Consider the following 239,508-nt stretch of genomic DNA (forward strand, 5'->3'; position numbering starts at 1 on the left):
GTGCTGAGTGTGCAGAGGAAAGCAAGGGCGCTTAGGAAATGAGGGCCTAATGAAGCCTCACCACGGTTGTCTCCATCTCAGTTTGCTCACAAGTGGTGACTGGCCCCTTCCAACCTCTCTGTGTCTTGCCCCCACAACGAAGCACCAGTTTAATTTATCCATCACATCTCATGCACAGTGGCCATTCCTAATACAAATCACGCCAGGAAGATGACCTGGGAATGGTAGCTGTCACTTGACTGAACTGAGGAGTTGGGTCAAGAAGTGATGCAACTTAAAGTGGGCACTTGGTTGCAGCACTGAAGACACCACTTCCTACCAGAGTGCCTGTTTTGAGCCTCAGATGCTTCTCTTCCAGTCCAGCTTTCATTTGCTAACACACACTCCAGGAAGAGGCTGGGGATGGTTCAGGGGTTTGGGACCTTGCCATCCCTGTGGCAGACCTAGATTGAGTTTCAGGTTCCTGCCTTCCACCTGGTCCAGCACTGGCTGGTACAAGCTCTGGGGAATAAACAAGCAGACAGAAGACCTCTCCACCATCCCAATAAAATGGAAAAAAAAAAAAAGAAGAAAGAAAAAAGAAATGATAAAAAAAATTTTTTTCAAAGACGTAATGAAAGAATTTCCGCAATCTCCACGTGGCTGAGGATGGCAAAATCAATGCAGTTTCTGAACACTAGTGCTTTTTTCAGGCCTCCAACTCTACAACACACCTGGCTGCGAGAAGGTAAAAGTCAGCTGGTGGATAAGCATCAGGTTGACACTCCAGCATGACTACAGGTGCCACAATTAAGGATGGCCACTTAAAAAATAATCTTGGGCCCAATGCAGAAGCCTAGTGGCTAAATCCTCACCTTCCATCCACCAGGATCCCATACGAGCGCCAGTTTGTGTCCCAGTTGCTTCACTTTCTTCCAACTCCTTGCTTGTGGCCTGGAAAAGCAGTTGAGGATGGCCCTTGTAAGGAATCTGTAAGAATCTCCTGACCCCTGGCTTCAGATCGGAGCTCAGCTCTGGCCATTGTATCCTCTTGGGGAGTGAACCAGTGGCTAGAAGATCTTTCTCTCTGCCTCTCCTTCTCTCTGTAAATCTGACTTTCCAATAAAAACAACAAATCTTTTTTTAAAAAAGCAATCTTGCATTTCCTTTTTTGCAAACCATTCCTTTGTTCTTTTTAGATGTCTGTTCACTTTCTTTGTCCTTGAAAGGTAGAGCAACAGAGAGACAAAGATCTTCATTCACCAAATGCCTGCATCAGGCAGGACTAGGCCATGCCAAAGCCTGGAGCCAGGAACTAGGTCTCCCACATGGGTAGCAGGGACACAACCACTTAAACCATTACCTTCTCCCTCTCAGGGAACATTAGCAGGAAGCTATATTGGAAGTGGAGGAGCTGGGACTAGAACTCATTCTCCAATATAAGATACAGGAATTCCAAGCAGCAGCCTAATCCACCGTGTCACATTGAAGTGCGTATACAATACAAACACAACAGAGATCAGGCTGAGGGATGGAATGCTCACCTGCCCAAATAGTTATGGAGATGCCACGTGGAAAGGAGGTAGCCTACTGGTTTCTGCAGGACTCTTGACACGCCCCCTTCTAGTAGCCCTTGCTGTTCTTTCAGACCATTTTGCTCTGATTCCCCACCAGGTTCACAAAGAGTGAAACTTAGTGATAAGAGAGAGAGAGGAAGAGGCCCTGAGGCACAGGAGAAAGTCACTGGCTAAGTGAAGTTTCGTAATTGTGGTTCCCAAAGGATTGACCACAATTCCTTAAACTAAGGTGTCTGAGTCAAAAATAACAGTGCCTCCAGGGAACTAGTTTGAACCCCAAGGCAATTTACAATGATCCTAGCTTAACTCCTTGGCCCCAACCTCAGGAATGCAGGCAACCTTTAGGCAGCAGGAGTGGAAAGCTCTGAGCTCAGGTCTCTGGGCCAGGGCACTCTAACTGGTGTTTCCATAAGGGACACCAGTACCTGGCGATTTAACCAGCAGCACCACGATGCTGGCTCTAACTAGAAGACTTTCAGGAAAGATCATTGTAGAGGTTTTCTTTTCTTTTTCTATCCATTCATTCTAGATATTGGATACACATAGACCTGCTATTTCCACCTTGCAAGCATGAGGAGCATTACCTAAGAAGGGCCCCAGCACAATAGCCTAACGGCTGAAGTCCTCACCTTGCACACACCGGGGATCCCATATGGGCGCTGGTTCTAATCCCACAGCCCCGCTTCCCATCCAGCTCCCTGCTTGTAGCCTAAGAAAGCATTCAAGGACAGGATGGCCCAAAGCCTTGGGACCCTGTACCCGCGTGGGAGACCGGGAAGAAGCTTGGGACTCTTGACTTCGGCTTGGCTCAGCTTCAGTTATTGCAGCGGCACAGATAGAAGATCTTTCTCTCTGTCTCTCCTCTTCTCTGTGTACTTGATTTTCCAATAAGAAGAAGAAGACTAAAAAAAAAACTAGCCTAAGGAAAGAGAGGGAAAACTGGAACAGAGAAAATCCAACATTTCGATAATGAAGTTGTTGGTCAATGAATCAACTTTCTTGCAGCCATACCCCACTTGCATTCTATGTATCTTCCTTTCCCTTTTGGAATGATTTTTTTTTTTCCCGAAAAACGTCCAGCCATTCATCTTGAACAATCACAGGCAAACAATAGAAAGATAAAGGTCCCAAAAAATCCTCATGAGAAAAGTGTTGTCTTTACCCAGCCCTCTGCAGTTTCTCTCTCCCCAGAATTTATCTAAGGTAAAATTTCTTACTTTTTGAATTTAGTTTCATGTACTTACTGTTCAGGCATTGCAAGTAAATCCAGGGATACGGTGGGAAATAAAGCTAAAAAGAAAATTTTGATCCCATTTAGTAAATCAGGAATCTGACTTTCCAACAAGAACTCTGGAAGCTGACAAAATCATAAAGAAAAGAAATTCTGTTATAGAATTTCCTTCCTGGCCAAATTATCATTCAAGTGAGAAAGTAGAATAGTTGCACACATACAGAAAACCAACCTACACTGAATGCTTTCAAGGAAGTTACTAGAAAATGTACCTCTTAGAGACAGCAGGCCTCAGCCCTGGCTGCTCCAGCTCAAATTCAGCTCCTTGGTAATGGCCTGGGAAGGCGATGGATGATGATGGCCCAAGTGCTTGGGCCCCTGCACGTACAAGAGACCCAGAAGCAGCTCCTGACTCCCAGCTTAGGGCCAGCCAGTTCTGCCTTTTGGTGGTTATTGGGGAATGAGGCAGGGCATGGAAGGGTTTCCTCTCTTATTCTCTGACATTCTCTCTGTTAGATAAATAAATATTTCTTTTAAAAAGAAAAAGAATGAAAGCTGCAGTTTCTGGGGAGAGAGAAACTGCAATGGGCTGGGTCAAGAGAACACTTTTCTCATGAGGATTTTTTGGACCTTTATCTTTCTATTGTTTGCCTGTGATTGTTCAAGATGAATGGCTGGACGTTTTTTGGAAAAAAAAAAAAAATCATTCCAAAAGGGAAAGGAAGATACATAGAATGCTTAGGAAATATGTCATAAGTCACAGAGTAAATGGCCTCTAATGGTCTGTGTTGGCTGTAGCAGATAATATGCAGAAAGTTCTTGAATACCATGTAAGAAGTGTGAAAGTTCATCCTGGGCGAAGGAGTCCAGGAGGCAGTGTGCGGGACACAACTGATTCTTTCACAGAGAAAAGGAGAGAACTCCGTGGAAGTGGGGAGAACACTAGGAGGGGAGAGTACCAGGTAGAAGTTCTATCTGGCTTAGCTGAGATAGAGCCAAAGCCTAGAGCATGGCCTGGGAGGGGCAGCAACGCTGAGGGGTGTGGAAAGAGCAGCTGGAGGGGCGAGTCGTGGTGACTGTGAGCAGTGGTCGGGGAGCCCCGGAACACTAGGATGAGCAACAGTAAGAACACAGTGCCTCATCGCAAAAATGTTCCCATCGCATGAATCACAAAATAAAATCTGCTCGGCATCATTCATCTTGCCGCACCCCCACCCTCTACCCATACTCTTGGGAATATCCAACATGCAGATATGATCTCTCCCTCCCAATTGTACTAATAGGCTTCATTACTGCACATTAATTCCATGTGAGACTTGGAAAGCCCCTGGAATACCACCAAGTCCCAGGCCTTCTGTGCACAAAGATTCTGGAAAGTTTTCACAGAAAGTTTTGGGTTGTGTTTACTTGCCTGATGGAATTGTCCCCCTGGTGGCGTGCTCTGCTTGTGCTCCCAGTGAGAAGTGGACACTCACCTATGTTACAGACATGGCCTTCTGTCCCTATCATAGCTTGGTTTACAAAGGAGGAGTCCAGGCTGAGAAGCTTGAAGAAAGCTGTTGCTGATGAACGGCTTAGCGGGGAGCCAGTCCTCTCCGAATCCTAAGTTCCTGAGTCATGGAAGGCCTTGTATTCTTGCTCTAAACAGTTGTCTTTCTGCTAATGTACCTCGGAGGCAGCAGGTGATGGTCCAATTTCTTAGGTTTCTGCCCCTCACATGGGAAACCCAGATAGAATTACAGCTTTCTGGCTTCTGATTGGTTTCACCCTGACTGTTGCAGGCATTTGAGAAAGGAACCAGCAGGTAGAAGCGCTCTCTCGCTCTCTCTTTCTCTCTCTCTTTTCTGTCACTCCCAAATGCCTGCAACAGCTCAGGATTGGATTTTTTTTTTAAACTGACGTTTTCTTCTGTTAATATCATTTCGTCTTTCATATTTCTGCCCAAGTCATCTGTAGTTAGTCTACCTTTGTCTATAATATGAGAAAACAATTCAGTTTTGTTGTTTTTAAATGGTGACTTGGAGGCTAGTGCTGTGGCATTGAAGGCTAATCATGCACTCACTATGAGCGCCAGTTGCAGTCCCGGCTGCTCCACTTTTGGTCCAGCCTCTGCTAATGTGCTGGGAAACCAACGAAGGATGGCCCAGATGCTTGGGACCCTCCACCTACATGGGAGACACAGATGAAACTCCTTGCTCCTGACCTCGAATCAGCCCAGCTCTAGCCGTTGCAGCCATTTGGGGAATGAACCTGGAGATGGAAGATCTTTCTCTGTGTCTCTCCTTTCTCTCCCTCTCTCTCTCCTCCCACCCTGCAACTGCCTTTCAAATAAATAAATAAATCTTCAAATGGTAACTTGGTTTCCCATTTATTCAGCTAGCTATTCCTTTGGCAATGACATCCAGTATTTATTTTTACATAGTTGTAATATGACCTGATATTTGAGAGAACAAGACTAATTTTTTATTTCACATTTCCAATTTGACTTAGTTGCTTAGGGACTTACACACTCTTCTCTCTGAGAAAATGTATTAAATTCCATCCAATTTTCAGCTGAAATTTTGATTTGGTTTATATGAAATTTTAGATTCATTTTGGAAATTTGGATTATAACATTGTTGTCCCACCACCCAAAAAACACTCAGTTAGACATCTCCTATGGTTTAACATGGTTTTCTCCATAAAAATTTCATTGTATTGGAAATGAGATATTATCTTAAATTACATTTTTTAAAATTTATTATTACCAACATAGAGAGGTGAACTTAATTTGTGTAAGTTGTGCTGGTATTCAAGTATATGGTCAACTCTGATTAGTTCTAATAAATTTATGACTTGCTTTTAATGATGGTGCTTCATGGGTGGTCATATTATCTACAAGAGCATCTCAATTTCATCTTTTTTTAAAAGATTTATTTTTATTGGAAAGACAGAATTACAGAAAGGAGGAAAGACAGAGAAAGATCTTCCATCTGTTGGTTCAATCCCCAAATGACCTCAACAGCCAGAGCTGAGCTGATCAGAACCCAGGAGCTAGGAGCTTCTTCTGGGTCTCTCATGTGAGTGCAGGGTCCCAAGGACTTGGGTTATCCTCTCCTGCCTTTCCAGGCCACAGGAAGGGAACGGGATGAGAAGTGGAATATCTGGGACATGAACCAGCACCCATATGGGATCCTGGTGCTTGCAAGGGGAGGATTAGCCAATTAAGCCATCACACCAGTCCCAAATTTATCTTGTATAGTTCTTCAGCTCTTTTTTCTTTTTTAAAATGTTATCCAGACCTTTAGTTCTTTGTTAAATTGCTATCAGTAATACTGGGAACCCTTTCCTTTATCCTGATCTTTTTTTTTTTTTTTTTTTTAAAGAGTTTATTGTTATTGGAAAGCCGGATATACAGACAGGAGGAGAGACAGAGAGGAAGATCTTCCATCCGATGTTTCACTCCCTAAGTGAGCCGCAACAGGCTGGTACACGCCAATCCGATGTCGGGACCTGGAACCTCTTCCGGGTCTCCCACGCGGGTGCAGGGTCCCAAATCTTTGGGCCGTCCTCGACTGCTTTCCCAGGCCACAAGCAGGGAGCTGGATGGGAAGTGGAGCTGCCGGGATTAGAACCGGCGCCCATATGGGATCCCGGGGCTTTCAAGGCGAGGACTTTAGCCACTAGGCCACACCGCCGGGCCCTATCCTGATCTTAAAGAGAATACATTTAGGGGTGAACACTGGATATCGTGGTTATAACATCCACATCCCAAATCAGCCTGTTTGGGTTCAAGGTCCAGCTCCACTTCTGACTCCGGCTTCACGTTAAGGCACAACTTGGAGACAGGTGCTTGGAGCTCTGCCTTTGACATGGGAGACCAAGTTCAAGTTCCAGGCTCCTGGCTTCAGCTTGGCCCAGCCATAGGAGATCTTTAGCTCCCTTCTCTCTCTTTGTCTTTCAAATAAAACGGAAATAAATATATAAAAGTTAAAAAAAAAAAGAGATGATTCCTCCACTTGTTTTCCTGCTTGCCACCGAGTTTTAGTGTCAGTGGTATTAGTCATCTTTTTGTTACTGTATTAAATAACTGACACTTACAAAAGCAGGAAGTTTAGCTGGGCTTATTGTGTAGTGTTCTAAGAGCAGGAAATGCATTGGTTTGTTTGCCTGTCTGGTGAGGCTAGAGGATGGTGAAGGAAAAATTACAGGATGAACCAGAGAGTAGAGAGACAAGAAGCACACTCATCGAAGACTGTGTAGGTTCTCCTTATAAAGCCACAGGGATAAAGTTATAGCAACCGCAGCCTATTCGCCTAACCCACTCTTATCACTTCCCAAGCCCATACACCGCATTTGGATCAAATTCCTATTCTATTTTCTAAAAAACATCTTGTAATTATTTGAAGGGCAGTCACAGAGAGAAGAAAGAGAGAATGAGAAAGAGAGATCTTTAATCCAGTGATTCGCTCCCAAATCACTACAACTGCTGGGTCAAAGCCATGAACCTGGAGGTCATCCAAGTCTCCCAGGCAGGCCATTTCTCGCAGCTTTCCTAGGTGCATTAGCAGGGAGGCAGATCAGATGTGAAGCACCTGGGACTCAAACTGGGGCATAAATAGGATGACTAACCACAGGGCTTAACCACTGCACCACAATGCCAGATCCTTTTCTCTTTTCATTTCCATCATTCTCATTCTCTCTCTCTCTCTCTCTCTCTCTCTCTCTCTCTCTCTCTTTCTCTCTCTCTCTCTCTCTCTCCCTCTCTGTCTCTCTCTCTCTCTCTCTCTCTCTCACTCTAATTTATTTATTTGAGAGGAAGAGCGAGCGACATGCTCCATCCACTGGTTCTTTCCCCAAATGGCTGCAATGATGGAATCAGGAGCCAGAGCGGCTTCTGAGCCTCCCACGTGGCTGCAGGAATCCAGTGCTGCTTTCCCAGGCACACATTAAGAAGTGGAACAGCTGGGACTTGAACCAATACCCACATAGGATGCCAGTAAGGGTAAGAAGTATACCCCTAAGCTGCAGCAGCAGTCTCCACTCCCACCCCACTGTTTCTTTGTTTGTTTGTTTTGTGTTGTTGAATATGTTGTTGCCAACATATTCAGAATGTTAATCCTCTGTCAGAGAGCTAGCTTGTAAATACCTGTTCCCATTCTGTTTGCTTTTGTTTCTTGGGTCTTGCCCAAGAAGCTGTCTCCTATCCCGGTGTTTCCACGTGTTTTCTTTCTGCTTTCTTCCAGCAGCTTCATAGTCTTGGCCTTGAATGTAGGTCTCTGATTCCTCCTGAGTTGATTTTTGCATATGTGAGAGGCGGGGGTTTAATTTCATTCTTCTCCCTCTTTATACCAACACCATTTGTGGAAGAGATTACTCTTACTTCTTCACGTGTGATCTGAGCACTTTTGTCCACAGTCAGCCAGCTGTATACACAAGGATTAATTTCTGGACTGTCTATTCCGCTCCATTGATCCACATATGGGTTTTCATGCCAGTTTTAATGACTGAAGCTTTGTAGTATGCTCTGAAGTCAGGTATTGTGATGGTTACAGCTTGATCTTCCTTCCTTCCTTCCTTCCTTCTAATTATCCAGCTTGATTTTTCTTAATCAGGATCACTTTGCCTATTCAAGAATTTATCTTATTTCTTAATAAATGTATGTAATTGATTTTCTAAGAACTTTTAGCTATAAGCTGCACATTTTTACAAATAGTATTGTCATTTATTTCTTTTTTAATATATATTTATTCTGTCCCCAATGCAGTAGCCTAGTGGCTAATGTCCTCACCTTGCATGCACCAGGATCCCATATGGGTCCCAGTTCGTGTCCCTGTTACTCCACTTCCCATCCAATTCCCTGCCTGTGACCTAGAAAAGCAGTGAAGGACAGCTCAAAGCCTTGGGACCCTGCAGTCATGTGGAAGACCCAAAAGATACTCCTGACTCCTGGTTCCTAGCTTTGGATCAGCTCAGCTTGGCCTTTGGAGGTGGAGAATTAGCCAGTTGAGCCAATGTGCCTGGCCCAAAAGGCAGTCTTACAGAGAGAAGGAAAGACAGTGAGAGAGAGAGAGAGAGAGAGAGAGAGAGAGAGAGAGAGAAATCTTCTATGTGTTGATAAATGGCCACAATGATCAGAGCTGAGCCAATCCAAAGCCAAGATCCAAGAGTTTCTTTCAGTCCACCACGAACATGCAGGGTCCCAAGCATCTGAGCTATCCTCCATTACTTTCCCAGAACATAAACACAGTGCTGGATCAGAAGTGGAGCAGCCAGGATTAGAACCAGCACCCATATAAGATGCTGACACTGATAAGCAGAGGATTAGCCTGTTGAGCCACAGCACCAGCCTTCATCAATTATTTCTAAGCATCACTATTTTGCATTTTGCTTTTTAGCAGGAAGTTATTTGGTAAAATGTAACTTAATGTATCTATCCTTTTATGATTACTTTTGAATTTCTTTATGAAATGACTAAACAAAGCTCCACTTAGGAATGATACTGACAGGGGTAAAAGAGTCTTCCCAGTAGCAATGGCTACTGTGCTTAAAGCTGCAAAGAGGCAAGGCCCTGCACAGAGTGGTGGGAGATACTTGGCCTGCTGACAGATTTCAGAATTTTAGTCTCCAGAACTGTGAGACAACAACTTTCTGTGGTTCTAAGCTGCTGTGCTTCAAATAATTTGTTATGGCAACCCCAGGAAAGGAGTGTGCCCTGGCATAGTGGATTAAGCCTCTGCCTGTGGCACCAGCATCCCATATGGGTGTTGGTATGAGTCCTGGCTGCACCACTTCCAATCCAGATCCCTGGTAATGACCTAGGAAAGAAGTGGAGGATGACCCAAGCCCTTGAGCCTCCATACCCACCAGAGACTCTTGCTGATAGGTCCAGTTCCACCATTGCAGTCATTTGGGGAGTAAACCAGCAAATAGAAGATCTCTATCCTCTCTCTGTACTTTTGCCTTTCAAATAAAACTAAATAAATCTTGGACCTGGTGTGATGACTCAATTGGTTAATCCTCCCCCTTACAAGCTCTGCTGGGATTCCGTATGGGTGCTGGTTTGTGTCTCAGCTGCTCCACTTCCCCTCCAACTCCCTGCTTGTGGCCTGGGAAAGCAGTCGAGGACAGCCCAAAGCTTTGGAACCCTGCATCCATGTGGCAGACCTGGAGGAAGTTCCTGGCTCCTGCCTTCGGATCACTGTAGCTCCTGCCTTCAGCCTGGCCCAGACCCGGCTACTTCAGGCACTTGGGGAGGGAAGCACAGACAGATCTCTATTTTTCCTCATCTGTCAAACTCTCACTCCCTCACGCAAATAGACTTAAAGAAAATAAATCAAAAAATTTAAAAAGATCATTCAAGCAACTATTTAGGCAATAAGGAATGCGAAAATGAACTTTTAAAAAAAGCTCAGTGGTCTAACTACAGGGAAATAATCAACTGTATACAGTTGGTCACAGTTAAATTTCCATTGCCCTATGCCCCACATCAGGGACCTGGGATGGGTGGGAGACCGGGTGGGGCTTCTCCCTTTATCTCTCCCTTTGCCCCAGATACAGGGAAAAAAAGTGGAGATAACAGTTCTTACCCACTTTCCTGTAGCCCTTGAACCTTTTTGTCCTATTTAACTATGTAAAGATTGTCCAAAAAAATTGCTCTGAGATAAACCTATTTTAATTATTGTTAGCTTTCTACAACATTTAGTGCTGCAAAATGGCCCTAAATTAACAAGAGGGGAAAAAACAAAATGTGTCTGAGGCAGAAAAACCAGTAACCATATCATAGAACATGGATGGGCACTGACAATCAATATAGAATTGAGTGGAAAGATATGTGGGAAAACCTGTACCGGTTATCATTTTATTGCTCCTCCACTTCAAAAATTCTTTTCTTTGTTGGAGTTACTCATCTCTCACCTGGATGGTGTGTCTCTTATTTGCCAGCTGATGCAATGCTGGGCCGTCCCAGCAGAGGGCGCTGGAGGGACACGGCTACCAAGAGCAGCGACGCGCGCTTCCCCTGCCCCCCACCCCATCGCCCTTCCCTTATCAGTGTTGAGACAAGTGCCCAGCAGCTTTCTACCCCACCCTAGTGACCGACCTTCCAGCTCACCATTCCCTGCCTGGGGCTGTCCTCTGTCTCTGGATTGCTGGAATCCAGTAAATTTCCTACCATTTACAGACTGCAGCCTCACCCTCTCCAAGTAGGTCTCTTCTAAGTTTGTTCCTGAATTCAGAGTTGACAGCATTGCTTTAATTTGTTGCCTTTGACCTCTACCTTTCACCTCTATTATTAATAATCATTATTGTTGTTATTATTTATTTGAAATGCACAGTTGGGGCGGGGGGGAAGAAGATACCTTTCATCTGCTGGTTCACTCTCCAAATGGCCAGATGGCCAGGGATGCGCCAGGCTGAAGCCAGGACCCAGAAGTTTAATCCAAGTCTCCAACTTGGCTGGCAAAGACCCAAGCATTTGGGACAACATCCACTATTTTGCCAGGTGCATTAGCAGGGAGTCAGATTGGAAGTGGAGCACCAGGGAGTTGATCTGGGGCCCGGATAGGATATTGGCATGGCACATCATGGCTGAACCTTTATGCCATTACACTGCAATGACCTACCTCTCTCGTATTTTTAATTTTTATTTGAAAGGCAGAGCAAGGGAGAGACAGAGTGAGATCTTCCATATGTTCGTTCACTCCCTAAATAACAGCAATGGTGGGAGCTGAGACAATCAGAAGCCAGGAGCCAGGAGTTTCTTCTGGGTCTCCCACATGGGTGCAAGGTCCCAAGGACTTGAGCCATCGTCTGTAGCTTTCCCAGGTCATAAGCGGGAAGCTGGATGGGAAGTGTAGTAGCCAGGAGGCAAACAGCCACCTGTTTGGATGCCAGCATTGCTGGTGGATGCTTAACCCACTCCTCCACAATGACCTCTCCCTAGCCCCCACAATGACCTCTCTTAATAGTTAACAACATTTTATCAGTTTGTAACCTTTTCATTACATTTTCCCTGAGAAATCATTGGCATGCTGTCTGTCCCCTGACTGACAGAACCATAAACTTATTTTCTCCCTATTTCCTAAACCTGTCCAACTCATGTTATTCTAACAACATAAAGATACTGACATGCTATCGTGTCCTGTTTAATTCTTCCTACAGTGTGCAATACGTTAATATTTTCTAGGGGAGAGACCAGTGTGTCGTTCAATGGGTTAAACCTATTTTAGACGTCCACATTCCATAACAGAGTTCCTGGGATCAAGGCCATCTGTGTTTCCAGCCAAATCCCGGCTAGTCAGTTCCTCCTGGAAGGGCAGCAGAGGATAGCCCAAGGACTTGGGTCCCTGTCAGCACATAGGAGACCCGGACAAGTTCTAGGCTTCTGGGTTTAGCCGAACTAGCTCTGGCTGTTGTGGATATTTGGGAAATAAAGCAGCAAGTGAAGAACTCTGTGTGTTACCGCCTCTCAAATCACTAAACTTACCCAAAAAATTCATGAAAAAATCATTTCTGGGATTTTAGTTCTGAACTATAATGAATCTCATAAATGTGTGTGTGTGTGTGTGTGTGTGTGTGTGTGTGTGTGTGTGTGTGTGTTTCTCTTTTGTCCTAGTTCCTCTTTAAATTTTCCAAAGGCTAAAACAAACTCTACTCGGGTAATTGGTACCCTTAATTCTGGTGTGCCCTTCAAGCACACTTGAATGTTTATTTCTCTTCTCATTTGAGTACTTCCTCAAAATTATTTCCACTGTGGATCCTTGTTTGAGAAATTTTCAGCAAATTTGAGGCTTAATATCAGCCTTGATATACTTTCTTAGTTTAATGGCAACTTAACTACAAATGGGCACATTATTTAGACTGTTTAAATATAACATGGATTGAGCATTTATTTAAATGTAACATTCTAAATTTGGGGTTTGTTTTTCAGCTGCCCAGGGCATCAGGGAGGGGCCCAAAGCCACGACACCCACCCACACAGTGGGTCTAAGATGGTGCCTACGTCCCTGGATAGGAAACCAGAACCCCCCAAGAAGGTTGGGGTTACCTCCCAAGGCCTCAACATCCCAGAGCTGCTGGGGGGCAGAGACACGGATTCCCAACAAGCCATCATTCTGATTGCAACCCATTTATCAACAAAGACTTTTTCCTTACCCTCCCCCTCAAAATTTCCTTTGTCTTGTAGCTGTTGAGAACTATAATCTCATTGCTGTTCCTTCATAGATCCCATGCTCTTCCTAGAATTTTCCAGAATTTCCTTTAAATTTCATTATAAAGTATCTAGGGAGTGATTCTTCCATATATTTTCTCTTTGACACCCAATAAACCCCTTTTAAAATTATTTAATTGTATAAATTTTATTTTTGATAATTTTTACATATTTGACTAGGGCTAGAGGAAAATGGGTGAGACCATTGTTTCCACAGTCTCTTTTTTCTTTCCTGTATCTGTGGGGAGGAGAGAAATAAGAGAAGCCACACTCAGCCTCCCAACCATCCCAGGGTACCCGATGTGGAGTATGCTCAGAGGGTCCTGCTCAAGTGGTTTCGATAATTCAGCACTTCTGAATTACTGCCGATCTTGCCACTCCAAGCATGATGAAATCTCTCCAGAATCCACTGGTTGACATAGTCCATCTTAGAGTCTCCGTTACTCACTGCCAACTCTTGGCTGGGGTAGATGATCAATTTGTTCTGTCTTCTGTCATGGTACCAGGTGTCCTCTGCAGGTTCCTCCATGTGTACCCGGATATGCCATCCACTGCTCTAAGCCACTGAGGAGGCTCAGATCTGACGTATGCATTCCATGGTCAGACCATGGAATCCGCAATTCTCTTCATGGTTGGGATTCTGAGTCCATTGGTTCAGTTGGGGGGATTCCCAAAGAAACCTGGTCTGAGGTGATCCCAGACCTGATTCTTGTGTGTGCTTGCCAATAAAGGGTCCGGCAGAGTCTGTCACCCAAATTGGCCTACGTGCACACTGTTAGTTGTAATTGCTGGGTCACTTGTCTCCAGTCCTGTCTTCTGCACAAACTAGTGGATATTGCAGCCCAGCCTGATTCTGCCTGCTGCACACTCAGCCCCCATGCAAAGCATTGGTAGCTGCAGTCTAATCAGAGCAGCCCCCAGTAATCCCCACCAGGCCTGCCTCCTGCCCTGGTTCCTGTGCTTGCCAGGATATACAGCAGACTAGTCTAGTCTGTCCCACAGCCCATTCAGTTCTTATACATGTCAATGGGCATTAAAGCCTAGTTCAACCCAACTAGCCCCACTATCCAGCCCACACATGTGCTGGCGGGTGGCGCTCTCTGTCTAGTCATACCTGCCTCAGTCCTGGTTGTCATGTTCACAAGTCAGAATGGCAACCCAAGAGGGAGGTACCAACTCTTTCCCTTCTGGGCCCACTCCCACTCCCGGATCTTGCATTCTCCAGGTAGTACTGTAGTTTAGCTCAACAGAGCTTTCCCCCTGTGGCAACATCTGCTCGCTGATGCTGTGGCAAAGCCCAACCAACCCACACCCCTTCTGGCTTATGCATGTACCAGTAGGTACAGTCCACCCAGCCTGGTTTGTCTTCGATCCTGCTTACGTTCAGGCCAACAGGTGTTGTAGCCGTGCCCGGCCTGGTCTGCCCCCAGTCTCCGCTCTCATGGTCACCAGTGGGACTAGTGGCCAGCAGGGAAGCTCCCTGCAGCCCCCCTTCTGGGCAATGAACCCTTTCAATATGAAATTATTTATCTTTAGTTGTCAGAAAGAGAGAGATGAGAGCAAGAGAGAACAAGCAAGACAGAGAGATTTCTCACCAGTTGACCCAGTCCTCAAATGCTCACAACAGCCAGGACTATGTCAGATTGAAGGCAAGGGCCAGGAACTCCATCCAAGCAGTCCAGTCACAGGTGGAAGGGACCCAAGTACCTGAGCCATCATCTCCTCTGCTGCCTCTCAGGGTGTGTATTACCAGGAAGCTGGAATCAAGAGTTACATCAAGACTTCAAGCCATGCATTCCAATATGTGGGAGCTCACCCTTGGATCTCCACCTGCCTAGTCCATATGGAAGGCCATAGGTACATGGTACACTGTGCCCTTGTCTAACTGAGACCCCAACATGGTCCGTTCACTTAGCTTTCAGCAAGAGCAATGGGTTCCACTGCGGTCTCTTCTCTGCTGTTGAATGAACCTCGAATGAACTGTGCTAGGACTTCCTTTGCAAACAACGCTAGGAAGTCAAATGTTACATTCATTCTCTTTCAGCAGGTAACAAGTCTGCCCTGAGACACAGTTTGCTGTGTTTGCTGAACTTTAACTTCACTGGAGGGTCCAGAGAGATAGACATATCTGTTAACCAGTCACAGTGCTGTTGTTGGGTGGAAGTACTGTTGGGACTGCCTTCTGCCTGCCCTGTTTCCCTAACGTATATAAGCTTGTGACTTCTCTAAAACAAGGACCCCAAGTGGCAGCTTAACCGTTATGCTATTGATTCAACCCTACTTTTCTTACTAATTTCATCTTTCTAGGCTCATCTGAAATGAAACCTACATATCTCTTGCTACATCTTATTCCTTATTATTTCCTGTATACTCTCCTATCTGTTTAGCTGTGAGTTCTAGGACAGGGATCAACTACATCAAGCTACCACCTCCTATGAACTCTGCTAGAATGCCTACAATAATTTCTTTCAATTTTTTTATTTTTTTAAGATTTATTTATTCATTTTATTGGAAAGGCAGATGTACAGAGAGGAGGAGAGACAGAGAGGAAGATCTTCCATACAATGATTCATACCCCAAGTGGCCGCAATGACCGGTGCTGTGCCAATACAAAGCCAGGAGCCTCTTTTCGGGTCTCCCGTGCGGGTGCAGGGTCCCAAGGCTTTGGGCCATCCTCGAATTGCTTTCCCAGGCCACAAGCAGGGAGCTGGAAGGGAAGTGGGGCTGCCGGGATTAGAACCAGCACCCAAATGGGATCCAGGCATGTTCAAGGCGAGGACTTTAACCATTATGCTATCGCACCAGGCCTATCTTTCACTTTTTTTAAAGGTTTATTTTTATTTTTATTGGAAAGTCAGATTTACAGAGAGAAGAAGAGACAAAGATCTTCCATCTGCTGGTTTACTCCCCAAGTGGCTGCAGTGGCCAGAGCTGAGCCAGTCCAAAGCCAGGAGCTTCTTCTGGGTCTCCATAGTGGGTGCAGGGTCCCAAGACTTTGGCCTGTTCTCTACTGTTTTTCCAGGCCACAAGCAGGGAGTTGGAATGGAAGTAGAGCAACCAGGACATGAACCAGCACCCATATAGAATCCCAGCGGAGCTTGCAAGGTGAGGACTTTAGCTGCTAGGCCACCGCTCTGGACCCTGTAGTCATTTCTCACATACTGTCTTAGGTACTTACGTTGTTTAATGGCAGTGCTAAGCAGTTCTACACAAACTGTGTGGTCCTCAAAACTTAGAGTATTTATTATCTTCTAGAAAGTTTGACAACAGGTATCCCACAGGAAGGAATGATCCTGCTCTGATTTCTATCCTAAGGGCTTTGAATATCCTTGACCAAGGATTGCTTGTTAATAAATAAATAAGCTTTACAGGAGATATTATGTTAAAAGAGGAAGGAAATAGAGCATTCTAGCTAATAGGAACGGAATAGTATAAGACCTAGAATTTGAAAGTCACAGGTAGCTGTTCATTAGGATAAAATGACTAATAATAACATGAAGATGAAAAGATAGATTTAATAGCCTGGAATGTCTTAAGTCTAGAGTAAGGAGATGACAGTTAATTCTCCTTGCACTTGCCAGATGCCTCATGGGACCTCAGAGACGCTTAGGGAGAACTTACCTGGGAGCCCTGGGGAGGACTGAAGAGAGAAGGGCTATGAGGCCACTGGGATCTGAGAGTTGCATGTAGCAAGCCATATGAGCTTGCACACAATATGAAACTCCTATGGTACTTGTTAGGGAAAGTCAAGTCAGGTCATTAAGAGCGCCTGTTTTCTGCAGATTGTTCATGACAAAATAAAGACAGTTACTTTAATTATAATAATTGTGCACCTGGTATTTTTTACTGCAGGTTCACATTTGCATATCTGCCTCCCAGGTAGAGATGCATAAGGAGGTGTAACAAGGAATTTCTTTATCTTCCCACCATCTATGCCTCCTATGTTTGCTGCCGTAGCCTGAGGGATTATGACTGAACCCTGACCCTGTCTCCAAGTGTATTTTTCACATGGCAGTCATGGCTAGCTTTCTAAAACACAACCTGGGGGCCAGCGTTCTACGCAACCCTACTGGTAAAACATCACTTGGGAAGCTTGCCTCCCCTGTCGGAATGCTTGGGTTCCCTGCTCAGATGCCAAGCCAGCTTCCTGCTGATGCACACCTGGAAAGCAGCAGGTGCACCTGGAAAGCTCAAGGGCTTGGGCCTCTGTCATCCACAGACCCGGGCTGTGGATCTGTGTATTCAGAGGGGCTATAGAATGTCTGGCGGGGCGGGGGGGGGGGGGGGAGGAAACACATGTGATGGAAAACTTGTTCATGGGTTTCAATTATTTTTGTATCCAAGTAAAATAATTAAAACAAAAAAATTCTGTTCATGGGCCCATTGCAGTAGCCTACTGGCTAAAGTCCTTGCCTTACATAAGCCGGGATCCCATATGGGTATCTGTTCTAATCCCGGCTGCTCCACTTCCCATCCAGCTCCCTGCTTGTGGCCTGGGAAAGCAGTCAAGGACAGCCCAAAGCCTTGGGACCCTGCACCTGTGTGGGAGACCTGTAAGAAGCTCCTAGTTCCTGGCTTCGGATCGGCTCAACTCCGACCATTGTGGCTTCTTGGGGAGTGAACCAGTGGACGGCAGAGCTTTGTCTCTACATCCCCTTCTCTATCTCTGCTTTTCCAATAAAAATAAATCTTTTTTAAAAATTCTATTCATTTTCATTTTAGTGATGACATATTTCAATTGCAGCTTGCCACGAGCTTGGTTGAAGTCCTCGCGTAGAGGAGTCATTTTAGAGCAACATAATTTAAATTGCTTGGAACTGCAGAGTTTCAGTCGACTTCAGGTGGACCCAGCCAGCGGTCAGCTAGCTGCAATGGCAGGCACATTCCCAGCCTGTCTCTGTTTCAGCGTTGTCTCCTCCCGTAGGACTGTTCAGCTGTTCAGGTACTCTGAGAACACAGCTGAGAAGCATCTATGAATCCCAGGAGTCTCCCTTGTTTGTTTCTAAATTTTGAGAAGACTCAGCAGTGAAACTTACCGGGTAACATCCCAGGAGCCCTTGTCTGAGGAAGTTGTTAAAAAGTGTCATCCTCAACCCTGGCCACAGAGGAAAAAAAAAAAAAGTCACAGGATATGCTGTCTGACCTTGGAGTGTCTGTGTCAGGACTGGGCGACCTATGTCGCTGATGCCCCAGTAGTGGACAGCATGCCCAGGCGCACCCGGGGGACATGACAGCCAACTCATCTAGGCCAGCAGAGCAGAGAACATGCCTCTTTAGAGCATGGAAATTCTTCTATTTTCCATGTTAGACCACTCTGCTGGCCAAGCCTTGCAACATGTTCCTGGGTCTGTGGATGCACTAAGGTGGACTATCACAACTATCAAGACTACTCAAGTAATATCCTGGGAATACTCTTCCCCATGTCAGAGTCTCTAAGGCATCATCAAAATATTGCCCCCATCCTTGGGTGCCGACGTAGTTTCAAAGCAAGGAGTGCCCCCCTGCCCATGTAAACGCAGGAGGAAAAAATCCTGAAACATTTGTCCTACCCACCTCCTTTATACCCTGACCGTCCTCATTCTAATCAGAGACTCAACTATGTAAACAATTTATAAATAAAAATTTTAAAAGTGTCATCCTTTTATTAAAAAGAGATTCCCCCCAGTTCTCTTTAGCAAATATCACTGCTCAGATGTGCTTCACCATGGCAGAATCATAATTATAAATGTATGTGAGCAGGTGGCTAAGATTAAGAAGCTGCCAGAATACCACTGAGTGGGATTGAAGGGATTGAGGCATTCCTGTAACAAAGACAATGGAGCAAACTGTAGCGAATGAAGCTAAATATGTGTAGCTCTAGGTCATGATTTCTTTTTGTTCATGTCATAAAACATTTAGATACGTTGTAACCACTTTAAATGTTTTATTCACTTATTTGAAAGGCAGAGTGACAGATCTTAAAGAGTTCACAAAAAATGGATTTGAAGATAGCATGCATTTTTATGAATGTGAAGACCACTGGTGTATTACAATCAAATGTATCATCTATGTAAATGTATTACCTATGTATCAATACCAACGGTAATATACTTGTCACTGATTAAAGTGTCAGTCTAGGAGCACCACAGGCACCCATCTTAAGGGGAGAGGGGAACTCAGCCCGGGCAAGGCCAACCTTCTAAGTTTTGACGGAGAGCCATTCAGACGGCATCTGGATCTCACCAGTACTTCTTCAGCTGTGAAGGTAAACCAAGGCAGTCAGTCTGGGGACGCAGGGAGCTGGGAGAGTTCTAGAAACCCATCCAAGGGAGTTTAGATCAGGTAGTCAAGGGCTTCCTTTGGAAATGGAAGCATTAGATTTTCAGTTCTGTGGTCAAAGTAGTCATTAGTAAAGAGAAAACTGTAGTCACCCTCCTCCTCCTAAAAAAAAAAAAAAAAAAGAGGAAAAAACACAGAGATGAAGAAGGGAGTTATTTTCTGACATGCATGGACTTTATGCACTGCACTGAAATGAGGTGGGTCTTTTTTTTCCTGCAAAGGATGTGACCCATTTTGAATCATGGGGACATTGGGCACACACACACACACCATGCAGGCGATCTGAGATCTCTGTATTCCTCTGCTGGAGAGGCCGGGGACTGGGCAGGGAGCACAGCTTGCGTGTGCACGGGAGGAGCCAGGCAGCGAGGGAAGTGGACATTTCCCTTTTCCTCAGCCTGCCTGCCCAAGCCCCCACGGCCGTCAGACACTGCGAGGGTCGAGGGGAGCAGGTGGACAGCAGAATTCGGCAGGCCGCGACCAGGGAGCATGATCCAGGCCACTGGGGTAGCTCCTTCGCCCTCAGCGTCCAGTCTTTGGGCGTAGGGAACAATGTGCGGTGACAGCGAAACCCGCCTGCGTGTGAAAGTCCTTTATAAACCGTAATCCGAGGCCCCAGATGTTAGTTATTATCTCCTTTAAAGGGCACAAAACCTTGTTTCAGTCGTGGATGAGATCTCCCTCCACCTCCGCCCCGTAATCCCTTTACCCCACCCCACCTCCCCACAAAAGCTCTCCTTGACACCTGGAGTCGGAACTTGACCCTGAGCTTCATCTGACCGCATGGCCAAATTGTTTTCTCTGGCGCCCCACAGCAGCCTGGGGCAGGGTCACCCAGGCGGCCGGTGCCGTCACCGCCTCCTCCTTCCGGAGCCGCCGTAGCCCCCACCGGTATCTCGGCCGGGCGCAGCGGGCCGGGCGAGCCGGGGCGGGGCCTCCGGCGGGGGGCGTGGTCCGGGTCGTGTCCTCCCGCGGGGGCAAGGCTCGGAGCCGAGGTCTTCCCCCGGCCTGAGTGTGTCCCGAGGGCGTGCCCGCTCGCGGCGGGGCGTGGCGAGGCGGCGGGAGGGCGTGTCCTCACGCGGGGGCGTGGCCAGGGCGGTCCCTCCTGCGGGGGCGGGGCTTGGAGGCGAGGTCTCCCCGGGCCTGGGTGCGACCCGAGGGCGTGCCAGCTCGCGGGGGGCGTGGCGAGGCGGCGGGAGGGCGTGTCCTCCCGTGGGGGCGTGGCCGACGCCCGGCGTTCCGGGGCTGCCGGCGCGCCGAGCCTGCGGCCGAGCGAGCGGCGCGGTCCTTGCGCACTGGGCGGCCGCCGCCTGTGCGCGCGTAGCGGCCGGAGCTGCGTCCTCGCCTCAGCCGCTGCGGGAGCCCCGCTCCCCTCGCTCCTGCTGCCCACCGTGCGAGCCGCTGCTGAGTCCCCGTGTAGACTCGCCCCCGCAGGCGTGCCACTTGCCCGCCGCAACAGGTCAAGGCGGCTGTGTGCGTGAGGGAGGGCCGAGCTGACGAGGGCGACGCGGCCCGGGACTCGACGGTCTGGAAGGTAAACGACGCTTTGCGCGCCCTCGGCAGTGGACGGTCGGTCGGGCTGCCTCTTCTCGGAAGGCCGGGCAGTGCCTCCGGCTCGCCGACTTCCCGCACCGCTGATTCAAATCTCCTGGCGCGGCCGCTATTTTTTTTTTTCGCGGTGGGAACCTGAGGAGGACCGGGCCCGGGAGGCGCGGGAGTGCCCCCCAACCTTCCTGGAGGAGGAGCGCCTTCCTTGGCAGGTAGCGCCTCGGGCACCTTGGAGCCCCTCTCCTCACCCCGCAGCCCGGGCGCCCCGCGGCTTGGCGGAGGAGCGCGGTCCCTGAGTGGAAGCTGGTCCTCAGGACCAGGAGTTGCGTAAACGGAGAGTCCCAGAAGTTTCTGGAGGGCTCCAAGCGGGGTGCTGTCTCCTCGTCGCCGCCTCGCTCGGGGCGAGGGAGCTGAGCCAAGGCGATCGGCAGCCTCCAGAGCCCGGGAAAGGGCCAAGTTTGAAAGTGGGGGTCCCGGCGGGGAATGGCCGCCCTCCCCCTTTGGGATCCTGGCGCCCGATAGACGGCGCGGTCCCCATCTTTTTTCACTGGGTGCTGGTGTTTCGGTGGACCCCGGGTGTCCCCCTGCGACCTGGCGCAGGGCGAGCGCCCCGATGGTGCGGGCGTGGGGTCGGCGAGTTCGAAGGGAGGAATCGGGCCTCCCGGCCTTGACCTTGACAGGGTGTTTAGCTGTGGAAAGTGCGAGGAATCTTTGTGAATTTCAATGCCACCCCCCACCTCTCGTTGTTATGCAAATCATCCCGGGAAGCCCCCCTCCTGTTCGGCCCCTCCCCCAGCTGTGGAGGTGGAGACGTGTGGATGGCTGGGGAGGAGGGGGTGACGACTTGCAGCCCTGTGACTGGATGTGATTTGGTTTAAGGGTTGGGTGGGGTCAGTTTAATCCTGTCGGTGCACGTTGGATGGGATCTACCTTTGAGGCACTTGGTCGGTTTAAAACCTTCAGTGCTAGGGCGAAGACTCAGGGCTCCTTGGACGTTTGCTGAGTGAAGGCGCGGCAGACAGGAGGAGGAGGCTGAGAAGGGTGTAGGGCTTGGCTGGTGCAGGATTCTTTGAGAGCACCCAAAAGCACTGTGGAGATAGGTGGGGTCCGGGTGCTGGGGCCCCTTTCACACCTGCGTGGTGTCCCACCTGGAGGGAATAGAAGGTGTGAGAAAAGAGTGAGAGCTTTGGACTCTCCAGTCGGTCTGCTTGTCTGAGTATACCTAGGCATGGCCCTGTTTCAATGTTTACTTCCTCTGTCTAATGTATTTCCTCAGCTTGCCTTTCATCTTTAGTGGTAAGGATTCCTTGAGTGGATATTCTGGAAAGAGAGTCACAGGAGACTTGAACATTCTAGAGGGTTCGCCTGCTTTATTGTAAAGGGGTTGTCTCCTTGCCAGTGGTTAAAGAACTAGGCAGAAAAGAAATGGAGAGAACTGGAGGGGCAGGGTGGTGGTGATGGGGTAATGACTGTAGGACCCTAGGAGAGAAAGCTGAGACAAGTTCTTATTTGAATTCAGCTATTTTATAGTCGTTGGATTTTTGTTTTCCAGATGATGGTCAGGGAAAGTGGGATGGGGAGAGGAAATCAAGAGATCTCCTGGCTGTTGATTCTCTCCCCCAAATATAGGCTTTGCCAGGGACCCACATGGGTGGCACTTACCCAATTCCTTGAGCCATTGTCTCTGCTTCCCAGGTCTGCATTAGCAGGAACAGGGGTCAGGAGCTTGTTGGAGGCTGGGTGAGGAATGCCCCGCTATGTCCCGGAGGCAGACACTTTACCAGGGTTTTTGGTCCACTGAGATGGGGAGGGTTGGAGAGGGGGCACTGTGGAGGACAAGTGAGTTTGGAGACTTCACTTTTCCTCTATAATGGGAAGGGATGTTGAGGCTGGGGCTGTGGGTTTAGCAGCTTTGTTGTGGTAAGTTGTGCTTTTAATCTGTAGCAATTGAATTTCTGGTGATTTGTCATTTGTCATATATTTAACTCTTCAACCTAAGAAGAATGCAATTTTGAAGAATCGTGAAGTGTTCACTTAGAGTATAAAGGTCACCCAAAGACAGAATTTATAGTAAAATAAAGTCCAGGTTAATTTAAACATTGCTTTTTCCTCAAGATGCATGTATTGTTTTTGCCACCAGAAGTCACTGTTTCACTATGGGGTAGAAAGAGTATTTCAGAGCTGTCTCCTCTGTCCTATCTGGTTTAACTGAATTTTGCAAAAGGCCTGTTGAACTAAAGGTTATTCTTTTACTCACTAAGATACTTGTTAATTGGATTTTTAAAATTAAATTTGGAAGAGAATATTCAATTATAATAATCTTGGATTGTATCATTAAAAGGCGCCTCTGCAGATCCACTTTATCCCTGTAATTGCTCAGTTGAAGTTACACGTTGCACATTGTCTTGAAAAATGACAAGGTAGATGAAAATAATTAAGCTAAAAAAAAGCACACTTTATTATTTTTGAAAGTCAAGTAGAAGGAGTTTCAGGTGTAACTCTTGTAATTTGTACTCTTTCATCAAATATTTGCATAACCCCATATGAAATTGGCTAAATTTTAAAATCCAAGATTTTGAAATTGCTTTATCCTTTCACATTTAAAAGGTAAAGCAAATTTACATGTAAATATTTGCATCAGTCTAAAACACACACAAAGGACAGTATATTTGAAGATACCTTTTTTTTTTTAAAGTTTTGTTTTATTTTTATTTGAAAGGCAGATATACAGAGAGAGATTATCCATCCTCTGGTTCATTCGCTCCATGGCTGCAACGGGCTGCAGCTAGTCCAAGCCTAGCCAGGAGCCTGGAGCTTCTTCCAGGTTTCCCACATGGGTGCAGGGGCCCAAGGACTTGCTCCATAGTCTGCTGCTAACCCAACCTATCAGCAGGGAGCTGGATGAAAAGTGGAGCAGCTGGAACTCAACGAGCATCATATGGGATGTGGATGCCACATGTGGAGCCTTAGGCTGCTATGCCATGATGTAGTCCCCACAGGTATCTTGTTTTAAAGGAAGATGATGACAGCCAGAATTTTTGCCATTGAGAACCTACATTGAAAGTTGTTCTTTTTTTTTAAGATTTATTTATTTTTTATTACAAAGTCAGATATACAGAGAGGAGGAGAGACAGAGAGGAAGATCTTCCATCCGATGATTCACTCCCCAAGTGAGCCGCAACGGATGGTGCTGAGCCAATCCGAAGCCGGGAACCAGGAACCTCCTCTGGGTCTCCCACACGGGTGCAGGGTCCCAAAGCTTTGGGCCGTCCTTGACTGCTTTCCCAGGCCACAAACAGGGAGCTGGATGGGAAGTGGAGCTGCCAGGATTAGAATCGGTGCTGCCCACGTGGGATCCCGGGGCATTCAAGGCGAGGATTTTAGCGCTAGGCTAGGCTAGGGCGCTAGGCCCTGAAAGTTGTTCTTGAACTTGAATTCATTTGCTAATTAGGTGGGTCTATTGAAGCTAGAAGCCCAAAGTGCACCTGTTTGAAGGCCCAGACACAATTTTGGGGAGAGTACAATGTGTGGGACTGCATTTATCATGAATATGCAAAGTTTTGTAATTAAATTATATTTTCCTCATTAAATTCAGTGATTTCTGTTCTCAAATGACATTTGAATGACAATGGCCTTCTTTTTTGTTATTTTAAAAAGATTATCTTTTTATTTGAGATGCAGTTACAGAGAGAAAGAGAGTGGATCTGTTGGTTGGTTCACTGCTTAAATGACTGCAGTGGCCAGGGCTTGACCAGGCTAAAGCCAAATTCTTCATCCCAGTCTGTCTTGTGAGTGGCAGGTGCCCAACTGCTCTTCCTGTCTCCAGCTGCTTTCCCAAGCTCGTTAATAGAAAGCTGGACCAGAAATGGAGTAGCGAAGATTCACTGGTGCCCACAAGGGATACACGTGTTAGGCGGCAACTTAATCCACTAAACTACAAGGCTGATCTCATTGTGGCTTTGCTAAATTTTTTTACTTATATCTGAAAAATGAAGAGAGGAAAAAAGAAAGGATGAAAGGAAAGAGAGAGAAGGCTCTTCCATCTGAAGGTTTAAGTCCCAAATGCCTGCAACAGTATGAGCTGGGTTAGGCCAAAGCCAGTAGCCTGGAACTCCATCTGAGTTTCCCATGTGGGTGGCAGGGACCCAAGTACTTGAACAACCACCTGCTGCCTCCCAGAGTACAACATTAGCAAGAAATTGGAATTGGAAGCAGATCCGAGACTTGAACTCTCTCTGTTATAGGTTGTGGCCATCTCAAGTGGGAGTCTTGTCTGCACCCAAAACCTGCCCCAAAAGGCCACGTTCTAAACATTTGGTAGGAGCTTGTTTCATATTAATGCCTTGAATTCTAGATTTACTAAAGTAGATTAGATAACACTGTAATCTGATAAGTAAAATTATAAACATAATTCTTTGTAGGTACAGACCTTTTGCTCCTTGTTAACTGTTTACATGTGTAACAGTTTGTATGTTCTATGACAGTCTGAAGCCCTGAGGCCAGGGGCTTGCCAGTCAGAGTTCCTGTCTTGTGCTGAGAATAAAACTCCTTCAGCAGTACTCTCAAGAGGAAAAAAAAATCAGCTGATTTTCTTAAATTATCTGGCCCACTTTACACATGACTCAGGATTTCTTGTTAGGGTGACTTTTCCCTGGAAAAGCCTGAGATTTTTGCCTCAGGTGGCGGCTGAAGGAAACAAAATGTTACTACCGCACTTTGGTTCCTGTTACCTCCTCAGTGTGAGCCTCTTCTGTGTACCAGACAGTGGTGCACTTTGGAGAAATCATGGTAACATTGTGATTGGGAAAGAGAACGGGCTTGTGCAGGTGGAGCTTCCACTCACAAAACACTTTACTGTTTACCACTGACTTCCCTGTGACATATCATTTGAGCTTAATTGCGACCCTGGAGCTGAATGGTGTTTTTCATTTTAAAATCAGGAAATTGAGCTGAAGTGACTGGACTGTAACTCAAAGCCTGGTACTCTTTCTACTATTGGTACGCTGTGTTGGCTCTGTTGATATGTGGTTTCCTGTTTTTCAAGAATTACAGCTTGACTTTAAAATATTAATAGTGTTTCTGTTTGGCTAAGTAATTCTTGTCATTTTAGAGATACAGTTTTCATTTAACATTCTGGATGTATATGTGTGTCTCCAAAGGAAGATATTATACAGAGCTATTTAAAGACACCTGGTATTTGCACTGAACATCTTTACCTTCCTAAAAATGGATAAAAGGCCTTGAAAAGTGATTATGTCTATAGTGCTTGAAAACTATTATTCAACTTACAAAAGCTAAGTTTATAGACTTTTGAGAGCATATCATGGTCTGCTCATACTATTTCTTCATTATAGTCGCAGTTCTTAGACTTATATGTCAGAATCCCCTGGAAGGCAGATTTGTTAAAACACAGATGTGCCCTCTGCCCCCAGTAGATCTGGGGTAGTTATCAAGAATTTGCATTTGTAGCATGTTTGCAGGTGCTATTGATGCTGCTATTTTTGGAACCACACTTTGAGCACTACTGCAGTGTAGCAGAGTTTAAAAGCAGTGTTTCTGAGCTGGACAGTGTGGGCTTGAGTCTTGTTGGATATGCCACCTACTACCTGTCAGACCTTAGGCAGATTACTTAACTTCTTGTCAAGAACTGTGAAAGCTAAGATTTTACCCTACTTTAAAGTTAGCAAAGTTGTCTGTCACAGTTTCACGTACTTTGGGATGAGAAAGGAATGATTATCATTCATCATAATAGCTGGAACCTACATAGTAGCATTTTCACACTAGTGTCCTAAGCCTCAATGCCCGAGTGATGTAGAGAGAGCCAGTTGACACCTGCAGGTTCTAAAAGTTGCATAATAAGAAAGGCATCTTGAGTTTAGGGAATCTTTTGTAATTGACTGCATGTCTGACCTTAACTCCAGAAGGAGCCATTATTTTGGTTATGTGTTGGCCTTTGCTCCAGGAGACAGCTCTGTGTTCCAGAATCATTCACTATACAAATATTCTTAAAGATAATTGAGACCACAAGCAGTTAGTTCCTCTGCTTCTAAGACCTGCAGAAATGCTACAGATCTATGGGAAAACTGTCTCCCAGCACTTTTTTTATTCTGTTGTCTGCCTTATGCAGTGAGATAGACTATATAGTAGTATCTCTTACTGAGTAAGCAGTTGACCATGTTAAAGGTACCAAGATTTGTCAGATATTAGAGCAGAATAAAATGTTTCGTAAATATTTGCTTGTGTTATTTTTGAAAGAGATTGTGTTCTGTTCTCTCTCATTTTCCAGTGGTAAATAATGCCCTGTAAGAAGAAATATTTGAGTGTATTTCAGAATTTGAGTTTGTTCCAAGAAGCTACTTTAATGGGCCCAAATTCTAGAATGGGACTATTGCATTGTGTGATATTTTGCCAGTCGCCGGGGATTGAGACAGAGACATCTCTTAACAATATTTGTGTGCTCGCCTATGTTTCTCTGTCATTTTATGATTAAACAAAATCATGCAACCGGTTCTGACCTGGGGAGCTGACGTGTCACTGTACTTAAAGTATTTATGTGGCTCAACTTGAATTTCTCCATGTCGTGATGGGAGACTTAAGGTTTCTCATGACTTTGGATATGTGACTCCCATCCCAATAAGACACATTATTATTTTATTTATCATTAAGAAATACTACTAATGACTCTGATTGTGAGACCTGCAGTTTCTCAAGACCCATTGTAGGTGGATGGCTTGGCTTGGAGTTCGGGGAGGTTATGATCTGCCGGGATGTGGCTCTGAAGAAGCAGGTTACAGTAGTGTGTGTGACCCATGACTCAGACCTGACACGTTGCCTGTCACCAGAAGACTGTTATTCCCGGAAGGTTCATATGGGTAAAGGGGAAGTAGATGGGACCAGGAAGTGACCACTCCAAGAGTCCACAGGCCTCTGGGCAAGAGTAATTTTCCTCATTCTGCTTTGGAAACTAGGTCATGGTCACAGAACTCTGAGACCTCCTGAGCTCTGTGCAGTTGACAGCTCCCCTTCAGCGTGGAGCCTCCCATGTATTATTACTTTTTAAATTATTATTATTATTTTTGATGACTTTTACATAGTTGATTAGGGTGATAAGGGTTGAGGGCTACAGGAAGGTGGGTGAGATCACCATATTCGCATTCTCTTTTTGTCCTTGCTGTATCTGGGGGAAGGGGAGAAGCCACACCCAGCCTCCCAAACGCCTCTGCACCCTGGGATGGAGGACACCTTAGGGTCCCTGATGTGGGGCATGCTCTGAGGATCCTGCTCAAGTGATTTTGGTAATTCAACACTTCTGAATTACTGCCGATCTTGCCACTCCAATCAATGAAATCTCTCCAGAATCCACTGGTTGACATAGTCCATCTTAGAGTCTCCGTTTGACTAGCTACTCACTGCCAACTCTTGGCTGGGGTAGTTGATCAATTTGTTCTGTCTTCTGTCTTCTGTAGTGGTATGAGCTGTCCTCTGCAGACTCCAATGTACTGTCATATCATCCATGTGCACCTGGATATACTGTCCACTGCTCTGTTGGAACCACTGAGGAGGCTCAGCTTTGACACATGCACTTCACAGTCAGACCATGGTACCTGCAATTCTCTCCATGGTTGAGGTTCTGAGTCCAGCGGTTCAGTTGGGGGGATTCCCAAAGAAATTTCTTATCAGGTGATCCCAGATCTGAGTTTTGTGTGTGCTTGCCAATACAAGGTTTGGCACAGTTTGTCACCATAATCAGCTTATGTACATGCTGGTAGTTGCAGTTGCTGGGTCAGTTCTGTTTTCAGCCCTGTCTTCTACACAAACCAATGGGTGTTGCAGTCCAGCCTAATCCTACATGTCACATACTTTGCCCTCACACAAACCATTGGGAGCTGCAGCCTGGTCAGAGCAATCCCCAATAACCGCCACCGGGCTCACCCCCTGCCCTGGTTCCCATGCTTGCCCGTATGTACAGCAGACTGGTCCAGTGTGTCCCACATCCCATTCTGCTCTCATACATGTCAATGGGCATTGAAGCTTAGTTCAACCCAACCAGCCCCACTATCCAGACCTCACATGTGCCAGTGGGTGCTACTCTCTGTCTAGTCATGCCTGCCCTGGTCCTGTTTCTTATACTTACCAGTCAGAGTGGCAACCCAAGAGGGAGATGCCTGCCCGGTGTTTCCTTACTGGGCCCACTCACACTCCCGGATCTTGCACTCTCCAGGTGGTTCTGCAGTTTAATTTGACAGAGTTAGTCCCTAGTGCCAGCATCTGTCAGCTGATGCTGAGGCAAAGCCCAACCAACCCCCACTCACTCTGACTTAGGAATGCCCTGTAGGAATCCCTTGTATTACTGACTGGACAAAAAATGAACCAAAACAACAACTGCAGCCCTTTATGGAGTGCTTTCTATAAGCCAAACATTGTGCCAAAAAATTTGCAAATATTTTGTGTAATCCTACAGCAGCCCTGTGAAGTCCCATTAATAACTAATGAGAAAGTTAAGGCCCTAGAGAAGGATGGTAGTGTCCTTGAGCTCTTGCGCTGGTTGCAGGTAAACCTTTATTAAGTATGTTGTGTCCTAAAACTCCTGAGAGAAGATTCCCCAGGATGTGCTGCATTTGTAAAGTACTTAATAATCCAGAACAGAACATTAAAAAATATCAGGAGAGTATTAACAATGGGCAGAATAGGGTAAGTTTATTTTGGTGCAGAAAGTTTTGAAATCCTTGTGAAATTCTGTCCCCACATATTCCTTTTCCATTAACTTTTTGAAGACCTCTTTTTATGACTCCCTAAGCAGACCTGATGCATTCCCAGATGAACAATCTGCATCACTGAGGTAGAATTGAATGTGGATATTGCTGACTTAATAATGTCAGCTGTTATGTATTGGGTGCCTGTAGATTATTGGTATGCTAGGCATGGTAGCCAAGTGATTCTACTTCTTCTCAGTGTTTGTAATATAGGGGCTATTGTCTCACTTTTGGAAATGGGGACACTGAGACTGATAAAGAGATTATTTTTCAGGTGAACGTGCTGTGCTGCTCACTTGAGCCAACCATCTTTCTGCTATATAGCACTACTCTGTAACAAAGGCCTGGTTGCTACTGGGAGAATTTTTTTTAACTGTCCTCTCCCGTTATTCTACTTTTATGTATAGTTTGGTGAAATCGATGTAAAAATATGTTACAGCTTGAAAAAAACCCTTCTGATTTCAGTTTTTGTAGGCCAATATATTTTTCTTCTCCTTAGTTCTGTATCTAAAGAAATAGTTTTAATATATATAATGTTTTTAAAGCTGGTTTATTTGAAAGAGAGGTGAACAGAGGGAAAGACAGAGAAAAGGTTCTTCAGTCTGCTGGTTTACTTCCCAGGTGGCTGCAACAGCCAAGTCAAGGCCAACCTAAAGGCAGGAACCAGGGGAATCCATTTGGCTCTCCCTTATGGCTCCAGCCCATCTTTTGTTGCTTTCCTAGGCGCATTACCAGGGAGTTGGATTGGAAGTGGAATAGCCAGGATTTATACAAGCACTATAATACATTGCATGCTACCATCACACAGCTTTCCTTGCTGTACCACAGTGTCAATCCTAGTAATTTTTTTGTGAATGCTTGTTTTATTTTTTATCTTAAAGTCAGAGTTACACAGAGAAGGGGAGAGAGAGTGGCTGGAGCTGAGCTGATCCAAAGCCAGGATCCTCTTCCAGGTTTCCCATGTGGATGCAGGGGCATAAGTACCTGAGCCATTCTCCACTTCTCTCTCAGGCCATAGTCAGGAAGCTGGATAGGAATTGGAACAGCCAGCATGTGAACAGCCACCAGTATGGGATGCCAATACCGTAGGAGGAGGCTTAGCGGGCTATGCCACTATGTTGGCGCCAATATTTTTTTCATTTTAATTTTATAAGTTAGCAGATAGAGCCATGGAAGATTATTCAAAAGACCCACAACTTAAGAATAAAATATGGGGTCCAGCAAGATGGCTCAATGGCTAGGTCTTCACCTTGGACGTGGCCTGCCAAATGGCTGTCAGTTCATATCCTGGCTGCTCCACTTCCCATCCAACTCACTGCTTATGACATGGGAAATCATTGAAGGATGACCCAAAGCCTTGAGACCCTGTACCTGTGTGGGAGACCCAGAAAAAGCTGCTGGCTCCTGGTTTCAGATCAGCTCAACGCTGGCCATTGTGGCCACTTGGAGAATGAATTAGCAGATGGAAGATCTTTCTTTCTCTTCTGTCTCTAAATCTGCCTTTCCAATAAAAACAAATAATTCTTAAAAAAAAAAAAAAAACAAGAATAGAATATAGATCTGTCCCTTTGGCTCTCGCTACTCTTTTCATCCAGTTCTCTTCCCATTCCAGAAAAGCTACTGTTAGGCATTTGGTGTGTGTTTTTCCAAACACTCTGTATGTTATTCATTACCTTGAAAACAAAGCATTTTCTTTTTAAACTAATTGGCTCATGTTGTACACTTTATTTGGATGTTGTTTGGATAAACCTATCTCATTATTTTTGATGCTACATTTACATCTCATTATGGTAGGCCATAATTGATTTAGCTATTAATGTGTTGGTATGTGTGATGTTGTTGCCACTTTATTAAAAAATACGATAAACAGTATTTGTTGCAGAATTTCCTTGTACACTGTAACTATATATATATATATTTTTAAAGATTTATTTTTATTACAAAGTCAGATATACAGAGAGGAGGAGAGACAGAGAGGAAGATCTTCCATCCGATGATTCACTCCCCAAGTGAGCTGCAACGGGCCGATGCGTGCCGATCCGCGCCATCCGAAACCGGGAACCAGGAACCTCTTCCAGGTCTCCCACGCGGGTGCAGGGTCCCAAATCCTTGGGTCGTCCTCGACTGTTTTCCCAGGCCACAAGCAGGGAGCTGAATGGGAAGTGGAGCTGCCGGGATTAGAACCGGCGTCCATATGGGATCCCGGGGCTTTCAAGGCGAGGACTTTAGCTGCCAGGCCACGCCGCCGGGCCCTGTAACTATATTTTTAAGAATGATTTCTTGGAGGAGAATTGCTAAACTGAAGCATATGCTAAATTCTTTTCCTGGCCATGGCTTAGCACAATGATTTCCTGCCTGCAGTCGGCCAGCCAGCCAGCCCTTAGGTCTGAGTTGCGTGCGCGGCTGTAGCAGTTGCGCAGCTCATACGTCAGCACTCTAAACTGCCTTTTGCAGGCTGAATCTGGTGCTTCTTTTGAAACATGACTAAGACACGCGTCATTCTAGTGATGTAGTCTGCCTGCCCTTGCCACTGTGGGGAGAATCCTGCCTTGCAGCCAAATTAGGGATTTTGTGCAGGCAGAACCCCTGCTGTGCCATTGGTATGGGTCTCCCTCACTTTGTATCCCGCCCACCCACACACTCAGAATGTTGAGGCGCTCTGAGTGGCCACACCCCCGGGGTCCACTCATCTCTGTCTTTCCATCTGTCTCCAGGATTATTTTTTGTTCAAGACATGCATAGCTGTGATCACTTCCTTTAAATCTTTGTGCAAGTGTTAGATTCTCTAAAAGAATACCCTGTATAAAACTGCAGCACCGGTTATTTCTTCTCTGGCAGTCTATAGTACTGATTGCTCTATAATACTTTTGAATGTCTAAGATAGCATATATATTTTTTGACAATTTTTTAAAAGATTTATTTATTTTTAGTGCAAAGTCAGATATACAGAAAGGAGAGACAGAGAGGAAGATCTTCCGTCTGATGATTCACTCCCCAAGTGATCACAACGGCTGGTGCTGAGCTGATCCAAAACCAAGAGCCAGGAACCTCTTCCGGGTCTCCCACGTGGGTGCAGGGTCTCAAGGTGTTGGGCTGTCCTTGACTGCTTTCCCAGGCCGCAAGCGGGGAGCTGGATGGGAAGCAAGGCTGCTGGGATTACAACAGGTGTCCATATAGGATCCTGGCGTGCTCAAGGCGAGGACTTTAGCCACAAGGCTACGGCGGCAGGCCCTAGTATCTGTATATTTTTTATTAATGCATCTTTGTTTATTTTCTGCAGTATGTAAGCTCAGTAGTGGCAATAGTCTATTTTTTCCCCCTCATTTTTCTCAGAACCCATGCTCAGAGCTGATGCTCAAAAAGTGTTTTCTAGTTCATTGAGTAGATGAACAGACACATCTACGGATTGGTGGCTAGCAAGAGCCTAGCCTTTCCCCTGCCTAGCTGCTGTTCTTTGCTAAGGCTCTATGAGTGGGTGCTGTTGAGTTGCAGGAGCGTTGATCATATTCATTGATAGTGGGAGGATTAGAGGGGGACTTTGACTTTCCCCATTCTGTTATGGAAATATGAAGAATGATGCTAATTTACAAACAACACTGTTTCATTGATCACTTACTCTGTGCCAGAAAATGAGATCCCCCAGCAAAGAATAGGAGACAATATACTAAAAGGATTGGGGCAAAGAGGGAAGGGAAAAAAGCTAAAGAGAAAGTAGTGGGGGAGGGGAGGGAAGGAAAGGGGAGAGAGAGCAAGATTTAGGAAACTTTCTAGGACCACTGTGGCTGGTTGGAGTTAGTGACTCCAAAACGTGTTTGACACTGCAAAATTTAAGCCCTGCTAGTGCGAGTTTAACTAGAATATTTGCAACAGCATGTTGCAATTTTTTGAAAAAGGAAATAAAGTGATCATATCTGCTAGGGTGGAAACATTGTAGTTAGCAAGTCAACAATCTAAATTTCTTGGAGAGGGAGATAACAGACCTTATCAGGAGTCAGAATAGAGCTGTGAGGGACTTTATTTAGTGTTCCAGCTTTAGCTCACATTGTAACGTTTTTGCCTCTTCATCCTACTAGGCCTGTTAAAATGATTACATATTTAATGTAGTGTTTCCTTTTGCATCAAGTAGTTTGTTATATCTGTACTATGATAATTTAGTAACATACCTTTGCCTTAAGGATGTTTGAAAAAAAAAATAGGTGCTATTTAAAGCAAGTCAGGATAGTACACTTTACGAATATATACAAGAGTGGGAAAAGGAAACAGCTGTTGATAGTGTTAACCTGAGAGGGCTTGTTTCTAGACATACACAAGATATCCAAGGCTGCTGCTCAGATTGGATACGTTTCCTACACTGCATTGTTGCTTCAAGAAATTTGTCTAAAGGATTAAGTACCGTTTATGAGTAAAAATAAAATCTTAATATTGGCTTTTCCTGGGGCCCATTTCTCGTTACATTCAAACATTGAAGATCACTTGTTGATTTCCTTTCCCTTTCCTACTGGATAGTGTTTTTTTTTTTTTCTTTTGAGTATGCTGATAGAGCTTGTAATCTCTGGCAAATTATTTACATCTGAGTCTGTCTTACCTATAAAATTGGATATTCACATCTTTTATTTACTTTGCAAGTTTATTGTAATATTTATGTGAAGAGCTTAACATAGCACTAAAAAAACAATTTAAAAGGAGATTGAGATTTCATTTTCCCCATGATAAAGTATGTGTATGTTTGCTGAGATGTGTAGTAATATGCAAATTAAGGGTGCATTTGGTCTTTGATGTATGTTCACCCATTCAAACTGGGAGTTGGTGAAAAACCATCCCATCATCTAATTCAAATGAGAACTTTCTCTTCAAATAAGTAGTGAGTTCACTCTTTTTTTCCCCAGATGAACGGACTTGCCGCTTGGCACTGACTGCAGCCATGGCATTCACTGATAGAGTCACCGGCAGCAGCAGCAACAGGTAAGCATGCGATGTCCCCGGACCAGCTGAGGCTTAGTTTTAGAATTAGCTTTTCAAAAAGTAAGTTTGTTTTTTGTATGTGTGTGTGTGAATTCTGGAGTAGGAAATGTTGGAAATTTGGAATTTTTTCTCCCTGAAGTGAAACCTGCTAGACTGGCTACATATTTTCTATAAATCTAGCAATCTCTGAATCTCTTTACTCGTGCCTTTAAAGTGTGGACATTAGATTAGATCAGCATCTTAATTCTGCATTTCAAACGCAAGTCCATATTGTAGTTCTTTTGGGGGAAATGTGTTTGTATTCAGTGCATACTGAAGCAAATATGGTCAATCCATTCCTTTAAGAGAGTTTGGATGGAGGGGATTCTGTCAAAGTTACATTTTATTACCTTCATATGTCTTCCCTGGACTGTGCACACACTCTTCAATGCCTTATTACATACACAAACTAAGGGTCCAGGGGTGATGGCAGGGAGTGTATTCCAAAATCAGTTTCATGAAGATTCCTTGAATATCCAGAATATCAGTGATGAAATGCTGTTCAAAGTTTTATTAAAGTATAAGAAAATGTTAATTGAAACGTGTAGTATTTACTAAGTAACAATGAATGATGGCACCTCTAAAGACAGTCCTTGAGGCTTTACTGCTTCCTTGGTCCTCTCCAATTCTTTTAGAAAATTCCTCCATTCTACATCGTCCTGGGGGACCCTCTCCTCCCCCACCACAGGAAGACGGGTGCACCAGGTTGCAGCTCTCCATGTGGGGCTAGAGACCAGAGATAGCAGCAAGGAGTTCTCATTTGTCTTAAGGTTTCTTTACGATACACATAAGTTTTTTTTTTTTTTTTTAAAGATTTATTTTATTTTTATTACAAAGTCAGATATACAGAGAGGAGGAGAGACAGAGAGGAAGATCTTCCGTCCACTGATTCACTCCCCAAGTGAGCGCAACGGCCGGTGCTGCGCCGATCCGAAGCCGGGAACCAGGAACCTCCTCCGGGTCTCCCACGTGGGTGCAGGGTCCCAAGGCCTTGGGCCGTCCTCGACTGCCTTCCCAGGCCACAAGCAGGGAGCTGGATGGGAAGTGGAGCTGCCGGGACTAGAACCGGCGCCCATATGGGATCCCGGGGTGTTCAAGGTGAGGACTTTAGCCGCTAGGCCATGCCGCCGGGCCCGATACACATAAGTTTTAAATTTTTGTGTATTAAATGTCTTATCCTTTATAGGTTCTGGTTCTTGATTTACTTATACAGTTCTTTCCTGTGCCAATATTGTGAAAATGGTGGCACGTGCTTTTTGCTAGCACTTTTCTGCATTTAAATCAGAGCTTGTAAGCTGGTGGCCCATGGGACAGGTCTGGTCAACATATGGGGTTTGGTTGGCTGCCTCACATCTTTCTGAAAGAGAGGTTATTTGCCAACATTTGTTACATAACAAAGCTCTTGGAATTTTTAAGATTAGCGACTGGGCTTGCATTGCCATGTAGCAGTGTTCAGATAGCTTTGAATAATCACGGCTATTTTTTGGATGTAAACTACCTAATGTGGAACTTGCTAGTGGTATGCTTTTCAGGTGTGCCACAATGTCAGGTCCTCTCGGCATAAAGGTCAACCAGAACTCCCACTTGATGTTCTGCTGCAGACATCTGTTTTATGCATTTGCTTCACAGAGATTTGATTTTTTTTTTTTAAGCTGACCGAAAAAGCAGGGACTAATGTTTTCCAGTTCATTGCAATTCCTACACAGCCAGATTCACATATTTAGTTGCTGCTTGGCCCTCTTTGCTTGCAGCTCATTTTATATCATTGACTTCTTAGTATTTAGATCCAATTGTAATTAAAGTATATGTTGTAAATCTTCATGCTAATGAGAAAAATAAAATATGGGGTGTTAGGGAGCTTCCCCTCCCCCAAAGAAAGCTAGATGATTGGTCGCAATTTATTAAGTTATCTATCTTTTTGCCACTGATTTGAATGCTGTGTCTGAATTCCAGCACATTCTTGGGTGTATTGTTGAACTCTCTTTTGTCTGTTGGTCGTATTTTCTTGCAAGAGTGGCTTACCATTTTACTGTATGTTGCCTGTCAGCGTTAAGACAGATTATTTATCATTGCTTTTTGTTTCTGGTATTTTTATAGCTATCCATGTCTGATTATATTTCCATGTGTACTCTGCAGTCAGTCGTTAATCATTTGCTAGAAAAATTATTGTTGGTATTTTGATTGAGGTCCCCTTGAGTTCATCAGTTAGGAGAGTTGACTTCTATAGAAGGCTGAGTCTTCATACAAGAGTCTAATGACCAGACTGATGAAAATTTAGGTAGATGAAGAAATTTCCAAACCAGTTATGTCCAAATCAATTGGATGTCTGGTTTTTCAAATATTTGCAGTTTCTGACTTTACATAGAGTCTAATTTCTTGCAGAAGAATTAGTTATAGTAAATCATTGGTCAGAGTCATTGGTGCAAAAATCTAAAGACAGCATGCTTTCTATTGCAAGTGTTTTCTGTTTTTGCTCATTATTTAGTGTGACTGGGTTAGCTGTCCTTTGTAGTGGCATTGCAGCAGCAAGGCATGTTTTTGTTGTTGAATTTGTTTTTACAGCCTCTCATCTCCCTGATTTGCTCCTTTCAGTTTTGATGCTTACTACCAGTGGTACATTCAGGGAAATCCTAAGCAGTTCTATTTTTAATATGCACCAATAGCTCCCTTACGTAAATGTTTAATCATGATAGATATTGAATCTTGTAGTAGTCCTGAAAAAACATCAGATTCATGTGAAAGTGGTATTTGCAAGGGAAACAGATGTGTGTTGAATATGCAGCTCTACTTGCTCAAACTAAATAGATGTCTGAATGTGTACCCTTACTTTGCTCAGGGCTGTCAAAAGTCATACATGTGAGCAGAATATTAATACAGTGTGCAGTTTTCTGTCTTATAAATCATAGTCGTATTTACTGATTTGCAAATTTATTAGCATGAGATACCATTGATTCTGAGCTCACTTGTATTTCCTTTACCATCTATCCTCTCCTCTTTTGTTCTTGCTAAAAACTGTTAATGGAGTATAACAGACAGAAAAGGTCAGACGTTGTTTGTGCAGTTCAGTGCTTTTTCACAAAGTAACACACTAGTGTGATAGATCAAGAGACATCAATACCAGTCCTCAGACGCTCCTTCCCATCCCCTTCCTACTGTCCCTCAAAGATAGTGAGTGTCCTAACACCACACATTTATCTTGTCCGCTTCTGAAATTTACTCAAAAATAATGCTATCATATATATATTTTGTGCTTCTTGTTTTGAAGTTTGATATTCTTCCCTTATATAATAAACTTAAGTATTCTTATATTAATGTGTTTCTTATCCACTGTATAACCAATGTTATATATTTTTAATGTTCTTTTCCCATCAACTTGTCATAGTCTGACGTGATACTATTACCTTTACTCTTCCACCTGTCCACTGTTTTCTACCTTCAACTGTGGAAAATTGTCTGGATTGGTAGCATCTTTTATTTTATAGTAGCTTGTGCAAGGCTTGCCTTTTAACTGATGATAAATTATTTTAAAAATTAATAAGCATTATTTACATTTTTTTAGCAAGAAACAATATTGTCTTCACTGTGAGATCAAAGCCAACCCATGCATCACTTGAAAGAGGAGGTTCATGTTGTTAAGGACAAATGAGTTTTCATCTTTAGCTCAGTGAGCAGTTCAGATTCATACCCTACTTTAAATTGCTTCATCTTTGAATAATGCTTTTGTTTTTCCTGGCATTGCTAATTACTTTTTTGTTGTTGTTGTTGAAAGAGAATTCGTCTAAAGTATTTCCCTAAATGTTATCCTGTTTACATTCCATATTAATTGCTTGAAATCTCTCATTTTCTTCTGGAAGTGAAGTCCTAAAATTAAAATTAGCTTTTTATAAAGTGTGTTCCAAGGCTGCAATAATTGTGAAATTGGGCCCAGGTAATTGAAGCAAGACAGTAAAGCTGGCATACATCGTAATTGGAAGCAAACATGCTAAAATAAATGTGAAAATGATAGGAATTTTAAATTCAGGCTCTCCCCGATTGGTGGGACTTAATGTTATTGATTGCCTTCTGCCATTAAGGCTTGAGTACTTCCTGGGAATATTTTAGAAGGTCTGCTGATTATCCTTACAACGGAGAAGGCTTGAGGTATTTAACCTTTATTACTAGAATCTATTATTACATTGCAGCCTAGGAAGCATTCCTCCCTCTGGAGAGTCTGGAAGAATGTTTCACTTTCTTAATTGAGAAAAGAGTCTTGAATTAGTGAGGAAGCTACAAGGTGTTGAGCAGATTAGCACCTATTATATGGACAGAGTTTCCCTTCCCTTAGTAAATCAGGGGCCAAACTTCCAGATGCTTACCAGAGAGATTAATGGCTCTAGGCCACGTTTTCCTGAAATAGTGATTGACTTGGGCGTTGTAAATAATCCGCACCTGGAATTGTGAAATGGGGAATTAAGGTTTCCTGTATTTTCCAAGTGAAGTAGTTTTAGGCGTGATTTACAAGCACAATAATGTTTCTTATACAGAACACCTAGTTATCCTTTAGTTGAAAAACGGTTGCTGACTGGTGTGTGTGTGGTAGTTCTGTGTAACTAAGGATGACTCACTCAGTTCGTTGAGCTTACTAAGTGAGTTTACTTTCAGACTTGTTCCAGGTGTAAGGGCTAGTTCGGGTTTTTTTTTTGGGGGGGGGTGTAGTTGTGTGGAAAAATAACTATAAAATGTTGAGTAAATTTCCTGTGACATCCATTTGACTGGGATGGCATGTTATGATAGAGCCTGGTCAAGTGTGGGACACTGGAGCCAGATAGCTTATGTTGATATCTTGTTCTTTGACCCTGGCTGTTTGGGCAGATTGATTAACTTTAGAAGCTTTTTTTTTTTTTTTAAAGATTTGTTTATTTTTATTGGAAAGTCAGATTTACAGAGAGAAAGATCTTCCATCCAATGGTTTGTTTCCTAAGTGGCCACAGTGGCCAGAGGTGAGCCAATCTGAAGCCAGGAGCCAGGAGTGTCATCCTGTCTCTCACATGGGTATAGGGTCCCAGGGCTTTGGGCCGTCCTCGACTGCTTTCCCAGGCCACAAGCAGGGTGCTGGATGGGAAGTGGAGCAGCCGGGGTATGAACCGGCGCCCATATGGGATCCAGTATGTGCAAGGCGAGGACTTTAGCCATTAGGCTACTACTGGGTTTTCCAAAAATATTTATTTCAAAATAAAACTGTGATGCAAAGTGTCTGTAAAGTGTAGAGGTTTTACTGTGATTTGTTTTACACTTAATTATATTTGCTGTGGAATTATCTTAACTCACATGAAAAAAAGGAAAAAGGGAAAAAACCACTGCTGTATGATGCTTATTCTTCAAGTGAATTATTTTCTTCTTCTCCTAATTCTTAAAGATTTATTTCCAAGGCACAGTTACAGAGAGAGAGAGGTGGAGATAGATCTTTCATCCACTGGTTCAGTTCTCAATTGGCTACAATGGCCAGGGATGAACTAGACTGAAGCCAGGAGCTTCTTTTAAGCCTCCCACGTAGGTACAGGCGCCCAAGCACTTGGGACATTCTTTGCCACTTTGCCAGTGTATTATCAGGGAGCTGGATCCTAAATGGAGCAATGAGAATTCCGACTGACGCCCATATGGGATGCTGGCATTCATTGCAGGTGGCACCCGTACATGATACACCACAACACTGGCCTGACATTGTCAACTTTTAAAACAACAGCAGCTTTATTGTATAATTTACATAATTTCTCAAGTATGCAATTTAGTTGTTTTACAAAATTTATTAAATTTTGCACGATCACTGCAATCCAATTTCAGAGTGGTTTGGTTCTCTAGTAGATTAAACTGTATTCAGTTATTCCCACTTTCATTCCTGAGCCTCAAGTGACAGTCTCCTTAATACTCTTGTCAATTTTTTGGACATTTTATGTAAATGCGATTACCTAATGTGTGGTTGGTTTGTGACTGGTTTCATTCACTTAAGGTTTATTTATGTTGTTACATGTATGGGTGGTTTGTTCATGCTTATCAGCAAATATTGCCCTTACCATTTAGCAGTGAATGGACATTTAGGTTATGTACACTTTTCACATTATGAATAATGTTGCATGTATGCATTTTCTTTTAGGTAGATGATTAGGAGAAGGTTGCTCGCTCATAGGCCATATTTTTACTTAAGTCATCTTTAGAATATTTTTTTTTTCTGAAAGCTTTATTTGAGGGGCAGAGTGATCAAGAGGGAGAGACAGAGAAATTTCTCTCCAAATGCCCACAATTGCTAGGGTAGGGCCAGTCGGAGCTGGACTCCAGGAGCTGCATTTGAGTCTTCCATGTAGATGACAGGAAACAAAGTGTGTGTGTCGTCTCCTGCAGCTTCCCAGGTGTATTAATAGGAAGCTGAATCAGAAGCCTCTAATCGCCTGGACTTCAACCAGATGCTCCAGTATGGGATACAGGCAGCCTCGGTAGTAACTAAGCTCACAAGTTGGCTCCCGATTCGTTTCTGTGTGGTTTTTCTCTTTGCCTCCAGCCCCAAATTGTTTTAATGCTGAGAATTGGATGAGAATGAAATCATACTTATTCCGTGTCTTTTGTATACTGGATTCTAGTCCAGAGAGTTGACATTTTTTGTTTTAGGTAATTGTTAGTCCAAGTTAAGATTGGTAATAACTAAAATTGCTTGGGGTTACATCAGCCCTAAAGGGCTACTGAATTTTTTATAAAGATTTATTTATTATAATTGCAAAGTTATATTTACAGAGAAAAGGAGACACAGAGGAGAAAGATCTTCTGTCCACTGGTTCAGTCCCCAAGTGGCCATAATGGCTGGAGCTGAGCTGATCTGAAGCTGGGAGCCCAGAACTTCTTGCAAGCTTCCCCTATGTGTGCAGGGTCCTAAGGCTTTTGACCATTCTCTACTGCTTTTCAAGGCCACAAGCAGGTAGCTGGGTGGGAAGTGGAACAGTCAGGACTTGAACAGGTGCTCGTATGGCATCCTGGCACATGCAAGGTGAGGATTTAGTCACTGGGTCATTGTGCCAGGAATCCACTTTTTTTTTTAAAACTCCACATGAGGAACAACTGTTTTCATTTGCAAAGCATCCTCATTTTAGTGGAGGAAATGGGGCTGGAGAGAAATTTGTCTCAATATGTTATCAGAAGATAGGTTTTGCTGAGGTAGGTAGCTTGATTTTGGTCAGTTTTCTACACAGAAGGCACTGAGCAGCTTCATTTCTGCTTTTTTTTTTTTTTTGAAGATTCATTTATTTTTATTGGGAAGGCAGATATGCAGAGAGGAGGAGAGACAGAGAGAAAGATCCTTCATCTGATGGTTCACTCCCCAAGTGACCGCAACGGCTGGAGCTGAGCCAATCCAAAGCCAGGAGACAGGAGCTTCTTCCAGGTCTCCCACATGGGTGCAGGGTTCCAAGGCTTAGGGCCATCCTTGACTGCTTTCCCAGGCCACAGGCAGGGAGCTGGATGGGAAGCAGGGCAGCCGGGACACTAACCAGCGCCCCTTTGGGATTCCGGCACGTGCAAGGCGAGGACTTTAACCACTGCGCTATTGCGCCGCGCCCCCATTTCTGCTTTTGACCAACAAGTCCTGATGCCTTTGTCAGGTGATACCTTTTTCCAGCCTGCAGTGCAGTGACACTGTTTCTGGTACCTTGAAGATTTGAAAACATGAGTGGATAATATACATTTACCTATTTGAGATGTTAATAGACACAGTTGGGCCTGGCATGGTTGCTTGGAGGCTAAGGTCCTCACCTTGTGTGTGCCGGGATCCCATATGAGTGCTGGTTCTAGTCCCAGTGGCCCCTCTTCCCATCCAGCTCCTTGCTTGTGGCCTGGGAAAGTAGTCAAGGACAGGTCAAAGCCTTTGGATCCTGCACCCATGTGGGAAACCCCAAGGAGGCTGCTGGCTCCTGGCTTCGGATCAGTGTAATTCTGACTGTTGTGGTCACTTGGGGAGTGAATCATCAGGTGGAAGATCTTTCTGTCTCTCCTCCTCTCTGTATAAAACAAGTAAATCTTTAAAAAAAAATGTAATAGATACAGTTAAATGAAGAAATCTTCCTAATGGTATTGAAAGCATGAAATGGTTCAAGATTTTCTTTTAAAAAAATATTATTGGGGGCAGGAATTGGAGAGAAAGATCTTCCTCTGGTTCACTCTGCCCCAGAAACCCACAGCTACAGGGCTAGGTCAGCCTTAAGATTTAGGATGTAATCCAGGTTTCCCTGTGTTTGTAAAGGAACTTAACTGCTTGAGCCATCATCACTGTGTCTCCAGGTCTGCTTACACAGGAACCTGGAATCAGCAGTGGAGCCGTAGGTTGAAGCCAAATCATCTGAGGTGTCTTAATCACTTGGCCAAATGCCTTTTCCTCAAGTAGCTCTTTTTGAGAAGGAACAGTGAGTCTAAATGTAAGAAAGAGAAATACTCGTACATTGCAGCAGTAAAGAATTAATCTTGCTACTGATTTGCTCTAATAATGTAAATTTTAGTGTAGAACTGACATAAGTTATCTTTACTCCTTCCTTCTTTACTGTAAAAAATTTTACCATGGAAATATTCAGACTAATAGAAGTAGAAAAGATGTTTAACTTATTTTTTAAATTCTCTTTTCTCAGACACAGCATCTTTCAAGATACTATTTCAATTTAAAAATCTGTCCTCCTGTTTTGTGGAATTATTTTAAAGCAAATTATAGAAACTGTTTTGTCACTCCTGGGTACTTTATGTGCATCTTTTAGAAAATGAGTATTTTCTTATTTAACCTCTAACAAAATTAACATTTTGGACCCATATGAAACCTAACCATTATCCACACTTGCCAGATTGTTTTAAGACACCTTATAAAGTTACTTTTGAACTGCTATGGGCTAACCGAAGTTCATCCCGTCTATGAAGCTTTGTGTTTTGAGTCTCAGATCTGCAGCATTCAACCTACTTATTTGTGAGGTGAGGGTAATGACAGGGTGCGAAGCACACTGGAATGTGTACTCTGCCTTGTGTAGTTGTCATTAGTCTGTTTAATTTGTTCTTATGTACCAGTGGTTCTCATCTGGGTATGGTTTCCTTCCTGCCACTTCGGGGACATTTGTCAATGCTGGAGAGATTTCTAGTTCTCACAGTGTAGTGGCAAGAGGCCAGGGACACTGTGCTACACATCTTCAGTGCCCAGGACATCCTTCTGTAAGTCAGGATTTTTTGCCTTCAAGTTCAAATTCAAATGCGTTGAGGTTGAAAGACTATGGTTTCATTGCACGTGTTCTGAGGAATGAAATTTAACTCTGAAACTTGGTTAGAGTCAACATAAATGTTTTTGCTTAAATTAGCTTCATAGTTCTGGTTTGCATTGACTTTGTGGAAAGTCATTATGTGAGCTGTGCATTTAAAAAATATGTATATGTAAATTCTAATTTAAATTCTTATTTAAATAAAAAATCCCTTCAATTGTGCTGCATGCTTCCTCCTTTTGACCACTACCTCAGAAAAATCTTAGTTTCTGGAATATTGAGTTCTTTTTCATGTGAGATACTGAAAGAGGGAGGAGGGGGAGGGGTTCCTTCTGACCTCATTGTTGCGATGAGGGGGTGTGTTGTAGGCAAGTCAGGATGCTGGGGTGTTTCTAGCTCTGAAGGAAACTGTAGAGCTGTCTTAGGATAGGAAAATGTAAGCAATCAATAGTGTTAGGTCCCTTGGGAGAAACTGATTCCACACAGGATGGTTTCAAAGAAGACGTTTTTCTTGCATACACGGTGAGGTTTGGGAAAGGGCTGTCTGATTAGAAAAGGTAGGGATGCTGTTTAGGGGTGTGCTGGGAAAGTTTTCTCTGCCAACTTCTCCAGCCTGCTCCTACTGTCTCCGATAAATGATTGGAAGAAAAGGCAATGAATTTTTTTTTCTGACAGCTGTTTCATACTGGGAGTCACAGCTTCGTTTGCAAATAAAAGGGCTGCTGTTGGAGTGGTTGAAATCACAATGGGCCCTGACTCTTTTCACATCAAAGTGTAAAAGGATCTCCAGGGGTGATAAATGGGGGCTGCTGGACTCATTACTTGTAAACAAAGCTGAGGGATGACCTCTACATTTTTTTTTTTAATTAAAAGAAAACAGGGTTTACTAGTGGTGAGCAGGGAGGGGGATGCAGTGTGTTTGAATTTTGACTGCTCACACTGGAGCAGATCTTTGTTAAGGCTACAGGATAGCAGCAGATACCCTTGCTTACCCAGGATGAGCCCCAATTCTTGAATACTGAGAAAAATCTGCTATCCTAGAGTGGTCCCACTGTATTGAGAATTTAAGTGCAGTGGGTTCACCTAAACTAAAAAAAAAATCTGCTAAAGAAAAAAAATTCTTAGCATTGAATTGTCAACTTAAATAATTGTATTTACTTTAAGAAACCTGACAGAAATAGGTAGAGAGATCTGCTGTCTATTAGTTCACTCCCCCACCCCCTAGGACACAGCCAGGCACGCACTCCTGGTTGCCCATGTGGGTGGCAGGAACACTGCCCCTTGTGTCATCACCACGCCTCCTAGGGTGCAGGTTAGCCGAAAGCTGGAGTGGGGCTTGGAGCCAGGGAATTCAAGCCCAGGCACTCTACTGTGGAATGCAGGCATCCTGAGCCTTGTCTTAAGCACTGTGCCAAATGTCTGCCTCCTAGTTATGTTTTAATTATCAAAGGCAGAAATATGCCCTCTTTCACAGGACTCGAGCCCTTCTTCTCCTTTTCCCATTCCATGTTGTAAGAAAAACTCCTTCTTTGTGCAGTGTAGAGAGGGATGAGTTTTTAAATGTTTATTGTTATTATTTGAAGAGAGAGGTAGAGATAGAAAGATCTTCCATCTGTTGGTTCACCACCCAAATGCCAGCGATTGCTAAAACTGGGCCAATAACTTCATCTGGGCAGGCACTCACGTACTTGAGCCGTTCTCTGCTGCCTCTCAAGGTATTTATTAGGAGAAAGCTGCATTGAAAGCAGAGCAGCTAGGACTCCATTATGATATGATGGACAATACCTCACTGTGCTGAAAACACCTTGACAGATCAGTTTTAAGGCAGAATCTTAGCGCTCTATAAAACTAAGAAATCCGGTTAGATAACACATGATTGCCTTAATTTAAGATGAAATGATGTCAATCCTAAAAATAGTACCTGTAAATTGTAATATTATTACACCCTCAAACAGCCTGTGTCACACGCAGAAAGATATTGTGATGTAACCAATGAACCAATAATCAATGAGAGACAGACTGGTTATGTTTGGACTGTCTTAAAATTCATGAAGTTCAGTAAAAATCACGATTGAATACTAAAAGCTGTTAAATATAAAAATGAAAATAGACACGAGACAGCTGAATAGTACCCTGTAACCATTTTAGGGTTTATAGCATCCGGTTGGGTATAAACTGAAATTGAGATGTCAATGAAGTAGTTACAGGATGTGGCTAAGAACTTGCATTTTCTAACATGTTGGTCACTCAGTACCATGTCAATTAACTTCATGATGTTGTAAATTTCCATGTTTCTTCCTGTTGTTGAAGTTGTGTAGTGGCTTTTCATTGGAGGGGATGATATTCTGCCAGCTCTACTTTCAGACCAAGGATGGTCTCCCAATGAAACTGTTGAATTTATTTGGAAAATAAGATGCTAGACTCTCTGCATGGTCCACGCCTGCAATGAAGGAATCATGATTGGTTATGAACTGTACTACTATAACAATATGGAGGAATTCAGTATGGGGGGAGGACTTGGGGGGAATCCCAGTGCCTACGAAACTGTGTCATAAAATGAAACAACAAAAAAAACCACTAAGAAATCCAAAGACAGTTGTTAGTAGTGGACTTTATTTTTTGTAGTTAAAGGCTTTGCAGCTCAACAAAACTGGGACCAAAACTAGAGTATTCAAGTATGGTATTAACATAAAGATCATTTACTGTTTTGTGGAACCGAGACTTGGAAACTGCCACCTAAATTGTACCCTGCAGTTGAAGGTCCACCTTGAGTAAACTCCTCTCTCTTGTGTACTCAACTTATCTCTTGCTGTTTTTTCATTTGGCTCCTCCTTACAGCTGGTCCAAGCCCAACCAGATTTTAAAAAACTAGAGGTCAGAGACTGCCCTTTGAAACCTGAGTGCAGTTTGCAAGGTGCTGGGCACCCAAGAATTCTAATGTGTTTACTGACTTTCCCAATGTTTGGTAATCGCTGTCTGAGTCTATCTCCCACAGAAGTTTTAAGATTAAGATTTAAGTTCTAAGAGGTGGGAGCAGAGGTCACAGCTGGCGAAGAGCTTCAAGTCCCTGGATAGTGGATGGGGAGAAGACATCCTCTGGCTGAGATGTTTTGTACTGTAGATAAGAGAATATTCCAGGCTCTCTCCTTTGGTATCCGAATGATGAGGCTGTGGGAGATACTGGCTGGCAGCTTTTTTGAGTTCAGGTGCCTCAGAAATAAAGTTACTGATATTTCTAGAGCACTGTAGCCAGCCTTGGTTTGTAGTGTTTGGGAACCTCACTTTCTTGGCTTTTTTCACAACTCCTGATGAATTGACATTTCACAGATAGAAAAAGGAAAATGAAAGTTCATGAAGGAATTGGGCAAGATAAATTAATTTTTTTTTCGCATCCTCAAACCCCAGGTCGTTAGCTTGGAGGCTGGATGTGGGGGAACTCTCTGGGTGTCTCTAGTTTGAAACTGAAACCTGAGCCAGATGTCTGTGGTTAAGTGGTCTTCTCTGCTGTGAGTCCTACCAGAAGATTTCAACAGAGGATCAAGTCAGATAAGACTGACCAGTAAGCCATATGGCAGGAAAAAGATAAGATGAATTCATTTAAAACTTAAGCAATGCCCGTCTGCAGCTGCCCATGTTGGCTCTATCCTGCAGTGGTTTTTACGCTGGTGGAGAGATGATGTGTGCAGTCTTAGGAGCACTTTGTGGTCTGCACAGCACTGCACAGATGTCAGGTGGTGACTCTGTTAGTAAATCAGCCTCTCAACGGTTAGGAGTTGTAGCAGTTCTCATTTTGGATTATCTTTCAACATCCAGCAGAGACTGACTTTCCCCTAGTGAGCACTTGATGACTGAGATATGAAATTGCCGTTCATTTGAAAGTGGAAGTGCTGACTTTCAAGTAAGAGGGAGTATTTCCGAGATAAGAGTGGTGAATATACAAGTATCATACTTATCTAAACAATGTACTTAAAAGGATGTGTTCCTCAATAGCTTTTGAGGGACACTGCCCAAGAGGGAGTATGTGAAGATGGGAGGATCTTTGAAAGAGTTTTTTTTTTTTTTTAAGATTTATTTTTATTACAAAGTCAGATATACAGAGAGAGGAGGAGAGACAGAGAGGAAGATCTTTCGTCCGATGATTCACTCCCTAAGTGAGCCGCAATGGCTGGAGCTGAGCCAATCCGAAGCCAGGATCCAGGAATATCCTTCAAGTTTCCCATGCAGGTGCATGGTCCCAAGGATTTGGGCCGTCCTCAACTGCTTTCCCAGGCCACAAGCAGGGAGCTGGATGGGAAGTGGAGCTGCCGGGATTAGAACCGGCGGCCCATATGGGATCCCGGGGCGTTCAAGGCGAGGACTTTAGCCGCTAGACCACGCTGCCGGGCCCAACTTTGTGATGTTCTTAAAACACCCGAGCAACGTACAAGTCTGGACTCCATTTGCCAGTACTGGAGAGGGAGAGTCTTTGTCCATGGAGATCCTTCTCTGATGCATCCAGGATCTGGCAATGCCTGTGAATTGCTCAAGCGCATGACCTCTGCCAACTGTTGGCTCAGGTGACTATGAGAGGGTTTTTTTTTTTTTTTTTTTAAGATATTTATTTGCAAGGTAGGGAATGATGGGGGAGGTGCACACAGACAAGAAAGTTTCTAAACACTGATTCACTTCTTACCTCCTTGTCCAAGATTGGCTTTTGCTATTGCTGTGCATCGTACATTATTAATAAGTAACACTGTAAAATGTTAGGTAACTGGGGTCAGTGTTGTGCTATAGCAGATTAAGCTTCTGCTTAGGACAGTTGCATCCCGTATCAAAACTGGCCTGGTTTGAGTTTCACTTCTGCTTCTGATCCGGCTTAATTGGAGAGTAACAGATGGTGGCTCAAGTACTAGGGTCCCTGCTGTCCACACGGGATTTCCTGGATTCTAGCTTCAATTTAGCTGAGCCCCTGTTGTTGTAGATATTTGGGAAATGAACCAGAAGATGAAAGATATTCTATCTCATCCCCATTATTTTGCCTTTCAAATAAATGAAAATAAATGAAGTTAGAAAAAAGTAGGTGATTATTTGAAATAATTTCTCAACAAAATGTTAGACTTATTTATTTTAAAGTATGAGTTACAGAAAAGAGAGAGACAGAAATCATCTTCCATGTACTAGTTCACTCCGTACATGACAGCAACAGCCAGATCTGACTGAGCCAAGCCAAAGCCTGGAACCAGAAGCTTTTCCAGGTCTCCCTGATTGGTAGCTGGATCCTAATCATGGGGACCGTCTTCTGTTGTTTTTCCTAGGCCATTAGCAGAGAGCTGGAACAGATGTGGAGCAGCTGGGCTTGAATCTGAGCCCATATGAGATGCCTGTATCGCAAGTGGCAGCTTTCCTGATCCCTTTGACCGTACTGGCCTCTATTTAGCAATATTTTTTGCCCTTGTACTTGAATAGGAATTGTTTCTTTCCCTCAGGTTTGGTTGATTTTACATGAAAGTTATGTATTTGTGGAATTACCCAGAATTGACTCATTCATTCAGCATGCATGAGGGAGAGCCTCTTTTAAAGTGTCTGGTAAGATGTGAGGGGAGGAACTTAAGATGTGCGGAGGGGAGAGACTGGAGGGCAGCTCCAACTGGAGCTTCCCTTCTAGTTTCTGCTGCTGGCAACTGTGTTTCATTTAATACATCAAACACTTTTTTTTTCAAGATTTCATTTTTATTTGAAAGGCAGAGTTATGTATAGAGAAAAGGAAAGAGAGATGTTTCATCTAATGGTTCACTTTCCAAATTGTTGCATTAGCCAGAGCTGAACTGATCTGAAGCCAGTAGCCAGGAGCATCTTTCGGGTCTATCACGTGGTTGCAGGGCTAAGGACTGGACCATCTTCTGCTGTTTTCCAAGGCACCATGCAGGGAGCTGATTGAAAGTGGAGCAGGGGGGCCCGGCGGCGTGGCCTAACAGCTAGAGTCCTCGCCTTGAATGCCCCAGGATCCCATATGGGCACTGGTTCTAATCCTGGCACTCTGCTTCCCATCCAATTCCCTGCTTGTGGCAAGGGAGGGCAGTTGAGGAAAACCCAAAGCCTTGGGACCCTGCACCCGTGTGGGAGACTTGGAAGAAGTTCCTGGGTGCTGGCTTCGGATCGGCTTAGCACTGATTGTTGCGCTCACTTGGGGAGTGAATCATGGTACGGAAGATCTCTCTGTCTCTCCTCCTCTCTGTATATCTGACTTTCAAATAAAAATAAATAATAAATCTTAAAAAAAAAAAGTGGGATGTCAGAGTCATAGGTGGAGGCAAATCCTTCTACAGTGTGGTACCAGTTGCAAATGTTGCATTAAAAATTTTTCTTTAGGGCCCGGCGCAATGGCCTAGTGGCTAAAGTCCTCACCTTGGATGCACCGGGATCCCATATGGGCCCCGGTTCTGATCCCGGCAGCTCCACTTCCCATCCAGCTCCCTGCTTGTGGCCTGGGAAAGCAGTCGAGGATGGCCCTAAGCCTTGAGACCCTGCACCCGTGTGGGAGACCCGGAAGAGGTTCCTGGCTCCTGGCTTCGGATTGGCTCAGCTCCAACAGTTGCGCCCACTTGAGGAGTGAATCTTCGGATGGAAGATCTTCCTCTCTGTCTCTCCTCTCTGTCTGTCCTCCTCTCTATATATCTGACTGTCCAATAAAAATAAAAAAAAAAAACCTTAAAAAATTTTTTTTCTTTATTTGAAATGCAGATTTTCAGAGAGAGAGTGTGAGAGAGAGATGGAGAGACAGATGTTCCATGCACTGGTTCCCTCCCCACAATGGCTGAGTCTGGATCAGGCCAGGGTCAGGAGCCTGGATCTCCATCTGGGCCTTCCACCTGTGAGCAGGTATCCAAGGACTTGGGTGTTTTGCTGCCAATGTTGCATTTTAACTTCACAGTGATCTTATCTGGTAGGCCAGGCAGATATTTCAACCTGAGGCTTAAAATTGTTTAGTGGTTTGCCCAGGATCCCAGGGTTAATTAAGAAGCTTGTTTTCTTCCCTTAAGTCCCACCATCTATGGAAACCTTTTCTGCTGAAATCAAACATGTCTTTTAAAACCTGATTACCCAAAAACTTCATTACTCTTTTTGTGTACTGTTGTGTCTTTCCCTCTGTACCAGTTTTCACTTTAATGCCTCTACTCTGAATTCGCACTTTGGAGCATGCTTCGGGAGGCTGTTGTCCTGTCCGGTTGGGTGCCCTTAAAATATGCAGTTCCCTTGTGACCCTGGGGCCCAGGCTAGGCCCAGTGACTATCTCGCCTGGGGATTCTCCACATCTCCTGCTGACAGTGGCTTCCAGCTCTTTCTTTACCAAGCCTCTGCCCCTAGTAGTTTCTAGTATTAAACTTTTTCTCACTTTATTGTGTATTTTCTTTATTCTGATTCAACCAGTACTAATTGTAACCTATAGTGGTTATGCTAGGTCTTCAAGAAGCTCATTGAAAGTTCATATTATGAAAAAATATCCTTGACTCTCAGACTTTTGCACCAAAATAAACCAAATTCCATTTTTTCTGTAAGCATTTGAAGTCACTGTATTCCGAGGTAATGTAACTTGGGGTTGGTGCTGTAGCCTAGTAGGCTAAACCTCTGCCTGTGGCCTGCCATCCCTTATTGGAACAGTTTTGAGTCCTGGCTGTTCCACTTCCAGTCTAGCTCCCTGTTGATATATCTGGGAAAGAAGTGGACGATGGCCCAAATGTTTGAGCCTCTGCTTCTGCTTGGGAGACCAGGAAGAAATTCCTGGCTTCAGACCAGGTGAGCTCTGCCCTTTGAGACCATCTGGGGAGTGCACTCGTAGATGAAAGATCTCTCTCCCTGCCTTTCCCCTCTCTGTGACTCTGCCTTTCAAACAAAAATAAAGAAAATCTTAAAAAAAAATTTTATAGTTCTTATGTACCAGGGCCCTGTTTAAATTTTTTAATTATCTCTGCGCTTTGTATATAGCCAACCCATAGTGAATGACTGAGTTTGCTGCTGCTGGAGTTGTTGCTGCCATACTGAGGGGCAGCACAATTGAGGGGGAGGATGCTTATCATGGATGTTTATTTAACCTTTCTCAGGAAACAACACCAACTTCTTGCTGTTTTATTAATGGATGGATTAAGTTGATATTTTTGGGAAAACATGTAACTGTGGAGACAGTTACTTATTGTTGATCCAAATGTTGAAAAAATTACATTTTCAGGCCTGTGTGTATGCGTGTGCATATATATATATATATATATATATGTATATATATATATATATATATGCAGACCTCAGAATTGTATGAAGTGATTTACTGCTGTTTGTCTTAATTGACTTTTAAAAAAATTTTATTTATTTTAATTGGAAAATCTGATGTACAGAGAGGAGGAGAGAGAGGAAGATCTGTCTGCTGATTTATCCCCCAAGTGGCTGCAATGGCTGGAGCTGCACTGATCTGAAGCCAGGAGCCTCCTCTGGATTTCCCACATGGGCACAGGGCTCTAAGGCTTTGGGCCATCCTTGACTGCTTTCCTAGGCCACAAGCAGGGAGCTGGATGGGAAGCAGGGCCGCTGGGATTAGAACTGACGCCCATATGGGATCCTGGTGCATGCAAGGAGAGGACTTTAGCTGCTAGGTATTGTGCCAGATCCCTTAATTGAATTTAAAAAATCAAATTGCTTTACTGTTTGGGCAGGACTGCTAGCTAGCCAGTGGAGACTACACATTATTTTAGCCAAAAGGCCAAGATGTGATTTACCAGTGAAGCCTAAACACTACCTGCATTTTACTCTTCAGGGTATTCATCAATGTCATCTGACTGAGTCATATTTATCTGCTTTAACCAGAGTGTTTGGCCTAGAGTAGGGTACAGTTTATACACATACTTGCTAAATTTTTTCTCTTACTAATCCAGAAGCAAAGAAGAGGAAAGCCCATGGGGACAATTTTCCCCCTTGTTTGACATTTGAAGCCTGTAAAGAAGCAGTATAACTTAAAAAATGGGAATAATGTCTGCGCTTTGAAGACAATTGCTCCATGATGGTGCACATAAAAGGAAATATGTATTGTTACAATTTTATTTACTTGAGCAACAGAGAGACGGGAGTATTTATGTGTTGGTTTACTCCCCAGATGCCCACAAAGTGTGGTCTTGTGCCAGGGGCTAAAGTGGGCACTGAAAATGCAATCCTGATCTTCTCTGTGGGTTGTGGGAACCCAACTCTTGGGGCAGGCATTTCGGCATTGCAGCCAAGATGCCGGCCCGCATCTGACATCACTTGGGTTTGGTGACTGCCTTTGTTCACTGATCGCAACTTCCTGCTAATGCAGTTCCTGAGAGGCAGCAGTGATGGCTCATATGCTTGAGTCTTTGCCAGCCATGTAGGAGTGCTGGATTGAGTTCAGGTTCCTGGCTTTGGCCTATCTCATCCCTGGCTATTGCATGCATTTGTGAAGTGAAGTAGCAGATGGGAACTCTGTCGCTCTGTGTTATACCTGTCAAATCAATATTTAAAATAAAAAGAGAAGCTCAAGTACATGCACTATCACCACTGCATCCTAGGTCCTGTATTAGCAGGAGGCTAGAGATTTGAACCAGAGCTAAGGATTGCACCCAGGTGCTTAGAAATGTGACATGAGATACTTAACTGCCAGGCTAACTGCCTCTTTAGAAAGGAGATGTTGGTAATTATCGTTAGCTAACGGGCTTTAAACATGTTCATGTTCACTTGGCATAGCAGTTAGAAGTGCTTGGGATGCTCCCATCCCATATCAAATCCTTGGATTTGAGTCACAAATCTGTTTCAGATTCTAGCTTTCTGCTGATGTACAGTCTGGGAGGCAGCAGGTTGTGGATCAAGCCCTTGGGTACCTATAATTGCCTGGGGACATATTGAACTCTAGGCTCCTGACTTCAGCTTTTCCCAGCTTTGGCTGTTGAAGGCATCTGGGGAATAAGCCTAAATTAGTTAGTCTCTGTCTCTTTGCCTTTTAAATATAATGAAAATCGGGCCCGGTGGCGTGGTCTAGCGGCTAAAGTCCTTGCCTTGAAAGCCCCGGGATCCCATATGGGCGCCGGTTCTAATCCCGGCAGCTCCACTTCCCATCCAGCTCCCTGCTTGTGGCCTGGGAAAGCAGGAGAGGACGGCCCAAAGCTTTGGGACCCTGCACCCGCGTGGGAGACCTGGAAGAGGTTCCTGGTCCCGGCATCGGTTTGGCGCGTACCGGCCCGTTGCGGCTCACTTGGGGAGTGAAACATCGGACGAAAGATCTTCCTCTCTGTCTCTCCTCCTCTCTGTATATCTGGCTTTTCAGTAATAATAAAATCTTTAAAAAAAAAAATAAATAAATATAATGAAAATCAAGAATACATTTTAAATAATGTACATTTTACGTAATAATATAAATACAAGAAGTTTCACAAGTTCATAGAAAATAACTATCTTTTAATTTTGTTTTTCCATAAACTTTTTCTTTTTTGGAAAGGAGGGGAAAATTATCTTTGTTTCTTCCATTTCTGGTTCACTCTGCAGATCCACAAAATCCAGGGCTGAGTCAGACTGAAGCCAGGAGCACAGAACTCAATCCCGGTTTCCTTGTAGGTTGTAGGGATCCATCATCTGTTGCCATCTGAATTGCACCTTTACAGGAGGCTGGATTTGAAAGTGAAGCCCTGGCTTGAACTGGGTTGTGAGATGTCCCATTTGGTGTCAACTACTGTGCCAAACGTCTGTTCCACAAAGTCTGTGCAACTTCTTGTATTAATGATATATATATACATATAAATAATTTGATACAACTGTATGCAATAATGTAAACAACATGTAATGGTTAAATCAAGGTAATTAGTACTAATATCTCCTTGACTGTTTCCTGTACTCTTTTATTTTTCTTTAATAAATTGCTTATGACAGTTAGGTACTGTGTGCACTATAGTACAGAACACTATGAATAATTCATCTGTTTTATTTTTTCTAATCTCTCTCTATCCTCTCTCCCTGTTCATGTACTGGTCTCCAGTGACCATTGGCCTTTTTTTTTGTGAGATCAACTTTTTAGCTGCCACAAACATTTGATATTTATCTTTCTGAGCCCAGGTTATTCTACTTAACATCCTATCCAGTTCATGTGCTTTGCTATAAATGATAGCACTTCTCTTTTTTCGTGGCTGAATAAAATTCTGATGTGTGTATTTCATTTCTTTAAGTCTGTTACATTCATTGTAGACACCTTAATTCTGTACCATGCCTGCAGTGGAATGCACTGCAGTAAACATGAGAATGCAGGTATCTGATTTCATTTCCTTAAATATATATCCAGTAATGGGATTACAGAATCCTATGGTAGTGCTGTCTTTAGTTTTGGAGGAACTTTCAATAATGGCTATGTGTTAGGGTTTCCGTTTTATTCTATCCTTGGCAGACTTGTTATTTTTTTGTCTTGCTGACATTACCTGTTTTAATTGGATTGAGATGATATCCCATTGTGGTTTTGGTGTACATTTCCCTATTGACTAGTGATATTGGGCATTTTTAATGTGTGTGTCAGTCATTTGTGTCCTTTTTGGGAAAATGTCTATCAGATTGTTGTCCCCATTAAGATTGTAGAAATTTGTTTTGTTTTTGGCTCTTGAGTTGCATAATCATTTGTCAAATAAGTAGCTTGAAAATATTTTCTCAAGTAATGCACAGAGACTATTGGAGGAAGAGGTGTCTAGGTAGAAAATTGATACATGTTCAGGAATGGGATGGGAGAAAGAGATGTGTTCCAGAAAAAAGCAACCATACTGGTGAAAACTTGGACCCAAACAACAAAACCCCCAAACACAGAGCTCTTCTGAGGAACTGAATGAAATTCAGTGTAGTACAGAATTAGGAAGTAGTCTGGTGGTCCGCAGTAAGAAAATGGGCTTCGTATTCAGGAAAAATGGGAAGCCATCAATGAGTTGAGTCAGTTTAGTGGCTTGATATGATTTGATTTTTTAAACGTCTGTTTTTTGCTCTTTGAAAGGTAGAGAGAAACAGACATTTTTCATCAGCTGGTGCAATCCCGAGTTGCCTGCAACAGACAGGGTTTGGCCAGGTGGAATCTAGGAGGTGGGAACTCTGGGTCTCTTGTGTGGGTGGCAGAGGCTCAAGTGGCTGGGCCCTCATCCACTGCTCCCAGGATGCATTAGCAGGAAGCTGTATTGAAAGCATAGGATCTGTGACTTGAGCCAGATGCCCTGTTATGAGATATGGATATCCAGATAGCAGCTTAAGCCACTGTGCTACAATGGTTGCCCCCTGATGATTTTAAATAGTCACTTGTCGAACAGAGAATGATGTGTAGTGGTATAAGGTGGAAACAGAGCAGCCAGGGACATATTAACTAATCTATGGGAAGTAGGAGAGAACTGAATGCAATGTAGATCATGTGAGACAAATAAGAAAAAGAAGAATTTGATGAAGGGTCTTATATATAAAAGAACAGTGAAGAACGGTTCATAATCATTTGTATTTGTCGCTGAGAATTCTTTTTTGGGGTCCTGAGGTTTGAGATGCCCATGGAAGTCCTGGCACATGGTAACATCAAGGGCACAACTAGTCATGTAAGCTGGAGTTTATGGGGGACAGCTCTTTTTTTAAAAAAAAAATACATATATATATTTATTTTTTAAAGATTTATTCATTTTATTACAGCCAGATATACACAGAGGAGGAGAGACAGAGAGGAAGATCTTCCATCTGATGATTCACTCCCCAAGTGAGCCGCAACGGGCCGGTGGCGCCGATCTATAGCTAGGAACCAGGAACCTCTTCCAGGTCTCCCACGCGGGTGCAGGGTCCCAAAACTTTGGGCCATCCTCGACTGCTTTCCCAGGCCACAAGCAGGGAGCTGGATGGGAAGTGGAGCTGCCGGGATTAGAACCGGCGCCCATATGGGATCCCGGGGCTTTCAAGGCGAGGACTTTAGCCGCTAGGCCACGCCGCCGGGCCCATGGGGGACAGCTCTTGGTGTGAGATACACATTGATTCAGCATGAAAGCACACTGGGCATAAAACATGCAACCTTTTATTACAAAATCTACTAATTTACTTTTTTGTCTGTCTGCCTTGGAAGATTCTACTATGTTTGTGTCTCCAAGTGCTGGCATTCTACCTAGATATAATGGATAATCAATAAATAATATAAAATTTTTTAAAAGATTTATTTACTTATTTATTTATTTATTTTAAAGATTTTATTATTATTGGAAAGCCGGATATACACAGAGGAGGAGAGACAGAGAGGAAGATCTTCCATCCAATGTTTCACTCCCCAAGTGCGCCGCAACGGGCCGGTACGCGCCAATCCGAAGCCGGGACCAGGAACCTCTTCCAGGTCTCCCACGCGGGTGCAGGGTCCCAAAGCCTTGGGCCGTCCTCTCCTGCTTTCCCAGGCCACAAGCAGGGAGCTGGATGGGAAGTGGAGCTGCTGGGATTAGAACTGGCGCCCATATGGGATCCCGGGGCTTTCAAGGCGAGGACTTTAGCCGCTAGGCCATGCCGCCGGGCCCTAAAGATTTATTTTTATTGTAAAGTCAGATATACAGAGAGGAGGAGAGACAGAGAGGAAGATCTTCCATCCGATGGTTCACTCCCCAAGTGACCGCAACGGCTGGAGCTGAGCCAATCCAAAGCCAGGAGCCAGGGATCTCCTCCAGGTCTCCAACGCGGGTGCAGGGTCTCAAGGCTTAGGGCCATCCTCGACTGCTTTCCCAGGCCACAAGCTGGGAGCTGGATGGGAAGTAGAGCTACTGCGATTAGAACCGGTGCTGCTATGGGATCCTGGTGCATTCAAGGTGAGGACTTTAGCCACTAGGTCATTGTGCTGGGCCCAGAATAAATAATATAAATTTTACAAAGAATGAAAATTGGCCTCTGCCATCTAGGAATGGCAGTGTTATCCTAGTGGTTTGCTTAATCCTGGTTTCTGTAGATTTCAGATGTCTTTTTTTTAGGGTGGTGATACACCCTCTGTAAAAAGATGGCAGAAGTCAGACTTCTTGCCCATGTTTAGTGCTTAGGATGGTTGGAGATCTCAGGCAGAAAACCCTTCTGACCTTACAGATGTGGCTACACCAAGGGAGTTTGGGAAATAGCAGCTGTTGTAAAAATAAGCCAGTCAGTAGGTGGTAGGAACCCGAAGGAGATTTATGAGCCACATCCTGTTCTGGAATCACTGCTGAGGACGGAAGAGGGGGAGAAACTGCTACATAAATTTCCAAGGCAGTTCAGGAAATAAAGTCTGAGGTAAGGGGGTCTTGCAAGGGGACCCCTTACAGCATATCCTTTTCATAATACACGGGAGGAAAATCAATAGGGGTTCATTTTTTTTCTTTTATCTCTCATTATGTTCCTTTTGTAGTTTCATCATTTCTTTTCTTCTGCTCCTCAATAGGAAGAGCTTTATTATACTAGGAAGCTTCCTGTGTTTCCTGTCCAATTTATTCCTCTTAGAAAACTTAAGCCTTGTGTCTAGAGTTGTGGCACAGCAAGTTAAGCCATTGCCTGCAGGTGCCAGCGTTTCATACGGTCACCAGTTCCAGTCCTGGCTGTTCCACTTTCAATCCAACTCCCTGTTAATGGGCCTGGTAAGCAGCAGAAGATGCCCCCCAAGTGCTTGGGCCCCTACCACCCATGTGGGAATCATAGGTGAAGCTCCTGGCTTCTTTCTGACCTGGCCCCAGTTGTGGTCATTTGGGGAGTGAACCAATAGATGGGAAATGTGTGCTTCTTCTTGTTTCTCAGTGACTCTGCCTTTCAAATACATTTAAAGAAATTAAATCTTAAAAATAAAAGTAAAAACAAAAACCAACTTGAGCCTTTTGCTGCCTCCTAGGGTCTGAATTAGCAGGAAGCTGGCATTGGGAACAGAGCCAGGGCTTGAATCCAGAGACTCCCAGAAAGGGTGTGGGTGTCCCAAGCAGCATTTTAACCGCTCTGCCAAGTGCCCCACTATTCCTGTTGGGATAAGCCATTTTTCAAGGGGGAAACAAGGCCAGAGAAAGTGATGACACAGCAGGCCCAAGAGAAGACATCCTAAAATGAAAAAGTGAAGGGTTGAGTCCCCTTCAACTACTTCCTTGAGAATACAAAACTAATACTCACCCACTTACTTGGTCAGTAAATATTTAAGTATCTTTGATATTTCACACATTGTTCTATGCAGTGAGGATGCAACAGCAAACAAAACAGAACAGATCCTGCTTTGCTGGCCTGTGTCCCTGATAGTTAAGATGAATTCTCTGTGATGCTGGTAAGTTCAGGTTCATGTCCTAGTTGCTCCATTTCCCCTGTCAAGTTCCCTGCTTATTGCCTGGGAAGGCAGCAGAGGGTGGCTGAAGTCCTAGGCCGCTGCATGCACATAGGAGGCCGGAGGAAACTCCTGGCTCCTAATTTTGAATTGGCCCGACTCTGGTCATTGCAGCCATTGTGTGATCTGGATCCTTCTTTCTGTACTGCTAAGAATGAAGATGAGTCCTTGCAGGGTCAGTAGAGTGTCTTCTGTGTGAAGGAAGGTGTGCAAAGTTATGTCTACTTCACAGGCTGGTAATTAAGCAGATTAAACAGCTTAAGCAGACCAGGGAGGGCTGGATGGGATGGGGAGGGGAATTTACCAGGCATAGGGAGCACATACAAAGGCCCTGAGGCAGTCTGTGCTTTTTACTTGTTTCAGAAAAAGCGATGTACCCAGTAATGAGGGCAGAGGGGTTGCGATGAGTCCTGGAGGTAGCAGGAGGTCGGATTGTGTAGGGTTTTCTAGGCCGTAGGGAAGTTGTGGGTGGCAGATGCCATTAGTGACTTCCCCCAGAGAAGTAGCATAAGCCAAATGCCCTTTTAAAGGATCACTCACAGAGCTTTGTAGAGGGTATGCTATGGCAAGTATGGGAAAGGCAGACAGCACAGGAAAAAGTATTCCTGTAGTAAATATATATTATCTTCGCTCTCATTTTACAAATAGGCACGGTCAGATGTTTGGTACAGGAGCATAAGACATGACAAGACAGGACCGTGAGTTTCCTAGTTTATACTTAAGTGTTTTCTTATTCTGAGAAAGGCATTTCATCTGGGAATTTCCATTTCCAGCATGTCATCAGAACAGGTTACTTTTAATAGTTAAACTGCACATTGTTTATTAGGAATATTGCTCATGGAACTGCTTAGAATGCCCAGGGGTCCAAGCCTCAGTCTTCCTGCATAAAAATTATGTTTCTGATCTGTGGTGTTTTCTAGAATTCTGGACAGAGTGTGAGCTAGTGTCACTGCATGACAGGGTGGGGATTCTCCCACATGTTCTATTCTTGTGTTGCTGGTAGGTATTAATTAAGCAGTAGTTTTGCTTACCTTGGAACCAGATGCTCCCTAGGTATGCCCTCCTGTTAAGTGTACACTTGCCTATTGTAGTAAGGCTGGTAATTTAAAACTCATTTTTTTTCAGAGGCTTATCAAAGGCCTGCTGGTTACTAAACACTGTGCTGTATTTCTTGAGAGCCAATTCCGTGTCTTGTAAACTTTGCAATCTGTGGGCACAAGATAAAAAAAAAAAGATATAGTTATAGAGTTGCAGGATGATGGGAAAGTACAGAGAAGGGAGTATGGTTTGTTGAGTGGGGTTGCACTTCAGCTGGATATTAAGTTTGGAGAGAAGGGGCATTTCATGCTGGAGGGAGAGCTGCAGCAAGGATGTGGGAGGTAATCGGTGTTTCCTTTTGTGACAAGGACAGAGTAAAGCTAGGATTAAACTGTTTCAAGAAAGGAGGCGGAGGATGCAGTGGGAGAGGGAAGGAGTGGGTTTCATGCCCCTTCCTTTTAAACCTGAACTGTCTAGCATGGCTGCCCCTGACCACATGTGGGAATTGGCACTCGAAATGTGGCTGCTCAGATGAGTTGTCCTGCGGGTATGGCATACACGTATTTTAAAGATGTGGTCTGGGAACCATATAAAATTTTCCTGCAGTAACTTTTAGTTAATTACAAGTTAAAGACACAGCTGGGGTAGCTGGATTATGACTATGACTAAACACACATTTTGCTGGTTTCTTTTTTACCTGTTTTTTTTTTTTTTAAGATTTACTTTTTTTTTTTTTAATTGGAAAGTCAGATATACAGAGACGAGGAGAGACAGAGAAGAATATTTTTGGTCTATTGATTCACTCCCGAAGTGACTGCAATGGCCAGAGCTGAGCCGATCCATAGCTAGGAACCAGGAACTTCTTCTGGGTCTCCCACACGGGTGCAGGGTCCCAAGGTTTTGGGCCGTCCTCGACTGCTTTCCCATGCCACAAGCAGGGAGCTGGATGGGAAGTGGGGCTGCCAGGATTAGAACTGGCACCCTTATGGGATAATGGTGCATTCAAAGCGGTGCATTCAAGGCAAGGACTTTAGCAGCTAGGCCACCTCACTGGGCACATTTTTTTACCTTTTTAATTCAGCTACCTGCAGATTTCAACCTAAATAGTCCCCATATACTTTTATTGGTCCTGGCTGATAATAGAAGGGAATATGGCCCCGAGGGAGTGAAGCCAAGGTGAGGGGCAGGGAGGGGAAGAAACCTGGGAGGGTAGAAGCACTGGTATTTTTCACAGATTGCTGTGGGAGGGGCCAGAAACACCTGAGGCTTCCGATCTGGTTGCTGCAATCAACAGGAGGGAGCACAGTGTTGCAGGTAGGTGTTAAAGGGTGGAGGACAAGGATGATTTCATTTGGGGCCTGATGATCACAGGCTCTATTATGAGTAGATTAATTTGGCAGTAAACAGTGGAGTGGATTAGCTCTGACAGAGGCTGGAGGTGGGGAGACCTGTTGGGTTGGGCCCCATGCCCATCACAGCTGGTGCAGTCTCTGGCAGGGGAACATGGTGAGATTAGAGCTTCAGGTGGTGCACTATGAAATGACTTGCAGATTTGCTTTTACATTGGGCCTCCCAATTTTGGCTCATTCAGTCTGCAATTCTCCTTCCTTACTCCCACACTCTTTATTTTAGGGAGAAAAGAAAGTATTCAAATTATAATGTGTTGAAAAGTATTTAATATGTTAGGCTGGTATAGCAGTGTATCTTTTTGTTGTTGTTGTTATTTTGGGAAGCAGATAGATTCGGTAAAGGAAAAAGAAGTGTTTCTGTCAGACTTATCTCCTAGAATCACAATGGCTACCTTTTGGAGGGTCCTAGTTAATAGTTTTACTTTTTTAAATTTAGCACATACTCTAAAAAAATGTATTTGAAAGGCAGACTTACAGAGAAAGAAAGAGAGAGAGAGAGAGCTTCTGTCTGCTGATTCACTCCCCGAATGTCTGCAACAGCTAGGGCTGGACCAGGTTGAAGCCAAGAGCCCAGAGCCAGCAGCTTCAGCTGGGTCTCCCAGATGGGTATAGAGGCTTAAGTCTTGGGGTCACCTTTTGCTTTTTCAGGCACATTAACAGGGAGCTAGATTGGAAGTAGAGCTGCTGGGACTCAAACCAGCCACCCATATGGTCTCACAGGCAGTGACATAACCTGCAAATCCACCGAGCCAGCCCCAGTAGATACTTTTTTTTTTTTTTTTAAATCAGGCTTTTTAATTGTTTCCACTCTACAGTTTTGTAGGTATAGGGATTCATCATCCTCCCCTCCTTTCTCCCTCCACTCTTTCCCCTCTAGTCATTTTTGCTTTGTACAGTCCCTTAGTAAAAGTTGTAAGTTTAATTTTCTGCTGTTTAAATGTATCATAGCTTGGTAGATATAGGCAAGGGTAGAAAGTTTATTGTCATACTGTTAAGGCATATTTAAACGTTTCATTGGGAGTTCTACTTTTATTCGGGGGTAGACACACTCTATAGTTTCTTCCCAGTATGCTACCCTCTGTGGTCCCGTTCACCCAGCAGATGTTTTTTAAAAACTTAATTCTTTTCATTTTTTATCTGAAAAGCAGATAGTGATGAAGGCAGTTCTTCCATCTTCTGATTTCCCCCTACACTCAAATTCCTGTAATAAACAGGGCTGGGCCAAGACAAAGACAAGAACCAAGGTCTCCTGCTGCTGGGTCTTCCAGATGGCTGTCAGGGGGCCAAGTATTTAAACCAGCTATATTGGAAGTGTAGGAGCTAGAACTGCAATACTGCGTTCTGATACTGGATGACAGACTGCTAAGTAGCAACTTAACCTCTGAGCCACATGCTCACCTGTAACAAATAATGATTGAACAGCTATGTCAAATAATGCGTTAAAATCGAAAGTATCAGATATGATCAAGATGTGAGTCCCTGATCTGTTTAATAAGAAAGACAGGCACACAGTTTATGAAACTGTGATGAGTATTGTAACCAAAGAGTAAATAATGTGTCGTGGGATCCTCGAAGGCTGTGAAGGCTCACGCATAAGAGCTTTCTGGGTCAGGTGTGTGGCATGTGGTAAAACCACAGCTCAGGGCACCTGCATCTCATATCAGAATATCTGGGTTTGAGTCATGTGTCTGCTTCTAATTCCAGTTTCCTGCTGGTGTAAACCTGAGAGGCCCCAGGTGATGGTAACTTAAGTAGTTGTGTCTCTGCTACCCACTTTGGCTTCATGGGAGCTCTGGGTTCTTGGCCTTGGTTAAGTTCAGTCCAGGCTGTTGCAAGCTCTTTGGAAATCGACCCATAAAGATCTTTGTCTCTTGTTTCTGCCTTTCAAATAGAATGCAAATGGTTTTACTTTTTTTTTTTTTTAAGATGTATTTACTTTTATTGCAGAGTCATATACAGAGAGGAGGAGAGACAGAGGAAGATCCTCTGTCCAAAGATTCACTCCTCAAGTGACCGCAACGGCTGGTACTGTGCCGATCCAAAGCCGGGAGCCAGGAACTTCCTCCAGGTCTCCCACGCGGGTGCAGGGTCTCAAGGCTTTGGGCCGTCCTCGACTGCCTTCCCAGGGCTGCCCAGATCCTGTTCTCTCTGTCACTTGTTTGCTGCCTCTAACATCTCTGTCTGCCCGAATGATCTTTATAAAACCATCACTGCTTAAAAATCTTTCCGATCATTGCAGTCTCAATAAAAACTAGTGTAAGTTTCTTTGCAACCTGGTATGCACTTCCTTCTTTATGTTTTCCTTGTCTTGTGCAACATGCAGTACAGTTGTGGTTTTTGTTGTTTTCTTGCAAAGGTCATCTCTTACTCATGCTTCCATGATTCTGAGCACATCGGTCCTTTCTAACACTAACTTCGGTTTCTGTTGGAAATCATATTAAAATCATCTTGTATTTTTTCTTTTCAGTGAATGTTGATTGAAGTTTTACCACATACAAGCACATAGCTGAAAGTTCACATGCTGGTTGTCCCCTTGATTTGGCCTGCCTGCTTATGCACACCTTGGGAGGCATCGCCTTTGGCTCAAGGATTTGAGTCCCCGCCAGCCTCCCACCTAGGAGACCCAGGCTGATTTGCTGGCTTTGCCCAACCGAGCAGGACTTTTGTGGGCAATTAAGGGGTGAATAGTGGATGACAGATCTCTGTCTATCTCTGCTTTTGCCTTTCAAATTGAGTAAAATGGAAGATCTTTTTGTCCCTCCTTCTCTCTGTAAATATGATCTGTCTTTCCAATAAAAAGAAATAAATCTTTTTTTAAAAAAACTAGAAATTCATGCATGTAAACACCTTATGTTGATAGTATTCATTAAGATAGATTCCTCCCCTCCTGTTCCCCCTTTACAGGAGTAGCTAGTATAAGGAAACAGGTTTATGAATATTTATTAGGATCAAGTGTTGAAAATTCTGTGTCAGCATTAGGTGTTGAGAATGCAATGACAAACAGTTACACTTCCTACCCTCATGCAGTATATATTCTTGTGGGAGAGATAGAAATCAGATTTTTTAAATGCACCTGTGATAGTATTGAGAGGAAAAGGCAAACTCTTTGTGGAAACAAATTGAGTTGGGTGGGTAGGAAAGTGGATTTTAGATTACAAGAGGAATTAGGATTGAGGTCTCTGAGGTAATTTTTTTTCAAAGATTTATTTATTTTTATTGGAAAAAATAGATTTACAGAGAGAGATAGAAAGATTTTCCATCCCCCGATTCACTTCTCAAATGACTTCACTTCTGTGTCTTGGCCCAGCCAAAACCAGGAGCCGAGGTCTCCAGTATGGGTGGCAGATGCCGTATTGTGCTGCTCTCCAAGTGCATTAGCCAGGAGCTGGATCGGAAGGTTACATCTAGGATTTGAACTGGCATTCTGTTATAACATGCTTGACATCACACAGGCAGCAGCTTAACCCACCATGCTGCCATGCTGGCCTCTAAGGTGATACGAAATTTTTTTTTTTTCCCCAAAGTGAATTGCTCTACCTGCAGCACTGGCATTCCATATGGGCACTGGTTCAAATCCCTACTGCTTTACTTCCAGTTCAGCTCCCTGCTGACACTCCTGGGTACATAGCAGAGGATGGCCCAAGTGTTTGGGCCCCAGTACCCAAAAGGGAAACCCATAAAAAGCTCCTTCTCCTAGCTTTAGCCTGGCCTTTTCCTGGCTTATTTGGCCTTTTGGGGAGTGACGCTGCCGATGGAAGACTGCTCTCTGTCTCTGTTACTCACATTGTGATTCTGCCTTTGAAATAAAGAAGTAAATCTTAAAAGAGAAAAGGTTTTCACAAGCAGTTAGAATAAGGTATAATGAGGTTTAGTTATCATATGGCAAAAATAGGACTGCTGAGAAGCAATGTGAAAACAGTTATGGTGCAATATGCCAGAGTCCCTGCTGGTGGGGTGTGACCAAGGAGGGACTGTTATTGGTGGGAGGAAGTACAAGGAAAGCTTTTGTTGCCATGTGAAGGGGAAGGCTTGGAGGGACTGCCTGCAGGGCTTTTGGTGCAGAAACTCAGAGGCTGAGGTTCTCTGAACTTAGGGGTGTTCGGTTTTGTTGGTGTTTTCTGCTGCAAGGAGCCCAGTGGTAGGAAATGAGGCCCAGAGCTGAGTGATTCAGAAGAGAACGCTGCAGCTAGAACTGGGCAAATATCTCAGCCTCTGACAAGCCCATGCTTGATATCTAGAACAAAATTTGAAAACATTTAAAAAAAAACTAATATCTTGATGTACCTAAGTTTGCTTACCAGAAACCGGTGAGGTAATGCTATCATGAGACTGTAAAGGCATGAATGAGATGAGAGATGGCACAAGGGATTAACAGGCTAATCTCCCACCTGTCAGTGTCAGCATCCCATATGGGTTCCAGTTCATGTCCTGGCTGCTCCACTTCCTATACAGCTTCCTGCTTGTAACCTGAGAAAGCAGTGGAGGATGGTCTACAGCCTTGGGCCCCTGCCTGGGAGACCCTGAAGAAGGTCCTGGTTCCTGGATTTGGATTGATTCAGCTGTGGCCATTACAGCCATTTTTTGGGAACTGAACCAGTGATTGAAAGATCTTTCTTTCTCTTTGTCTCTTCTTTCTATTATATATTTATTTATTAAAAATGACGTAAATGGGTTAATGCTTATAAAATCCTTGCAACAATGTTTTGGCCTACAGGAAGGGCCCAGTAAATGCAGGTGATGTGGGCTTGAGGGTCTTGTCTTTCTTGGAAATCAGCTTTGACTGATTTTGTACCTATGGAGGCTTGTTTGTGGCAGACTAATTTGCTCCTTCTGCCTTTCTAGTTTTTTTGTTTTAGTATCATTTTATGATACAGTTCCATAGGCCCTGAGATTTCCCTTTCCCCCTCCACAAGCCCTCATCTTCCCCCACTGAGTTCCCCTATATTATTACTATAGTATAGTTCTTTGTAAACAGTCACATGTCTGTCATTGCGAGCATGGACAGTGGCACAGAGTCCGATCCTTCTGCCTTTCAAACTTACGTTTACAGGAAATGCCCTTCCTGTGAAGATGAAATGGGCTGGAACTGCTTTTCTGTTAATTTCTGACCTCACTTTACCCTACCCCTGCATAATTGCTTGTTCTTTACCTGCGTTCCCACAGCTCTTTATCTCCACATTGCATTTCTTCGTCTGTCCCAGAGGAGCTCCCTGGGGCCATTCGGGATTGTGTTACTCACCTTTACTCCCCAGTGGCAAGCAAAGTGCCAATCACCGGCCTGCTCTGGGCACCCCAGACATGTTGGTTGAGTTTGATGAGTTTACAAGGGAGTTGCCTTAACAGAATTCAGGAGAAAAGTCTTTCCATAGATGTGTCTTGGCATGTTGCTACAGGTGGGTGTTTTCATTCTTTCATGCAGCACGTATTTATTGAGTGCCTACTGTACATGGACCTGTGGGCAAGAAAGTTGAGTCAGGTGTGTACTCTGCCCTGGTTGTGTTGACGCAGGTAGTCTGAATTGTAGGTGGAAGGGCAAGTGTAAATGGTTGTTGATAGGTTTAATGAAATAGGCTGTGAAGTGGTTTAGGTGTATTGGATTTTTTTTGTGTGTGTGATGTGTAATTACTTTGATCAAAGAACCTCATAATTAAAGTAAAACAATATCCCTTTGGCTGGCAGCTGGATTTTCGTTATTCTATTCACTGAATTGGCTAGTCGTTTACACAGTGTACAGTTGCATAACAAGCCTGATTGTCTCAGGTTTTAATCCCTGGCAGAAACGATTCCACCTTTGTGAGAAAGGGACATGCACCTGTCCCTGGCCGAAATGCCTTTTTGGACTCTGATTGCTTTCTGTTGGATTACCTCCATAGGCAGTGTTTGGTATTATGTTTGATGAGGGGTGCCTGGTCACAGGTTTTATTACAGCTACCTTCTCAAGCTTTTCGTCAATCTGCCTCTGCTTTTCTCATCGTAATTCTCTGGCACCTATAGCGTACTCCATATAACACCTCCTCCTTCAATAGTTAATTAATTTGCTCATTCATTTGAAAGGTAGCAGATTTGTTCTGCTGTAACCACTTATATATAACTCTTTACTCAGACAATTTCGAAACACTGGAACCCTTTTTTACCTAATGGAATGTTCTCTGCTTGGAGCTTGACTAAGGCCCTGTGAACTCCAGGGGTCTTTGCACTCCAGAGACTACCGAATACTTGTCTGGGACTCTGACATACTTTGGTGCCTGTGCCTCTGTTAGTACATGGAAACTGGGCCTGGTACACCAAAGCTCCTCACACAAATACAGGTTAATTAAATCAACTCTAACACTGAGGAGTGAAGTCTGTAGGGTTGGAGGATTTTTTAATTACTCTGATTTTAAGAATATGTTTAAAGTTCTTTTTACCTGTGGACATTTTTTTTAAAAAACTCTGATTCTAAAATATCAAATCTGTCAGAACAGTTACATGGTATTGAAGTGCACCTTTAATATGCAAACATACACTTACACAGACTGCATTTAACTTATTCCATCTTGTCTATCAGAGTGGCGAAAATCAAAAGGCTGATGGCGTGGTTCATTGATAAGACTGCAGGGGACAAGTCCTGTCCTCCTGAACATAAGCTGGTGTGAACAGAGTGGTGCAGCCTCATGAGAGGAGGCCACAGTGCATAGCAAGCTCACTTGGCACTTAACTTGTTACCTCGCAGACTCACTTGTAGGAATTAATCTCCCAGATACATTGGCAGAAATAAGGAAAAGCTGTCCACAAGACTATATGTTATAGGCCATACGTAATTGCAGAAGAGTAGAGAAAGTTCAAGCATCAATACACAGAATAGAGAGTGGAGTTTTTGGGTTTTGTGTGTGTGTTAATCTAGATGTTGGCATTTGGCACAGTGGTTAGGAAACTACTTGAGATGTCCTCATCCCATATCAGAGTGCATGGCTGAAGTTCCAGCTCCTCCATATTCTGATCTTCATGCTAATGTGCACCCTGTGAGGCAGTAAGCCATGGCTCAAGTACTAGGCTCTCTGCTGCCCACATAAGAGACCTGACCCCTGGTTTCTGCCTAGCACAACCCCTACTATTGCAGGTATTTTGGGAAGCGAACCAGCAGATGAACAGTACCTTTCTCACTTCCTTCCTCTGCTTTTTAAGTGAAATACATAATTTCAAAACAAGTTTGGGGGCCCGGCGGTGTGACCTAGTGGCTAAAGTCCTCGCCTTGAACGTGCTGGGATCCCATATGGGCCGCCGGTTCTAATCCCGGCAGCTCCACTTCTCATCCAGCTCCCTGCTTGTGGCCTGGGAAAGCAGTCGCGGATGGCCCAATGCATTGGGACACTGCACCCGCGTGGGAGAACTGGAGGAAGCTCCTGGCTTCTGGCTTCGGATCGGCTCAGTTCCAGCTGTTGTGGTCACTTGGGGAGTGAATCATCGGACGGAAGATCTTCCTCTCTGTGTCTCTCCTCCTCTGTATATCTGACTTTGTAATAAAAATAAATAAATCTTAAAAAAAAAAAAAACAAGTTTGTGGCCCGGCGTGATACCGTAGTGGTTAAAGTTCTTGCCTTGCATGTGCCGGGATTCCATATAGTCCCCTGGGGCCCTCCTTCCTATCCAGCTCCCTGCTTGTGGCCTGGGACAGCACTTGAGGACTGCCCTAAGCCTTGGGACCCTGCACCTGCATGAGAGACCTGGAGGAGGTTCCTGGCTCCTGGCTTCAGATTGGCTCAGGTCTAGCCGTTGTGGTCACTTGGGGAGTGACCCATCCGAGGGAAGATCTTCCTCTCTGTCTCTCATCCTCTCTGTATATCTGACTTTCCAATAAAAATAAATAAATCTTCAAAAAAAAAAAAAACAAGTTTGGTATTTCAACACAGTGTAATGTTACATACTTGCAAGAGACGATCAACCTTTTTGTTTCTAATATTTATGGCCCTATCATCTGTAGTTTATTAAAGAAAATATGAAAACAGCATGCTTAAATTTTGTTTTAAAATATTTATTTTTATTGAGAAGTCAGATTTAGAGAGAGAACGATCTTCCATCCGCTGGTTCACTCTCCAAGCGGCTACAACGGTTGGAGCCGAGCTGATCTGAAGCCAGGAGCCTCCTCCAGGTCTCCCACATGGGCGCAGGGTCCTAAGGCTTTGGGTCATCCTCTGTGGCTTTCACAGACCACAAACAGGGAGCGGGATAGGAAGTGGAGCAGCTGGGATATGAGCTGGTGCCCAGATGTGATCCTAGCGTGTGTAAGGGGAAGACTTTAGCCACTAGGCTACCATGACGGACCTAGTATGCCTATATATAAAAAAATTGTTTGCACCCAAATAAGCTTGTCTTTTAATTTCATTTTGTCATAGCTTACTTTGAAATACCCTCATATATGTATATGTATTGAAAGAAAAGTAGTTAATAAGAGGATGAACCAAAACTAGACTATCATGAACATCTCTTGTTTTAGGTCTGGCTTTGGAACTATTAAGCATGATGCAACATTATAAAATTATAACTGACGGTAGGAATACCTTGAAATTTGAAAGTCCCAATGAACAAATGAACTCAGTGTTTAAATTTGGTGACTTATCTTTCCCAAGAGAAATTATAAGTAAAACTTGTTTTGTACAATTAGGACATACATACATTTCTTTCTTTCTTTTTTTTTTAAAGATTTATTTTTATTACAAAGTCAGATATACAGAGAGGAGGAGAGATAAAGAGAGGCAGATCTTCCGTCCGATGATTCACTCCCCAAGTGAGCCGCAACGGGCCGGTGCGCGCCGATCCGAAGCCGGGAACCAGGAACCTCTTCCAGGTCTCCCACGCGGGTGCAGGATCCCAATGCATTGGGCCGTCCTCGACTGCTTTCCCAGGCCACAAGCAGGGAGCTGGATGGGAAGTGGAGCTGCCGGGATTAGAACCGGCGCCCATATGGGATCCCGGGGCTTTCAAGGCAAGGACTTTAGCCACTAGGCCACGCCGCCGGGCCCCAACATACATGCATTTCTGTTTTATGGTTTGAATAGCATCATCTCCCAACACAGTGTCTCACATTTCAGTTAGCACAGTGTTTTTTATTTATATATATATATATATATATATATATATATATATAAAGGTGTTTTTATTTTTATTGGAAAGGCAGATTTGCAGAGAGGAGAGACAGACACTCCCCAAGTAGCCACACCAATCTGAAGCCAGGAGCCCCTTCTGAGTCTCCCATGCATGTGCAGAGTTCCAAGGCTTTGGGCCGTCCTCGACTGCTTTCCCAGGCCACAAGCAGGGAGGTGAATAGGAAGTGGAGCAGCTAGGATGCAAACTGGCACTCATATGAGATCTCACTGTGTGCCATGCTAGGACTTTAACCATTAGGCTATCATTGGTGGGCCCATCACAATGTTTTCAATGTGACAAATTTGATAAAACGTAAACTCAATGTTCATAGTTACACCACAGTACTGTATAAATAGCACGTGTACTTCATGATTAGTGGCCAATCATAAAACCTCTTTGAGAACCTATTGGTGACTGGTTACTGAGTATTTGCTGTTCAGTTTATGCAAAGCAGCGGCTTGTGTTGTTTCTTTGTGGAATATAATATCATGTGACCCTTTACATAAAAATGAGTCAGCAGGGAGGAAATAGCAGGAAAAAAGATGAAAAGGAACAACAGTGGAAATGAAATTCTAACAGCATCAATGAAGTCACAGAAAATAAAAAGGATTTTGGGAATCTGGAGCAGAAGGAATTTAATCAAGATGAGCTTAATGATTTGTAGGACCGGAGCGGTTGTGAGAAAAGGATTAAGATATCCCAGTTAAGTAGTGCCTAAAAGACATTTATATGAAAGAAACTGTCAGAGATATTTCATCACAATGAAAGAGCAAAGTTAACCCTGTATTCACAAAGATCCCTTGCTAAGATACAGAAAAATTATTCACTTTGTCAATTGAAATTGTTACTGGAAACTAGTCCTATACTGTATTGTCTTTCTCAAAATGGTATTTTCTTCTCTTGCTCTTAAGGTGGCCAGCCCATCTTGGGTATACTCCTAGATGCCATCATAAGGGTTTTATGTATCATTTCCCCCTAAAGGAACCATAGCTCTTTGTGGAGTAGTGGCTGCTTCATGGTCTGGAAGTGCATGAGATAAATTAAAAATTTCTCATGTTTAGGATGGCAGGACCTCTGAAGAAGAGCATTGAAATGATACCACAAGGACAGAACAACTTTGAAGGTTTTCATTAAGTCGGAGTTCAGTGAGGACATAATAACTGATAACTGCAGTGGATTAAACCACATCAAATATATTTAGGCCATGAACTTAAAACGGTAGTAAAACCACAACAAAACCCAGTGATACCTTTGGTGAATGGCAGGGAATCAACTCATATTTTAAAAAATAAAATAATAAAGGATAGAATCAAGCATTTATGCTAGTTTTCTGAACATACTGTAACTTAGGATACCAAACAGTTGACAAGGACAAGATTTTTAAAGAAAAATTAGTATCAAGTAATAACATTGGAATATTCTAATTTTGCATTTTCTATCTGAATAATGACTATCAATAGCTGCTTCACAAAGAGCATCTCTAATTCAAAAATCTAAAGTGCTCCAAGATCTGAAACATTCAGAACATGAACATGATACACCAAGTGGAAAATTCCACACCTGACTCATGTGACAAGTCCCAGTCAAAACACTGGTGCCTGAAATATCTGATATCAAATTACCTTCAGGCTATGTGCATAAAGTGTGTAGGAAACATCAATGAATTCTGTGTTTAGCCTTGGTTTCCAATCCCCAAGACATCTCATTGTATATATGCAAATATCCTGAAATTTCACTTATGGCTCAAACATTTTGGAAAAGGTGTACTTAACCTGTTAAGTACCATTAGCTGAAAAACTAGTGAGAGACTGTATAATATAATGGTAGAAAGATTGCTAGCACCTGAGTCCATTCTTTTATAAGATTTGTTTTTAAAAGAGACATAACTATGTTGATTCATTGGACTGTAGATTGTCTAATATACTAAGATTCTGGGGGGAAAAAATAAGTAAAAAAAAATGTGAAGGTTTGGCTATTACATAACAGAATGAAGAGCGAGCAGGAAAGACATTTAATCCTCTCAGGCAAGAAAAGAAAGGATCTGGGTTTTCCAGTTTTAAAGAATTGGAGAATTAAAAAAAAAAAGTCACAATACTGCTAGCCTTAGTGTTAAACCAGTGTTTCTGCACCACTGCAGTAGTGTTGCTTATGGATAAGGCTTCATTTGATATCTATATCTGTAGAGACAGAAACTGCAAGGGCTTAGGCTAAAGACTTCCCTGAACCTAGGAAACTGCTCTGTGTGCTTTTCCTGGCCATTTGCCACCTTCTGTTCAGAATCTGAACACAATGGTTATGAGCCTTGAATCGGGTCAACCTTGGGCTGACCACTTTGTGTGGAAGTTAACATTCTTTAAGAGGTGAAAACTGATTAACACTCACTTGGCCTCCAGAGGCAGTAACCCCATCGCCATCGAGTAGTAATGATCTAGCCAGTCCTTTCTGTATAACTTGTGAGAGACAGCAAGACCCTCTGGGGAACCACTGGTACCTCTCCTTTGGCCATATCCAAAAAGCTTTAGTTAGCTGCTTGACATCAAAGAAAATAGGAAGAAGACTCAAGGCAATGGGATTCATCTGGGAGAGCTATAGAACCAGGGGGAACATGACTTCCTCAACCCCAAGGATTCCCTAGAGACAATTTAGAGTGTCCACCAGAAAGAGTGCTACACATGAGCAACACTGCCAACCACCAGCAATGAGTGAAAAGGAGAAAGGAATCTCTTGGCAGTAAATGCTGAGTGACTAGTTACTATATCGTCAAACTTTAATGAAGAAAGTCTAGGACTTCCATATTGTATGTAGGCAGTGTGAGGCTGTCCAAATCGCCTATTTCCCAGGAATGTGATAGAACTCTGAAAATAAATGCGTGAGTGTTGAGAAAACTGGATAGAAAATAAAAATACTTTGGTCTCTGTATTACTTTATCTTGTGATTCAGTTATTTGATACGACCTGAAATAGATAAACTGGGGACCCATCTATAGTTCTTCAAAAGAGTTTATGGAAAAAATGTGTATTATGACAAAAACTATGTGTTGATTTCAAAAGGTTGTTTTCCACCTTAAAATTTGTTTAGTTCTGCTTTCCATGATTTTTTGAAAAAGTTGTTTATTTGAGAGGCAAATTTAGAGAGAGGGAGAGAAGGAGAGAGAGAGAGATCCCCTATCCCCTGGTCTCCACTGGATTTTTTTTTTTTTAAAGATTTATTTATTTTATTACAAAGTCAGATATACAGAGAGGAGAGACAGAGAGGAAGATCTTCCGTCCGATGATTCACTCCACAAGTGAGCCGCAATGGGCCGGTGCGCGCCGATCCATAGCTAGGAACCAGGAACCTGTTCCGGGTCTCCCACACGGGTGCAGGGTCCCAATGCATTGGGCCATCCTCGACTGCTTTCCCAGGCCACAAGCAGGGAGCTGGATGGGAAGTGGAGCTGCCGGGATTAGAACCGGCGCCCATATGGGATCCCGGGGCTTTCAAGGCGATGACTTTAGCCGCTAGGCCATGCCGCCGGGCCCATCCATTGGATCTTTTCTCCTCATCTTCTGTATCTTGGCCCAGCTGAAGTCAGGAGGCAGGTCCTCCATCTAGGGTAGCAGGTGCCATCTTGTGCAGGGAGCTACGTCAGAAGCGGAACATGTGGCACTTGAACTGGCATCAATATGAAATGCTGGCTCTATAGGTTAGGGTTTAACACATTATACCTTAGTGCTGGCACTTCTGTAAATTTTTAAAATTAAGGTTTTTGAAAAGGTTTATTTATGTATACGAAAGGCAGATTTCAGGGAGAGAGGGAGTGATATGTTGGGGCTATATAATTACTCTCTGAAATGGCAGCAATGGCCAGGGTTAGGTCAGGACAAAGCCAGGAGTCAGTAACTCCATTTGAGTCTCCCACATGGGTGACAGGGTTCCAAGTACTTGGGCTGCCTTCTGCCATCTTCCAAGATGCACTAGCAGGGAGCCAGATCAGAAATGGAACAGACAGCATTTAAATAGACACTCATTACAGAGGCTCGCTTCAAGGGAAATGGTTTAACTTGTGCTACAATGCAGGCCACAACATCCTTATCTCTAGTTACTAGAATATTGTGCCTGCTCTCATCCTAGGTGTTAACTTTCTTTCAAATCTCAAATATCTCTAGAGAAAACCAAAACAGCTAACTATACCAATATATCACTACTTGCGTTTGCCAAAAACTTGCTACCTAAGCTTATGAGTGATGTTAAATTTGCAAGTGCAAAAGTGAGACCTATCAAGATATCAGAAAAAAAAATATTTTCCAGAAAGACAGTAAAGCCAGGATTCCAAAACTGCTTCTGTTAGAGAATACCAGTAGCTTCTCCAGACATGGTGCATAGCAGAGTGAATAACATGATGGACTCTGGGGCCAGAGTGCCAGGATCATATCTCAGTTCTACCACTTACCAGCTGCATGACTTTGAGAAAATTATCCATCTTCTCAGGGCCTCATTTTTCTTATCTGTAATGCAAGGATGGTAATACTGTTCTTGGCTTCAGGCTTGTGGTGGGGGTTAATTTAATATGGGTGAAGCACTTTGAAACGGGCTCAGGTATATTGTGAGTGTTCAGTAAATTCATATTGCTCACAAAATTACACTCCTTTTCTGTCATTGTGCTTAAGTTTTGGTATCTAAGACTGTTACTAAATGTCTTAAGCATAAATGTCTCAAGTGTACTTAGTGAACAAATAATATGTGGGAGACAGTCGTCTTTGTGTGAATTTCCAAGTGAAAGTGAAGGGACACATTAAATTGTTAGGCATTTGAAAGCCTGAAGCTAGACAGCTTTGCCAGGTGCTGGTGCCTACATCTGGCAGCTGAGAACTCTGCTTCCAGCTGTCAGTTCTTGCTTAAGAAAATTCTAATTGATTTAGCAAGGAAAACTCCCTCCTTTCTGAAAACTTAAGAAATATCATGAACCTCAAAAACTGTATTACAGAGATGGCATTGTGGCACCTCAGAATAACCTGCAATGTTGGCATCCCTTGTGGGCACTGGTTTGAGTCCCAGCTGCTCCACTTTTGGTGTAACTCCCTGCTAATTTTACTGGGAAACCAGTGGAAGATGGCTTGGTAGGACCTCTGCCACCCATATTGGAGACCTGAATGTTGTTCTGGGCTTGGGCCTGGGCCAGCATTGGCTGTTGCAGCATATAAATCTTTAAAACAAACAAGCAAAAAAGTAATCAAGTAAAAAAAAATAGGCCACTGTTGTCATAACATCTGTATGTATTTTCCTTAAATTAATCCTTAACCGTAATGCCTGGTAGGGGTTTTATCAGTTCAGTAATGTATAGATCTTGATCACGGCAGTGTGTAACCGGTTATTAATCAGATTTTAAAAAGAGGTCTTATTTATTTTTAAAGTCAGAGTTAGAGAAAGGAGACAGAAAGAGATCGTCCATCTGTTGATTCTCTCCCCAGATGTCTACCACAGCCATCGCTGGGCCATGGTGAAGTTGTCACAAAGAGCTTCATCTAGGTCTCCCACTAGAGTAACAGAGGCCTTTCAGCATCTTTTGCTGCTTTTCTCAGGCCATTAGCAGGAAGCTGGGTTAGAAGCCCAGCAGCTGGGACTCAAACCAGCACCGAACTGGATGCTAGTGTCACAGACAGTGGATTTGTCAACTATGTTACAATGCCAGCCTCAACATTTTGTGTTTAGAGATTGCTTGTCTATTTGCGAGAGTTACAGAGAAAGGGACAAAGATAGAAATCTTCTACCTACTGGTTCATTCCCTAGATGACTACAATGGTCAAGGCTGAGCCAGGATGAAACCAGGAGCTTCATCAGGGTCTCCCATGTCAGGGGACCAACCACTTTGGCCATCTTCTGTCTGCTTTCCCAGTCCATTAGCAGAAGCTGGAGCAAATGTAGAGCAGTCAGGACTAACTCCGTGCCCATATGGGATTCAGACATTATACAGGCAGTGGCTTTACTCAGTGTGACGCAGTGCTGGCCCCATATCTGTTCTATTTTCAGGATATTTACAATTTAAAAATACAGTAGCCCTTTCTCTAATTAAGTAAGTTCTTAGAAAATAAAAAAAAAAATTTAAAACATCAGTTTTCTCTCCAAAGTATTTTAGACATAATCTATGTTGAGTGTATGTTAGCTTTACTTAGTTCTTTTCTGGAATCACACATTAAGAACTTCAATTTGCTGGTTCATTCCTTAAATGTCTGCAAGTAGCCCAGGGCCAGAAGCAAGAACTGGTAACTCAATGTAGGTGTTCTATGAGATAGAAAAGCAATTACTTGAGCCATTACCACTCCCTGTTAAGGTCTGCGTTGACCAGAAGATGAAGTTGAGAATGGGAATCAAACCTAAGTACTACCATGTGCAACAAGGGCACCTTAACTTCTAGGCACAATACCTGCTTCTGATTTAGATTTAATCTTCCTGTTTTGCATTTGATTTAGGTAGGAAGCAAAGCCCATCACAAATAATCTGAAGCGAAACTTAAGGGACTTTTTGGAAGACAGCCTCTGTACTCAAATGGAATTTAACATTATACCCTACATTCATTTTTTAATTGTTTGGGTCCGAAATTTGAGAGGAGAAGCAACAGCACACTTAGGACAGGCCAGACATCACGGAAAATGCTAACAGTTGACATAACGTCTTTTATGTGTGGGGAGACCAGGTCCTAGTGTAAGTAAGAACTGTAATTTACTGATCATTATGGCTTATTTGCATATGTAGTTTTTTTTCCACAAAAAGGAAAAAAATTCTTGCAGAGAATGAGAATTATTTCCCCGTTCCTTATGTGTATTTAGGAAAATTTGGAGATGATTTGAAAGAATGGGAAAATTCCATACTTATTAGAAGACCACACCAAAATATTGGTGAAGAGATCAATGTTTTAGACAAATATAGAGAATAATGTTGTTCACTTATCTTGGAGTGTTTGTGGAATTCCAAAATGTCATGTATTTGTAATGCAGTGCTTCTCAGCCTGTAGTGAAACCATGAGTCACCAAGGAATTCTTAGATTCAATAGCTCTGGGTGGCGCAGCCAAGTGCATTCTACAATGCAGCTTGGTTCAGGGCAGCTGCTGCTCTGGAACCCTTAGTGTGAGCATCAAAGTGCTGAAGCAGAGGTCTCAAACTTGGCTGTGACTAAGCCACCTGGGGTGTGACTTGGAAGCGTAGGGAGTTTATAATCTCCCCAGTTCATTCTGTGTAGCTCAGGCTTTGCAGGAGTTTACCGTTGGCTCAGTCTAAGGGAGCACCCGGGAAGTCCTTGATTTCAGTGCGAGGTTGCCTCTGTGTGTGTCTTAGATTATTATTTTGTTTTCCTCTTCTCTTTTGGACTCTGCTTTTGAAACAGTTCCTGTTCTAAACAAACCACAGTTAAACAAGAACTTGTTTTCTTATTCTTAAACTAATCAAACATTGCTAGTTAGACTTCCTGATCAGCATGTGCTGACTAGTGTTAGCACTGTGAATTGGCATAAGCTCCAGAAAGGCCAAAAGCAGAGTCCTTCACGCACTTTCCATGAGCAAATATGTGGTTTCCTTTGGACTTTTTGAAATGTTAACTAGCGAACCTATCTTTGTGGACTCAGTAAAAGTCCATTCATCAACAGTAAGGAGAGAACCCCTCAGATGGTGCAAAGTTTGGGGATAGCTCTCACTGGCAGACTTGTGTGTAAGAGGAAATCTTGCCAGCTGCAACCATAGCGGTGTTCTTCATAGTTCTCTGTTTCAGTAATTATCTTTTGGCTGCCTTTCTGCTCAAAAAAGCAAACATTCCTCTTAATCCTGTCCAACCTCATGACTTGATAGGCACGAATGCTAGGAGTTTGTGGTAGGTAAAGAGTGAAGGTTAAGATATCAGCAAAGACTTCTGAGAAGAGCTGCATTTGTTGGGATTTGAATAATGGTATAAGGGGTCTTGAGCCACAGAGGAGGGCAAAGGACAGTCAACAAGGAAAAAATATTCTCTGCCAAGGTTCACAGCAGGAGAGAAGTGTTGGGCTGCAGGGCGTTGCTGTTTATGTGTCAGGGAGGGGCTGGAGGGAGGGTAGAGGATGATAAGGTTGCAGAAATTGGGCCAATTTTGGAAGGAAGGGGGTTGGGTGATCCTGTAAGTTTTCCTCTGTCCTGTAGACAGCAGAGAATGCATCATTTTCTTTTTTTCCCTTTCTTTTTGATAAGGAAGTAACATCTGATGATATTTTAGGTAATATACCGTGTATATTCTGGCAGGAATGTTGAAGATTGAGTGGGGAGAAGTTGGCACAAGAAGCAGGCTAGGCCTCAATAAACTGCTAAAAAGCATGGTGATATATGAAGAAGATTCTGATGAGTTTTAGGGGGTCTGGAGCTATTGGGAGATTTTCTGGCTGTTTTCAATTTCAAAAGGAGCTGGAAGTGCCAGCTCTGAAGGGGAATAATGCTGACTGGAAAGCGAATTCAGTAAGAATGCAGATGGTGAACCCTCAGTGGTTTCTAGGCTTCAGTGGATGTCCAAATCACCTGGAGCGTTTAGTGAAGCTCATCTTTAGACTCACCTACGGAGTTTCTGATTCTGCAGGCTTGGGTGGAGCCTTGAAATTTGCCAAAGAATGCTGGAAAGGAGCTTTAAAAATACAAATGCATGAAAGCGAATGAACAAAGGCAGACACATAGGCAGTTGGTAGAACTAAAGCTAAACTTCAGCCATAATTAAAGCATTCCATTGACTAGGCAGAGACCAACAGATTTTTATCCAGCAATCTGCTTATGATAGCTCTTTTAAAGTGTATATATATATTTGTATGTATCACACACATATGCACACATATATACATATATATGGGGAGAATAATAGCAGAAGATACACTCTGAAACAGTAAGCATGAGAACATGGAGTGGACAGCTATATTAGTATGGCAAACACAAAACTGAAGTAGTGGAACAGGGTTCCTGGGAAGCCAACTTTAGCCTTTTCGAGGACTGGGGGCCCCACCTTCTAATGACAACAGATGTCTCTGGGGATATGCAAACAAGGTAGTCTCATTGAAAAAGAGCATTCTTGCATGGAGAAGTGGATTAGATGGCCCTTGTCTCCTTCCTGAATTTTAAAAATTTGATTGTAGTTGTTTTGTTTTTACAATAGTTGTGGTTTTCTTTTTACGATTACAAAAGCAGTCATATATTCATTTGAAAATATTTAGAAAATTTTAAAGTACCAGAAGAAAAAGTCATCTGATTCCCCATACAGAGTCTATGATAACATTTTGCTGCAGTGGCCCAGGCAACTCTTTTTAGTTTTAAAGGATTTATATATTTGAAAAGCAGAATTACAGAAAGAGGGGGAGAGACAGAAGGGCCTTGCATCTGTTGGTTCACTCTTCTGTTGTACACAATGCCTGAGTCTGAGCCAGGCCAAAGCCAGCAGCCGGAAACTTCTTCCAGATCTCCCACGGGATTCAGGGCCCAATCACTTGGGCTATCTTCTGTCACTTTCCTAGATTTGTTAGTAGGGACCTGAATCATAAGTGAAGCAGCTACACCTTGGGATGCCTGGATCGTAAGCATCAGTTTAAGTCAGCCTTAGCCAAATTTTTATATATAAAATTTTACATGTATTTTGTTGCAGATGGGAGGGGAGAGATTTCCTCTAGATGCACTACTGCTGGAAACAGGAAGCCGGAACCAGAGTGGGCCCCTGCACTGTTATGTGGGCCTATCCTCTACTCAACTTTTTAATTCAATTTTGGTAAAGCGGGGTCCTAACAGATACTATGTTATCTAATTTCTTAAAAGCCTTTCAATTATGATTTTTTTTACTTGTCAATAAGGTTTTTAAAAAAAGATTTATTATTATTTTTTTAATTGGGAAGTCAGATTTAGAGAGAGAAAGTGATGCAGAGAGAAAGTTCTTCCATCTGCTGGTTCACTCTTCAAATAGCCACAAGGACCAGAGCTGAGTCGATCCAAAGCCAAGAGCTTATTCTGGGTCTTTCATGCAGGTGCGAGGATTTGAGCCATCTGCCACTGCTTTTCCAGGCCACAAGCAGGGAGCTGGAAGGGGGAGAGGAGTAGCCTTGACACACACTGGTGCCCCTATGGAGTCCTGGTGCATGCAAGGTGAGGATTGGCCAGTTGAGCCATTCATTGCACTGGACTTAGAGGGAAACATTCTTCAGAATATCTAGGCAGAATTCTTTTGACCTGTCAATGGCATGATAAATAGAGACTGAGGAACTCTCACAGGCACAGTGCAATGTGTGGCACCCTGGGTTGGCTCTTGGAACAGAAAAAGCCCATTAATGGACAAGTGGTGAAATCAAAATGCACTTTGTTGCAGTTCTGACAACTGGTGATGTAAAAAGTAAGCAAGGAAGAAACCAGCCCAGGTGTTCAGTTGGGAATCCTTTGCAACTTTTCTGAAAGTAAAGTATCCTAAAATGAAAAACTTTTGGGAAGGAATGGGAGAAAATTGAACTACTTTGTAGGCTGAAAATAAGGTATTTGTCTCAGTGAGCAGAATTATCGGGGCAGCTGAGTGTTGCTGTCATCAACATGTGAATAGAAGGGCACAGGAAAAGATAAGGAACATGTATGAGAAAGCTGACATTTTGCTTTGACATTCCCACAAGAATGCTGAAAACCTGCAACAAGTCCTCAAAGCAGTAGTGATATGAGATTTACTTACAAGTAAGTAGGGTGGGGAGGCCTTAATATTTGGAGGTGTTCAATGAGGATACACCAGTTAGGTTTTTTTTTTTTAAAGATTTATTCATTTTTATTGGAAAGGCAGATATACAGAGAGGAGGAGAGACAGAGAGGAAGATCTTCCATCCGCTGCAATGGCCAGAGGTGAACTGATCTGAAGCCAGGAGCCAGGAGCTTTTTTTGTGCTTCCCATGCGGGTGCAGGGTCCCAAGGCTTTGGGCCATCTTCTACTGCTTTCTCAGGCCACAGTCAGGGAGCTGGATGGGAAGTGGGACCACCAGGTTTAGAATCGATGTCCATATTGGATCCCAGCACGTTCAATGTGAGGACTTCAGCCACTAGGCTACTGTGTCGGGCCCTAGCCTTTGTTTTGTTTTGCTTGAATCCAGGGGCTCTCACTATGTAGAGGACTGTTCGCTTGGGGCTTTGAAAAGTACTTAGCTGTCTGGCATTGTACCATTTAAGATGGGCCTGGGATGAGTGAAATGACTGCTTTTCTGTCTCATAGGGAAAAGGCAAGTGAGTACCGAGAGGTTTAATCCTGGTTGTTGGGAAAGAGGGAATGTGATAAGGATCTGGATATAGAGTCACCACCTTCTTTGCCACTGAACATTTTAGCAATCTCCAGGTCACTCTAGTTTGGAGACCAAGGTGGAGGGAGGCCTAAGAGGTGTGGAGTAATGCTTCAGTGGGGGCGGGGGCTAAGGAAAGGTTGGCTGCTTTTGTAGAGACCTCAGCTGAAGGGAGAGCCTATTCATGTCAAGTGGTGCTGATAAGGTGTTTTCCCTGCTGTCTCTGCCCCCTGGGGATGGCCTTTTTCCTCTGTTTTTGTCTCTCCTTCCCTTTCTTGCATCTGGTGATTTGAGACCTTCCAGTGGCAATCTTGAGCATCCTTTCTTTTGGCAAAGTGATTTTAGCGGTGTCCTCAAAAAAAGGACATTCCACTGAAATGAAATAGCAGTTCTCCAGACATGGGACTTGTCTGTGTAACTTTCAGACCAAAAATAGCATAAACAAGTGGCATCTTTGAATGACAGCTATCCTACAAATGTATCACGGAGCTCTTTGAGTTCTCAGTACACAGACACATTTAAATGAAAATATGTTAGATTTTGCTAATTTTAAAGTTGTTTTTTTTTTTTTTAAGATTTGTGCATTTGAAAGGCAGACTTACAGTGAGACATGGGAGACAGAGAGATTGCTCTGAGGGCTAAGTCCTCAAACTTCCACTACAGCCAGGGCTTGTTTAAGTGAAAACCATTAGCCTGGAGCTTCCTCGGAGTCTCCCTTGTGGATACAAGGGCCTCAAGCATTTGAACCATATTCTGCTACTTTCCTAGGTTCATTAATAGGACCTGGATAGGAAGTGGAGCTGCCAGGACTTGAATCAGTGTCCCCTAAAGTAAATTTTGAGACTATGCTCATGTATTGGGTGTGTATGTGTATTCCCAAATAAATGAATAATTGATTATTTTATTTTTTTCTTGGATAAGCATGGTTTGGTGCATGTTTGTGATTATATTTAAGATGTGTTACATATAGCTTGTTGCTTTTACGTGTGTGCAAGTTTCATTTATAAAGGTCATTAAGATGGTAATAAAAAGGCACTCGTGTGATTCAAGAACCCACTTCAAATAGTAATCTCACCCACTCACTTTATAAAGTCACTGTTTGCCAAGTTGCCATTTTTTTTTTTTAGCACACTTGGCCATTGTTGGATTAATAAGTTTAGGAATTGTAGAACCTATTGTAATATTCTCCCTACACTAGGAAACCTGTTTTTTTCTCCCTCCAGTGTCATTACTGAACAAAACTGTGGGTCAAGTACTAGGGTGTTTCCACAAACACTTGGAAAACAGTACTCTTCATTTACATACAGTATCCTGCTCATGAATTATTTTTTTTGTGCTTCCCCATAGTATTTTTAGATCTATTATAAAGCTGGTGTAACTTCACATCTGTTTCAAATAACCCTCCTTAATTAACATTGCAATCCACATTTGAGAGCCCTGGGAATTTAGTAATTCTAATCTGGTGTCTATTCCCAGTCTCTCTTTGGGTAAATATTTACTGTATTTTTTTCATTTCCTCATGTTTAAATGATGTCAGAAGAATTTGCACAGTTCTAGGGCAATGTTTAAGTTTTAGTATCACATGTTACAGTATTACATATTATCAACCTGTGGTGAAGAAGATATTTTATGAGCAAATGATTTGAGAGTACATAATAGTGAGAAAAATTCAAATTATGAAAACATGTCTAGATTTCAAAAGCTTTTTTTTTTTAATAATCAAAACGAACTGTTAAACTCTGAGAAACTTTTTGGAGTGTTTCTGTATTACAAAATCTTTTCAGTTGTTTTACAGCATAAAAGATTACAAGTGTGATAGATAAAATGGGAGCAATGTAGTAAAAAGCTTTTAAAGCATGGATAATGACCGCTTTGATAGTTCCAGATTTTGGGGGGTGGGAGGTGGGGAGCAGAGTTACAGGGAGAGAGAGAGAGATGTTCCGCCCACTGGTTCACACCCAGATGGCTGAGGCAGTTGAGACTGGGCCTTGTGGAAGCCAGGAACTGGAACTTTATCCAGTTCTCAAATGTGGTTAGCAGGCATTCAGGTACTTGGTACATCTTCCGAGTCTTTCCTTGGCATGTAATCAGGGAGTTGGATCTGAAGTGGAGCAGTTGGGACTCCAACCAGCACTGTTGGGATACTGGTGTCAAAGGTAGCAGGTTAACGCACCTGGCCACAATGCTGGCCTCTGAAGGTGTGATTTCTTGGAAGGTCTAGCACTATACTATATTAGAATATATGTATACAATGATATTTTATTATCTGATACATGAAAGAAAATAAAAGCTACCCAATTATAGTCTTTAAAATGATTCAGGGATCACAAACCAAGGTGAGATCGAAAAGCTCTTGACATTATTTTCTAAATGTGCATGCTTTAGATAAGTGGTTCTCCAATACAAGTAGACCGCAAGTATTACCTGGAGAATCAGTTGAGAGGCACTTCCCTGGAACCTTACTATGCAAAGATTCTGACTTAGTGCTGCTGGAATCTGTTTTGACACCTGTCCCCAGTGATCTGCCCATTTCTTGCTAGAATGATACAGGTGTTCCATGGTTATATGGCATTATCTAGAATAATCCTTTATAGGGAACTGCTGTAAGGCCCCCCAACAGGGAAAAACCTTACCAAATGTCTCGAGGGAGTGAGTTTCCCAATGACCACCGAAGAAGAGACTTGATGCAAAAACAAGAGGCTTTATTCGATCACCAGCGCGCTGGGGCCAAGGCCAGTTCCTCACGCTGGAGGCTAGGCATCGACCCCGAATCATTAGACAGAGAGGTTTTTAAAAGGCTAAGCGAAGGCTAAAATCATTAACATAAGCAGGATGGGGGAACCATTAACATAAGCAGGGAGGGGGAATCATTAACATAAGCAGGGAGGGGGCCATGCAGTTAGGGGTGGATGCTAGTTGCAGGTGCCCCTTATCTCTCAGGCCCCCAGGCTCTATCATGAAATATTTTACCGCCTTTCACTGTCCTTCCAATCCCAAATGTTCCCTTTCACTGCTATGTGGTGCATGGGGTTAAAGCTGCCTTCTGCAGTGCCCATATCCTATATGAATCCAGATGTTCCACTTCTATCCAACTCCCTGCTAATGTGCCTTCTAAGAAAGCATCACAAGATGGGCCACGTGCCTGGGCCTCTGTCACCCTGAATAAGCCCATGGGTTTTGTTGTCACAGGCCTGCTTATTGTGGGACAGTTGGTCCAGTGAGCCAGCCATCCTAGGAAATCATCTCTTAGACTTGTAATTGGAAATTAATATGTAAATTGTTTCATTGTTCAGAGAGCAATGACAAGAGAAGTCTGTTAAGTATAGATAAAACATTTTTTTTTCAGTCCTTTGATTCTTAGTGTGGTTGAAGCCAGTGATTAACTATGGTTTTGGAGAGCTGATTGTATTTGTAACATATGTATGTGTGCATATATATGTATATATGATTATTATTATTATTTTAAAGATTTATTTATTTTTATTGGAAAGTCAGATATTCAGAGAGGAGGAGAGATAGAGAGGAAGATCTTCCCTCTGATGATTCACTACCCAAGCGGCCACAACGGCAGGAGCTGAGCCAGTCCAAAGCCAGGAGTCAGGAACTTCCTCCACGTCTCCCAAGTGGGTGCAGGCTCCCAAGGCTTTGGGCCATCCTCGACTGCTTTCCCAGGCCACAAGCAGGAGCTGGATGGGAAGCAGGGCCGCTGGGATTAGAACTGGTGCCCACATGGGATTCCAGCGCGTGCAAGGCGAGGACTTTAACCACTATGCTATCGCCCAGGCCCTGTATATATGATTATTTTAAAGAGTTCAATGTATGGGGGTATTTCTCTCTTTCCGCCTCCTGGTCACTAGGACGGGAGCTCCTTTTCTCAGCTTTTCTAATAAATCTTGCTTTAAAACTAAAAAAAAAAAAGTTCAATGTATGTTAACATCAATAGCATCTATTTTAAAGACAACTTTCAAATTTAAGACTAGTGATATGAGTGACGTTATTTTACATTTTGGTAAATGTATGGTTAGCTTCCTGCTCCCCATGGACAAACACTTTTATTTGAAAAAAAGAATTCACACAGAACTTGGGGGGGCATTTTGGGTTTTTAAAAAGTATGATTAGATAGAGTCAGCAAATTCCAATTTTCTAGCGCATTCCCTAAATGCTCACTACAGCCAGGGCGGGACCAAACTGAATCCAGGATCTGAAACTTCAATCCAGAGCTGCCACTGGTGGGAGGAGCCAGCCCTGTGTTTCTCAGGTCTGCATTATGGGGAGGCTAGTGTCAAAGCCAGATACAGTAATGGGGGGCGGAGCGGGGAGGGTCTCAACCACTGTGGTAAAGCATCTGCTCTATTCAGAGTGTTTAATGTCTGTAATATTAAATACCCAAACTCCACAAATTGTAATTTTACGAAGGTTACTTGCACTGTAGACTCTGAAGTAAATTACCCTAGTTTTATGATGTTGATGCATTAAAATCCACCCATCTGTACTTTCAATGTATCTTTTTTTCCCTCCTGTGCACAATTTTGTGCCATCCTACACTGGTCCTCTGGACACTGTAGGTTAGGAAATCACACTCCTCATTTTCAGCTCCAAGCACTGGGGAGCTCTTAGCTTCACAGTGATGAGGGTGGATTTTCCGAGATGCTTGAAAGCCCAGATTTGGTTGGTCATTGGCAACAAATGCTGTCATTTGTTTTCTTGAAGAATCATTCACTTTCTTCGTTTTTGGAAAAATGACTGCCAAAAACGCAAGGCAGAAAAAGTTTGTGAATTATTCTTTGAAGTAAAAATGGTTGTCCATGGGAGGAAAAAAACAAAACTGTGAAACCCAGGCAGTTCAGCTTGCAACAGTTACACCAGTGATGTTCCTCCCGACAGTCCTTGTACTCTGGGATTCAGCAGGGTGCTTCATGTGGACTGCCCCTTTCCTAGCATAAATATTGAAAAGAGCAGGGCTAAAGTCTCAGAATGTAAAGAAAGTCGCAGTTGTGACTTGTTGCTTCATTAAGGAGACACGGTACAGGAAGCTGCCTTTCCCGGCTTGTAAGTTGCTCTTGTGTGGTAGTGCCCACTGCTTTCATTTGCTGCCACTGCTTTGATGAACTCGGAGGCGCCAGCAGTTTACCCATACTTGCTTTTGTACCAAAAGTGCTCCTATCATGCTAAAAATAGTTGGAACCTCGAAGAAGGAGTTGGGAACTCCCTGAGTGCAGCATTTGGTGAACCCATGGTAGACCTGTCCCTGGTCACCTTCGCGGCACTGTGGCTGTTAAGAGCAGAAGTTAGCGTTTCTGTATTCCCTGACTTTTGGTCCTTTGGAGTGAGATGAGCAGGGGCCTCGTTAGCAGAAGTAGTCCTCTAGGTAGGCCCCCTTCTAGCATTCTTGTGGAGACTGCAGCTCCTACAGCCTATCTCCGTGTCTGTTCCGCTTTGGGCATGCCTCAAGTGCCTTCTCTAGTCCTCGGACTTTTCACAATGCTTACTACTGCATTGCTGAATTGCGTTCTCCCTCTCTCTGATGTCAATCCCATAATTACTTAAAGACCTCAAAATGGGTTATTGCTTTCTTTGGAATCTGTGTGTTTAAAAAGGGGAGGTGGAGTGGAGGGGGCGTTTTGTAAATAATTGTCTTAACGTAGTGAAGTCAAAACTGAAAGCAAAGTATAAGAAATGTGCGTTGGTTGCCCGTTTCCTGAGTGCAAGCCTCGGAAGGATCCTAAGTAGCGAACGTGGTTTTCTGTTTACTTGAGCGGTTTTGTTGCCTGCGGCCTCTTGGGCTCCCAACGTCAACAGATATTCACATCGGGGCTGGAGTTCCGAGCTGGGCCAGGACGGTCTGTTCTGGCGGTGTGTGAACGTGCTGAAAAGCTGGCAGAGCGTCCGGCCGGAGCCTGCAGGCGGGGCTGCGCCCGGGACGCGCGGGGCTGCGTGTGCGCTCCAGCCCGGCGCCCCGCCCGGCCCTCTCAGCGCCTCCGGCTCGGCCCAGCGCTCTGCCCTTTTAAGGAGGCGGGCCGTACCACTAGAACTTTCTTGACAGGGGGTATCGCGCAAACCTTGGACAACTTGGAGAGAGCCGAGAGGCGATTTCCTGGTTCTCCCGACGCCTGCCGGAGTCGAGCCACCGCTCCACGGGCGGCGAGTGTCCGCGGCCGCCGGGCGTGGGAGCGTCCGTCCTCCCTTCTTGGAAATCGCCCCCGGGGCTCCTGGCGCTCCGCACTCCGGACCCCGCGTTCCCCGGGCTCGTCTGGAGTGGAGTTCGCCTGCGGAGGCCCTAGTGCCCGGATGTCCATCAGGATTAGCGCGAGCCAATGCGGTCAGCGCCCGAGGGAGGCTGAGCAGGACGCCCCGGGCTTGGGGAGCAGGTAGTCCCGCCACCTCGGGGCGCCGCGCCGGGGGCCCGGCCCCGCCCGGCCAATGGTGAGCGCGGCGCTGGCAGCTCGGCCCGCGGGGTGAAGGCGCTCATGGGCAGCGGACCCTGGGCTCTGCGGACTGAATGATGGCAGCCCGGTCCAGGTAAGGCAGGCACCGAGGGAAACTTTGTGCGCGTCCCGGTGGCTAGGGGATTTGAAGGTTGCGGGGGAGGGCAGGAAGCAGCTTTGTCATCGCGCTCTCTGCGTTCCCGATGCTGTGGCTCGTGACCGAGTGTCAGATGGAAAACCGGAGGACACACTAGAAGGTTGCTGCGCGGAGGAGAGAGGAGGGATCGGGCTCCCGTTAGGACGAAAGTGAAGTAGCCTCCCTCTGGCAAAAGTAACTGATTTTATGGGAAATGAAGTTGATTTCACTTGTCCGCCTTCGTTTGCATTTTTCCTTTGGGCTGTTCGTGCATCCACTCTCGGGGTTCCTGGGATCCACGGGGTGCCTGGCTAGTAGTGTCTTGAGGGGAGAGTTTTCGGAATTGGTCCCTGATGTGAAAAGACACAGTTGGCCACCCGAGAGGGTGGGTCAGGAGGTGCCTGCTTCCACAGACAACGGCAGGGCTGGTGTCAATTTGCTGAGTAGGCGAAGCCCGGGAATGCGCGGAGTCGAGGGCGAGCGGGCTGCAGTGGCTGTCGGAGGAGCGTTGCGGGGAGAGGCTCGCTGCCCCGCTCGCCCTCCTGCTCCTGCAGCGGGCTGTGAGGCCGCAACGCGGCGGCCCCGAGCACCAGCCGCCCAGTGCCATTGTACGGGAGTTAGGACTGCAGTTGGTAGGCTCATTCTTTGGAAACTTTCGGTTGTGCTAGAGAGTAGTTGGCCCTCCGTTATTTAAAATGATAGGATTCCTTGAACTGATAACTGCATGTAGGCAGGTGATTTAGGGATGTCAGATGGGAGAGCAGTTTCAGCTGACTGAAATCATGGAGAGCCGATAAATGCCATCAGTGTTGAAGCTGGACCCGTAAGATGTTGAGAAATGTCTCCAAGAAAGAACTTTGTAGCAAGAACTTACTGCTGTGTGATACCTGGCTTTTTAACGTAATCCTCTGGGCTAGGAGGATTGTGATGCGCATAGATTTTATTGCCCTAGGGAAGGGGCTCTTAAACCCGGGATAAGTAGGACTCATCAAGAAGCAGCCTAATTTTTGCTGTCCACTGAAATTTAGCTTTTGTTCCAGTACAAATGTAGACAAAAACTAAAGTACCAGTGTACGTGGTGTTGCCAGAAACACAAGCCACAGATTTCCCTCATGTTATTACAATGCTTGTACATCCCTTGAACATGTCTTTCACACTTACCACTTCTGAAATGAAGGGCTATTGTATCTAATTTGATAACAAAAAATACTGTCTCATCAGTCTTTCAGATGTATGTTACTCTGTAGTTTTTCCTTTGTATTCTTGTGTATTTTACCTTTATGTGTTTTACACTGTTTTTCTGGCAATATTACAAACATTCTGCATTTAAAACATTATTCAGCAAATTGTCATCTGGGTTTATGGCCAAAGCCTTAGATTAAGATAGCTTGAACTAAAAACTAAACAGTTGCTCTCGGATGGTTCAGTAATCCAGATGCAGTGCTGAAATTTGAACTGAGATGTAACTGATTCCAAAGTCAGGGCCCTTAAGCAATTGTTAAAATTACAGTGAGATAAAAGCTAATTGGACTGCTGATGCCAGGCACAGTGCTAGGCAGGTTTTGTGCTGTGTATCATCCACAAAGGTAGACTGGGTCATTCACATTCGGTAGTGAAGGAAACTGACGCCGGCCTCAGAGTTCACACAGGTGGAGCAGGGCCTGACTTCAGAAGGCTGTTTTGCAACACTTCTTTGCATGCATGTGGCCTCTTTAATGCTGAGCTGAGAAGTGAAAAGGGAGAACTGCATAGCAATTTGTGCTGAATTGCTTTGCACCAAGATGTGCTGGTCTGAGTTAATCATTGTGATGGTCCAGCTTGCCAACAGTTTACAATTTTTGTAAATTTAAAAATATTATGAAATGCAATGATTTAAAAAAAAATGGGAGGGCTCTACTGTATATATTCCTGATCCCCTGCCTTGCCTCAAGACATCCCCCAACCTAGGTACAGAGAGCCATCAGGTTGTTGTGTCTTGTTTCTTAGGCTGCATATTGGGAGGGAGTATTTCTCACATGTAGTAAATGTCGATGTGTTCATGCTTCTCCAAAATTTGTGCTTTACCCACGAGTTGATGATCTCTGAGGTTGTATGTGGAGAGGTGTCAAGAAAATTTGGATTTCAGGGATACCCTAAACTTGGGCCACATTGTTCTGAGAAGCGCTTAGAGAAACAGAAGTACTGGCTTGTGTTGTATGTAACAGCTTGACTATTTTCCACACACAGTATTTACTCCTCAGACAGTTAATTTAGATTGTTGGACTCATTGGACATACAGTTTCATAGCTTAGTGTTTAATCACTGTAGATTCTGACTTATGAAATTGAGTCACGGAGCAGTGATGGTGGGAGGACAACCAGCGGCACTTTGTTTCATCACTCGGCACTGTGATGGCAGGTCATTCTTGATTGGTATATAAGTGCTTTTCCATGTGAACACACAGGAATAGACTCTGCCATTCTCTCATCAGCTCCATGAGGCTGTAATTCTGTCCCTCTTTTTAAGTATCTCCTACATAAGTCAGAAGCAGTTTGAATGACAGAGGAATTAGCTAAGCATTTCTTTTGTAAATTGAGATTATTTGTTCCTGTACTTAATTTCAGGACTTCCAAGTAGGAAATTAGTTTTGTTTTAATAGTTGATTTCAGAAATGTGAATTGTCCCATCTATTCAAAGAGGGCCAGTATTTTGAGAACAATGTTAATTTTTATGGCTGTCAGAGAAGACAGAGTCACTTAGAAATGCAGCATTGGTTACTGCACGACTGTACCATGGCTTGGCTTTGAGAGGGATAAGTGTGTGCTATTTTTTTTTTTCAAACCTGTGAATATAGTTGATACATTGACTCTACTTCCTTGTCAGAATTGTAACAGACTTGCTTCCTTTAATGTGAAATGGATGACTTTCCAGGATTCTGGACTGATGTGCACCAAGGCTATGGTTTGTTTTTTTTTAAACAAATAAAAACAGACAATCCTATTCCTGCAAAACTGTATAAAATAAGTAAATAAATCCAACGCAGGCATTCCTGGGGTATGGTGTTGTGGCTCAGTAGGTTAAGCTTAGCCTGTCACTCTGGCATCCCATAAGGGTGAGATTTCTCCCCCACTCCGTGTTTCTTTAGGGCATTTTTTTTTTTTTTTTGAGAATTAGCCAGCTGTCCTTTTATTCAGACCAGCTTGCTCTATGCCAAGGAGTGATGCTGATGGATAGATTAAAAAGGAGTGCTTTGTTTGAGTCCCCCTCTCCATTAGCCTCCTCACTGAAGTCCTAGAAATAAATACATGCATACCTTCAGCTACCACCAGGGATTAACCAGTTTTTAGAAAGCACCTTGTGCTACCAAGAAGATATGGCTGATCCCACCCAGCCTCAGTGGAGGCAGGGTGTTGGAAGGACTGTGGGAAGTTGAACTTGCTTTCTGGTAGAGTGTTATCTGGTGACAGAGCTATGGTCTCCACCCACTACCCCACAAAAAGCACAAACTGAAAAGGGAAATTAGCCTTAGTTTACTCTCCTACAGTTTTGACTTTGCATTTTCATTAATTGCAATGTCAGTGAAGCTTAAAAAAAATCAATAGAGAAGCAGAGTCAGATTGTTCCCAAGATTGATATGGAACTGGTTTGTGGTGGCTCTGTGGCCCTGCAATGCAAAGTTTTCCATTACAGAAGGTGGTGCTCTTAAACTGATACAGAACCAACTTTACCCCACCCTGTGCCCCCACCTCTGATTTATGAGCTACTGATTGACCTTGGAAGAAAATTCTTGAATACTAAGCAGTGCAGATTAAATATGAGCCAACATGAAAGAAGAAAGCTGCAGCTTGTAAAGTGCAGCTCAAGGAAGAGATTTGGAGAGGAAAATAATTTAATGCAGTGTTTTGACCCAATGACTGTCCTCATTTTTTCCTTTATGACACCTCTGTAAGCAGTGTCCTTGACAGAAGAGGAACACAAACAGATCTCCTAAGCGATTTCTTCCTCCTCTTTCCTGAGAGCCCAGCTGAGCCTCCTGACTCACAGTCTGCAGCTCCTTCCATGATAGAGACAGAGGAGCCATGAGTCATAGTTTTCTTTTTGAGTCATCTGGTTTATGGGGAATGTTGTTGTTTGGCAAAATTCATGCGAATTATCTCTCCAGAGATTCTATACCATTACCCTAAAAAGGTATTCAACAGTTAGACCGATACTTTATGGAAAAAGGAATTTAATTAAGATTGTATTTAAAAATGTTGAATTTCAATATATTCAGCAATGAAAAAAATGTTGTCTTAATCGTACATGGTAGAGAAAAAAATGCTATCATTTTGATCCTGTCATTTACTTGTTTTAAGCAACCAGGTCTATGTGCATATTACCTAATAGCTATAAAACAGGAATTATAAGGCAGATTACCTTCACTAGACCTTTCAGGTGTAACATAAAACTGGATTGCTTCTAATTATGTAAATGTACCTTTCTGTTGGGAAACTCCCACATGCTTTTTTCTCTAATTTAGACAAACATTCTACTTTTGTATGCCAGACACAGTGGAAATGTAGTTTGCATCTATAGGGAAGTGGTCTTGACCATTGTCTCTGTTCTGGTTCAAGTTACATTCTGCTGACACAGTGAGTGCGTAAGTTTTTCCCAGGTTAAGTGCTTATCTGTGTTGTTCTCTTCTACATGTATACTGAAATGAGAAACATTTGGAGGAGAGCAGAATGGTGTTCTACTTTCCTTGAGTCATTAATTCATTTTATTGTGAATCTAACATATTCATTTGCCCAGAATATAACGAGTAGAATGTACAGTGAGGTCTTCATATGCCACATGAAGTTTAGAGTTACAGTTTAGGAGAAAAAGATACATAGACTTGGAGGTTACTGCCCTAGGGAACCAAAAGTAAAGATTAACTTGCAAAGCATTCAGGTGCTGCCTTTCCTGTGTAGGGTTGGGAGTTCTTCCCCTATGCAAGCCCCTCCCTTTTCCTGTCTGTCCACTAGTGAGTTAATGCCTAACCTGATGGCCACCAAAGTGGCTGCATTGCTCTGCTCAAGCTTTCTTGTTTTCTAGCTTTGGTTTATTGGATCTTTTAAATTTTTCTTACTACTTGTTTATTTTATTTGAAAGGCAGAAAGACAAAGAAATCAAAATCTGCTGTCTTCTGTTTTTGTTTGTTTTTTCCCCCCCTCAAATGGCCACCACACACAGGGATGAGTCAGGCTGAAACCAGAAGCCCGGTCCCTAATCTGGGTCTCCCACATGGGAAGCAGAAACCTAGGCACTTAATCTGTTGCTTGCTGCCTTTCAGGGTGCCCTTTAGCAAAACGCTGGAGTTGGGTGCTAAATCAAGATTCCAACCCAGGAGCTCCAATATGGGATCCAGGAGTTCCAAGTGTCCACCCCTGTTCACGCTCTAAATTTTTTTTTTAAAGATTTATTCATTTTATTACAGTCAGATATACAGAGGAGGAGGAGAGACAGAGAGGAAGATCTTCCGTCCGATGTTTCACTCCCCAAGTGAGCCGCAATGGGCCGATGCGCGCCAATCCGATGCCAGGAACCAGGAACCTCTTCCAGGTCTCCCACGTGGGTGCAGGATCCCAATGCATTGGGCTGTCCTCGACTGCTTTCCCAGGCCACAAGCAGGGAGCTGGATGGGAAGTGGAGCTGCCGGGATTAGAACCGGCGCCCATATGGGATCCCGGGGCTTTCAAGGCGAGGACTTTAGCCGCTAGGCCATGCCGCCGGGCCCCACGCTCTAAATTTAACCAGATTAAACTCATCAGTTTATACTCATTTTAATTTTATAATTAGTTTCTTTTTAAAGAGATTCAATGCAATTTATAGATACAATTATAAAAACACATATAAAAACATTTCCCTCCTTATTAAATTTTTAGCAAATATTTATTTATTTATATTGGAAAGGCAGATTTCTAGAAAGAGGGAGAGATAAAAATTTTCAAGTCCTCTGGTTCACTTCCCAAGTATCTACAATGGCCAGAGTTGAGCTGATCCTGAGCTAGGATCCAGGAGCTTCTTCCGTGTCTCCTATGTGAGTGCAGGGTCCCAATATTTTGGGCCATCCTTCAGTGCTTTCCTAGGCTACAAGCAGGGAGTTGGATGAGAAGTGAAGCAGCCTTGATACAAGTCAGTGCCTATCAATGGGATTCTGGCATGTGTAAGGCAAGGATTTAGCCACTGAGCCATCATGCGGGGCACTTATTAAATATTTAAGGGAGTCACTTGGTGTCCAGTTGAATGAATTAAAAGGGAATTCCAGTGTTGTCATTATTTTGTTTCTTTATTTAAAAAATTTATTTATTTTTATTGCAAGGTCAGATATACAGAGAGAAGGATCTGTCTGAATCACTCCCCAAGTGGCCGCAATGGCTAGAACTGCGCGGATCCAAAGCCAGGAGCCAGGTGCTTCTCCCTGGTCTCCCACACAGTTGCAGGGTCCCAAGGCTTTGGGCTGTCCTCCACTGCTTTCCCAGGCCACAGGCAGGAGCTGGATGGGAAACAGGGCCGCTGGGATTGGAACTGGTGCCTATATGGGTTCCCGGTGCATACAAGGCGAGGACTTCAGCTACTAGGCCCCCGTACTGGGCCTGATTTCTTTTTTCCTAACAAAAGCAGTAAGAGTTAGGTGTACTGTTGTTGAACAAATAATGTTCAACAAGAAATTTTAAATGTGACTCCTGCTAGGAAGTCAATGTTAAAACTATAGCAGATGTCACTTCCTGTAACAAAATTCAGGAAACACTCTGGTATGTGGGTGTTGTAACTTTTTTCAATTCTTGTAACTTTCCTTCAGGAAACTGCCCTGTCAAAAGCAAAGCAGTCAGATACGGAGCATAACTGAAGTTGTATAGTTCAGTGTAATTAAATTTTGATTTCCTACATATGTTTTTGTGGTCAAGACATACCTGAGATTCCCACATGACTCACTCTGGGTGATGTGTGTCTGGATAACTTGTTAAGATGTTTCTCTCCGCTCACACGACCCCTCACCCCTGCCCTTTCTCCTGGCTTTAAAACAAAACAAAACAAATACAGGTGTAACTAATTGACCCTGGAGGGGAATTTATGGAAAAAGCTATAAAAACTAAGAAACCTGTTGATACCCAAATTGGTAGAGATTGTATATTTGTGTTTCTCTGTCAGTTTATTTTTGTATTGACTGTTTACCTTAGGTCAAATGCCTATCTAGCCAGTTAGTAGTTTTGAGCTACCAAAGTACTGATAAGAAATTGAGGTCAGTGTTGTCATTTTGAAGATTTTCTGTTAAACAGTTCATGTCACTATGTTAATATATTCTGAGTTTTAAATAGCTTTCTTGAAATTAATTTTAAAAATATATACACTAGGAACTGGTGTGATAGCGTAGTGGTTAAAGTACTCACCTTGAATGCGCCGGGATCCCATATGGGCGCCAGTTCGTATCCCAGCAGCCCTGCTTCCCATCCAGCTCCCTGCCTGTGACCTGGAAAAGCAGTAGAGCATGGCCCAAAGCCCTGGGCCCTGCACCTGTGTGGGAGACCTGGAAAAAGCTCCTGGCTCCTGGCTTTGGATTAGCTCAGCTCCTGCCATTGCAGTTGCTTGGGGAGTGAAATATCGGAGGGAAGATCTTCCTCTGTGTCTCTCCTCCTCTCTGTCGCCTTTCCAATAAAAATAAATAAATATTTTTTAAAAATATAAATATGTGTACTAAAAAGTTCACTGAAGCTCTGTTATTTTATGTTTTTAATACAACTGTACTTGCAGAAATTAAGTTTTCCTGTTACTTCCTGTATGGCTATCCTTCCACTTTAAGTGCTTATAAATTTAGACCGCACAAACTCCATTTTTATAAAAACTGCATAAATACAAACTTTGTGCCACCTAGGTTGCAATGACTAATATTAGAATAGTAAATGATAAAACAAAACATTCTGTATGTGTGAATATAAAGTTAAAATTCTGGGGTGGGGGTAATTGTAGTGAGGCATGTTAAGCCTCTACTTAGAACACCTGCATCATACTTCTAGTACCTGGGTTCAAGTCTCTGCTCTGATTAGGATTCAGGCTTCCTGCTAATGCGCACCCTGGGAAGCAGGAGGTAATGTTGGGTCCAAATACTTGGATCCTAGCCTCTCACTTGTCATATCCGGATTGGGTCCCTGGCTTCTGTCTTCCACCTGCCCCAGACCTGGCTATTGTTGTGGATCGACCATGGAATGGAAGATCTTTCTCTCTGTGCCTTTTAAATTAAAAAAAAAAGTTTGTGTTAAGAGTGAAATAGAAGCAAGCTAAATGCCTGTTGGAAGGGGAGGAAAAGAGTGTGTCTCACCAAGGCACAGCCAGTGTTACCCGGAGCTTTGAGCTCTCATGTTACTGCCTACTCTGCAAATGATTGTTGATTTTTTTTTTAAAAGAAAATGTTAATTAAGAAATCTTTTCATGCAAATACCACAAATTTCGAGAGTACAACTCAGTGGTTTTTAGTTACTTGACTGAGTGTTGCAACCTAAAATGTAAATCAGGTTCAGAACATTGCATCTCCTCCAATGAGATCCCATATACAGCTAATCCCTATTCCCCGCCCCATGAAATCATCACTCTACTTTGTACACTTGCCTTTTCTGGGTATTTCACATATGTGGAATCATAGATGGAGTCTGACTTTCTTCACTCAAATAATTTCTTTTAAATATTCTTTGGTGTAGTGTACGTCAGAGGTTCTGTCCTTTTAATTGTTGAGTAGTGTTCTATTTTGTAGATGTAATGGACAAATTACTTTCCCTTTGGGATTGGGGTGATTGTGTGTTATGAACAATCTTGCTGTGAATGTCTTGCATGCAAGTCTTGCTTGAACATGCCCTTTTTTGTTAGATAAATATAGTTGAAATTTCTGGATCTTGTGATCAGTGCTTTAACTTTTTGTCAAATTGTATGCCCACTTGGCCCACATTTGAATTGATACAATTTAGCCTGTTTCTTGCTTGCTGTGTCTACAGCTTCTGGAAGTGTAAGGTTTAGAGGTCTGATTAGTTTTGCATTTGATTATTGGAAGATAGTATATTAAATTTATTTGTGAATTAAAAACAATGGTGAAAAACTTTTTTTTTTTAAATTTTTTGGAAAGTCAGATGTATAGAGAAGAGACAGGGAGGAAGATCTTCCGTCTGTTGTTTCACTCGCCAAATGGCCACAACAGCTGGAGTTGAATCAGTCTGAAGCCAGGAACCTGGAGCCTCTTCCAGGTCTCCCATGTGGGTGCAGGATCCCTAGGCTTTGGGCCATCCTCGATTGCTTTCCCAGGCCACAAGCAGGGAGCTGGATGGGAAGTGGGATCGCCGGGATTAGAAACGGCACCCATATGGGCTTCTGGTGTGTGCAAAGCAAGGACTTTGGTGCTAGGCTACCGCGGCGGGCCCAAAAATTCTTTATAGTAATTCTTAAGTTGACTTGGCCCTAATTTTAATTTATTTGAAATGCAAAGGGACGAAGGTGGATCTTTTAAGCAAAATGCCCACATAGCTGTGACTAGACCAGTGCCAAACCAGGAAGCCAGACTCAATCCTGTTCTCCCATATGGATGGCAAGGACCCAAGTATATGAGGCATCATCTGCTATCTTCTAGGGTATGCATTAGTAGGAAACTGGAATCAGATTGAGTTAGGCGCTGCGTTGTGTGAATCAAGTAGTATGTTCTTTTTTTTAAGGTTTATTTATTTTTATTACAAAGTCAGATATACGGAGACGAGGAGAGACAGAGAGGAAGATCTTCTACCCGATGATTCACTCCCCAAGTGAGAGCAACCAAAGCCAGGAACCAGGAACCTCTTCTGGGTCTCCCATGCGACTGCAGTGTCCCAAAGCATTGGACCGTCCTCGACTGCTTTCCCAGGCCACAAGCAGGAAGTTGGATGGGAAGTGGAGCAGCCAGGATTAGAACTGGCGCCCATATGGGATCCTGGTGCGTTCAAGGCAAGGACTTTAGCTACTAGGCCACGCTGCCGGGCCCAAGTAGTGTGTTCTTGACGAAGTACCCACCCTGAACTAGGAACTGTAGGTCTGCCTAGTGGGTGGCAGTCTTCATTACTGCCTCCTGGGTAGGCTTTAGCAGGTGCTGCAGTTGGGAGCCAGAGGCAGTAATGTACCCAGTCACTACTATTTGGTGTGGGTTTCTTAACTGCTAGGCTAAACCCCATTCAGGTTGGACTTTTTAATGCAGAAACACAAATCAAGGAATGCTAAAGCAAACAAAATAATTATTAACAATGCATGCTAGCTGGTTTCAAAATAATAAAGGATACTTTTAGTTCACAACTCAAGCATCTTAAATAAACTTTTAATGTAATATTAAATATAAATCTTTTATAATTGCAAGGTGAGTTTAGACACTTTTATTTGAAAAATGAGCAGTTCTCATTCACTAGAGAGTTACAAGCAAGATATGTTATCTAGGTGAAGCTTCTGGAAATTATTGCTATAACTTGGGTCTTGCCTCAGGACCTTCAGAAAGAGATCTGGTTCACAAACAGAAGTATTTCATCCAGTGTTCTGAAAGCATCTTCTCAGTGCTTGTGTGGTGATAGTGAAAGCAAACCATCTTGCTCGTGCATCTCAGTCATTGTGTGAAAAGCAAACAAGAAATACTGTGATGCTGTGTGGTTTGGGTCTCTCTTTGTGAAACTGTTCCTGTGTTATGACTTTTAAGTGCCTCAGTGCACTATGATATGTTATTGAAGCTTACTGCTTCCGAATACTAATGTACCTGCTTTCAGGATATTAGCTTTAACAGCTTTCGTGAGGCCAGTTTGAATACATTATCAGTACTTTAATATTATCTTGATTGTAAGTCTTAGGATCCACTAAGAGCTAGCCGTTGTGTGTACACTGTGTAGGCCTCAAAGCTGGGTAAGAGACATAGAGTTTAGTCAGAAAGAGCAACAAAAAACAGGCAAGCAAACTGACAAAACAAAATATAAACTGGGCTAAGTTCTGTGGCAAAGAACATCAGAGTTGGGGATTGACCATGGTACCAAGCCAGGAGAATCTCTGAGGAGGGTGAGTTGAGGAGGAGGAGGAGGAGGAGGAGGAGGAGGAGGAGGAAAGGAAGATGGGGCACATTCCTATTGTCTAGGCTGGCTTTATGACATAGCTGATAAAGCTGCGTCCCTGGACATCAGCATTCCATACGTGGCTCTGATTTGTGTCCTGGCTGCTCCGTTTCCAGCCCAGCTCCTTGCTAACTGCCTCAGGAAAGCAGCAGAAGATGGCCTAAGTGCTTGGGCCCCTAATGGCTGTGTTGAACACTTGAAAGAAGGTTCTGGCTTGTATCTTTGACCTGACCCAGTGCTGGCCCATTGTAGTCATCTAGAAGTGGACCAGTAAATGAAAGATCTCTCTTTCTCTTTCCTCCCCTGTTTAATGCTAATTAAAAAAATCTTAAAATAATTTTTCCCTTAAAACCTTTGCTTCTTAAAAAATAAGTAAAAAAAAGATTATTGCCCTTTCAGAAAGTACCTGGAAATGCATGAATATAGTGGGTAGGGTGGCATGGCATTTAAACGGGCGTGTAGGGTCAGGAAATAAGTGGCAGTTCCTTTTTTTTTGTTTGTTTGTTTTTACCAAAGGCCAAATGTGCACCATAACAACAGAGCATGAATTTTAGAAACAGAGACTTTAGATTTCAAAAGTCAGGTTGAATTTGTCCCTAAATATAAACATAGAAATGAGCGGGGACATTGTAAGTTTGTGAACCATCAGGGATGTGGTCGAATAGAAGTTTCAACTCTGTAATCTTAAGGAAGTGAAAATGTAGACGGTGCAGAAGGACACTTAGTCAAGCTATTAAAGATAAAGGGTAATTTACAAAATAACCTTTTGTGTTTGTAAAGGACTGTTATGGGACTCCTGTATTTCTGCCAAGAACAGATCTTAAAGAGATAACATGTGTAAGATAAGTTAAGACAAAGCCGAGGACTGAAATTTTCTTTAATATAAAAATGTGAAAGTGTTCTTTGAAGACTTGTGTGTTTAGAAATAGAAAAGAGAGACCTTTCTACATTGGATATTTCAGGAAGGAGCAGATGGTTAAAGCACCTTTTTCTCAAGGGATTTTGTGGCTTCTTGAAAAACATGTGATCGTTAACAAAATTCTGTCAGAACTGCCAGTCCTCATCCTGTGGGAGCGTCACAGTCCTCATTATCTTTGCTCCTTTGATCCTCTGCTTCGCAGTTATTTTCAAGTAAATGAATTAATTGTGGTTTTTCTTTTTTGATATAACATGACCATTTTTATGAATGCTGCATGAAATGAAAATAAGATGTTTTCTTTATTTTCGTGGTCCTGAGTTCAGGGTGGATTTAGACCTGTGTCTCATTTCTTTCTGTTCATTTGAACTCTGGATGAGAGGTAAATGAAAGTCAGTAGGTTCTGTTTCCTGTAATTCTTTTTCAGCTTTGCAGATGTTGGTGCTGTACTTTTGGTGAACAAATATTCATAATTGTTATGTTTTTAGTTTTTAATTTAATTTTATTGTGAAAGGCAAACTCCATCTGTTGATTCACTTCCCCAAATGCCTGCTTCCCCTGACGCCAGGAGAGTTTGGAACTTAGTTCTGATCTTACACATGAGGGTCAGTGACTGAAGTACTTGAGTCATCATTTGCTACCTTCCAGGATGTGCGTAATAAGTAAGCTGGAATCTGGAACCAGAGCCTGAACTCAAAACCCTAACTGGCTGATACTGCCATTGGCATTCCAATTGGCTGCTGACCAAAGGCCTGCCCCTGGGTGTTAGTTTTAACATTATGCTTTCATATAGGGTGCTTTTTGTTTTTGTAGAAATATGTGCCATTAAAATTTTTCATCTGTATGACTATTATTTTATTTAAAACTTTTTAAAGGATTTTTTTTTATTGTTTTTTATTGGAAAGGCAGATATACAGAGAGGAGGAGAGACAGATAGGAAGATCTTACATCCATTGGTTCACTCCCCAAGGGGCTGCAACACCTGGAGCTGAGCCATTCCGAAGCCAGGTTTCAAGAACTTTTTCCATGTATTCCATGTGAGTACAGGGTCCCAAGTCTTTGGGCCATCCTCAACTGTTCTTCCAGGCCACAGGCAGGGAGCTGGATGGAAAGCAGAGCCACTGGGATTAGAACCGGTGCCCATATGGAACCCTGGCACGATCAAGGCGAGGACTTTAGCCACTAGGCTACGTTATTGCTCCGAGCCCTGTATAACTATTTTAAGGAGAGAAAATTTTAGAACACTTATTTTAATTGCCGCGCTCCTCCCGTCCCCCAAACTAGCCATTCTGTTCTCTCAAGAGCCACCATTAAATACTCTTATTTTTATGTGCATTTAATATATGGTAAATCCGATCTTATTCTTCTGAACTAAAATTTTGGACCATTCATGGATTAAAAAAAAAGATTTATTTTTATTGAAAAGGCACACTCACAGGGAGAAGAGAGAAAGATGTTCCATTTACTAATTGGCTCCTCAAATGGCTGCAAAGACGATGGCTAAGATGATCTGAAGTCAGGAGCCAGGAACCTCTTCTGGATTTTTCACATGGATGGAGGGTCCCAAGGCTTTGGACCACCCTCGACTGCTTTCCCAGGCCACAAGCAGGGAGCTGGATGGGAAGTGGAGCAGCCAGGACATGAATTGGTCCCTATGTGGGATCCTGGTGCCTGCAAGGAAAAGACCAGCCAGGTGACCCGTCCTGCCAGGTCCGGATTTTTGTTAATGTATATTTTTCTAGGTGAACTTTAGTGTTTTCTCAGAAACATTTTACTAGGTTGTCTTGCTAGCAAAGTTATAAAACCTCGTCCTGTTTTTCAAAATATTGAAGTTTTAAACAGGATTACTATGTTCTTTGTAGATTGTTGTGGAATGGAAAAGACTAAGTTAGAGTGCCAGGGATTCCTGAATCACTAGCCAGACACCACTCATCTGTCTTGGAGACATTTCGGAAATCCTGTTTGCCGGTTTCTCCAGAAAGAAGTAAAAATTGTCATTAGCTCTTGTCACAAGTGAACATATTATTATAACAGCTCTCTAAAAGTGGAATTGTTTTTTTGTGAGTGATTTTACACTTGGGGTTTGCCAGAGAGGATTTTCTCAGTCACATTGTTGTTGAAGATGTTTCCTTTCCTAGCTGACTTTGTTATTCCATCATTCTGCCCTGACAGCAATAGATGTAGTTTAGGTGCTTTGGACTCTTGGTGTACAGTAAAACAATCAAGAAATGGAACCGAAGCATCTTAAGCTGTTAAACTCATTCAGACAATTTTGTTTCACGTTTAGCTTTTTGTTTGAATATTCAGCCCTTTCACGTCGGTGAATCATTCTTTATGCATGTTTGATAAGTAAGTTACACACTCTGACACACACAGTTATAGAGAGAGAGAGAGGAAGAGAGAAGTTGGAATTATTTCAGACTGTTGCAATTTAGGGGATTGTCATTTTGTCTTTGAAGAGGAACAGATAAATCAGATCTGTAATTGTTAGGAGTGTCATGATAAAAATACTATTTTAAGAGACAAAGTAACCCAGTTAACAGTGACTGAAAAAAGATGTGATTTTACACACTGTGTTGAGAGCTCAGGTGGTTCAGAGGTGTCTACACCCTGGTGCTTGTTAAGCTGGTGCAGAAAGCTGCACTGGACAGTGTTTATGAGCTTGATTCATTCAGAGTTATTAATAAGGCTTATAGTTGAAGAACTACAGATCAAGCCCACCAAAACCCCACAAGTGCGGATCCTCTTATTTTCCTAGTCATACATGCAGGTGTGTGTACATCCATATGCTAATGTGAAACCTGAATACTGCCTTGATGGAATGAGTGAGGATCATACTAAATAGAATGTCATCATTTTTAATTATACTTTTGTTTTAACAAAAAGATTTTCTTTCACTGTGTTTTTATAGGTAAAATAGTCAAAGGTCAGTTAGTTCTGTAAGTGTTGGGAAATGTAAAAAGAAGAAAAAATGTGGATGGTTCCCAGTGCACTGCTAACTGCTTTTTCTTCCAAGAAAAAAAAAAAAAAAACCCTTTCTGGGGCACAGAAAATATTTTGCAGAAGCAGCAGTGAAAAGCATGTGATGAAGGTTAGGCCCTGGGCTGGAGCAGAATGTTTCTTAACTTGTGCCAAAATGTCCAGCATTTGGAACAAAATGGAACATGGTGCAGTTGATGAAACAAAGCACACAAAATCTTGCTTCAGCAAGAAGGTTCATTCTACACTTGTTAGTGGTTTTCTGGTTAATGGGGGAGGGAGGGTGGCTTGAGTGGTCTTTTAAGTTTAATTGGAGGATAATGTGGATTCTTTGGGAGGATTGTTTCTGTTTGTGAACTTGTACACTTTGTGAAGTTTTTAATGTAATTGTGAAAGACGGCAACACTAGTCTTTTATTGGGCGTTGTGTTTTGCTCTCAGCAGTGAGCTTGGAGCTTTGCATACACAGACTGAACTTCATTTCATCTACAAGACAGAGATTATGCAAGTTAAGAAGCTGAGATTTGGGATAATTCCTTGACTTGGCCAACGTCACACAGCTGATGCACAGCCATTACTACTCCACAGACTTCCATGTAAACATCTGGTTCCTTCCATGGCCAGTGTCCTGTGGCTTACTAGTGCCGCAGAGAAAAGCCAGGGAATGAAATATTGATTTGAACAGGAATTTGTATTACTGGGAACTCAATTGTGAATGTGGAATAGGAAAGAGAGATGTGATTGGGGTAGCAGGGTGTGTGTTCAGTTCTTTTGGGGAAAAGATGTGTGAAGTGAGTGATTTCTGATACTGTCCACTGGTGTCTTCTCCATTTCATAGGAACTGCTGGGGAAATTGGGAGAGAAGTGATGCACGTATTCTTAGTTGTAGGCCGTGAGTAACTCAGGGAACTTCAGTTATATTCTGAAAGGAGTGTATATAGTGTATGGAACATGTGGAATTCTTGCCTCATTTTCCCTCATATCCTTCTGTTCCTTCACCTGTAGTGTTTGTATCCCTTTTCTCTGATGTGAGACCCCACGGTTCACATATCCTTGGCTGCTTTTTTTCTCGCATTTCCCTTATTCTCCATAAGTTGTCTGCCCTAGGAGTGTTGTGTTCACTGTGGAGTTGTCCTTACTTTCTCTGTAAAGATGAAGTACTTGAGAGAAGCAGAGAAAGAAAGGAGCAAGGGAGACCCAAGCTGTGCCTCGGCCTAGCACTTGCAGGTCAGCTGTGCATGTTTAGTAACAACTCAGGCTTATCACTGTGTTTGTATTGGTGACTGCAATTCTTTTTTTTTTTTTTTTTTTATTGCAAAGTCAGATATACAGAGAGGAGGAGAGACAGAGAGGAAGATCTTCTGTACCATGATTCACTCCACAAGTGTCCACAACAGCTGGAGCTGAGCTATTCTGAAGCCAGGAGCCAGGAACCTCTTCCAGGTCTCCCATGCGGGTGCAGGGTCCCAAGGCTTCAAGCTGTCCTTGACTGCTTTCTCACGCCATAGGCAGGGAGCTGGATGGGAAATGGAGCTGCTGGGATGAGAACCGATGCTCATATGGGATCCTGGTGCATGCAAGGCGAGGACTTTAACCACTACGCTATCTTGCCGGGCCCAGTGAAGTTAATTCTTAATATTGGCCCCAAACCTTTAATCATGATTATCACCTTCCTTTTAAAGAAGAGGAAACTAAGGCTTAGTATGGTTTGCTTTGTTTGTTTTTCTCTGTTAGTGAGAGACTCACCGAAGTGCCTTTTGCACTTCCCATGTCCGCTCTGTTCTTCCTGCACAGTTGTGGAGCCATTGTCCCAGTGAGAAAGTAGCACAGTGACTTTGGGACTATTTCTTATTCTGTTCAGTAGTGAGTCTCAGTAGAGAAAGAAATTTTATCACCACCCCCTGCTTTAAAGATATTTGGCTACGTCTTGAAACATTTTTGGCTGTTACACAACTGGAAAGGAAGAGAGAGAGAGAGAGAGAGTCCTGAGCTACTTCCAGCACTCCACAATGCCCAGCTCGGCCCTACCGCAGAAAGGTCATCTGGCCACAGATGTCAGCAGTGCTGTGGTTGAAACACTTGCCTCCCTTCCTGCATGTGTGTGGGGACATTTGTGCTTCAGAGACTACCATGTATCAGCATTAAACCCTCTGTCATGCAGGTGCAGGTGACACGGAGACTGCCTTTATTTAGCACACGGTGTTTGCGAGATGCTGCTGGGTGCCGTGGGGGTTACAGCCCTACGGAAAGGGAAGAAGTGGTCAGACTCCTCAACAGATGTTCAGAAAAATGCAAGCAGGAAAGGACTCTTTTAAGCAAGAGATGTGGGGTGGCTATGCCTTGCCTGGAGGTTGAGGGGAGTAGATGGAGCTACATACTCTAATTTGGGAATAGTGACACCCTCCTGGGATCAGCGTGCTTCACAGCGCATAGTTTTCAGTGTTTTTTTTTTTTTTTTTTTTTTTTTTTTTAGGACAGTGTGTGTGTGTGTGCGTGTGTGGAACTCCTTCTGTGGTCATCAGCCACATAGTGTTTTTTTTTTTTTTAATTTTATTTTGAATTCATTAATTACATTGTATTATGTGACACAGTTTCATAGGTACTGGGATTCTCCCCACATAGTGTTTTGTTTGTTTGTTTTGTCAGTGTACAAAGAAACATTTATTAAATATATTAAAGATGAAACATCCTGCCTCAGCACAGGGTGGGAGAGGGTTTCAAGAAAGACTCCAGGCTGCTTAGTTCTAACGTCCAGCTGATGGAGTGGCTACTGTTGCTGTGCCTGCCCCCTCCCTATTCATGGCTGGTGTAAATGATTTGCACAGAGAACCACAGCCAGACAGTGGCAGAGCCCAAAGGCTGTTTCTTGTGCTGTGCTGTACTGCCGTACCTCCTCTGTTGATTCCCCCTGGTAAATGGCATCTCCTTCTGGGAACATGGAGTGGGCATTAAGTTGCTGAGGAGCCAAGTGATGCAGAAGCAGGGTTTGAGCTGAGAACCAAGGTCAGCTGCGGGGTCAGATGCCTCAGTAAGTCCACAGTGAATACGCTGGCGGCAGCCACATTCTGAATGGGCTCAAGGGAGAAGTGATACTCCAGGAAAGTTTATTTTATGTAAGTTCACCACATAGCCTATGCTTGTGTAAATGCTTGTTGAAAATTGGAATGTTTGTGTCCTATATATCAGATGTAACTCCCACCAGATAAAATGGAAGCATGGAATATATCCCACTTTAAAGTAAAGGGCTTTCAGGTGTGGTCATTTTGTGGCAAGTACTTGATAGGGGAAGTACATTGAAACAAAGAAAGAAATGGGGTTCTAGTGATTCCTTTTTAGGAACTGTATCATTGCAGTAAGAAATACATGAGACAAAAACTAGACCAGATTAATCTTCTGAAAACTCACAAACAACCTAATTCCCAAGTAGGGAAAAATAATGATTCTTCAGAGAACAGACGGGGAAATTGGGAAGATGAATTAAGTCTTCACAGTGCCTGTTGAGGTTGCCAGGAGAGCTTTCCTGGTGGAATTTGAGATACTTCCGCAAGTGTGTTTACTGGATCATTACACAGTTTCCCAGTACAGCCCAAAGCTGAAGCTTCGTGTGCTTGTGAAGGTGCCAGGTTAGGGCTCTGAGTTCACCTGTCTTGCGCATCAGACTGTTTCAAGTGGACTGGCAGGTGGTGACACTGTGTGTCCACAAGCTCAAACCCTGGCTGTTATTTCTTTTTCTTTCAAAGATGGTCTATTCTGTTTCATAAATTAATTTGTACTTCAAGATAACTTCTCGAAATGTAACCAAGGCTCCCCCTCTGTATCACAGAGGAATGTCTGATGGAAATACACAGTACACCAAGTTGGGTAGCCTCATGGATCCTGCAGCGGAACCCTGACTAAATATAATACTTCATCCTGGTGGTTATTTTCCTGGCATTATATCATGAACATTTTCAAACATGTAATAAAAGTTGAATAAATTTCAGAAGGAAAAGTCATATTCCCAAATTATCATGGATTGCTGTGCTGGAGCCATCACCTACTGTTTTCCCATGTGCTTTACTGGGGAGTTGGTTAGGAAGTGCCACAGCTGAGGCTCAAACCAGCACTTCAAAGGGTTGCCTGCTTTGCAAGCCACAGCTTAAGTTGTTGTGCCATGACAAAGGCCCAAGGGCATTTTTAAATATAAATGTAGGAGACCAATTTTTAAAAATATGTGTTTTTAAAAAATATATAGGGATGATTACAGGATGAGTAAGCATATATACATCTGTTCTAGTTTTCTTTCAAGTTTTCTTTCTTTCTTCTGGGGCCCGGAGGCGTAGCCTAGCGGCTAAAGTCCTCGCCTTGAATGCCCCAGGATCCCATATGGGCGCCGGTTCTAATCCCGGCAGCTCCACTTCCCATCCAGCTCCCTGCTTGTGGCCTGGGAAAGCAGTCGAGGATGGCCCAAAGTTTTGGGACCCGCGTGGGAGACCTGGAAGAGGTTCCTGGTTCCTGGCTTCGGATCGGCGCAGCACCAGCCCGTTGCGGCTCACTTAGGGAGTGGATCATCGGATGAAAGATCTTCCTCTCTGTCTCTCCTCCTCTCTGTATATCTGGCTTTTCAATACTAATGGATAATCTTTAAAAAAAAAAAAAAGATGTCACTTCTGTTTTTTAAAAACTGGCAGGTTAATCTTGTGTTTGATAACATTTTATCAATAATTTTTAGTTGATTAAGATGTGTTTTTCTTTATCTAGGTTGTCGCTGAGACTTACTGACTATTTTGAGTTTGTATGATTCTTGACTTTTCAAAGATAGGTTAAAACAGTCTTGAAACATGATGGTATCCCTTGATTTTATAACCTAAAACTTCTTAAGTTTCTATGATTTGGGGGTTGACGTTATGACTATTTTCTATAAAACAAGCATTGTCTGCATCAGACTTATTAATTGCTAACTAAGAAATTTTTAGAAGTTAGCATCCCATCTTGAAGAAGATACTTTGGGAGGATAGGGACCTCTGTCTATTCTTTCTGATCTTTTCATAATTAAGTCACAGGGATATGCATGTGACAGAATGTAATGAAACTACCTTCTGCCACTTGCAGAGTGCATTGGAGAAAAGCCAAGGTGATTGGATTGTTTGGTTCCCAGTGCTGTTGAAGTTGTTTCTCCTCAAGGAGGTGGCCTTGGTTGGCATTACTCACCCCACATATTCTGGCCAGTGTTCTGGGCCAGAATGAGTGCAATGTGGGGCTACTGAATGTCTTCCCAGGCAACCTGGTAACAGAGCCATTGACCACTGGCCTCTGCCTGCATTCTCAGGTGTTCAGCAAGTTGAAGTTTGTTCTGTGTTACTTGTTTCTGTTGTGTTATCATCCAGATTTTGATAAAATCTAGTATGAGGGCCTGGTGCGATAGCCTTGTGGCTAAAGTCCGTGCCTTGTGTACCACCGGGATCCCATATGGGCACCAGTTCGTATCCTGGCTGACGTGTTTCCCATCCAGCTTCCTGCTTGTGGCCTGGGAGAGCAGTAGAGTACAGCCCAAAGCCTTGGGATTCTGCTCCTGTGTGGGAGACCTGGAAGATGCTCCTTGGTTCCTGACCTGGGATTGTCTCAGCTCTGACCATTGCAGCTATTTGGGGAGTGAATCAGCAGATGAAGATCTTCCTCTCTGTCTCCCCTCTTCTCTGTATATCTGACTTTCTAATAAAAATAAATAAATCTTAAAAAAAATTAAAACAGGGAGTTGCTCAAAGAAAGTTTGTGTTTTTTTAATCTAATATGAATAGTTGACTAAGTTAGCTACTGTAGTGAAAGGGGATATTTGAGAGTCTGAGGTTGGGCTCCCGGAGGAGAAGCAGGGTCCCTGTAAGGTAGGGGTCAACATCTTTTTGTGAATGAGAGATCCCAAGGAGGTTTTAAATCTAAAGGAATTGGCAATGAAGATATTGAGGGTCTGGCAGAGGTTAAGACACCTGTTTCTCCAGTTGAGTGTTCCTGGTTAAGGTTCCTGACTCCAGCTCCAAACCAGAGCAGACCTTGATGGAGTGATGATGGTTCAAGTAAAAGGCTCCCTCCCTGCACCCCACACAGGCTTGGGACTCTGGGATCGCATTCAGGCTCCTTCCTCTACTCTAATGCGGCCTGATCATAACTGTTGTGCACATTTGAAGTGTACACCTTGAGATGGGGAGTGTTTTCTGTGTCTCACAAGCTAATAAAATAAAATAAGAAGAAAAAAGGATTGGGGGAATGTGTGAGAGGGTTCATTTCCATTTGAAGGCTGTCAGCCTTTTTCTTCCTTAGACCATCAACATTCAAATCTGCGGTGTGGTCTCTCATCAGACTTAAAAATCAGCACATTTGAAGAACAGTGAGTTCTGAATTTAAATAGTAGTGACTGGTTTAATTTTGCCCATTTTCTGAAGACCCCACCCATGTGCTAGAGGAAGTTGGATGGATTTACTGTGGCTTGGGAGATTTTTTTTTAATCCCAGAGCTGCTTATAGTGCTTTCTTCTGTTGTGCCATATCCTGTCTCTTCCATTTGTTTCATCCAAAAATTCCAATGATTTTTAGTGTAAAGTACATTATTCCATTTAAGGTGCAGCCAGAATCAGCAACTGGAATACTTTGCATATGTCCCCCGCTTCTGTTGCCACACTCCTCACCCCTGAATGGAACCTGGGCTTATCAGGCCAGGTGAAGTTGTGCAGGAGGAAGTGGAGCAGTAAATGGCCACCAGCTTGACATTCTTGGCATCACACTGTGCTCATCTTTTGTGATAAGGAGGTATGCCATTTAATTGGGGTAATTAGAGATAAGAAAGGAGAGCTTTGTCTTTCTCAGGTCAGGAAAGCGTGATAAGGGGAAATTGGTGTTGCTGAAGGACTGTATATTCCCAGAGAAATTACCTGCAGAGCAGTCTGTCTCCTCAATATGAACCTGTGAAAAAAACCACTCCCCCCCCTTTTTTTTGTTAATAGCTTAGGGCCAAGAACAGGAGTCAGGCAGTCTTTATTAATTCCCAAAGTAGTGATTATTTTCTACCTTGCACCCTGTGGAGTCTGTGTGTGGTTACTCAGCTCTCCTATGGCAGGACCAAAGCAGCATAAGCAAAATGTAAGCAGTCGGGCAGGTCTGCATTTCAATGAATCTTTATTAAAAAAAAACAGAAACAAAAACAGAAACCTGGGTTATATTTGCCAAACACTGGTCTAGTCTTCATTTCTTCTTGACTTTTTAAAAAAATTTTTTTTTCTTTTATTCTTCTTGACTTTTTGTAATGTACATTTTGGAATTTAAGTGTTGATAAATATTAAATACAAATGTTTGTAAAAATTTTCATCCCTTTACCACTGGTAGTCTTTTCCCCAGTAACTAATTTTACTCAAAAATCAGAAGGTTCTAGTCTGAACCAGTCAGAATACTAAGGTACTGTTTGGGGATGGAAATATTTAGTTAAATGTTCGTGCAGAGTGCTCTGGGAATGGCTCTCTGCCCTACCAGTTAAGATATTTGCATCTATCCCACACTGGAAAGCTTGAATTCTGTACCTGCTCCTGATTCCTGTTTCCCACTAATGCAGACCCTGGGAAGGCAGAGGTGTTGACTTAGTGTTTAGGTAACCTATACCTTGTAGGAGACTAGGGTTATGGAATTGTAAATGCTAGTTGAGCAAATAAAATAGTACATGGAGATCATGAAATCATTTGAATTAGGATATCAGGTCAGACTTTGTAGCCAGCGTAGGTAAGAGATGTTCCATTTCTCTCTGACGCTCACTGGTGACATAGTCTCTTTGGAACATGTGTCAAAGAGCCAGGGAATAGTGATCAGTTTTAGGTGTTTGTTAGGGACCTCCGTCAAATCCATTGCATTTCAGTTCTGAAATCCACACTCCCATTTCATACAGTCCATGGTTTTGCAAATGCACAGTAATTAAAGAAAAAAATCAGTTTTAAGAGATTTATTGGGGCCAGCATTGTGACTGCTCCACTTCTAATTCAGCTCACTGCTAATTGCCTGGGAAAGCAGTGGAAAACGGTCCAATTGCTTGGGGCCCTGCCTCTCTGTGAGAGACCTTGGAGAAGCTTCTGGCATCAGCCCAGCCCAGCTGTGGCCATTGTGGTGATTAGGAGAACGAACCAGCAAATGGAAAACCTATCTGTCCCTCTCTGTCTTTCAAATAAATAAATCTTTAAAAAAAAATTTTGGATGAAAGGACAGGACAGCAGAGATCAGTTTTCGATTTGCTAGTTCAAATATGCGTAACATCTGGGGCTGGGCCAGGATGAAGCCTGGAGCCATTAACTCTATTATTTTGGTTTACTGTGTGCATGGCAAGCACCCAGATGCTTGGTGGTGGGGGGCATCATCTACTGTCTCCCAGGTGCAGTAGCAGGAACCTGCATGGGAAGGAAATAGCAAGGACATGGACAGTGTTCTGTTGCAGGATGTGCACCACTCAGGCGAAGGTTTATCCTGCACATCAATTTGAGATCATTATTTCAGGGTAAAAAAGCCCACAGGCAGTTGCAGGGGTTCTGGGGGTATTGCTGCTCTGTAAGATCCTGAGCCCCTGGAGCACGTCTGTAGGAAGCTGTCATCTCTGCAGATGACCAGGGCTTGCCTTGCACCCATTTCACCCATTCTCTGAGAAATTTGGATGCGGGATTGGTGAAGTGGGTGTAAACATGCCGTGGCGGGTTATCACTGCTGCTCAACTTAAGTGCTTTCTCCAGGGAAGACATGGAGGCCGCCTCCCCTCTTAGAAAGTTCTGCTCACCCTCAAGACGGCCCAGATGTCATGCAAGTAATTAAGTCACCCAGGACTTTTACATTTAGAGTTCCTGTTTTTCTCTTTATTGCTTGAACACTGTAACCAACCTCTACCATCACACATAGTGCTGTTTTGTTTGTGTGTTTCCTGTCTGGATTGTGGAATCTCTTACCCCAACATCTAGCGTAAGGAAGCAATATTTACTGAAAAGAATTGGATCATCTTTCCTCATTTGTGAAGCTTAATTTTTTTGAGTTAGGCTACAGGAAACCATAGAAAAGTGCATTTGGGCTATTAATTTAATTGACACATTCAAAATATGATTCAGATTGAAGAAATCATTTTGTAATGACTGTCTTACAAATTTAGCACAGTGGATTTGGCAAGTTTGAATATTTGCTTGCTTACAACAGATTTATTAGCCTTTGATTTTCATAAAGAATGAAACATTTAGACGCAAGCTCTAAAAAAGATCTTTACTTATACCCCTTTTATAGTTAATTGAAGTCTCAAATTATAATTTTCTAACATTGAAGAAGGTAGGGGAAGGGTGTGTTAAGTGTGATAAATACCCTTGGTTTTGTGCAGTTGAATTGCCTGTTGGTAGTCATGAGGAAAAGATGATACATTCTGCATATAAATGTTGATGCCTGGGCTGAAATCCAGCCCAAAGAATCCTGACAAGCATTGTAAGACTCAACAACACCGCTTAGCAGAGGTCAAATGAAGGGAGACTTCTTCAGAAAAACAGTAACTTACTGTTTAGCTTTAAGGAGATGCCAATTATAGCAGAGAGTAGGAGGTAAGCCTGGGTTATGATGAAAATGAGAATACTTAAAAACATGTAATTGTTGCTTGTTGCCATATAAAATACCAATACATGTTTGCAGCTTTTTTTTCTCTTATAATAATCTCCCTGTTCTTCCTACTTGAAATGTTTGTGGAATGAAATGGAATAGAAACTGCTTTTCATTTTTATGGCATTAAGCTTTCTCTCTGTGGAAACAAGTGTGGCATGTGTAATTAAATAACCAAAGGCAAGATAAATATAAGTCACAATGTAAAGAAAAGAAATGCTGATGTTTCTTTAAAGACATTTATGTGAACAATTTATTCTTCCATCTTTGTCATCTGTTTTGTGTACTATGCAAATAAGGTTAAGTATCCGCTTTGTGTTACAGCTGTGTGTTTGCTAGGAGCCTGGAAAAAACTCCTGGAAAGTTTCTTTGTATGAGTGTATCCCCAGCTGTCTGTTTAACTAGTTTGAAAATACAGTCCTAAGTGGCTTCTGCTGTGAAGCCCTGTGTGTTGGTTGGTGGCTGGAGGAGCCTTGAATTTAGTCTCGGGCTCTCCCATGATGCAGGATTGACCATTAAATGGAGACAGTAACAACTCTGCTAGTCTGTTGGATTATTCCATAATTGAAAATTATGTTGATGAGTTTGTGTGAATTCATTTAAAGAATGAATGGTACAGTTTTTTTTTCTTTTTTTCTTTTATTTTTATTACAAAGTCAGATATACTGAGAGGAGGAGAGAGAGAGAGGAAGTGGAGCTGCCGGGATTAGAATCAGCGGCCATATGGGATCAAGGGCAGGCCCTTAGCCACCAGGCCACGCTGCCGAGCCCTACAGTTTTATCCTTTAGGGAAATACATTGCATCTCACCAGTTTCTTTATTATCCCATTGTTCCCTCACTGCTCTTATCAATACACAGACATTGCTTTTCCTTCCATTTTCTAAGTGTAGGCCTTTTCCTGTTGCTTTTGCCGTTGGTTAGCTAGTCTAAATACTGAGCATTTGTTCTGGCGGAAACTGTACAGGGTGCATTGGTACAGTTTCAAACGGTTCTCCTCATTGTATGTAGTGCAGTTGGCTCTCTGGAATGTGTGTGTTAGAAGTTCAGTCACTGGGAGGGACTTTTCCTTTTGGAATGATCATTCCTGAGCCATTTCTAAGCTGTTTTTCTGTAGACTGCACCCTATTGACTTAAGTGCTGCAACTGTTAGAAAAATATCTCATGGATATGGAGTCAGTTATTTTTCCTTAAAAGCAAAACCTTGCTCTGGAATAATTATTTGAATGAAGGTTTACTTTTTGTTTCATTTTGTTTTAATCACATGTAGTGGGTTTTTTGTTTGTTTGTTTTCTTTTGTTTATTTTTCTTGGAAATGCAGATTTACAGAGAGAAGGAGACCAAGAGAAAGATCTCCCATCTGCTCATTCACTCCCCAAGTTTCCACAGTGGCTTGAGCTGAGTCTATCTAAAGCCAGGAGCCCAGGAGCTTCTTCCAAGTCTCCCATGTAGGTGCAGGGTCCCAGGGCTTTGGACTGTCCTCAGCTGCTTTCCCCAGGCCACAAGCAGGGAGCTGGATGGGAACTGGAGCAGCTGGGATTAGAACTGGCGCCCATATGGGACCCCGGGGCAGAAGCAGTGTGAGAATTTAGCCACTAGGCTATGATGCCAGGCCCTTTTTGTGGGACATTGCAGTAATCTTAAGAGGTACTAGATGAATCTGGGAATATGTTTTTTTCTTGCTTTCTATGTGATAGTTTAAATTCCGTTGATGTGTTAATTGGTCACTTAGTGCTGTTCATAACCATGTAGCATAAAAATGATTATCTTAAGAAAATACTGAACTTCAGAAACTGTTTTCGTGGCTTTAAAAAAAAATTAAACTATCACTGAGAGTTCATCATCTACATGCAAAATTCCATGCATTCAGCCAGCGTAGTGGAACCTAATAGGCCTGTGCTGGGTAAATAGCGAGGGGGCACTGAGCCTGACCTTTAACAGCTTGGGTTTTTCCTGTGGATTTGGGTGGGAGAGCCAGACGGTAATTAAACAGGTAATGAGCAGACAGCTAACTTTAGATAGTGACAGAGAGGAATGCTGAAGAGCACCTGCTGCCAGGGTAAACTTCCCACAGAGACAGATCTGGGCTCAGGCTCTGAGATATTCGTGGTCAGAGGGCACCTATTGTCCTCTGCTCTCCAGGCACAGAGTATCCAGGCAGAGGCTAGCAGTGCGTTGCTTGACCATTCAAGATGAGAGAAAGTAGGGGGAGGATGAGGCATCTGGGAGGTGGCAGTTAAGCTGGCAGATTTCCCCTTGGGCCTTGTAAGATAACCTTCTAGAGTTTACTTCTGAATGCTGTGGGAAGCCTTTGGATGACTTGCACCATTGGAAAGACCCAGTTATCTTCATGTGCATTTTAAAGTAATTTCCCTGAATCTGAATTTTCTCCTTTTCTTCCTCGTGATGCATTTAAAACAAGATAGAGGAGGATGTTCTCTTCGTGAGATTCTTGTCAAATTTTTTTTTCTGGATAGATTGATTTAAAATTAGATGTGTATTTGCTATAAATCTTACAACATTGTTTCTTGTTCATGTGTGTGATGCAGTGCACTTCATATTTTATTACCAGTAAGTATAGTAAACTACAGAATAAAGCCTTCAACATCAACCAGTAAACGTGTAGAATTATCTGAGGCTACTTTCCCGGCTGCCCTAGGAAAGGGTGGTAACAGTTAGGTTTTAGGTTTGAGTCATTTGATTTGTAAAACAATCTGGCTGCATTAGTTTTGGGTATCAGTGAATCACATTTGGCCATCAAGTAGTAAGTTAACTGCTAGAATCTGGCAGCAAACCCGATCCGTTAGAATCCAGTGGTGCTTGTTCAATATAATCATTTCAGTGAAAAATGTGTTTTAAGTATCACTTTTTGTTAAGGGCTGAGCTATAGCAAAACAACATGGGGGGGGCACATAGAAAGTCACGTGGTTTTTGGTCATTCTGTGAACAGTCCATGAATCCTGCAGACAGAGGCCATGATTTGAGGGAGACCTTCACAAGACAAGCAAGGAGTTGGCAAGGGGGCTGATGTCAAGAATCTCTGTGCTTTTCAGAGACTCCCATTTCCTGGCACTCAGATGATCAGTAGGTGAGGCAGAGAGTGATCCTAACAGGCAGCCTGAGAGGCTAGCAGAAGCCAGATGCGAACGGTGACGCTCAGGGTACCCACTGCAGAGCCATTATAATAAATATATATCTCTGGGCTCAAGAGTTTTTAGAAGGGGAGTAATAAAATCAGATTCCTGATTTTTAGAAAGGCCATGGAGGTAGCTGTGGGCAGATAGATAACCCTGGAGGATGGGTCTGTTGGTGTTCTGCTCCAAGTGATGCACAGAGAAGTCCACGCAAGTGTTTAATAGATGGAATGCTCAGATCATCTTTTTGAATTTAGGGTGTTGTGATGAACATTCAACACAGTGGTTGAGTTACTGCTTGGGATGCTGGCATCCCATATCAGCGTGTAGTTCAAATCCTAGCTCTTCTACTTCCCGTCCAGGTTTCTGTTACTGCATATCCTGGGAAACAGTACGTGATGGCTCAGTACCTAAAATCCATCTGGGAGATGCAGATGGGGTTTCTGGTTGCTAGCTTGGGCCTGGCCCAGCCCCAGCCCCAGCTGTTAAGATCATTTGAGGAGTGAACCAGCAGATGAAAGAGTGCTCTCTTTCTTTAATAAAAATGAATAAATAACAAAAAGTTTTAATGGGTGAATTAAAAGAAGTAAACTTTTTTTTTAATTTTTCAAAGATTTTTTTTTAAAGATTTATTCATTTTATTACAGGCAGATATACAGAGAGGAGGAGAGACAGAGAGGAAGATCTTCCGTCCGATGTTTCACTCCCCAAGTGAGCCGCAACGGGCCGATGCGCGCCAATCCGATGCCGGGAACCTGGAACCTGGAACCTCTTCCGGGTCTCCCACGCGGGTACAGGGTCCCAATGCATTGGGCCGCCCTCAACTGCTTTCCCAGGCCACAAGCAGGGAGCTGGATGGGAAGTGGAGCTGCCGGGATTAGAACCGGCGCCCTTATGGGATCCCGGGGCTTTCAAGGCGAGGACTTTAGCCGCTAGGCCACCACGCCGCCGGGCCCTGTTTATTTTTTTGAAAAGGCAGATATACAGAAAGAAAAGGAGAGATGCAGAAAAAGATTTTTGTAAAGTAGCCCACAGTGGCCAAAGCTGGAGCTTCTTCCTCTGGGTCTCCCACATGGGTGCAGGTTCCCAAGGCCATGTTCCACTAGTTTCCCAGTCCATAAGCAGGGAGCTGTATGAGAGGGAAGTGGAGTAGCTACGACACGCACTGGGCTCGTAAACCATTTTTTTTTAAAACATCAGCTTGTTTGTCTGTTTTATTATTATTTTTTTAATCTAGAAGTTTTAAATTTGTTACTGTAATCAAACAATGTCTAGACTTGCTATTTTATAGGTATATGATATGGCACTTTGTAGTTGTACGTGTGGTGTGTTAAGTGAATGAGAGGCATGGCATGACAGTGAGGCCAGTGCACAGCCCAGACTTTGAGAAAAGGTGCTGCAGTTTCTGCCCACCATGCTGAGTGGTGTCAACAGAGCAGCCTTTGACTAAGGCAGGAAGGTCGGCAGAGGTGACTCTCACCACCAGGGATCTTGCACTTAGGTGGTGGAGCATAAATGGTCAGGTGACAGGTTTTATCTCAAGTGAGTCTGTTGCCGTCATAGGGGGTGATTTGTGTTAATTTGCAGTTGGCTGTAGATTGAATTTTTTGAAACTTGGTGTTGGTGTTAGTGTATTCACAAGGCATGTAACATCAGATGTGCATTTTACTAACCACCAGCAGTAGTTTGTTGAAGTATCAAGTTTAAAACTTTTTTCACTAGCGTATGTTGTGTAAGTGTTCTGTTTGCATGATGACCTTGATTTCAGAAGTAGTTTTTATTTTTAAAATGTGCAGAAGGAAAAAACTTGATGCATTGTGTGTGATACTGCATTATCTCATCTGGCTTCTTGCTCTTTATCCTGCTTTTCTGCTGGAGTTGTCTGTTTCACCCTGTTTCCTCGATACCCTCTTTAAAACAGATCAGTGAGGAAGACAAGTGTTTGTACCATTTCAGCCATAGGATTTTTTTTTTTTAAATGCATTTTAAAAGTGAATTAGTGGACCTGGCACTATGGCCTAGTGGCTAAATCTTTGCCTTGCATATGCCGGGATCCCACATGAGCTCTGGTTCTAATCCCGGCAGCCCCACTTCCCATCCAGCTCCCTGCTTGTGGCCTGGGAAAGCAGTAGAGGATGACCCAAAGCCTTGGGACCCTGCACCTGCATGGGAGACTCAGTTGCTCGTTCCTAGCTTCCATTGTGGCCACTTCAGGAGTGGACTAGCGGACGGAGGATCTTAGTTTCTGTCTCTTCTTCTCTCTGTAAATCTGTCTTTCCAATAAAAATAAATACATCTTAAAAAATTAAACTGATTAGTTACATTGATGCCCAATTTAAAGATGCCCACTGGTGTTGTAGTGCGGTAGATGAAGCTGTAGCTTTTTTCACTGGCCTCCCTTCCTGGTTTATGTGTTTGAATCCTGCCTAATGCATGCTGCTGCTGCTGCTGCTGCTTTGTAAGACTTATTTATTTTCATTAGAAAGTCAGATATGCAGAGAGGAGGAGAGACAGAGAGGAAGATCTTCCGTTCTCTGATTCACTCCCCAATGGCTGCAATGGCCAGAGCTAAGTGGATCTGAAGCCGGGAGCCTGGAGCTTCCTCCAGCTCTCCCACGCGGGTGCAGGGTCCCAGGGTTTTGGGCTGTCCTCAGCTGCTTTCCCTCGCCACAAGCAGGGAGCTGGATGAGAAGTAGGGCCACTGGTACACAAACTGGCACCTATATGGGATCCCAGTAGTATGCAAGGCAAGGACTTCAGCCGCTAGGCTACTGTGCCTGGCCCCTGATGCATGCTTCTACTCCAGTTCTCTAGTAATGCATCCTGGGAGGCGGTAAGCAGTATGTGTTCTTTCAGACCTTTGCTGCCTTTAATGTGTGTGCAGAAGTAGCTCACAGATTCACCTCGATACATAAGTGAGTATGGTTTCGTATAACAGTCTGTTTTAGTTTTATTCAAGTTAGTTCAAGTAGAGTCATCTAGATTGAAAACTTAGAGGATACTTTCAAGATATGTGAAGTATCTTAAGGGTTTCATGAGAGTGTATGATAGGTAAGAAGAATGAATTTCACTATTGTGAATTACCGTCTCAGAGAATGTGTTGATGAGAATTGATCTTGACCAAAAGCTATGTTATCAAGATTGTTGAAATTTTACAGAATGGTGCCACATGTAGCTAGTTACTGAATTATTGCGATAAAATGAGGATGATCCTTCTGTGGTAAGCAGGGGTGAGTAGCAGAGAGCCCAATACATTGAGCTTATCCTTTGGGAGCCCCTCCAGGAAAGCAAGTGATGTAATGGTCTTTTATTACTGTAATTGCTGATGTTTTTGATAAAAAGAAAAACTGGGTTGGAAGAATTGGATTCTTGATTTTGTGTTTATTGTGCCTGTTAGATTAAGAGCTGTGGGGAGGGAGATATTGATAATGAAACCTTAGATTTAGTTGAGTGATTTCTTTTTGTTTTTTTTTCAATTTTGAAAAGTCTATTCTTTTTCTCTCCCCCTTCACATTCAGAAGAAATTCTCTTCTCTGAAACAGCATTTATTCTGCTTTCAGATTGGAAGTTGCATTGCTTTCTTATGTTCCAGTTATACTTGGGAGTTGTACAGTTTTGAAGCAGAGTAGTTTTTAATGTTTTGCTTTGATAAAGGCAAGTTGTGAAAAGCATTTCCTGCATGTCACATGGTAGAAGTAGAGAGACGGGGAAGCAAAGAGCCAGACGGCAGACTTAAATAGCAAGCAGGCTTCCAAAATCCAGAAACTCGTCGTGCAGCCAGTAAGCACCCAGACAGCCTGCCTTGTTCGCCTCTGCTTCTTAGGGATACACATCATTATTCTCTAAGCCTGAGTTGTCCAACTTTTGTAAATATCATGTAAATGTTATAATATTATATTGCTCTACCTTTTGTGCATCCAAGTCACAATGGAATACTGATTCCAAAAATATGAGAAGACCTGCCTCCTCATCTACACAGCCCCCACCACTGGGACAAAGGTGTGCTACTGAGTCTAGGATTTTTCCCTTTCTTCTTACTAGCTGTCTCTGCCCTGTGGTGATGGACATAGCAGAGAAACTACACTATCTCCTACGCTGTATCCCTCCAAGGATAAGTACATTTCACATGTGAATTCTGAAGAGTTGGTGACATCTCCGAGGGAAGGCCCAGTGAAATGACTAGTCAAGGGTGATAAATGGGCAGTCAGCTGTGTTCATCCAGCCCTGTGGGCCAGGAGTTGCCATGGAAACACTGAATGACACTTGGGGCCTCTGCATGGACTAACCTAGTTTAGCAGCAGCAGGGCCAGTGGGCTCCAGCCTAGAAGAAGGTGCTTAGGCCAGATGATCCCAGAGCCAGCTGGCTGCCCCTAATCTTTAGCCCAGCTTAGATCTGTCTGCTACTCTCTTTCCGTCATTCACATGTGCTATTTAATTTTTCAGTGCTAGCAAGAGAGGAAAAGGAGTCACTGTTACTAATCTTTATTTTAACACATCCAGGACATGTTCCATACCTGTAAGAAGAAACGTTTGAGTAAATGTGCCCTGACGGGCACCACCATGGGGTAGACTAAATGGCTATTCTAGTGAAGAGCAAGTAGCTCTGAACTCCTCAGGTTTTTTTTCCACCAGCTATGTGAAAGTGGGAGTATCCTTATCCTTGCACAGGACAGAGTTCCAGAGCTTCACTCAGGGAACTCTGTCCTTTGAAACATCTGCTGCTCAGCCCAGCTCTGTTGGCTTGTGTGTCTCTGTGCTGCATGGTGAGATTTCACATGTGACTGCTCTCTCACCAGGAAGTGGAAGCATGTGACTTCTTCCTTTGGTCTTTCTAGTTGTTCAGTTAATTGAAAACAACAAACAAAAAACCCACGTGTTGAGCCTGGAAGGTGTCACGTAGTAGTATTTGAAAGTGAGAGCATGACTACTGGAAATTTTTTCCCCAGAAAATATTTTTTCAGATTTTTAGATTTTCTGTAGGGCGGTAAGATTTTATGTTTTGTTTTTCAAAGGTATTTCAGCATGTAAACTTGTTTTCTGTTGTCAGCCGCTTCCACATAGGGACTTGATGCTATTGCCCCCCAAGTAGTGACTCCTGGGCTGAGCAGAGACAGGCTGTAGGAACATCAGCCACTATAAGTGTGTGGGAGTGGAACCTGAGTTTGCGGGTATTATGGGTGCTTTGATGAAAGTTTGCTTATAGCTTGTGCTTGAAAGACATTCACATGAAAGAGTTCCTTAGCAGTTTAGAAGTGGTTTTTGAATCCAGATGTTATTGTGGGACCAATGGCCTTGGCTGAATAAATTTTTTTTTTTTTTTTTTTTTTTTTTTTTTTGCAATTTGACCAGTTAATTGATTCCTAGGATGTTTAATTTCACCATTATCATTTTTGTTTGAAAATTACCTTCACAATGTGTACATGTCAGCAGTACATAAAATGGCAGTATGTTGCTTATTTTAAGAGAATGTATTTCAAGGTAGTAGGTAAATCTTTGTTTTTTTTTTTTTGTTTTTTTTGTTTTTTTTTTTTAGGTTTTTCTTTTTTTTTTTTTTTTTTTAATATATAATCCATTTTATTGTATTGTTGTTGACAATCTTTACATAGTTAACTATAGTTGAAGGAAAATCAAGAAAGAGAAGGAAAAGGAAAAGAAAAAAAAAAAAAAAAAGGTTCAGGGGGATAGGGAGGTGGGCAATGCTATTATGTCCATATTGTTTCCATCATGTATCTGAGGTAAAAGGGGGTATTGAGGGAGAAGCCCCACCCGGTTTCCCGCCCACCCCAAGTCCCATATGTGGGGCATGCTCTGAGATATGTGCTCAAGTGGAGTTAATAGTTCTCCAGTTATGAGTCACTGCCAGTTTCGCTCGATGAGGTGGTCCACTGATTGATATGGTCTATCATGAAGTCTCCATTTGTCCCATATTTCGCTGCCAACATGTAGCTGAGATGAATGATTGTCCTATTCTGTCTTCTGTCTTTTCTTGGTTAGAATTCTGAGTCCAGCAGTTCAAGTGGGGAGATCTCCAAAGATACTTTGAGGTATTCCCAGACCAGATTCTTGTATGTTCTAGCAAGCACAGGGCCCGGCACAGTCCATCACCCTGATCAGCTGGTGGTTGCAATTGCTGTGTTGGTTCTGTTTTCAGTCCCGAGTTGCACTGGAACCAATGGGTGTTGCAGTCCAGTCTGGTTCGGCCCTTACATCAACCAGTGGGAGCTGCAGCCTAGTCGGGGCGACCCACAATAACCCCCACCAAGCCTGCCCCCTACCCTGGTTTGCCAATTTGTGTAGCAGAAGACCAGTCTGTCCCCCATCCCATTTGGCTCTGGTACTTGTCAATGGGTATTAAAGCTTAGTTCTATCTAATCGACTCAACCATCCAGCCCTCACAGATGTTGTTGAGTGCCTCTGTCTAGCCATCCCAGCCCCCGTCCTAGTTTTCATGCCCTCCCACGGGAATAGTGACCCAAGAAGGGGGAACCCACTTTTTCCCTCCCAGGTCTCTCTGTCCCGGTTTATGCACTCTTTAGGTGGTCCTGTGATTTGACTCGACAGAATTAGTCCCCAGTGCCAGCTTCTGCCAGCTGATGCTGTGGCCCTGATCTTGTCCACATGCAGCGCACAGGTGTTGTAGCCTTGCTTAGTCGTGTCTGTCTCTATCCCAGCCAACACTCTCCAGTGGGAGTGGTTGTCCAGCGAGGGGACCAGCCCCTTAAACCCCCCGCCAGCTCTGCCCCTCCCTTCCTGGATCTCACGTGTGCTGGATGGGTGTTGCATTCATATCCAGTACAGGCAACCACGCCCTGGCGTTCCAGAATGTGTACTGGTTTTGTCGCAACCAAACCCGGCCCATTCCACACTCTGTTCTGGTGATCGGATTTGCCAGAGGATGACATGAACTGATTCAGCCTGGCCTGCTCCTGACCCATGCCGAATGCATGCCAGTGGGAAACTTTCCATGGCCTATCTGGGCTGTTTCCAATCATGCTTCTCGCGCTTACCTGCAGGGACTGTGTCCTGCCAGAGGAGTTGCCCAGGCTCCTCCATCAGAACCCCTCCCAATGCCAGATTTTGCGCTTGCGAGGGGGTTCTTGAGCCAACCCTACTCAGTTCACCTCCTGTCCTAGCAGGAACAGTGGCTTTTCCTGGCTGGCTTTCACCCCATTCTGACTCTTGTTGTTGGATGTTTCAGCCCAGCCATGGCTCGTCCATACCCACATACAGCTCACACATGGCTCAGAAGGGGATTGAGACCCAGCCTAGTCAGTCCCACATCTACCCTGTTTCTCCATAACACCAGATGGTGCTGGGATCTGAACCGGCCTGGTGCATCCAATCCCAGCCCACACTAGTGCCTCGGGTGACTGCAACTGTTTCCTAGATAGAACGCAGCCCCCATTCCAGCACATACACCCCTTGGTGGGAACCTCATCTCAGCTGTGGCTTCCCAGATTGGGACCGTTCCTAGCTGTAAATCACGCACCTGCACGCGGTTGCTCTGAGGACCATTAGGTGCCAGCCTGCTACACAAGCCGGAGCTTATCTTTTACTTGATAGGTGTTCAAAGCTCAGCATTGTTAAGGGATTGGAAGTTCTTCAAAGGAAGAGTTACTGGCATTGGGAATCTTTAGGATTGACTCAGATCCCAGAAACAGTGGGGTCACTCTAGAGCTATCTCAGCAGCGATTCAGATGTCCAATACCCCAGAGCTCCCCAGCCGGGCGGCCAGTAGGCACAGCCTGTCGCCAAATGGCGCACTGGCCGCCCTGGCCCAGCCCGCCATGAGCCATGGGCACATGGCGGACTGGGTTCGGGATCCGAGCTAGACGTCCTCTCCCGCAGCCCTCGGCTCACCTCTGGCAGCCGGAAGTTAAATCCTGCAGGCCCGAGGTTGCGCCCCTCCCCAATCCCGTTCACCCACCACCCAATGAGGGTGTTGGGTGGGTCCCGGACATGCCCAGTCACGGAGGCCTCCCCCCTCGGCGTACTCACCCCAGAAGGAAGCAGGCCGCACCCAGGCATGTCCGGGCCCAGCCCGCCATGAGCCATGGGCACATGGCGGACTGGGTTCGGGATCCGAGCTAGACGTCCTCTCCCGCAGCCCTCGGCTCGCCTCTGGCAGCCGGAAGTTAAATCCTGCAGGCCCGAGGTTGCGCCCCTCCCCAATCCCGTTCACCCACCACCCAATGAGGGTGTTGGGTGGGTCCCGGACATGCCCAGTCACGGAGGCCTCCCCCCTCGGCGTACTCACCCCAGAAGGAAGCAGGCCGCACCCAGGCATGTCCGGGCCCAGCCCGCCATGAGCCATGGGCACATGGCGGACTGGGTTCGGGATCCGAGCTAGACGTCCTCTCCCGCAGCCCTCGGCTCACCTCTGGCAGCCGGAAGTTAAATCCTGCAGGCCCGAGGTTGCGCCCCTCCCCAATCCTGTTCACCCACCACCCAATGAGGGTGTTGGGTGGGTCCCGGACATGCCCAGTCACGGAGGCCTCCCCCCTCGGCGTACTCACCCCAGAAGGAAGCAGGCCGCACCCAGGCATGTCCGGGCCCAGCCCGCCATGAGCCATGGGCACATGGCGGACTGGGTTCGGGATCCGAGCTAGACGTCCTCTCCCGCAGCCCTCGGCTCGCCTCTGGCAGCCGGAAGTTAAATCCTGCAGGCCCGAGGTTGCGCCCCTCCCCAATCCCGTTCACCCACCACCCAATGAGGGTGTTGGGTGGGTCCCGGACATGCCCAGTCACGGAGGCCTCCCCCCTCGGCGTACTCACCCCAGAAGGAAGCAGGCCGCACCCAGGCATGTCCGGGCCCAGCCCGCCATGAGCCATGGGCACATGGCGGACTGGGTTCGGGATCCGAGCTAGACGTCCTCTCCCGCAGCCCTCGGCTCGCCTCTGGCAGCCGGAAGTTAAATCCTGCAGGCCCGAGGTTGCGCCCCTCCCCAATCCCGTTCACCCACCACCCAATGAGGGTGTTGGGTGGGTCCCGGACATGCCCAGTCACGGAGGCCTCCCCCCTCGGCGTACTCACCCCAGAAGGAAGCAGGCCGCACCCAGGCATGTCCGGGCCCAGCCCGCCATGAGCCATGGGCACATGGCGGACTGGGTTCGGGATCCGAGCTAGACGTCCTCTCCCGCAGCCCTCGGCTCGCCTCTGGCAGCCGGAAGTTAAATCCTGCAGGCCCGAGGTTGCGCCCCTCCCCAATCCCGTTCACCCACCACCCAATGAGGGTGTTGGGTGGGTCCCGGACATGCCCAGTCACGGAGGCCTCCCCCCTCGGCGTACTCACCCCAGAAGGAAGCAGGCCGCACCCAGGCATGTCCGGGCCCAGCCCGCCATGAGCCATGGGCACATGGCGGACTGGGTTCGGGATCCGAGCTAGACGTCCTCTCCCGCAGCCCTCGGCTCGCCTCTGGCTGAATAAATTTTAAAAGACTCTAAGATAGAAATTGTAGCATAGTTTTTATTCCTTAAAGAGTAACTTTGTACTCTTTGCCATCCCTTTTTCAGAGGGTTCTTAAAGGACAAGTGTGTGATAGTAGATTTAACCCAACATATTTTGTGATTTGGAGATTGCTCTTGTAGCAGGAATAAACTATCTGAAGTGATGACATGAACCTTTTTTTGAGACTGAGAAATTATGAGTGACCAGACAAAAAAAAAGTGTTGGTACACTTTAGTTAGTACATTGTATTTGTCAACATATTCCTGTTTAACACAGGATTGAAAACAAGCAGTGTTTCTAGACATTTGAATTTTTACATCTATCACTGAATAGCAAGTCCTTCTCAGAGGCTTACTGTTATTACTAGAAAAATGGGGCTGATAATCCCACTCTCACAGGTAGTTGAGAAAATTAGCAGGGGCTGGCATTGTACAGCTAGTTAAGTTGCTGCCATCTTCTGTTCGAGTCTTTGCTGTTCTATTGTCAATCCAGCTCCCAACAACGTGCCTGAGAAACTGGAGAAAGATGGCCCAAGTGCTTAGGCCCCTGTCACCAAGTGGGGCACCTGGAAAAAGCTCCTGGCTCCTGGCTTTGGCCTGCCCCAGTTGTGGTCATTTGAGGAGCAAATCAGTGAATGGAGGATATTTTTCTCTGTGGGTAAATCTTTCAAATAAATACATAAAATAACGTTTCAGAAAAATTAGAGGCAGGAGACAAATCTGATCATGTGCCTAAATGTGTGCTGATGAATCAGTACCAAGTGGGGCCTCTCCATGGCTGGTAAGCCTTTCGAGCTGCTTTGAAAATCAGGCTCTCTAATCTGACTGTGGTGTGTTTTACGTTGTTGGCCAGGAGGTTTTGAGGCCTACTCACGTTAGGCAGCGTCTGGCCTAGTGCAGAGTGTTATGTAAGAATGAACTTAGGAGTGCTTCTAGGAGGGAAGTGCAAAGAGTCTGTGGAAGAATAGAGTTAAAACACGTGTAACCAAAAAAATTGAAATATTTGCATAGCTTTTTCCACTATGCACATTTATCAGGAATTTTTTTAATGAGCTGCACCTCACTGCCTGAAAAAAAAAAATTCTGCATGGATCAATAAGAACATCTGACTATGTTTATATTTTGAGATGGAGTTTTCTTACATATTTGTGAGTGCAAAGATGAGTTTTTCATTTATACAGAGGGAAAAAAATGGGTACCGTTACGTGATAGTTAACTTGTAATTATTCAAAGATAATTACAAAGTCTGTAAATCAGAGAGGACATTTACCATTTCCTAAAATCCCTTCATTTAAAAGTTCTTCCACCTAGACTCCTTGCTCATACCTTGGTTTGAAAACAGTGACATGCATAGTCTAAACAAACGATCACTCATGTTATGAATTGTACTTTCAATTTTTATTATTTTTTCTTTATTTTTTTGTTGTGTTTTGTACTTTCAATTTTTAAATGTTCTTTTCTTCTGCATTCAAAATGGACTAAGAAAAATTTCTGACAGATTTTTGGAACCTTTACCAAACCATTCTCTAAGCCATTGCTAAGTGGAAATAAATAAAGGCTAAGTCAAGCTGTTAGGTGCAAGGACAAAGAGTGATAAGTTGAAGCTAAAGTTCATGGCCCACCCTGTGCATTTCTGTGAACTTTCTGCCCCTTTCACCTTCTTCTGCCTGCTTAGAGCCTTGGTCCTGGATGTCCAAGAGAGTTGGTCCCATACCAAGTGTGGGGGACTGAGTCTCTCAACAACTCTTCCAGTAATCTTTGTGATTTCTCATGGAAGCTCACTACTTTCATTTTGCTGGCAAAGTGGTGATGAAGAGTAAACGTTCATGGTTTGTCTTCAACTTGGGACAGTATTAGTTATACCTGAAGTTAATTTTTTTAAGCTGGTACAGCAAAACCTTAGTTAACCGAAGTCCTTAATGGAGTTTTCTCTTCTCTGAGAGACACCATGATTTTAGATTGGGTGTGTAAGAAGTTAGTGCTGAGAATTTAGGAAAGAATGACATAACTGACTAACGGTTAGTTCTATAGCAGTTTTCACTGCTTTTGAATGATATTAAACTGATGCTCAGGTTAGTTTGATAAATACTGAGCTGATTGATTCAGTAATATTGTCGTAATTTTAGACCAGTGTGAAGTGAAGGATAATTAGTTGTGTGGATTTGTTGGGAAATTGAAGAGTGGCCATGAGTAGTCTGATGCTGAGGGGAAGCCCCCTTTTTCTGTCCTGGACTGAAAAACTTGGCTTTTGGGGTTCTCTTTTCCTGAGTCATGGGTAGCAGTTTATTCACAACTGGGAGAATTCTGCCTTGTCAAGTGGAGCCAGAGGTGAGCAGTGAAGGTGCAGAACTTAGTGTTGTTAACTGATAGCATCATAAAGCAGGGGTCCCCAGATAAACTACCACCTTGGGCAAACTCCACCTACTCCTGAAGGTAGGCAAAGAAAGTTTGAAGCTTACCTTAGGGAGTGGATAGCTCTATGCCCATCCTTCCGTGCAAACCTGTTGCAAAGTGTATGTAAAATAAGTTGGAGGGCAACAAAAAGTTGCTTCTTGATGAATCCTCTTACTTGCCCTCTAATGGTATTTTTTGGTACTGACAAGAGTGGATGGACTAAACCATAAAAGAACTGGAAGGATTTCCTGAGTGGCCATAGAACCTATGTTCCTACCATGCCTAGAAGAACGGTTGATGCAGAGTCATACTGTATCACAGAAGGCACCACAGCAGTTTCTGATTTAGTGTCTCTTCCTTTTCACCATGTTCATGAGCATGCATTTTGATTTGATTTTTATAAGTGTTCTCTTAAAATCAGTTACTGCCGTATCCACCATTTGTGAACAGTTACTGACCCCATGATCTAAATGGTGAATGTTACAACAAGAGGGCTTCCCTTCCCATAGTTGCTTGAGGAAACATGCAGAACTGAGTAGAATGCATGTGGAAGTTCTACAGATGGCCAGAACCATGATTTCTAGTTCAGATCTGTACAAGATAATGGGAACTTTCAATGCTAAAACAAGGAATTTGATTTTATTCTGCAATAGTAAAATGCCGTGAAATGCTTGTTATTTTAAAATATGGATAGTGACCTAAAGCCCAGGGCATTAAATCAAGTTAGTAAATTAGAGAGTTCAGAGATGGAAAGGCTGGGACAGCAGTAGGCTCTTGTCAGAGGAAGTGAAAAGCTATGAGAAAAAATAGAGTCAGGAAAAAGGGTTGGGGAAGATGCCTTCTTTGAGACTTTGCTAGACAGAACCCGTTCTTGTTTGTTCAGAGGGCATTGGGAAAGTAGAATTGGTAGTTGCCTAGGAGCATGTTTGTTGTTTGCTGTACATTGTCCGTGAGGGTCACTAGGTGTGGCCTGTCTCTGGCTGATAATGAAGTCAGCTCTCTTGTGGTTTGAGTCCAGCTTTAACTGTACCTCTTTCTGGCTTCATGTCTAATGAGTTGTTTCTCAATGTATGCATTTTAACCCATTTGGTGCCAAGGCTGGTAATTTGGGGTAAATTTTTATAAGGTTTTGTTAGCAGGGCAATCAGACATTTTCAGTAAGTAGAACTGACATTGAAAATTGGATTTATCCAATACTGAGATGTGAAATGACGAAATCATCTTTTCGGGTTTACATGCCAAGACACTCTCATAGTGTAGGCACAGAATAAAGTAAATACTGTTTTGGGTGCCTGGTAATCTTTTAATTATGAAATAAACCTTTTGATTTCAATCTTTAAAAATGTACAGTGCTGATCCAGGAAAACAGCCTCTTTAAAGCTCACATCCTGCTGAGTCCTCCAGATGAAAAGCTTCTACCTGTACCCCGTAGTTTTCAAGCTGAATGTAAAAATATGATTAGCTCTGTCTCTGTTCCACTACTGCCTGTGAAAGACTGTTCCATTTGCAGTCAGTCCTGAACCAAGATGGAAATTGTAGCCCAGAGTGAGTGATTTTAGTGCCAGAACTTGGACTTGGGAAGTCTTAGCCCATGAACCACAGCCTCAGGCCAGGGCAGTTCAGGGACTTCGGCTTCCTTTGCCATCTCTTCTCTCCAGACCCACTCTTGCCTCCATATGTTGTGGAATGTGGATTCTGATAAGGTTTATCATTTTTGTTCTTTTGTGGCATCTGAAACAGCTTGTACAATGAAGACAGAAACCTGCTTCGAATTAGAGAAAAGGAGAGGCGCAATCAGGAAGTTCACCAAGATAAAGAGGCACTTCCGGAAAAGATTCCCCTTTTTGGAGAGCCCTATAAGGTATTTACTGTAGGCTAGAAGGTGAAAGTCCGATTTATCACAGAAGTGAACCCTGTGTATGATGCAACTGTCTATTTTAACTTTGTTGGAATGAGGGTCCTAGTTGTGAAAATAACTTAGAGTGTTTTTGAAAGCAAGATATGAAAATTCTTCATTCTTGTAGAATTGTCAAACGTTGTGGCTTTCTTTTGCAACGTTTTCCTTGTCTAATCAGTAATATGTGTCCACCAAAGGCTTCTCAGGAGGGGAACTCAGTTAAAACAAAAGGGTTTTTTCTTTTCTTTCTTTTTTTTTTCTTTTTCAGATTTACTTACTTGAAAAAGAGAGATACAAGGGGAGAGGCAGGGTTGTTCCATCCCCAGACAGCCACAACGGCCGTAATTGGGCCAATCCAACGCCAGCAGCTTTGTTGGGTCTTCCCATGGGTGCAGGAGCCCAAGTTCTAGGGCTTTGCTCACCTGCTTTTCTAGACACATTAGCAGGGAAATGGATTGGAAGCGGAGCTGCCAGAACTTTAGATGGCACTCATATTGAATGCTCGCACCAAAGGCAGTGGCTTAACCTGCTACCCTACAGTGTTGACCCCTAGAGCTTTTTCTTTAATGGTTCATGTAAAATAGTTTTTAAAATGATTGCTGTCCTTAGATTCTTTTTTCCAGTGTCTAACTCTGCTGTCCTTTCTTTTCTTTCCAGACAGCAAAAGGTGATGAGCTTTCTAGTCGAATACAGAACATGTTAGGAGACTATGAAGAAATGCAGGAATTCCTTAGTAGTAAGTCCCATTCTCAGCACTTGGATGCTTCTCAGAATAGGTTTGAAAAGTTGAAACATCCTTTATTTCCTGACAAGGGGAGCAGCGTTCCATCTAACTCCTTCCACAGTATTGTTCACCACCAGCCCAGTCACACTTCCGCCTCTGGACCACTTCCTGTTGGTAACAGCAGTCACAACCCAAAGATGGCACAGCCAAGAATGGAACCAATGTCAAGCATCCATGACAGAAGTTTTTGCCTGCTGGAAAATCAGCACCTGATCCGGGATCACCCTGGTCAGGAAGGGTATAGCTCCAGTCATCACAGAAAAGGGGACCATAGGGTTGCTGGAGAACATTGTGCTTTGATGATGGCCTCGGCTGCAGGGAGGGAGCTTTCTCCTTTAATCTCTTTGCCTTCCCCGGTAGCCCCTTTGTCACCTCTACATTCCAACCAGCAGAGTCTTCTCAGGACACAAGGAAGTAGCAAGGTTCATAGTAGTAACAACAGTAAAGGCTACTGCCTGGCCAAATCTCCCAAGGACCCAGTGGTGAAAGTCCATGAAAAAGAGACCCCTCAAGACAGCTTGGTGGCAGTTGCCAGCATTGGGGCAGCCCCTCCCCAACCACCTTCTCAGACATTTCCACCCACTTCCCTCCCCTCAAAAACCTTTGCCATGCAACAGAAGCCCACAGCTTATGTCCGGCCCATGGATGGTCAAGATCAGGCTCCTAGTGAGTCTCCTGAACTGAAACCACCATCGGAAGACTACCGACAGCAGACCTTTGAAAAAACGGACTTAAAAGTGCCTGCCAAAGTCAAACTCACAAAGCTGAAGATGCCTCCTCAATCAGCTGAGGTGAGTGGAATTTCTCACCTGGGCAAAGACAATTTGAGATCCAATTAGAGATGGAAGTTTCTGGAGGGTGGAAATGCATATGTCAGTCCCTGACCTCTGGGCATAGAGATTTCTTTTTGGTTTTAGGATCTTGCTAACCCATGCAAAACCTAGCTTTGAGTGTGAGTATGATGATACTGAAATGTATTTTGTGGAGATGTTGATAATACCGTTTTAATTGAACTATGACTTACAATACCATAAGAATCAGAGATTATAAGAATATAGTTTATGGTTTCTTATTTATAATATTTATTTTAATTTTTTAAAATATTTATTTGTTGCACCCAGTGTGGTAGCCTAACAGCTAAAACCCTAGCCTTGCGCACACCAGGATTCCATATGGGCATTGGTTCATGTCCCAGTGGACCCGCTTCCCATCTGGCTCCCAGCTTGTGGCCTGGGAAAGCAAAGGATGGCCCAAAGCTTTGGGACCCTGCACCCATGTAGGAGACCTGGAGGAAGTTCCTGGCTCCTGGCTTCAGATTGACTCAGCTCCAGCCATTGTGGCCACTTGGGGAGTGAATCAGCAGATAGAAAATCTTCCTCTCTGTCTCTCCTCCTCTCTGTATATCTGGCTTTCCATTGAAGGGCAGAGATACAGTGAGAAAGAGAGATAGAGGTCTTCCATCTGCTAGATCAAGCCAAAGCCAGGAACCAGGTCTCTCCCGTGGTGCAGGGTTCCAAGGACTTGAGCCATCTTCTGCTGCTTTCCCAAGCATGTTAGGAGGGAGCTGGATTGGAAGTAGAGCACTTGGGTCTCAAACTAACATTGATGTTGGATGCTGTCACTGCAGAGAGTGGCTTAACAGCTACACCACAGCACCCATCCATATGTGTTTTATTTTGTTCCCTTTCTTTGAAAGAGACGGAGAACTCCCATCTGTTAAGGCCAAAGCCAGGAGGCTTTGTGGATTCCAGCTATCTCAGTCATTACTTGCTATCTCCCATGGTGAATGTTAATACAAAATGTGAATCCTTAGTGGCACTGGCATTCTCATATGGAGCATAGATGTCTTGACCACTGTACCAAAGGCTCACACCTCGATTTTTGGCTTAAAAAAATGTGTTTACCTGCATGTCATACACCTGGTCAAGGTAGAGAGCATTTCTGTTACCGGAAAGTGTCAGGCATGTTTTGAGCTGTCTTGTTTGTTAACAAAGTGAAGCATTTTTTTTTTTTTTAAACTAATATGCTGTCAGACCCAGTCAGAACTTTCCTGAAATGTAAATCATAAAAAAGTAGACACAAAACAAAACAAATTTTAAAGTAAAGCCTTTTATTTTTGTTATTTTAAAGGATCTGTTCAATGTAAATTATAAGGAATTTTGAAACCAAAAGTCTGTTCCAATGGTTTTTATTTACCACCCAAAAAAGAAGTGTGGATGTATGGTGACATCTCATTTGAGAATGAGTTACAGCTATCATACAGAATGTTATTTAACTATGAGACTTTAAAAGTAACAAATATTTTTTTTTTTTTTTTTTAAAGATTTATTCATTTTATTACAGCCAGATATACACAGAGGAGGAGAGACAGAGAGGAAGATCTTCCGTCCGATGATTCACTCCCCAAGTGAGCCGCAACGGGCCGATGCGCGCCGATCCGATGCCGGGAACCAGGAACCTCTTCCGGGTCTCCCACGCGGGTGCAGTGTCCCAAAGCATTGGGCCGTCCTCAACTGCTTTCCCAGGCCACAAGCAGGGAGCTGGATGGGAAGTGGAGCTGCCGGGATTAGAACCGGCGCCCATATGGGATCCCGGGGCTTTCAAGGCGAGGACTTTAGCCGCTAGACCACGCCGCCGGGCCCAACAAACATTTTTTACGTCTAGAAATTCCCTTTTCTGCTCCTTTGAAAAATGGCAGCATTTTGTTGAAACATAGAGAATCAGAGCTCATACTGTGGCACTAGAATTAATAATGCCAGCAATTCCAAATTAAGACTAATCACACAGGGTGAAATGTTTGAAGTTAATTTTAAAGCTTATCTATTAATATAAAGTCTGTGGTTTCCTCACTTCTATTATATAATGACTCTAATTTACATATCCATCGCTCAGACATTTGAGCAATCTCTACTTTCTCACATAAAGGCAGAAAGTAAAATTCCTTCAGGTTTAAAAAGAAGATGATTGGGGGACACCCATATCTAGAGAGGGAGCAAAGCTTCCAGGGTGATAATCTACTTATTTGTGCTAGGAATCCCCTTTTAGATTGCAAACCATAGATTCTGTTGACTGTCATATCACTGTGATTTCATAATGTGACTGATTTGGGAGCTGAGAAAGGGAAAGTAAAGCGGATGGCTAGAAATGACCAAGGTGGCCAGAATGTATCTCTGCTTTTGAAGTTCAACACAATGAGACATTCCTTTTTTGCTTTCCCGGAGGCGTAAAAGGCAGAATAAAGCAAGATTCTCCCTCAAATGGTTACTCGGCCTACTTTATAATTTAGACGGTAAATAACTTAATTTTATTTTCATCTTTGCTTTATTTACCATAGTATTGTCTGTTTAGAAAGACCATCATGGGACTACTATTTTATTCTTAAAAATAGTAAACAACTGAACAATTGCCATAAAACTATTTAAAGACAAACTAACCAGTCTTTGTCTTGACTATCAAATACTCTCCTATATCCTTAAGTGCAGGGGTAGAGGATGCCACAGCAGTATTGGTTTCTGCCCCACGAGAAACCTCAGTCTACTAGGGAACAAAGAACTGAGTGCAAATATCTCATGTGAGCTGCTTGAGAAAGTTTCAGCTTTCAGCTCTTACAGTAGAAAATCACCTTCATACACTCTGAATTCACCCCCAGATGAATTTAGCCAGTGAGTTTACCAGTAGGTGCTTCATTAAGAACTTGATTTACTGCTTTCTAAAGAGTGAAGGAAGAAAACGTTGAATGGAGATATCTTCCAGGCCTAAAGTTCGTAGAGAGTTTCAGAGTTCATGGAAAATGCATGTATTGTGAAGAACAGGGCATGGATTTTGAATGTTTTTTGCATCAATATAAACATTTTCCACGTATTTTTAAGTGCCCTCCTGAGACTCTTAGGTGGCCTGTGCATGTTTTTTTTTTCAAAGGAGTCAAAGCATTTGAAATGAATAAAATCTTCCGTAACTTTGGTTTTCGGGGAATGATGTTTGCTTGGCACAGATGTGTGTGCTGTCATCAGTGGAGTAGCTGTCCACTTTTCATCTGTGGCCTCTTTCTGCAGTCAGCATTCCTTCTAATATGATGCATCCCTCCAGTCTCTGCCAGAGTCCTCATGTCAGTGGCATGTGTGGTTCCAGTTGCCAGGGCACTCTGAAGCTGCAGGGCTGGGACAGATGGAGGGTTCTGGGTGGCACATGAGTGGAAATTAGAAGTCAAAAACTTGCAGGGATGGGGTTGTATGTCTGAGAAGCTGGAGTATTAGTGCTGTGCATCTAAGTTTGGGGTTTGAGACAGTTCCTTTAATGTGACCACTTTTTCTGAAGCTTTACACTCAACAAGACTGGTGTTGTTTATTTATTTGTTGTTATTATTTTTTAAAGAAATCTAGATTGAATTGAAAACCTTCAATTTTACTATTCTGGTGAATTGAATGACAGTATAGATGAGGAACCAGAAAAGCTAGGGAATCATCCTCTGATTGTTAGTTCAGTTGCAGAACTAGAATCTAAGCCATATCCTGGGTTATTTTTGGCCTTGGGGAAGAAGAGGAAGTTGGCTGTTGGTGGAGCTGAGAGAAGGGGGATGGAGGTAGTTAGTGGTTTTCCTTTATTTGCTTAATTGGTCCTAGGCAAGTTAGAGATTTCCTCTTCCTGGCTACCAAGTTGATGATGGTTGGGTTTCATGGTTTGTTTCATTAACTCCCTACGACCTCCACCACCTGCTGCTTCCATGCAACGGCATGTTTTTAAAAAATCAACCCCGGTAGGACGATCTTCTTGTCTTGTTGGAATTTTTTTATTCTTAAGTTGGATAAATGAGAATTTGTCAAAGCGCTGTCTGTCAATTCTCATGGGAAATACTCGTTTTTATATTTGTTGTTCCTAAAAACTTATCTTTTTTTTTTGAAGAGATAAGACATTCTCAGCTAAAATTTAGTGCTTCCTATGAGCCTTAAGGAAAAAGAATTACCAAAAGGTCAGTGTACTTGTTTTTCAAATACTTATTTTAATATGTATTTATTTTAGTATGTATTTATACAAGAGGTAGGATTAGAGGGAGAAGCAGAAAGATTTTGTCCATTCCCTGGTTCACACCCAAATGGCTTAACAGTTGCAGATGGGCCAGGCTGAAACCAGGATCCAGAAACTTCTCTCAGGTCTCACTTTTGAGTGCAGGGTCCCAAGCTATTGGCCACTGTCATTGCTTTCCCAGACGCATTAGCAGAGCAGGAAGCTGGATCAGAAATACAGCAGCCAAATCACTACCTGGTAACCCATGTGAGTTGCCAGGTGGCTGCTGGGGTGGCTGCCCATCCACCTTAAAGTGCTGAGACCTGTTTTCCCTGGAAGTATCAGATTTTTATTTTTATTTTATTAATTTATTTGTTCAAATGAGAGATGGCTAGCGATGTGGAAGGATTGAAAGGGGAGGGCCTGGTCTTGGTGACCTCACTTAGAGATTAGATAGTCCAGTCAGGGTTGCCACATCAGAGACTTAGCAGTTAGAAAGTTGAGACTTCTTTCTATTCTTCTGTTTTGCCTAGAGATGATGACAGCAATAAGCCTTGTAGTGGAATGTGGAAAATGTATCAAATTATGTACTAAAGGTAGACAACCAGAATTTTAAAGTAAACACACCTCCTTAATTTTGCAAGCCAATTCTGAGAGTTCTAAGGGACTAAAGTTTCATTTAAGCAAAAGCTTGTGTCAGAGCTGCTTGAGCCTGAACTCCTGATTTTCTGCCCCCAGCGTGTGTGTGTGTGTGTGTGTGTGTGTGTGTGACAGCAGTGGTGGCAACATGAAGTTTGTGCCATAACTTTGAAATGAAGACTGTTCCTGGGCTGGGTGTTGTGATGCTGTATGTGGGTTAGGCATGCTGCCTGAACACCCATATCCCATATCAGAGTGCGAATTTGAGTCCCAGCTACATTGCTTCCCATTTAATTCTTTGGTAATATGCCTTGGAAAGTCTGGTAGATGATGACCTAAATGCTTGGCTTCCATTCTCCTATTTGGGAGGTCAGGATGGAATTTCTGGCTCTTGGTGTTGGCCTGTCCTTGTCCTGGCTTGCGGAGCCATTTTGGGGTGTAAACTAAAGGGATGGAACATCCTCCCCTCTCATACTTTCTCCCTTCCAGTGGCTTGGATTGGGCCCTGGCAGACACTAGGAGCCAGGAAATAAATCCAGGTCCCATGTGATTACAAGGAAACCCGGTCATGTAGCCCAGCAAGTCTAGAGCAGAGCTGGGAGTCAAATCTAGGCACTTTTTTTTTTTTTCTTCTTTCTTCTTTTTTCGCTTCCTTTTAAAAAAGATGCGCTTATTTTTTGAAAGGCAGATTTTCAGAGAGAGAGGCTGGCTCACTGCCCAACTGACTGCAACAGCAGATGCTGAGGCAGTCTAAAACCAGGAGCTTCTTCCCGTGTCTCCTGCACTTGAGCCGTCCTCTGCTGTTTTCTCAGGCACGTTAGCAGGCAGTCGGACTTGTGCCACAGTGCCGACCTCCAGATTACAGGCGTTCTTTTTTTTTTTTTTTTTAAAGATTTATTTATTTTATTACAAAGTCAGATATACAGAGAGGAGGAGAGACAGAGAGAAAGATTTTCCGTCCGATGGTTCACTCCCCAAGTGAGCTGCAACGGGCCGGTGCTGCGCCGATCTATAGCTAGGAACCAGGAACCTCTTCCAGGTCTCCCACGCGGGTGCAGGGTCCCAATGCATTGGGCCGTCCTCAACTGCCCTCCCAGGCCACAAGCAGGGAGCTGGATGGGAAGTGGAGCTGCCGGGATTAGAACCGGCGCCCATATGGGATCCCGGGGCTTTCAAGGCGAGGAGCCAGACATTTTACCCAGTAGATAAACCAGTTAGTGTGCTGACATCATAAACTGAAGTACATGGGTTTGATGCCTGTCTTCTGTGTGCACCCTGGGAGGCAGTAATGATGGCTGTGGTCATTGGACTTACCCCTGGTACCCACATGGGACTCCTAGATTGAATTCCTGGCTCTTGGCTTTATTCCCAGTAATTGTGGACATCTGGAGAGTAAACCAGCAGACTTGACTTCTCTCTCTACCTCTTAAATAATACTTTAAAATTACCTTCAAGGTATGTTTATAGTGTTTACTCTGAAGTTCCAGCCATAAGATATTTCATTACATAATATGTGCAAATATCCCAAATTCCAAAGCACCGCTGGCCCTAAGCACTTTGGGCAAGGCATAGCCAACTCGGATAGCAAATGTAGATTTGATTTGATGAGCTTGAGCTTAGTTAATGTGGACAGACCTATATGCCCTCAACTCTTTGTGTTAGGAAACTGATGAATAGCAAAGCAAAAGGGTTATCATGCAGAATTCCATGATTCTGCTGCTTGCCAAAGCTTGTGCAGGAGAGAATGAAGTGTAAGTAACCTGTATTTGTTTAGAGAGTGACTTTTAGACCTGAAAATAGCTAAATATAGAACGTTAAAAATAGTAGCCAGTGACTGACAGATCTTTTAGGACAGAAGCCAGTAGCAGCTCAAAGGCTGGATTGGACCTGCAGGATATTTTGTTTCATATGCTTTTTTTTGGACACAGTATTTATCAACTGTAAATTCAGGTTAAAAAAAATAAGATTTTCAGTTTTATCTGAAGCTACTACCACCTTTTATTTCTAGAACCTAGAAATTCCTCTCAAAAAATACCTCAAGCTCTTGAGGAAACAATTAAACTAATGTAGACAGAACATTTTTTGAAAGCTCTAAAATTTTTAGAAATGAGTTAATGCAAAGAAGATAATTTCTGGTAGTAGCCTGAGAGGGAAACAAAATTGAAAGTGCAAAATCATTGTGAGTGGTATTAGTTGGAATTCTTTTTGTTGTGCGTCGTCTTTTCTTTTCCTTCTTACAGTGCCAGGAGTACATTTGGTACCAGTGTAAGAAATCCCTGTTCCTGATTGTTGTTTTCACACTTGAGATGTTTGTGGATGGTTACTGGATCCCCCCTGGAGTCTGTGCAGTTGGGATTATGCCAAGCTATAGACATTGCATTCTTCTTGAGTCTTCTCAGACTTTATATTCTCCCAGGCTTTCAAAGAGCCACCCTGAATCATTTTAAACTCTAGATTAGTTTTGTTTTTATTTCACGCTCTATGATAGTCGTCAGGTACAAAAAAAAAAAAAAAAGATTTGTAAGAGGAGCCCCGTTGATGAGTGAGCTAGTGGTTTCAGTTTTTGCTGTGTTGCTGGGATAACCAATACTCATGGGATGCTTGTGCAAAATTCCTCCCACAAGAGGATACTGGGTCATGTTATCATAACAGACTTAGTTTTTGACCTTAGTATTCCTCGTTGCCGAAAGCTATTTGAAAGTTACTAATTTCTGGGACCAGCAGAGTGGCTTAGCAAGATAATCCTCTGTCTGCAGTGCCAGCATTTCACATGAGCACCAGTTCTAGTCCTGGCTGCTTCACTTCAGATCCAGGACCCTGCACCCACCTGGAAGAGCTAGAAGAAACTCCTGGTTCATGGCTTTGGATTGGCTCAGCTCTCACTGCTTTGGCCATTTGAGGAGTAAATCAGTGGGCTCTCTGTCTTGCCTTCTGTCTGTGAATCTGCCTTTCAAATAAAACCAAATAAATCTTTAAAAAGTGTCATTAATTTCCAAGGTTAACATTGTTGCATGTTCACATATTCCAGGAACTCTGTATGTAGCTATTTAGGTTTTTTATTTATTAAAATGTCTAGATTGACAATGTTCCTCTCGCTTCTTTGCATTTTGACTAAGATTAAGCATGGACTGACATATTCCTGCACAGAGTTTCAGAGGCCATACTATTAGTTTTCTCTTGCACTTCATTTCATTTTCTGTTGAAGCTTACCCTAGTTTGTGTTTGTATTTTCGCCCCTAACCCTGTGGTAATTTGTCAAGTCCATTCTAAGCTCCTTAATCCTGTGGTTGAAGGATTGTGTAGTTTAATGTTTTAATCTAGGGGCTTCAATATTAAGTAATTAGAGATCCTATTTCTATATCCTGCCTTTAAATAAATCATCTTTGGCTTTTCATTCCATTCTACAAATTCATATTAGATAAGAATTTGGAGCTTTAAGTGAACTTACATGAATTAGGAATGGATTCTGTGTCATATTTTTTCCAGCCATTCTTACAACCTTTCACTTTTTATGGAGCCTCTTTTTCTTCTGGCTTAGTTTTTTAAATACCCCAAAGCAAATTATTTGCTGTTACAGCTTATAGAATCCTGTAGTATTTACTTTCTCATTCTTCAGAACATGTGAATTGTGTAAGATTTTTTTTTTTCTATTAGCAAATATTTTAGCAATTCTTACCAAATCTTTAATATATGTGGTCTGACAAAGTACATGTATTGGGACTGGGCCTTCTCAGCACTGCACAGGCACCAGCAGCTGAGAAGGCCCAGTCCCGAAACATGTACTTTGTCAGACCACATATATTATGATTTTCCCTGTGGCTGAGGTTTCAGTCCAGCGATCTAGTAGAGGAGTCCACGGAGAAACCTCATCTGGTGTGACCTCAGATTTGACTCTTGTGTGCACCAATTAGTGTAGGGTCAGGTTCGGTCCTACACCTGCACTGGTCAGTGCCCATACTGATGGATGCAGCTACCTGGTCAGTTTAGCCCCTCTCCCCATTTCTCATGTGAACTGATGGGTGCTGAGGCCTAGACCAGCCTAAGCTGCCACAGGCCCAGTCTTCGTGCATGCCAGTGGGTACCACAGCCCGGTTGGGGTAACTCCCAACAACCTTTGCTAAGTCCACCCCCAGGCCTGGTTTTGGCATGTGCTGTGGCCTAGCTTGATGTGCCCTGCATTCCATCTGGTTCTTGTGCACACCCATGGGTCCCTACATCCCAACCCCCCGATGTGGCTCACATATAGGCTGATGTGTGCTGTTGCCTTGACCAGCCCTGGCTCTCATGATCATCAGCAGGCAGCCTAGCAGGGACTGTCAATTTTTGAAGTTCTTTACTAATTGACTAACTTAGAAGATGATGTTGGCTTCATGGCAGACAGTACGGCATTGTAGCGCTGGAAAACCTTAGGAAGGATTTTATACCTTGGCATGTTGCCAGTTTATTCCTCAGTCAGATGGGTCTGTTAGACCAAGTTATCCCTGTGAGGTGCTAAGAGCTGTAACTTGTAATGGCAGTAGTGGGAGTAGAGTTGAAATTTAAAGTGGATTATAGAAGAGAGACAGAATGTGGGCAGTGTTCCTGATGAGTATATTGCTAACCCGTATGTTGGTTTATCTGGTAGAAATGTAAGGTACATCTAGATGAGGGAGACCCCAGAATTGCAGTGATGATGCTCTAGGCTCATACAAAGCAGGGATGTGTGTTTGTGGTTATAGATTGTGGTTATTGAAATGCCAGAACAAAAATAAGCAATCGAGACCCTAGGCAAGGAAGGATAACATGTGCTTAGGGATTATCAAAATATTAATAAGTGGTGTGCCAAGGTCCTTCCCACCTAGCCTGGTGGCTTGGGAGCTAGACAGGCTTGCTTGCAAACAGCAGCCTTCTTGTGGTGGCTTTGCCTGCCTGTCCTTGGTGTTTCAGCATATAAAAAGGTAAATGATTTGAAATATTTTAGTGCTGTGCCCCTTTAATTTTTAGCATACTTGCTTATTCATTTCACTTATAATTGTCACAGAAACATCGCGAATTAGATTAGGCAATTACCATGAATCCCCACTGAATGTGCCATGTGAATAAGTCTTACAGCAGTTGCTGTGTTAAAGTGTAAGTAACCAATATATGGTTGTGAAGCACCCTGCTCTGAGTGCCAGTGCTCTGTGCTACAGAACATGGTTTATGTGGAATTAAGGATAATTGTCTTACGCTTTTATTTAATGTATTGATTCTCTGACTTTCTCTATAGTGTGGCGTTCATGTTGGCACCTGGAGGGAGGGTAGATCAGTTTTGATCTGGATGCGAAGGTAGCTTGCTCTGAGCCCATACATTTTTGCTTCTCTTCAGAGAGAAAGCCAGCATATGAGAATTCTTCAGTTCTTGTCATCTATAACGGTTCCCTCTGGCACTCAATTGACTGCCATCATTGCCCTCTTTACCTTCTATCTCAGAGGTCTGTTTCTTTGCTCCGTACGTTGAATGCCCACCCCTACTTTTTTGATTACATTTGCTCTCATTATTCACTTATTTCCTAATAATTTAGACTTAAAATTTTGGCATTTCCCAGCCTAACCACCAAAATACCATTTTTTTATTAGAGTAGTCTTAACTCTCGTGACTACTTTCTTTTTCCCTTCCTAGTCATGTCTTTGGAAACAGAAGTAGGTAGATTACTCCCTGCCTTTCTCCTCCCCAAACCATTGCCTCCTCTGTCACCAAGAGACACACAACAGTCCTAACACCTAATGGGTGATTTCAAGGAATGCTCTTGAGACCTCAGACTGCCTCTTATCTGTGATAACGACTATTTATGTTGTTCACTTTCACCTTCAACAATCTCCTCTTTGATTACCTGGAATTTCTCCTCTTTGGGCCTGTCTTAGCCTCCTGTGGAAGCTACCTTTCCTGCCTCTTTATTGGGCTCTGTCCTCAGCTGCCTTATTATTATTATTTTTACTTGATTTATTTATTCTTCATTAGAAAGATTTACAGAGAGAAGGAGAGACAGAGAGAAAGATTTTCTTTGCTTTACCCAGTGAGAATGTGATCAAATCATTATCCATTAAGAACTTTCAGGATACAAACCAGCATATCTGACTGCTGCTTTGCAGCCATCCTGCCGACAATACCCTCTTTCCCCACCGGCCTTTTTTAGATCATTTTTTCCCTTGGTACTCCTGTGACTCTGGACTGTAGTCTTCACACTTCTCCAGGTATCACAGTGTCTTTCTTCCTCCAGGCAGTAAACGTTTTGAGGGTATAAACCACTTGTGTCTCATTTGTTTGTTTGTTCTTTGTGCTTAGCACAAGTAGAGAATGAGACTCGGGCAGAATTGTCATGCTGTGCTAAGATTGAGTCTGTGTTTTTTGATTTGGAGTCTGAAAGATAATCTGAGTGTCTGGCTAAGCAAAAGAAAAATATGATATGGAATTGAATTTCCTATTTAGGACACTTGGCTGGCAAACACACTGCATATTCAACATTTTTTAAGGGAAATTGTTTTACCAGTTTGAACCACCCAGTGTTTCGTAATTCATTTTAGGCTTTCTTACATGTGGATTAAAAAATAAGCAGCTTTATTTATTCACAAGGAATTCTTAGTTGAATTCCATCTTTGTAATTGCTAGATTTTTCAGTGTTGAGTTTAGAGATTAATCAAATGATTTCATGCACCATAAAACTTGGAAAGGAATGATTTTTATGTATCTGTTTCTAAATTTTGCTTCTCTGCATTAAATAAAATACCAGGTTCCCTTTCGTGTATTTTTTAAGCATGATACATGGGTTAGAATTTCTGGTCATCTTAAAAATGGTTCCTAGGTATTTTGCCGTTGAATTAATCCTTTTTTGGGTGTGAGCCAACCAAGTTGAATGGGTCATTTACTCTTTTGGACTACAAGCGTATCGTTAACTGGTATCCTGGTAACTTAAGAATTACTGACCCTGAAAATTCCTGCCTAGCAAACTGAGCTTAATTTTCTCATAAAATTAACGATCTTGCAGTGGAAGTTAAAACAAAGCGTTGGGTCCTTTATCTCTGCTATAGATTCTAGTGAGCTAGATTCTAGAGTAAGGGAAAACACTGGTGTGATGTTGTAGACAGAGTTGAGTCTTTTATTACATATAAATCACCTGTGTTCATAGATTTGTTTCACGCAAGTCATATAAAATAGCTAGATTGTGGATTGTGTTGCCTGTTTGGTTCATGTTTGTTGTGTTCCATCAGGCTGAATGTGCCAATCTAGTGACGCAGGCTGTGGCAAAAATTTGTGCAGCAGAAAGGAGACTTTGACAATGAAGTGACAAAGTCACTTAATAAACTGTGTCTCCCCTCCAAACCTCTCCAGCAACCACACGTGTCAGAGGGCGTGTTGGGAATCTCTGTGAAAGAACTGAAGCTGTCTCTAATGTGTGTGTTACGTAAAGCTGCTGCTATGTTTAGAATACAAAGAGATTATTTTAAAAATGAGTGCATTTCCCAATCTGTTGTTTTTCCATTCTGCCTTTTGTGAGGGCAAGAAGTTTTTTTTTTTTTTTAATTCATTGATTACATTGTATTATGTGATACAGTTTCGTTGGAACTGGGAATCACCCCATCCCTCCCCCCGCCCTCCCCCCATGTGGAATGTTCCACCTTGTTGCATATCCACTGACCAAGTACAGTTGAGAGTGAGGGCAAGAAGTTTTAACAGCAGTCTTAGAATGGTGTCACCCACAGAGGGCAGCATCCTGAGCGATGTACGGAGTTACCAAGCTCTAAAAATTAGTACTAGGGAACTAGTACAGTTCATGGGGAAAGGGAATACAAGGTTATTTTGATATAAGTGACATTGTTAGATTATTTATCTGATTGAATGCGGAATAACAGAGAGAAGAAAAAGAATATGCATTTTCCATGAACTTTTTTGGAAACCTCTTTGCAGACTTGACATTAAAATCTGTTTTGTTTCTCTTCTCTCATTAATAAAAAAGAGGCATAACAGTCTTGTAAAACAACAGTTGGCTTGGGCCAGGTCACACTTACTAAGGCCCTGGTTCTCAACTGGCCCTCTTACTGCTTGGTTGTTCCTTAGAAATAATGGTAGTTTCAACAGTGAATAAAAATAGTTCATGTGATTGGTTCTCCCCTTGGATAGACCCAAGGTATGAGAACTGACATTAAATAAACACATTTTCCCAAAGACTAGTAATGAAATGTTATCTAAAAAAGCATGATTAATTTTTTTTTAAAGATTTATTCATTTTATTACAGCCAGATATACACAGAGGAGGAGAGACAGAGAGGAAGATCTTCCGTCCAATGATTCACTCCCCAAGTGAGCCACAACGGGCCGATGCGCGCCGATGCGATGCCGGGAACCTGGAACCTCTTCCGGGTCTCCCACGTGGGTGCAGTGTCCCAATGCATTGAGCCATCCTCGACTGCTTTCCCAGGCCACAAGCAGGGAGCTGGATGGGAAGTGGAGCTGCCAGGATTAGAACTGGCGCCCATATGGGATCCCAGGGCTTTCAAGGCGAGGACTTTAGCTGCTAGGCCACACCGCCGGGCCCAAAAAGTATGATCAATTTTAAAATTTTTGCAATTATGTGACACCAACCTACTTTGCTGCTTTTGACCCTGTGTCAAACTGCAAAAATTATTTTCTTAAAAGCTATCATGTATATGATTCAGGTGGTTATTCATATTTTAATTAAAGAAAAAAAAGTAGTAACAATGTCAGCCTGTTTTACAAATGAAAACTGTATAACATGGAGTCTTATCACAAAGTGGAATTCTGCTTCTTGCATGTGTAATGGGAAAATGGGTGCTATATCATCACCTTGGGGTTTACGTTACAGTGTGTGAGGTACAGAAAGTACATAATGCAGGTGCTGGCTTGGTATTGTAGCAAGCTGATCATCCACCTGTGGCACCGACATCCCACATTGGCTCTGGTTCATGTCCAAGCTGCTCCACTTTGGAGCCATGCTAATGACCTGGGAAAGCAGCAGAGGATGGCTCAAATCCTTAGGCCTCTGCTCCCACATGAGAGACTTGAAAAAGCTTCCGGCTTGTGATTTTGGACTGGCTCAGCTTTGGCCATGGCAGCCATTTGGGAAATTAACCTGCGGGTGACAGATCTTTGTCTCTTTTTTCTCTGTAATTCTGACTTTGAAATAAAAATCAATGAATCTTATAAAAGTATTTAAAAAGTGCATAGTGTAAAAGAATATCAATTCCAGAATTCTTTTGTGTCAAAACAATCTTCTAATTTCATTTTTCCTTGAATGTTTTCAAGTATCTTTTTAAAATTTTATTTATTTTTTATTGCAAAATCAGATATACAAAGAGGAAGATCTTCTGTTTGATGATTTACTCCCCAAGCGGCCACAACAGCTGGAGCTGAGCCAATCTGGAACCAGGAGCCAGGAGCTTCTTCTGAGTCTCCCATGCATGTGCTGGGTCCCAAGGATTTGGGACATCCTCAACTGCTTTCCCAGGCCATAACCAGGGAGCTGGATGGGAAGCAGGGTGTCGGGATTAGAAACGGCACCCGTATGGGATCCTGGGGTGTTCAACGCGAGGACTTTAGTCACCAAACTTCCATACCGGGGCCTCAAGTATCTTTTATGGGAAAATTACTTAACCTGTTAATCTGTTTTGTGTCTGTAAAATAGGAACAGTAGAATCTTATTTAAGAAAATGTACGTGGAAAGTTTAGATAATGTATGGATGGCATATAGCCACTGGATCTGCATCAGACTTGTCAGAATTATTTTGAATTGTCTAAATGTGTAAGTGTAAACAATTGACTTCTTTCCCTTAGACTCTGAAATTTTGGTATTGATTGATATTATTGGATAGAGCATGCTATTCATCCTGAAGAACAGGTATTGTGTCAAAAGCCTTAGAATGGAATAGATTTCAATGCCCCAGTGCATTGGTTAGGAAACCATAGTGTTTGGTTTTCCAGTGGAGTATCATTGTTCTTTGCACCTGCCACTAGTACTGATAAGTTTCATAGAAGAAGCTTTTGTCCTCTTGTTTTGCTTTGTGAAGTAAATTGTTTGACTTGTGAGTTGTCTTGCAAGTGTTCTGAACCCAGTTCTCGGGGGTTGTCAGCACTTTTCTAGTGGACAGCGCCATGACTCTTCCCTATTCCTTTTATACCCCTTTCCCTATAGCCCAGGATCCTAGTTTCTATTGTGTGTCCATATTCGTTAATCCAGAATTTCTTGTAGACATAATGTAGACACAGCTGTCATGTAGCTGATGACTTTTTCCATAGCCCAAGAGAATGGAGCTGTTTAAATTTGCCATGGGAGGTTTGTGTTAAAAAGTGGGACCAGTAGAATGGATTAAAGAAAAGGCAAACTGAGGATTTTGTGGCATGGTAAGATATTATAGTGATACAAGTCATGTGTTTTGTATTTAAATGTGCTGTGTTTATAGACACTGTTAAACTGTTTCCATGCAGTGAGCCTACTGATTGACACATGACAGAGCCGTAGATTGAACCTTGTATGTCTGATACAGATTTTGCTCAAGAACACTGTCCTATATGTTCAGAACCACTTTGGCTGAGCTCAGAGAATATCTTTTGAGATTTTCCCAGTTTCCAAAATCTACCTAAGTTTCTCCCTTCTACCATAAGAAAACATAATTGCGTAAGAATCACTGTATATGGCAAGTATTAAGTGGTGAATTTGAATGAAAAGTGGATTCTGGCATGTTGAGTTTTCCAGGTAGCTGAGTAAGTCCAGAAATTCGCACATGTTGCCGAGTTTCCTGGGCATTATTAAGCACAGAATCTGAGACTTACTGGATGTATTTGTAGTGGCAGTAAATAGATGATACTGCCTTTTCTACTGAGGCAGAGACTTGATGGGAGGAAAAAGGTCAGCCTACCCGTTGTAGCTGGAACTGAGTTCCTGTTACAATTTGTTTAAAAACATATGTTTCTGATATGTTAAAACTGGTTTGACTTACACTAAAAAGATTATAGCCTGATTTGTTTAAAGGAACAAAAAGTTTGTGTGACAGAATTTGAATGCATAAAACATGGTTCAGTTCTTAATACACTTTTAACTTCTTTATTACTCTGATTTTTGTTTCTCTGTCAATGTACAGATAAAAAGAAATATGATTTGCAGAACTAGAAAGCTGCCCATAGTTTTATTCTTTCATATTTTTCATTATGTGTAATATTATAGTATTATCAGCCACTTAAATGCTAATAAGTAACCTCAATATGATACTGTGATGACATATGAGGATATATATAGGCAGTAATTTTAGGAAACTTAGGATTATCTATTTCCATCCATACTCGAAATTCTTACCTGATTGTTCTTTTTTAGATTCTAAAATTCTTTTTTTCCACTGGTGTGTGTGTGTGTGTGTGTGTGTGTGTGTGTGTGTGTGTGTTTGTTCCCGAGGCTGGGCTGTATAATAAGAATATGAAAATTACTGCATTTCTCCATGAGTTATCTGTCATGCATATTGCTAATGATATATATGTGTGTTTATATTTCATGTACATCATTCTACTGATGTACACATTTATATCAGTATGATAAGAATAGTTTTTATGTATGTATTAAACATGCTCTGCGATGGAATTCCTTCTGAAGGACATAGGTAGCTGAATCAGAGTTTTATTTCAAGGTTATCGTGAAGTATAATTGTATAGACACACTACTTAACAGTTAAAGTGTAACAAGAGGTACTGCTGGTGACTTAGATATTTTCTTGTATGCAATTAGTTGCCTTATATCCTATAGATTTTTCTTCTTGCCTGGAAAGCTAAGATAAAGCCATTTTGAGATCTTTACACCCCTGGTTTTGTGAGGAGGTGGGAGGAGTGGACGGATTGCCCATTTTATATTGCCGTATGTTTTTAAACCTTGCATACGGTACTTTGCACAAGTCAAAACTGCCAAAGGGACAGATGTTGCCAATTTGAAATGTACAGGGGGAAGGGAAATATTGCTAAGCAACGGTGTACTTGAGAGAGCCTTTTTAGGAGCAAAGCCAGGGGAGTTGTTCCTGTGAGCACTCCTGCTTTAGGCTCGGAGTGAGGGAAGAGAATCAAAGTTCTTTCCTGTCGGGGCCGCACAAAACACAGTTACCTAGTGCCACGGTGAGGGCTGGCAGAGGGATGTGTGAACACAGGAGAACTTTTTTGCCATGCGGAAAAGTAGTAAGCCATGTTCATGGAACTAAGTGCCCCACAGTGCACAGCCATCCCGCAGTAAGTACTGAGCCTGAGGTTCAGGTTGGGATGATGCAGGGAAGGGAAACAAGGCAAGAGTGCAAGGTCTCCTTTTCCCTCCCCTCCCCTCCTTTAGGGTTCAGCATTACAGAGGAGAGGTTTAGTGTTGCTGTGTGCATGACCTTATAAACAAATAAGCCTTGCAGCCACAGGTATTCAGCTCCTCCCTTGTCCCCTCCCCTTGTATACACTGGGTAGGCAACAGACAGGTGATGTGTAGTGTGGCTTTTTTTCTTGAGCTACCACTAGAGACTTGGAATGCCTCTTGAGATTTTTCTGATTGGTTGGATCCTGAATGCTTTCTTCTTTCCTTCCTCCCTCTTTTCTTGAAATAGTGGGAGTAACAGTAACAAAATTATTATGTTACCATTTTGTACATATAGGAGATGATGATGTATTTTCCAAAATATATATTTGACAAAATATTTTGAAGACATTAACAACATAAACGTTAAATAAACGACTCGTTACAACTCAAGACCTGTGCTTCCATCTTTCAGTCTTGGTCATAAATTTCTTAATCACTCTGAAAATGTTGATGGCTGCTTTTATTTTCCTGCCTTGAAGTTGCAAATGAAACATTTGCATTTTAAAAGCCAGAGAGAAACAGAGATGGAGTGTTGTATGTACATGCGTACTCCAGCATATGCAACATGTATCTGTGTACATGTACTTGTATCAAAGTAATTTTGTCTTGATTTACGGCAGTGCTACATAATTTTAGTCTAATTTTTAGAAATAGGGGCGCTGCTACCCATGTTTTCACATACAAATATTGATGATTTTTGCTAGCTTAGGAAAATTTTAAAGTAATCTTACTTTCAGTACAGGCAGCTTGTAATAGAGAATGTCAGTGAACATCTAACTTTATGATTTCATTAATTTATTCAACATAGTTTGTGATCACCTAGCTTATACAAGTCTAGAGTGTAAATTTATGTGATGAAAACTCAGTAAGAGAAGATGGTATTTTTTCCCCTCTAAGGATATAATTTCCTTACTTTTCAACTGAAGTTATAGTGAACCCTCTTGTGTCAACCACAACACAGCTTAGAAATTGGCCAAAAGCAATGAGAGAGAACACCTCCAAGTTGTTATATAGTTCAAATGCTTCCCTAATTTACTTGCCTATAGGTAGTAACTTTTTGGCTTCTTTTCCCAGGAATTATGTCAGAAAATGAGTAAGAGGATCTGTGTATCCCTAGACTTTGAATGCAACAAGTACTTTTTTTTCCTGAAGATCAGATCCTACTTAAGTCCAGAAAAACACTAATGTTGATGTTGTTCTACTCTACAAAGAGATTTTCAGAGCTTTTTGCTAAGAACACTGTTTAACATTAAGATGCCTCTCTTTACAGGTTCATTTAGTGTGTTATTCATACCAGTGCACATGGTAGGCAGCATTATTGTGACTTTATAATAATATTGCCTTTTTATTGGAGGATGTTGTTATATACCAGTCAAGTTGAAGGGACCGTAACAGTTTTTGTTTGTTTGTTTTTTGTTTTTTACCGGCACCTGTTCGCTACCTGTATCCCAAGCTGGCAATGTGATTGTGATATTAAGAAGGAGCACGAATGGGCTCTAGGAGCCTTTTCCCACGGGCTGTTTGCCAGGTGTACGTAATAGTCAGGAGGGCCGCAGTTGGATTATTATACAACTGAGACATCTTATGCTTTTGCTTTTGCCCCTCCTGTATCATAAGGAGAATTTTCCAAGGATTTGCCTTTGTTGTTAGAATGGTGGCCTTGTTCTTGTATTACCCCTTCTCTGGCACATAAAGTCAGTATTTGGAAAAGTGTAGGAAGAAAGAAAACAGAAAAGGCTGAGAGAAGATTGAGTTTTGTGATGAATGTGGTTGGGTTATGTTGTACCTTAAACACTTGGAAGGTTGAAAGGCTGGGAATAGGCCAGGCTAAAGCCAGGAGCCCAAAACTCTGTCTGGCTCTTTTAAATGGGAGCAGGGCCCAAGGACTTGGAACTGTCTTTCACTGCTTTACTCAGCACATTCTAGTAAGCTGGATTTGAAGCAAAGCAGCCAGGACTCGAACTGATGCTCCAATACGGGATTCTGGCATTGTAGGCAGTAGCTTAGATTGTTACACTGCAAAGCCTGCCCCAGTAAGTCAGTTTATTGAATGAAATTTGCTGAAGTTTAATGTGATTTGGCTATATTTTCAGGCCAAAGTTATATAGAAAAATAATGCAGTACAAGATGATTAAGATTACCTGAGATTTGATGGGATTGCTAGTCTTATTTTTTCCCCACATATTATGACTCAATCTGCATTTTGATGAGTTTTTTTTTTAAAGATTTATTTATTTTTTTATTACAAAGTCAGATATACAGACAGGAGGAGAGACAGAGAGGAAGATCTTCCATCTGATGATTTACTCCCCAAGTGACCACAACGGCCAATGCTGCGCCGATCCGAAGCCAGGTACTTGGAACTTCCTCCAGATCTCCCACGTGGGTGCAGTGTCCTAAAGTCTTGGGCCATCCTCGACTGCTTTCCCAGGCCACAAGCAGGGAGCTGGATGGGAAGTGGAGCTGCAGGGATTAGAACCGGCAGCCCATATGGGATCCCGGGGCTTTCAAGGCGAGGACTTTAGCCGCTAGGCTATTGTGCTGGGCCCCATTTTGATAAGTTTTGAGAAAGCAAAATAGTGTCTTAAATTTTAGTGTTACGTGATAGTATTAAATATTTACAATCATTCATAGTGTTCTGATGATAGATGAATTGTACATTTCCAGGTTGGTTTATTTCTGTCTGGCTGTTACTTAGCAATAATGTGACTGGGAGAGAAAAAAAAGGGACTTGTTTTTCAGAATAAGAATGTGAAGGGCAGGCTCATTTGTTTGCTGTCTCTGTTTAGTGTTTTTTCCAGTATCATAAATCCCTGGGGTAGCTTCCTCAGAGTATAAGTGACTAGCCTACCATCACTTCAGTCCTTTTATTCTTTTCCATGCCCTTCTCCTCCCTTCCTTGCCCCCAGTTTGTGTTTTTTCATAATCAATACCAGGAGACAGTCAACTAAGACCTAGACCTGAGGACGCTGTTGAGATTACTGCTGGAATAAATCCAGGAAAGAAAAATCTTTATTACTTTTCAGACAAAGCATGGATTAAATGATTTACCTTATTTCTATGATTATAGTTTCTTTCAACTTCATCCAATAACTGGTGGAAAGATTGTTATTGATTGATTGATTGATTGATTTTTGGTCCTAATGCCTCTGTTATCTTAGCCTTTGCTCAACCATTAAAATGTGTAGGCATTCTGAGAAACGTAGAAGGAGACTGCATAGTTCTTGAGCGTTTTAGTACCAGTGATGTCTGATAGATGTGTTTTCTTAGGGAGCAGTAAGGCAGGTGTAAAATCCTGTCCTGGTAGACAAGGCAGTTTAAAGGTTGTTTAGTTTCTTAATCATTCCTTCGTATGATATTTGAGATTGTGTGTGGGTGTGTGTGTGTGTGTGAGAGAGAGAGAGAGAGATGGGGAGCGGGAAGGTGATTGAAATGTCTAGTGACAGCATTGTCACACTGCAGTTTCGCACCTCTCCTGCGTTGAAATATTCTAGTTGAAAGGCTACTCCTGCTATGCAAATTGAGGTGCCTGCTGAGAAAAGAAAAATTTGATTTCTTCAAAAAATGTGTTTTGATAACTAGTATTAGTTATGGAAGACTTGAGACTTGAAAGAACTTGTTGGTTTATTACTGTAATGGAACCGGCATCTAGATATCCTTTTTTTTTTAATGGTGCAGTTTTTTAAGTAGTACCTTTGAAGCCATTCCCTTTTTTGTGTGTTATTTTTTCATTTTTTATTATATTTTTGACAATCTTTACATAGTTAATTAGGGTAAGAAGGTTCAAGGGCTATAGGAAAGTGGGTAAGACTGTTATTTCCATATTGTTTCCTTCATGTATTTGAGGTAAAGGGGGATATTGAGGGAGAAACCCCACCTAGTTTCCCACCCACCCCAAGTCCCGGATGTGGGGCATGCTCTGAGATACTTGCTCAAGTGGTTTTGATAGTTTACCAGTTATGAATCGCTGCCAATCTCGCCACTCCAAGCACGATGAGGTCGTTGAAGAATCCACTGATTGACATAGTCCATATAGCTGAGGTGGTTACTTGGCTTGTTCTGTCTTCTGTTGCTTTTGCATGAACTGGTGTTCAGTGCTGTGTTATATTTTTATTTTGAATTTTTGAAAGGCCATTCCTACTAAAGCATTCATAACCGCTCTGCCCACAGTGAGCTTAATGAGGTCTCATGCAGTCTTCTTAAAGGCACAGTTTTTAGAATTTTTTAAAACTTGAGGCCATTGAGGACTTTCTGTTGAATGGTAATGGATCACAGCCAGCGGTTAGGAAGGTGGTGAATAACAGATTAGATATACTTACTGTCAAATATTAAGTTTTTAGCATTTAGCTAGATACTTTGTTTTTAAGTGAGTTTTAAGCCCATACCAGTTGGGCTTAACACATTTACCCTGCCCGGTGCAATAGGCTAGTGGCTAAAGACCTCAGCTTGCACACACCGTGATCCCATATGGGTGCCAATTTGAATCCTGGCAGCCCCACTTACCATCCAACTCCCTGCTTGTGGCCTGGGAAAGCAGTCACGGACAGCCCAAAGCCTTGGGACCCTGCACCCATGAAGGAGACCCAGCAGAAGCTCCTGGCTCCTGGCTTCTGGCTTCAGATCAGCTCAACTCTGGCCATTGTAGCCACTTGGGGAGGGAACTATCTGACGAAAGATCTTCCTCTCTGTCTCTCCTCCTCTCTGTGTATCTAACTTTCCAATAAAAATAAAATCTTTTTTTAAAACCCAAATAATTTAGACTGAAAACGTTACTGCACATAGTGTGCTAAGTTTGTTTTAATAGGTATTGCTTCATATATGGAAACCTTGAAAACATACTAAAAATTACAAGCCGTATATGATCTCAAGATATTTAGTAGTAGTAAAATCAGTGAAGCAACATTTTCGTTATTGGCTTGCATATTTGTATCACGTGTTTATAATTACCACTTTGCCTCTCCTTTTGTCTTCCCCTCTGTAATTTTAACTTTAAAAATAGATAATTTTTTTTAAATACAAGAAGTAAGAAGAGAATTTTAAAGATAAAAATCTTGCCTCTTCTTTATTCCTTCGCCGCTTAGTTTTCCTCCCTGGAATTGATGTTATTTTTTGACCATTTACCCAATGATATTTTAGGCACAATATAAGTAATTCTACATACATGTGCTTTTCTCACTGGGACTTCCCTATACAAACACTGACATATAAATACTTTTTTTTTCCTACCTAATAACATTTCACTCCCCAAATGGTAGCAAAGGAGCTGGGCTGATCTGGAGCTTGAAAGCTAGGAGGCTGTTCAAGGTTTCCCACATGGTTGCAGGGGCCCAAAACCTTGGGCCATCCTCTGCTACTTCTCAGGCCATTAACAGGTAGATGTATTGAAGTGGAATACTTGGAACTAGAACTAGTGCCCATGGGATTCCAGCACTGCAACTGGGCGATTGGATTGCTACACCACTGTGCCAGCCCCAGAAGTTTAAAAAAAGTTCGTTTTTTTTTTTTTTTAATTTGAAAGGTAGAATCATAAGAAATAGAAAAATCTTGCATCCTTTGGTTCATTCCCTAAAAGCCACGGTAGCCAAGGCTGGGCCAAGCCAAAGCCAGGAGCTTCTTCTGGATCTCCCTTGAAGGTTTAGGAGTCCAAGCACTTGGGCCACTTGTACTGCTTTCTTCGCAAGTTAGTAGGTAAATGCTGTACCACCACACTGGCCCCTGTTGGCTAAATAGCTGATGTCCTACCACAGGTTTGAGAGGGAAAAGGGTTCCAGGGAGTGTCAAGAAAAGTGTGATTGCTCTCACTAGCAGAAGTAAATGAATAGTGAGTATGCACTGAAGACTGTAGCAGTGCCACAAAGTAATGTGTTTGAGAAAGCATACTGTGGTAATTGTTGTAATAATGCAGCTTTAAATGGAGAACCTACTGGAATGTTTTCGAATGCTATCCCACTATTAAAGAATATCTTGGTAATGTTACCATTGTGTGTGTCTTTATCACTCTCTTTTGACAGTTTTTAAAATCCCATGTTTTCACATTTGACCTTCGTACCACCCCAGTGAAAAGGATAGCTTTGTTAATATTATCTCCTGTTACAATAAGGTTGACTCTTATCCAAGATTGTGGAAGTGGTCTTAAGCAGACCCAGCCCTAAGATCCTCTTTAAGCTGTATTTGTGCTCCTGGATTTCCTGGCTAGTGATAACTAAGCATTTTAGAAGCCAAGCATTGTTATAAAAATGCTGCTCTGTTGAAACATGAGAGACAAAAAACATAATTTCAACAGCCTCCCTGTCTCGGGGGAGGGGAGGTTGTATTTCCTTCATCCAACTCTTCTTAGCTTATTAAAACAAACTGTTTCATGCCTAGAAGACATTTACTAGCATTTTATTTCGATTTCAGTGCATTTCCTTAGGATTATGCAACGTCATTCTAGACAAGTGAGAAATCAGTCGGAGGCCCGTGTTGCTTGCTGCCTTTTCTGGTCTGAACCACATGCAGTAGAAAAAGGCATTTAAATCTGAATCCCAAAATGTTTCTCTATAAAAACAAAAAGGAAATACTGTTCTTTAGAACATGACTTTGGTCATATCCATAGCAACTGGAATCACATTATTTCCTGAAATATATTTGTCCTTGTATAAATTTTGAAGTTTTTGGAATGTCAGTATGACAGTTTTGCTAAGGTGTCTCAGCCACTGATAATGTTTATTGTGACCTTGAGCATGGAGCTTAATTTCTGTAGGCTTCTTTTTTTGTAATTGAGGATGATACCTACCAACCTTAATATGAGAATTAAGTCTATCGTACTGCATAATTCCTTTAGACAGCCAGCTTGATTTCAGTTTTGTGTTTGTTTTAATAGGGATGTATCTTATAGCTGATGCATATACTTAGTGTAACTTCCACCTCAACCCTCAAGCTGATGATTGATATTGCAAGCAGTGAAATCAAATTTAGGGAACAATAATAGGTAAAGAATTTAATGCAATGTCAAGTATGGCATGCATTCAGTTAGTAGCTGCTCTCATTTATTTTAATTCAGTTGAATTAGATTCTTCTGTTAAGGGCATACCCCTGTGGGCAAGTGAGATCTTTGCTGGGGTATTTCTCTAAATATAGAAAACCAAGTGTCTGACGTGTCTGCATATAGGTGGGAGGGGAGTACTGATCTCTAGGAACCCAGCTGATCAAGTTGGGAGACCAAGTTGAGATCTGTGGTCCTGAGTGTCTGCCTGACTGAAGGAGAACTGGACTGGGAAGGACTTGGAGAGTAGGTATCAATTTTTGCAACTGTAATAGATGATTTTTTAAATTATCTCTTTTTAAAATTTCAATATTTATTACAAAAGTGAGCAGGTTGCAGACCAGTGTGAGCCTCAGGTTACAATGGAGAGGTTTCTCATGGGGTGGGGGAGGGAACAAGTTGAGGGGTGAGTTCAGTGTTTCAGTTTTCCTTTTTATGTCTGCAGGTGGGGGCAGTGGGGAGAAAGGGAGGTGCACCACTCCATGCTCTGTGTCATCTCCTAGGTACAGAGATGGTCATTTGATGTCACTTTAGAGAACCCAATGAGAAGAAGGAATGTTCCGAAGGTGTCACTGAGTGGCCTTAATTGTTCCGAGAAGTCTTAGGCTTGGTTCCACCAGAGTTGCAAGATTCTTTTCAGGACCAGTTGGATGCCCTGTGTGTCCACAGACCCAGGTATATGGTGTAAAACCTCCCCTGGTGTGTTGTTCAACCCATCCTTCTTTCCATCCGTGAGAAAGTACTTGAGGCCCTCTGTGGGCTTAGCTGAGCTGACTGTCTTGTATTTTGTGTGCCTCTGGGTATGTTCTCCATTGCACACACATCAGTAATTGGGGTGGCCCAGCCCTGCAACATGTGCTGCAGGATCAGACCTATGTATCTGATTCCCTGATCAGGGATTGACCACAGCAGTATAGTTGTTGGGGAGCCCCCTAAGAACCCTCACCTGGGAAATTCTCAGATCTGGCTCTCAAATGTGCCAGCTGGTGCAGGGTCAAGCTCAGCCTACTCCTGTGCCAGTCAATGCACATATCCAGTGGGTGCAGCTGGGTGGCCAGTCCCACCTCACAGCTCCGACTCTCATGGAAACTGGCAGGTGCACATCTGTCAACAGGTGCTGTAGCCTAGCTCGGCTCACCCCCAGTGTTGGGTCTGTCATGTGCCAGCAGGTACTGCAGCCTAGCATGGGTCTCCCCAAAGTCCCCCTACCTAGTCTACCCCCATTTGTGGTTCTCCCACCTGGTTGGCAGGAACAGCAACCTAACCCAGATCAGACTGCCTCCAACCTCGGCTTTCCTCTGAGCCAGTGGGTACTGTAGCCGGGCATAGCCCTGCCCACCCCCATGCCCAGTTCTCATGTGCACTGGTGGATGCTACAGCCTAGCCCAGTGTGGGTTGTCCTCTGTCCCAGTTATAGCTGACAGACGTTGCAGCCTAGGCCATCCCATCCCTCAGTTCTCCAGCAGACCAGTTGATGCTGTGGCCTAGTATGGACAATTCCAAATAACCCCTACCAGGCCCACCCTCAATCCCAGTTCTTGAACATTGTGGCAGGTGCTATGGTTCAGCCTGGCACAGCCTACCTCCAGCCCCCCAGTTTTGTGTGTGCTGGTGGGTCTGTGACCTAGTTCAACCTGACTCACCTTCAGTCTAGCTCTTGCCAGTGGGTCCTGCAGCCTATCCCAATCTGGCCTGACCTGCGTGCCCGTCTCCTTGCTTTTATGTGTGCACTAATGAATGTCTGCTCTCAGCCATGGCTTCTGTGTGCCTTGGTCTGACCCAGAGAAGCCTCCTGATTTGCCCCATCCAATCAATCTACCTGATGCCATGCCCTCCAGATTGTTTGCCAGTGCAGTAGCTTGGGTCCATGGAAACTCCGAGTAAAAACCCCCAGTAAATACATGTCAAACAAGTCCCTGGGGTCCCCATTCCCATATATGCACAGACTCCCCGCCCTGGGCCATGCGCAACCCCACCATGAGCCCTGTGCTTGCTGGGGTTGAAGGCAGCCCCATTCAGTATGACTTAATCCCTTGTTCTTTAAGAGAGATCTTATTTATCTCAGCTGGTTTCAGAGGCTTGGCCAGGACTGTTTGTTCTAGAAGGACCCTGCCTGTATTCAGTAGCAGTAGCTGTACTCAGCAGGATCCCTGTGGGGAGTGGTAAAGGAAGGGATTAGGACTGGGATGGTTTCCTCAGCTACCACTCCCCTTTTGGAAAGTTTCCTTCCAGGGACAGACTTGAAGGTGCCAAGTTACGCTTTACAAAACAAGTCAGCTTGTCCTTACAGATCTTTCTTTGTAAAGACCTCTAGGCTGTCCAACTTGTCTAACAGTGGAGACAGGATTCTCAGTGAAGTAGAACATAAAATAAGATCACACTATCTTGCACTATGCTCCTCTTTTGAAAATGTAGATATGTGATTGTGACTTGGTATACACAGTGGCACTTAAACATAAAGAGGTGTTAACTCTTTCTTGCTTATGCTCAAAGAGTTCAAAGTGTGTGTGGTAGATATGTGTGTGGAAAAGGAACATAGAAAGCAAATATGGGAAATGCTGACATTTGGGAAGTGTGGGTGAAAGGTTTATGAGCATTGTTTTTACTATGTTTACAGGGTTTGGGTTTTCTTTTTTGGGGGGTATGTGTGAGTAAAGTTCTTTCTGAAGAAAGGGTTAAATCTGCATGCAAGCACAAGAATATAAAAATAGAATGAGAAGTTTAATTTGTCACATATCCCTATGAAAGATCTTCAAAACTGACAAAATGTATATTATAAAATAAATATTCATGAACTTAACATTTTTGTGCACAAGCAAACCTTTTTTTTTTTTTTAAAGATTTATTTGCTTCTATTACAAAGCCAGATATACAGAGAGGAGGAGAGACAGAGAGGAAGATCTTCCGTCTGATGATTCACTCCCCAAGTGAACCGCAACGGCTGGCGCTGTGCCGATCCGAAGCCGGGTACCTGGAACCTCTTCCGGGTCTCCCATGTGGGTGCAGGATCCCAAAGCTTTGGGCCGTCCTCGACTGCTTTCCCAGGCCACAAGCAGAGAGCTGGATGGGAAGTGGAGCTGCTGGGATTAGAACCGGCGCCCATATGGGATCCTGGTGCGTTCAAGGCGGGGACTTTAGCCACTAGGCCACGCCGTCGGGCCCCACAAGCAAACCTTTTAATTACGTTTTCCCGCAGATTGTTTGAAAATCTATATCATATTTATTAATTCTGAATAGCATACTGCTGCATAGATAAACTGTAAAGGTATTTAACTATACTTCCATTGCTGGGTATCTGATAATTCCAACCATATCTTCATGATATGGAAATGGAATTCTTGTTCCCTGTTGAAACCACCACATTTCCATAATGGACTTGTAGGAAAAAAATCTCAATAAACTAAAGAACTAAGACCTTATTGAAGTGGCCTAAATATGGCTGTTTAGTAGTTACTAATCGATAATAAGCCTTCAAAAAATGTCTTCAGTTAGTCTTGGTTCATCCCGTGTAATAAAACTGTTTTAAAGCAGTGAATGTTTTGGTAGCATGAAACATCTGCTGCAGTGTCGGCTGCTTGATTGAGGATCTGAAAGTGTCTTGAAGGCAGAGCTCTCTGACCTCATTCTGTTGGAAATAGCAAGCGGATCCTTTTTGCCTTAGTTCCGATATGTTTCACTATTCATTTTGCATATTTTCACTGGATTCTCATTTGTTTTCTAACAGATAGGACAAAAGGAACATTTGGGTAGTTTCATCTCCAAATTTAATTTTTTTCCTAATGAAGTGTGTAAAAAATAAAATTTTTCTCTTACATAAAAATGGCAAGTCATTTCTGGGTCTGATGTTAGTAATAAAATAGGGTATTAATCTTTGGTCTGGATTTTAAACATTCTTTAACAATGTGAACAAGTTAAAATTAGGTCTGATTGTTTACATGCATAATTTAAGTTTGGACTCCAATGGGCCCAGCAGATATAAGGGATACCCTTGATTTTCTTCAGTTATACTTCCAAAAATGCTGGTCGCAGCTCAGCAGAAACAAACTGCAAATATTCCAATGAAACCATTTCCAGGACATTTACCTGTTTTACAGATAGGTCTAGGAAGATAAAATCACATTTGAATTTTGCCACATCCTTTAGATTGAGTTACAGGGTGGGTGGTGTGACTGTCATATGCTTATTACTTTCCTTCTTCCTGAAAGTGCACTGGAATGAGAGACAGGCTAGGTTTATTAACCCCAGCCATGAAACAGCAGTCAATGCTGTATCAAATGTTGCTCTTAAGTTAGCTGGGCAAAGACTCCTATTTCATCTATTCTAGCTGTGAGGTAGACTCTATTCAAGTGCAAGGAAGAGGAGTGCTTTACCTAGCTGTGGCAACAATGTGCAAGGTTGTACAGTGCTTGCTATGCTATTTCCAGGCCCCTGGCTCATGCTTTGACACAAGAGCAAGCATTACTTTTCCATTGAAAACCACAAAGTCATGCATATAGTCCAGGAAAGGTACTTTAGTGTGTTTAACTTTACTGTTTTTGTTTGTTTGTTTGTTTATTGGTTTGAGCTCCAAGGTACATAGTCTGTGAAATGACAGTCACTAGGCCTTGTTTCTAGTGGTATAACCAACAGCAGATTTCACTTGCTTGCTAGGATAAAAAAGATATAGTGTTTTTTCTGTTTTTCCTCCAAGACATGAAATAATTAGACTGCTGTCTCTTAGAATCTTGCTCATGGAAAATTTTGCATACATGTGTAATATAGTTGACTGAAGATAGACTTATAGACATCTGTAGAATGAATTTGGAGAGGTTAGACTATTTGAAAATCAGGAAGTTATCCTTGATTGAACTTTGACCTGATGGTGGACCCTTTGAAGTGCTTGATGATGACTTTGACTCAGCGTTCGTTTCACTTGGCTCATTATTCAGACATCGTGACTTTGAGGTAGCTGACTGTAACACATATTTTAATCTCTGCTTTGTTCTGTTGTTGCTACATATTGTTTCCTTATATTTACTGATTTTCTTATTTTTTAAAAAAATTATTTAAATTTTTTTGGAAAGGCTGAGTTACAGAGAGATTGATCTTCTATTCACTGGCTCATTACCCCAAAGGGCTGCAACAGCCAGAGCTGGGCTGATCCAAAGCCAGGGATCATAAAGAGCTGCTGGGTCTCCCTTGTGAGTGCAGGGACCCAAGCACTTGGGTTATTCTCCACTACTTTCCTCGGCTATTAACAGGGAGCTGAATCAGAAGTGGAACAGCCAAGACGAAAACCAGTGCCCATATAGGATGTTGGTGCTGCAGGTGAAGGATTAGCCTATTAATAGGGATCCCTAACTTTTATTTATTTGAAAGATAAAAAGTGACAGAGAAATGGGGCTAGCTTTGTGTTCACAGTGAGTTAAGCTGCCACCTGCAGTGCTCGCCTCCTATATGGATGCCAGTTCTTGCCCCAGCCACCCCACTTCTAATCCAGTTTCCTGATAATGGCCTGAGAAAGCAGCAAAAAAATGGCCCAAGTGGTTAGGCTCTTGCCACCCACTTGGAGACTGAAGAAACTCCTGTCTTCAGCTTTTCCCAACCGTGGCTGTTGAGGTGATTTGTGGAATGAACTGACAGATGAAAGAACTCTTTCTTCCCTCTCTATAATTCTACCTTTCAAATAAATAGATAAATAAATCTTACAGAGAGAAATGTCCCAGTTGCTGGATCACTCCTCAGAGAGCCTACAGTTGCTGGAGCTGGATGGAATGAAGACAATGGCTAGGAACTCAGTACTGGTCTCCCGCATGGGTGGCAGGGACCCAAGTACATGAGCCATCACTGCTGTCTTCCAGTTTGTATGTTAACAGGAAGCTGAAACTGTAAGCAGAGCTGGGACTTACATCTAGCACTCCAATATGGGATGCAGGCCTTCTGAGTGGCATCTTAGCCACTGTACCAAGCATCCACACCCATTATTCTGTAACATATGTACTTTCTTTGAAAATTTTCTGTTTGAAGGGCACAGTCTGCCACTGTTGGCAGCATTACTATTTCCTTCCAATATGGTCAGGCTGATCCCCTGCTCCTTTTTATATATAATGGAAAGTTCTAACACTTAGCTGGTAAAGTTAGACACAAAGGTGAGCCCACCTATGAGAATGTTGTGCCATCTTTGACCTGTTCTGTACTAATATTTTCCTGCTTTTCATTTTCAGCAGACTTATTCCAATGAAGTCCATTGTGTTGAAGAAATTCTGAAGGTAAGTTCATTGTTAACTATTTTTCATTTGAAGTAGTTTTTAGTGAGAGGCATTTACACTCATTCTGCCATTTCTACCCACCTTTAAATAGCCCCCCCCCCCCCCCCCCCCGCCTCACTCCCCATCCACACATATAAACTTCTAGGAGCAAAATAAAACAAAATAACAAATGGAGACTTGAAGCATTATTCAGTTTTCTAGCAGATTGTATTGATTAAAGTGGAGTGTATAGACTGTCAGCCTCTTGGATCAGAATTTTATGACATCTCAACTTTGGCTGTCCACAGTCGCTGGAAAGTTGCTTGCTTCCCAGAGAGGCAACCCCTGCATTGATGTGGCAGGGGAAACACAAGCTATTAAATCACACTTGATTGATATATCATGCTGTTTTATAGATGATGCCTTGTATGGCAGCCAATGAAGTCATGAAACTTAAAGGTATAAATATAGTGGGAAGTAAATGGACATCTTTAGAGGGTTTGTTTGTTTCTGTGTATTAACACTGTGTCATGAGCATTTGTGCTCCTTCAGATATATCAGTGAGTATGTTACCAATTTGTTCAGTGTTTCTTGCACAAGGGTGACAGATTCCTTCTATTCAGCTTGGGACTTGGGGCAGTGTATAAACTCTCTTGATTTGGCTTTTCTTTTTATCAGAAAAGGATTAGATAAACTATTGTGTTTATTATTTTGGCTTTAATTCCTAGATCAAACTTCCTTTCAGTGTGCTCACATGCAATCATTGTAATAACTGAGGATTTGGCGTATTTGTTTTGTATCCTTTCTGTATGATTTTAATTTGCTTCCATGTCAACTTGGTTTATTTACTAATTGAAAGAGTTAGACTCTTCCCGTTTCTTGTTTTGCTCTCCAGATGGCTGCAATGGCCAGTGCTGTACCAGACTAAAGCCAGGAGCAGGGAGCTTCTACCAGGTCTCCCATGTGGACCATCAGGGAGCTGGATTAGAAATGGAGCAATGGGGACACAACCCATTGCTCATACGGGATATTATTTATTGCATGTGGCAGTTTAATTCATTGTGCCACAACTCTGGTCTTATTGTGTTTTTTATAAGGCTTCTAATCTGTTTTCATTTTTTTCCCCTTGAATGAAGTAAGAGAGAGATGACACGTGTGTATCAACTGGAATCTTTTCTGTTGTTTTTTTTTCCTTCAAAATGTACATAGATTCATCTTTCAGTTTTTATTTGAAGTATCAGTTGATGGTAGTGCTGAGTTATCTTGTCCATTATATTGGTTATCGTCTCACAAGTGATATTTTTTATAGTTAGAATTTTCTGAAAGAGCCCTCTAAGGAATCATGGCTTGAAGTATTAAAAAAGAATTTTACTCCAAAGTGGGGCATGTATATCAACCAGGGCCTTAACAGCTAGGCTAACTGTCTGTTCCAGATGAACATTGTTTTAATTCAGTGAACCCATCTCTCTAGTCCTGCTCTCCATATATAATGCCTCGTTAATTAATTTTTGCTTACTTGGAAACACTTGAGAATAAGTAAGCAGGGAATGTGTTTTCACTTGAAAGTCACACATTAGGAAAATAAACAGAAGAATATTTGGGACTGAAGGGTCTATTACTTTTCTTCATAGAAATTGAATGTCCATCTCCTCCTTTCCTCTGTGACCACTGCTAGGGCATCTGTTCTACTTCGACCTTGGTTTTCTCATGATTAGTTGAAGGTTCTGGACTGCAGCTGATATTAAGAGCCCATGCCAGGTTGTTCCGTCTGGTGCTTGTCGTGATGTTTCCTCCTGTATTGTGGGTCCCATTCTTGTCATCTACCAGCAATTCGGAAGGTTGCCAGGAATCGAAACAGGATTCTTTCTGATGGTAATAGAGGCAATGCATAGCAGATATTGATCATAGCAGATGTTGGTTCTCAAGGGGCAGTATTTAGGCTGGAAGCATTTCAAGAAAGGAGGTGGTAGCTTGTAACTCCTACTGTCTGATGGGGAATGATGATAGCAGACAGGCACTGCTAGTAACCTGGAAAGGGTCATGCATGAGGAGCCAAAGAAGACAGTGCACCTCAAAGGGCATGTGGAAATTGTTCGATTTTCTGCTTATTATTGCTGTAGCCTTGATAGCTACCTGAGGAACCAAAATGATTCTAGGAGGCATTGCCTTTGCAGCATCCCAGAGATGCTGGTACAGTGGGTGGAAATATTCAGCTTTATTTTTTTTTTTTTCCCTTTCAATCAGTGATCCAGAAAATATTTGTTAAGCTTCCAGATACTTTTCTAAGACCTAGGATGCTATGGTGAAGAATATAAGTTAGATTCCTTGTCACAAAGATTAGGGTGGGAAGAATAAGTACACATTATTATGTTTGGATATTGGTGTGGCGCTATGAATCATGGAGCATGGCAATGAACAATGCTTCAAGGATGGAATAAATTGGTCTTATAGAAGAACCATCTAGAATTTGGTATTGTGAGCAAAGAGAAGACAGTTGCAGTGGGACCTAGAATGGCTTTGCTGAGGCAGATGTCAAATGCTTTGTCTCCAACCACATGGGAAGTCATTGTTAAGGTAGAGAACAAAACCATAGCTTGAGGACTCTGGGCTGCCTTTTCTCAATAGTAATGACCCCAATTTCCCAAAGCCTAAGTTTCTCAGGCAAATTAGGCATTTAAGGAAGTGTATAAATTCTTTCAGCCTATTAGTGAGCCACTTAGGAACTGAAAGACTTTATGCACTTTAAAACTGCCCGATTTAATAACTGGGACAGCCTTAAACACTGAGAATACAATGGATATTGCTTGAGAATAATTAGTGACTAAAACGTCCATTGACAGCATTGGAAATCTAAAAAATTCTTGAAAACCATAGGTGATGCTTTCAAGTGCCTTCTCAGTGAGTTGTTAGATATTTTTATGTTGTTGCATTATGATGGTTCCATACCTTAAAGCATTGACAAACAGCAAGAAGCTTTCTTTTGTGTGATTTTGAATTTTTTTTTTAAAGATTTATTTTTATTTTTATTACAAAGTCAGATATACTGAGAGGAGGAGAGATAGAGAGGAAGTGGAGCTGCCGGGATCGGAACCAGCAGCCATATGGGATCAAGGCGAGGACCTTAGCCACTAGGCCACGCTGCCAAGCCCATTGAAATGTTTTTAAAATTAGAATTTTAACTAAGAGATATAGCGCTTTTATTAAACAGATTTCCTGTGTACCATGTGTACCATGTGTCTGAGTCCCTTACATAAAATACCATTATAGTCACTTGAAATATAAGTGGTCCCAGTCTCCTCTTTAAAAAAAAAAAAGTGACTTATTTGGGATTTAGAGAGACAGACAGATGAAGGAAGGAGGCTCTCATGCTGCTTCACTTTCCAAATGACCATGATGACTGGGACTCAACTGACCAAGGCCAGTGCAGAAAGCTGAAGTTGGAAGCCAGAGCCAGAGTTGAACCCAGCCTTTCTGACATGGCACACAAGCATCTTAACCCCATTGTCCACTTCTCAGAATCGAAACTCAAAGTTCAGCCAATTTATTAGCTGAAACTGCTACTTAAGGCCAGAGTTAGCATTCTAGTCAGTGTCTCTGACTTTAGGATTATTACTCTTTCTAGTACATCTTAGTGCGCAATTCCCATTATATCTCAAACAAATAGGTGACTTGTTAATGGATGAGGCAATGATTTCACTTTTTTAAAAAGTCTGTAATTGTGACCAGCATTGGGGCAGTTAAACTACCATGTGGGATACAACATCCATATTATAGTTCAAGTTCTAGCTGCTCCACCCCAAAGCCAGCAACCTGATAATGAGCCTTGGGAAAGCAGTGGAAAACGACCCAAGCACTTGAGCCGCTGCCACCCCTGTAGAAGACTTAGCTAAAGTTTTTTTCTTTTTTAAGATTTATTTTATTTTTATTGCAAACTCAGGTATACAGAGAGGAGGAGAGATAGAGAGGAAGATCTTCTGTCCAATGATTCACTGCCCTAGTGACCACAATGGCCAGAGCTGTGCCAATCTGAAGCCAGGAACCAGGAACTTCTAGGTCTCCCATGAGGGTGCAGGATCCCAAGGCTTTGGGCTGTCCTCGATTGCTTTCCCAGGACATAAGCAAGGAGCTGAATGGGAAGTGGGGCTGTGGGATTAGAACCCGTGACCACATGGGATCCCAGCACATGGGAGGTGAGAACTTTAGTGGCTAGGCCACCGTGCTGGACCCTTAGCTAAAGTTTTAAATTGGTGACTGGCCTGAATCAACCCCAGCCATTGTGGCCTCTTGGGGGTGAACTGCCACATGGTAGATGTCTTTGTCTGTGCTGTCCTTCCCCGTCACTCTGCCATTCAAACTAAGTGTCACAACTCTATGGCACTTTTTAAGACAAATCTTAAAACGTAAAAATGAATAAGGTCAGTTATTTTCATTAGTTTCACTTGATTTCAAAGAGAAAGAGGAGAGAGAATGCACATGTGTGAAAGACTGATTTTTTATCTGCTAGTTTCCCAAATGCCTGTAGCATTTAGGGCTGTGCTGGCTGTAGCTATGAGCCCAGAACTCACTCTACGTCTCTAATGGGCATCAGGGACCCAAGCTTTCAAGCCATCATCTGCTGTCTGCCTGGCTGTGCACCGGCGGTATACTGAATCAGAAACAGAGGATCTGGGACTCAAACCAGGCATTCCAATATGGGATGAAGGTATCTTAGCCATTCATTCAAATACCTGCCCCTAATTTTACTCTTAAACAGCATCAGGTCGCATGTCACTGTACAGGATCACTTTTGCCTGTGCCAGGATTCCAACCTGTAGAATAGCTGTGGAGAAGGCAAAGGAAGTGGTACACCTAAGTCAGAAGTAACTCCATCTCCAGCTATTATAAGGACTGATGATATTCTTATGGAAATATGCTAGCCAGAACCTTGCCAAGTGAGATGATACCACATGCTCTGGAGTCACTCACTCACTGGGAGAAGTTGCGTATTAGTCATTATGCTGCCTTGCCAGCAAGGACTGACATGTGTGGGAAGCAACTTTTTTCTTAGATCCACAGGCTCGAGGAGCTTCTAAACTGTGCTCTTATCAAGCTTTGACTTCCTGGGGGCCTTAGCACCATTATTTGGGATTTCACTTTTTTTACTGTAAAATATTGCATTTGGAGCAAATGATCTCAATGCCATTTTAGCCCCTTTAAAAAGGGAGTATACACCATGCATGTATTTATGATTATTAGCTGACAATGTATTTTAAAAATTTATTTAAGGGGAACAATTTCTTGCATTTAACAGATACAGGTTTAGAAGCATGATAAAACTCCCCACCCTACCCTCATTCCCTCAGATATAATCCATTTTTTTAAAAAAAGATTTTATTATCATTGGAAAGCCGGATATACAGAGAGGAGGAGAGACAGAGAGGAAGATCTTCTGTCCGATGTTTCACTCCCCAAGTGAGCCACAACGGGCCGGTGCGTGCCAATCCGATGCCGGGAACCTGGAACCTCTTCTGGGTCTCCCACGCGGGTGCAGTGTCCCAAAGCTTTGGGCCGTCCTCGACTGCTTTCCCAGGCCACAAGCAGGGAGCTGGATGGGAAGTGGAGCTGCCAGAATTAGAACCGGTGCCCACATGGGATCCCGGGGCTTTCAAGGCGAGGACTTTAGCCGCTAGGCCATGCCGCCGGGCCCAATATAATCCATTTTCTACAACTATTCTGCAAGGCAAAATAAATTTCATGAATGAGTTTGAGAGAACTCAGTTAACATAAATACTTGTATATTAAAATGTAAGTTTTAGAAGTAGTACCCTCAATCAAAAAAAAAAAAAAGAAAAGAAAAAACAGCAAAAAGTAAACTTTTCTCGATGAATAGAAAAGTAATTTTTAAAGGCCATTTTCCTGTGCCAATAGTGTATATCAGAGAAGGGTCAAATCCATTAAAACTCTTCCAAGTGCAACAAGTGACCTGAATTACTTGTTAGCTTAAGTCAAACAGGAAAGGTCTTCTTCCTTTGAACTTAAATAATTCCAGGAAATGCAATAAAGAAGCTGAGGGAGAAAGACTTCATTGAGTTGAGATTGCTTTTCCAGGACAACATGTCGTTTAAAAGCCTTCATGGTTACATAAGCTCTAGTAATTCTGACTACGGTTTATGTCCTCTGTTATGTTCACAGTGTGAAATCCATACATGCATTGTTTGTTCAACCTCATCCTTTCCCGTTTTGAATGTTGGAAATCTTCAGTTTTTGAACAGAGCCCATTAAAGCAGGCATTCAACTTCTAAAGCAGGCTACATTTTTCGTTTACCGTCTATCCATTCTATATTAAGTTTAAAAAGTTAAATTAAGTAGCTGTTAATGTTGTTTTATATAATTTATTTTTTTCTTCCCTTTCCAAATTTCTTTCCAGGAAATGACCCATTCATGGCCTCCTCCTTTGACAGCAATACATACGCCTAGTACAGCTGAGCCTTCCAAATTTCCTTTCCCCACAAAGGTAATTCCTTAAAAGACTTGCAGGCACTGCATCCCCCACAGTCTAAGATATTGCTGTGAACCAGATGGATGAAGTATTACTTGTTAAAATCTTTGGAGAATAGGTTAAAATTATGATTAATTTAGTCCCTGCTGTACTTCATGGTGCTTTAAACTCTTTACTGTTCTTTTGTGAGTAAGACTATCTTAAATTAGATTTGTTGAGGGCTTCGTAACTGGTAAAAGCATTCAAAATAAAAACTTTCCGTACATTGTTCATTTGATAATTCCTACTTTAGAGACAGAAAATGAAAGTACGCGAAGTAGGTTGAGTCAGACACATACACTCACTTCTTATGTGTCACAGTTCCTTAATGTTTGTAGAGTTTAATATTACCAGCTGCATCAGAGCTGAGTTTTATAACAACCCAAGAGACTGCCAACTCTTGTGTTTCTTTTAAAATATTGTGAACAGTGTATTAGAACTCTGCCATTTTCCCTGTTGTTGGGTTTTGCTTTTATTTAGCCTTGAGAATGTAGAAATAACCCCTTCAAATCTTGTGCTCTGTCCAGGCTGGTATGCATGTACATGGTTTTATATACAGAAATACATATATGTAGGTATGTACTATGTGCATATTTATAAATATTCCTATCCCTGTTACTGCTTTAGAAAATAATTTTATCCACATAAAGCCCAAATTTGATATAAGGTAGATATTTTACCTATTTCCCAATGAAAGCTGTTGTGCTTTTTTAGGATGATTCATTGCTATTGGTTTCTAATTAAAGCATCAAACTCTGTTAAATTATTTTTGCTTACCCCCAAGGGAAAAAATAAAGTCTGGGTAAGAACAGTAGTAATAAAACCATTCATGTAAAGTTGAACTGAATCAGTGTTGCAGCCTGTGCATCAAAAAGTGAGAATGAAGACTCAACAGAGGGAAAGATATAAGGAGTACATAGGAAAGTGTGAATTGTAAAATCTGTGTGGCAGGGAATATAAAATGAGTAGTCTCTGCATTGTTCAATATACATGTGAAAGGTTCATAAAATTTACCTTTCAACATTGAAGGATCTACGGTTTTTCCTTACATTTATGTATTGTAATGTGTTTATGACATTTTTTTTCCTTTCATTTTTCTCTCTAGGATTCTCAACACATCACTTCTGCAACCCAAAACCAAAGTAAGTAATTATCATGGAAAACCAGGCATATGTTTTCCTATTTAAAGGTATTGTAGAAAATCAGTTTGTCATTACCTGACTGATACTGTTGTAACTCTAGAATTATATACAATATTGGTTTGAAGTGTTTTATGTGGTTCTTGTATTTTTTTTCCTTAAAATTTCTTAAAATTACAGATTTCTGTAAGAAACACAGCACACATCTTGTGTAGCTATATTTTTATGTACGTTTGCCTAGTGATTGTTTCTTACTTCTCTTTATGAATTGTGTATAACTGAGAATTCAAGGGGAGATAGAGTTAACAGAATCCAGCTTTTGTTTGCAATAAAATAACCATTTAAATCAATAAATTGTATGTGACCTCACCATGAGATAATGTGTCAAGCCTTAGAAAATGCCTAGGATGTTTATATTCATTCAGTTCATCAAAATACAGCAGCAGGAATAAGCCACTTGCATAGACGAAGCTAGCTGTGCTGAGGGCCAGCTGGCTAAGTGAAGAAGTGTGTGGCATGAATGTGCCTGTAGTAAAGGACGTGCAGATATTCACCCAGAGGTGATTTTCTTTGCATCTCCCCCATCTCACTCCTTTTCCTCTCTCACTTTTCCCCCTTTGATTACTTCATTGTTTGAATTGAAGGATGTGAGGGAAAAAAAAAGATTAGGAGGGGGAAAAAAGCAAGCACCTTTTCTCTAGAACAAGGACTGGAGATGAGTGAGAGCCTGAGGCTGGCATCTGCCCTGCAGCTCAGGTTTTGTAAATAACATTGTATTGGGATCTCAGCTTGCCCATTTTCTGAACAAAGTGTAGCACACAGAACATGAGATGTTTGCTCTCTGGCCTCTGTAGGAAAGATTAGCGGGTTTGCTGCTGTTGAGATCCTGAGTAAGGTCTTGCAGAGCACTCCTAGCTAAATTTTCCCCAACGGAGAGAAATAACCCAGGCTACATTGCTTCAGTATTATGTAAATAGCAAGGTGAAATGAACTGAAATTGATGGCAGTTTAGAGATTGGGAAATCGTTTTACTCAACATCTTGGCAGCCAACCCAAGGACAGATGGCCGGTTAAGTGGTACAGGTTGGAAGGAGACGTTAACTGGCCTGAGAACAGAGTTGCTGTGTGTGTGTCCCTTTGCCTCATGCTTTCCCTCTTCCTGTCTCTGGTAGGACTGCCAGTCATACAGATTATATGCCTTCTGTCAGGTTCTTGATGCCTTGTGTGATTGCAAGCTCTTAAAAACAACCTAAAGCATTTGATTTACACACACACACATATACAAACATGCAAAATATAACCTAAGGTGAACTCTGAGTCTTTCTTGGCCTGGGAGCCTGAGATGTGCACACTTTCGGCCTGTACAGCATTGTGAGCTGAGTCCTCATTTTTGTGATGAGAATTCTGATGGTGGCGGGTCCCCTGTTTGTGTTGGCTCAACAGCATCCCATCCTGGGATCTTTTATGCTTGCTGCCATTTTGTTGGTTTTCTGGTTTGTGTTATTTGTTTATCTTTGTGAGACTATGATCTTTGGGATCTGAGTACAAGAGGTATAACTGTGTTACAGGAAGAAAGCTGTGGGGTTTGGATTGATAGAGCTCTGGTCCTATGGTGCACATATTTTGAAAATTTGAGAGGGAAGTTGTAGGGATTTTACTTGTATGCCTCTCTGTTTATGCCCACATTTGCAAAACATGTGTTCCTAGACTTGCCCAGAACCTGTGGGCCTTAGAACCTAGCAAGATGACCATGTGGGAGGCCTGAGGATGGTCAGAAAAGTGACTTTACTCCTCTAATTTGTATCTCTGTTCCCCACTTTTTAGTGTGAGGGAAATGGAATTTGAGGTTATCTGTAAGAACTGCTGCCACCATGAGGATCAAACAATTCATTGCAAATATGTAACAATCTCCATGTGCTGTTCATGAGCCAAAGCAGTCATCCTTGGCTAAAAGGCACCCCATATTTTCCTTCTCATTTCCAGTTCTGTTTTGGTCCTCATTACCTCATGTCTAGACAAATAGAGCCGCCTTCAGACTGGATTGTCAACTATTGCCTCCATAATTACCATTGCCTACTCTAAGTAGATCAGGAAGTACCCCTGGGTGAATTTTTCTGAGGAATCACTGTATCGTGTCTTATTAGATCATTGGGAATTCCGGAGCCCAACAAGAAGCCCCAGCTTCCTGTCCTGGCATTCAGAGCTCTCTGCAGTCCGCTGTCTGCCTGTCTTACAGTCCTCTCCACCACGATTTTGCTCTGAGCATTACCCTTCCCACATCTACGGTTGAATTATTCCAACTTTACTTTTGGTCCTGCTTTATCTCCTTCCTAATGTGGGCCTTACCCCACTTTCCTGCTGACACCTGTCAGAATTTTATCCATCTGTAGTGACAGCGACAGCTTTATTCTTTTTCTAATTTGTCATCTTTGGTCATTACTAACTCATTGAGGGACCTTATGACTGCCCCCAGTAGAATGAGTTTATGCAATTGACTTGTGTACTTAAATCACACTACCCAAAGCAGTAGACACTTGGTACAGATCTTTCATGTTCGTCATTCGGCTGTCACTTCACTGAGGACAGAGCCAAAGGACTTTCACTTATTGGCATATACTAAGAGAGCCTGTTAAAAGGTATGATGTGAATGAGTTGAGGGTGCATGCAAAGGATTGTCTAATGAAACTGACAGTAGAAAGGAAAGCATGCTCAGCCAGGGACAAAGAGTGACATCAAACTGTTCCTAGATGGTAGCAGTCCCTCCAGCTTGGAGCTGTGAGCCCAAATCAGTTGTCACTGACAGTCAAGTCTCTCAGGCATGCTGCAAGCACTGTTTTTCAAAGTGTTTTTGAAACCTTTATTAAGAGGTTTTTGTTTGTTTGTTTAATTCTGCAAAAGCCTTCATAGAAGGAGTGAAAGTTTTGTTTACAGTGGAAAGACTGCCCCAGGGGTAATATTCTGGCCTAATTGATAGCACTGTGGTCAACAAACTTCACACTAAGTGTTTATGTTAAGTGGAAAAGTAAAAAGAGAACTTAAATGCCAGTTTCATAGATAGCTGTCATTGTGCAGCTCTGATCATGTTTCTCTCCTCCACAGAGCAGTATGAGACATCTTCAAAAACCCACCTTACTTCTCAGCAGGGGACATCGTAAGTAAAACGATTTTGTTTGTTCCAAGTTTCTAATATGACATTGGAGATGCAATTTCTGTATGTAAATGTGTTGTTCAGTTATGTTTTCTGCTTTCAAGCTGACATTCTTCAACTGCTGCTGCAGTATAAACGGAGGAATCGACCTACATTTATACATATCCAGACCAAGTTCTCTGATTGAAGGCTTATGCACTCCAATTTGTTAAATGTTTGTTGAAAAGAAAGGTTTTTGAGCCATTGTTTCCATAATAATTGTGGGAAACAGAAGGCTTTCTTTGCCTTTTAAATGTTCAGTCCTAAATAGCCTTAGTGTTAGGCAAGTTTGGGGGAATGTACACAAATTTTTTTTCCTTGTTCTATGAAAAAAAAGGCAAGGCCTATTGTTCTAGATATTCCTTATTAAAGTCAAGGAAGTCTAGATGCATTTCAGGTTATTGGAACACTTTAGACTGCATGTTAAAGGCCTTTAAAACAGCACTTTGACCCAGTTTTTCGTTTCTTGATGGTATTGAATGATTGTTTCTACCCTTTTCTACAAATGGATATGGTGGTTGAAGGGCGGAGTTGGGAGGCTGTGCTCTCCAGCAGCATCTCGTCCTGGCCAGCGCTGCCAGGTGAGGTTCTCAGGCTTTCTTGAGGCTCCAGAGTCCACGTTCTAGCCTGCCTCTCCTTTCAGGCACAGTGTTTGTTCCGTGGACCGCATGGCTTGTATAAAAACTGTATAGCTGGTCTGAAGAAGTTAGTTACCTTCTTACAGTGGCTGAAGAGCTGGTTGGGTTAAAGAAATGGAAGTGTCAATTAGGTAGTCACAAGACGTGGTTAAGAACTTGCATTTTCTGACATATCGGTCACTCAGTACCATGTTGTAAACTGTTGTTGATATTGTGTTGTGGCTTTTACTTGGTCAGGACGGTATTCTGCCAGCTCTGCTTTCAGACCAGAGATGGTCTCCCCAAAAAACTGTTGAATTGATCTGGACAATAAGATGCTGGACTCTATGCATGGTACATGCTTGCAATGAAAGAATCATGACTGGATTTGAACTGTAATACTGCAATAAGGTGGAGTAATCCACCATGGGGGGAGGGTACGGGGAGGGATTGGGAGAATCCCAGAGCCCATGAAAGGGTGTCATAAAATGAAACATTAAAAAAAAAAAAGGCATTGTTCTCTGAGGCTAGCTCCTGATGCAGTTTGCTGTCATCACCGCACCCCCCGAATAGCAAAATGAGGGAAAGAATAATATAGTGAATTTTTTTTTTAAAAGATTTATTCATTTTATTACAGCCAGATATATACAGAGGAGAGACAGAGAGGAAGATCTTCCGTCCGATGATTCACTCCCCAAGTGAGCCGCAACGGGCCGGTGCGCGCCGATCCATAGCTAGGAACCAGGAACCTCTTCCAGGTCTCCCACACGGGTGCAGTGTCCCAATGCATTGGGCCGTCCTCAACTGCTTTCCCAGGCCACAAGCAGGGAGCTGGATGGGAAGTGGAGCTGCCGGGATTAGAACCGGCGCCCATATGGGATCCCGGGGCTTTCAAGGCGAGGACTTTAGCCGCTAGGCCACACCGCCGGGCCCGTGAATTTTTTTTTTTAAAGATGAGTTTAAGAATAACTTTTTTGAGATACTAATGTATTTTATTTGTGATACTGGTAGATGAGGAGTTTCAGTTTTTAACATTTTTTTTTAACTAGAAAAAAGCATGTAAACTTATATCAGTTTTCCTTTCTTTTTTTACCCATCTCTTTCTCTTTAAAGACTTACTTTATTCATTTGAAAATCACAGCTGATAGGGGCTCTCTCTGCCCAGAGAGAAATCAGTCTTCCATCTGCAGGTTGATTCTCCAAAAGACCACAACAGCCGGCAGGAGCTTCATCTGAATCTCTCACCCGAGTGGCAGAGACAAAAACGTGTGAACTTCTTTTCCCAGATCGTTGACAGGGAGCTGAATCTTATGTGGAGCAGCTACTGGGACTCAGATTGTCCCTCATGTGGGATGCTGGCGTCACAGATAGTGGCTTTACCTACTATGCCACAATGTCAGCCCTTTGCAGTTTCTCCTTTCACTGGTCCTTAAATTCCAAGAGCCCAGGATATAGCGGCTTAGATTACATTGAAGTACCAGAAGTTTTCTATGGATCCCTGGGTCATGCCTTTAGGAATTCTGCGTAACGTCTAAGACTTCCCCAAGATTTTTTTTTTTAAAAAGATTGATTGAGCCCAGCGGAGTGGCCTAGCGGCTAAAGTCCTCACCTTGAACGCCCCAGGATCCCATATGGGCGCCGGTTCTAATCCCAGCAGCTCCACTTCCCATCCAGCTCCCTGCTTGTGGCCTGGGAAAGCAGTCGAGGACGGCCCAAAGCCTTGGGACCCTGCACCTGCGTGGGAGACCTGAAGGAAGTTCCTTGCTCCTGGCTCCGGATTGGCTCAGCACTGGTCATTGGGCTCACTTGAGGAGTAAATCATCGGAAGGATGATCTTCCTCTCTGTCTCTCCTCCTCTCTGTATATCTGACTTTGTAATAAAAATAAATTATAGAATTATAGAATTAAATTATAATGTAATTAAATTGTAGAATTATAAATTACAGAATTATAGACAGAAGAAGAGAGCAGCTGGTTCACTTCTCAGATGCCTGCCACAGCCAGAGCTCAACTGATCCAGAGCCAGAAGCCTCTTCTGGGTCTCCCACATGCATGCCGGGGCCCAAGCCCTTGAACCATCCTCTACTGCTTTCCCAGGCCACAGGCAGGGAGCTAGATCAGAGATGGAGCAGGTGGCCAGCACCACAAGTGGAGGATTAGCACACTGTGCCATGATATTAGCCACTGAAATTCTGCCTTTCAAATAAACCAAATAAATCTTTAAAAGGAAAATATAAAAAAGACACACAGCTCTCGTTCAGGTTTTCTCTTTGGGAAAAAAAAGTTCATGAAAAATGCCAAATCCATGTTTTCATGAACTTTTCGAGGCCCTCTTTTATTTTGTAGTGTTTTCTTTATGAAAGGTTTTAATGCAGTACGTATAAATTTATCTGGAAAAGAGTATTTGCACTGATAAAACATTTAACCAATGGGTGAGGGTGGGGTGGAGGTCATGAGGAGAAGAGTGGCAGGATGGAAAATAATACTGGAGCTGGTGGATGGGTTTAGCAGTTGTGTGAGGATGGAACTAGTGTAAGTGCCAAAATGAAATGGACGTCTGGGAAAAGGAAATCACTCTCATGAACTTACCTTTAATGGAGATTGGAAGAAAGTGATGTCCCAATTAATTTGTGAAGTGCAATCTTTATTTCAGATTTAGTATGACAGAGTTCTTAGTGTTCATAGGCTAATTTAATCTAATGTCAGCCTTGGCGTTCTTTGACATGCAGTTAAGCTATTTGAGCGGTGCGTGCAGTGCCAGCGAGATAGTCTAATGCACTTTGAATGTCAGAGCAAATTGTTAATTACAGGGTCATTTGTACTTTGGTTTGAAAAAAATCAATCTAGGTTTTAATACTGTTTCAGAGTTGCTAGTGCTTCGGATTCTTGGATAAGTGAAATAGAACATGTGAAAGATTAAGAGAAGGGTCCGGCAGTAAGGAGTCTGTTTATGAGCAGTCTGTGTTGTTTCTTATGTCTGTCAGGCACAGGTTGAGGAGCCAGCTAAGGTAGAAGAATGTAGGAGTGAAATAAAAGGATGTAGTACTCACTGCTTTTTATCTTTGCCATTTAAACTCTGGTTATATCTCAAATGAGTTCCTTCTTCTGGCAGGCAACTAATTAACCAGGACATTATTGCTGTACCCTTAATTTTAGGGAGGATGTATTATTTCAGGACTTCTGCTTTGGAATTCTCTTTTCTAAGGTCTTGGTCTGTGGTGTTCTTAGGGCAAAGTACAGAGGATTTTCATTGCTATGCAATTATTGTGTCCTTTATATAGTTTTGGGGAATTCTTTCTGTGCTGATTCTGTTTATTGGTATCAGTGCATTTTTTTTAACCTGTCAAAAGGGAAGATGTGTTAGTATTTTGTACTCAATTGTGCAGTTTAGTTTTACTAGCATGCCAACTTCTTCGTTCCCCATCCCAAAATTAAGTCGTTAGATAAACGTCCCTTCCATATTTATTTTTTGTCTCTGGAATCATTAGCACATGCTTAGAATAAAAGATATAAATTATTATATAGCAAATTTGAAATTGTTATTAGTTATGATTAAGGGCTCTCTTTTTTTAGTTTTTGTTAAGGTTTCTTTATTTACTTATTTGAAAGGCAGGAGAGAGACAGATCTTCCATTCATTGGTTCACTCCCCAGATGGCAGCAGTGGCTGGATTGGGCCAGGTTAAGGTTGGAATCCAGGGATTCAGTCCTGGCTTCCCACACATTGGGGATAGGAGCCTAAGCAGTTGGACCATCTTCTGCTTTCCCAGGCACATTAACAGGGAACTGGATTGGCAATTGAACAACAGGCCTCAAACCAGTGCCCACTTGGGGTGCTATTACTCGTAGGGGCCTCACCCACTGCGTCAGAGTACCAGCCTTTGTCTGGTTTGTTTTGAAATGTGGGGAGTTTCTGGTTGTGAAGACTGGAATAGGAATTGTCTGGAGTTGGATGATAAGCAATGGTGCAATGTTAATAAAGGTTGAAGTAGGGGATATCTCATATGTTTGAATCTAGGTTTTCAACTTTGTCTTGAATCATTATTAATTTTTAAATACTTTGGTGAAGAACCAAAGAGGACTATTTTTGTCATCACATCAGGCCATATGTATTGGTTAAATTGTCCTACAATTATGACTGAAGAAATGATTTACTCATGAGAATTGATCATATTTTGCCTAAGGAAAGTTGCCCCTTAGGCAGGATGTGTTTTATCTGGATTTTTTTCAATGCAGTATTAACTTGAGGTACTATTTGTTGATAAATCTTGTGGAGGAAATCTCCTGCATATGGAACACAAATTGTCATTAACATCTTATGCCATCCTTGTTCACAGTTACCTTGAAAACAAGACACACTTATATGCAGATCTACATCATAGAACATTCTCAGTGCTAAAAGCCTGGCACTGTTGGAAAAGGAGATATTTTTCCTCCTGTCAGTGTATTCAATTTCAGTGTTAGGAATCCAGGGTTATAGTTGTGTATCATTATTTTAATAATGTAGATATTGGAAAAACTATTTTCATGAAGCAATGCAGAGATAAAATGAAGGAATAAGAACTTGTTTTCTTTTTTTAAAAATTAGTTTATGTTAGCTATGCTAAGGAGAAATGTGAATTTTTAAGTAGAATTATAATCTTTTTGATTAGACACTTTAACTATAGTGTTAGTACCTACTCTACCTTTAGTAGATAATATCCAACAATCTCTTGCAGGGCAGTCTTTCTCTTTGCATTTTATATAAGTTCATGCTGGAGCCTCTTTGAAGGGAAATACGTTTCAGCTCATGTTTTGCCAAAGAAAAATTATCCTCAATGCTCTTTAACACACATACAACCCAAATTATAGACATAATCTCTGGTTTTGGCTCTAGGAGTTTGGTACAATCACAGAGAGTTGCCTCCATGCCTTCTTTTCAAGTCTAACTATGGAAGGTGCACTGGGGACTTGGTGGTGTTTTAGGTACTTAGGGAAGCAGTTATCAACAAGGATATGTGCTTGTCTTCCACATTTTGGACCTAAGTGCAGGTTGCCTGTGGTATAGAATAAGTTGTTGTGATAGTGATAGGCTTGGAGTTGGAGTTTTGGGGTATGCAGTTAGGAAAGGTCTCTCAGAGTAGACAGCATTTGACCTGGAACCTGAATGCTGGGAAGGCATGGGTTCCTTATTACCTTTACAGCTTCTAGAAGTGTGCAGCAGACTCTTGAGTTCAGGCATTTGAAAACCTCCAGCAGTCATTGCTGTGAGGCAGCTACCTTGAAGGAGTTCATTTGCTTATGTAAAACGTGGTGTTAGTGGTTCTCCTAAGAATCCTTTTAAACCTCATTTTAAAGCTTGGCACTGCTAATTTACTACAGTTAAGTGATTCTAGATTAATTTAATGATTGAATACGATGGTTTAATTCACCAAGAATCTGTTTGCCCTAAGGGCAGGTTGTACATTTTGTCCATCCTGGGATGTTGGATTATTAAACTAGCAAGGTATGGTCTGCTTTCAGCATTCATACTCCTGTACCACCCCTGCCTGCCCCCACCCCATTAGGGCCCTCAGGACCTTCCGTAACTGTTAACTTTTTTTTTTTCCCACAAACCCAAGACACTGGACGCAGCAGGTGTCCACACAAGAGGCCTTTATTTCAGCGATGGTGGTAGCGTTGGGTAGGAAGAAGGTGAGAGCAGAGCAGAGAGAGACAGAGCAAAGCAGAGGACGAGGAGAAGAGCAAAGACAGTACAAGGAGAGAATAAAAGGGAAAGGCATCTTTTATGGCCTCGGGGTAGGGATATAGGGAATGTGGGGATCAGGGATTGTCAGATGCGGCTGTAGGCTGTAGGTGGACACGGGAATACATGCCTCAAGGGACTGGTGGAGTGCACAGTTTAAACCTGAAAGTCACAAAGCTTGATTAGGCAAGTGGGCTTTAAGGGGGTTGAGAGCTTGGAAGTTACTAGTGCTGGGTAGCCAGATATTCAAGAGGTCGGAGACCTATTTGAGGCAACACTGGGTTAGCAGGCATCCTAGGTGGTATTGAGTCCAAGACTGTGGGATCAGTCTCCTTATAATAACTCTTTTTCCCTACCATTGCTTTCCATCCCAGTTGAAGGTTCACCTTCCTTTGTGGCCACTTTGGTCTCCCTCCTGTTCTCCATACCCTGATCACTTCCCATAACATTTGCGTAACACATAGCCCTCCTCTCTCCATCCTTTTACCTGAGCCTGGGCTTGTGCATCATTGAGGAAGCTATTGGAGTTTATTCCCTGCCTTTGTAATAGAAAGCGTCACAGGCTGGGATTTTCAGTTTTCTGCTTGAGCTTGATTCCCAGGCAGTCTGCAGCAGTGCATAGTAAGTTCACAAAATAAATGTGGAAGACTGGATTGAACACCTACAGGCTCTATTTATAGATGTATTTTATGTAATAAGTTTTCTGGATTTTATTTCTGTTTCAATAAGTGTCACCTTTGCACTATATCTTACTTGCCATCCTGGTCAATTTTAATTTTATTAATTTAACTTTGGGTTGTCCCTCATGTACACCTGTATGGTTGTTCTCATTTCTTTATCTACCTCAAAAATTCTTCTCTTCATCCATGGAGTTTTAATGCTTTTTTTGTATCCATAGCAGCAGTTTTTACCCTATCACCCATTAACTTATTTTACTAAGGTAAATCATGTTAGTGAGTCAGTTTCCTCTGTGTTGTTAGCTATATCTCCCATAGACAATCTCTCCATTAATTTGATGACAGAGGATTTGAGGAATTGCCTTTATGTTATGCTATAGCTACTTTACAGATATGTATTCACTTTTCTTTATTGTATAGAGAGCCTCATTCATGATCTGGAAGCTCCTATTATCTCTTATGTAGCATTTTGCTCCTTATTGTGCCATGTGTCAAAAAAAGACTCAACACTTGAATGGCTAATCTCTGGTGCCCACCCCCCTGCACCTTATTAGCCATCCCATTTCTAAGTTAGTTTCTAAGTTGGTAACATTGTGTTTTACAGGTTTGTTAAAGATTTTTGAAATGGATTGCCTTTCTTAACATTTTAAACACACCTAATTCCATGGTAGTGGTTATTAATTGCAAATAACTACTGTGGTCTCGCCTTTGCTTGCTTGTTCTCAAAATGATTACATTAAAATATTGTGCAAAAAGCACGTTTTTTTGTTTGTTTGTTTGTTTGTTTTTAATTATTTGAGGGTCCTGGATTGAGGTGTTGCAGAACATTGACACTGAAAGCTTTGGTCAAATCCCGTGCTTAGATGTGAAAAGAAGTGAAGACTTGCCTTGGTTTCTTCACACAGTAACGGTTGCACTGACTCACTGAGAAATACCTGCTGGAACCTGTGCTTAGCTCTCTGAGCTGTACTACCACAGCTGCTTAAAGAATGCACTGGTACAAAGGATTGGGAGATTGTTTAACCTTTAGGTAAAAAGTTTACCTAACCAATAATGTAACATGTGGTTAAACCTACATCATAGTTCAAAGAAGCAATTTGGCTTCCTTTGAACAGTGCCAAAGGTGGTCATATGCTTTGAAATAATTATTTTGCTTTGGAGTTTTGAAATAAAATTAGTTGCCTGGCCACTTAAAGTAAGATTTAAAGTAGGTGTATTTTCATAAGGTTAAAAAAAAAAGGACAAAGCAAAAAAACAAATGAACAAAAAAAAAATCCCAGTATATTTGTGGTTTTTTTGTTTGTTTATTTCCAAAAGTATGGTTATTGTTTTATTTTAAATCCAGGTCTTGCTCTTGCTGAGTTCTGGGACTTGGATGTAATTCTATCAGTTAAATATTCTCACTGTTGTGACTCATATTGGCTAGAGCAAAGGCATCTTCTATAACATGGAACAAATTTTGCATTCTGGCTGCTTGATGATGTTAAACATCTGCACCCTGAACAAACACACCAGAAGGCTTCAGTTTCAGGCAGAGAATCTGGCATTCCCCATGATAATCTCATCAGCAACCCAAAGGAAGATGGATATTGGGAAATGTACTGGTTGATTCCTTTTGTTCTGGTTGCTGGCTGGCTTTGGCCCCATTTAAGGACTCTGGGATCTCCACATCTCTGTTCCATCATCAAAACTCAACAAAATGGAGGGTGAAGATGGGGCTTTGGCTTTTTGCTTGTTTGCTTGTTTTGGAATTCTCATCCATTTGCAGATTTACTTTGGATCTCTCCACCAAATGTTTTGTTTCCTGGGCAAAGATAATAGGATTTGTGGTCTATGTGACACTGAGTGGTTGTCTAAATTCAAAATGTAGTGCTCTTTAATGCCTAGCTGGTTGATATGCTCAAGCAGAATGGCACTGTCAGAATAAAGCTGGTCTTTCTAACCTTTACCACACAGGTCTCTCATACCCTCACCCTGAAGGCCTACTAGCAGTTTTCCCCTTCTCCTGGCAAATTTGCAGAAGTAACCACTGCCTTTTTTCCTGGAACCTAATCACAGTAATTACTTTCTCAAGTCAGTATCCCATAATTCTCTTGATTCTGTCGTACATACTCATTGGCCTCAAATTATTGTGTCATGTAAAACATGTACAGACAAAGAAGGAAGACATGCTTTTCAGCAGAACCAGAGGGATAAGGGCAGTGTCCAGAGAAGGAAGTGGGGACGTGAATCAACCAGGCCCCTACCAGAACATGAAGACACCTTCAGAAGTTCCCAACCACCAGAATTTGTCCCTGAAGAGGCTTGAAACTTGAACAAACTGCCTCACCAAACCAGACAAAGAAATCTCTAAGCCTAAGAGCTTGAAAATTAGAGGCATAGCCTTTTCTCTGTTCTCGTGAAAGTAATTCATCTGGCATGGTAAATACATTACTGCTATTTTTATTTTTTTAAAAAAGTTTATTTTCATGATTTTTTCTCCTTTTTTGTTTTTTCTTCATGGATCAGAAATTTCTGTCAGTTCCGCTGGCTAAATGTGGATACTATTGATATTTGCAGAGATGAATCTGACATTTACAAACTTCATTTTGAGAGCAGAATGGGGGTTACTTTACTTGTTCTTGTTTTTGTTTGCTTGTATTTTGCTACATTTTTCTCTCTGTCAGTGTGCCTTCACTCCTTAAAATGCATAATACTGGGCCCAGCACAGTAGCCTAGTGGCTAAAGTCCTCACTTTGCACATGCCATGATATCATATAGGCACAGGTTCATATCCCAGTGGCCCTTCCTCCTATCCAGCTCCCTGCTTGTGGCCTGGGAAAGTGATGGAGGATAGCCCCAAGCCTTGGGACCCTGCACCCATGTGGGAGACCTGGAGGAGGCTTCTGGCTCCTGGCTTTGGATTGGCTTAGCTGTGGCCATGGCGACCACTTGGGAAGTGAAGCAGCAGACAGAGGCTCTTTCTCCCTGTCTCTCATTCTCTCTGTGTATGACTTTCCAATAAAAATAAATAAATGCTAAAAAAAAATGCACAGTACTAACTAGAAATTTCTGGAGCTTCCCCTGTCCCCACTTGAATCAGATAATTTTATTAGAAAAAGATCTCCATCACTATTTTCTTGCTTAACAGCTACTGCAATTTTGTGGACTGGACTGGTTTTTATTTGGGCACTTAAGAAGATAGAACTTGCTTTATGTATCAGTCTCCCCCACCTTTTTTTTTTCTTTAAAGATTTATTTCTTATGGTTTTAAGTGAGATTTGCAGAAAGGAGAGACAGAAAGATCCTCTATGTGCCGATTTACCTCCCCAAAGGCCACAACGGCTGGAGCTGAGCCAGTCCCACGCCAGGATCCTGGAGCTTCCTTCTGGGTCTCCCACGTGGGTGCAGGGGCCCAAGGATTTGAGTTATCCTCCGCTGCTTCCCCAGGAAGACTAGCTTGTTCCACCGCGCTGGCCCAGTCACTTCTCCTCTTACTCCAGTTCTGGTGTAGCTCCATATTGTGTGTGTGCGCACAGGACCAGCTGGAAGGCTTATGCTTTTGGTAACATTTTCTTTATTATGGAACAGAATTCAAGGATTAGCAATATCATTGAAAATACACCTGGTTGTTTCTCATTAGTCGCTAACACCTACACCTGATGTATCAGAACAGTTCCGAGTGAGTTGTCAGCAGGCTTCGGGGCCATGAAGTGCAGAGGGCCAGAAGCTGAGTCCCTGTGCTCACCAGTACTGATTTCTTGAATGCATTTTCATAGCTCTCACAATCCCTCAGATGTCATCAAGCTACATTTTCCTCAATCATAGGTAGAATTTTTAAAAAGTTAATCACATTCATGACTAATTTTCTGTATTCGCGAAACTGGATTATGGTTTTTAAATAACTTTTATCAAGCATTGTAGATGTAATACTTTTTATCAAAAAACGTAAGAAAAATACCTCCTCTTGCACCAGTATCATGTTACTTTATATTAAGTCATACCTGGTAATGTCAAAAACCCAGATTTCTGGAAGGTTCTTTTATCCTTCCCTTAGTCAGAAAACACTGGTGACTGTGTTAAATTCCAGTATATATATTTTTTAAGATTTATTTTATTTTTATTGCAAAGTCAGATATGGAGAGAGGAGGAGAGACAGAGAGGAAGATCATTCCGTCTGATGATTCACTCCCCTAGTGGCCACAAAGGCTGGTGCTGTGCTGATCAGCAGCCAGGAGCCAGGAGCTTCTTCTGGGCCTCCCCCACACACAATTGTCAGCTAGAGTCCTGGGGCCTTTGCCACCATGTAGGGACGCAGATGGAGTTTCAGGTTCCCAGCTTTGGCCTGGGTGTTCAGGAAGGAAACCAGTGCAATGAAATGCTCTCTTACTCTGTAACTTTGCCCTTCAATGAGATAACTCTGGGAGACCCTGAAGAAGCTCCTGGCTCTCAGCTTCAGATCACCTCAGCTCTGGTATTGCAGCCATTTGGGAAGTAAACCAGTGGATGGAAGACATTCTCTATCCTTCTCTCTCTCTGTAAATTTGCCAAGGAACTACTTTTACCAACAAACATATTAAAACAATCCTTTGATAAGTTTCTAAATAAATTGAAAAGTCTTAGCTGCTCTGTGAATATAGCTACTTAAAAACAGCTATGTTTTGGGCATAGCACGGTGCCTAGTGTGTGTATATGTGTGTATGATGCTGCCTTCACTGGTTACTAGATGTTCCATGCTAATCCTCCCTTGCTTCATCTAGTCTTGTGTAGAATCAGGTGTCTGTTCAGTGATAGTTTTGCTTTGTTATTCATACCATGTGAAAGATTGAGTTTTGAACTGGTAAGGGATTTGGACTGAAATAGTTCTTGTATTATAACTGTAAAACTTGTATTTGCAGAAAAGTAAAACACTTGATGGAAATCTGAAGCTTTGACATACCCTGTACTTCTTTTTGCATCGTTGGACATACTCTATTTTAATGCTTTTAAAAGCTAATAGAGGGCCCGGTGGCATGGCCTAGCGGCTAAAGTCCTCGCCTTGAACGCCCCGGGATCCCATATGGGCGCCGGTTCTAATCCCGGCAGCTCCACTTCCCATCCAGCTCCCTGCTTGTGGCCTGGGAAGGCAGTGGAGGACGGCCCAAGGCTTTGGGACCCTGCACCCGCATGGGAGACCTGGAAGAGGTTCCAGGTTCCCGGCTTCGGATCGACGCGCATCGGCCCGTTGCGGCTCACTTGGGGAGTGAATCATCGGATGGAAGATCTTCCTCTCTGTCTCTCCTCCTCTGTGTATTTCTGACTGTAATAAAATGGATAAATCTTTAAAAAAAAGAAAGCTAATAGAAATTATTCCAGGCCTTACATTGTATCTGTCCCTGTCCATTTCAGCATGCTTGAGGACGACCTTCAGCTCAGTGACAGTGAGGACAGTGACAGTGATGAACAAGTAAGCTTTGTGTACCACATCTTTCCCAGCAATCTGTTTAAATCCATCTGGTATTTGAGAGCTGTTTATCTGAATGCATTCTTTGTTCTTTCCTTTGTCCTCCTCCCACTTACTGTGAACATCTAGACCCCAGAGAAGCCGCCTTCTTCAGCTGCACCTCCAAGGTACTGTGGGCTGTTTTCCTTTGATCTGTGTACAACATTTGCATTGTTTCAACAACCAGATGTAAAAAATGCCTTGGCACTCTCATAGTTTCTTCATGGGGCAGGACCTAGAGGATCACAGTTAAAGGAAAGTACCAGTTCGATAAGTCAACTGGAGAGAACTTGTTATAACTCTGTAAAACTGTCATTGTCCATACACCTGCTTTGCCAGTTTGGGTGTTACATTGTGAAAGTTAAAAAGTGAGTTTATAACTTTGTTTTGTTATCAGTGCTATGTGACCAGTATTTGAACAGTTTTAATCAAGTTGACAGAGTTATTCTGTGTGTATGTTGTGTTTTAAGATTTATTTACTTGAAAAGGCAGAGTAACCAAGATATAAAGAGAGATCTTCCATTCTCTGGTTCACTTCCCAGATTCTGCTATCAGATCTGGGCAATTTGCTGTTTTACAACTTATTTATTTGAAAGACAGAGTTAGGGAGGAAGAGAGAAATCTTCCTTCTGCTGGTTCATTCCCCAAATAGCCACAAAGCCAGGGCTCACCAACCTGATTTTAAAAATGGAATAGCTAAATTGTTTCTAAAACTTGTTTTTATGTTACAGTTTGGTTTTTTTTTTAAGAATTTCAGAAATTTTTAAATTATTTCAGCTGCTTTTTGACCCAGCAGCCTGTGATGGAAAATGGCAGGTTTCACTTTGTAAGCAAGCCAGCCGTCTTTTAGGAAATATGATGTTGCAGTGTTGAGAAGTCAGAAAGGTTTGAGCTATTATTTTCCTGCTGAATTTAATTGTTTAGTGTCCTAATTACCTGCCTGTCATAAGTACGGCTAAACTATCTTGTTCGCTTAATGCGTGCTTATTCCTTCAGAGACAGTATCAACAGTAAAAACGTGGAGATTCTGTATCAGAAGTGTTCTGGTTAACTTGGAGGGATCCTCTGACATAATGAAAACCTTATGGACTCAGAAGATTGGCTTGTAAATTTCAATTCCTTCTCTTTAGGAATATCTGGTGGGTCATGTTGACAAAATATTAAAAAACAAAGGAAAACGCCAAGGTCAAGATAAATAAAGGCAGGAGTAGCATTGAAAGCATGTTCCATGCTGATCCTCTCTGGCTTCATCTCAGCCATCAGTAGGAACAAGCTCACAAACTTGAACAGGCATTTTTTCTGAGGAAATTATGCAGTGGTTTTAGTGTGCTTGTTTTAAAATTACTTCAACTTCTGATTACTATTTAATTTTATTCTAATATTACACTAATGTGTTATTGAATCTATTTTGGCAATATTGGTGGTAGATTTGAGTGCTTTCAGTGCTATGGTTGATGATTTATTGCTTTAGTTAATATTATTTGGGGCGAGATTTTAATAATGTATGCTTTGAAATTCCGTGTATGTCAAGAGTGTTAACAATGTGTATTTTGTTTATTTATTTTTATTGGAAAGTCAGATATACAGAGAGAGAAATATCTTCCATCTGCTGATTCACTCTCTTAAGTGGCTGCAACGGCCAGAGCTGAGCCGATCCAAAGCTAGGAGCCAGGCGTGTTCTTCTGGGTTTCCCATGCGGGTGCAGGGTCCTAAGGCTTTGGACCATCCTCGGCTACTTTCCCAGGCTACCAGCAGGGAACTGGATGGGGAGCAGGGCCATCGGGACGTGAACCAGCACCCGTTTGAGATCCTGGTACATGCCAGATGAGGACTGTAGCCACTAGGCCACTATGCTGGACCCTTGGCCTATGCTTAAAGCTTGGAGTGGTTATCTCTATTTTGGTTGGTATTGTAGGACGATCCTTAAGCCACTCATAAAGAATGACCTATTTTGTAATTCTGCCCAAAAGATGTGGATGAGTCACTTTGGAGTTCACAAAAGGAGTGCTATTTATATTTAGTGGTCTTTGGTTATTGTACAACTAAATCTAATGTAGAGACTCTAGGGAGGTTTATTTTGTTGGTTTTCCTTTTATAAATTAATTTTTATAGGTTATGAATAGTAAGGATCAACAAACATAAAAACACTAAGTTGTAAATATCTTGCACCTTTTGAGCCATCCAAGTTGCAACTTCCCTATTCTGCTTTACAGTTTATAAAAGCAGACATAGTGTGTGTGAGAATAGATGTGTTCTAATGAAGCTATTTAGAAAAACAGTTCAGCCCCCAAGCCCTGCTTTACCAGCCTAGGACATAAAGCTCAGCATCTACTTACATTTATACTTTGCACAAAACTTGGATTGTCCTTCACAGTGAGATTCCACAGCTTCTCTTATGCAATTACCTGTTTTAAAAAGTGTTGTTCGTTTTATACATATTGTTTTCTTAAAATACTCTAAGCCTCTCTTTCATGTGGCTGATATGATAATTTATATTAGATAATACTGGCCCTGTCCTTCCAAGGGGCAATAAAACAGGCAGGGACTGAAGAGGGCAGAGGTCCGCCTTGCACAGTGTCTGATTTGATCTCTTGGTTGCTTTGCAGTGCACCCCAGTCGCTTCCACAACCAGTGGCATCAGCACATTCCAGCAGTGCCGAGTCAGAGAGCACCAGTGACTCAGACAGCTCCTCAGACTCGGAGAGTGAGAGCAGTTCAAGTGACAGCGATGATAACGAGACCCTAGAAACCCAGGCTCCAGAGGTACTGTGTCTCCCTTGGGAAGGCTGTCCAAGGGCAGCAGCATTCTGTCTTCGGGGCTAGCGTCTCTGCTGTGGGCCAGGGTCCACAGCATCCTGACCTGAGTCTGACCACGCAGCAGGGCTCCCTGCTCCTTTGTTGGGCAGAGGCACATGTCTCTACTTACTTACCAGATCCTTGGCCTTGGCCGTGGAGGTTCAGGGGAAGTAACTCCACCATTTGAAATGGTAGATTCTTCTCTCTTTGGAAGAGCAACATCTTGAGACTGTCTGCACATCATTTTTTCTTCCTGTCTTTTGAGGAAAAAAAAAACTGTGTTCAGCAGTCTAGTGTTTGAATATTACTGCAATTTGGGGGTGGGGTTGAAATTCAGGAGTGCATGAATCAAAAGGGGAGCACACCTGATTTAGCAAAGGGCAGGAACACGAACTCAAAATCAGTCATCAGAGTTCTATTTTTGAGTCACTAAAAGCCATGCTTTATATTGAAGGGAAAGTGATTTTTTGCCAGGGTTCTGAATCTTCTTGCCCTATATGGAACAGGGATACCTGTGTTTCCATTCTGTGAATAGGAACAAACCCATGAGACTGAACATCTCATGCCCTAAATTTTATGTACAGGATTTAACACTATTTAATGGATTATTAAGAACAAGGCATTGTTAGTAATAACCAACAGGGATACCAAATAGACTCAAAACTTGTGATATCAGTGTAAAAATTATACAGGGTAAGAAAATGACTAAACGGGAAAATGCTTTTTCTTTCTTTCTTTCTTTCTTTTTTTTTTTTTTTTTTAAAGATTTAGCTATTTTACTTCTAAGTCAGAGTTGGGGTGGGGGATGGAGAGGAGAAAGTGTCTACCATCTTCTGGTTCACTCCCAGATGTCACAGACCCCAAGGGTGGGCCAGCTTAAAGCCAGGCTCCAGGAGCTTCTTCAGGGTCTCCTGCATTGGAACAGAGGCTCAGGGTCTTGGGCCATCTTCCACTGCTTTCCCAGGACATCAGCAGGGAGCTGGATCAGAAGTGGAGCTGCCAGGACTTCAACCAGTGCCTATATGGCATGCTGGCACCATGGGCAGAGAATTAGCCTGATATACTGGCCACAAGAAAAGGCATTCTTTTGTTGTTGTTGTTGTTGTTAAATGAGATCAGGTTGCATGGAGGACATTATCCTGCATGTTTTGGAATGCCAGGAAATTGAGACTTTCTGATTTTAAAACCCTCAGAGTTTCCTCTGTCTCTGCTGCTGAGAAAACAAGGCAGTTCTAATAGAGCCTTAACTGACTCTATCAGGAGAGTCATGTGGGGAGTTACAAGGGCCTCGAGTGCATGACAGACTGAGAAAACAAGTGGGTGTCATTTCCCATTAGATGTGTGTCTATATATGGCACAGTATAAGTGCCTCATAGTTTTTGGAATGAATGAGAATGGCTGCATGTGAAGTGCAAAGTGCCTTCTGCGTTTTAGAAATCACTCTGTTCCCTGGGCTCCATGCTGCATCGTACTAACTGCAAGTGAAAACATTTTGCCATGCCTTGGGAAGATGGTGGGGAGATATGCTGTGTGCACAAATAGTGTGATGTTCCCTGTTACCAAGACCTCTGCTTTACATTTCACGTTAGTCGATAAGAAACCAGTTGCCATGAATTCCACTTCATTGTTTATTTTAAGGTATGAATCAAAGTGTAAGTTTCAGCTTTTCAGAATATGTAGGATACACAGCCTTTTTGCTGCTTAAGTAAAACTTGAAAAGCATTATTCTGCTCTTGGTTATTTAAAAATCTGCTTAGTTTTCTAATCTTTTTATTGTCTAATCCTTTGACTGACTGCATAACTGGTTCATAGAACTCTTATAAATTATTTTATTCATATCCCACCAACTGTACACAATTGATAACTTTGTTTTTCTGCTAAAGAAGTAGCAGTACCACTTAAAATTTATTTATTTATTTGTTTATTTGAAAGGCAGAGTTAGAAAGAGAAGGATAGACAGACAGAGCTCTATCTAGTTCACTCCCTACATGGTTGCAAGGACTGGGACCGAACCAGACTAAAGCCAGGAAGCAGGAGTTTCTTCTGGGTCTGCCAGAAGGGTGCAAGAACCAGGGATTTCGGCATCTTCTGCTGCTTTTCCAGCAGCATGGAACAGCCAGGACTTGAGCTGGTGCCCATTTGGGATGCTAGTGCCACAGGTTTGCAGCTCAACTTGCTCCACAATGCCAGACCCTTAAATCGAAACTTTTAACTGTTTTTATCTGGCAGTTGTATTATGTTGTAATTGTTCTCTAACTACACTCTTCCCAACTACTGGTTGTCCCTACATTAATAAGCAAATCAACAAATAAGATTTAAAAAATTTTTATTTGAAAGGCAGATTTACAGAGAGAGAGAAGGATAGAGAATGTCTTCCATCCACTGGTTTACTTTCCAAATGGCTGCAATACCAGAGCTGAGGTGATCTGAAGCTGAGAGCCAGGAGCTTCTTCAGGGTCTCCCAGAGTTATCTCATTGAAGGGCAAAGTTACAGAGTAAGAGAACATCTCACTGCACTGATTTCCTGAACACCCAGGCCAAATCTGGGAACCTGGAACTCCATCTGCGTCTCCTACATGGTGGCAAAGGACCCGGGACTCTAGCTGACAGTTGTGTGTGTTGTCAGAGTTGAGAACAATGGCTTTGCCCACTGAGTCCCACCACCACCCCTGCTTTGTTTAAAAAAAATGGGGGGCCTGGCACGCTAGGCTAATGGCTAAGGTCCTCTCCTCGCATGTGCCCATATACTGGGATCCCATACAGGTGCCAGTTCTAATCCTGGCGACCCTGCTTCCCATTCAGCTTGTGGTCTGGGAAAGCATCCGAGGATGGCCCCCCAAGCCTTGGGACCCTGCATCCATGCAGGAGGCCCAGAAGAAGCTCCTGGCTCCTGGCTTTGTATTGGCTCAGCTCCGTCCGTTGCGGCCACTAGGGGAGTGAATCATCGGACGGAATGATCTTCCTCTCTGTCTCTCCTCCTCCTATCTGCCTTGCAATTAAAATAATAAATAAATCTTTTTAAAAAGTTTTTCACAGTCACTCCCTACAACTAAGCATAAAGCTTTTTTTTTTTTTTTTTTTTTTAAACACAGCTGTATGTGGCCTATAACTCACAGGTTCTAATGGCCGTACTTCATTCTGAAATACACTAACTTCTGCTGGTCTTATAGAACTGGAGAAACAGAGGGACATAAGGATAAAATGTGTTAAAGTAATTATGAATTTCTTCCTACTTTAAATTTCCAATAAAGCTTGAGAATCCCTCATCCCAAAGCTTGCAGTGTTCATATGTCAAACTTTTTTGAGCACCTACATGATGCCTGCTGTGATGGATCACACTCAAAACATAGGTATTGTCACTCCTTGGCCTTTTGGCGGAGATGATTATAGTACCTGTTCTTATCAGTTTAATATCTGATACGTCCTCTATTCCAAGGACAATATATTAAATGGGTTTTTGGAGCTTTGAGTTGGAGTAGCAGCTTGTTCTGTCCACTCTGTGCATCAACCTGGTATTGCAGTCCCTCTACGAATGGTGCACTCTCCCTATTTAAAAAAAAAATATATATATATATATAGGCACCGTATAATTATTTCATAAAGTTACTTTTCATTTTGTGTGTGAGGTTCATGTGCAACATGAAGCATAAATGAACTTAGTGTTCATTAGAGTCCAGCCTTCAAATACCACATTATGTATATATGACTATTCAAAAAAAAATTTTTTTTTAATATGAGATACAGCTGTCCTAAGCACTTTGGATAAGGATTACATCAAGCTTCCCCTATGGCAATATAGGGGAAATGAAAAAAGTCAGAAAGATCCCATGCCTAAATTTCATATGGTACATATCTACTTAAAGTAATTTTAAAATTTAGTGAATACTAGGACCGATGTGATGGTTCAATGGCTAAATCCTTGCCTTACATATACTGGGATCCTATATATATGCTGGTTCATGTCCCGGCTAACCCACTTCCCATCCATCCCCTGCTTGTGGCCTGAGAAAGCAACGGAGGTTGGCCCTCGACCTTGGGATGCTGTACTCATGCTGGAGACCTGAAAGAGGTTCCTGGCTCCTGGCTTCAGATCAGCTCAGCTCCAGCCATTGTGGCCACTTACGGAGTGAACCAGTGGACTGAAGATCTTTCTCCCTGTATCTCCTCCTCTCTGTAAATCTGTCTTACTAATAAAAATAAATAAATCTACTTTAAAAATCTGTTTAACCCGGGCCCGGCGGCGTGGCCTAGCAGCTAAAGTCATCGCCTTGAGCGCCCCGGGATCCCATATGGGTGCCGGTTCTAATCCCGGCAGCTCCACTTCCCATCCAGCTCCCTGCTTGTGGCCTGGGAAAGCAGTTGAGTACGGCCCAAAGCTTTGGGATCCTGCACCCGTGTGGGAGACCTGGAAGAGGTTCCAGGTTCCTGGCTTCGGATCGGCGCGCACCGGCCCGTTGCGGTTCACTTGGGGAGTGACTCATCGGATGGAAGATCTTCCTCTCTGTCTCTCCTCCTCTCTGTATATCTGGTTTTCCAATAATAATAGATCTTAAAAAAAAATCTGTTTAACCCAAGTGTACATAATCTATTTAACTCGTTTTACAAGCAATACCTGAATTGTATCTGACCTTCAAGGAATCTTGACCATTTTACAACCTCAATTGGATTCACAAAAAATACTGCATGCCTTTTCCACCTCATTGAGCTCACTATCTCAGTTTTATCCTGAAATTGGGCCATGGACCTCTGTTCTGGACATTATTAAGACCATAGAAGTAAATGTTTTATTTCTGTAACCAGGACATTCCTTTAGGGATTACTAAATGTATCTCTCAATAGTGCCCTGTTTGTGTGGGTTACTTATACCAGGAATGACTTCCCATTTTGGTTCACCCAGAAATACATTTTTAAAGAACATTATAGAGATTGGGCGCAGCCTAACCTTTCCTGTAGATAGACTGTGAGATTGAGTCCCTAACACAGTTGGCTGGTAATCCATCTTACTGCCTTGTTCCATCATCGTATCACTAGTACATCACAGTTTTGTGTCTTGGCAGGAAATCCTGTTTGGCAAGTATATATTATTTGCTCATCGTTTCTCTGCCCTTATCCTGTTTGGAGTATTGAATACAGATTTCAGAGTACATATGACAAAATGCCTGGCGTACAATAGTGGTTTTCTTCCCTCTCTTTCATTTCTGAAATTGTGTAAGAGCTTGGATGTACAGTTGGGAAATTTTAGGAAACTAGCATAGATACATTGTCATAAGATAAAAGGAAGAGAAAAAAGGAATCCTGTAGCTACCTTTTTGCCCAAAGTTATGGTTCTACCCAGCTTCTTTTTATTTTCTTTTTAAGATTTATTTATTCTTCATTACAAAGTCAGATATACAGAGAGAAGGAGAGACAGAGAGGAAGATCTTCCGTCCGATGTTTCACTCCCCAAGTGGCCGCAACGGCCAGTGCTGTGCTGATCCGAAGCCAGCATCCAGGAACTTCCTCCAGGTCTCCCACGTGGGTGCAGGGTCCCAAAGCTTCGGGCTGTCCTCGACTGCTTTCCCAGGCACAAGCAGGGAGCTGGATGGGAAGTGGGGCTGTCGGGATTAGAACCGGCGCCCATATGGGATCCCGGGGCTTTCAAGGCGATGACTTTAGCCTCTAGGCCATTGCGCCAGGCCCTCTGCCTAGTTTCTTAAAGTTCTTCCTAACTTCATTGTATGACTGTCACATTATGCCCATACAACCTATTTTATCATTTTATTACCCATTGTTTTTCTGACCAAAAAAAACCTGTACATAATATTCACTTATTTTACATTATTAGCATTGCATGTGCTGATAAAGTTGCTGGGATATATTACTTGGAAAACTTCTTAGCCATTCTCCCCTTGAAGGTCCGTACTTACTTAAGTGATTTCTTTGCCTGTAATCAGTTATATCCCATATGGAGTTTCTTTCAGTAAACTTCCTAGTGCAGTGTATATATGTTTAGTCATTCATATAAACCACCTGTCAGAATGAAACTTAAGCAGTAAGCAACCAGTGATATGTAGCACTTAAAAACAGTTACCATTTACAATATTGGACACTAATATTTTTCTCTGAGATTGCATTCATAGAGGTAGCAGTATACCCACAGGAATGCTCAGATGTCTTGTATGCCACTGTGAGGATCCACTGTGTGGATCTTAAATAACAGTTAAGAGGAGAAGTTAGGAACTTCTGTTTATGTGTGGAACTCTTTGTACAGGTAATCAGTGTAATCTCATTGTGGTCATCATCTGCTCTGGAAGGGCTCTTTGTGTCATAGAAACACAAGTGCAGTTTCAGGCCAGGTTGTCCAAAACAAGACACTTAATGTCTGACTTTTAAAGATTCAAAGTGTGATTGATTAATGTGTCCTCACTTGACACCTCTCTCTTTTTTTTTAATTAAGTGGTAAAATTTGAAAGTCAGTATATATACATAACAAAGAGGAATATATTCATAGTTAATTGTTACAAAATAGAGAGCATGTGCTCATACCCTCTGGTTCACTTGCCATTTGGGCAAGAGATGGAGACTAGACCATCTGGAAGGCCAGGAACCCCATTCCAGTCTTCCTTGTGGGTGGCATGAACCCAAGTACTTGGGTGATGTTCTGGTTTCCCTGGTGCATTAGCAGAGAGTTGAATGAATTGAGGAACAGCCAGGACTTGAATCAGTGCTGAAAGGGATATCCCTGCCTTTGGTTCAGGCAGTTAGCTTACCAGCTGGCCACAAAGTGGCCCTGGAAGCTGAATTACTGAGTTTGAAATGATTATTTTCTATTTAAGACAATCCTGTATAACTGAATCACTAACCAAAATAATTTCTCATTACTGTTGAGTTCATGTTTCCATTTTTGTTTTTTTAGCCAGAGCCTCCGACAACCAACAAATGGCAGCTGGACAACTGGCTAACCAAAGTCAGCCAGCCAGCGGTGCTCCCCGAAGGCCTGGGGAGCTCGCAGCCTGCTCCACGGCGACAGGAAGGCAAGGGCAGCAATGACAGTGACACCACAGGGCAGGAGCATGCTGACCCCAAAGAGCCTACCCCCAAGAACTCCAGCAAATCCCCCCGAATCCCTCCTGAAGTCCCCCACCCTGGAAAGAGAAGCTGCCAGAAGTCACCTGCTCCCCAGGAACCCCCGCCCCGGCAAACCGTGGGAACCAAACAACCCAAAAAGCCTGCCAAGGTCGCTGCCCAGGCCCCCTCACAGACTGGCCTGCAGGTGGAAAGTGAGCCAGGACTGGCCAAGGGCTCAGGAGACCAGACTTCCAAAGACAAGCCTAAGGTGAAGACGAAAGGAAGGCCTCGTGCTGGGGCAGGGATGGGCCGAGAGCCGAAGCCCACAGTGCCTGCACCCGGTGAACGGAAAAAACACAAGAGCCCCCCACGGGCCCCCTGCAAGGTGCCCACCAGCCGGGAGCCCACGAAAGAGCCTGTGGAGACCCAGAGCTCCGAACCCTTGGCGCTTGTTCCCCTGGCACAGAGCCAGGGTGCACCCTCCAGTGGTGGCGTCAGGACTAGTGGCTGCCGGCAGGCTGTGCTCGTCCAGGAAGACGGCCGCAGAGACCGACTCCCGGTGCCTGTGAAAGACACCAAGTTGCTCTCGCCACTCAGGGACCCTCCAGCCCCTCAAAGCTTGATGGTAAAGATCACCCTTGACCTCCTCACTCGTATACCCCACCCACCAGGTAAAAGCAGCTGCCAGAAAAAACCCAAGGACAAACAGCTGTCCTCTGGGAGGAAGCAGGATTCCGAAAAGAGAAGCTCAGACCCCTCCTCCAAGTTGGCCAAAAAGAGGAAGGTGAGTGTGGGGAGACTGGCCTCCTGCTGCCAGGCCAGAGGGCCGCCGTTTGGGCTTCACACTCTGTGCTTGGCTCAAAGGCCCCTCAGAGGTTGGGAATCTGTGCTTGGCTGGGATGTGGTGGTTGCTCCTCCTCCTCTAGTGACTGTGTAGACCTGAATGCTGCCCATTCGGCAGATGGAGGTTTGCAGAGCTCCAGGTCCCTCTTCTGTCTGCCAGTTGGGCAACTTGACACAGTTTTTGGAAAGAGGGACTCCTCCAGGGACAGTGCCACTGATAGAGTAGTTTTTCTTTAGTTTTTTATTGTTGTTTTATTGTTTGGGTTTTTTAAGTAACAATTCATTTTGTTTTTGATGATGTTTACATAGTTGAGAGGGATGTATGCCCATGTGCAGTTATGGTGGGGAGGGTCGAGAAACGGGGGAAAGTGGATGAGACAGCTGCATCCATCCAATCTCCTTTTTCCTTCCTGTATCTAAGAAGAGTGGGCAGAGGTGAGAGAACCCCTCCTAGTAGCTCAACCACATCAGTACCCAGGAATAGGGGTGGCTACCTAATGTCATCCCTGGTGTGGCAATCCCATAGGGGTGAGCCCATGATCCCCCATAGAATCTGCTGTCAGACCCAGTTCGCTTGGGAGCTGCTTAGTGTCATGGTCCAGCCTAACATACCCACTCTACCCTGACACTCACTGGTGGGTACTATGATTGAGCCCTACCAGGCAGGCGCCCTCTGCTCCCGCCATGGTTTTTATGTGTGCTGGTAGGCAGTGGTTGATAGCTAACCAGCCCAGTTCAGGTCTCCCATGTGGATGGGTATATTGGTTTGGCCTCAAAGTGTCCTCTGGTTTTCCTCCTCTAAACTATCCAGCCTCAGCCCCCTTGTTTACTTACAAGTGCAATAACCCAATTGGTGGAAGTGCCCAGAAGTCACTCCTCACCTGTCACGTTCTCCCCTCCCACACATATCCATACCTGCTTCCCTGAGCAGTCCAGAGTCCCCCATGCCCACGAGCACACAGATCCCCCAGACTGGTTCTCCAGTGGTGTGCTGTGCCAGCCTGGGGCCCTGCATGCCTACCCAGGGCCCACATATGCTTGTGCGCAGGTCCTCAGACCCTGGCTGCTGGCATGCAGTCACCCCTACATATCTTTAAAAAAAAACAGGCAACTATGCTGACACACTTGTATAGTTAACACAGATTTGACATTAACTGTGCCCAGGATGCCTATCAAGTATTAGCTGCTTTTCTCCCAGCAATGTGTTCTTGCTTAGGTATAATGCAACCTAGACAGTTGCCTACAACTAGGGTTATTGTTTTTGTTTTTAAGATTTATTTTACTTATTTTAGTTTGAAAGAGTTGCAGAGAGAGAGGGTGGTGGTAAGACAGAGGATCTTTCCTCTGCGGGCTCACTCCCCCAAGTGGTCTAAAGAGCTGGAGCTGAGCAGACCTGAACTGGGAGCCAGGAGCTTCTTCCAGGTCGCTTAGGCCATCTCTTGCTTTTCCAGACCATTAACGGTAGGCTAGATGGAAAGTAGAGCAGGCAAGACCTAAACCTGATACCTATATGGGGTGCTGGTGCTGCAGGTGGAAGATTGGCTTATTATACCACCATGATTGCCCCTTGGGTATGGTTTTATGGACACTGGTAACATTGATATTTACTACTTAGCCTGTAGGATTTTTCCCTAGAAATCTTGCATTAATTGAAGTGTTAATCTGATTTACTGAATAAACTGCTCTATGCAAGTTTCATTCTTGTAGTATCATCTTTCCAATACTACTACTGTTTGATCCATATTTTATCTTATTGGCATGTAGCACATTATTAGAGCTACAAAAAGTATGCTGGCATAGCTTGTAAATGATACAGAGTGGGATAATCCATGTGTTGGACTTCTGTCATTACGATTTTTTTTTGGAAGCTTCGCTACAGTAAGGAAGAAAAAAATGTCTTGTATTATTGAGACTGTCAACCACTTGGATGTCTTTGAACAGTTTTTCCTCCCTTTATTCTGAAACATGGAGCTGTTTCTTGATCTGTTTTTTGCTTCTTCATGAAGATGGAGAATTAGTGAGTTTTTCCTCAATGGCATTTCCAATCCAGCATGCCTGTGATTCAAAGACAACACACATAGCCAATTCTCTGCTACTAAGAAGGAATACATTTTCTAACACTCTTATGAGTGTATGAAAAGCTTCTTATGCAGCTATGAAACTTAAACTCAAAATACCAAAGGAAAAACAATCCTGAATTCTGTCAAGTCTGAGGTTTCATTGACTAATCCCTCTAGGGCTTAAAGTATAATGTAACTTTACTGAAGACTGAAGGTGACCACTCTCTCCAGAGCCTTGTTGCAGGAAGGTGCATATTGGCACACTTCTGCAACAGGCAAGCTGAGGGATGGTGTTACTGAGAAAGGAGAAAGTGTATTTTCATCCCAGAAAATTCTTAGAATATATATGAGTGAGTGTGTGTGTGTGTAGAGAGAACAAAACTATGGATAAAACTGATCTGATTAAGAAACAGTCGCCTGCATCTAACATCTGAGGAAATGTCGGGCTGACACACACACTCACTGCCACATTCTGGAAATGCTCTGTCTCCTAGCTGCCAGTCTTAGGTGACCTCCAGGGCCAGCCTCCTGCAGGCACTGGGAAGGGCTTGCTTCTGACATACTAACTCACCCTATAGAATCTTTCAGAATCAGAAGCTCTCTGGAGAGTTCGAAACCCCATCCCTACCCCTGTACAAGCATCCAAATGTTGGTTGTGGCTCTAGAGTGGTAAGACTTTTTGTTCTCTCTCTGTTGGCTCTCAGAACTGAATCCTCTAAAAGCCATTCTCAAGTTTTGGCTGAGCTCTGCCAGGGCAGCTGTTTCTGTTTATAGCAGTGAGAAATAGCGCTCCCCTCGCCTTGCCTTAGTGGAGTGTGTGATTTTGTCAAAGCTCTAGTAAACAGCTGGGCTATCTGGCCCAGGTGACAGTCTGCTGAAGTGGTGCTAATGGGATTGGGCTTTAGGTTCCAAATCTTTATTGCGTTATGGTTACCTGGGGAGCTTTAACACTAATGGCAGGATATACTTGTACCACACCCAGTCACCGCACAGTGGTAGTTGCAAAATTCCTTAGGTGATCCTAAAGCCTAGCAGGGCTGGGGACCACTGAAGAACTTCACCACAGGGTGGGATTGTGCAAGGCTAGTTCTGGGGTGGGGATAATCCAGAAATTCCTCCTGTGTGCTGTATTCAGACACCGTGCATCTAGGTGTCTGATAGGCAGCTAGCAATTCCTCCTCTGAATCACACCTTTAGTTAAAACCTTTTCTTAGAAACTTCCAAATAAATACAAAGACCCATCAATTACATGCTAGTTTCAAGAGCAGAGGTTCAAGTATTCCTGCCGTGCCCCACCCCCACTCCCTGCTGGATTCCAAGTAAGAAGCAAGGAACCTTGATTGCAATCCCTTCCCTGTGTGGGGAACAGGTTGTGTGCCTTGTTGCTTATTCAGGGCTTCGCGCTCCAGCCCCCTGACAGGTGTGATGGATCTAGTGGGCAGCCTGGCATGGCACAGGCAGGACTGTGATCTTCTCAAACCTTCAGTGCTTTCCCCAAAATGTTAATAGTGAAGATTCTTTCCCCTCATTTTGAGTATGGACAGAGTTCTCTCAGTTGGAGACCTTGAAGGATGTGCTTGTTCCTTTATATTAATAGTATTTTCATTTAGGCCTTTTAGCCTCGTCCCTCTTGTGGTACAAAACTTAGCAAGTATTTACAGATGATTTACAAGTCCTTGGAGTCATTTTTTACTTAAAAAGTGTACACTAAAAACTGCTGGGATGAGTAGTCTTGAGCTCATATAGTGTTCCAGTCACCGGATTGCATTAATCTGATTGGAATTTAAAACTCCCACTTTATGTATATTTTCTTTAAATAATCCTTACTGTTACTATTTCCAAATTTGAAACATTGAAGTTGAGGATCACAGTGTAGTACTCAGACTGGTACCACTTGAGAGCATTGTAAAAACACCCCTGATATGCCCCAAACGGCATACAGGAGCGCTGTAGCCTTCTAGGCACCATTGAACTTAATACTTCATTTAATCATCCTTCTTATACATTACATTTCAAATAAATGAAATCCATTTGGATGAATAACTGAACAAGAAGGTGCATTCCAATCTTTTAGTTTTCCAGGTTACTGACTGAGACACTTGATTTTTTTTTTTTTAAGATTTATTCATTTTATTACAGCCAGATATACACAGAGGAGGAGAGACAGAGAGGAAGATCTTCCATCCGATGATTCACTCCCCAAGTGAGCCGCAACGGGCCGGTGCGCGCCGATCCGAAGCCAGGAACCTGGAACCTCTTCCAGGTCTCCCACACGGGTGCAGGATCCCAAAGCTTTGGGCCGTACTCAACTGCTTTCCCAGGCCACAAGCAGGGAGCTGGATGGGAAGTGGAGCTGCCGGGATTAGAACCGGCGCCCATATGGGATCCCGGGGCGTTCAAGGTGAGGACTTTAGCCGCTAGGCCACGCCGCCGGGCCCGACACTTGAATGTTTTTGAAGAATTTCAGTGCCCTTGCTTCTATTTGTGTGAGGAGTGAGAAGGAAAGTCCGTGGGACAGCCTCGAAAAATATTCTTTCCTGCCGGGGTGTGCTGGCTTCCATCTTTCCCTTACATCCATGACCCCACAAACTTTTTATTCTTCTGGGATGGTCTCAGCAGAGCAAAAGCCCCCAGTTATTATCCTCTCACGAGTTCCTTATGATTTACTAGGCCTGTTGGTTCTGGAGGAAGGGCGTCATAGCTGTGTACTCGCTGTGTCAATGTTGATTCCTGAGCATCCCCTCACCCAGGAGGATTAACACAGACTCACTGTCCCTTTGTGTGAACACATCCTGTCTTAGGAGTGCCTGTCCCAATGTGAGCTTGGACTGGGCATCCCGCATGTCTGGTTCTCATTAAGCTTCTTACCTGGCACAGCGCAGGGATGTACTTGACTTTCTCAGAAGGCTGCTTCCTTAGTTTTCCTGTGCTGCAGGTGTGACCGAACTCATTGCTTTCTCTTTATGAAAAACAGTTGCGGAGACGGCAGGGGAATAAGGGGTGGTTCCCTTGCTGGACAGCTCCTCCCATGGAGAGCGTGATCTGGGATGGGGCAGACCAGACTAGGCAGGGCTACAACACCTGTGGACTTCATGTGGCCTAGATCAGGAAAAAGCCAGGCTGGGCTGATTGATCCTACTGGTGCAATCTATGATTAGAGTGGGTGAGGGTTGTTTGGGCTTAGCCACAGCATCAGCTGGCAGAAGCTGGCACTGGGGGCTAATTCTGTGAAGTTAAACCACAGAACCACCTGGAGAATGCATAATCCGGGAGTGGGAGTGGTCTGGGAGGGAAATAGTGGGCTCCTCCCTCTTGGGTTACCATCCCCACAGAAGGGCACAGAAACTAGGACAGGGGCAGGGGTGGCTAGATAGACACCCAGCAACATCCGTGAAGGCTGGATAGTTGAGCTGGTTAGATAGAACTAAGCTTTAATACCCATTGACATGTATGAGAGCTAAATGGGATGTTGGACAGACTGGACTAGTCTGCCACACGTACTGGCAAACCAGGGTAGGGGGCAGGCCTGTGGGGGGTTATTGTGGGTCCCTCCGACTAGCCTGCAGCTCCCACTGGTTTGTGTGAGGGCCGAGTATATGCTGGGCAGAACCAGGCTGGCCTGCAGCACCCATTGGTTCCAGTGGAAGACAGGGATGGAAACAGAACCAACCCAGCAATTGCAACCACCAGCTGATTGGGGTGATGGACTGTGCCGGCCCTGTGCTTGCTAGTACATATAAAAATCTGGTCTGAGAACACCTCAGACAGAGTCTCTCTGGAATCGAACTGCCAGCCTCAGAACCCTAACCATGATAAGACAGAGAGCAGAACTAGTCAATCAACCACCTCAGCTATATGTTGGCAGTGAAAAACTGGGCAAGTGGAGACCCTAAGATGAACTATGTCAATCAGTGGATTCTTCAACGACCTCATCGTGCTTGGAGTGGTGAGACTGGCAGCGATTCCTAACTGTTGAACTATTAAGACCACTTGAGCAAGACCCTCAGAGCAAGCCCCACATCCAGGACCTGGGGTGGGAGACTGGGTGGGGTTTCTCCCTTAAAATCCCCTTTTACCTCAGGTATATGAAGGAAACAATAAAAAAAATGCTAAATTAAAAAAAAAGAAAAAATAATGAAGACACCCATTGTAAAACTGAAGGGGAGAACAGAGGGGAGCGGAGGAAACTTGGGGGAGGGGGAAGGGAGGCCCCAGCGCCAACTAAACTGTATTAATAAAAACAATTAAAAAAAGGAGCCTCAGACTATGTTAAAAGAGTCTCAGGCATTGGAGGTTCAGCCACTGCCTTTTATATATTTGTAAGTTTTTTTTTTTTTTTTTAATTAGAAAGATTTAAAGAGAGAAGGGATACAAAGAGAAAGATCTTACATCTGATCGTTCATTTTCCAAGTGGTTGCAATGGCTGGAGCTGAACCAATGCAAAGCCAGGAGCCAGGAGCTTCTTCTGTGACTCCCAAATGGGTGCAGCGTCCCAAGGCTTTGGACTGTACTTAACTGCTTTCTCAGGCCACAAGCAAGGAGCTGAATGGAAAGTAGAGCAGCCAGGATTAGAATCGGTGCCAATGTGAGATCCCAGCACATGCAATGTGAGGATTTTAGCCTCTAGGCTATCACACCAGGCCCAGAGCACTGCCTTTTAGAGATGAGATCCAGAAAGGCACTGATATCACCTGGCTTCTGAATATTTGCACATACTCTTCTCATGCAAGCACCTGCTGGGTACCCAAGCAAGACAGAAGATTGGAGTTCAAGATCAGTGTTTTGACTGGCAGTTACAGTGTCCTTCCTGGTCAGTCCCCACACCTCCCCCCCACCTCCAACAGTGCTATCCTGCTGCTATACAATCCTCTTGCATTTTTATTTCCCTTTCAGTTGCTTCTGTATCTCTACTAACCCCCTCCGCCCTCAACCACCCTCCTGCCTGCATCATGGAAATCCTGGGAGAGGATACCTTTCCGTCAGTTAGAAACTGTCCCAAAATAAATTTCAGTTGTGGAAGAAACCACCTTCATTTTCCCCTACGGTCCACAAGCAGCTCCGGGGTGAGCTGGGGCCGGTCCCAGTCTGCGCCTGCAAGAGCAACTAGGCCTTGTATAGGCTCCTCTCTTCCTTTTATGGTCTTTGTTCTTGCCATCTGGGCTGTGTAGGTGAAGCAGCATTTGGCAGATGGTCTGTAGCTGCTTGACCCAACAGGTTAAGAAGTGCAAACAAGTTGGTTACACCCAGATCCTCAGCCAGCAGCCTCATTTGTGGTTGATGCAGGTACCACTGAAGTTTATCCTTATGGAAAAAGGATTGCTAACGCCCAGGCTTCAGGCTCGATTCCTGGAGATGGGAGTGATCTGGGGCTAACCACAAAACCTCACAAGGAAAAGGTGTATGGCTCTCACAGGGTTTTCCCATGGCTTTCCAATCACTGTTCCTCTGTGTTTTCAGGGGCCGGGTTCCTGGAGTTCAAATCTGCCTTTCCCGTCTCTCAATACTATGTGACTTTCGCTTTCATAGCTGTGTCCTAAGGCCATCTTGGGCCCTCAACTGCTAAGATTAATTTCTGTGCCAATGGACAGAGCCAGAGGGCCCACCCCGGGGAAGCCTTGGTGATTGTTCCAGATGATGACGGGGTTCCAGATGCACAGTGTGCAAAAAACATCCTGCCTTCCAGCCCTCAAGGCTTGATCCCACAGTGATGCATCGTCAGCAGAAGGGCATGTTTGCTGTATTGAGTTTCATCGTTTCCTTTTTACTAGCTTATAGAATATCATCTGCCCTAAGTGGTTAAGTGTCAGCATAAAGCACGTTCCTTCTGCCAAGTGCCAATCCCGTTGTTAAAAGCTGGGGTAGAAGTTAGTGTCTGGTGGTTTCTCTTTGTTGACTGTTCCCTCGCTGATTGGCACAAGCCAGTCATAACCAGTTTGTGAGGACTGACTCACTGGGAATCCTGTTTGCATGTGCAGTCTACAAGGTCTGCCGCTTGGATTTATGGTCATAATGAGCATATGCTAAGCAACATGAGCCGCAGAAACAGAAATGAACTCTCATTCTGCCTGTGAACTCTGCTGCTTTCCTGACAAAGTGAACACATAGATGATCTGTCCTTAGTGTTGCCTTGGGACCCACTTGATCTCATGAACTACCTGCAAACATCTTCCTTTGGAAATCTTATTTTGCTAACTACCTTGTGTACAAGTTCATATTTATATGGCAAATTGTGATTTTCCTGAAAGATGAATGTTCCATCCTCTAGCATTGTTTGCCAGGCTAGCTATTCAGCCTTTTACCAAAAACTTCAGAGAAGTCACTGAGCCCTTGAGTGACGAGCTATCCTAGGCACAGTTAGGTACTTAATTTGCAAGGGGTTTAACATGGCAGAACCAGGATTCTTGTTGAACCCCATCATTTTCAATTGATGTGTTTTCTGTCCCTCACCATTGACTTCTCCAGTATCAGACCAGCGAGTTGGGCAGCAGAGGGTTGTGTGCAGGGCAGAGCGCCTGCTGCAGGCAACTCCCAGCATGTCCCCACACCTTTCGCTTCTGGATTAGGCTCTCATAGAAACTGCTTTTTGTAATTTCCTGTTAAATTTTAGTTGTGGGTTTAGTACATGTTACCTCCTTATTAGATTCTTCAAGATACATTTTGCCTTGTTTCCTGTAATGAGTGACTGACTACATTTGTGAATAGTTGGAATTTTTTTTCTGATCCACTTACGTATTCCATTTTTGCATTGGGTAAGTGGAATTTCAGAGTTCAATTGGTAGATCATTCTAAAGTGTGGAGGACAGAGTTCTTTAATAGAAATACAATGTGAGCCGCTAAGGTAATTGTGAATGTTATAGGGAAAGCATAACTTAGTGATAATTATTTTTAGAAGCAATTTTATTTAATATCTAAAATATCTTTTCAATCAGAGTGTTTGGTTTCAATTGACAGATTCCAGCTTCCTGCTGATATACCTCCTAAGAGGCAGTTCAAGTACTTGGGTCCTTGCCATTCATGTGGGGGCCAAGATTGAGTTCCTGGTTTCTACCATCTACATGGTCCAGAGACAACTAGAGTGGGCATTGGAGAATGGTGGAAGATCTATATTTGTCTCAGTCTGTCTCTTCTTATATCTGTTTCACTTCATCATTTAGTCAGAATATTAAGTTTGGCCATTTAGCCTAAGTGATTAAGAATTCAGCTTCCTGGGCCTAATGCGGTAGCCTAGCAGCTAAAGTTCTTGCCTTGAACACGCCAGGATCCCATATGGGCACTGGAATCCCGACAGCCCAGCTTCCCATCCATCTCCCTGCTTGTGGCCTGGGAAAGCAGTCCAGGACGGCCCAAAGCATTGGGACTCTGCACCCGTTTGGGAGACCTGGAAGAGGCTGCTGGCTTCAGATTGGCTCAGCTCCAGCCATTGCGGCCGCTTGGGAAGTAAATCAGCAGATTGAAGATCTTCCTCTCTGTCTCTCCTCCTCTCTGTGTATATCTGACTTTGCAATAAAAATGTTTTTTTAAAAAAATGAATTCAGTTTCGTGCTTTCCAGACCCTAGAAAGCAGCAGGTAGTGGCTCAAGTAATTAGGTTCCTGTCATCCACTTGGGAGACTAAGTTTCTGGCTACTAATTCTGACCCAATCCCAACTACGGTGAGGGTGAGCCAGTAGCTGAGTGCTATGTTTTAGTTATTTTTATAAAAGAGTGAGAGGAGGAGGGATAATCAGCTGTGTCAATCTTCAAAAGCCTGCAGCAGCCAGGGTGGTAGCAGGACTAAGCTAGAGGGAAGGTGCTCTACCCAGCCCTGCCACCTGGGGAGCAGAGGCCCAAGCACTTGAGCTGTGTGTTCAAGCAGCAGAGGCTGGAATGCAGGCAGGCTGCTATCCAGGCACACTGGTTTGGGAGGCAGTTGCTGCACTGGAGCCCAGGCCCAAACTTTACACCATCATTCAGTTTGTTTCCTTGCAGAAATGCAGGGGGAGAGGAGGACACAGTGGAATCTGGGACTTTCCACCATCTGTAATTTTTGAAGACTGAGCTTTGCCTTTACAGATTACGTGAGGCTTTCAGATTTGTTAGGGATTGTCCTGCATTTCTTGGCAGTGTCCCGGATTTCTGACGTGGTGAACTCTCAGACTGCATTCCTCTTCTAAATGTGTGTGAAAGCTAATTGAAGGCCTGCCCCCCACCCTTCTGCTCTCTGCCTGAGAGAATGGGGGCTCCTTCTTCCAGGACTAAGACCTTAGAAACAGGTCACTGTGGAGTCTGTTTCTTATAGTGTTGCAATGTGGTAAACATGAAAAAGACTTTTGCCTGGAAGAATTCTTTGTTCTTTTAATTATTAAATGCATTTATTTAGGACTGGAATTGAAATAACTAGGTGCTTTTGAGGTGCTAAGTCCTGTTATTGCAGATTTCCTACTAAAATCACATTTACAGTCTTTTCATTTGTTATGCAGTAGTTTGAAAAGTAAAGTTAAATGATTCTGTATGTGTGGAGAGACACATGAAGACAGTAATTGGGAGGAAAGGGGAAACCCCAGAGCATCCACTTTCATCTTGTGTGGTTTTGCAGGCCTTTCTCTAAGATGCTCAAAGGATTTGGGGGCCTTTCTCTTTGCCGGGAATATTCTTCTAATAAAAATACGCCCTAAGTTGTGACCGAATGTGATTCAAACAATAAATTAGTAGGTGGAATTGCATGGCTCTGTTTGAAAGAAGCAGGGCAGAGGGTGACCTCATGCTGTCACCATCCAGTTTCTTGAGAAGAATCTCAGTGTTATTGGTTGCTTTACATGCAGAAGGCCGTCAGTGCTGTCAGAGCCTACTTCCTCTTGTTGGCTGTAACTTTAGATGGCTCCTGTGCTTTGCACAGGCAAGTCTTCCCATGCAGACCATCTGTCCCCCCGCTCAGCGCACCCGGGGGGGTGGTGTGGCACTAGGAATAAGGCTGCTGCGTGTGCACGGACACCTCCAGAAATTGAATCACTCTCTTTACCTTTTCAGTTATTTTCTGTTACGTTTTTAACACTCTTTTCTTGCAATTTGACAATAATAGGGTGAAGCAGAAAAAGACTATGATAACAAGAGAATCAGACTGGAGAAAGAAGTCAAATCCCAGTCCTCTTCATCCTCATCCTCCCAGAAAGAATCTTCTAAAACAAAGTGAGTAACACAATCCAAAGTCATCCCAAAAGGCCCTGGTCATCTCAGGTCTCAACACGGGAATGTTCTCCTGCAGCGAAGTCTGTAGCTTGGGAAATTAGTGCTGGCCCGTCTTGTGAGGGGTTAAGTGTGTTTCATGTTGTTTTCATTCATGAGGACCTCATGGAAATTCATTCATTCAGCATAGCATTTAGATTTCTTAGAAGCATTTTCATTATGAAACATTTGCTAGCGTCTGGGATTGTTTTCTCCTAAAAGAAATTAAAGGCAGTGTTTGGCCTGCTTTGAAGACTTGGAAGAAATAGAGGTACAGAGAGAAAATGTCTTGTCCAAGGTCACGGGGCCTTCCTGAGTGCATCAGCCCCCAGGAGCCTGGATCAGCACTTGCTGCTTCAGAGACCAATGAGGCTTGACAAGTACTTGGTGCTGCCGGGCCGAGGGGTGGCTGTCACTTACTGGCCATGTTTGTTTGGAAAATTATTTCACAAGATGATTTGGCAAAAACAAAAGCATAATGTTACCATGTGGGAGCCAACAGCAATGAGGGAAAGAGAGAGAGAGAGATGAACCGTCAGGTATGGAGCTGTCGGCTCAGCCTGCATGCTGGTTAGAGGGCAATGTGGTTGGGGGCGGCTGAGGCAGGAGTTGAGGACGCTAATGGCAAGTGGTGGGCCCTGTAAGCTCAGTGAGGGATCAGGCAGCGTTGTTGGTTGCTGACAAGTAGGGCTACATTTGTGTAAGATATTAGACGTCCCTGGAATTGGGGCTTGTAGCAGCACAGTTTTGTGCTGTGTGGCCTCACAGCTTTTTGTGCCAGCAGTCGTATTGTCCTTTTATAACTAGACCGACCCCACCCCCCAGCTGTGGGATTTGTCTTCTGCCTCAACTTAGCTTTATGTAACGTTTTACTCCAGGTTACCCCGGCCCTCACCCTCTTCAGAATCTTCAAGAAAGGAGATGCCTCCCCCTCCACCTGTGTCCTCCTCCACCTCCTCCTCCTCCTCCCAGAAGCCAACGAAGCCTGCACACAAGAGGTCCCGTCAGGAAACAGACGTCTGTGGCCTGGACCCTCCCAAAAGTGCCAGTAGTAGCAAGAGCAACCATAGAGACTCTTCCGTCCTCAAGCACAGAAAAGTCCCGGGGAAGGGTTGTGGAAGCTCTGCTGAGCACAGAGTAAGCAGTGACTGCCCTGCACAGGCATCCCTTAGCCTGTCTGCTTAGGTCTGGCTGTGTGTTGGTTGTTGTTAACTGTTTAAGTGCTCAAATAAGATGGGCTCCTAATGATGATACCAGCAGCAGGACTGTTCATCCCTTTGAATGAGGCAGGAATGACTTGTTTGTGTTCAAAAGTTATAATTTTTTGGAGGGAAAAGTTAGAGATAGAGTTCCTATTGCTTAAAAAATTGAGATCATTTCTTAAAATGATTTAGAGGTAATAAGTTGTGATAGATTGCTGTGCTCATCTCTCGTATGTTGTGCAGTAAGAAATGGTTACCCTGGTACTTGGTTTTTCTCAACATTTTTCATATCAATTATAATGGAAACAAACCACTTTCTCAAATAGAAGAAATTCCTCTCTCTGTTAATTGGGGCTGAGAGATGAGGGTACCACCTGAGAGAATGGTCCATGTCTGTGGGCATTCCCTTCTCTCTGGGACATTCTTGACGTCCTGTCTTTCTGAGTCCCAGTACAATGAGAATGGAGCTGCAGCTGGTTTGGCTGGGGAAGTGTTTGGCTGAGCTACTCTGCAATGCCTGGTCCACTTCTTATTGGACTCCTGTGTTGGGCTCCCAGGGATGGTATTTTCAGAACGGTGATCTCATAGGTCAGAGTGTAATCTGAGGAATGGTTTTTCACAGGGAACTTCTGGGGATGCTGCAAATCCTTTCCCCGTGCCTTCTTTGCCAAATGGTAACTCTAAACCAGGGAAACTTCAAGTGAAGCGTAGCAGGTATGGCTGCAGCCACTTCATTTTCTCCTAGCTCTGCATGACCTCGTCTCTCTCCTGCCACTGCCCCTCCCCGCACAGCTTCTTTCGCTTCCTTTTTCATTGACCCTCTCTACCCTCCCACCCCTTAAGTCTTCTTTGCATAACTTGCCTGAGTCTAGTAATTTCAGTCCCACCCTTCATTTTTCCTTCTTTTTCAGGCAAGCAGCTGATTTTCACTTGAAGGAGGCCAAAAAGTTGAAGGACAAAGCAGAGACAATGGTCAGTCTTGGCTCCTTCTCCGGCTGGTAGAATGCTTTCTGATTGAAATTTGGGGGCTACAGTTTAATTAACTGGACAGTCAGGATCTTAATGATTGTACAGCAAGCATGAGGTCTTTTTGGAGTTACTTTTTTTTTTTTTTTTTTTTTAAGATTTATTTTCACTGGAAAGGCAGAAATACAGAGAGAAAGATCTTCCATCTGCTGGTTCACTCCCCTAATGCCTACAACAGCCGTAGATGAGCTGATCTGAAGCCAGGAGCTTCTTCTGGGTCTCCCACTCAGGTGCAGGGTCCCAAGACTTTGGGTCCATCCTCGACTGCTTTCCCAGGCCACAAGCCAGAGAGCTGGATGGGAAGTGGAGCAGCCAGGATTAGAACTGGCATCCATATGGGATCCCAACATGTGGGCACATGCAAGGTGAGGATTTAGCTGCTAGGCTATCATGCCAGGCCCAGTGGGGTTACTTTCTTAGGTTCCATTGATTTTCTGGCCATGGGTAAATCTGTCAAGAGCCTGGACATAACTTTTGTATCTACACATGTGAAAGGTAATCCACATGGTGGTGATTTTATATATGAGTACCTTTTATGTCATTGCATTTTTTGGATGTGGCAGTGAGTCCTTCTCATTGAGTCAATTTGTCTTTGACCTGAAACATTTCACAAATGAAGGAAACATGTTTACATTCCAAAATTATCAAAGACTTTGAGAGACTTACCTGTGAAGGCTTTTGTTCTTTGAAGCTGATTCTTGTACTTGTTGGTAAATACGCTTTTAGAACATAGCGTCTGTACCTGCCAGCTTTTGGACTTTCTGGAAGATGATGGGATTTTTCTTGCTGATTGTAGACATAAATAATGCATTTCCATCTCTCCTGTAGTGTGAGATAATGTTCACCCTTTGTCATAGTCAGGCATTCAAGATGCTGGGACTGTTATTTACTGAGTGCATTCCCCACATCATACCCCTGCAGATGCACCATACTCCCTGGAAAGCTGTGTTGAACTTTGGTCCCACAGGAGAAAGGTCGCAGTTGCCTTTATCCTTCCAGAGGTGCTGTGTGGAGATCCTGGCCACTCTGCAGTGATTGCATCTGTTTTCACACAGGCTAGGGAGGGGACAACTGAGATTCTTCAGGTTCCCATTCATTGCACAACAGGCTTATTGGAGCTTACCAGGCTGGACACTAAAAGGAATTCAAAGATCAGCTGCTCTAGGCTGCCCCCTAAAGCCACCCTGGACCACAAGCGAGGGCACACTAACTACCACCTACCTCTGTGGTGAGTGTGCAGGATTGTTGCTGTACCTCTGAGTCTTTGCTCTTTGGGAAAGAGTACATATGTAGCGCCATCAGTTGTCAAAGATTTTGACATTGGACTTTAAGCACTAGAGACCCTCATTATTCAAAAAAAAAAAAAAGATTAGATTCCAGGGAACTTTGTTTTATTTTCATAATATTCCCCTTCATTGTTTAATGTTTCCAGAGGCTGTCCACTTTGGGTTTCAGATGTACACTACCAAGAATAGAAGAATGCCTTTCTAGGTTATGTTTATTGTGGAGTTAGAGACATTAAAACTCTACTGTTTTTAACACTATTTCATTAGATGTCCAGTGAACTACAGGATTATTATCACTGGTGGCTTCACAAAATCCATATTGTAGCTCTTGTTAGGAAGTGTATATTGATGTATTGCTCTGTCACATTGTAGTTTCTTTTGTTTTCTGCCTGACAGCCAGTGTTCATTTTGAAAAATTTTGATAAATAAGATGGTTATAGGTAAGCAGATTTCTACAATTAGATTCTCATTAGTGAAGCAGTCCAGTTGTGCACTGTACCACTTACTGAGGCATGTTAATTTCATTTTTATTCTTTCTGTCACTAGTTTTTTGAGCCTCAGTTCTCTAGGGGAAAAAATTAAGTTACTTAAGGGCAAGAGTTTGGCACTGTAGGTAGGATACTACTTGGTCCAGCCGTATCCTGTATCAGAATGCCTGGGTTTGAATCTGGCTCCATTTCCGTCTGCCTCCTAATGTGCACTCTGGATTCACTTCCAAGTTCGCTCATTTGAGGAGTGAACCAGCCAATGGGAGGTCTGTCTCTGTCTCTTGGCCTCTGAAGTAAAGCAAACACTTTTTGTAATGGTTATTAAAAGCTTAAAAATTTAGAGTAATAAGATTAATTGTATTAAAAGATCCATTTATTTCATTGTGAAGTACTTTATATTCATGGGCCGTTTGTAATAAAACATTTCTGTGAACTTTTGGAAAGTTTTTTTAATACATGTGCATGGATATGTGTTTGTACATCAGCCCAGTTTATCCCCTTCCTTGAAACCTAGGAGCACAGTGAACGGCGGTGATTGTTGTCCACTTGCCTGAGGGAAGAGATTTTTTTTTGCCTCTGTATTCCAGACAGATGGCAACCTCAGCGTGTCTTACTGACCTGTCACTATTTGCTTATATTCGACTTAACTTCTTAACCGTTTTCCTTCTTTTTGAACACATCAAATGAAGGTATCAGCAGGAAAAGCAAGCTTGTGTGTTTCTGTGTCAATCAGTTGCTCTATTTGGTGTGGTACAAGTATCACATGTCAAAACTGAGTTGCACATTACCGTCTGTCTCTGCACTGGCTGTGTGCCTTCAGAGAGGGAGCAGTCAGTGGTGAAATGTGTATTCAGGTTTAGGGTGACAAGCTAGTGTCTGATTGCACTGGAATTCTATCCCTGTTGACCCAGGGAGATAGCCTTAACTAAACCTGGGCACCACAGGAGATGAAGCTGTGGGCTCTAAAATGCATTCAGAAGAATGTTGTTGGATCTTGTATCTAAGATGCTCACACAGAGTAACTGCTCTAGATGTGTAGAACAACCTCTTTCTCAAGAAAGTTACATTCTGAGTGAATACATGGAACTAGGAGAGACTATTTATAATCACTGCCTTATCTTCATAAAATTCTGAGAGAGTAGTCTTAGTACACAAGTTTTTCTTTTTTGCAACTGAGTTCTTGCTGAAAGAAATGTTTGATTAGGACAGAGCTGCCAGCTTTGGGTATTTCTCATTTTCCATTGGTTAATTCTCACACTTCTCTCTCAATATAATTGAAATAAGTACATTTAGGGAGGTGACAGTGAGCAATATGGGAGAAAAAAATGTGAAAGAGCCTGAGACTGGCGTGTTCTTCTCCTGCAGACTGACAAGGTTGGCAAGGCTTTTAAGTACTTGGAAGCCGTCTTGTCCTTTATTGAAGGTGGAATTGCCATGGAGTCCGAGAGCCCAGCGTCCAAGTCTGCCTACTCCATATACTTGGAGGCAGTCGATCTTGTTAAGTAAGTATCGAATCCGTTTCTCTCCCCTGGCTCAGGTGCCTGCCTCCTCACCTTTCTGGCAATATTCTGTTTTCCTACGAGGACAGTTCAGTAACTCATAGTTGTTGTTCCCTAAAATTATGTTGCCGAAGAGGTGCCAACTCAAAATAACTAGGTCCAGTTATGTCCTTCTGCCAAGTGTCTGAGCAAAGCCGGGATTCCCAAGGTGGCTTTCTCCTCAGATGCCCTCACAGCTCAGTTTCAGCCACCTTGTTATTTGCCTACATTTCCCCAGGGAACTCGGGAGGGCCCGTGCTCTGTATAACTCAGGAGGTGAACACAGGCCACAGAGGGGACCGCCCTCGCCTCCTTGCTGAGCAGCCCGGGCTGTTGTCTGTATTAATCTCACATCTTCACATGTGCAGTTTCACTGTGGAACTAAGACAAACATAGTAAGGTGCATTGGTGCCTGGGATTTTCTAACTATGTGTGTGTAAGCAAATGTTACTTTTATGTTTTCCTGTAGGTTCATAATGTCATTAAAATCCTTTTCAAGTGCCACATCCCAAGAGAAAATATTTGCTGTTTTATGGTGCGTAATTTTCCTTTACCTAAATAGTGTTCCATTTGTCTTTGTATTTTTGTGTCTTCTGATGAAATGTGTTTCTGTGATGTGGAAATTATGAAAGGCAGGTCACCCCCTTGGTCAGGGGTTAATGGCGCTGAGAGTTAATGATTATGAGGTCATCTCTCCTGCCATTTCACCGATGATTTGATTAGTAAGTACCTAGGTCCATATTTAAAAAAAAAAAGTACCTGGGTCTTGTGGTTTAAATGAAACCTTTATATACTTGGGTTTTTCCTCTAGCATTTATGTGTCTGAATAGTGCAGCAAGATTCTTGCAATATACTTCCTTGTGTAAATGAGGAAAATTCAGTGTATTCAGTAGGCTGTGAAGGGTTAGAGGACGATGGCTAATAAGGACTTTGTTTTAACTTCTGTTTTTGCTCATAGCCTACGGTGCCAGTCTGTTTTGAATATGGCCATGTTTCGATGTAAGAAAGATATAGCAATAAAGTATTCTCGTACTCTTAATGAACACTTTGGCGTCAGTTCTTCCAAAGTTGCCCAGGCACCTTCTCCATGCATCACAAGGTAAATAAATCTAGAGAATTTCCCAAATTGAGTGTGTTTTTGATTTCTTGCTTTTGCAGTCACTTCTATAAATGAAGGATATATGAGGGCTCTCAAAAAGTTCATAGAAAATTGGATTAGAAGACAAATGTAGGTTAGGCATTGTGGCACAGCTATTGCTTCAGATGCCCACATCACATATAAGAGTGTCGGGTTCAAGTCTGGATACACCATGCTTTTTAGCCAGTTTCCTCTGAATATGCCTGGGAGATAGCTACCAAAGGCCCCATGACTTGGGCTCCAGATGGAGATACTGGCTCCTGATGTCAGACTGGCCTAGCCCTGGTTCTTGCAGGCATCAGGAAATGAAGTGAATCTTCCAATGGATGGAAGATTAGTATCTCTAGTTTTACCTTTCAGAAAAATAAAAAATATTAAAGGTTCGTTGCTGCGAAAGACATTTAGAAGTCCATGCATTGGATCTGTAATATGTCATGTAATATGCGTTTTCCATGAGCTTGCTGAAGATCCCTTGTGTATATGACTTCAACTTTCAAAAATTACATGCTATATTTATGTATGTACTTATTTGTTGTTTGAACTTCAATCCTTAGTATATGTTTTTCTTTTTGAGAAATGGCTATAAATCGAAGATTTTGCTCATTGGATTATATTAAGCAAAGAATAAGAATCTATGTTTGAGAGCTTTGGAGATCTTTAGTTAATGCTTAAGGGCCCCAAAACAGCTAGATGCCTAGCCGACAGCACCAGAGCCAGTCTTTGTCTCTCAGTATGACATGTCTTCTTGGCATTTCTGTAAACAAGCACTTTCTGTAACTTCCCACCCCCTACCTCCAGAATCCATACCAGCCACACTTCAATGAATACAATTGTCTCCAGCAAAAATGTTTTCTACACTTTGTGAACCAAAGTTGCTCACTCATTATTATGGAAGATGTTGTAAAACATAATCCACATCCAAGCATATTTAAAAATGAAGCTGGAATTTTCTTCCATATAGTGCTTGCCTTGTGTTTTAATTTGGCCATACTCCCTCTGAGGTTACCAGTTCAGATAGATTTTGCTGTTTTGAGAATATCACTTACAAGACTGTCCCATTTCTTGCACATTCAAAAGAGGAGACTCCCATATTGCCTCTCAAAAATGGAAAACCCCAGTGGAGAAGCAACTTCTCCCTCTGAGCATTTTGCCTGCTCCTACTTCTCAGACCATATGCAAAGCCAAGTGAGAGGCTATTAGTCACATTTTTAGATGGATCCTTTGACCATCGTCCAGCCAGTACATACACACATCAGGCACCTCTCTGTGCCGTCAGCACTGTTATAGGTACCAGGGCTGTGGCAGGAAGCAGTGCAGACAGGACTCACTGCCCTTGTGACACTTTCTCTCTAGGTCTTGACAGTGTATTCTCCTGGGCGTGTGGCCTGGAGCGGGTAGCACATCAGTTGACTGCTGCCAGCTCACCCCTCCATCTCCAGTCCACTTTTTTTTCTATCCATTTTTTTTAAACACTTAGGCGACTACTTGTCTTTCTTAATCAGTCCACATTGAGACACACATTATTTTTGCATGTTGTGATATACTGAGCTTAGAGTACAGATGATGTTGAATTTCTAAGGTGCTGAGTACCAGGGATGCCAGGATTAATATGACATGGTCTCTGCCTTCAATGGCTATGACCCAGAAGGAGGACTAGAAGATAAATAAAAGAACTAAGTTCTTGTAGTGATAGGAAAGAAGCTGTAATAAATACACAGTGCCCACAAGAGTGCCAGGGTCTGAGTCAGTATCCAGCCAATCAACAGTGAGTGGATGAAGGCTTGAACTTCAGTATGGAGTAAACTTTTACTGGAGTAAGTTGGAATGGGGTGTGGGTAGGGGGAGGTGTCCAGCAGAGGTAGTTGGCAGCAGATGACATCGCAAAGTATGTCTGGGTATGAATTAACCTGTTAGGATATCTCGTGAGCTTGTAGGAATGACTTCAGCATTGTCTGCCATTTGGGGGATTATACTGGGATTTTTCTAACTTGGACTGTGGTTCTAGAGACCCAGAATATGTGGTCTGTGTGTCTAGGCAATTAACCAGTTCTCTTCCACCTTCCAGAAGCACAGGCACACCATCCCCTCTCTCCCCAATGCCTTCTCCTGCCACCTGTCTTGGGTCCCAGTCAAGTGCTGGCAGTGTGGGGAGCAGCGGGATGCCTGCCACCATCAGTACTCCTGTCACCATCCAGAACATGACATCTTCTTATGTCAGTATCACTTCCCATGTTCTTACGGCCTTTGACCTTTGGGAACAGGCCGATGCCCTCGCAAGAAGGAATAAAGGTAAATGGGGTATATGGTGGTGGTCACTGGGATATGAAGACTGGGAGGGAATAATACCATTGGTTTGTATTTTATGTTCTATTTCTTAAAGGAAAAGAGATGCATAGCTGTCTGCTCTTGAGTTTCTGTCTCATAATGTAATTGTGATTTTTCCTTGAGCTCTTTGGCGTGGGGCTGGAATTGTGCACCTTGATCTCAACAAGAGCAAATGAGAAGTACCTTGAGCCTCTGGCCCCTCCCAAGCCCAAGTGCCCTTACTTCAGCCTGAGCCGAACGGCTGGCCACAGGCAAGGCCAACACAAGGAAAGGCCCTGTGCATGGGCTCAACACACTTGAGGTGTGAAATAGCCTAACACCAATACTAAGTTTGTTTGGCTTATTTTATGAATATATGTGAAGGGAGATGGTTGACTGCAGTGCGAGAAACTCAGTACAGTGAACATTCTTGAGAATTGTTTTGAGGAAAAGTCCCATGGAATCTCCAAGCTCTAGAAGAAGTAGAGCATATAGTTTAAGAAACTGCTTGGTGGCAGTGCCCATGGCCACTAAGGCTGTTGCATGTGGAAGCCAGCCTAGTAGACCACTGTGTAGTTTTTCCTTGTTGCCAGGAAGGCTGCAGGCTACTGGCTGCAGGTACCTAATCTCCCACAATCTCACAGAGCTTGGTCTCTCAGCAAGCTAACATTGTTTTTTACATGCCTTTACTTTTTATTCACACACTGATTGGTCCAAAAGGATGTGTGAAGCATTTCTAAGTGCTAGTCATTGTGCTGCCATTATGGATTCAACTCCAAGCCTGATTCTCACCTTTCCAGTTTACACAGGAGATGTGAAAAACTGACAGGCAGTTTCAGTAGAGTATGGGATTTGGGATTTTCTTTATTTTTGGCTGTGATAGTTGAAATAGAGGATTTTATGGGGACCATTTCTGAAATCTGGATTTTTGTTCCCATTTTTGTCCCTGTATGTACAAGTCTATTGACATGGTTTTGGTTTGGTTTTCTTTGTAGACTTTTTTACTCAGCTCAGCACAAATGTGGGCCCCTTGGCCCTCAACAGCAGTTTGGTGGATTTGGTGCACTATACAAGACAGGGGTTTCAGCGGCTCAAACAAATAACCAAAACACCTTAATGGAGGCCCAAGTTGTTTCAATGCCTTGGAACCTTTTTTTGCACATTGGAAGCCTCAGATCCAGTCTGGACATCGGTCTGTTCAGGACTTCGAACTTGAGCACCATGAGATGGCCAGGACATTTGTCCACTTAAATTCTCAAGACCTGTGTGATCATTGGTGGGACACTATGGTTATGCAGAAGCAGAGATGAGAAGGGCAGTCGGCCGCAGAGATGATCTTGCCTTTCCTGACTAAAGAACAGAAGTGCAATGCAGCCGATCGGGCACACGAATGGTCTGGAAACATTTCTGTGTGTGTGTGTGTGTGTTTAAAGAAAAAAAAAACAGCAGGATGCAAGTTGTAAATGAAGTGAGAAGAAGCAATTTCAGCTCTGAAAGATTCACATCATCTCAGTAGTCACACTAGTCCAGTCCCAGAAGAAAAAAAAATTTTTAGATAATGAATTTTGGTGAAGGGTTTTCTGGATGATTTTTAAAAAACATTTTGTGAGGAATATTTGTGTAATACATTCTGATTGCCATCTGTAAAGCATAAGGTTGTAAAGGACTCCACTCTATCCCACTTTCTGCCAACAAATAGTGGTTTTGATAATACCTAGTATTGTCGTATGACATTGAAGGTGGCCTTCCTTGCATATTCCCCTGGCTCTGATTTCTTGTTGACTGTGCCACCTTGAGGGGCACCATCTTCAGATCTCCAAGGACCATGAAGGACATGGTCCTTTTATTCCCAGGGTGTGCACAAACATCTCTTCTCCCTCCCCGACTTCAGTAAAGCCGTCGTCATTGGCCACATTCTAAATTTCCAACCTTGGCAAAGAAGGCAGTCGACATTTATATCTGATGAGATGGATGGAATGCTGGAATTTGAGGTGCTGTGTGGTCTACAGTTAACATGGTAACTCTAATGTGTCTAACCAACTCAGTGTTTTGGTAGTGAACAAAGAAAAAAAGTCTACTTCTTAGAGAGGCTATATTTTTCTGCTATAATTTGTTTTATATTTATAGCAAAACTAGACCTTCTAAGCCCCTCATTGTCTAGGAAAATTAACTCTCTGAGAGGATATGGAGATTTGGGGGGATCAATTGGACTTTTAAAAAGTTGTCACCACATGCCTTCACTCCAGAATGTTCTTGGTCAATAGATGTGTGTTCAAGAATTATGGCCTTCCTGTTAGGTGTTGCCATACTATGTTTATTAGACCAAGGTCATTCTGAATGACATGGAATGAAAGAACAGAATTAGAATTTCCTTGTGCCCATCAGCAGATTTTCTTTTTCATCAAAACTTTGAAGGTTGCTAACTTTGAGTGCATTTTCTCTGAGAGCCAATTATTTTTGTCCCTTCTAGAGAGTAGAATTTGCACATGTATTAAAAATGAGGAGTGTGTCTTGTCTAAGTCGTTAGTGTCCCCCGGCCCCCTCCCCCCATTGTGACCCTCTCCATGTTATTTTCCACCAAGCATGTTTCATACTTTGATGTTTATTTATTATAAAGAAGGGAGAACATCTGTATTTATGCTGGAGACATCTGAGGTTCCTATAATGAATGTAAGAGCATTCTTGATAGTTTGGTGACGATATAAAGAGGACGGGGCACCGTATGTTTGTCACAGTGTTAATTGGTTGTGTTGAGCCCTTCAGTCTTCTCCAGCTAAGACCTTGGTATGTGACCCTGATGGACTCATATCATTTACTGATGCTCTCAAAGCAATACTCTTTTTCAATGTATTAGCCTAAAAAACAAAACAAAACAAAAAAAACCCCTCTAGTTCCAGGAACAATAATTGCCTGACAGGTGGCGTGCTTACAGCATTGTGTGTTCATCTATGCATGTAGGGGGCAAGGCACCAGAATCAGGGCTGTGTGATTGTTCTAACACCTTCCTTTCCTCTTCCTCTTGGGGCTCTTCCCTCCTCCTTGGCTTTTGCCACTCCTAAAAACAGGTATCTGCCGGCCGTTAAGATGGGTTGGTTCCCCAGCCAGGCTCTCATCTATGCAGATCGCGCGCACAAGCCTGTGTTCAAGGCACCACAGTGCTCCCAGACTACAGCTGTTATCAAGTGGATCTCTCAACTAGTTCTAAAAGAACAAATTGTGTTTTCCATGGCCTTAGTTTTCGTTCTTTCTGAGCTCTGTTTTAAAATTTCATTTGTCCCTTTAAAAACTAACAAATTCACATAGGTCAGTTTGTACTATTTTGGTGATTGGACATTTCTTACTCTTATGGTCATACTCAATATACCTGAAAGAGTTTCTAATGTCTACCTTCCAAACAGTCTGCAAAAGGTCGTGCCTGATAAATCCTCAGTGTTTAAAAGTCTTTGTTTGTTTCTGTTACAATTATATATAGAAACCTTAAGGACTTTTTAAATCATTTGCACTTTCCACTTCAGGCTTAAAATTTCCAAAGGTAAATTTTATATGCCGAGGTAGATAGTTTGAAAGGATTAAAAAATTAGTCCATGAAATAGATGAAAATCTTGTCACAATATTAACAGTGCACACTTCACAAATACAAAATATCTTAAAGAATGTGAATAGTGTAAGTCTTGTTACTCTCACTACAGGAGTGTGTGTATGTGTGTGTGTGTGTGTGTTTTTTGAAGTGTTGACACTTTGTGCTTTCCTCAAGATAATTATTAAATTTGTGAAATTGTAAATTTAAAAATCCCTGCTAAGTAATGAAAACACATTGTTGAAATTTACCACGTTGTTGGGTTAAGATTGTTAAAACCCAGGACTTGTGTTGGTCAAGAGCCAAAGGGTCCAGCAAGTAGTTCGCAAGACTCAATTACAGTAGTAGAAGAATTTGACTTCCTGATATTGTGATTTGATCATAATACCAGTTGGGCAAAACATCTGATTTTTTTTTTTTTAAACACAAAGTTTTTTTTTTTCTTATAGATTTGTTTTAGCCACAATTTGTAGCTATTTCTCCTAGACAACTTGGAGCACATGCTGTTCCCTTGTTCCATATTCTTTCATTATAAATCTCAGGATGTTTATACACCAACAGCCTCTACCCCCTTCTGGCAGAAACTTGCCTTACTTTGATACCTTATATATTAATGATAGAAAAGTCAGGAGCTTAAAATTACGATTTTTGTTACCTAACTTTTGGAAGGAAAAAACCTATTTTGTTTTCCATAATGAACAAAATGTATGCCTGATATATAAGAGGAAACACACATACACACACTTACACACTTCCTAGAAATTAAACTGGATTTGTTTTTTGTGCCTTTATTGAGCAAACCCAATTTTGAAGTAATGCATGTGTGTTTTCCATCGCTTCAGTTGGTACACCGCAGGTCTTGATCTCCTCCTCTCCCGCTTTATGTGCATCTTGCAGGGAATGATCCAAAAGTCGGATCGAGGTTGGACATTCTGAAAATGTGTTTTGTTTTTAAAAATCCGCTTGCCTCTTACTACAGATCCTCCATCCTTTTTCCTCAATGATTTTTCTCAAACACTACAAGACATCTCGGAAAAACTCTGCCATTTCATCCGTCATACTCTGAGCAGTAATGAACAGTATTGAAATCCTGAGAGAACATTCTGGACTTCTTTTAGGAACACAGAATTATAGATTCCCCATGGCAGCCACAGAGGGAGGTCAGCATCCATTGTGCAGGAATGATTCTTTGTCCTTGTTGTTCCGACAGTTGCCTATTGTTGCTTTTGGTCTCATTTAGAACAAATGGATAGGAAGTGGTTTGCTGCCCCGTTCTTTGCAGAGGGGGAGGTATGCTGGCAGGACAGGATGACGTTGGGGATTTTACTGCCAGCGTGGCAGGTGGCGTTTCTGTGGCACACAGTCCGATTGGGGTTAGTTTCTTGGTCTCTGAGAATACCTTTCTCCTGAATTGCGAACACTGGCCATGCTTTCTGGTTCTTATTTATGATGGACTGACAAATAGCATTTACCACTTCCCTTTAGGTGACTATCAATCGCTCCTTGTGTTGGGGGAAGCCATACTATGCTATGTTCTGATCTGCATCAGACAGCACTGAGTACTAGTGTGGGTGCAAAGGTGTCTATCTTTCTCTGCCTGAGAAGGGAGCCTGGGAAGGCAGGAAAAAGAACCCTAGAGATCACCTGAGCCAGTCTGGCAGGACATTGGCCTGGGAAGACAAGGGAAGATGACCACGCGAGGCTGGCCACATTGCACCGTCAGGGGCAGTGGCCAACCTAAGCCAGAGAACTTGTTTTGCTTCACAGTGACACTCAGCACAGGCAGTATTAACTTTGCCTTTCGTTCAGGCCATCTACATGTATTGTTAACATTACTGCACATCTGCCCTTGGATACCAAGTGCACACTCTTCATGTTGGGGTGTGCGTGTATGTGTACATGTGTCTCCCAAATCTTGGGGTTTTCTGTTTTGTTTGTATTTTTTTCTCCTTTTTTTTTTTCCTGAATGTGATGATGTTTTGGATGATACCTGAGCAGGGTTACCTTTTTTTTTTTATTTATTACCATTATATATTATATTATATTATATATTTTTGCTTTCTTACAACATTAGAGGAAAGTTAAATCTTCATATTAATAAAATTGTTTTTAAAAAAGAAATAAATTGTCCAGTTGATAAGTGAAAATCACTGGTGTATCTTTAATGAGTTTTCTTTAATGACTGTGGAAGAATGTGCCAGCTCTTGTCAACACAATGATTTTGTATGTCGGGTAGGAAAGCAGTGATGGTTTTAATAGGAAGCTGTGCAAGGCAGATTAATAGGGAGAACTCCCTGCAGTTTATCTCCTTCAGCAGTGAAATTTTCAACTTGGGGCTTTTGTGAATAAAATTTAACTGCCTTGTATAGTCTTTTGGAAGAGACAGGTGATCTGTGAGAAAATTATAGTTTCTTTTTAGAAGAAAAATTTGCAAAAGATCTTTCCAAAGATAATGTGCCACAGATCTTTTGTTTGTTGTTCTCTGTAATGAAGATTAAATGCTGTCTAAAAAAATGGACTTGTTCGTCTTGAAATTTTTCTTTCTATAAAAGGATTGAGCTGTGTAAAAAAAAAAATAAAAGTTTAGAGAAATCATTGGCCTTGAATCCGTACTTTCATGATGCCTGAGTAAAATGTTCTTAAAATTGCCAAGGAGTGTTTCACATGGAATAGTGCGTGCTCCTATTCATGACATGTGTATATTGTTGAAATAGCCCTGTACCTCGGTGGTTTCATGAAGTCAGAAAGGCCCTAGGTGCTGATAGGTGAGTTCCTGGATTTGAGCGAAGTTGTTGATTGTGCTCGCCATGGGAGCCGGCACTTGCTCTCCTTAGGTGTCTGTGCTCTCCTTGGCTTTCTACTCAGTAGGAGAGCGAGGATCACATGAGGTGCATGGAGGATACTTCGCTGAGTTCCTGGAAAAGGTCAGTTGCCCAACCCCGGTGGCTGTGTATACCCCCTCCTCTCCCTGCGCTGTAATGTCCTGACTGCTGACCCTGTGCCTGAGCAGGGAGAGAACACTCACAGTCTGTGCCTTATCACCCCACATCATTTACCCTTCTTTTGTCAGCTCAGACTCCACTTGGACTGGTCCTATTAAATAACCAGGTTTGTAATGAAGTTAGCAGTACCTTTTGTACAAGAAGTGCAGTGGCAAGTATGGCAAAAGTATATTTCTTCTTATTGAAAATTTATAGGGAAGATACTAATTTATAATCAGACTTGAAAGATGGGTTATCCTATCTCTTCTAAATATTTAATATTTCCTATTAAACACTTTCCATGGGCTATCTCACAACACTTTAAATGTCAGTGGTAGACTTCCAGGTAGGATTTTGTACCACCTATTAAGGAGATTTCCATGACCGTTCCTGAAACAAGATATTGGGTAAAGTGGATGAAGATATTTTCATATATATCTGCCACTTAACGTCAACAATGAACCCTTCAGCATGTTAATCTAATGTGTGCAACCGTGCTGAGTAGGCGGTTATAGGTGTCTGGCTGGTTTTCTGCATCTGTCTCTCAGGACACTTCCAGTGTAGCTACAATACCCATTATAACATCCAAGAAAATTGCTCATTGTCTCAATTCAAATCAAGTTTTGTGCGTTACACTCAGTTGTTACGTCACTTTGACCCATTGGTTTGGAGCAATCCTTCCCCCACCGTTTTTTATTTTAAAAGATTCATTTATGTGAAAGGCAGAGTGGTAGATGCCTACGGACTAACTTGCTCCCCAAAAGGGCCACAACAGCTAGCTCTGAGCTAGGCCAAAGGCAAGGGCTGGGAGCTCCGTCCAGGTCTCTGACATGAGTGATTGGCTGCATTTGCAAGAACCTGGATCAAAAGCAGAGCGGCTGGGATTTGAACTGGTGCTCTGGGATACCAGTGTCACAGGCTGTTGCTTGCAGTGCTGTAGTGTTCCATCACACCCACATCTTTAAAAGGTAATGTCTCCCATGATAGATCTGTCAGTTTCCGCTAAGTTTCCATGAATCTTCCCCCATCTCCCATATTTGCAGTAAATTGGGAAGTAGGTCCAGTTTGAGTCTTTGCTTAAGATGCGGTCACCAGATTTCTCCGTTACTATAAGCGGGCTTTCCCTTGTTGCCTGTACTTGGGCAGTTCCACCTTGTGTTGATTAGACTCGAGAAGATCGACTCATTGGGAGCCGGGGAATGGAAGGGATGTATTTTACAAGCTTTTGTTGTTAACTTGGCCGGAGAAAAACGAGTAGAGTCGGCCTCACCATCTCAAAGTATTATGCTCTGAAAAAGAAGGGGGAGGGGGAAATCCAGAGAAGTGACTTTTCTGTTTACATTTCTTCTCATCCAATGAATATTTTCTTCTCACCTTTTAAGTTGCCATTTCAGTTGCATAGGTTTCAGACCAGGGACAGTTCAAACACCAGCCTTGGCAGATGAGAGGAAGCTGTGTTCGCTTAGATCGATAAGAACAACTTCTCTAGGAAGAATGCTGTTAACGGAGGAGGGTGGCGATGCTAAGCAACAAGGAAGAACAGGTGATCCTGGCGGGCCACGAAAGGCTTCTCTTCCCTTTAGATTTCTATACTCCAGATAATAGCCTTTTATTGTGTCACCAGTATTTCTCTTTTCCTTCTTGGCTGTGATTGTGTTTTCAGTTTTACAGGAAGACGTTCACCTTCCAAAGCCCTTGGGATTTCTACTCCGTTCATCACAGGTGAGTGAAGGCAATTTGCCAGATTGTGTGAGGTGCGTCGTCTCCCTCCGTGCTCTATACGTCCCAGTTTGTCAGCCTGTAGTACCAGAATCGGTATTTGTTCTCCACGTTAACAGGCTTGGGAAAGTAAAACATCACAACCCAGACCACTTTTAGTTAAGTCATCTGTGTGCAGCTTACAGCCTTCAAATCCACTTGAAAGCCCAGTGAGTCGTCACCAGAGGCTTAGCTGCTGTCACTTTTGTTCCGATTAGATCACTGGGCTGTCTAGCCTGTTTTGTCTTATAAACAGGACTCCTGGTGGCTGTGGTTTCCCAGTAGACCACACTTAGCTGAAAGCAACACTTTGGTGAGACACTAAGACTCTGCTAATAGAGGCCTTTGCCCCTATCACAGACTGGAAGGAGGGCCTTGAAATACTTTCCAGACTATTCTATTTTGGCTTTAAAAGGCTGTGTGCCTACTCAGGATAAGTGCTTTAAATCACCCTTCTCTGCTCCTGGAGCCCCATCCTAACATCTCGTCCACCTTACTTCATGTGTAGGAGGAAGAAACAACTATGGGTTTGCATCTCCCAACTGCTGAATATTCCTGACAATTGTCCCCTGAGCAGCAACATACGAACCCATTCCAGCAAAAGGAAAAAATTCAGGCCCATGTGCATGTGTGTTCCTACTGTTAAATGTGGAAAGCCAGTTGACCCTCCCCTGAAGTGACTGTAGTAAGATGCCTGAAGTTGATTGTGCACCTAGCTACTTTTTTGTCTGTGAAGACACCCAGCATTATAGCGGAAGTCTTCACCTCGAGGAAGCAAGTGACTTGCTGGGGTAGCTGATAGGTCCCCCAGCCCACATGAACTTGCGAGTTACCTTGGCTATTGTTTTAATTTTGTTTTGAAAAAGGGAAAGCAGAAAGCCTCCAAAGGCCCAACAGCCAGCACTGGGTCAGCTTGAATCCAGGAGCTTCCCCCACATCTCCAACATGGATGGCAGGGGTCCAAGCCTTTGGGCCATCCTCTGCTGCTTTCCCATGTCCCCAGCAGGGAGCTGAAAGGAAATGGGGCAGCTAGGAGTAGAACTGGCACCTGTACATGTGTTATTATCTAGATGGCAGTTTTACATTCTATACTATACCACAATGCTAGCCTCTACAATTTTAAAAATTATTTTTGAACTGATTTTGAAACAATTGTGTATGCTGGAGCTTGAGGGGGAACCTAAAATCTTTGAGGCAAAAGGAACAATTCTACTTTGTTTCTTTTTCTCAAATTTAACAGCCATTAAATCTGGTACATCTTCTTAAACTTGTAGATCTATCCTCTATATTTTTGTTGTAAAGTACTGTCATGAGGTTATGCCACCATTTAAATATTATCCCATTATGGGCACGGATTCCCCCCCCTCCAGTATTGTTATTAAAAGTAATGTTGGGGCCCAGCTTGGTAGCCTAGTGTCTGAATTTCCTCGCCTTGCACACACCGTGATCCCATATGGATGCTGGTTCTGATCCTGGCAGCCCTGCTTCCCAACCAGCTTCCTGCTGTGGCCTGGGAAAGCAGTTGAGGACGGCCCCAAAGCCTTTGGACCCTGCACCCACTTGCAAGACCCAGAAGAGGCTCTGGGCTCCTGGCTTCAGATCGGCGCAGCTTTGGCTGTTACATCTGCTTGGGGAGTGAATCAACAGACGGGAGATCCTCCACTCTGTCTTTCCTCCTCTCTGTATATCTGCCTTTCCAATAAAAATAAGAAATCTTTTTAAAAAAAGAAATAATGCCATACTAAAGGGATCTTGGCACATACATCTTTGTACATTCTGAATCTGTAGGATAAATTCCTTAAAAAGGGGAATGTTTGGGGCAACATACAGCTAAGTTTAAACATTTTTTTATTTTACTAAACTACCTTTCCTAGCAGTAGTGGATGAGCTTAAACATTTTTAAAAAAAAATGGATCACTGATGATTAAAACAATACATTCTTTCAAAGAAAAGCAATATGTTATTATAGTGCAAAAGACCACCATAACTTATCTTTAACTACAGCTTAGTTCCTGTTAGCCTTCCCCCGCCACTGGCCAGCCTCTGGTAGCCACCATGCCATTCCTGACTTGAGCTTAGCCGAAAGGCTGGGAGGCAAGGCCACCATTTCCAGTCTTGCCATCTGGATCCACACAGGAGGAGATCGTGTAGCACTTGGCTTTCGGGGTTGGCTTACTCAACACAGTGGTCTTCGGCTCCATTCCTTTTATTGCAAATAACGAGATTGCATCCTTTTTTGTGGCTAAATATTGCTTTGCTGTATATGTACCAATCAGTGCTATTTAGGTCACTTCCATTTGTCGGCTGTTGTGACTAGCATGGCAGTAAAGGTGAGAGTGCAAATGTTCCTTGAGACAGTGATGTCATTTACCCAGGATAATGTCCAATGCTGCTTCTGCTAGTCATAGGGTAGTGTTCTTTTTAGTGTTTTTTTTTTTTTAAAGAACTTGTGTACTTTACACAATAGCTGTCCTCGTTGACACTGTCTCACATCTTTGCCACCCTGTACCTGGAGTGGGGCCGTAGCTCTTTGTGGCTGTGTTGCATTCCCCTGATGATTAGTAATGCTGTGCACGTTTCCTGCACCTGTTGGCCATTTGTATCTTCCTTTGAGGAGTGTGTTTACGTACACCATTTTAGACTGTGGGTTATTATTCTAGTGAGCTCCCATTGTTAACCCATTATATGTGTAACTTGCAAATATTCTCTTGCATTCTATAGGTTGTTTCACCACTCCATTTTTTTTCTTTTGCCATGCAGAGGCACTTTAATCCCACTTGTCTGTTTCCACTTTTCTTTCCTGTGCTCTTGGGGTCATATCCAAAAAGTCCTGTCCATTCTAATATCCTGAAGAGTTTGTTTTATTCTAGTGGTTACAAGTCTTAATTCATTTGGAGTTGATTTTTGCAAACTGTGAGAAACGAGGGTCTGTATATAACTATCCAATATTCTTAAGTGAGATTCATCTGAGGATTCAAGGCTATTTCAACAAGTACAAATAATAGTCAAAAGATTGTTCTTTTTTCCATTGTGTTCTGTTAGCACTTTTGTCAAAGCTCAGTGTGCTACAGAGACACCAGTTTACTTCTAGGCTTTCTATTCTGTCCCACTGACCTTGATGACCCTTTATACCAGCACCATGCCATTTTAATCATTATAGCTTTGTAATGTATCTTATAAGAAAGTGTAGTGCCCCTTTTTTCCCTTTTCCTATTTGCTTAGGATTAGTTTGGCTATTCAGTTTATTCAGAAATTCTAGTTCTGTGAAAAATGTCATTGGTATTTTGACAGATTCTAGTGAGTGTAAATCCCTTTGGATAACAAACACACATCACATCTAGAACACAGAATGTCTTCCAATTGCTTGTGTTCCTTTGCAATTTCTTGTGTTAATGTTTTACAGTTTTTTTCATTGTGAAGATGTTTCTATTCTGGTTAATTTATTCCTAGGCATTTTATTTTTCCAGCTTTTAGATTGCTTTCCTGAGGTCTTTTCCAAATACTTTATGTCGAAGAACACAACTGATTTTTGTGCATTGTCTTCATATCCTGAAGCTTTGCAGAACTCATTAGTTCTCGCGGTGTTATGGTGAAGTTTTCCTCATTTAATACCATAAAGTGACAATTTGGCTTCTTCCTGTCCAATCTGGATGCCTTTGTTTCTCTTGTTCTTGTTCTGGCTAGGACATCCAGTATTACCTCAGATAAGAGTGCTGAATGTGGTTATCCTTGTCTTATTCCAGATGTTAGGATCAGTATGTTAACTATGTTAACTACTGGATTGTTTTACATGGTTTATTGTGTCAAATAGGATCCTCTGTAACTAATTTGGATGCTGGATTTATCAGATGCCTTCTCTGCATCTTTGAGATAATCATGATTATACTCCTTCATTTTGTTTATGTGACATGTTACACTGAGTGAGTTGTGTATGCTGAATTTGTGTGTTGTTGAAGCCCTGGGATGAATCTCACTTAATCATGGCAAATCATCTATTTTCTGTAATTTTGAATTTGATATTTATGTTGAGAATTTGTTCATGTATGTTCATCAAGGATATTGGCCCATAACCATCTTGTCTTGCTGGTTTGGCTTCAAGAAAATTCTAACTTCATAGAATGAGTCTGAATTTGCTCTTTTCCTGTTTTTTAGAATTTTAGAATTGTTATTTAAAATGTTTGGCAGAATGAGTGGTGAAGCCATCTAGCCCTTGACTTATATTTAATGAATGGAAGACTATTAATTACTGATTCAATCTTTTTAGTCATTGTTGGTCTGCGTAGGGGCTGGAGTGATGTCCCAACCAGCTAACTCCTCACCCGTAAGCGCCAGGATCCCATATGGGCACCAGTTTGGGTCCTGGCTGTTCCACATCTCATCCAGCTCCCTGCTTATTTTCTGGGAAAGCAATGGAGGATGGCTCAAAGCCTTAGGTCTTTGCACCCACGTAGGAGACCTGGAAGAAGCTCCTGGCTCATGGCTTTGTATCAGCTCAGCTCCGGCCATCCCAATCACCTGGGAGTGACCCAGCGGATGGAAATCTGTTTCTCTTTCTCTGATCTGCCTTTACAATAAAAATAAATATATATTTTTTTAAAAAATCAATTGGTCTGCTTAAGTATTCTATTCCTGATTCAATCTCAGTAAGGTGTTTATCCAAAAATTTGTCCATTTCTTCTAGATTATCAGATTTGTCACCATTTGTAGGAAAATCTAACAATTCTTTGGATTTCTGTGATATAGACTACAATTGCTCCCTTTTCATCTCTTGATTTTGTGTTGTTGGGTTTTTTGTTTTTTGCTTTGTTTTTATTTGAAAGGCAGAGTTACAGAGCAAAAAGGAGAAAAAGAGTAAGTTCTCCCATTCACTGGTCCAATTCTCAAATGGCCACAACAACCAGCATGGAGGTAAAAATTCCATCTGGGTTTCCCATGTGTGTGCAAGGGTCCAAAGAGGCCGGTTTCTGCTGCTTTCCCAGGCACGTTAGCAGGAAGCTGGATGGGAAAAGCAGCAGCTGGGACCTGAACCACAGTCAGTAGCTTAACTTACTGTACCACAAAGCTGGTCCACGACAGCTTTTGTTTATTTGCTTGCTTGCTTGTTTTGTTTTGATTTAGGTAAGGGTTTGCCAATTTTTTTTTTTTCTTTTTCAAAGAGTCATCTCATTATTGGCTTTTTAAAAAATATCTGCATTCTATTTACTATTTCTTGGTTTAATATTTTTCTAGTCTGGGGTTTTTTCTTTGACTTTTCTACTTCCTTAAGGTACACCTTTGTTTGAGATCTTACTGTTTTTCAATGTGACACTGAATGATATTCAGTTCCTTCTTCATACTGCTTTTGCTGTGTCCCATAATTTTGTTTTCATTTTCACTGTTTTCCACAAAAATAGAGAACTCCCTCCTTATTCCCCTGTAATTTACTGTATCTATGATCTCATCCCATGGCACAATACTGATCTATACAGTGTAAGTGTGGAGGAGGGAAAGAGTATGTGTGTATTCTCTCCAGAGTCTGCAGTTTGAAACCACCTTTCAGCACAGCCATTACTCTGCTTATAGGTGAGATTACAGTCTAGGATGAGAAAAAGTAGAGTTCACATTACAACACGGGTTTCTGTAGCTTCAGGTTACTAAGGAGATTTTCCTTCTGAAAATGAACCAAGGGAAATGAGGGCTTCGTATCTGCAGCCAGTATCCAAATAGTTGATGTTTCTACATTTTGGGATTGAACTAGAACACTGAGGTTATTAAAAGCGAATTTGGGGGCCCGGTGTGACAGCCTGCTGGCTAAATTCTTAATTTGCACACTGGGATCAAGTATGGGTGTCAGTTCATGTCCCAGTAGCCACGCTTCCCATCCAGCTCCCTGCTTGTGGCCTGCATAAGCAGTAGAGGACGTCTCAAAGCCTTGGGACCCTGCATCTGTGTGGGAGACCCAGAAGAAGCTCCTGGCTTTGGATTGGATCAGCCCTGGCCATTGTGGCCACTTGGGGAGTGAATCGGTAAATGGAAGATCTTTCTCTCTCTCTCTCTTATTTGTATTGCAAAATCAGATATACAGAAAGGAGGAGAGACAGAAAGAAAGATCTTCCATCCGATAATTCATTCCCCAAGTACCACAACGGCCGGTGATCTGAAGCAAGGAACCAGGAACCTCCTCCAGGTCTCCCACGCGGGTGCAGGGTTCCAAGGCTTTGGGCCGTCCTCCACTGCTTTCCCAGGCCACAAGCAGGGAGCTGGATGGGAAGTGGAGCCGCAAGAATTAGAACTGGCGCCCATATGGGATCCCGGTGTGTTCAAGGCGAGGAGCTTAGCTGCTAGGCCACGCCGCCGGGCCCAAGATCTTTTTGTCCTTCCTTCTCTGTGGAAATCTTCCTTTCCAATAAAAAAAAAAAATAATAAGTCTTTTTAAAAAGTTACAAGAAAGTGAATTTGGTAGATATGGCATGTAGGTGGTACTTGACAAAGGAAATCCTCAGAGTTGCTGTTACCAGAAACTGTTTAAGTGACCATCACAATGGGGCATCACCCAAGTCAAACAATGTAAAAGAGATGCACTTAGTGGTGATATCAAGAAGATGTATAGGGACTTATCACTCTCTAACCGCTATCCACTTCCTCAAGTAAATTAGCCATGAGCTTTCATGAGAACAATGACATCCCCTCAAACTCCATAATGCATGAATAACAAGCATTTTTGTAAATGCTTATTTTTGTTCATCTACAACAAAAACTTAAGCAATGAGTAAAATATTCCTGCAGGATAAATTTTCTCTGCCCACTCCCAAATTTGCTGCCCTTAAGAAGCTATGCCATATGTAATTTTAGGGCTGCCACTGGATATGCTTGGAAAACACTGTCACTAGCAAGCATAATGGCACATACACAAGTTTTGCTTCTCCCTGTAATGAGAGCAAGCTAGTATGTGAGGACACTTCACAAAGCTCATGAATTAAAAGATGAAGTTACCTTGATGGAAAAGAATATTGAAATCTGGCCAGCTTGTTCATAATACATATTTCCCATGATTTAAGAAGACACATCTTTGTATATGAAGCATTTCCAATCACCTTTCAGACATACTAAGTCCTTTCTTGGCACTTTCATAAAAAATAACAATGACAACCATGAAATTCTGTTCCAATTAGCTGTGTCTGGGCGGATCTCTGGCTAAACTTCAACGTCTCTCACGGCAAGTACAGTTATGTTATTTACATTTGTGCTCTCCATGTCTAGTTAAGAACTTGGTTAGTATTCCTAAATGAATTGTTTGCTATAACAGTCCTCATTACATATTTTTTTTTAAAAATAGGGCCCGGCAGCGTGGCCTAGCGGCTAAAGTCCTCGCCTTGAAAGCCCCGGGATCCCATATGGGCGCCGGTTCTAATCCCAGCAGCTCCACTTCCCATCCAGCTCCCTGCTTGTGGCCTGGGAAAGCAGTCGAGGACGGCCCAAAGCTTTGGGACCCTGCACCCGCGTGGGAGACCTGGAAGAGGTTCCTGGTTCCCGGCATTGGATCGGCACGTACCGGCCCGTTGCGGAACACTTGGGGAGTGAAACATCGGACGGAAGATCTTCCTCTCTGTCTCTCCTCCTCTCCGTATATCCGGCTTTCCAATAATAATAAATCTTTAAAAAATAAAAAAAATAAAGACTGATTTATCTGAATGGCAGTTACCGAGAGCAGGGTGGGGCGTGGGAGTACAGATCATCCGTCCGCTGGTTCACTTGCAAATGGCCACAGTAGCTGAAGCTCTGCCAGTTCAAAGCCAAGAGCCAGGACCTTCTCCCGAGTCTCCCATGTGGGTGCAGGGGCCCAATCACCTAGGCCATCCTCTGCTGCTTTCCTCGGTCCATTAGTAGGGAGATGGATCAGAAGGTGGAGCAGGTGCCCATATAGGGTGCCATATAGGTGCCATATATAGGTGCACACAGTTGGCAATTTTACCTAATAGTAATGAGTAGAATTTTAAGTGGGTGGGGACAGCACTGTGATGCAAAGTGTAAAGCTGCTGCCTTATCACTGGGCACCTGTTACATGCACACATAAAATAGAAGAATTGTCCATATACAGTAACTCTCAAATCTATCAAAATGTTAGTGACCAGGTATTTCCCTGCCAGACACGCTTAGGGACTCACAAGAACACTGTCCCTTAAAACGGGCATACTAGACGTTTCCACACATTTGCTAGCATGCTTTAAAACAAGCCTTCAGAAGCAGATGAACAGGTATGGGTACCCCTTTGTATTTTGTGGTAGCTTTCCTGAGAAAAACAATTCACTTGCTTCCAAAAGCTAGTTTCCCAAAAGTCAAAGGATAAAACTTTGTACTTAATTTCAGTATTTACCTAAGTTCTGTTGGCAGTGTTGGTCTGAGTCCAAACCCCCACACTGTTAAAGCAGTGCTCACCGTCGCGCCTCTTACAGGCTCTGACTTAATCCCCAGATGTGCCCATCTTCCCTCCTCAGCCAACGCTTACCATGACGTTGAACGGATTCCTTATTCCCCTTCTGGGCTCTTCCTTTTACATGGGATGTAATCACTGCCTGCACAGGGTCCCTTTCCCTCTCCTGCACTTCACTACGTCGGGAACAACCACAGGCCCTCCACGAGGGACCCTGCTCCCCGGACCTCCTGTGTGTGCTCACAGACCATAAAACTCATGTGTACACCTGATCTGATACTTACAAGCCAGCACAATACATTGCATTGTTACATAATTTAGTTTCTAAAGTTTTAGAGCTCAGGAAAATTTATTCCCACTTGTGTAACGTCCTTTGAAACAAAGACTTACATGAAATTGTTAAATATCTTGTTCTATTTCCTTAAGCCTCAACTTTCTTTACTTGACCAAATGCAGATTTCTTCAGTAAATTCAAGGTTAGATTCCTTATTTGGTCCAGTTCCTTCAGGGTATGTTTTATGTGCACGGTTTCCTTTCAGCTAAGTCCTGGAAGGCCAGGGCCAGCTGAGGCCCGCTGTCCGAATGTTTTACAGCTCCCCACAGACATATTTACAAAGTGTTACCTGAAAATACCAAGGAGCTGCCAGACATGCAATTCATTAGGAAGAGTCTACATTCACTCCACTAGTAAAAAAATTATTTACTATTCTGACTCTGGTTTGAAAGGATATGGTGGGTTTGAGTCAACAAAATCATCTCTGGCCTTTTTCTCCCATTCTTCAGAGGAGTCGGGCACTGCACAGAACGTGCAACCTTGTCTATGCAAAGATCTTTGTTCCTTGCCTGGATGAGATCCGAAATGCAAAAATCTAAGTTATGGCTATAATGCACCTCCTGGGGGTAAGTAAAAGCCATAGCCAACCAGCCTGGCGACTGAGGGTTGCTCACGAGGGGAATGAGGAATTTCAAATTGCACTCCTCTGGTGCGCTAAATGACACAGACCCTGAAGGACTGGCTTCAGGCTTCTCAACGCCCGTTCCGAAAGGTACTGTGTGCATGTGGCCACTAGAGGGCAACGATTTCCTTTAGAAAAAGTACAGGAATTGATCCACAAAGACACCACTTCACACCCAGGAGAACGGTTGTTATCAGAGAAAGACACTGCCGAGTGTTGTAGAGACTGAAGGGCAGCTCTAAACTTCATATTCTGATGGGAAAACATTTCAGCCATTTTGGAGAACAGTCTCACAATTTCTTAAGTTAAAATCAGGTTATCCTAAAACCCAGCAATTCTACTTGTATGAACTGATCCAAGATAAATGAAAACACATGCTCACAGTAAGAAGTGTCTGTGAACGTTTATGGCATTTTACAAAAGCAGCCCCAAACTGGAAGCTATCCAAATGACATTACTGGTGAATGGGAAAAAGCAAATTTCAGGAAATGCATACAGTGAAATACTATTCAGCAATAAAAACACAATATGAATGGGGTGAACCTCAGAGATGGTACCATAAGCAAAAGAGGCCAGATGTGAGACCATGTGTGATTGATTTACATGAAGTAGGGCAAGTTTACAGATAAGGCAGACAGCACTGGGGTGAGGGGGGGAAAGAGATGGAGCTGACTTGCAGAAGGGCTAGGGAGAATTTGCGGGGCAGGGGGAGGATTAAGTGATACCAGCACAGCCCTATACATTTATTACATCCTCACTCAAGAGTGAATTCTATAGAAATTCTACTTTAGGGCTTGGCAGCGTGGCCTAGTGGCTAAGGTCCTTGCCTTGATCCCATATGGTTGCTGGTTCTAATCCCAGCAGCCCCACTTCCTCTCTATCTCTCCTCCTCTCAGTATATCTGACTTTGTAATAAAAGTAAAAATAAATCTTTAAAAAAAAAAAAAGAAATTCTACTTTAATAAAACATACCCCTTAAAACATACGGATTAAGTATTGCTTAGGTCCTGGGAAATGAAGTGAAAATTAGCAGTGCAAGCATTAGGATGTAAGACGAACAGCTACTGTGTCATTCAGCACTAAGCTCTGAATTCCAGGTGGGAAGAGCGGGAAACCAGGGAATTTATGATTGGGTAACAGTTTTACGGTGTTTGGCCAAAAGCCGTTACATTTGTTACCATAAATAGAAATATTTGTTTTTAAAAAGACTGTAAAGATTCAAGTGAATGCAATTGTCTTCTGAATCTACACTAGTACTTCAGAGCCACAGTTATGCAGGGATTTGTAAAGCATCAGTCAGTGCTGTAGGAGTGACAGATCCAGAGTGACTGACACACTGAAGCACTTAGCTTTTACAGAAATGAAATTAATGTGGACACTCAGAGCAAAGAGACACTCGAAGTGACAGGCATATTCAATGCCAAGGAATCTTTCATTCTCTGAATTATTCCCCTAAGATTTATTAGAAAGGCAGAATTAGGCAGGGAGAGAGAGAGATTCCATCTGCTGGTTCACTCCCCCAACTGCCACAACAGGCTAAATTCAAGAAGTCTTTCCGAGTCTCCCACGTGGGTGGCAGAGGCCCAAACACGGGACCATCTTCTGCTTTTCTCCCAGGTGTGTTAACAAGAGTTGGGTCAGAAGAGCTGGTTCCCATCTTGGCTGCTTCATTTCCAATCCAGCTCCCTGCCTGTGGCCTGGGAAAGTAGTTGAGGACGGTCCAAAACCTTGGAACTCTGCACCTGCATGGGAGACCCGGAAGAAGCTCCTGGCTCCTGACTTCGGACCAGCTCAGCTCCAGCCGTTGTGGTCATTTGGGGACTGAGCCAGTAGATGGAAGATTTTTTGTCTCTCCTTCTCTCTGTATATCTGCCTTTCCAATTAAAAAATTTTTTTAAGAAATATTAAGGGCCCGGCGGCATGGCCTAGCGGCTAAAGTCCTTGCCTTGAAAGCCCTGGGATCCCATATGGGCGCCGGTTCTAATCCCGGCAGCTCCACTTCCCATCCAGCTCCCTGCTTGTGGCCTGGGAAAGCAGTTGAGGACGGCCCAATGCATTGGGACACTGCACCCGCGTGGGAGACCCGGAAGAGGTTCCAGGTTCCCTGCATCGGATTGGCGTGCACCGGCCCCTTGCGGCTCACTTGGGGAGTGAATCATCGGATGGAAGATCTTCCTCTCTGTCTCTCCTCCTCTGTGTATATCCGGCTGTAATAAAATGAATAAATCTTTAAAAAAAAGAAATATTAAAAAATAAAATGCTCAACATTTTCAAATTGCCATATACCGATTTCAGACAAATACATGTGATTAAACCAATCATAATATAGTATTTCAGAGCATTTCCCTCTGATGGCAAATTATGGACTTGAACCACACGTTTGCTAGCCTCATGTAATATACAAATATGAAAATTACACAACAGGGTATGTATGTGCCAAGGTTCAGTACCTGAACGTCCACTCGTGGTGCTGGGTCCCATGCTGGGTCCTGGCTGCTCCACTTCTGATCCAGTTCCTAGTTTATGGCCTGGGAAAGCATTGGAGGACAACGGCCCAAAGCCTTGGGACCCTGCACCCACATGGGAGACCCAAAGGGTGAAGGATTTCTAAGGTTCCTCTTTCTGTAACTCTGCCTCTTAATAAAATAATAATAATAAAAAAAGCCAGAGTTCAAAAATAATCATAAAATTTCACAAGACTTAAAGAAGAATTATCAATACATTTCCAAGACATCTACTCATACAGATACCTCCAGCCAAATGAAATGAACATTTAAATTCTGGTACTTTAAAAATATACTTCCAAACTCATGAGTCAAACTTATGATTTAGAAATACCTCAGGGGGAAAGGCTACCTTGAGGTGCAGTGGCCTTAGCCTTGCAGTGCCGGCATCCGTCCTCAAGGGGGCGCTCCATGCTCAGCTTCCTCTGCTGCACTTAAGCAGCAGCACCTGTGGCCCACATACCTGGGTTCCCACCACCCATGGGGGAGATCCCGATGGGGTTTTCTGGCTGTTAACCAGTGTATGGGAGATGTCTCCCCCATTATGTCATCTCTCAAAGAATTTTTTAAAAAATTATTTTGATTATCTTTACACAGTTGATTAGGGCACAAAGGGTCAAGGGCTACAGGAAAGTGGATAAGACCATTGCTCCCACAATCATTCATTCTCATTCTCTCTCTCTCTCTCTCTCTCTTTCCCCTATATCTGGTGTAAGGGGAGAGATAAAGGGAGAAGCCCCACCCAGCCTCCCACCCATCCCAGGGTCCCCAACTTGAGGTATGCTCTGAGGGCACTGCTCATGTGGTTCTGATAGTCCAACAGTTCTGAATTGCTGCCAGTCTTGCCATTCCAAGCATGATGAAATCTCTCCAGAATCCACTGGCTGACACAGTCCACGTTATAGTCTCCGTTTGCTCATTTTCACTGCTAACACGCGACTGGGGTAGCTGATCAATTTATTATGTCCTCCGTCCTCTGATGTGGTACCAGGTGTCCTCTGCAGGTTGTTTTGTGGCTTTTCATTTAAGGGGATGTATAGTAACCGTGTAATGGAAACCATCATATCCAGCGGCATGTTGTTTAACTTCACAGCACTGTAGATTTCTGTTTTTCTTCCTGTTTTTGGTAATGTTTTGTGGCTTTTCACTTGGGGGGATTTATAATGACTGTGTAGTGGAGACTGACATGTCCTTCTGTGAGGATACGGTGCAGTGTGCATCTCCACTTCCAGATTGAGGATGGACTCCCAGTGAAACTGTTGGACGTGTCTTTCACAATGGGATGTTGATCTCTCTGCCACTGTCCATCCCAGCAATGATGGACTTATGATTGTCTATGGGGGAGGAACTAGGGGAGGAGATAGGGGAAATCCCTATGGAGCTGTATCATAAAATTATAATATAATAATCATAAAAAATTATAAAATAAATCTTTTAAAAAGTCTTATGGGTAGCTACAGTACAAATATGATATATTAGATGATCTCAATATAGAAAAACTCAGAAATGTAGTAACTTTATGTTCCCTAAATCCTATAAATGTAAGAAAGGCAGAAATACACTAAAGATAATACACTAATAATGATCTTAGGAAGTAAGACGCTCTGCTCCCAAATAAATAAATACATTAGTAACCATAACTAACCACAGTCAGGATCATAATACAAAAACTCCATCAAGCACAAGAAACAGGTTGGTGTCAGGGCTTGAACGTTACTCTGCACATCTAGTCCACTAAGTTCTGTGGAATGAATTTTGTGCAGTTCGCTGAAATGTGGCCGTCATCACACACAGAACAGCAGTTAACATGCAGTCATAACTCAGGAACATGCCGACAGGCTGGTTATAATAAGTAGCATAATTTGGGAACTTCTAAATTTGCCAAACTCAATTCTCTTATTGTTTCCTCTTCTGCTTTCCCAGTTTAACACAGAGGCAATACCTTCTGTACGGGGCTTTCTGTCATACTGTATTGACAAATCCAGCGTCTACTATAATGAGGACTATGAACGCTATCTTCCTCAACTTTCAGGCTGGGTGGTGAGGGAAGCGCTTTTCACTGCTTCAGCTTCCACGGCAATCAGATCTAACCAACAGTGAACACCATCAATTCCGAGGGATGTATAAAGGAGCATTTAGGAAGCTCTGAAAGAAAAGTACCAAACTACAATGGAAATACAAAATGGGATATTTTAATATCCTTAAATAAATATTTATAAAAATACAGACATATAAAGAAAAGGCCATTTATAGTGCTGGTTAAAACCATGAAGAGCTTTTGAATCAGAAGGTGGACCAATATCCCAACTTCAAATTAATGTGTAGAAATAGTTTCAACTGCATTTCAGTAAGTAAACCACAGGGGGTTAAATATGATGAGAAAAATAATAGTTCCAATGCTTATTTTCTCCAGTGATATGTTTTATTAATTAATATGGACTTGAATGAACTGCAGTCTATAAAGAGGTTTTCTAAAAATGCATTATTTTCTGATCAATAATTCCAGTTTCTGTACAGTGAGAAACACCAGGATTGTGGCAAGTATGTAAGAGAAAGATAACAAATCCTGGGCTCAAACTCACTCGACCAGACCAGACGAGAGAAGCCAGAACGGTCCTCTCAGATCCCCCACTAAGGAGTCAGGCAATCGGCTCACTCCTCCTGCAGGGCCCTCACAGGACCTCGGCTGCAGAGCCTTCTCTGACATGTCCTCTAGCTCACACTGTGCTGATCATAAAACAAATCCTTTTTGCAGAAAATGAGAAAACAAAACCACAGACTCAGGTGGAGGGAATGAGCAGAGCCAGGTCTCAGGGTGTCTGAGCTATTCAAACTGCAACCAAGCAGCTCTGACAGCCTTCCTCTGCGCTCCTCAAAGTGCAGTCACGTGGCACCCACAAAGACAAAACATTTTCCTATTTCTGTAAACACCAGAGAAATTGAAAATTCAACACCTAGGGGAAAAAAGGCAAAATTCCTCAGCACCAAGGAGGGATGGGAGCAGTT

At 43.0% G+C, this 239,508-nt stretch overlaps 1 protein-coding gene and 1 non-coding gene across 5 annotated transcripts; both read left to right on the forward strand.

The window, feature by feature from the left end:
* Window positions 1-20,684: 20,684 nt before the first annotated feature.
* Window positions 20,685-220,014, forward strand: AFF1 (ALF transcription elongation factor 1). Of its 4 annotated transcripts, none has more exons than XM_058667084.1 (21): window positions 20,685-20,828; window positions 34,482-34,557; window positions 129,892-130,012; window positions 130,706-131,623; window positions 162,047-162,088; window positions 168,474-168,560; window positions 169,690-169,726; window positions 172,823-172,874; window positions 185,295-185,352; window positions 185,479-185,516; window positions 187,995-188,151; window positions 195,080-196,015; window positions 207,192-207,298; window positions 208,213-208,471; window positions 209,159-209,250; window positions 209,448-209,508; window positions 212,702-212,838; window positions 213,344-213,409; window positions 213,833-213,973; window positions 216,078-216,301; window positions 217,312-220,014. In XM_058667084.1, the coding sequence occupies exons 2-21, from the start codon at window positions 34,517-34,519 to the stop codon at window positions 217,431-217,433; spliced, it is 3,696 nt and encodes a 1,231-aa protein (XP_058523067.1). In that variant the 5' UTR covers window positions 20,685-20,828; window positions 34,482-34,516; the 3' UTR covers window positions 217,434-220,014. The 4 variants fall into 4 exon arrangements, with proteins under 4 accessions (XP_058523067.1, XP_058523066.1, XP_058523069.1 ...); XM_058667083.1 differs by having other exon boundaries at window positions 162,044-162,088; window positions 217,312-219,991; XM_058667085.1 differs by lacking the exons at window positions 20,685-20,828; window positions 34,482-34,557 and adding an exon at window positions 88,219-88,522 and having other exon boundaries at window positions 162,044-162,088; window positions 217,312-219,991.
* On the forward strand, window positions 191,540-191,730 carry LOC118759078 (U2 spliceosomal RNA). Its single transcript, XR_004995977.1, has one exon. It is a non-coding gene; the product is annotated as a U2 spliceosomal RNA (small nuclear RNA).
* Window positions 220,015-239,508: the final 19,494 nt, after the last annotated feature.

The sequence above is a fragment of the Ochotona princeps genome, chromosome 7, assembly GCF_030435755.1.
Source record: "Ochotona princeps isolate mOchPri1 chromosome 7, mOchPri1.hap1, whole genome shotgun sequence".
Classification (NCBI taxonomy): domain Eukaryota; kingdom Metazoa; phylum Chordata; class Mammalia; order Lagomorpha; family Ochotonidae; genus Ochotona; species Ochotona princeps.

Bases quoted from the DNA above. Each gene is read 5' to 3' on its own strand.
- AFF1 (XM_058667083.1), top strand. From the start codon at position 34,517: ATGGCATTCACTGATAGAGTCACCGGCAGCAGCAGCAACAG. The intron at 209,509-212,701 runs GTCAGTCTTGGC...CTTCTCCTGCAG, and splicing joins AGGACAAAGCAGAGACAATG to ACTGACAAGGTTGGCAAGGC. The intron at 212,839-213,343 runs GTAAGTATCGAA...GTTTTCCTGTAG, and splicing joins GAGGCAGTCGATCTTGTTAA to GTTCATAATGTCATTAAAAT.